The 227,208-nt window shown below is 35.0% G+C and overlaps 34 protein-coding genes, 3 long non-coding RNA genes, 3 other non-coding genes and 3 pseudogenes across 56 annotated transcripts; 22 read left to right on the forward strand and 21 right to left on the reverse strand.

Moving 5' to 3' along the window:
- Positions 1–3,417: 3,417 nt before the first annotated feature.
- Positions 3,418–3,491, reverse strand: TRNAN-GUU (transfer RNA asparagine (anticodon GUU)). The gene has a single exon. It is a non-coding gene; the product is annotated as a tRNA-Asn (tRNA).
- Positions 3,492–13,476: 9,985 nt separating this feature from the next.
- On the forward strand, positions 13,477–16,037 carry LOC108857758 (nucleolar protein 56). The gene is made up of 8 exons (XM_018631771.2): positions 13,477–13,784; positions 14,127–14,341; positions 14,413–14,570; positions 14,646–14,833; positions 14,923–15,175; positions 15,257–15,405; positions 15,500–15,634; positions 15,715–16,037. Exons 1-8 carry the CDS (start codon positions 13,580–13,582, stop codon positions 15,912–15,914), a joined length of 1,503 nt encoding a protein of 500 aa, XP_018487273.1. The 5' UTR covers positions 13,477–13,579; the 3' UTR covers positions 15,915–16,037.
- A 157-nt stretch (positions 16,038–16,194) lies between these two features.
- LOC108859333 (uncharacterized) lies at positions 16,195–17,002 on the reverse strand. Its single transcript, XM_018633224.2, has one exon. It carries the CDS (start codon positions 16,944–16,946, stop codon positions 16,329–16,331), a length of 618 nt encoding a protein of 205 aa, XP_018488726.1. The 5' UTR covers positions 16,947–17,002; the 3' UTR covers positions 16,195–16,328.
- A 2,161-nt stretch (positions 17,003–19,163) lies between these two features.
- Positions 19,164–19,735, forward strand: LOC108858017 (uncharacterized). Its single transcript, XM_018632014.2, has one exon. The coding sequence runs from the start codon at positions 19,164–19,166 to the stop codon at positions 19,695–19,697; it is 534 nt and encodes a 177-aa protein (XP_018487516.1). The 3' UTR covers positions 19,698–19,735.
- Positions 19,736–27,406: 7,671 nt separating this feature from the next.
- LOC108858018 (two-component response regulator-like PRR37) lies at positions 27,407–32,447 on the forward strand. 4 transcript variants are annotated; one of them, XM_057010405.1, is made up of 4 exons: positions 27,407–27,757; positions 27,841–27,975; positions 31,908–32,072; positions 32,164–32,447. In XM_057010405.1, the coding sequence occupies exons 1-4, from the start codon at positions 27,434–27,436 to the stop codon at positions 32,275–32,277; spliced, it is 738 nt and encodes a 245-aa protein (XP_056866385.1). In that variant the 5' UTR covers positions 27,407–27,433; the 3' UTR covers positions 32,278–32,447. The 4 variants fall into 4 exon arrangements, with proteins under 4 accessions (XP_056866385.1, XP_056866386.1, XP_056866387.1 ...); XM_057010406.1 differs by having other exon boundaries at positions 32,167–32,447; XM_057010407.1 differs by having other exon boundaries at positions 27,844–27,975.
- A 23,384-nt stretch (positions 32,448–55,831) lies between these two features.
- On the forward strand, positions 55,832–57,336 carry LOC108860887 (transcription factor JUNGBRUNNEN 1). The gene is made up of 3 exons (XM_018634736.2): positions 55,832–56,077; positions 56,405–56,721; positions 56,843–57,336. Exons 1-3 carry the CDS (start codon positions 55,861–55,863, stop codon positions 57,242–57,244), a joined length of 936 nt encoding a protein of 311 aa, XP_018490238.1. The 5' UTR covers positions 55,832–55,860; the 3' UTR covers positions 57,245–57,336.
- Positions 57,337–64,725: 7,389 nt separating this feature from the next.
- On the forward strand, positions 64,726–66,170 carry LOC108860706 (uncharacterized). The gene is made up of 2 exons (XR_001950736.2): positions 64,726–65,566; positions 65,755–66,170. It is a non-coding gene; the product is annotated as an uncharacterized LOC108860706 (long non-coding RNA).
- A 3,449-nt stretch (positions 66,171–69,619) lies between these two features.
- On the reverse strand, positions 69,620–71,049 carry LOC108856687 (probable BOI-related E3 ubiquitin-protein ligase 3). Its single transcript, XM_018630549.2, has 3 exons — positions 70,840–71,049; positions 70,332–70,749; positions 69,620–70,237 (listed from the first exon to the last, which is right to left on the reverse strand). Exons 1-3 carry the CDS (start codon positions 70,884–70,886, stop codon positions 69,689–69,691), a joined length of 1,014 nt encoding a protein of 337 aa, XP_018486051.1. The 5' UTR covers positions 70,887–71,049; the 3' UTR covers positions 69,620–69,688.
- An 11,613-nt stretch (positions 71,050–82,662) lies between these two features.
- LOC108862976 (protein Iojap, chloroplastic) lies at positions 82,663–84,301 on the forward strand. The gene is made up of 5 exons (XM_018637260.2): positions 82,663–82,980; positions 83,217–83,343; positions 83,430–83,568; positions 83,649–83,737; positions 83,848–84,301. Exons 1-5 carry the CDS (start codon positions 82,735–82,737, stop codon positions 83,967–83,969), a joined length of 723 nt encoding a protein of 240 aa, XP_018492762.1. The 5' UTR covers positions 82,663–82,734; the 3' UTR covers positions 83,970–84,301.
- Positions 84,302–84,331: 30 nt separating this feature from the next.
- LOC108862975 (uncharacterized) lies at positions 84,332–86,864 on the reverse strand. 2 transcript variants are annotated; one of them, XM_018637259.2, is made up of 3 exons: positions 85,497–86,863; positions 84,611–84,991; positions 84,332–84,537 (listed from the first exon to the last, which is right to left on the reverse strand). In XM_018637259.2, exons 1-2 carry the CDS (start codon positions 86,554–86,556, stop codon positions 84,615–84,617), a joined length of 1,437 nt encoding a protein of 478 aa, XP_018492761.1. In that variant the 5' UTR covers positions 86,557–86,863; the 3' UTR covers positions 84,332–84,537; positions 84,611–84,614. The 2 variants fall into 2 exon arrangements, with proteins under 2 accessions (XP_018492761.1, XP_056867053.1); XM_057011073.1 differs by having other exon boundaries at positions 84,332–84,991; positions 85,497–86,864.
- A 1,189-nt stretch (positions 86,865–88,053) lies between these two features.
- LOC108859311 (uncharacterized) lies at positions 88,054–88,722 on the reverse strand. The gene is made up of 2 exons (XR_001950468.2): positions 88,549–88,722; positions 88,054–88,283 (listed from the first exon to the last, which is right to left on the reverse strand). It is a non-coding gene; the product is annotated as an uncharacterized LOC108859311 (long non-coding RNA).
- Positions 88,723–91,906: 3,184 nt separating this feature from the next.
- LOC108860178 (uncharacterized) lies at positions 91,907–93,421 on the reverse strand. The gene has a single exon (XM_018634083.2). It carries the CDS (start codon positions 93,218–93,220, stop codon positions 92,081–92,083), a length of 1,140 nt encoding a protein of 379 aa, XP_018489585.2. The 5' UTR covers positions 93,221–93,421; the 3' UTR covers positions 91,907–92,080.
- A 3,393-nt stretch (positions 93,422–96,814) lies between these two features.
- Positions 96,815–100,259, forward strand: LOC108859626 (NAC domain-containing protein 21/22). Its single transcript, XM_018633536.2, has 3 exons — positions 96,815–97,149; positions 97,777–98,042; positions 99,741–100,259. Exons 1-3 carry the CDS (start codon positions 96,957–96,959, stop codon positions 100,107–100,109), a joined length of 828 nt encoding a protein of 275 aa, XP_018489038.1. The 5' UTR covers positions 96,815–96,956; the 3' UTR covers positions 100,110–100,259.
- Positions 100,260–100,403: 144 nt separating this feature from the next.
- Positions 100,404–101,874, forward strand: LOC108859893 (histone acetyltransferase HAC5). The gene is made up of 4 exons (XM_018633793.2): positions 100,404–100,602; positions 100,753–101,020; positions 101,155–101,354; positions 101,462–101,874. Exons 2-4 carry the CDS (start codon positions 100,793–100,795, stop codon positions 101,577–101,579), a joined length of 546 nt encoding a protein of 181 aa, XP_018489295.1. The 5' UTR covers positions 100,404–100,602; positions 100,753–100,792; the 3' UTR covers positions 101,580–101,874.
- Positions 101,875–102,143: 269 nt separating this feature from the next.
- Positions 102,144–105,191, reverse strand: LOC108856502 (uncharacterized). Its single transcript, XM_018630311.2, has 11 exons — positions 104,802–105,191; positions 104,637–104,696; positions 104,433–104,549; positions 104,180–104,329; positions 103,983–104,108; positions 103,425–103,897; positions 103,242–103,341; positions 103,100–103,159; positions 102,919–103,011; positions 102,718–102,837; positions 102,144–102,635 (listed from the first exon to the last, which is right to left on the reverse strand). Exons 1-11 carry the CDS (start codon positions 104,868–104,870, stop codon positions 102,309–102,311), a joined length of 1,695 nt encoding a protein of 564 aa, XP_018485813.1. The 5' UTR covers positions 104,871–105,191; the 3' UTR covers positions 102,144–102,308.
- A 1,257-nt stretch (positions 105,192–106,448) lies between these two features.
- Positions 106,449–110,295, reverse strand: LOC108862028 (uncharacterized). 7 transcript variants are annotated; one of them, XM_056985923.1, is made up of 7 exons: positions 109,847–110,295; positions 109,612–109,732; positions 109,284–109,352; positions 109,169–109,208; positions 108,874–108,949; positions 106,884–108,497; positions 106,449–106,817 (listed from the first exon to the last, which is right to left on the reverse strand). In XM_056985923.1, exons 6-7 carry the CDS (start codon positions 108,478–108,480, stop codon positions 106,588–106,590), a joined length of 1,827 nt encoding a protein of 608 aa, XP_056841903.1. In that variant the 5' UTR covers positions 108,481–108,497; positions 108,874–108,949; positions 109,169–109,208; positions 109,284–109,352; positions 109,612–109,732; positions 109,847–110,295; the 3' UTR covers positions 106,449–106,587. The 7 variants fall into 7 exon arrangements, with proteins under 7 accessions (XP_056841903.1, XP_018491545.2, XP_056841904.1 ...); XM_018636043.2 differs by having other exon boundaries at positions 109,055–109,208; XM_056985924.1 differs by having other exon boundaries at positions 106,884–108,029; positions 108,120–108,511; positions 108,874–109,208.
- Positions 110,296–110,422: 127 nt separating this feature from the next.
- Positions 110,423–114,212, forward strand: LOC108862027 (YTH domain-containing protein ECT3). 4 transcript variants are annotated; one of them, XM_018636037.2, is made up of 9 exons: positions 110,423–110,565; positions 110,805–110,877; positions 111,280–111,317; positions 111,410–111,572; positions 111,854–111,930; positions 112,048–112,485; positions 112,581–113,165; positions 113,250–113,462; positions 113,539–114,212. In XM_018636037.2, the coding sequence occupies exons 2-9, from the start codon at positions 110,835–110,837 to the stop codon at positions 113,860–113,862; spliced, it is 1,881 nt and encodes a 626-aa protein (XP_018491539.1). In that variant the 5' UTR covers positions 110,423–110,565; positions 110,805–110,834; the 3' UTR covers positions 113,863–114,212. The 4 variants fall into 4 exon arrangements, with proteins under 4 accessions (XP_018491539.1, XP_056841901.1, XP_018491541.1 ...); XM_056985921.1 differs by lacking the exon at positions 110,423–110,565 and having other exon boundaries at positions 110,655–110,877; XM_018636039.2 differs by lacking the exons at positions 110,423–110,565; positions 110,805–110,877 and adding an exon at positions 110,884–110,975.
- A 373-nt stretch (positions 114,213–114,585) lies between these two features.
- Positions 114,586–118,360, forward strand: LOC108860215 (protein STRUBBELIG-RECEPTOR FAMILY 4). The gene is made up of 15 exons (XM_018634118.2): positions 114,586–114,900; positions 115,024–115,156; positions 115,244–115,315; positions 115,399–115,464; positions 115,551–115,622; positions 115,709–115,780; positions 115,871–115,942; positions 116,013–116,081; positions 116,164–116,229; positions 116,317–116,917; positions 116,992–117,263; positions 117,349–117,469; positions 117,549–117,685; positions 117,787–117,943; positions 118,028–118,360. Exons 1-15 carry the CDS (start codon positions 114,804–114,806, stop codon positions 118,088–118,090), a joined length of 2,070 nt encoding a protein of 689 aa, XP_018489620.2. The 5' UTR covers positions 114,586–114,803; the 3' UTR covers positions 118,091–118,360.
- Positions 118,361–118,379: 19 nt separating this feature from the next.
- On the reverse strand, positions 118,380–122,138 carry LOC108805184 (putative DUF21 domain-containing protein At3g13070, chloroplastic). Its single transcript, XM_056985920.1, has 13 exons — positions 121,268–122,138; positions 120,993–121,090; positions 120,817–120,910; positions 120,653–120,730; positions 120,464–120,567; positions 120,295–120,376; positions 120,000–120,218; positions 119,858–119,921; positions 119,670–119,761; positions 119,500–119,565; positions 119,295–119,411; positions 119,032–119,211; positions 118,380–118,944 (listed from the first exon to the last, which is right to left on the reverse strand). The coding sequence occupies exons 1-13, from the start codon at positions 121,841–121,843 to the stop codon at positions 118,720–118,722; spliced, it is 1,995 nt and encodes a 664-aa protein (XP_056841900.1). The 5' UTR covers positions 121,844–122,138; the 3' UTR covers positions 118,380–118,719.
- Positions 122,139–123,204: 1,066 nt separating this feature from the next.
- LOC108857852 (uncharacterized) lies at positions 123,205–124,395 on the reverse strand (the record flags this gene model as incomplete). Its single annotated transcript, XM_057010736.1, has 1 exon — positions 123,205–124,395. A coding segment is annotated over one exon (1,191 nt), but the record flags the coding sequence as incomplete, so codon positions are not given.
- A 5,518-nt stretch (positions 124,396–129,913) lies between these two features.
- LOC108861933 (ABC transporter C family member 7) lies at positions 129,914–135,550 on the reverse strand. 3 transcript variants are annotated; one of them, XM_018635924.2, is made up of 11 exons: positions 135,080–135,263; positions 133,156–134,975; positions 132,788–132,874; positions 132,082–132,702; positions 131,840–132,004; positions 131,454–131,748; positions 131,158–131,372; positions 130,785–131,090; positions 130,636–130,699; positions 130,323–130,562; positions 129,914–130,216 (listed from the first exon to the last, which is right to left on the reverse strand). In XM_018635924.2, the coding sequence occupies exons 1-11, from the start codon at positions 135,120–135,122 to the stop codon at positions 130,098–130,100; spliced, it is 3,975 nt and encodes a 1,324-aa protein (XP_018491426.1). In that variant the 5' UTR covers positions 135,123–135,263; the 3' UTR covers positions 129,914–130,097. The 3 variants fall into 3 exon arrangements, with proteins under 3 accessions (XP_018491426.1, XP_018491427.1, XP_018491424.1); XM_018635925.2 differs by having other exon boundaries at positions 133,156–134,931; positions 135,080–135,218; XM_018635922.2 differs by having other exon boundaries at positions 133,156–135,550.
- A 449-nt stretch (positions 135,551–135,999) lies between these two features.
- On the reverse strand, positions 136,000–137,460 carry LOC108861934 (serine acetyltransferase 3, mitochondrial). The gene has a single exon (XM_018635926.2). It carries the CDS (start codon positions 137,384–137,386, stop codon positions 136,217–136,219), a length of 1,170 nt encoding a protein of 389 aa, XP_018491428.1. The 5' UTR covers positions 137,387–137,460; the 3' UTR covers positions 136,000–136,216.
- A 2,884-nt stretch (positions 137,461–140,344) lies between these two features.
- LOC108857060 (30S ribosomal protein S10, chloroplastic) lies at positions 140,345–141,763 on the reverse strand. The gene is made up of 4 exons (XM_018630985.2): positions 141,389–141,763; positions 141,162–141,200; positions 140,621–140,942; positions 140,345–140,518 (listed from the first exon to the last, which is right to left on the reverse strand). The coding sequence occupies exons 1-3, from the start codon at positions 141,632–141,634 to the stop codon at positions 140,631–140,633; spliced, it is 597 nt and encodes a 198-aa protein (XP_018486487.1). The 5' UTR covers positions 141,635–141,763; the 3' UTR covers positions 140,345–140,518; positions 140,621–140,630.
- A 1,304-nt stretch (positions 141,764–143,067) lies between these two features.
- LOC108859262 (uncharacterized) lies at positions 143,068–143,890 on the forward strand. Its single transcript, XM_018633148.2, has one exon. It carries the CDS (start codon positions 143,170–143,172, stop codon positions 143,746–143,748), a length of 579 nt encoding a protein of 192 aa, XP_018488650.1. The 5' UTR covers positions 143,068–143,169; the 3' UTR covers positions 143,749–143,890.
- Positions 143,891–147,595: 3,705 nt separating this feature from the next.
- LOC108860926 (polyadenylation factor subunit 2-like) lies at positions 147,596–148,669 on the reverse strand. The gene is made up of 3 exons (XM_018634766.2): positions 148,456–148,669; positions 148,287–148,362; positions 147,596–148,201 (listed from the first exon to the last, which is right to left on the reverse strand). The coding sequence occupies exons 1-3, from the start codon at positions 148,495–148,497 to the stop codon at positions 147,768–147,770; spliced, it is 552 nt and encodes a 183-aa protein (XP_018490268.1). The 5' UTR covers positions 148,498–148,669; the 3' UTR covers positions 147,596–147,767.
- Positions 148,670–153,538: 4,869 nt separating this feature from the next.
- LOC108858020 (pentatricopeptide repeat-containing protein At3g13160, mitochondrial-like) lies at positions 153,539–154,742 on the reverse strand (annotated as a pseudogene).
- A 13,218-nt stretch (positions 154,743–167,960) lies between these two features.
- Positions 167,961–168,550, reverse strand: LOC108840130 (uncharacterized). The gene has a single exon (XM_018612955.2). It carries the CDS (start codon positions 168,392–168,394, stop codon positions 168,077–168,079), a length of 318 nt encoding a protein of 105 aa, XP_018468457.2. The 5' UTR covers positions 168,395–168,550; the 3' UTR covers positions 167,961–168,076.
- A 1,583-nt stretch (positions 168,551–170,133) lies between these two features.
- On the forward strand, positions 170,134–171,538 carry LOC108857142 (WEB family protein At3g13190). Of its 2 annotated transcripts, none has more exons than XM_018631080.2 (2): positions 170,134–170,419; positions 170,497–171,538. In XM_018631080.2, exons 1-2 carry the CDS (start codon positions 170,330–170,332, stop codon positions 171,379–171,381), a joined length of 975 nt encoding a protein of 324 aa, XP_018486582.2. In that variant the 5' UTR covers positions 170,134–170,329; the 3' UTR covers positions 171,382–171,538. The 2 variants fall into 2 exon arrangements, with proteins under 2 accessions (XP_018486582.2, XP_056866605.1); XM_057010625.1 differs by having other exon boundaries at positions 170,138–170,409.
- A 264-nt stretch (positions 171,539–171,802) lies between these two features.
- Positions 171,803–173,662, forward strand: LOC108857365 (uncharacterized). Its single transcript, XM_018631344.2, has 7 exons — positions 171,803–172,022; positions 172,276–172,382; positions 172,475–172,516; positions 172,609–172,696; positions 172,945–173,044; positions 173,208–173,314; positions 173,404–173,662. The coding sequence occupies exons 1-7, from the start codon at positions 171,892–171,894 to the stop codon at positions 173,525–173,527; spliced, it is 699 nt and encodes a 232-aa protein (XP_018486846.1). The 5' UTR covers positions 171,803–171,891; the 3' UTR covers positions 173,528–173,662.
- Positions 173,663–175,417: 1,755 nt separating this feature from the next.
- On the forward strand, positions 175,418–175,498 carry TRNAL-AAG (transfer RNA leucine (anticodon AAG)). Its single transcript has one exon. It is a non-coding gene; the product is annotated as a tRNA-Leu (tRNA).
- A 580-nt stretch (positions 175,499–176,078) lies between these two features.
- Positions 176,079–176,754, forward strand: LOC108860610 (uncharacterized). The gene has a single exon (XM_057011186.1). It carries the CDS (start codon positions 176,234–176,236, stop codon positions 176,564–176,566), a length of 333 nt encoding a protein of 110 aa, XP_056867166.1. The 5' UTR covers positions 176,079–176,233; the 3' UTR covers positions 176,567–176,754.
- A 1,324-nt stretch (positions 176,755–178,078) lies between these two features.
- On the reverse strand, positions 178,079–178,605 carry LOC108860087 (uncharacterized). The gene has a single exon (XM_018634000.2). The coding sequence runs from the start codon at positions 178,486–178,488 to the stop codon at positions 178,276–178,278; it is 213 nt and encodes a 70-aa protein (XP_018489502.1). The 5' UTR covers positions 178,489–178,605; the 3' UTR covers positions 178,079–178,275.
- Positions 178,606–180,062: 1,457 nt separating this feature from the next.
- On the forward strand, positions 180,063–186,024 carry LOC108859088 (enhancer of mRNA-decapping protein 4). Its single transcript, XM_018632934.2, has 12 exons — positions 180,063–180,878; positions 180,960–181,009; positions 181,104–181,260; positions 181,334–181,552; positions 181,780–181,908; positions 182,036–183,550; positions 183,733–184,089; positions 184,176–184,295; positions 184,405–184,575; positions 184,660–184,824; positions 185,216–185,335; positions 185,424–186,024. Exons 1-12 carry the CDS (start codon positions 180,213–180,215, stop codon positions 185,721–185,723), a joined length of 3,969 nt encoding a protein of 1,322 aa, XP_018488436.2. The 5' UTR covers positions 180,063–180,212; the 3' UTR covers positions 185,724–186,024.
- Positions 186,025–186,192: 168 nt separating this feature from the next.
- On the reverse strand, positions 186,193–187,099 carry LOC108859089 (chaperone protein dnaJ 11, chloroplastic). The gene has a single exon (XM_018632936.2). The coding sequence runs from the start codon at positions 186,877–186,879 to the stop codon at positions 186,406–186,408; it is 474 nt and encodes a 157-aa protein (XP_018488438.2). The 5' UTR covers positions 186,880–187,099; the 3' UTR covers positions 186,193–186,405.
- A 2,922-nt stretch (positions 187,100–190,021) lies between these two features.
- On the forward strand, positions 190,022–191,737 carry LOC108859090 (uncharacterized). Its single transcript, XR_001950439.2, has 3 exons — positions 190,022–190,416; positions 190,536–191,309; positions 191,467–191,737. It is a non-coding gene; the product is annotated as an uncharacterized LOC108859090 (long non-coding RNA).
- Positions 191,738–191,939: 202 nt separating this feature from the next.
- Positions 191,940–192,011, forward strand: TRNAD-GUC (transfer RNA aspartic acid (anticodon GUC)). The gene has a single exon. It is a non-coding gene; the product is annotated as a tRNA-Asp (tRNA).
- Positions 192,012–194,180: 2,169 nt separating this feature from the next.
- On the forward strand, positions 194,181–195,223 carry LOC108836512 (uncharacterized). The gene is made up of 2 exons (XM_018609664.2): positions 194,181–194,321; positions 194,425–195,223. Exon 2 carries the CDS (start codon positions 194,440–194,442, stop codon positions 195,091–195,093), a length of 654 nt encoding a protein of 217 aa, XP_018465166.1. The 5' UTR covers positions 194,181–194,321; positions 194,425–194,439; the 3' UTR covers positions 195,094–195,223.
- Positions 195,224–197,259: 2,036 nt separating this feature from the next.
- LOC108859087 (enhancer of mRNA-decapping protein 4) lies at positions 197,260–203,240 on the forward strand. Its single transcript, XM_018632933.2, has 12 exons — positions 197,260–198,201; positions 198,299–198,348; positions 198,434–198,590; positions 198,705–198,923; positions 199,138–199,266; positions 199,381–200,895; positions 201,069–201,422; positions 201,509–201,628; positions 201,748–201,918; positions 202,003–202,167; positions 202,527–202,646; positions 202,736–203,240. Exons 1-12 carry the CDS (start codon positions 197,515–197,517, stop codon positions 203,033–203,035), a joined length of 3,987 nt encoding a protein of 1,328 aa, XP_018488435.2. The 5' UTR covers positions 197,260–197,514; the 3' UTR covers positions 203,036–203,240.
- A 390-nt stretch (positions 203,241–203,630) lies between these two features.
- On the reverse strand, positions 203,631–204,474 carry LOC108859091 (chaperone protein dnaJ 11, chloroplastic-like; annotated as a pseudogene).
- Positions 204,475–211,472: 6,998 nt separating this feature from the next.
- On the forward strand, positions 211,473–214,300 carry LOC108859092 (uncharacterized WD repeat-containing protein C2A9.03). The gene is made up of 10 exons (XM_018632937.2): positions 211,473–211,654; positions 211,992–212,168; positions 212,239–212,406; positions 212,491–212,577; positions 212,660–212,794; positions 212,885–212,995; positions 213,081–213,172; positions 213,254–213,359; positions 213,443–213,529; positions 213,610–214,300. Exons 2-10 carry the CDS (start codon positions 212,028–212,030, stop codon positions 214,021–214,023), a joined length of 1,341 nt encoding a protein of 446 aa, XP_018488439.2. The 5' UTR covers positions 211,473–211,654; positions 211,992–212,027; the 3' UTR covers positions 214,024–214,300.
- A 1,589-nt stretch (positions 214,301–215,889) lies between these two features.
- Positions 215,890–216,930, reverse strand: LOC108859094 (high mobility group B protein 10-like). The gene is made up of 3 exons (XM_018632940.2): positions 216,796–216,930; positions 216,186–216,562; positions 215,890–216,108 (listed from the first exon to the last, which is right to left on the reverse strand). The coding sequence occupies exons 1-3, from the start codon at positions 216,896–216,898 to the stop codon at positions 216,070–216,072; spliced, it is 519 nt and encodes a 172-aa protein (XP_018488442.2). The 5' UTR covers positions 216,899–216,930; the 3' UTR covers positions 215,890–216,069.
- Positions 216,931–218,116: 1,186 nt separating this feature from the next.
- LOC108858022 (uncharacterized) lies at positions 218,117–219,488 on the forward strand (annotated as a pseudogene).
- A 1,383-nt stretch (positions 219,489–220,871) lies between these two features.
- On the reverse strand, positions 220,872–223,033 carry LOC108859093 (high mobility group B protein 10). Its single transcript, XM_018632938.2, has 6 exons — positions 222,818–223,033; positions 222,170–222,248; positions 221,898–222,060; positions 221,764–221,805; positions 221,306–221,691; positions 220,872–221,220 (listed from the first exon to the last, which is right to left on the reverse strand). Exons 1-6 carry the CDS (start codon positions 222,982–222,984, stop codon positions 221,101–221,103), a joined length of 957 nt encoding a protein of 318 aa, XP_018488440.1. The 5' UTR covers positions 222,985–223,033; the 3' UTR covers positions 220,872–221,100.
- Positions 223,034–227,208: the final 4,175 nt, after the last annotated feature.

Below are 227,208 nucleotides of genomic sequence, written 5' to 3' on the forward strand. Positions count from 1 at the left end.
ACACACCAACAACAGATCTTGCTTTAGATGCTTCCATGCATATTCATTTTCACGGATTGTGATCATAGATTATGTAGCTAACAACATTCCTTCGCTTATCTTATTAAACGGAGCAAGGGATACATCGACTCGTTTTTCTATATATGATATATCAAATAATAAACATCGCCGCGTTACAGCACCGCCATGCATGATTGCAATGAAAATTATCTTGCATTAGAATCGGAACAGGAGTTTCTTTTTATGTTGGACCATCACGTTAAGCTTGAACTTCTTTACGTTGAGTACCATGTTAAGTGATAGTTATAGAAAACCAAAAAAATCGAACAAATGTATCTCTAAATTTGTTCTTAGGGAGTTTTTTTTAGTTTTTTTTGTGACTCTCTACAACACAATTGCTTTCATTAGCTGCTTAGATATTTAGGATTTTATCTTCAAAGCCATGCATCTCCCTGCCTCATTATTGATTTAATGAAGATTCACATACTTAACAAAAAAATTCGAACAAATCAAAGAGACGAAGTGCTCCATTCTTTCTAGAATAATAACAATAATTTAACTATTTTTGTTGAGTACAAGAAATATATTATAATCTGGCTAATGATTTGTCATGGTCTAACTTGGCGGATTTAAAACAATTTAAAAAGGATGTAAACCAAGAATGAATAACAAATAATTCTGAACGGAAAAATACTGTGATATAGACTTCTGAAAATGGGTTCTAGAACTTGGACCAGGTGATGGAGTATGTACCATTTGTGTGGTATTGTGAATAGTTTGAAAGTCATATTTTACAATTGTAGATACATATCTCACCCTCAACGACTTATTATAAGATCACTTCATTATTCATTTTGTTTTCTTCTGATCATATTCAGACCCTCACATAACCATCATTGAAACTAAAACAAAATCTAGTGACTTGTAAGTTTCCATTATGTAATATATTTTTTTCAAGACCCAATTATAACAATAAGCTATTAGTTTCAGGATAACTAATATAAAAACCAACAAATTACATTATCATGGTTTAAACATAATATAAACTCAAGCTAGTTAGGGACAAAACTGTGATAATTAATAATGCAGAGAGTACATGCAACATAGTAACGTCTTACACGAACCAATCTATAAAGAAGTGAGTCATATTTGACAATAGATGTTGATATAATAGATAACTTGTAACCCTGTAGAAGAAGCATCCGGCTATCCTTACTGATCAACCCTTTAATTATGACAATTAATTATAGATTTACGGTGGGACTTTGAGAAATTATATTGCCCAAATTTTAATATGCTTTTTTGTTTTTTTTTTGAAACTATATGTAATGTTTTTTTCTTTGACAAGTGTGGGGATTTCAAAAACTTCTAAAACTCAAATACTAATCCTACAAGGCCTTGCATTTAATTTATTTAAAGTGCAGCTCGGTGACCAGTGTTATTTGGGATCTCCGGCTGCAACTTCTTTACCATTATACCAAACCGATTTGATTAACTATACATAATGTTGTTTTGTGACACTTTTATATACATATTCTACCATTTAAAAATTAGATTGGGGCGTGGAGTTATCAGTATTATAATTATTCAGCGTCGTTGTAAAATGTCGTGCGTGGATATCATGGAGGACCATCACCATGTGTCTGTGTGTTAAAGAGAAAAAGAAAGTAAAGTAGGATTGTTGTATAGGATTATTCTCCATTCTGTAAAGATTAGAGCTTTAATGACAAGGATATGATGTACCCTAAGTTTCTCTACTTATCAAAAGTGTATGTCCCCTTTCTCAACTTGGGGGTTGCAACTTTAGACCCCTTTTAGTCTTCTAACTTTACTGAAATTGATACCTATAAAATAACCATGCCACATGTGGATTAATCAAACTAAACACCCCTTTAGTCTCCTAAGTTTATTGAAATTATACCTATAAAATAAACATGCGACACATGTGGATTAATCAAACTAAAGTAGCCTCCTTACTACGTAGAGATATAATTATTAGAGTATCGCCACGCATGTTTGGTATGAATCGTCCAATTTTATATATTTCAAATTCCCACATATAGTTTAAGTTCTACCACAATTAGAAACTTATAGCTTGATGATATATAGATTAGATATTCTAACAGATAATTTCGTTTGCTTGTTAAATATTTATGGAAAGGGAAGCAATAAAATCAAAGAAGCAATTAGGTTGGGTGGATACTATATCTACCAAACTATATCAACCTCATGAAGCAGTTGATTCCTTTACGACTCATTCTTCAATTTCCATAGGACTCTATGTTTCGTATTTTTTTATTCAATTGTTTGAAAAGTTGAAATGCTCAAACCATATACGTAGTTTTCCATTTACAGTATATCATCACTGATTCATGCAGTAATTAAGTTACTAAACTATCTTCTGTAATTTTACTTGTCCAAAAGAAAACTAATCGAAGCTAATATTTTTAAAACGATGCAATTAATCGGTTATTTTCCTGATTGGTAGTTAGTTGTTCAATGATATTTTGGTTGATAATGTGAGTACTGAAAAGATTAATATATAATCAAACATAAACAGATGGGTATAAAGAATATTTAAGCTATGCAAAGAAACAAGCATCCGATGCTCAAAATCTATAATATAAAAATAAGAGAAAGAAAGGGGACGTGATTAAGAAATAGTAAGACAGACAATCAAAAGTATTAGTTTAAGCAAAACTCACGTAGGAGAGAATATTCTTCCAACGGCAAAGGTTATAACTTATATAAGTATAAAGGAGGCATTATTGAGATACACGTCAACAGCTTGAAACTTCACTCTGATTGGTTAGCTGTAAACGCGGTACGCGCTATTGCATCATTAACGAGTATATATGTCACCGAATGTAATAACCTAAGTTATTCATATACTTCGCTCTCTCCGAATGTAATAAACTACATTACTTGGTTATATGCCAAAACTAGTTTTCCTTATCAGATTTAATTTATGCGTTTGAATAAAAACAAATACAGACGCGGCCAATGTTACTATATTATTATTTATAAGCATATACTCGAAATCTAAAGAGCATTAAATATTTGAATCAATTTGGTAGATAGGAGAAGTAAATACTGGTAGTATTAAAGAGAGGAATGGCGTCACGTGAAAGGAGTTTTGTGGGAACCAATTTGGGATTATATAAATAAAATGAATAAATATCCGTACGGTGCAGTCGTACATGTTAACGTAACCCACTCCAACTTCTTTTTTCCTCCCTTACGTGTCATACCGTACAAACCAACGTGACTTTTCTTCACAAATAATTTAATGTGAATATAATAGATTAAAGAATGATAAGCGTGAATCATGGAAGTTGCCTTATTGCAATAGTTTGACTGAAAAGTTATTAATCTCTGAGTAAGAGGTTTTTTTTTTTGAAAAAAAAAAGGAACCGCCGCTAGAAGGAGGGGTCGAACCTCCGACCTTGTGGTTAACAGCCACACGCTCTAACCAACTGAGCTATTCCAGCTTTTTTTTTTCTCTGAGTAAGAGGTTTGAGATGTGATTTATATATAGTACAGTTTATTGTTATTTATGCAGATTAATAAAATGAAATTGTAAAAGATCTTGCAAATAAAACTTTAATGCATCTATCTTATTAAAACAGAAACATTCTGTTGGACCTAACATTTATTTCGTAAGTTTTTAAATTAAATACACATTTCTACTTTATAGTTAAACATACATTAAGTCACTAATGTTCATTTCTTTATAGTACTATCCATGTTTCCAAACAATATACTTATTTCTTTATACTATTATCAACGTTTCCAAACAATATATTTTTTATACTATTATCAATGTTTCCAAATAATACAATAATTAATCTTAGTTATTTTATATCTATCATTTTCTCTTTAAAATTTTGTAGAAACGTCATAGTTTCATAAATTACAAAATAGTGAACTTTAAATTTCGATTATAAGATTGCAAATTATGAAACTATTACAATTTAAATCTAATTAGATTACATATCGGTCATCCATCAGTTCAATCGGTTAGTCTCGGGTTTTAGTAATTTTAATATGAAATTTTAAAAACATAAATTGAATTGTCAGATCTCCGGATTAACCGGTATAATCACAATCGGATTGAATTTAAAAATACTGATTTAAATGCAAAATATTTTAAATACACACTCTTTAAAAATAACCAAAATATTTGTTAAATTATTAGTAAAAATTTTCATCGTAAAATATCCCGCGCTTCAAAAGCGCGGGTCAAAATCTAGTTGATTTTTAAAAGATAGTTCAGTAACGTAAATAAATTATTAGAGTTTCTTCTTAAATAATAGTTCATTATAATAGAGAGTTACAGATTATTACCGAAGTCAATATCATCTTTCAAAAATGATTTACAACAAAAAAAAGAAACTAAAACAATATGATCTTAGATTTCAACTGACTCATTTGTTTAAAACAAACAACTCTAATCAGATCCACCGTAATTCCCCATCCACGACTTGTGGATTGCCAATGCATCTTCATAACTTTTGTTGATGGTTTGACTAGTTTTTCTCTAATGATTTTTTTCCCAGAATATGTTAGAGATCCATAGTTTTTATTGAATCCGATGAATCTTCTTCTTCCTCCACATTGATCAAAGAAGTAAACGAGCTGAATCATTAAATGATTTCTTATAAGCCGTTTGTTTCTAGTTTCTTTCGATTTGTTTTTTTTCCTTAAATTTTGCTAGTCTTTGTTTTCACTAAAAATTACTTTTTTCAAGTTTTTCTTCCCTTATTATGGTCGAAAAAAATATTTAGTAATTTATTTATCAGTTGTCGGCTAAAAAATATATAATAAAAACCATCCTATACGGCTATACACTTTAGACTCTTTAGTAATTATGCGAAAATCATCTTATACTCCACTTTCTTTAGTCTTCGTACTGGTCTGACTCTTGGATGCTAAGGCTTCCAACGGTGACGAACCGTCTCGCACCGCACCGTCGTGAATAACAAAAATTTCACATATACTCGTATATCTATATGTTTTTGTTACTATTACAATCGCACCGTATTTATCACTACGTAGTTATTCCGCACGTTACCATTTAAAACCTAATTTGTATTGGAAGAATATTGATGAGTTCCAGTTGACAAGTGATCAGATTTCATCAATACTAGTTGAATTCAACTGATAAATTTCACTTAGATTCATAACCATAACGAATCAGTTTTGGTAGTAAAATGAGAGACCGTAACTTCTGCCACCAGAATTCAGTTCAAGATAGAAAAGACTACTTACAATAAGTAGATTTCTGTTAAAGTGGTAAAAAAATACTTTTAGTTTCATAACTTACTTATCAAAATTCTTGTATCAACTAAAATGGCTTTTTGTTTTTTCTTTATCTTGTTTACAAATAAATATAGAATTTTCAGTCAGCTAAAAATATATGCCGGTGCTTACATTTCAGCTTGTATTTATAACCATTTGTTACAAGAAAATAAAAAAATAAAAACAATGTCGTTGAATTACACACACATAACGAAAGATCCAAGAGGATGATTCTGTAGAAATAAAATCGATGGACACTAAGACCATCTTTATCGTTGTCCTTCCCTTCGTATCTTAGGGTAATGAGCATTTAATTTAAATCAGAGAAAAAGAAAAATCAGTGGGACGTTAACTAAATTAGAGTCGTCCTTGAGTCGTCCCGCGTGCCACGTGTTGCCTCGGAACGAAGCGGAGAAGCCAAGGTGGGGGAACACGAGTTTTAGTTTCATTTTCGATCTAGAAAAGATTTGTTGGTCTCTCTCGACGACGAAGGCGACGGCTGCGATAAAGAAGACCGACGATTTCATCTGACTTTGACTCCGCCGATTCCACTCCGGTACCTCCTCCAGACTCTCTCCCGCATCCCCAACCTCATTCTCCGCCGATTCCACTCCGGTAGCTCCTCCCGAATCGCAACTGTTTCGCCGACGATTTCTGAGTAGATTCTCTCTCCCGAACCCGTCACCAGATTTCAATCAAAAAGGTACTCCTCTCTGCCTGTAGATTAGGTTCTGTTTCTCGATCTAGTTCCTCTGCATGCGTTTGTAGATGCTTTGTTGTGATGATTTGTTCGGTAGATTAGTTTTTGTTCGGTTTGATTAACTAATTAGTTTAGATATGTTCGGTTTGATTAACTAATTAGTTTAAATTAAGTTTCTTTTTTGATGATGATGATCGTTGATGGTTTGTTTGATGCTGTTTCGTTGATGCTGTTTCGTTGATGGTATGTTCGGTTATTGATTCTTTGATAGTTTCACATATAATTTCTGAACTTAAGTTGTTTCTGTCTTGATATTATATCGCATACAAGTTGTTTGTGTTTTGATTTCTTATGACATTTTATTTCTGGAGTTAAGTCGTTTGTGTTTTGAAGCTATCGTGTTATTAAGTCTAGTAGATAGAGCAGATAATTTAAACCTGAAAGCAAAGCAAAGTTGCTTTCGTAGATGTGACTTCAATTGAAAGCTTTTAGTTGGTTGTTGTATTTGATTTTTCTTAACGAAAGATGTCATATTTTAGTTATGTGTTGACGATTAGCTTAGTCATTTACTTGAATGGTTGAAGTGTAACAAAAAATTACAGCTTAGTTATTTCCTTGAATGGTTAGGATTGAAGGTATATAGTTAGGATTGAAGGTATAGTTAGGATTGAAGGTATATAGTTAAGATAGTTGAAGATAGTTTACGTTTACGTTTTGTAGTTGTAGGTGATGGGATTGTAAAAAGTTTTGAAGTTATGACTGTAATAAGTTTTGATAAGACTCTGGTAGTTTATGGTTACCTCTTTATGATGGTTTATTTAATTGGCTTTAGTTAATTCTCAGCTATAAAAACAGAACAAGCTTTCATTGTTTTACACACATCATCTTCTTTCACTCTTTGTTTGCGGCATCTGTGCCTCTCTTCCCCTCTTCTCTGTCTTCTAATCACTATGGATTCAAGGAATCCATTGAATCCATATAGTCAGACTCCTAGTTTAGTCGGTCTCCTTAACAGCCAGAACTTTCCTTATGAAAGTTATCAAGATAGTGTCAACTTTGGAGCATCTGAGATCCCCCCATTTAGCTCCCAACAAAGCGAGACACCATTGGCGTCAAGGGAGAGAAAGAAGTGGACACTAGCTGATGACGAGGTGATAATCAGCGCCTGGATAAACACTTCAAAGGATCCGATTGTTGGAAACTCACAAAAGTCAGGAACCTTCTGGGCTCGAGTTGGTGATTACTATGCTGAAAGTCCGCATGGTAGAGCTCAGGGTGTAGGAAGAAATGGTTTAAACATCAAGCAGAGATGGCACAAGATTAATGATTTCACTAACAAGTTCTGTGCTGCACATGCGGCAGCAGAGAGACAGATCAGCTCTGGGCAGAGTGACCATGATGTTCTCAAGCTGGCGCACGACATCTACTACACTAACAACAATAAGAAATTTACTCTAGAGCATGCGTGGTGTCTCTTGAGGTATGAGCAGAAGTGGCTTAGCCTCAACCCTCCTAAACCTACTGGTAGTTCAAAGCGTAAAGCTTCTGAGACTCCATCCGAAAGTTCAAACACCACTGCTGCTGATCATGAGGTCCGCCCTGATCATGACGTCCGCCCTGAAGGTATCAAGGCTGCTAAGGCTAGAAAGTATGGAGGAAAAGGCAAGTCTGTGGCTGACTATGCGAGCATTTGGGAGATGAAGAAGGAGGATTTGGAGAGGAAGGAGAGACTGTCAAAGCTCGCCATACTTGACACTCTGTTAGCCAAAAAAGAACCACTCACTGAGGCTGAAGAAGTGGTGAAGGATAAGCTACTAGCCATACTAGACACTCTCTGTTAGTAGTGTCTTGAATGTATCTCTGTATTTCTGTTATGTTTCCTAGTTTTAAAAATCAATGTATCTCTGTATTTCTGTTCCTACTCTTGTATTTCAGTTCCTGCTTATTTATAAAAATATTTTTATGGTTGCAAATTGTGTGGTTGTTTTTGTGTTATGTTTTGCAGGTTTAGTTTTGGTTCTAGCTGCTAATAAGCTTGTCCATGTAATTGTTTTGCAGGTTTACTCTCAATGGGCCTTCACAGTTACAGCCAGCCTTCACTCTCGGATGACTACGGTCTCACAGGTGACAGTAGTGACGAAGATGTGCCGATAAGTAGTGGTGACCGAGAAGAGTTAATATACGAAGAGCTTATTCGTCGTGACCAAGAAGAGGTAATCCTCCAATATGGCGAGACGGCTCGTTATCCTCCACAGCCAGAGGTGGAGTTTGGATTCCCTCGGACTTGTTACTGTGATGGTGAACCCCTTCTAGCAACATCATACACAAGAAACGACCCAGGGAGGAGATACTACACTTGCGAGAATGTGGACGATGGTGAATGCCACATCTGGAAATGGTGGGACGTCGCGGTGATGGAGGAGATGAGTGCGACAGACAAACGCATACTTATGTTGGAGGAAAAGGTAGATAATCTGAACTCTATCAACAACTATGAGACTGACGAGAAGGTTGTTAACCTAGAGAAGTTAGTTTCTGACTTGGCAAAGAAGAAATCATGTTTGATGGATGGGTTTGAAGTGTTTGTTGGTGTAATGCTCCTGCTTTTGGTTGTAACAGGTCTGCTGATCGTCTTTAAGTGAAAGAGTAATGGGTCATGTTGTAATAGGAATCATGAAAGACTTGTTTAGTTTATGTCTCATGTTGTTTCTTGAGTTGTTTCTTTGTATGTTTCTTTAGTTGTTTCTTAAGTTGTTTCTTTATGTCTCATGTTGTAATCGGTATGAATCAAACTTGTTTCTTTTGTTTCTTTATGTTGGATGATACAAACTTGTTTCTTTACTTTCTTTATGTTCTTTAGTTTCTTTATGTGTTATGTTACAAGATGTTTCTTTTGTTTTGTTTCTTTCCTAAGTCACATGATACAAACATGAGTCACAAGATGTTTATTACTATGCTCTCGTGACTTGGTGAAGTAGAATAAAGACAACATGTTTGTCACAAGATGTTGGTGAAGTAGAATAAAGACAACACTAAGTCACAAGATGTTGGTGAAGTAGAATAAAGACAACATGTTTGTCACAAGATGTTTGTTTGTTTACTAAGTCACATGATACATTTTCGAACAACACTTCTTCTCCTCCCTTTCACTATAAATAAGTTAACCTCTTCTCCTCCCTCTTCACACCTTCTCGACTTCTTCTCCTCCCTTTCATTTGCCATCTTTTTTTTAAAATCAATTTGCAATGGCATCTTCTTCTCATTTTCATTACCACAAAGATCATAAAGATGATGCTATGGATTCTGCTTTTGATGAATTTTTTGAGAATCCTGACATTTTTCCAGAACCAAAAGAGAGAAAAAAACGTGTTTTTATCGAGAGAAACCGGGAAGACGGCCACGAGAAGCTATGGAATGATTATTTTAGCGAGAATCCAACATACACTTCCAAGTTATTCCGGCGACGGTTTCGAATGAACAAATCATTGTTCATGCGTATTGTCTATCGTCTCTCCACCGAAGCACCGTATTTTAAACCAAAAGAAGATGCAACCGGACGGGCTAGTCTATCACCACTACAAAAATGTACGGCAGCAATTCGACAATTGGCATATGGTTGTAGCGCTGATACAGTTGACGAATATGTCCAACTTGCTGAAACGACAGCTCGGCAATGTTTGCATCATTTTACGGAGGCAATTATCACCTTGTTTGGCGATCAGTACCTACGACGTCCCACACCGGAGGATCTAGAAAGACTACTCTATATGGGAGAAGAACGTGGGTTCCCAGGAATGATTGGAAGCATCGACTGTATGCATTGGCAGTGGAAGAATTGCCCGACCCCTTGGAGAGGAATGTTTGCACGAGGAACCGGAAAACCAACTATTGTTTTGGAGGCCGTAGCTTCACAGGACCTCTGGATATGGCACGCGTTTTTTGGAGCCCCAGGTACTATGAACGATCTTAATATTCTTGATCGATCACCTGTTTTTGATGACATTATTTACGGAATAGCGCCAGAAGTAAATTATTATGTCAACGGAAACGAGTACAATATGGCTTATTATCTCACGGATGGAATTTATCCGAAGTGGGCGACTTTTATTCAATCTATCAAACTACCACAAGGTGAGAAAAATTCATTATTTGCTAAAAAACAAGAAGCTGTGCGGAAAGATGTCGAGCGTGCCTTCGGAGTCCTCCAATCTAGATTTGCCGTTGTCAAAAATCCATCTAAGTTATGGGATAAAGAAAAAATGGGGAATATTATGCGAGCATGTATCATACTCCATAATATGATTGTCGAAGATGAACGATCGACATACACTAACTATGACGAAAATGAATTTCAAGAAAGAGAAGATGAAGATACATTTACCGTCAAAAGAGCTCCAAATCTCGGCAGCGGCAATACAATGGATCGTCGGCGGAGCATTCTGGATAGACAAATTCATCGACAATTAAAATATGATTTGATTGAAAATATATGGGATAAATTCGGACATCTTCAAGAATAATAACTTATTATTAAGTTTTTATGAATTGAATAAATTGTGTGCTTGTTTTTATTTATGATGTTTGTAATTTTTATTTTATGTTTGTAATTTTTTATTTTCAATGTTAAAATTTTTTAATTTTAAGTTTGTACTTTTTATGTTTTTAATTCTAATGTGGCTTGTTTAATTATAAACTTATCTTTATATTTCTCATTACATTTTTACAATATAAAAAACATCAAAATATTATAAATTAACCTTAAGAACTTTAAGAAAGTCCCACCAATAAACCAAACTTTTCTAATTGTCCTTCAATTAGTCCTAAACAGTACTAATACTCATTTTATAATATGAGGGACTCAAATTTTGTCCCATTGATAAAGATGGTCACAATTATCGGCTGTTACAACAGGGTTTCTTAAGGTGGTGGGCCCATTTTTTTTTGTAAAAACCGGTTACAAAAGTGTAAGGATCGATTGTGATAGGTTTTTTGCACTGTTCATGTTCCACCAACGCGTGACGGTCCGCGATTGGTGCGCTTTTTATTTTTACTTTTTCTTAATCACCCAAAAAAATTTTAAAAACTTTTAGTGAGTTTTAGGATTAATGATGCTCTAACCGACATAGAGAATTCTAGCATTAGGTTTGACCAAAAAAAAAGAGAGTTCTAGCATGGAATAGTAATTAATAGTCTTCTTGAAGTAGTTGTTGAAAGCAGATCATTTTATTCATTCCTCTAAGCATTGAATATAAATTGATGGGTTAGGTGAAACAAGAAACTTGAAAAAATCTTCTACAAAAAAAAAACTTGAAAAATCTGCTGGAAGAGCAATGGCTAATAGAGTTTCCACGAACATGATTATCGAGAACATTAATATGTTTGACTCAAAACTTTAAAGAGACAACCTGCAAGCGTACAGCCGTACGCAGGACAGCCACACGACACACTCGCTATTACTTTTCCGTGTAATACTGTATTACTAATACAGAGTAAGAAGTACGGAATACAAAAAAATAGGAATGTATTTTTCAACACTGTGGTCCACATATAGTTGATTCATTTCAAAGAGGAGGGTGCCCACATTGGCCGTAGCTTCTAGGGTACAGTGACCTCACTCTTTTGCCCCTTGGCTCCACCTTTGTCTTTATGTTTCCTTTTCTTCAATCTTTTTGGTAATCGAAATGACGTTTTAGTGACTCATCACCCTCCTTTACATCATTTCCATGACTAAGCATATTCTTGATAATGGGTCGGTCGTGTGCTCGTGTTTTGATTAAAGTTGGATTAATTTGGAAAGAAAGTATTGTCAAACTCTTTCAGATATGAATCTATCCGATTCAGAAGAGAAGAGCTTGCATCAGTATCTCAATTTCAATTCAAACATGGGTTTGATTCACATTCCATGTTCTGAGAAATATTTACAGAGGAAAAAACGGAGTCTTTGCCTAAAAAAATGCGTTGACAAAGGGCAGATGGATAGAACCAAGCGTTCTAGTTATCACAATAATGTTGATCTTTTAGGTCCTGCATTACTTCGATGGTTATGCCACAATATTCTTAAAGCTTATATGCGATGTATAGACTTCTCTAACCATGACATATTTGTTTACTTCAATATAAAAAACCAAATTTCTTTTCGTTTAGAAAGATAAGGGAATGCTTAATTCGACAAAAAAAAGTCTTCTTTTCACGAGGTACGACTATCAATTTGAAGTTACTTTTTTTTTTACTGAATCGACCATAGACCAATCGCCATATAACGAATCCGGGTCTTTGGAGTTACGAAGGGGTACCAATTCCATCGAATTGAGTATGATTGTATGTGTGATAACATCTACTATACCAGGAATATCAATGAACTCGATTATTGCGATTGCTCAGGATACCCTTTTTAGCTTCTAAAATCTATTAGTTCAAGATCCCTCTTACTAACTGGAAACTTTTCCCAGTCGTCTCTGTTCTTTGATTTCTTTTTGGTTTACTATTGAGATTGTCTAAAAGAATGTAACGTTTTAAAAACTGTCTTCAGGCCGGGATTTTCAAATGAAAGCCCAACTTTAACTGAACAAAGTAAAGAGCCTAGCCCAGTTACTAGAACATATGGAAGTGAGAAAGTTAGCACATCTCAAAACCCCAGTTGGTCCGGTCCACATGCAATGACGAGGAAGAAAATTAGAAGCAAGAGTCAAATCTATCTTATTAAAACAGAAACATTCTGTTGGACCTAACATTTATTTTGTAAGTTTTTAAATTAAATACACATTTATATTTTATAGTTAAACATACATTAAGTCACTAATATTCCTTTCTTTATACTACTATCCATGTTTCCAAACAATATACTTATTTCTTTTATACTACTATCAATGTTTCCAAACAATATATTTTTATACTACTATTAATGTTTCCAAATAATACAATAATTAATTTAGTTATTTTATATCTATCATTTCTCTTTAAAATTTTGTAGAAACGTCATAATTTCATAAATTGCAAAATAGTGAACTTTAAAATTTCGATTATAAGATTACAAATTATGAAACTATTACAATTTAAATTCAATTAGATTACATATCAATCATCCATCAGTTCAATCGGTTAGTCTCGGATTTTAGTGATTTTTTAATATGAATATTTTAAAAACATAAATTGAATTGTCAGATCTCCGGATTAACCGGTATAATCACAATCGGGTTGAATTTAAAAATACTGATTTAAATGCAAAAATATTTTAAATACACACTCTTTAAAAATAACCAAAATATTTGTTAAATTATTAATGAAATTTTTCATCGTAAAATATCCCGCGCTTCAAAAGCGCGGGTCAAAATCTAGTAGGCTTTAAAAGACTTCATATAGAGAATTCGAAAAAGCCTTGACTTATTTCAAGCGTCACACGATGATTTAATGGGCCATGCCATTGGAATTAAAACGAGGGAAAAGTCATCCTCTTGTTTGCAAAATAACCTTAAACCCTAGTTTATAATTTTTTATTTATACAAAACCAAAGCTGCATAAACATAAACACCTGGCTTTCAATTAAACAGAGACGGCTAGGGTTTAAGCTTTATCTGCACAATGTCAATGTATCTTCTCTACGAATCATCTTCCGGGTACGGCCTGTTCGAGGCGCACGGCCTCGATGAGATCGGACAGAACACGGAGGCTGTTCGAAGCTCTGTTTCAGACCTAGATCGGTTCGGCCGGGTCGTCCAGCTTACTGCTTTCCACCCATCTGAGTCTGCTCTCGATGCTCTCAACCAAATCAACGCCGTTTCTGAAGGTAACCCTCCGTTAAAGTAGAACTCTCTCCTCTTTTATCTTCCTCCACCACTCTTACTACAGTTAGAATGATTGCTCTGTTTTTACTTTGCTTGAAACAATAATTACACTTTTTACTACAGGTAGAATGAGCTTTCTCTGTTTTTACTTTGCTTCAAACAATATTTACACTTTTTACTACAGTTAGAACAAACCTGCTCTGTTTTTACTTTGCCAATGTTTACACTTCTTACTACAATTAGAATAAGCTTGCTCTGTTTTGGTTATGCTTGAAACAAAGTTACACATTTTACTACAGTTAAGTAAGCATGCTCTGTTTTGGTTTTTGCTTTGAAACTTGAAGGGTATATGAGTGATGAGCTGAGAAGCTTTCTGGAGTTGAATCTTCCGAAAGTGAAGGAAGGAAAGACTCCCAAGTTTAGCTTAGGAGTGTCCGAGCCAAAGATTGGTTCTTGCATTTTCGAAGCCACCAAGATTCCTTGCCAGAGCAATGAGTTCGTTCTTGAGCTTCTTAGAGGTGTGCGTCAGCATTTTGATAGGTTCATCAAGGACCTAAAGGTATGGCCTTTTTGAGTTAACCTCTCTCTCTCTCTAGTGTTTGCGCTTCATGATGTTATTTAATGATGCAGCCTGGTGATTTGGAAAAAGCGCAACTTGGACTAGCTCACAGCTACAGCAGAGCAAAGGTGAAGTTCAATGTTAACCGTGTGGACAACATGGTTATTCAAGCCATTTTTATGCTCGACACGCTTGATAAAGATATCAATTCCTTTGCCATGAGAGTCAGGTTTGTTTTTGTTGTTTTGATTTTCAGATTATGTCTTGTCTGTTTACGAGTAGCTTATATTTTATGTTTTTGCAGAGAATGGTACTCGTGGCACTTCCCTGAACTAGTCAAGATAGTCAACGACAACTACCTTTACGCCCGAGTGTCAAAGATTATTGAGGACAAGTCAAAGCTGTCTGAAGACCACATCCCTATGCTTACTGAAATCCTTGGAGATGAAGATAAGGCTAAAGAGGTCGTTGAAGCTGGGAAAGCATCTATGGGTAATAATCTGTAAAGGCATTGTCTTTAAAAGTCATGAGCTTTTCTTGTTTTTTTATCTAATCCCTCTTTTGTTTTGCCTTCTCTGCAGGCCAGGATATATCACCACTTGATCTGATCAATGTCCAGATCTTTGCTCAGAAAGTTATGGACCTTTCTGATTACAGAAAGAAGCTCTACGATTACCTCGTTGCTAAAATGAGCGACATTGCTCCAAATTTGGCGGCTTTGATAGGAGAGATGGTTGCAGCGAGGCTGATTTCACATGCGGGGAGTCTCACAAATCTCGCCAAGTGTCCATCTTCAACTCTCCAGATTCTTGGTGCTGAGAAAGCACTCTTCAGGTGCGGTTTCAAGCTTTTGTTTTTTGCTATGCAACTTTACTTGCAGTTAAGTATAACTGATTGTTTGTGTTTAATGTCTAGGGCGCTGAAGACACGTGGAAACACACCCAAGTACGGTCTTATATTCCACTCTTCGTTCATAGGGCGTGCAGCTGCTAAAAACAAGGGACGTATTGCTCGTTACCTCGCTAACAAGTGTTCGGTTGCTTCCCGGATCGATTGTTTCGCTGGTAAAATATTGGAATGTTCTGAATAGTTAACTTGGTATAGTGAGATCATATGTTTGTTCACTAAAAAAACAATGGTGGTCCGTCTCATATGCAGATAGCAGCACTACAGCTTTTGGTGAGAAACTTAGGGAACAAGTTGAGGAACGACTAGAGTTTTATGATAAAGGTGTTGCCCCACGTAAGAATGTGGATGTAATGAGAGAAGTGCTGGAAAGTCTTGAGACGAAAGGTATCATCTCACTTTTATACACCTCTTGTATCTTTTTTAAGTTTTGATGTTAAACGGTTGGGTGTGTTCTCTCTTTCTAGACGAGGGAAAAGCCACAGCAGGGGAGGCCTCAGAAAAGAAAAAGAAGAGAAAGTCAGAGGAGAAGGATGGGGAAGAAGAAGGGGAGAAATCAAAGAAAAAGAAAAAGAAAAGCAAAGCAGTAGAAGAGGAATTAACTAAAGATAATGGTCACAGCAACAAGAAAAAGAAGAAGAAAACTAAGTCACAAGATGATGAATAGACCAAGACAATTTTCTTGTAATGTATTAGTTTTTTGAGTTTTTTTTCTCACATGCCAAGCTTTATTTTTTAAACTTTATTAACAACTTGGATTTAATTAGAAACTATATCAGATTTTCTAGTACTAAGTCAGGAAGGAAGGTTCTTTTTTTTTAAAATATATTTTAGGTCAATAAATTACCAAAATTTGTGGGATATCTTGAAATGAATCCGTAGTTTCAATAAGCTGTATTATTCATATAATTCTAGCTGATATATTAATATTATGTAGACTGAACAAAGAGGAACAAACATGTTTACTCTTTATTATCCTGAAAAGTACAAAAAAAATTGCAGAAACAAGAGAATTCTGCTGAATTAAACAGTAAAGTATACCAAAAAAAAAAAGCAAGAGAGCAAAGATTCATAACACAATCTAGTCACAGAGAATGAGTCTAATCATGGCAAGAACCAAACACGAAACAGAGAAGAAGAAGAGCGTCACAAAGTCCCTCGCAGACCATTTCCTCACGACCTTAGACTCAACCCTCAAGCTCTTCGCCCTGCGAAGCGCGTCCACTTCCTTTAGCAAATCAAACTCGATCCCTTTCTTCTTCAACTCCTCAACGCACTTACGCAACAGCTTCGCATCTTCTTTCTCCCTCTCCAGCAACTTCTCGAGATGCGACTCCACTTCGGACTTGTACCTCACGGCCCAGATGAGTCCGAGAGAAGACAAGAGAGCGCAGAGAGATGGGATCCACGATCTCTTGCACGCGGATGAAGGAGAAGAGGAGGTGGAAGAGGCGTGGAAGAGGAGGAGGAGAGAGATGGAGTGGAAGAGGAAGAAGAAGATGTAGAGCTGAGTGATCTCTCGTCTCACGGAATCGATCTGAGACTCTTTGTGCGAGACGCGGCTGAGGATGAGCTCTTCTTCTTTCAGCCACTGTTTCAGGAGGAGCTTGTGCGTTGGCGTGTCGGCGATTTGGTGGAGAGGGTGTCTCGTTTTTGACTCCATGATTGGTGGGTTCTTCGTGCTATGGTCTGACGCCATGTAAGAAGCAGCAATGGAATGGAGAAAGCAGAGAGATAAGAGAGATAGAGAGAGAGGAGCGTTGTAGTTGTGGCTTTAATAAAAGCGGCGAAACTTGTGGCTCTTTGTTTGGTAACGGCTACATTTATGTGAGTTTACATATTTGTCCTTGTTTCTAACGGTCATCAGCCAAAACACGGCTCGGCTCCGTTGGCCCATGAAATTGTTAGCCCATATACGGCCCATAAACGCTTTTATTATTTTAAGCGTATAAATGGGGGTGATTTTGGTGTATATTCATAGGAAGCCAATCAATTAAGAATATAGCCATGGCTTGGGAGTTGTGTCTTTTTAGCCCACTAATAGACAATGTAATCCTTCGTAGCGCGTCATGCGTTTGTAAGCCATGCACAACAACATATACCATTCTATTTATGTTGTTGATATAGAATAGATGTCTCAAATAAGAATGCAACAATAGAAAATAATTTAATTTTCTTTCTATTATTTATTTGTAGTGTTCAATGGAATATAACATAATGTTTAATATAAAAGAGCATATTTGTTCATAATACAGATAGTTTAGTATGATATAACATATGAAAAAATCTATTTGATTGATATAGAACAAATTAAATAATTTGTTATTCTATATGTGATGGTCATTATAGTATAGTATATTAGTATGTGGAAGAGAGAGAGAGGGAGGGCGGGGAGAGAGAGGGAGGGTGGGGGAAAGGAGGGAAAGAGAGAGGGGGAAGGGAGGGAAGGAGGGATGAGCCAACTTCTTCTATGCCCCTATTTATGGTAAGTCAATCTCCTACGAGCTTACTTGATCTCCTATGGTCCTTTTCTACAATTCTATTTTTGATCAAAACCTAAAATCCTAAATTAAGTCCTCCCTTATCATCAAAACTAAACCCTAACAACCCCCTATGGATCAGTGAACCCACGGGAAAATATTTAAGTTCTATACAAAATCATCAAAAAATATTTTAAAATCTTTTTAAATCATATTTTGTTGATTTTCACGAAAATATGAAAAAACAGTTTTTTCATATTTTCGTGAAAAATATGAAAAATGGAGAGGGATAGAGATGGAGATTGAGAAAATATAAAGAATGAAAGATGGAGAGGGATAGAGATGGGAGATGGATAGAGATGGAGATTGGAAAGGAATAGAGATGGAACATGGATAGAGATGGAGATTGGAGAGGGATAGAGATGGAGAATGAAAGATGGAGAGGTATAGAGATGGAGATTGGAAAAGTAAACAGATGGAAATATACAGCACATACAGATTGCATAATTTCAAAGCTATTCTATATCTCGTAAATAGAATAGACAAACATTTCTTATAAGTTATAACTATACATACACAATTTATAAATATATGTTGGTATTATAAAATTCAAAACATTTCATAAACAGAAAAAAATCTATGTTTTTTATAGATACCTAAGAAATTCAAATAAATATTTTTTATATTTATAAAGTTAATTGAAAGAAAGGGGAGAAAGTAAAAAAGGATAATATAGAAATTAATACACAAATATCATAGCCTAATGAATACTATGGTTAGTGACTTCATTTAAATCCTACTATGTATATGCATCCAAATTTCCCTATAAATGGCACATGAGCAGACGAGAATTTTTTTTCTTTCTTTTTAGTGACAATAGTTATTCTTGTAAGAAAATACCGAATAAAAAAGAGAACAATAGAATGATAAATAAAATGAAATAAAAATTGAAATTGTTAATGGTATGGTGAATTCCACACATCCCATTCACTTATGTAGGTTTATAACCATAAATAGAAGGAATATATATTTTTAAAAGATTTATTTTTTTTGTTTTATTTCAAAAATGGAATAAGTAGAATTGTTCTAATTAAAAAATTCTTGTAACTGTCAAATATTTTATGAAATTCATGAAATGATGAATTCCAAATGATTTTATTCCACAATTAGCATTTCAGTTGCAGCTTTAACCATTTTGAAAAGAACACAACACACCACTCGCATTTTGTTGTGCTTACACTATTACCAATCTCGTAACGCTTTCAACAAATGTCACCAACAAACATAATGCACCCAATGGGATTATAGAAAATATATACTTTTACTTACGAACGTTACAAATTTATGATAGTACTTAAGGACTTAAGACCATAGACAACGTTAGTTAACATTTATCAAAGAGTGAAAAAGAGTAGCAATATATCAAGAAACTAAAGATGGAGTCTTCTTCTATTATAGCAGGGCTTCTTCTCCTCACCACACTTGTTAATTTATTGGTAACCTCCAGAGCTAACGAAGAGCTGATGATGCAACAATGCCACAACTCCGACAACCCCACCTTGTGTCTTCGCTGTCTGAGCTCAGACCCAACTGCTCCAAAAGCCGACCGAGTCGAACTGGCTCGCATCATCCTCAAATGCGTCGAGTCTCACCTCATCACCCTCACTAACAACACTTCCACTTTGGCCTCGAAGCACCGCGGGAGTCCCAAGGCTGCAGCCGCGTTGAAACAGTGTGGTTTGGGTTACGCGACGGCAAAGCGTGGCGTGGGAAAGGTCGACGCTCACTTGATAGCCGGAGAATACGACAAGGCTGCGTATGACGTTAGCATGACGGTGGAGGCTCCTCCGGTCTCGTGCCGTGCCAGTCTCGTGACACTTAAATTTAATTTGCCCTCGAGTTTCCGTTACCATACAGAGGTTTACTTGGCGTTGACTCAAACTCTGCTCAGGATCATTGATCGCTTCTAGATACTTTATTAACTAGTTTTTTTTTCAAAAAGGTCATCGTCTTATCTTATCCGCATCATCAATGTCTAACTGAAGTTTGAATCCAAGTTTGCTTATTTCTTTTAAACATTTCAAGATTGAATGCAAAATAGTGAGAAACTTATTTTTCACTTAGAACATCTCTGTTCATATCAATCTATGATCTTAATCCTTGCCAAATATCTCTGAACTCTTGTGAATTGATCATATCACATACTATGGATTGTTATTGAAATGGTTCAAGATCATGCCACTAATGATCCTGATTCAAACTCAAAGCTGCTATAACATTTCAGTTCGAAAAGCTAAATAACAAATATATTCCCTCTTCTTCATTGATCTCTCAGTTTTTGGCTTAACCTTTTTTTAGATACTATGTGAAATGAACAGAAACTTGGTAATCTATATTCTATGAATAGAGAAAGATAATGTTTGAGTGGCAACTCGAACCCGGTAATATGTAGAATAAAATCAGGACATATCTTTTAACACAAGATTTAGCAACCAGACTACCAGCTTTCTTTTGCTTTTTTTTTTCTTTTAAAGAAAAAAAATTCTGGCAGCATAGACAATAGAAAATGCATCTCTGACAAGAATTCTCTTCAAAAGTAGATTGAATTTTATGTAAAATGAAACCCAAAAAATTTATGCTTCTTTTTTTGTTCTTCAAGGGAACAGGTACATATCTGAGATTCCCCTCTCAAGCAACATGCACCAACAGGCAACACCAATAGCCAAACACAACTTGCACAATTTCAGTTTAAGCTTCTTTACTATGTTTTGACAACAATGCATATGTATAAATAATCTGACCCTTTGACTGTTTTACTATACATTTCAAGATTTACTCTATATATCAGCCTTATTTTGGAGGGAAAATGAATGCTTTCTTTTTGGAACACATTGGTGTACGATAGTTGAAGTTAAGAATCTTTTCAGATTGTAAACAAAGATCGAACTATGATATCATCAGTTTCGCTTTATCTTAACAGAACACATGAAAGCAAGATTTCCGAGAACAACTTTTTGAGTTTGAACTTTGAACGAATAGCCAACACAAACACACAAAACACACACGCACACACACAAAATATATACAATTTAATAAAAAATGTATAGGTACTTTGACGAAAAAACGCGACGACGCAGAATTTCAGATATTGGTAATTAACGATTCCTTAAGATTGCTGAGTTTTTAGGGCATAATGGAATCAACAAATATGATCGGAGGATAGTTGATACTTTTCAAGTATATCTTATCTTATTCCTCTATGAATGCTAAAACAAATTGTTAACTCGTTAATATCCTAATTCTTCCGTTGATTTTATTACATTAGATGACGTATAACTGACATCTTATATGCCGTAAAAAAACTGACATCTTATATATATTGTAGTTTGAAATATTGGGAAGATCTTCTTTTTTCTCGTAAAATATTTCATTGTCTACTCCAAAGGACGAGTTTGAAATTAAGAAGATCATGTAAAGAGAATCTAATATTGTGAAGTCGTACAACTTCACAGAAAACAAGATAAAGGACAGAAAAATCTGTCTAACTTTAATCTTTGAATGCATATTCAGTCATGTCATGACCCATCCATCAGCTTTCTTCGAATCTCCCATCTCAGTGAACATGTCTGGAGGCGGCCCTCCGTATATGATAACTATGCTTTTGATCTCATATGTATCTCTCCACTAGCCTAATTTGATTTTTGGCATGATCTCAATTTGTTGTTCTTATATCTTTAAAAGACAACTCGTGGTAGTAGGAAGGTTGATTAAGGGCTTTGAGGATTATAATATGGTAATCATTTTGGGCTTTTGAGAATAGTAAAATAAAATATTTTCCACTGGAGTTTAGATATTAAAACTTGCATAATCAAGAAAACAGAAGCATGCCTGGTTTTTTGTGCAATCAAGAGCGGCTTACCTGGGGACAAACGGTGCGATATTTTCCACTGGTGTTTAGATATCAAAACTTGCATAATCAAGAAAATATGAGCATGCCTGGTTGTTATGCAATCAGGAGCTGCTTAACTGGGACAAACGGTGTGACCGCCTGGATCCATTCCATAATCATCCTATTTTTAATAGTTAAGAGCATCTTTATCCTTGCAACTCATTATGGGTTGCTAAGTAATATTTTAGTAGTATTTAAGAAATAAATTATGACAAGAGACTTGGGTAAGCAATTTTATTATTTTGCTCCTCCATTGTTAGTCTCTTATTTTTCGTTGAACCTTCCTCACGTCCCTCGTCTCTTTCCACAGAACATGACGACCGCGATTTGATCACTCCATCTCACCACAGAAAGACAAAAACAAAAGGAAAAGAATCAACAGAAAGCAAACAAATCAAAATTTATAACATGAAACACAAGAATAAATCCCAATTGTTCAAAAGAAATTCAAAACAAGTATCAAAGAGGAAACAAATACAAAAATTCTAAACAAGTATAAAAGAGGAAAAACAAATAAAATATAAAACTTTACCTGATCGATACGAGGAGACCCACCAACAAAGAGCTCCTCCGTCGCCGTTGTGAGACGGAATTGAACCGACAAACACACAAAACTTCAATCAGAACGAGAATAACCCTAATCTAAGACATGCATGATATTTGTTACACAATATCAACTTTACCTTTAGATTTGCGGAGAGCCACATAGAGATAGTGGTCGTCGCCGTCGACGAGACCCACAGAGAGGGAGAGAATCAGCGTTCATGCCATCGACGAGCCAAGGAGAGCCCTCCATCGCCGTCGTCGTCGAGGAGCCACAGAGAGACATAAAATCGCCTTCGGTCACCGAGAGGTTTCGAAAGAGACAGAGAGAGAGAAAGAACCGAGAGATGAGACGAAATCGTCGACCCCTCTCTCCTCTCTCTTCTCTCGTTTCAACATGTGTCCAAAACAGAAGTTGCTTGAGTGGGCTTAATTAAGCAACGAAGCTTAAATTAATTTGGGTTTTTTATTTTCTTTTAATCCAATATTAGCTTAAGCAACCCACTAACAACCAGGGATAAAGATGCTCTAAGGGTTCAAAGTTTTAAAATATATGTAGCTTTATATAAAAGTATAATAATGAGGACCCAAAGATGTTTTCTATGAATATGTTTTTGATTTTATCATTTTATTTAAAATTTTATTTATGATATTTTAAATGAAAACACATTAAAGAAACATAAATTAATACTAGTTCTGAGGATCCAGAAAAATTACTCTAGAGTTCATAAAGTTATTAAGCCGGCCATGTATGCAATAGCACTAGAATTATGTAACCAAGCAAGGAGCGGACCCAAGGCATGGGAGGTGTGACATGTGCCGCATCATGTTTTATCTTATTTTCATTGATAACCACCAGTGTTAAATCTAGTCAGCTACATCTACATTAACTTTTGAGTTATAAGAAAATAGTTTTGTGCCACACACTAAAACTTATCTTGGATCTGCCCCTGTAGCCAAGTCTATCAACTGAAATAAGAGCATGCATAGTTTTTATGCAATAACATTATAATTCTGTAACCAAAGTAATTAATAATTTAAATGGTGCAAAATATTAGAAGAACATGTGCTAAGATTCTGGGGCTACGGTAGGGTTTCCCTTTACGTAGTTTTCATAGCGTGTGTTTTTGTACGGCCATTTGCAATTACACGAAAACATATATTCTCTCAGTTTTTTAATTCTTTTTTTCTGTTTTATGAAAAATGATGAGACAAGAATATTGGCAGCTGCGGACAAATGGTGTGGCTTGAATTAGATAACTAGTAGTCGGCTGTGCTCCATTATCAAACGTTTCATAATTCTACATTTTTATTTACTGTATCATTAGTTTATAATCCAGATGACATTATAGACTTTTAGGCCATCTTTAACGCAGTGCATAAGTGGGGTTCTTAGTTCATGGATCCTACAAAAATGCTTAAAACCGGTAACAAAGTGGCCAATTAACAACCGATCCAAGTGGGTTCTTTGCACTGTTCACGGCCCACTAATACGTGGTGGCCTGTGATTGATTCACTTTTATTTTTAATTTTAATCAGACAAAAAAAATAATAATAATTAAGAATCCCAAATAAGATTTTAGCTTTAATCATGTTCTTATAGTTGCACCATTACCAATCTTTGTTACACCTGCGAACCGAATAAGCATCTGAAAAATCTATCTTATTAAAGTAGAAGTACCTTTTAGTTTTGTTTGGCAATATGAATTGCAGTTAAAAAAAATTAAAATGTTGTTTGGATACAAACATAACATCTATCTTGGATTGAGCTTATGTTTTTTTTTTTAAATTATTACTAAAGAATTGTGCCACATTATTTAATTTGCTATTATAATCCTTTTTGATAAGTAGATTATTTATTGGGTCATTGTAATTATTGATTGTTTATTATAATTATTGGTATTTATAGTTTTTGTATAATACAAAAGTAAAAATATATTTCTCTCAAATAAGATTCATTGTCCATTAATACGATAGATATATCATTATTAATTTAAAATTATATGGTTACAATATAAAAATAAAAATACAAAATTATATATACTAACATAAGTATTTTTTCGTGTTACAAGTACATTAAATACAATATCAATCATATGATAGTAAAGAACATGGACCATACTTTATAAAATCTAATAATTTTCAATTTGGTATAAGTCGATAATATTTTTTACAAGTTAAAGTAAACACCCGCCCAGTCGGGCGGGTTAAGATCTAGTCTATCTTATTAAAACAGAAACATTACAACTTCTTCTAGGTAAATTTTAAAGGTAGACCTCTTATATTTAAATTAAACATCATCTCTTATTTATAATACATACCATATACGGTTTCCATATATTATTACATATGGATTTAATACTTACCATTACTACATATCGATTTATATATTAGGGTTTGATTGGCAGAGCATTAGCATTAGCATTATGCTCCTTATTATCCAATCAACATTGATCACAAAAGCAGTTAGAAAAGCATTTACAAGATGCTAATGCTCTCCAAATGCTCTTTACTCAATGCTCTCATATGAAGCTTTTGAAAGAGCATTTGCATTTTGAATTTATATATATTCAAAAATAATTATATGTAATTAAATTATGTGTGTTTAATAATATAAAAATATGCTTATAATCAAAAATAAATTTATATTTAAAAAAACTAAAATTTGTGATTAATTATTTTATTTTTTTAAATAACAATATTTCACATTTAAAATACAACAAAAATTTATATAATTACACATATCATTCATTATTTTTAATAAAATACATAAAATAATATATATTTATATAATATAAAATAAACACATTTATATTTATAAATAAATAAATTATATGTCATAGATTATTTGTATGATAATATTATATATGGATCATTTATTTCTCAACCAATAAATAAATAATGATAATTTTTATATAAATTAATTTTTAAAATTTATTTATTTTATTTAATATTATCAAAATTATTTTTTCCAAAAATAAATTTTATTTTTAAATAGTTTTTTTATTTTTTAAATAACACTATTTCACATTTAAAAATTAATTTAATTTATAAAATTAAATAAGATTCATTATTTTTAATAACAAATATATTATTAATATATATTATAATTTAATATATATTATTTTAAAATAAATATATTATATACTAACTTTTATGATAATTTTAAAATTGTATAATGTTATTGCTCTACCAATCACTTTATTAAAAATTTTAGTGAAAGCATACAGCTTCTTCAGTATACTGCTTCTACAGCATTCTGCTACTGCTTCTTCATCTGCTGTACCAATCGAGGCCTAAGAATATAATACGTACCATTGCTCTGAAACTAAATCTTACAATTATATTGCAATTATACATAATTCACATGTTTGTCCATATTGCAATTATATATAATATATAGATATAATATATAGATACCATTCCTATGAAATACGTACCATTCATCTGTTTGTCCATATTGAAATTATATATAATATATATATATATATATAGTAAAAATACTAAGATACATTGAATCATCACATACATAGAAATTAGATACTAATATATCAGATCAACTCAAATGTGCAACCATAATCCCTGCCATGATCATATACAAATTAGACATAGTATTTGTAATAAAACCATCATGCTCACACTCATCCAGCTTCTTAAGATTGGTCCACATTGCAATTATATATAATTCATATGTTTGTCCATATTGCAATTATATATAATTCATCTTAAGATTGGTCCATATTGTTCCTTTAAAAAATTGAATCTCTCAATTCTAAAATACACACTAAATAATCTTTTATAGCAAAACCATTTTTCCAAGTTGATTTAACATGCCAACAATATCAGATTTAATAATATCGCAAGTTTTAAAAATCAGTTATAGAAAATATTCTTCTGCAAGTTTATTCTATCAAACCTAAAATCTAGGAAACAATAAAATCGATGTTCTTAGTATTTACTATGGTTAATGTAATTGATTATCGGATATTCCTTTCCTTTAAAAATACAGTCAATATTCTTTTATAGAAAAACTCTTCTCCAAGTTGTTTAAATAATCAGTTATGGAAAATCCCCTTCTCCAAGTATATTTTATCCAAACGAAAATCTAGGAGTCGATCAAATTGTGATATTTTTATTTATTATGGTTGATTTAATTGAATGTGAAATATTCTTTTTCACCTCACAAAAATTTATCTATAAATACTCGACTTCTTATTCACCATACGACATTCACAAAAACTCCCAAATAAACACAATGTCGAAACCTAGCACTTTAGTTATGATAGATGATGTGAAACCTTTAAGAAACAATTGGAAAATTCGAGTTAAAGTTCTTCATTGTTGGAAACAAAACACCGGTTTTGGAGACGACACATTTGAGTGCATCCTCTCAGATGAATCTGTACTTGCATTTGTTTCAGCTTTTTATAAGTTTTTTTCTATTCTATTGGTTTATAAATCTGTTTTTTTCTGTTTTATATGATGTAAAGATTGCAGCAGCGTGCCAAAGGAATCACATTAGTACACATTGTTTATTTAAACACATTTAAACACATTTTTATTTCTCAAAATTTAAAATTAATACACATAGCAATCATGTATAACATTTAGTACGAATAAAGATAAAAAAAATTAACACCTGCTCGGTCGAGCGGGTCACGATCTAGTTTATATTAAAAGAGTGTACATCTCAATTGATAAATTCATGTGAAACAATAACACAACCTATACATTTAAAAAAAAACATTTGTCGTTTATGATATGTTGAATTTCATAAAAGAATTTGTTTACTATTAAGTAACGGATTATATATAAAAGGGAGATATATAGCTTAACCAAACAAAAGATAGGCAGAATTTAGAAAGAAAAGTGAAATAGATGAAAATAGAAACAGTTAGAACATAACTAAAAGGAAGAATGAGCTGACAATAATCAAAGATGAGCAAGGTAAGAAAATGAAAGAACAGAAAGAGGCTTTGACAGCATGAAAAGAGAGTGTAAGAAGTTATAAACAGAGCAGAGTCTCACTAATTAACTACAAGTCTGGTGTTGACAAAAAAAAAACTGAAGTCTGGTGTGTTCGGTCAGCCTGCCCGAACCCAACAAAAGAACAACTTGTAACATCCCACACAAACTCATCTTCTATATATACACACTTGCATACACTCACATTTCCTCAAAGCAACCCCAGACTTATAAGAACTTGTTTCTCTCATGGCATCATCTCTTCCTCAGTTCTACACCGACTTCACATTTTCCGGCGAGACTTCTTCCCAGTTTCAGGGCTCTTCTTCATATCCTGACGTCTCAGCTCTGTCCAATTACTTCGACAACGATTACAGCTCCTTCAACACATCTTCTAACCCAGCGCCCACATTTTTGCCCCAAGTTTTTGGGACTTCTGACGTTCCTATGCCAGAGTACAACTATTATTACCAGAAAATGGGTGTGAACAATGCCACACAATATCTTCATGGTGGTAATCAAGAATACTACGGCTTTTCACCGGAGATCAAGCCCTTTGGAGAGCAATCTTGGGTAATATATGCACGTTCAAATATTATCTTAGATGGATATTATTACTTATCAGAAACGAAATCAAATAAATTATTTGTATGAAGCAGGGAAATTGTGAAGGAGGGATACAAGCTGAGTCGAACACAAAGGTGGGACGCTATACAGTCGAAGAACGTAAAGACAGAATCATGAGGTACTTGAAAAAGAAGAACCAACGAAACTTCAATAAGACCATCAAGGTATGTATGTACACTCCTTCTTTAGTAAATTTATATTTCTTTTTTTAATGTTCATGAATTATGAAAGAACTAGAGATTTAAAAATACAACTAGATTTTGACCCGCCCTTAAAAAGGGCGGGTATATTTTTGTTGGAAAAATTATTTATGTAATAAAAATTATGATTTTTGATAAATTATATATTTTAAATTTTTATGACTTATTTTTGTTATTTTAAATATGACTAAATTTTTGAAGACTCTAGATAATTCTAATCCGTAATATGATTTTATTTATTGAACCCGAAGTTCAACTTATTTTACACTTATTTTTTAATTTAAATAAAATATTTTATATCTTCAACCCTCTCTGTATTGAAAATTTTATTTGTGCGTTTCAATAAATTTTCTATAATTTTATTAAATTTAGTTTATGTGATTTAGTTTTTTTTTCAATGAAATTATTTTTTAAGAAGTTGAGATAATTCAGATCCGTATTATGATTTTGTTGATTTAATCATTTGTTATTGCAACTTGATTTTATTTTTAGGTTCCATTTAATAAATGCTTTCATATAATTAATAACTTGAAAGATTTTCTAGAAAGATATGGCGTAAATATTTAAGAAACAAAATTTTTAAAAATGGTAAGAACTGAATTATTAAATATTATTTAATGTAATTGCAAAATAATGACTTTTTATTGGTTGCAAATACTGACGGCAAAAAGGTACATACAATATTTGTAATTAATTAGAAAAGTTAGGACCATATTCATAAGAAGTATTATGCCTTAATAGTATAGATGTTCATGTCTAACTGATTTTATAAATTGATAAAAAAACTGTTTATTTAGTTTATATTAAATGAAAAAATTAAGTGACAATAAATGTAACACATTTCTATTTTTATTTAAGTATTATTTTATTCATAAAAACATGGCTTTGAATAATGTTTTTGATTACGTTTTTCCACCGGTTGAAACTAAAATAATTTTATTTATTGAACCCGAAGTTAAACTTATTTTTTATTTTACACTGATTTTTTTTTAATTTAAATAAAATATTTTATATATTCAACACTCTCTGTATTGAAAAAATTATTTGTGCGTTTCAAAATATTTTCTATAATTTTATTAAATTTAGTTTATGTGTTTTAGTTTTTATTTTAAATTTAACTATTTTTTAAGAAGTTGGGATAATCTAGACCCGTATTATGATTTTGTTGATTTAATCATTTGTTATTTCAACTTGATTTTATTTTGAGGTTTCATTTAATAAATGCTTTCAAATAATTAATAATGTGAAATATTTTTGGAAAGATATGGCGTAAATATGTAAGAAACAAAATTTTTAAAAATGGTAAGAACTGAATTATTAAATACTCTTTAATGTAATTGCAAAATAATGACTTTTTATTGGTTGCAAATACTGCCGGCGAAAAGGTACATACAATATTTGTAATTAATTGGAAAAGTCAGGACCATATTCATAAGAAGTATTATGCTTTAATAGTATAGATGTTCATGTCTAACTGATTTTATAAACTGATAAAAGACTGTTTATTTAGTAAAATAATTATATTAAATAAAAAGTTAAGTGACAATAAATGTAACACATTTTTATTTTTTTATTTAAGTTATTATTTTATTCATAAAAACATGACTTTGAATAATGTTTTTGATTACGTTATTTTCCACCGTTGAAACTAAAATAATTTTTTTTACTAAATCGAACATTTAACCATATATAAAACTTAGTTATTTACATTTTTTATTTTATAATTGGCACAAAATCTATATTGATTAACTAATAAATAAAAATATTCACTATTATTATTATGGTAATATAATTAATGATGTGTATTAACGTTAAGGTAATATAATTAATAAAATTATTAAACTAATGAAATATGGAAATACAATTAATTTAATACTACTATTCATGTTTCCAAACAACTTTCATTTAGAATACTATACTTGTTTCCAAACATCTCCAAAATGTACTTCAACTTTAATAATATAGACTAGATTTTGACCCGCCCTTAAAAAGGGCGGGTATATTTTTGTTGGAAAATTATTTATGTAATAAAAATTATGATTTTTGATAAATTATATATTTTAAATTTTTATGACTTATTTTTGTTATTTTAAATATGACTAAATTTTTGAAGACTCTAGATAATTCTAATCCGTAATATGATTTTATTTATTGAACCCGAAGTTCAACTTATTTTACACTTATTTTTAATTTAAATAAAATATTTTATATCTTCAACCCTCTCTGTATTGAAAATTTTATTTGTGCGTTTCAATAAATTTTCTATAATTTTATTAAATTTAGTTTATGTGATTTAGTTTTTTTTTTCAAATGAAATTATTTTTTAAGAAGTTGAGATAATTCAGATCCGTATTATGATTTTGTTGATTTAATCATTTGTTATTGCAACTTGATTTTATTTTTAGGTTCCATTTAATAAATGCTTTCATATAATTAATAACTTGAAAGATTTTCTAGAAAGATATGGCGTAAATATTTAAGAAACAAAATTTTTAAAAATGGTAAGAACTGAATTATTAAATATTATTTAATGTAATTGCAAAATAATGACTTTTTATTGGTTGCAAATACTGACGGCAAAAAGGTACATACAATATTTGTAATTAATTAGAAAAGTTAGGACCATATTCATAAGAAGTATTATGCCTTAATAGTATAGATGTTCATGTCTAACTGATTTTATAAATTGATAAAAAAACTGTTTATTTAGTTTATATTAAATGAAAAAATTAAGTGACAATAAATGTAACACATTTCTATTTTTATTTAAGTATTATTTTATTCATAAAAACATGGCTTTGAATAATGTTTTTGATTACGTTTTTCCACCGGTTGAAACTAAAATAATTTTATTTATTGAACCCGAAGTTAAACTTATTTTTATTTTACACTGATTTTTTTTTAATTTAAATAAAATATTTTATATATTCAACACTCTCTGTATTGAAAAAATTATTTGTGCGTTTCAAAATATTTTTCTATAATTTTATTAAATTTAGTTTATGTGTTTTAGTTTTTATTTTAAATTTAACTATTTTTTAAGAAGTTGGGATAATCTAGACCCGTATTATGATTTTGTTGATTTAATCATTTGTTATTTCAACTTGATTTTATTTTGAGGTTTCATTTAATAAATGCTTTCAAATAATTAATAATGTGAAATATTTTTGGAAAGATATGGCGTAAATATGTAAGAAACAAAATTTTTAAAAATGGTAAGAACTGAATTATTAAATACTCTTTAATGTAATTGCAAAATAATGACTTTTTATTGGTTGCAAATACTGCCGGCGAAAAGGTACATACAATATTTGTAATTAATTGGAAAAGTCAGGACCATATTCATAAGAAGTATTATGCTTTAATAGTATAGATGTTCATGTCTAACTGATTTTATAAACTGATAAAAGACTGTTTATTTAGTAAAATAATTATATTAAATAAAAAGTTAAGTGACAATAAATGTAACACATTTTTATTTTTTTATTTAAGTTATTATTTTATTCATAAAAACATGACTTTGAATAATGTTTTTGATTACGTTATTTTCCACCGTTGAAACTAAAATAATTTTTTTTACTAAATCGAACATTTAACCATATATAAAACTTAGTTATTTACATTTTTTATTTTATAATTGGCACAAAATCTATATTGATTAACTAATAAATAAAAATATTCACTATTATTATTATGGTAATATAATTAATGATGTGTATTAACGTTAAGGTAATATAATTAATAAAATTATTAAACTAATGAAATATGGAAATACAATTAATTTAATACTACTATTCATGTTTCCAAACAACTTTCATTTAGAATACTATACTTGTTTCCAAACATCTCCAAAATGTACTTCAACTTTAATAATATAGATATATATATATATGCAGTATGTATGTCGTAAAACCCTAGCTGACCGGCGTGTTCGTGTTCGAGGGCGATTTGCTAGAAACAATGACACATGTGAACAACAATCTCACATGTCTAAGACTCACAACAACAATTCTGAAAAAGAAGAAGATATGTTTTCTGGATCAGACGACTATCTAATGCAGGTATTATAAATTCATGTTATTATTCCAGAGGTATATACTATTTACATAATCAATTGTAAACGTAGTGACAATATTGGATCAAAATGTTAAGCAGATGGAAAACGACGATGGGTGGCTTCACGAAGCAATGTCTAATCTGATTTCTTTTCCTTGTGAATTGGACGCTCCTGGAGATGATCATCATCCAAGCACATGGAGCTTCTGATCATGCTACTTTCTCATTCGCTAGCTATGAAATTTGATCGATTAGTTTAGTTTAATATTAGCAGCTTAGTTATTTTATGATAGATATCTATTATATCATAATGTACTTAATTATTCATGGGGTTAATGAACATGAAGACTTCCTTGTAGACAAATAAAAGAACTTCACTTGATCATCCGTGTGAATAATTTCAGCCAATAACGATCTCAGTACAAGAGCAAGTTATTCCTGTTTCTTAATTTATTGTCTTTTTAAAAAGAAAAAAAAAACTATTAGCTTTTGCAGTAAATCTAAGAAAAGATGATTCTTTTGGGGAGTTAAAAAGATTGTTGAGATTGTTTATGGCAAGCAACACCTTTTACGATTCGAATAAATTTGTGAGTCGATAAAAGATTAATTTTTTTTTTAACTCTGGATAATTATGCTATTACAAACTATGAGAACGTTACAGACGATTTTACAGCCGACAATTCTACCCGTCACTGACTGCATCACCTCACCTGAACCACCCTATCGTATCCATGCCTGACGGTACTCCTTGAGCCATGCTCTAGAACCTCTTGTAAACTTTTTCTCCCTTAATTCGCATAATTCCGTCTTTATTGGGACTTGAAATCCAGACCTCATAGTGTAGAAGTATTAATGAATCTTTAGTCAAACCACTAGACCATGACCAAGAGGACTTCCACATCGATAAAAGATTAATTAACTAGTGGATTCACGAAACAAATGTTTATTAAGGAATATATGATGTAAATTTTAATCATAAGACGAATGACGAAACGCTACATAGCTTGTGGCCATCTTATCTTTCTTTTCCATGTTTACATATGAATGGATACAAAAAATAATATAATGCGGACTAATTGGTCGTAATAACAAAAGACAAAAACATGATAAGTTGTACACAAAATTCTTGCAATCATACTTTAAAGCAGATCGATAGGGTGTATTAAGTCAGTGTAGATATAGAAAGAGTTTTTTTCTATATAGAAAGAGTTTTTTTCAAAAAAAAAAATAAAAAATATTTTTTTTTTTTTTTTTTTTTTCAAAAAAAAAAGATATAGAAAGAGTGTGTGGAGGAGAGACATGATACGGATTTTTCAAAAAATAAAATAAAAGACATGATACGGAACCAAGTTCCAGTCACTTTTTAAGACATATAATTCTTGAAACAAACATATATAATAAGGCTTCAAAATCTGTAAATTATATTCTCTGAATTTGTCCCCCTTTATTTTCTTCTTTGACGAATATATGTGAAGTTGAGGCTGAAGTCCTTCTCATCCGATTTTTTTTTTCTTTTCCTCCTTTTCTTCTCATTAACACACCGCTAATGATAACTACATGAAATTTATGGACATAACTAACATGTTTCAAAAAAAAATTAACATGTGTATATTTTTTTTTATTTCTTAATTTTTTTTCTTTGGCCCTACATCTTATACTACTATTCTACTGAATTGCGAATCTATATGAGTCTGTTTGGTTGCTAACAAAAAAAAATAGATTGCGAGTCTTATAAAAATATTTCTCAAGATTTGTAATTATTAGTCATATACTCAATGTAAAGAAAATCTAAACAAGAGAGTTTTCACCATGATTTGTCTGTCATATATCACATTTTAAGAGTTCATCCGAATTCATAATGTATTGTATGTAGCGAACCTTCTCAATTCAGATTCATACATTACTCTGCTTCTTGACTTGGGTACACACATTACTCAATCGATTGTAGATGCTGAAGTCAAAACCAAGTTGTATATAAAGATCGCATCAAGTAATCGAATCGTTAATTGTTATCTTCCATTTTGTCAGTTCTCAAGAAAGATAATCTGCAGTGTTTACCCATATTTTATTAATTCAGTGAATTCCCACTATCTCAAACCTTTTTTTGTCTTATATATATATATATATATATATAATATATATATATATATATATATATATGTATATGTATATATATATGGTCAACTTGAACAGAAAAAGGCAATATGAGTTGATTCATTTTCTTTAAAATTCAAGTGATAGAAGAGTTCTCGTAGTGGGGATTCCTCTGAGAAGTCCTAGACCGGTTTGGTTTCCATCCGATCTGGATCAACTGGCTGATGGAGTGCGTTTCCTCTGTTTCTTACTCTTTCCTGATAAATGGTGCTCCCCAAGGCATGGTACAACCATCCCGAGGCTTGCGACAGGGTGATCCGCTCTCGCCATACTTGTTCATTCTCTGTACTGAGGTTCTCTCGGGACTGTGTCATCAAGCCATGCTAAACGGGAAGCTACCAGGAGTGAAAGTAGGCAGGAGCTGTCCACCAATAAATCACCTCTTGTTCGCCGACGACACTATGTTCTTCGGGAAGTCAAACTCCTCAAGCTGCGCTGCACTGAAATCGATTATCAGCAGGTACGAGATGGCTTCCGGGCAGTGTATAAATCGTGCCAAATCTTCTATCACCTTTTCTTCTAAAACTCCTCAGGCTGTGAAAGTTAGAGTAAAGGCGGACTTATGTATTTCCAGTGAAGGCGGCATTGGTAAATATCTAGGATTACCGGAACATTTTGGTAGAAGGAAGCGAGATATCTTTGCGAGTATTGTTGACAGGATCAAACAAAAGGCTGATGGTTGGACAACCAGATATCTCTCGGGAGCAGGAAAAATGGTGCTATTAAAAGCAGTTTTTGTCATCAATGCCTACTTATGCAATGTCTTGCTTCAAGCTCCCAAAATCTCTTTGTAAACAAATCCAATCGGTCCTTACCCGATTCTGGTGGGACGCAAAAACCGGAGATAAAGAAGATTTGTTGGGTGGCTTGGGATAAACTCACTTTACCAAAAGGAGCTGGAGGGTTGGGGTTTAAAGAGATTGAAGTCTTTAATGATGCACTGTTGGCTAAACATACCTGGCGCCTTTTGCAAAATCCTTCCTCTCTGTTGGGAAGAACTCTCCTGAACAAGTATTGCAGATATGATGGCATCTTAGACTGCTCGGCTCCAAACGCAGCATTTCATGGATGGAGAGGGATACTCGCAGGTCGCGAGGTTATCAGGAAGGGAATGGGTTGGATAGTGGGAGATGGCAAATCTATCAGAGTCTGGAAAGACAATTGGTTATCTACTGACCATCAACTCTGTCCCATTGGTCCCCCCACAGAAGAAACTCAAAACATGATGGTTAGTGACTTGATCAATCCCGACTCGTCGGACTGGAACCTGACAAGGATCAAACACCATCTCCCTCAGTATGAGGGTCTAATTCGCCAACTGGTCCCTAGCTCTCTCGCTATGGAGGACGAACTGGTATGGCTACCTGAGCGTTTAGGAGCTTATACGACCAAGACTGGCTATGCTCTAGCTAAGTTAAATGTCGAGGGTGAACGTGACTCTTTCAACTGGCGCAAATGTATTTGGAATGTCAAATGTTCACCGAAGCTCAAACAGTTTCTGTGGAAATTAAAGAACAATGCACTGGCTGTAGGTGATGCTCTGATTAGACGCGGGATCCGAGTGGAAGGCAAATGTACGCTGTGGTGAACCTGAAACAGCCATGCACGTAATGCTTCTCTGTCCCTATGCGTTAAAAGTCTGGAGCTTAGTTCCATCACTCCACGCTCTAAACACAAACTCAGGATCTTCGATAGGGAAACTTCTCCAAGATTGCCTCAGAATGGTTAATCTCCCACATGTTGGTGTAAATGTTCCCCTATATCCGTGGGTCTTGTGGCTACTATGGACAAGCAGAAACCAATTCTTGTTTGAAGACAAGTCTTTTTCTGAAACAGAAGTTATTCAAAGAACTGTGAAATGTGCAAAAGAATGGCAAGAGGCCAATCTCAAATCACCTCCTGGCTCTGTTTCGAAAAAAGACTGCACCTTGAGTGTTAGTCAAAACAATGATGTAGCACAAGCCACACATATTTTCTCTGATGCAGCATGGAACAAGTCCTCGGGAGCAGCGGGCTTAGGATGGGTTTGTACAACCTCCGACGGATCTCCCCTCTTCACTGGTTTTACTGCTCGGGAAATTGTTGCCTCGGCTCTGACGGCAGAAGCGCTGGCTCTAAAGGCAGCAATTGCGGATGCTATCTCACATGGTATAAAGGACTTAATCTGTTTTTCAGATTCTAAAAGTCTGATCACTTTTATCACAGGAAACAAGTCTGTGATTCCTCTCCTAGGGATACTCCATGACATTGGCGTGTTGAGTAGATCCCTATCATCTATCTCTTTTGTTTTTGTGCCTCGCTGTTCTAATACTGCTGCTGATTGTCAAACTAAAGAGGCTCTGTTTTTATTTTCAAACTCTCTCTATGGGATTGTAAACTCTGTTGATTGAATGAATGAAGTTGCGGTTTGACCAAAAAAAGAAGAGTTCTCGTAGTAATAGTATACAAGTTATAAAAGTTTTTACGCTGATGAAGCACTTAACTAGGCTATTATATTACCTCAACTACGTGCTTGAAATAACGCTATAGTTGGTTAAATTGTGAATTGTACGTAATTTGTATTTTGGAGTAATTGCGCCTTCACATACTATGATGCGTTGAAAATGCTTTATTTGTCCACTTCGCTAAAAATGTTACAAAGATTCGGTGTTGGATTTTCCAAATTTCATAAAGCCTGTGTTACCGTTAGAGAAGTGAAGGTCGCTCTCTATGCATGTTGAAAACGAAAGCTACAATCAACAACTTACCCCTTCAACGGGAGGGAGAGCTACTATGTCTAATTCCAAATCCTGGTCTGAATTATTGTTTATGTTTTTATGCATTCTAATAATTCTCATATATTTTTCGGAGAATGTTGCAATTTAGGACAATTTTCTTCTTATTTGTTTTTCCGTAAGCCAACAATTATGTTCTTTTGTACAATTTTAATGATGAAACTTTTTACTTTATACATTTTGTAATGATTTTTTGGAGTGCAGCTAAACAAACTATAAAAGTGTCTGTTATAGAAGATTCAGAAAATTGACCCAAATTCAATACTAAATATTAAAAATATACATTAATATATTAGAATAGAAATCATTATCTATATATAATATTCTATATTATTTTATAAAATTAGGTTTAGTCATCTCTATACAAGTATATATCTCTATATAAGTATATGCATATTGTAATATATCTTTTAGATCTCCCAATATTTACCAAAAGGAAAATAAAACTATAAGAGAAAATGCAGCCATTATGGACAAGGTTGTTCATTTCGTTGTTTAATTATTTTAGTATGAGACGATGAGTTTGATTAGGGGAATCATAAAACATAGGATTAAGCAGCTTATCAAAGTTGTGTTGCAGCCTGTGAAGAGACTACGCTGCGATCAATAGAGCCACATGGTTACTAATCATGTAGCAATTGAATTTATTAAAATGGGATTTTGGAAAATAGGATAATGCAACGATGGCCACACGACAGGTGAGGGTCCGACAGAATCTTTATAGAAAATGATGAATTACTAGACTAGATGCAAATGGGTTGACCTTTCCCACTGAGCTGGGAAAATCTTACCTTTTTAGTTTGTAATTTTAAGTCATTTAAATATCCAATCATGAAAATGATTAACAAAGTTAAAATCAGATAGTGGGAAGCTAATCAAAAATAGGGACGTCGTTACTCGTTAGGCTTCTTATTGCATGCAACTGTGTAACAATAGCAATCTTGTCACCCAAATGTGAGATTTCACTTCCGTTGTCTTCACGATTTTTTCTTCCAGACAAGACATCCCTCTCCCATCTCCTTTTATCTGTAAATATCATATTGTATTGTTTTCCATTCACATACTCTGCCTTTAAAATTTTAAAACATTTTGAACAAAAAGTGTTACCGCAAAATTCAGTCCAACATATATAACAGAATGGCTTTAGCTTTAGCCTTAGAGTACCAAGCAGCGAATAGTCTCTCACACATATACCTACTGTGATTTTATTGATATTTAAATAGCATTAAGTGATGTAATTAAATTTTCAAATATAATTAGGCTAAGGCTATGTGCAATGCGGTAGTTGAGTAAGTTATTCAACTGCTTAATAACTACAGTGATGCTGTTGAAAATGAAAAAAGAGAGGACGTGGATTAATATGAGTTGAATAAATTCAACCTTTGAAAAACAAGTAAGTGGGTCCATATTGAGTGTTTTAACCAATCAGGAAAATATAAGAGGTCTCCATGTGAAATTAATGTATTCTAAAATCTCTTACATGGTATATATGAATCATTCTAATTTTTTAATATTTAGTTTGCTAAAATTTCATATACTGCCTAGATTAATAGAAGTACCATAATAAAATCTTCATTATCTAGGAAAACAGACACAACATATGTTCTAAACTTTTTGACCATCATCTTATGTTAATGCTCGATGAAACTATACACTAAAACCAGATTTTTCATATTTTTAAAATTTTTCCAAAATCTGTGGGTTTAACCCCTTATAAAATAATGAGTTTTCGGTAAATGCTCTATATAATGAAGTTTATACTCTTCATTTTTATTTAAAAATTTCAAACCACATTCGACATTTGAATTATTGTATTCTAAACTATATTTCATGGTATATAGGAATTATTTTAATTTTTTAATATTTAGTTTAGTAAATTTCATATACTGCCTCGAATAGTGGAATTACAATTATAACTTTTTATTATCTAGAGAAATTGAGACAACAAAGGTTCTAAACCTCTTAGATCATCATCTTATGTCAGTGCTATAAGAAAATATACACTAAAACCAGATTTTCATATTTTTGAAAAAAAATTCAAAATCTGTGGGTCAATCCCTTTTAAAATAAAGAGTTTTCGGTAAATCCTCTATATACTGAAGTTTATACTTTTCACTTTGTTTTAAAATTTCAAACCATATTCTACATTTCAATTAATGTATTCTAAATTATCTTTCATGGTATATAGAAATCATTCTAATTTTTAATATTTAGTTTAGTAAAATTTCATATACTATCTAGAATAGTAGAATTACCATTATAAATTTTTTTATTATCTAGAGAAACGAAGACAACAAATGTTCTAAACCTCTTTGACCATCATCTTATGTCAGTGCTCTAAAAAATATATACTAAAACCAGATTTTCAAATTTTTGAAAAAATTCAAAATCCATGGTTTAATTAACCTCTTTTAAAATAAGGAGTTTTCGGTAAATCCTCTCTATACTGAAGTTTATACTCTTCACTTTTGTTTTAAAATTTCAAACCACATTCTACATTTGAATTAATGTATTTTAAAGTCTCTTTCATGGTATATAAGAATCATTCTAAGTTTTTAATATTTCGTTTACTATAATTTCATATACTACATAGATTAGTGGAATTACCATTATAAAATCTTCTTTATCTAGAGAAACGGAGACAACAGAGATTATAAACTATTTGAACATCATCTTATGTTATTGTTCGAAGAAACTATATTATAAAACCAGATTTTCATATTTTTGAAAATTTATACAAAATCTGTGGGTTAACCCTTCTAAAATAATGAGTTTTCGGTAAATGCTCTATATACTGAAGTTTATACTTTTCACTTTTGTTTTAAAATTTTCAAACCACATTCTACATTTGAATTAATGTATTCTAAAGTCTCTTTCATGGTATATAGGAATCATTCTAATTTTTTAATATTTAGTTTGGTAAAATTTGCATATATTGCTAGATTAGTGGAATTACCATTATAAAATATTCATTATCTAGAGAAACGGAGACAACAAAGGTTTTAAACCTCTTTGACCATCATCTTATGTAATGCTCTAAGAAACTATACACTAAAACCAGATTTTCATATTTTAATAATTTTTTTTCAAAATCCGTGGGTTAACCCCTTCAAAAATATTGAGTTTTCGGTAAATGCTCTATATACTGAAGTTTATACTCATCACTTGAGTTTAAAAATTTCAAACCACATTCAACATTTAAATTAATGAATTCTAAATTATCTTTCATGGTATATAGGAATCATTCTAATTTTTTAATATTTAGTTTACTAAAATGTTCTTATAGTGCCTAGCTTAGTGGAATTAGCATTATAAATCATCATTATCAATAGAAACGTAGACAACAGAGGTTCTAAACTCTTTGACCATCATCTTATGTTAGTGTTCGATGAAACTATACACTAAAACAAGATTTTTCATATTTTCAAATTTATACAAAATCGGTGGGTTAACCCCTCTAACATAATGAGTTTTCGGTAAATACTCTATATGCTGAAGTTTATACACTTCACTTTTGTTAAAAAATTTCAAACCACATTCGACATTTGAATTAATGTATTCTAAACTATATTTCATGGTATATAGAATTATTATAATTTTTTAATATTTAATTTAGTAAAATTTCATATTTAGCCTAGAATAGAGAAATTACCATTATAAAATCTTTATTATCTAAAGAAACGGGAACTACAAATGTTCTAGACCTCTTTGACTACCATCTTATGTCATTGCTCTAAGAAACTATACACTAAAACAAGATTTTCATATTTTTGAAAATTTTCAAAATCCATGGGTTAACCCCTTTTAAAATAATGAGTTTTCGGTAAATCCTCTATATACTGAAGTTTCATACTATTCACTTTTGTTTTAAAATTTCAAACCACATTCTACATTTGAATTAATGTATTCTAAAGTCTATTTCATGGTATATAGGAATCATTCTAGTTTTTTAATATTTAGTTTAGTAAAATTTCATATACTACAAAGAATAGTGGAATTACCATTATAAAATCTTCATTATCTAGATAAACAGAGACAACAGATGTTCTAAACTCTTTGACCATCATCTTGTGTTTTTGTTCGATGAAACTATACACTAAAACCAGATTTCCATATTTTTGAAATTTATACAAAATCCGTGGGTTAAACCCTTCTAAAATAATAAGTTTTCGGTAAATCCTCAATATACTGAAGTTGATACTCTTCACTTTTGTTTTAAATTTCAAACCACATTCAACATTTGAATTAATGTATTCTAAAGTCTTTTTCATGGTATCTTGGAATCATTCTAATTTTTAAATATTTCGTTTACTAAAATTTCATATACTGCCTAGAGTAGTGGAATTAACATTATAAAATCTTCGTTATCTAGAAAAACGGAGACAACAAAGGTTCTAAACTCTTTGACCATCATCTTATGTTATTGTTCGATGAAAATATACACTAAAACCAGATTTTCATATTTTGAAATTTATACAAAATCCGTGGGTTAACCTCTTCTAAAATAATGAGTTTTCGGTAAATCCTCTATATACTGAAGTTTATACTCTTCACTTTTATTTTAAAAACTTCAGACCACATTCTACATTTGAATTAATGTATTCTAAAGTCTTTTTGATGGTATATATGAATCATTCTAATTTTTTTATATTTAGTTTGGTAAATTTCATATACTGCCTAGATTAGTGAAATTAGCATTATAAAATCTTCATTATTTAGAGAAACATAGACAACAAAGGTTCTAAACCTCTTTGACCATCATCTTATGTCAGTGCTCTAAGAAACTATACACTAAAACAAGATTTTCATATTTTTTTTATTTTTTTTTTTCAAAATCCGTGGGTCGATCCCTCAAAAATATTGAGTTTTCGGTAAATGCTCTATATACTGAAGTTTATACTCTTCACTTTAGTTTAAAAATTTCAAACCACACTCTACATTTGAATTAATTTATTCTAAATTATATTTCATGGTATATAGGAATAATTCTAATTTTTTTATATTTTGTTACAATTTTTTTTATACTGCCTAGATTAGTGGAATTAGCATTATAAATTTTTCATTATCTAGAGAAACGTAGACAACAGAGGTTCTAAACTCTTTGACCATCATCTTATGTTAGTGTTCGATGAAACTATACACTAGAACAAGATTTTTCATATTTTTGAATTTTTCCAAAATCTGTGGGTACCCCTTCTAAAATAATGAGTTTTCGGTAAATGCTCTATATAATGAAGTTTATACTCTTCACTTTTGTTTAAAAATTTCAAACCACATTCAACATTTAAATTAATGTATTCTAAACTATATTTCATGGTATATAGGAATTATTTAAATTTTTTAATATTTAGTTTAATAAAATTACATATACTGTCTAGGATAGTGGAATTACAATTATAAATTTTTTATTATCTAGAGAAACGGAGACAACAAAGGTTCAAAAACCTTTTTAACCATCATCTTATGTCAGTGCTCTAAGAAACTATACTTTAAAACCAGATTTTCATATTTTTGAAAAAAAATTCAAAATCCGTGGGTTTTAATTTTTCAATATTTATTTTAGTAAAATTTCATATACTGCCTAGAATAATAGAATTACCATTATTAAATATTTAGTATCTAGAGAAACGGAGACAACAAATGTTCTAAACCTCTTTGACCATCATCTTATATCAGTGCTCCAAGAAACTATACATTAACCAGATTTTCATATTTTTGAAATTTATAAAAAATCTGTGGGTTAACTCTTTCTAAAATAATGAGTTTTCGGTAAATACTCTATATACTGAAGTTTATACTCTTCACTTTTGTTATTAAAAATTTCAAACCACATTATACATTTGAATTAATGTATTATATAGTCTTTTCATGGTATATAGGAATCATTCCAATTTTTAATATTTAGTTTAGTAAAATTTCATATACTGCTTAAAATAGTGGAATTACCATTATAAAATCTTTATTATCTAGAGAAACGAAGACAACAAATGTTCTAAACCTCTTTGATCACTATCTTATGTCATTGTTATAAGAAACTATACACTAAAACCTGATTTTCATATTTTGACAAATTTCTAAATCCGTGGGTTTTCGGTAAATCATCTATATATTGAAGTTTATACTCTTCATATTTGTTTTAAAATTTCAAACCACATTCTACATTTGAATTTAATGTATTCTAAAGTCTCTTTCATGGTATATAGGAATCATCCTAATATATTAATTTCTCGTTTACTAAAATTTCATATATTGCCTAGATTAATAGAATTACCATTATAAAATCTTTATTATCTAGAGAAACGGAGACAACAGAGGTTCGAAAACTCTTTGACCATCATCTTGTGTTAAAACCAGATTTCCATATTTTGAAAATTTCCCAAATCCGTGGGTTAACCCCTTCTAAAATAATAAGTTTTCGGTAAATGCTCTAAATTTTGAAGTTTTATACTCTTCACTTTTGTTTTAAAAATTTCAAAGCACATTCTACATTTGAATTAATGTATTCTAAAGTCTCTTTCATGGTATATAGGAATCATTCTAATTTTTTAATATTTATTTTTGTAAAAATTTTATACTGCCTAGAATAGTGGAATTACCATTATAAAATCTTTATTATCTAAAGAAACAGAGACAACAAATGTTCTAAACCTCTTTGACTACCATCTTATGTCATTGCTCTAAGAAACTATACACTAAAACAAGATTTTCATATTTTTTGAAAAATTTCAAATCCGTGGGTTAACCCCTTTTAAAATAATGAGTTTTCGGTAAATCCTCTATATACTGAAGTTCATACTATTCACTTTTGTTTTAAAATTTCAAACCACATTCTACATTTGAATTAATGTATTCTAAAGTCTCTTTCATGGTATATAGGAATCATTCTAATTTTTTAATATTTCGTTTACTAAAATTTCATATACTGCCTAGATTAGTGGAATTACCATTATAAAATCTTCATTATCTAGAGAAACGGAGACAACAGAAGTTCTTAACTCTTTGACCATCATCTTGTGTTATTGTTCGATGAAACTATACACTAAAACCATATTTCCATATTTTTGAAATTTATACAAAATCCGAGGGTTAACCTCTTCTAAAATAATAAGTTTTCGGTAAATGCTCTATATTTTGAAGTTTATACTCTTCACTTTTGTTTTAAAAATTTCAAACCACATTCTACATTTAAATTAATGTATTCTAAAGTCTCTTTCATGGTATATAGGAATCATTCTAATTTTTTAATATTTAGTTTAGTAAAATTTCATATACTGCCTAGATTAGTGGAATTACCATTATAAAATCTTTATTATCTAGAGAAACGGAGACAACAAAGGTTCTAAATCTCTTTGATCATCATCTTATGTTAGTGCTCTAAGAAACTATACACTAAAACAAGATTTTCATTTTTTTTATTTTTTTTTTAAATCCGTGGGTTGACCTCTTCAAAATTGTTGAGTTTTCGGAAATTCTCTATATACTGAAGCTTATACTCTTCACTTTTGTTTTTAAAAATTTCAAACCACATTATACATTTGAATTAATGTATTATATAGTCTTTTCATGGTATATAGGAATTATTCTAATTTTTTAATATTTAGTTTTGTAAAATTTCATATACTGCCTAGAATAGTGGAATTACCATTATAAAATCTTTATTATCTAGAGAAACGGAGACAACAAATGTTCTAAATCTCTTTGATCACCATCTTATGTCATTGCTATAAGAAACTATACACTAAAACCTGATTATCATATTTTTGAAAAATTTCTAAATCCGTGGGTTAACCACTTTTAAAATAATGAGTTTTCGGTAAATTCTCTATATACTGAAGTTTATGCTCTTCACTTTTGTTTTAAAATTTCAAACCATATTCTACATTTGAATTAATGTATTCTAAAGTCTCTTTCATGGTATATAGGAATCATTCTAATATATTAATTTCTTGTTTACTAAAATTTCATATACTGCATAGATTAATGGAATTACCATTATAAAATCTTTATTATCTAGAGAAACGGAGACAACTGAGGTTCTAAACTCTTTAACCATCATCTTGTGTTATTTTTCGATTAAACTATACACTAAAACCAGATTTCCATATTTTGAAATTTTTCCAAAATCCGTGGGTTAACCTCTTCTAAAATAATAAGTTTTCGGTAAATGCTCTATATACTAAAGTTTATACTCTCCACTTTTGTTTTATAAATTTCAAAGCACTTTCTACATTTGAATTAATGTATTCTAATGTCTCTTTCATGGTATATAGGAATCATTCTAATTTTTTAATATTTATTTTTGTAAAATATAATATACTTCATAGATTAGTGGAATTACCATTATAAAATCTTCTTTATCTAGAGTAATGGAGACAACAAAGGTTCTAAACCTCTTTGACCATCATCTTATGTTAGTGCTCTAAGAAACTATACACTAAAACAAGATTTTCTATTTTTTTTTTTTTTTCAAAATCCATGGTTTGACCCCTTCAAAAATATTGAGTTTTCGGTAAATGCTCTATATACTGAAGTTTATACTCTTCACTTTAGTTTAAAAATTGCAAACCACATTCTAAATTTGAATTAATGTATTCTAAAATATCTTTCATGGTATACAGGAATCATTCTAATTTTTTAATATTTAGTTTACTAAAATTTATTATACTGCATAGATTAGTGGAATTAGCATTATAAGATCTGTATTATCTAAAGAAACTTAGACAAGTTCTAAACTCTTTGACCATCATCTTATATTAGTTATCGATGAAACTATACACTAAAACCAGATTTTCATATTTTGGAAATTTTTCTAAAATCCGTGGGTCTAACCTCTTCTAAAATAATGGGTTTTCGGTAAATGCTTTATATAATGAAGTTTATACTCTTCAATTTTGTTTAAAATTTTCAAACCACATTCGACATTTAAATTAATGTATTCTAAACTATATTTCATGGTATATAGGAATTATTTTAATTTTTTAATATTTAGTTTAGAAAAATTTCATATACTGCCTAGAATAGTGGAATTACAATTATAAAATCTTTATTTTCTAGAGAAACGGAGACAACAAATGTTCTAAACCTCTTTGACCATCATCTTATGTCAGTGCTCTAAGAAACTATACACTAAAACCTGATTTTCATATTTTTGAAAAAAATTCAAAATCTGTGGGTTAACCCCTTTTAAAATAATGAGTTTTAGGTAAATCCTCAATATACTAAAGTTTATACTTTTCACTTTTGTTTTAAAATTTCAAACCACATTCTACATTTGAAATAATGTATTCTAAAGTCTCTTTCATGGTATATAGGAATCATTCTAATTTTTTAATATTTCGTTTACTAAAGTTTCATATACTGCCTAGATTAGTGGAATTACCATTATAAAATCTTCATTATCTAGAGAAACATAGACAATAGAGGTTCTAAACTCTTTGACCATCATCTTGTGTTATTGTTCGATGAAACTATACACTAAAACCAGATTTCCATATTTTTAAAATTTATACAAAATTTGTGGGTTAACCCCTTATAAAATAATGAGTTTTCGGTAAATGCTCTATATACTGAAGTTTATACTCTTCATTTTTGTTTAAAAATTTTAAACCACATTCTACATTTGAATTAATGTATTTTAAAGTCTATTTCATTGTATATATGAATCATTCTAATTTTCAATATTTAGTTTAGTAAAATTTCATGTACTACCTAGTTGAGTTTTATTTAGTAGACAAAAATTAAAGCCTACCAGGACTGTAAAATGTCTATAACATATGATATAGTCACTCAAACATTGTATTTCTGTACCTACTTTTTATTGTTGTTTTGAATGACAAGAGGCATACCATATATGTCTCTTAGACATACCATATATGTCTCTTAGACATAAATTAGCAGGTAAGAACGCAGGGAACTGCAGTAGCCTGATGATTCGCTGGATGAGAAGGAATAGATAGTTTGCTGTTTCTTTCTTAAAGTTGATGTTGTTCTAAAATTTTTGAATTCTTTCGTATTGTAAACTTTTTTTTTATTGATAAATAAATTTAACATTTCAATAAAAAAAAAATAGCAGTGATTGGTTGAAGGGTAATATAACTAGAAAATGAATTTGATTCAACGTTACTTGTATGTGTATTAACATGTGTCCATAGATGCGGTACATATTGGTTGATAAATATTAACAAACAAGTTGACAAAAAACCAAATCAAATAAAATTGAGAAGACTTGCAACTATATGTCATCAAACTCATCTAAAGCAGGCTTGCAACTATATGTCATCAAACTCATTTAAAGAAATTTTTAAAAAAAAATTGTCATCAAACTCATTTAAGAAAATTTCAAAAAAAAAATCAAAAAAAGATTTATAAAAAAATAAAGACTTGCAACTATATGCCATCAAACTCATTTTAAAAAAATCAAAAAAAATAATTTCAAAAAGAAATTCAAAAAAAATAAAGACTTGCAACTATATGTCATCAAACTAATTTAAATAAATTTTGGAGAAAAAAATGAAAAGTATTTGATCAAAAAAAAAAAAAATTGAAAAGTGTTTAAATTTAAAAACATATAATTTGGAATTATAAAATTATTTATTTTTATTTTATATATATAGGGCATTAAAGTCTTTTAGCTATTAGATGAAACATTTTGTCATTTTTTTAAAACGTTCTTTTGTGACAAAAACTTGAAAACAGTATATTTAAAAGAGTTTTTTTTTTTTGAAGATCATTTCATATTAAATTGTAGGCGTGGGCACATTATCCGGTATCCGAAGTCGCCTTGAACCCGATCCGAAAAACTCGAACCGAAATCCGAACCGAAATAACAAAATACCCGAACGGGATATTGATTTAGGAAAGATTGGATATCCGAACCCGAACAGGTAATATCTGAACCCGAATGGATATCCGAAAATAACCGAACATATATATATACTTACCCTTATATTTCTAGTTTTCATCTTTCATTTTATTTAAAATATTTATATTGATGCCACACATACTTTAAAATTATATAATATACATATAATTACAGAGGAAAATGATTTGATATTCACTTAAAATGAATATCAAGTTTTTTGTTTCATGTATTAACAAAAGTTATATGCAAATTCTAAAAATAATAGCCAAATGAATGTCTATTTATTTTTGAAATTTACCTCCAAATCTATTAATAATTCAATCTATTAAACAATAAAAAGTCAATTAATCGAAAACTAAATTTTAAATACAAGAACTTTAAAAAATGAAAAAATTAATTTTTTTTCCTTCAAAATCTAAATATCGAACCCGATCCTAAATAACCGAACCCGAACTAAAAATACCCGAACTCGATCCGAAGTTCAGAAATACCCGAATGGGTATTATACTCCTATACCGAAATAACCGAAAACCCGAAATACCCGACCTGAACCCGAACGGTATCCGAGCCCTCTAAACTTATTGCGAGGATGTAGGAGTGACACTAGAAGAAGAGAGAATGAACCCGCTGATGGGGACCAAGATGGTCAACATGAACTACTACCCAACTTGTCCCAGCCCCGAGCTCGCCATAGGCTTAGGTCGTCACTCGGACATGGGAATGTTGACCGTTTAATTACAAGACGACATTGGTGGTCTCTACTTTAAACTAGACAATGGTGACTGTGCCGAGATCCCTCCTCTCGATGGAGCTTTAGTCATCAATGTTGGCGATACTTTGCAGGTTTCTTATCGTTTTAAACCATTGGCAATGAATGGCTTAAACGATATATAGCTATATACAATTTCTAGTAAGAATAGAAGAATACTCTAATGCATTTAATAAAAAATTGTCAGCAGATTCTAAGCAATGGGAAGTACAAAAGTGCAAACTGCGAAGCATAGGGTTCGAACAACAAACATCGGATCGAGAATCCCTCAGAGAAGATTGGTCCTTGCCAGAAGTGGTAAAGCGTGACGGGGTGGTTCGTTACAAAGAACTGTTGTTTCAAGACTACATGAACAACTTCTTCGGCCAACCACATGAAGGCAAGAAATCTCTCGACTTTGCTCGTGCCGATTGATATTACAATGCGCGGAATTGCTTCCTTTTTATGTTGTTCGATCCTAATAAATAAATACTGCCTTTCTTCGTTTGCAACCCATAAAACGTGACGCAACTTTATGAAATTTTCATGCATATTAGCTGCATGGTTGAGTTTTTTAAACCAAAATTTCTAAGTGCTAGTCTGATCTAACTAATGTTTATCATATGATTCTATTTTCCCCAATTTCTGGGAGGATTTCCAATTTATATATCGAGACTAATTTTTTTGAAAACTAGTTTACAAAGTGACTTGTGGCTGTATATCGAGACTTTAGAAAAAAAAAACTTGTTTACAAAGTGACTTGTGGCTGTATATCGTGATTTTTTCTTCTTATTTATTTCTTATTAATTTGAATTTCTTGTTTCCATTTTTTATCACGTTTTCATGACATACTACTAATTTTCGGTTATCGTATCGTCGAGTATCATATTGACTATAAAAGAAGGAAACGACAATTATAGTGAGTACTACTAGACCATTTTATAATTGCGATTTTTTTTTTGAAGAAAGACGATTTGACATTGGAAGAATGCAGTAAAACTCTTAATCTTTTCTAGTTGTGACTTGCAACGTGAAACGTGTGTGTTTGATTAATTTACTTCAAACATTGTGACGTTGAACGTTTATAGATTTTCAAAGCTCGCGCCATTGTTTGCTTCCTTCTATAAAATCTCTTTTGACATATTCCCTTCCTTTATTTAGAGTAAATATATTTCATTTTGTTTCTTTGCAGATTTGTCATACCTGCTCTAATACCAATTCTTTAAATTTGTTTAACGTATATCTAATTATTTATTGTCCGATTATTATGATATTATCCATTTTTTATTTAGGAGGCAAATCCTCATGAATTTACTTTTAAGTTTTTTCAAAAGGTATCGTATGTTTATAGTTAGACCTCTTTTTATATATTAGATATTCTTTATCTAATTTTCCAATGTGGAATATAATTTGATATTTCTCATTTTCTTTCTCAAACTAAAAACCACATTTCTTTCACATCCTACAACTAACATTTTAGAATTTTCTGATTTGATCTTTGTCACACATATCTCCCATTAATAATTTGAAGGTTCTCATTTATATCTCAAAGAGTATTTTAGATTTCTTTGCATATTTTTCTTCAACCCGTTCTAATATCAATTATTGAAATTTGTTTAACATATGCAGTAGCGGACACACGTTGTTCAGAGAGGGGTCAATTGCCCCCAGTGAATTATATAAAAAAAATATAACTAATTCCTTGAGAAAACCCTGGTCAAAGTGGTTGATCCCCCACTCTTTTAATACATGTGCCCCCATAAACTCATGTGTCGTGTATTTTTCTTTCTTTGCTTTGTATTTTTATTCATTTTCTAACATGAAACTCACTTTCTATATTCTTCCCCTTAATATCTGTCTAATAATTGCATGACTAATTACCTCACATTTACTGGTTTTAATGTAATTGCCTTATTTACTTTGTCATAACTAGTCTGTTTTTGGTTTTTCTTTTCTTTTATCTTTAATATTTTATCTTTAACTTTTTATTGAGTCAAGAATGAAATTCATCTCTGTTAACTATATATTTATTAATTAGTTTAAGTTATTATGAATTTTTAAGAAAAAATATTTAATTTTTTTTATATAAATTATTTTTTGCCCCCAGTATAGTTATAGATCCGCCACCGAACCTATGTTAACTCTTTAGAATTATCTATACTATTTTACATCATAGCTCCGACACATTTGCATGTATTTTTCTTTCTCTATCTCTCTTCTCTTGTTCTAGGTGCTTCTTCTTATATTCTTTCTGTTTCATAATAAATATTTTTTTAATTTTTTTATTGTTATACAAAAAATGCCACTTTACAATTCTAATGCAAATTATATTTATTTTCAACTGAAAATTAATTACAAACTGCATTGATTTTATAAATAATTATATTTATCTCAAATGCTATTAGGGCCTGACTGGTGTAACCGCAGTGGTTGCGGTTGCGGTTGCGGGAGTTTGCAGATGCGGGTGGTTGCGGTTTTAAGCGTTTTCTAAAGATTTGTACGACTGGTACAGATGTTAGAAATTGTTGCGTTTGCGGGACTCTTATGACTGGTAAACTACCAAACGCAACATCTGTTAAATAATAATTTAATAATATTTATATTTTATGTAATTATAAAAATATTAAAAATCATAATAATATGATAAATATAAAATTTATATTTATAAAATCATATTATCAAATTTTAAAAATTTATAGAAAATATTTTAGTTTTGAGTTTTTATGATATAAATTGAAATATAATATGAATACATTTTACAATTTCTAATATTTCAATTGAAAATTTTTATTGGATATTTTTAGTATTATTTTTATTTATTATGTTGTTTTTAAAAAAAAAATTACCCTCCCGCAACCGTCCGCAACCGCAAACGCTAGCTGGAACCAGCTTTTGATTTTAAGAGGTTCGGAGCGGTTTGAAGCGATTTATAGCGTTTTCTGTGATTGTTTCGAAACGCCAACAACCGCTATGAACCGCAAAAACTGCGTTTGCGGGTGGTAGCGGGAAAACCAGTCACCCCCTTAGTCAGAGAAATGTAATTAATAATAACTTACATATATTTTCGTCATTTTTTTAATTTGTGTGAAAAATGTTAAAATAACACTTATTCAGAAACGGAAAAAGTATTTTAGAGTATATATGAGAACGATCCAAACTCTTGAAGTATATGACTATATGGTTTATCTATATAACATATATATGCAGGTGTTTTAGTTATTATCCACGATGATACTTTTTCGCTCTAATCATCGTATAAATGATAAATCAGTTGCTAAAAGATTAAATAATAAACTAAATACGGTTTAATAATAAATTGAGAAAAAGATGTCCAATATTGTTTGTCACTTGAAAAAGATGTCCAACATGAAGAATTTGGGGTCAACCATTGATGACTCTAGTTTAATTATTCATTGACTTGACCAGCCGTCACGAATTGACTATACGAATGTAAAACAAAAAAAAAATAAACAGGGAAAATTATACTCATTCAAAGATTGAGTACGGCTGAGCATCTTTACTTGTTGGCTGTTAATATTTAACTTGTACTCACCTTAAAAATTTAAGTATTCAGAGTTGTTAAAAAAGATAAAAAATGATAATTTTTATTAACTACAAGACCAAGTTAAATATATCAAATATCATTTTTTTTTATTTTCAGTATTTGATTTGTTACTTACTCTATTACTCCCTCCATTTCATTTTATTTGTCGTTCTATGTTTATGCACACGGATTAAGAAAACATATGATTTTGTATATTTCCAAAATAAAAACACAATTACCTATACACATAACCATATTTCAACCAATAGAAAAAAAAAATGGAGAATTTTTTAATAAATTTTGCATTGAAACTCTAACACGACATTTATTTTGAAATAATTTTTTTCCCTATAACAACAATTAAATCGAAATGAAAAGGATGTTTATTTCATCATTTGCTATTTGTTATATGATGTATTAAATACTTGTTCATATTAATCTTTTTTACTTAAATTTAGGATTAAACATAAATACTTATCACTCTTCTTATACTTTTTACTTATTTGTCTATCTTTTATGATTTTTAGATATTCATTGTCATCTACTCAAATATTAAATAGTAACAAATATTAAAAATTTAGTTATATGGCTTGTTATTACATGTTAATTTAGAAAAAAGACATATTGTGAATATTATACAATTTTTATATATCGAAATATTCATATATTTTTATTTGTCTTCTTTATAATATCAATAAATATTTCGTTTAAAGTAATTTACATATCATTTTAAGTAGAATTAACAAAAAAACTTGCATGTCTATTTTTAATAGTATTATTTAGTAAGTAGTTTTTAAATATTCAGAATACTCGTAAATAGATCACAAGTACTTCTAAATAGGAAGTAATGGAATAAGACAACTAATTTGCAAGTAATTTATTTTTATCAAGTATTCAAAATAATAAGTACTCGTTTTTAGATTTGTACAAGTTAAAAAATTTAATTATTTGTGCAAGGCAAGTCAAATAGAAAGTACGAACAAAATTTTCCATCCTTAAGTTTGAGTGTTCTCCTATGATATATGTATAACATTTTACTTTGTTTTATGGGTCCCTATTTGCTACTTCTCTTTTGCATCAAATTTACTTCAGTGCTATAAATTTCTCATACACTGCAATAAAATTACGAAATGTAAATGCATGTGTTGGAGACTGGTTTACCAAAAGCGTTTCTAAAGATGTGGAAAAGTCTTGAAAATTTTTGAACAAAAAGAAGAGTCTGAAGCAACACTATCTTAAATAGTTGGTTTGGCAGTGAGCAGCGTATTAATCGGAAACTCTTCAGTGCCGTAGATTTTCTATATTTAGAGATAATATTTTTCCACAGTAGTCTTGACTCTTGAGGCATATTTCTTCAATCTTACAGCATCCACAATGGTGGCGTTTTCACTATTGTCTTTTAAAATAAAATTTAATATAAAAAATATAAATTACACATGAGAACATGTGTCTCATAAGATTAGTCTTATACATTAATTGTGTGACAAGTATAGAGACAATACAAGAACATATTCTCATACAAGAGCATGCTCTCTTTCTCTTTCTTGCTTTTTCAAATTTTTATATATTTATAATTTTGAGAACAATAGTAAGAGTACCACCGTTGTGGATGTTTTTTTTTGGGTGCAAAACCGTTGTGGATGTTCTTAATAGCTCGCTCGTAGTTTGAATTTGTTACTATCTCCATTGTATTTTGCTAATTTTATCTTTAAACTAGAAAAATTCTATAGTAGAGATGAAGTGTGCTTCAATGTTTTCCCTAAATAGCAATTTTAAATTATAGAGTAAAGATAGATAATTATCATTTATTCTTATATTTATAGAGAAAAAAATAGCAATCTATATCATAGAAAAAGAAATAGAAGTAGATTAGATGAATTTCACCTTTAAATGCAGAGATGAAAATAGTCAGCGTTTGAAAATGTTCGAACAGTTACACTTGCATCTATCAATTATTACCACCAATGGAAAAGAAAGAAAACATTTAAATTATCATCCTAGAAGATTAAATATACCATATTTTTGGTCGAAAAACTTATTTTTTAACAATAAAACTTATTGTTTATATATAAAAAGAATGTATTTATAATAAAATGAGTGTTAACTATTGAATAATTAAAATTTTAATTTTTATATGTAAATATTGAAGTAGCTAGTATAACAGATGGTAAATTTTGGTTTGTTGACCCCTCTATATTTAAATTTGATATGCATAATTGGTACACTTTTACTATATAAACCCTATTATATGTTGACTTTATATATAAATAATACGCATAAAAATATCTTATTTTCAAAAAAAAAATGTAGTGACCTTGATAACAATAATTTATTGTTTTGCCACTGAAGTTAAGAAAAAATCGGATATATCAAAATCTCTGAAAGTAATGAACTTTTTATATATTTAAAAGAATTAATTTATTGAGGAAGATTTTTGTAGGTTTGAGTAAAGGTTCATTAATATTTTTACACTATGAAATATAAGTTTCGAGTTCAAGAAAATACAGAATTATGTGAATTAATGGAAGAAAATTACAAAAATATATAGCATGACGCAAAAAGTACCGTCAAACATGGATTTTATATGACAGTTTAGGTCATTTAATCAAACGTAAATCCTCATAAGATAATTGTCAGATATACAAACGTCTAAACTATTTCTCATAATTTATAATATTTTCTCATAATTTTTAATAAAATAATTTAGCGTTAAATTTTGTTTTGACTAATTCATTAAAATAGCTATTTGCTAGAAATCGTCCATTTCTAGAACTTCCATCTTTTATGGTTGTTATAAATGATAGTGGAAATAACTAACGAGGATTCCTAGTGGGAACTAAATCATTCTAATTTGTGGTAATAAATGCAGAAAATACTTAGATAACAGAACTCACAATTATGTTACGGAGGCATAATTTTCGTAGTTGTAGCTGTAACTTGTAAGTTTTGAAATAGAAGGGAGCAGTTACCTTGTTAAATTAGGTCAAATAGTTATCTTTTCGTGTTAAGAAGAGACTAACAATTGCCTCATGTCCAAAACTAAGTTGAATTACAATAACCAGTAAAATCTTTAGGAGAAGTGAGAATGGAACTGAATGGTAATATTCGGTCTTTATTAGGTGGTGTTAGCATTGTCAATATCGTAGAAATTGCCGAAAAGAAAAGTACAAGACTCTTCATGTTTCTCTTTTTCTTTTGTTCATCTCTCCAAGTTAAAATTTTGGAAAAAACATACAAATCCTACCTTTACAAGCACGAAGTCGAAACTATATATATATGTGTTAAAGTCACGATGATAGATAAGATGATTTCTTCGTGGTCTAGAATATAATATGCAGACAATAATGATGAGCCTAGAAGAATTTTAATGTCAAGTTTCAAAAAGAAAAAAAAGAGTTTTAATGTTTGGAAGTTGTAGAATATAGTCATCGTCAGGGGTGTGCAGTAAACGAAGGGTAAAAGCGTCATATCGGTCCACATATACGAAGACACAAGACGCATTGATGCAAAAGGACCAATTCTCAAGCCGGCAAGACATTTTACTGGGTCGGGTCATTGATTGATATGTATCAATAAGTCAACAGGAATGACTTGACCGAATAATCGATATTTTTTTCAATGGACACACGGTGCTAAATATCTTTATATAATCTCTAGAAGATTCTAATGTATGAGTCGGGAAAGCCAAACGAGAAAACAGTAAACCAAAGGCATGGAGGAGATGATGGGAACGTGGGCCAAAAGAAGAGAAGAACAAGAAGTACAGGAGGAACAAGTGTTGAAACTTCCAGGGTTTAGGTTTCATCCTACCGACGAGGAGCTTGTAGGGTTTTATCTCTCTAAAAAAGTACTACTCAAGAAATCCAGCAAGATAGATGAGATCATTAGTCAAATCGATATCTACCAATTCGATCCATGGGATCTTCCTCGTAAGTCTTTTCACTAACTCGTTCATGTTTCTTGTGTTCCAAACTATGTTTATTCTTAATTTCTTATGACAAAAAAAAAAAAAAGATACTTCATGCGTGTTTGTGTCGTAAAATTAACACACTAGCTATAAGCTGACGACCCTAAAAATTGATTATTTCCCTAAGCCAGAATTATAAGATATATACATTCATACACATCAGATAATAAACAATGAAAACATACAATGGAATTTTTTGAAATATATATAAATAGACGTGCCCTAATGAGCTGCTTATGTGGCTTGTGTGACGGGCCAGCTACTGATCAAAGGTATGTTTGGTTTGAAGGCTCGAGGCATACGGAGAAGGAGAGCTACTTCTTCTGCAAGAGAGGAAGGAAGTACAGAAACAGCATAAGACCAAACCGAGTGACTGGTTCCGGTTTCTGGAAAGCCACGGGGATAGACAAACCTATCTATCCCGATGGAACCAGCAATGCCGTGATCGGTCTAAAGAAGACTCTCGTTTATTACCTCGGAAGCGCCGGGAAAGGAAGCAAGACTGACTGGATGATGCACGAGTTTCGTCTCCCCACGGCGAATGACACTATCCCTGGTGGCTCCACTCACCGTAGCCCTACGTCTCCGTCTTCCTTGCTACATGCTGTAAGTCTGTAACCTACTTAATTATGAATTCATGATCATATATACTATGGTTGGCTGCACGTTTAAGCATACAAAAATACTTATGAGCTTAATATTGATTCGTTATGATATAATTTTGCAGGAAGTGTGGACTTTGTGCCGGATATTCAAGAGGAATGTGTCTGGTAAAAAATACATTCCGGACTGGAAAGAATTAGCAAGTGGGAAACGCGTGAAGCCGCAACAATCTAAATATCAAGAAGCAGTTTATATCGGTTTTGGTGACAATGAGAGTAGAACCAACAAAATTAATGTCATGGAAAGCAAAGAGAATAATGAGAAGAATGTTTTCCAGCTTCACCAAACGCCTCATCAACACCAGCCCATTCCCATGGAGTACACTAGTAGTACAAAAGTGGATAACACAGTTCCACATTTCTCAAACGATAACATGGACGATACAAACTACGTTAACTGGGACGAGCTTCAGTCGGTTGTGGATTTTGCTTTTGGCCCTTCTAATAGATGTCCTCATATAAATTGATTAATTAACTACTACTATACATTAATTATATAGTACTTGGACCTTTGTTGCGAGGGAAATACTGACAATTATATATGTACGATGTGTATGGATCTCTTGTTATGTATATGAATGTACCTGATAATATATATACTATTTTTATTATTCTCCATTTTCCTACACATAATCTGACCTAGTATTTGCATGTATTTTGTTCTTGGTAACAATAGTTTTTCTTTTATTTTGCGTTAATTTAAGTAACGAGCAAATGTAGCCCAGCCCATACTACAGAAGCCCACATTTTTAAACCCAAACGCAAAGCCTACTAAAAATCCTAAATGATGCGAGTCCAAAGCAAAAGCGGACTTAAACTATCGAGATAAACTCATATATAGCTGTAAACCAAGGAAAGTCCACGTCCATTAGCCCGTATCCATTTGTCCATTTATTGTTTGTGGACAAAAAGTGACTATGTCTATTAGAATCATGTCCATTAAAAACCATATCCACTAAAACTCATATTTTTATGGGCTGCCATAGAGTACATAATAGACCATAGAAGAAAACTTTAGATTTTAATTTATAAGCCTATAATTATATATACAAGTTCATAAAATTAAAATTAATCCATAAATACAACAATACATTAGTTCACAAATACAACAATTTTGGTTTTTGCAAGAAAACTTGATTTTGCGGTTTTAACGGAAAAATTCGATTTTACGATTTTGGCGGGAAAACCTGATTTTACGATTTTGGCGGGAAAACCCGATTTTCCGGTTTTGGCGGGAAACCCTGATTTTATGGTTTTGGCGGAAAAACCCGATTTTCTGGTTTTGGCGGGAAACCCCAATTTTATGGTTTTGGCGGGAAAACCCGATTTTACGGTTTTGACGGGAAAACCCAATTTTCTGGTTTTGGCGGGAAAACCCGATTTCTCAGTTTTGGGGGAAAACCTGATTTTACGGTTTTGGCGACTTTACGGTTTTAGCGAAAAACTAGATTTTTTTATTTTGGCGGGAAAACTCGATTTCCCGGTTTTGGGGGAAAACCGATTTTCCGGTTTTGGCGATTTTACGGTTTTAGCGGAAAACTCAATTTATCGATTTTGGCGGGAAAACTCGATTTCTCGGTTTTGGCGGAAAAATTCGATTTCTCGGTTTCGGCGGGAAAATCCATTTTTACGGTTTTAGCGGAAAACTCGATTTCCCGATTTTGGCAGGAAAACTCGATTTTCCGGTTTTGGCGGAAAATTTTGATTTTTCGGTTTTGGCGGAAAAACCCAATTTCTCAATTTTCGCGGAAAACCCCGATTTTACAGTTTTTGCGATTTTACGATTTTGACAGAGAAAATTCAATTTTCCGGTTTTGGTGAGAAAACCCGATATCTCGGTTTTGGTAGAAAAATTCAATTTTTTTTTGAAACCCTAGATTTTTTTTTGTCCATTGGACAACCCATGTCCATGAAATTCAAAACCCGTAAAGACCATTTTTTAAATGGTCATCCATATTTATCCATTAATAACCCATGGAAAAAATGGGTGTGTCTATATTAAGTACATTGAAATATAGACGTGGACGACCAATGGACGACCCGCCCATTTGACACCTATAAACTCATATCGGACTTGTTGGTATATTTGAGTGCGCCATTTTCTCTTCTTCTTACGGCCCATTTACCCAAACCAAACTTTTTTGCTGTAAACTAGCACACGCATCGCCTCCTTATAGTGGAAGGTAGCAGAGACATGTGACACTGCTGAACAAAACTATGCGAAATACATGTTATAAAATTTGAAGTAGATCACATTGCCTTGCTAAGTTAGAAGCACTAATTTTCCACTCACCTGTAAAATGTTAATTTTATAGTGGTGCACAATATATACGATTGATTGGATCCTAGGGATGAAAGTGTGTCACAATCATCCAACTTAGGCATCTTGATTTGGTAGGGACTCAATCTTTATGATCCATTTTTGTTGTGGATGGGGTCCATGTACTGCTTTCTTGATGCATTTAAGTAATCGTGTTGTGTTGTTGTCTTGGCCTGCTGGACACTAAGGACACCGTTCCTCCATCACTTCACAGCATTCATCTTCCTGATTCGCACCACTATTAATCATCATCATTATCATGCAACTTTGGCAAAAATAAAATATAAATTAAACTCTTATTGGGATCATAGATCATCATAATCAATAGTGATCTTCGTGGTTGTTTTAATAAAACAAGTAGAAGAATATTCCGCGTGTTTAGGATATCTATGATTTCTTGTTATCTTTTAATCTAGTGTGCCATCTTCGACCTCAAGTCTGTCTTATACTATTTCTCTCCCTTTGACAAAGTAGCCGACGCACATCTTGTTGTTTCTTTCACTTTTTGTAGCTTTATCATATTCTCTTTATTGTGAATTTATTCTTCTTTATACTATAATTGCATTGCTTTACTCTCGTTTTGAAAATTTGCATGGTTACAGAACAAGGTTACAATAATTGTTTGAACTATAAGCTCATTTTCGTAATATATATCAATGTTGATATTTATTGTTTGTCCCCACCGAAGAACTCTATACATGATATTAATAATTAGATTTTAAATTTCTTTTGAGTGGTTGGTTCCTAATGTGGACAATAACCTAACTATTTCATCACCTTTTTTCATCCATACGAAAGTACAGTCTCTACCCGTAAATGTTCATGTCTTGTTCCTATCAAATATATCAATGTCATGTCTTAACCATATACTTTGTTTTTTGTTGCGGATAGAAACACATGGTGTTTTGATATTTTGTACCATTTAGTGGGTGAAGGGACGATATTTTCATAGGCACTAAATTTAATTTTCCCATAACTAAATTAGAACAAACAAAAATTAGGCCAAGTGGGCGATCGTGGTATAGGCTACTCCTTTTAACTTTAAACCCTTTAAAATATTCTCAAATCTTTTCTAACTTCTTCATCTTTTGTTGTCCACTCAAAATGCACAGTTAGATCTATCACTACAGTGTTTATGATTGCTATTATTGATAGATCCAAGACCTGACTAAGAGGAACTATTAGAAATTACCTATCATGTGGGTCGCTTTAGCAAATTGGTACGAATGCTATTATATTATATATCAAAATAGACTCACACACCACAAAATACGGAACGATATACAAACTAGGATTCTGCGCCCATTTTAATATCTTTAATCACCTCTCATAATAATGTTTCACTAAAGTTATATATACTTTTGTTTCACATTTTAAAGTCTTACAGCATGTATATGCTTCTTTCTGAATTTGATTAATATCTCTTTGATTCATACTTATGTAAAAGAACAGAACTAAGGGTGAACCTAAGTTTTGTTCTATGTAAAATACACAATCACATACATGACAGGTGCAACAAATTTCAACTAAGATGAATGATCAACATCTTAATCACAATAAACTACTTTCTTAACTGCGTCAAAGAGACTATGGACGACTTTGATAAAACCGAAAGTTGGGTTCCATTTTGTCATGAAAGGTAGAATATTTGCTAAAGAGTTGTGACAAAGAAGAAAAGATAAAGAACTCAGGCCATCGATATCATCGTTGGTCCATGGTTGACATGGTACACCATTTATGAATGTGAAGTCTCATCCAAGTTTTTTGTCCAAAAGCATATTTGATTAATTTCTTTGATATATATTCATATTGTATATAAACTAATAAAGTAGGGACGTTGATTGTTAGAGGTTAGGCTACAGAACAAATAAAAACCGACCCACAAATCAATTAGAAATGATGATATTAATTCGTATAACTTTTGTAATGCCGTCTTTGCCAGGGAAAATGCCTTCTTTTTTACAAGTTGTGAAATATATTATTCCTTATATATACTGAAATGTGAATCATATTCATTTTATCTAACTACCGAACACAGTGAAAGTTAAAGCTGACATAGATCATTTCCATTGACAAAACAACAGAAGAAGCTAAAAGAATGAGAAAATCCAAAAGTGAATAATTAACTTTGTGCCCCACTCGAAAATCTAACTAATTTTCTTTTAATTGTACTATTTACTATATTGTTTGGAGTGTGTAATGTGTCACCAGACTTATTGTATAGTATCGTATTGACTTTTGTGAAAGCTCATTTCAGAAAGGAAGAGAGAAAACATATTGTTCAGTGTGACTATATCATATGGTGCAAGTGACTCACACAACACACGGCATAGAAGGTTAAGCTATTTCATATATATATCGCCACTATGTTCATTTCCGCAGTTGATAATACTTAAAATATTAAAATGGTGAAAGTCGGTTCCAAACACATCTAATAATTAATTTAATGAGTTAAGTAACTTTGTCATTTACCAGAGCCGTGCTTACTTGAAAAAAAAAAAACATTAGCTTAGGGCAACAAAATCTTACAAAACACTTAACAACATGTATTGAATAATTAATAATCATAACTAATAAAATATATTTATATAGGTTTAAATTTAAGATTACTAAAAAGTAAAATATGTGCCACACTAAAAATATTTTTATTATTATATTATTAAATTTAATAATTATAGTAATAAAATATTTAAAAGTTATTTTGGTTTATTTTACAACAAATTATGGCAACAAAAGAACTTAGATTATTGATTAATGTCTTCCTCTACTTCTTTAATTTTATATTGACAAATTTTTTTCATCTCACATCTCTTAAAAATCTTATAATTAAGCTTCTTATTTTACTATTACTTAAATAATTTTCAAATGTTTTCTTCTGATTGAGAGGAGTTTTTCAAAGCCTAATTATTTAAACTATTATTTTTATTCAATTCTCTTGCAAAAAAATGATTTTTTATTCTATAGAAAAACTCTTAAAATTGTTTTGAAAGTTTAGTCAATGACTTTTTATATAAAACGTATATGTTCTAAAATTATTATTCAGTTTGTTGGTTTTCCTGTGTGATAATGATATTGCTAAAACACTATTTTGTGAATAGAGGTATATTCTTAAAAATCGCTTATGCATGTTATTAGTGTTCGCACGGCTCTGTCATATACTATATGATGTACTTTTGCTTCAAATGCTAACACATCAGCAACTCACCTGGAAGCATACGTTATTCAAAGTTCTGTATTCTATACATAAAAATTAGGTTAACTGATGAATTAAAATACAATAACGTGTAAGATGGGAGTTTTGTTTGATATTGAAAATTGAAGTCGAGGAAAGTTCCAAGTGTGGAATCAACTTCGCGTGTTGAAGAAGGGGAAATAAAGAAGAAACGGTCCCCCAAGTGGGCCCAGAAACGGCCCAAATCTTATTTTTAATGAAATGATAATATCGATATAGGAAAGATGACGTGGGCCCGGCGGTGCGATATGGATGTGTTTGTGTAATGTTTTAAAGAGATTCAAATGCTGAGTTTGGCTTTTCTGTCTTTTTCCTTGTGGACTCCACTTTTAAGATTTGTTCCCTAAATTAAATAGCTTCTTTTTCTACCGACAGTGTCCTTTCACCATTTGTCCTTCAGTTTTCAACTAGGTTCTAATCAGTAGTACAATTGCAGAATTTACATTTAACTGAAAAAATAGATTCAACACTATCTAATTTTAATTTTTAGATAATATTATCGTTTTATCTATTATGTACTGTATCAATTAATAATTGTTAATTCAAACATCTTTAAACAATTTTATAGACCACAGTCTGGCTGAAATTATATACTTCTCTGTATATGACATAATCAATGATACAGTGCTGTCCTAGCGGTAAATTTTATACGATCGCTTTCTATTGATATAAATGTTTCACCATTTGCTTTTCTTTTTCTGACGACATTTGTGTTTAGGTTGTTTTCATATATCAACAACTCTGGCATTCAAAAAGATGTAAGAAAACAAAACTTAATAATCTATTTTAAAAGTTGGCGTTATAAGAGAACGTGAACCAACGAATAGAGAGAAGTTGGAGAGGAGAGAGAAAGTAGATCGGTGGTGTGTTCTGGCCGATGACGATGGGCTTTCTCAGTCATGTCGTCGGCCGGGAGTTTTCGAGTTTCGTTGAGAGCTTTTTCTGGTTGTTGTTTCCTGCTTCCGTCGGTGCACCGCCTTCTCGGTGGCCGGTCGGCTTTTGTCTCCGGCGTCGCTTCTGTTTCTACAAAGGAGGATGGTCGGCTTAGAGCTACCGCGTCACCATTCCTTTCGGTTGACGGCGGATCTTGTTTATTTTCCTTTTTAAGTTTTATTTCGCTAGCTTGTTCTGCGTGTTAGCCGTGAACGGTTTGGTTCCGTCGGGGTGAGAGGCGCAGAGAGCAAGGGTTTTTAGTGTGAGTGTCGGTTTGGTAGTCGGGAGAGTTATGAAGATCTCCGACGGTGATTTGAAGTTGTTTCTCACTCGATCTCTTTTTCTCGGTGTTCTCGGTGTTAGCAAAGGATAGTGAAGAAGGAGACCTCGCTGAAGCGATGGAGTCTTTCCTATGGAGAACACACTGGAGTCAAGGCGTTTGCGGTGAGGGAGTGGTGGAGTAGCCGGTCTCCGGTGAGGTACGGCGGTGCGGTCAGGATCCCGGTGGTGAGATGCATGCGGCGGCAGCATCTTTTAGATTTTAGGGTTTCCTGTGTATGGGCCGTGGATCCGTGGGCCTTTGGGCGTGTTTGGGTTTGTTTGGCCCGGGTTATGTTGTGGGCTTCAAACTTTGTATGTTGTTGGGCTTGGCCCGTTTTCTTTAATAAAATTTAGATGGAAAAAAAAAAAAGAGAACGTGAACCAACTACATTTTCACATGCTTCAGAAACGGTCCCTGGTTCTTCGAAGCCTCGCTCCGCTTTTCCATCATATACATTTCAGGAGCGTATTAACTTAGTAACGTTACATTAAAAATAAAGTTCAATATTTATTCCCAGTCAAACTTCCTACGAGTTCATAATCCTTATCATGTTACTAAAATATGGCGTGGTTGATTGCATGAAAGCATATAAATACAGCATTGAATGACTTAACCTAACATAGTGACATTGCAATACAGTATTTTGTAACCAAGAAAAGCTATTTAAATACGAAGGGATGTGAAGATGGTGTTGGGTGGAATGGAGGCAGTCAAATACTTAAATACTTTTATATCCTTATATACTAAAGCGCAAGTCGCCTTGCGAATCAGAATCCGACATATGGAAAATACATTAAAATAATAAACAATTAACTAAAAAAATTCTCTTAATTTCAAGTAACTCAGTCCTAATTTTTTTTGAATATCACGTATAAAACAACTGGCCACGTTCTTAAACCGTCTTCTTCTCCATTAAGAAACAACAGAACGTTTTCTCCCTTGAACTTTCAGTTTTCTCTCAGTTTTTTCTATTTTCTACAAAATTATTCTCTTGGAAAGCTCATAAGTTCATAACTACATTCCCACATTAGACCAAAAAAAAAAAAACTACACTCACACACAGTATTCTTCCACTTGAGTAAAAAAAAATTAAAGGGGCAAGCGTCATGTTTTGGCTTGACAAAAAGGTTCGCATGTTTTCCACCTTTTACTATTTTTCTCTCCCAAATTTTGATTTGTTGATTAATGTTTCCATTAATTGTTGAAACAATTATTTCTAAGTATTCACACTGCAATCGAGTTCAACCATAATACTTTTTCTGAATATATAAAGGAATTTGCATATCTGAATCCAAATTAAATTTTTAATTCAAACAAGGTTGACTATGCAATTTTTCATCAAGACTTAACATTTCATTATAATGTAATAAAAAGAAAACTATATCATAAACTCAACAAACTAAAAGTAAGCTGGATTAGTTTTGTTTTGAATGTGTGTGTGTTTTCAGAAAATATGTTAGATAAAATAACATAAAAATGTCAGTAAAGTGTTATTTTAAACTGCAAAAAATACCTAAACAGTAAATTTATTTTATTCATCACATTCAAATTTATACATAAATTAAGTTTTTTATTCGAAAGAATTAATGGATCAAATCAATCATTTTTTATAGATCCTATTTATTTTTGAAATACTACAAACATGTTTCAATTTTATAATAATATCAGATATTGTTTTGCTTTCTACAACCGATTTATTTCAATGTGGACACCTCTAATATTATGTGCTTTGTATAATATCTAAAAAATATTTGTTCAGATCGCCAATTATGACACTGATCAAATAATTTATAAAAAAGTAAATTGGCCCGTGCGTAGCCGGGCAGTAATACTAGTAATTATAAATTTGCGTTTCCTTGTTATGAAAGGGACAACACATGCGTGTTCTTAACGCGTATCGATTCTCTAGTTCCTCCCTAAGCCAATCTACCAGTTCGTGTGTGTTTTCAAAAAGTTTATCTACGTTCTAATACAACCCTCCTGTAAGTTAACCTTATAATATCAATATTACATTTTTTAACTACCGTACGAATCTATAACTCCAAGAGATTAGATTAAAAATATACACGTATTGCTTTCCTTATATCGAGTATTTCGAATTTTTTGGTCCAAGAACAAAGTATGCTCTTTACATGATGGAATATCACATTTTAAAATAATTTGGTAACAGAGCCCGTTTTGGGAGGTATTAACGCCGGAAGAAGAGGAACAGACAAAACCGCACAACGAGATTGTGGATTGTGGTGGACTCTCTCTTACCTTTTACTATTTTACAATACTAGTTTTATATTTACTCTCCAGAAATAGAGAATAAAAACGAGATAAGTGTAATTTTGAAAACTACGTACATTTGGACCCACTCTTTGTCACAGCGACATTTGCGCGCGTTCTCCACGTCAGTCTTTGCCATTTACTCCACTGTTGCTGTCCCATGCGCCATTTCAATGCGATTACTAACGGCTAGTTAAACCTATGTTTATATTCTACTAGCGTCGGCCCGCCCCACGGGCGGGATGGTAATTTGAAAGTAATTGAAACAGTTAGAATAAATATTTAATATAAAACTTGATTAACTTAAAACTTAAATACTATTTTATTTCTGTATTTGTTTTTATATTTTTGAAGTTTAAATAAACTCTGATATTTTCACATAACAATCTATCTGGTGCCTTTTTATATTTATTATGATTGATTATTTATATATATAAGTGAGAAGTTATTAATATTGTGGACGTTGTGGTTGACATGTAAGAGCAAATTGTAGTATAATAATCTTAGGGGTTGTTAACTTGTTTTTTGTATTTTTAGTAATAATTATAGATTGCTGAAAAGATTATATTATTTGTAATTTTATTAGTATAAAGTGTTTTCGAACAGAAAATGATACTGATTGTTATACTTAACAATATTATGGATGTACAAATTAGTTGTTTTAGTTTTTTTTACTATTTCTATTAGTATGTGTTTGTGTCTGTAACTATTTTAGATTAATTTATGGTGTGTGGATCTTATTTTATGCGGTTACGTGGATGTATCAAACCGCTGGAACACCGTAAATTCATATCAGGGTCTATGTATTCGAAACCACTAATTTGACTTGTGAAAGTATTAAAGAGAATTTTCAAAAATACAATTTTGAAGATACCATTATTTATCTTTACCATCACAAAAAATATATTTTCAAAAATACTTTATTTATTAAAAAATTAAAGACTCTTATATCATTATTTTTATATGATTTTCAAAATTCTAACCCCAAACTCTAAATCCTAAACTCTCAATTCTAAACCCTAAATCCTCAATTCTAAACAATAAACCCTAAATTCTATACCCTAAATTCAATACTCTAAATTCAAAAACTTCAACTATAAACCCTAAATCCTCAACTGTAAATCCTATATTGTATACCTTAAACTCTAAAACATCAAATCTAAACCATAAATTCTAAACTTTTAAATTCAAACTCTTTATTAAAAATGATGGTAAAAAAGATTAGTGTAAACATGAAAAATGATACTATGAAATGGTATTTTTGGCAATTATAAAAAGATCAATACATATAGAACAAAAATACCTCCTCAAAAAGCCTTTTACAAATATAAAAAGATCTAACATAATCAAATCATGATAATGTTAATCAATCTATATACAGAATAATAGAATACATATAACAAATTCATCGAAGAATCTAAAGTTTTAAATTTCGATCATCTAATTTTATATAATTTAGTTTTTATTTTATTTTCATTTTAACATAAAATCAGTTTTAGAAAAAAAATTCGAAAAACTGTCTGGAAAAATCAATTTTTATAAACTTTTATTTTTGAATTTTCGTTTAATTTTTTTATTTTGAAATCCAAAAAATAGTTTTGCAACTATTCTAAAATTATTTTTTAATATTTTAATTATCATATTCTAAAATCATAAACTCAATCTATCAGATCATAACCAAAACTCTAGATTATTTAAACTTATATGAATATAATTAATTTTTACCTTTTTAATGAAATTTATTTTGGACATTTTGACACTTGTGTGCTATATTTGTAATAAGAACTTTATAGGACTACCACAGAAAAAATTTCAATATTAAATACTAAAGAAAATTATATATATATATATATATATATTAACTTTCTTTGTTCAACTAAAATTTAATTTTTGAAATTCGTTATTTTTGCTGTATTGGTAGCAGTCTGGATTCTTGACATTTTGTTAGTAACATTTAGAAAGCACTTTGTTACCGATGGAATGCTTAACTTTAGGTGCTGTATTTTTTTCTGTAACTTAACTTTATGTGAGATTTTAAATTTCATTTTTGTTTTGTTTTGTATGGTGAACCTTTGCTAAGAGAATAAATGCTGGCTTTTGATAATGATATAAATCTTCACTTTAGAGTTGCAGCTGCTTTAGGGGTTTTGACCAAACTTAAATGTTTTTTTTTGAACAACTTCCAAACTTAAATGTAACACGTAGAGACGAACTAAGATTTTCAATTCATTGGACCAAAGAAAAAGACAAAAGAAAACTTCTCTATACGAAGCCATTGAAGATTTGCAAAACCTATTGAGTGTGAGTGATCAAAGAATCAAATCACGGATCTCATTTGCTAAATGTTGATAGACATTTCCGAACAAATCCCAAATGTCATAATTGCATGTAAAATGAATATTTATTTGATATTCAGGAAATCATTTATTTATGGAAATAGTATATTTTATAAAAAAATAAAAAGGAAGAAAAATGCAACAGAGTATTAGTGATGGAATGTCTTATTTATGCAGAAAACCCTTTTTCCCTGTTTCACTCTCCCCCTCTCTCCTCTCCATTAATACCCTTTTCTTTCTATTCTTTCTACCATCCTCAATGCCTCTCTCCATTTCTTCACCGTATTCATCCTCTTCCTCTCCTCCGTCGCCGCCGCTTTCCTCCTCCTTCCCTGTTGCACGTGTTTTGGTCGGTTGGCTCCTTCCCTGAAATTACGGACTTCATCTCATTGGCGACACTCTGATCTGGGCAGAGCTTTCAAGACGGATGATCTTGGGCCTTTCATCGAGGAGATAATTTCCCGGAATCGGTTTTAATGACGCCAATGTCTGGTGAACTGAAGATTTTCTCAGCTGACCCGGAGTCGAACCGGTTTCTTATTCAGAACAAAGAGAAGCTTTTGGATTTCGTACTCCATTGCCTTTACTTGGGTTTGAGAGGATTATAATGATTGAGATTTGAGAGGAAGAAAGTGAGGTGATGAATTTCACGAAAGCTTACTCCATTATTTATAGGTGCAGATTCGATACCATAAAAGGAGGAGTGTATTGAATGTGGCCTAGTGGAAAGAGGGGGTTTAATGGTATTGATGAGGACGTTACTTATGTTGATTGAATGCAAGTGTAAACCGACACGATGATGAAGATCAAAGAAAAAAAAATCTTCAGATTAAATGAATCAGTAAGTTTCATACTCAGTCGTCACGTGGCAGCTCCTCAAGAAGTGAATTTCTGACCTGGAATCTGATGTGTCACCAGGAGAGAAACAACCTTTCTTTATAGTAATAGATTGAAAATAAGTCTTTTTAGCATCAGTTCTCTCTCGGGTATAGAGGAAAAGTTGAAATGGCTTTTTTCATTTTGCTTTAAGCTTAATGGTCACGCAGCATAACCCACGACTTCGACCACTTACTTTCCTTTTTTCCTTTTGGCATCGAATATATAATGTCTAGAAAAACACAAAAGATAATAACGTAACAAAAGTATGAGCTAGTGAAACCCCATCTTGTGAGAAGTGACGTTTATATATTGATAAAGACTAGTAGTTGAACCACAATGCTTACCCCTTTTTGGTGCATACTTCACACAGAAGATGGGAAATGACATTGGAAAGTGGGTATTAAACCTAACCCACGATTTTAAGCAAGAGAGGACCCTCGTGAACCTCATCAAATTTAAAAAACTGACACATGTGTCAAATATCAGTGTTCCATCATCATCAATATCATCCAAAGAGAAATTAAAGAATGAATAGTTTTAAAACCAAGATTGATGGTGGAGACTGTTTCAACTATTTACTATTTCAAGGACATTTACAATTTACTAGTGACGTTAGTTTCACGAGGAAAGATTAACATGGAGACTAGCGTTCTTTGGAGATTTACAGACTGGACAAGTGTTAACCGAAGATCCACACACACTGCATAAACACATGTGTCTACACGGTAACAGTAACACACTTGCTTCTCCTTTTCCACACCCTCTACACATAGTGCTTGCGGTCGTACGCACGCTTTTAGCCTCTCCTGCTAACCTCCACCGCTCGTCACTATCACCCTCGTCGTTGCTTCCACAACAAGACTGCGCGTCGTCAGCCGCCGTGGGCTCCTCCCACTTGTTACGTTCCACGGCTGCGAGGACTTGTTGTAAGTTTGAACGTAGGGAGTTCACGGTGGCTTCATTAGTCTGTGCCATGTCACGCCATATCTGATTCTCTACGCAGAGAGACTTAACTTTCTCTTCAAGAAAGTGGTTTAGTTTTCCGATGTGATTGATCTCTTCGTCTTTTGCTCTCAGTGTCTTCATCAACCCTTGTTCAATGACTTCCATTATCTTCCTACCTTGCGCTTTTCTCTTCTGTTCAATCTCCATTCTCATTATCTCAACCTGATAAAAAAAATGTTGTCGAAGACTGTCAATCGATGTGAACAAGGAAAACTATATATTATATTTAGAAAAAATTAATGAGAAGAACACTAACGTGATGAGAGACCAAGCGGTCGATATCGAAGTTGTGATGTTGGACGTTAGAAGACAAGTCTTGGCCTAGAAACATGAGAGGATCAGTGCAATGTCTCTGTCTCGGTATATGGTTAACTGCGGCTGATTCTTCTCTGGGACGTTTCCTCAAAGACGAAGACGAAATAGGACTTAGAAAATCAACGTTGTTACAATTATTCTCGCTGTTGAACGTCAAGGAACTTTCAACGGAATGGATCATCGGTTTCATGGACCTTTGAGCCAAACAATCAATCGGTGAGAGGTTGTAAACTGGATTCAACAGAGGAGTTTGACATTCCATGGTGGGGTTAAACGGCATGGTCGTCGCTTGAACAGTGTTATATCTCATTTGGGTGGTATAGACTAAATCGTTGGCTTCAACGGGATGCATCATTTCTCTGTAAACAAAACCACTCGCTATGTTAAGATTGTTGTAAAACCAAACCGACACAAAAAAAAACAGAGTAGAGGATGAGAGGATACAATACCTGTTGGAAGAATACATAGGATTTAAATGGTGAGCATCAACGGCCATCGACGTTTTTGTACTAGAGAAACTGGTTCAAGGCTATTAAATGGGCGATATAGAAGGGAGGGTGTAGAAACGTGAATGCAACGAAAGATGGAGAGGTTGTGGGGTTTTTAATTACGGTTTCTCGCAGAGTGGGAAAACTAAAAAACAAATATCAAAGCAGAACCCAACACCACCCTTGTCTGCCAATTTATAGAGAACAGAGAGGAAGATGTGATGTGTGTTTTTTTATTAATAATTTTCTTAATTTTGTTGTTTTCTAGAAAGTATTTAAAATAGTTTGAAACATTAATCATGAGGATTCTTCGGTTATATCCGGCTGACCAGTAACCATTAAATAAGTTGCCTTTTTCAGCGGTTCTTCATGATAAAAGAAAGAAAACACTTTTGACTACGACAGATGTTACGGTCAAATCATAATATCTATATCTGCCTTTTATACTTTTTTTTTACTTTAAACTTCCTTTTTTTTAACAACTATTTTATTAATTCCTATTTTACTTTCACCAAAAAAAAACTTCCTATTTTACTTTCTTTGTATATATAAATAAATTCTTTATTAATTGCTTTGCATGCATGAGTCTGAAAGGCTCTGAATTTTCTGAATCAATTACTTAAAACGGAAAATATAAAAATAAATGAGGAATGCCTTATCCGTTAGGGTAGACTCGGACAAGCCCGTTTAGTAGATTCCAACGGGGCGAATCCGTAAATGAAGCAGAGGACTAAATAACAGACGGTCACTGGCAATGCCACGTGTCAAAGAAGACAAAATGTTAAGGCGTGGGACCTATGGTCCACGTGTGATGGCGTTGCCTGGATACTAGGGTCGCATGGGCACGTGTGAAGGTGCCAGCTTGGCATTACTCTTTATTTATTTTAATTTAGTGTAACGAGAAAATTTTCATATAATAAAAATGAAAATAATAAAGTATAATTCAGCCGTTGAGAAAGGCACGGTGTATCCACCGCTGTTTCTTTAACTCTTATTTTGTTTTTTCCCTTAAATTACTTAATTATGTTTTGTATGTTACTTTCATGGTTCTGGTTGCCACGTCTGTTAACCTAAAGTCACGCCTGGTGTCCTAAACCTCTCTTCGATACTACGGCTAGTGTCATTGCCGCATTATTAGGAAAACTCATTAATCTAGTCTCTTATTGTTAGTTTGGCGTATACTCACCATCCCTAATCATAGGTTTTCTTTTAATTGCTGACGTTTTTATCTAAGTTTAAAACTTCTTTTGTCAACATCTTTTTGTTCAGAATTGTTTTATGAATGTCTTCACATCAATGAGATGTTTTATGCGTTTTATTACACCTACTCTAGGTGGGAATTAAATGAGTATATCTCTCAAAAAATATTTGGTTTAAGTTATTTGACTTCGTTTTTTCTGCTAACATATGACTTCATTTTCATATTGAAGTTATTGATATATTCTGAGTTTATTCGTCGCCTAAACATAATTGATTAATTAAAAACGAAAGTAGTTGATTTTTTGTTGATTTTTACTAAATGATACATTAATAATCAAATACGTTTTCACCAACAAAAACAAAATGCTTTTACGTTGTCAACGCTTATATGATTTTTATTAGCAATATCGTTTTCATATGGTCTAGTTGTTTAATTAGACCAAACAACTAGACCAGCATACCTTTTGTTATTCAGTCGCTAAGCTTTTGATTTTCTTATAGCATTTTGTGTGTTTTGTTTGCTATATGAAATCAACCTATGCAAAAATTCTGGGCTGAATCATTGCGTTCTACATCTATGATCAAATAGGCAATCTGGAAATCGGAATAGATGCCCACAAGCTGTACTTTACATATGAATTTTAATAACTTTACAATGGAAATTGGAATAGATGCTCACAAGGTGTACTTTACATATGAATTTAATAACTTTACAGTGAGTTCATCTTTTCATTAGTTTTTTCATATATACGAATCTTCAGCTTTTTTCCTTCGTTTGTGCGGGTGGACGCCTTTTTTGGTGACCAGATGTAATCACTAAAGATATAAACCAGCGTCGAGACAACCATATGATTAAATTATATTTGTTTGCACACTATTATTTCATAAGCCACCAGCTGATAAACTAAGTTATCTTGGGAATGCTAGAGCACGAAGAGAGGCATAGAATCACGAGGCTAGCAAGCAAACGCATTAAGATGGGCATGCCTGCTGCATCATCTGCTTTTCAGAACATTATCTGTACCATTATTATTTTTTGTTCAAGTATCTGTGACCATTATATAATCATTTATTTAGTCGTATCAGGCATTTGGGTCGACCTGACATCGTACAACTATTATTTCATTTTTATGACTGGCGACAGAATATTAAAAGTAAGAAAAGGTTACAGGTTTGTTATAACAAAAGTAGAGAGGCTCGTTCTAAAATATATTGCTTGATAAAGAGTCGCATTCCAATAGGACTAAACTACAAAACTTGCATAAGCGATAATATAAAAAGATAATTTGAATGAGTTTTGCGTCGGAAATATTTTAATTTATAAATTACACGGTATCAAATTATCAATATGCTCACCATCTCAGTTTTTAGTTTAAATAAAGTTATTTTCTCGTTTTAAACCCTAAATAATTTAATAACGAGAGGAACAAAAGTACATTGGTTCAAGTTTTGTTTTCTTTCTTTGGAAAGTAATGTACACATACTTTCTAGAGTAACCATAATTTCTTATAAGATATACAATCGTACTTCTGCCAATTTTTCTACGTATGATTACGTTACCGAGTGATTTACATTAAGAGTCACTTTATGAGTTTTGGTTACAATGTAAGTCACTTTGAACTACTGAGGTAGTTATTTGGTGGTTGTTTGCATAGATGTCCCTATTTAAAGTCAATAAAGTCGTGACAAATTAAATCCACTCTATCTTTTTTCTTTTATGTACGATCTTCATCTTCTCTCTCTCTTTTTTTGCTTTTCTATTTTTGTACGCTTCTCTCTTTCTCTTTTTTTCCCAGAAATTAATTCTTATCTGTGAAAAGAAATGGCTAAAGCAATGTAGGAGAAAAAAAGCTTCCGATTGGGCTAGATTTGAATTTCTAGATTATATCCTTAGAAACCAAAAAAAAGATTTCTATTTGTTTGAGATTTATGAAGTTTTGGTGCTACGTTTTCTCTTCCTCTATCCTTGGTTTTTTTATGTTTTAAATCTTAATTTGTCAAGTAATAGCCTGGAGATAACACAACTTGTCTGGCAAAAAAACTACAAAGAATGCATACTAAGTGCTCGATAAAATGTCTGATACTATTGAAGATGTTTATTCATTGTCTTCTTTATCAAATCTTTTGATAGCTAAAATTGTGCTTCAAATTCTGAGTTCACTTCTGAACACATAGCTACAGATTCCTCTTCCAAACACTCTCTGGACAAAAAAAACCATTGAATAAAAGAACTCAACTTTATCCAAAGAAAATGGCGTACACATGTACAACAAGAAGAACATGTACATATGGACAATTTCATATTCATGATAGCATACTCATATATCAAGTAAACCTCTAACAACGAATCCTATGTTTATTTTCATGTCTCTACTAAAAATTTTAGAAGTGCAGGAAAACAAAATTCAAATATTTGCATCCATAGTTTTTGTGTACATATGGACATTTCTAATTGTCGATATGATAACACCATATACGTTTTGTGTACATGTGTACAACATTGCATTTATTGGCTTTGTGTACAGGTGTACAACCCACAAAACTATATACAACTCAGAAAACTGTGTAAATAGGTCTCGTTATATACATGCATTGGTATAAATAAGTAGTGTACATAGGTTTTGTTATATACATGTACATTATTCTGTTGATTAAAGCATAACTTATGTATATTGTAAATTTGTATACACGAGCAGTGTACATAAGTCTTGTTATCATGTGTACACTTATCTCTATTTCTCTAATCCTTCAATAGCTTCTTTCCATCTCGTGTTATTCAGACCTTACGAGATAAACGAAAATATATAATTTGATACTCATTTCAATAACATAATTCTTGTATGTGATCGTGCTTTTGGAGAATCCTAACACAAGCCCTGGAGGGTGGCTCTGAGCTGCTGCCCTTGCTCTTGAAAGGCAGTGGTGGAGGTGGATGCTGCGGTGGAGATTGAGGCTTAAGTGGTGCTGACTTTACAACATGATTTGATGGTGGTGTTATGTTTTGTTGCCGGGATTGTTGTTGTTGTTATCCACAGAAAGGTCCTCCATTTGAGAAACACAAGAACATTCGACATCTTAAAATCCAATATAGCAAAAAAACAAATTGAAACCTTGTAAGAAATTATAACAACATTTCCACAAAAAGATTACAACTTTTGGACAAACTAATATCTTTGGGACTAGGAGAAGGTAACAGAGCATAGTGAGCATCTTCTTTCTTTGTTTCTTCTCAAAATAAAAGACAAACCAGAGCTACTCTCATTAAAAATTCAATATTTTTACAAATTAATAACATTTCCACAAAAAGATTGCAACTTTCTGACAAGCTAATACCTTTTAGATCAGGAAGAGGTGGAGGAGGAGCATAGTAAGCATCTTCTTCCTCTTTTTATTCTCACAGACCAGAGATACCATCACAAGCAAAGTGACTCCTCCCATCGCGATTCCAACCACCACTCATGTTGATTATTCAACTGAAGCAGGAGACAGGGAAGATGGAGTTTGAGGAGATCATCATTTGTTACGAGGGTGGTCCTGAAACTGAAGGTGGAGGGTTTCGACTAGGGGATTCAGGAAGAGTAACATGTCCGGGAGAAAACATGTGAGAAAGAGGAGGACAAGGTAGTTGGAGAGGGTGGAGATGAAGGAGGAACAAAAGAGGAAGAGGAGACGAAAATCTGGAGATTTGGGGATTTTTTCCATGGCGGAAGAAAGAGAATAAGTTGAATAATGAAAATATTATTAAAAAGATAATAAGTATTAAGTTTAACAAATTAAATCAAAAGGTAACAAATTAAATCAAAAGGATAACTATGACTTTGTACAAGGTGACAGATAAGCAAAGTGCATCGATAGAATAAGAAAAGTGTCTCAGTATAAGGAACTGACTTAAGGTGATAATAATAAGTGTAAAAGTGACCTATAGTGTAAATGTTTCTTACGTTACCAAGAGTTTTTTTTTTTTTTTATAAGCTTCTTCTTTATTTTTCCCCAAGTGGGATACTGTTTTGAATACAACGTTGAAACAACTTAATAAACTAGAAGACAAAATGAAAGGAGGCTATGAAATATTAAGAAACACATGTGAAGCAGAGATGATAGACTTGGCGTTGATGATAATTTATAGTGCTAACAGTCGAAATGGTGAAACCAGAGATAAAGATATGTTGCCGGACGTGTTGAAGACTGCTGCAAAATCCGAACTCTAGAGGAGCTCTTTAACCGATCCAATCCAAGCAACTTTGCTTTCATAAGAACCTTGACCTCTCTGACCAGAGTAAAAGATGGCTTACTTGTTGATGTATGCAATCTGAGATTCCTCTCTCTCCACATCACATATAATATAGCTTGAACAAGGAAGCAACATATATCTTTGAGCTGAGGATTACCTGCTGCAGAAGGTAACCAAGCTATGATGGCCTCGAAACCAGATGGAGGAGAAAAAACCGGAGCTGTGAAGAATGTAGTCCAGACTTCTTAGGAATAAGGACAAGCAAAGAAGATGTGATCACGACTCTCATCTGAGACATCACAAAGCAGGCATGTTGGAGAAATATTCAAACCCCACTGCTGCAACCTATCTTTCGTTGGTAATCTGTTGAGGATCGCCACCCATGACAAGAAAGCATGTTTAGGGATTCTGGTTTTAAACCAAATTGTCTTGTGCCAAGGAACAGACACAGTTGCTGGATAAAGAGTTTCCCAAGTTTTCGAGGCGACAAATTGACCAGGCTTCGAGGCTGGGCTATTTCGCCAGAGGAAAACGTCAGGAACATCCGGTAGCAGAGCTGGTGGAGTAACGGGCAGAGAGGCTCGAATGAGCTGAGTAATCCTATGTCGTCCCCTCGGTAAGAGACAAGAATCACCCGAAATAGCTTCTGAAACACGAGCTGTACTTGAAATGCCTAAGACACGCGGACCGTTGGCTCCCGAAAGATGAATCAGTGGACCCAAACCGAACCAATTGTCGTGCCAGAATAGAGCTTGAGAGCATGACTGAATCTGACAAAAGACAAAGGGACGAGCAATAGACCTCTACTTCATCAACTGTCTCCAATTTGACGAACCCGAATGGTCATAGTTTGCTGTCCAAAAATCCCCATCCGCTATAATGTGCTCCTTGATCCAAGCTATCCAGAGAGATCCGGTTGCTGCAAATAGTAACCAGATAAGCTTCAAACCGAAAACTACATTAGAAGCTTCCAATCTTCGCAGACCGAGACCACCCGCGGATTTAGAGGTGCAGACGGACTCCCATGAAACTTTTGCTCCTCTAGCTGAGTCTGGACCTCCACTCCAAAGAAAAGCATTGCACAACCTCTCTATAGCATTAATGCATCCCTTAGGAAGCTGATAAATTAATGCCCAGAAATTAAACATGCCATATAACACCGATTGAAGCAGCGTTAATCTTCCTGCAAAGGATAGGTTTCGTATAGTCCAAGAAGTTATCTTTTTCCTCACCCTGTCGACCAATGGTTGATAGTCTGCTTTTCCAAGCCTATTGGGCATCAACGGAACACCCAAATACCGGACAGGCAGAGTTCCCGGGGAAACACCAAATCTTTCAGCTATCTCCTTAGTAACCTGGTGATTCCTACCATCACGAAATAGACCAGTCTTTGCTAGGTTTAAACCAAGCCCAGATCCCATATAAAACGAGTTGAGGACACTGATAATAGCGGCTACTGAGTCTGCACTGCCATCAAAGAATATAAGCATGTCGTCCGCAAAACAAAGATGAGTAATCAAGGGATACCGACACTTAGGATGTGGATTGAAAAGACGACTCTGAGCAGCAGTGTCCAGGTTCTTGGACAAAATATCCATTGCTATAACAAAGAGGGAGGACGAGATAGGGTCACCTTGACGAAGACCCTTTTTCCCGGGGAAAACCCCAACAAGCTCCCCATTGAAAGCGACAGAATAGTGTGGCGAGGTAATACAGGCTTGAATCCACCCAATGAACACTTCCGGCAGGTTAAAGGCCTTCAATACATTCAGGAGGAACGACCAATCGACATTATCATAGGCTTTTGTAATATCTATCTGCAGACATCCTCTAGTAGTGTTCCTCGGAGTGTTGAAATCCGAGACCAGCTCTGAAGCTAATAGGACGTTTTCACACAACAGTCTTCCTTTGATGAACCCGACCTGATTACGTTGAACTACAAGAGGAGTGAGCTTCTTGAGGCGAACACCAATAATTTTCGCAATAACCTTGTACACTGAGTTACACAAAGAAATGGGGCGAAAATCTGAGAGGTTGGCTGCACCTGTTACCTTCGGTAGAGAGCAATGACAGTTGCGTTGACCTGCCTGGACAAGCAAGGATTAACGAAAAAATCACGAACCGCTGAGACTAGATCACCGCCCACCAAGTCCCAAGAAGAAACAAAGAACTCCACAGAAAAACCATCAGAGCCAAGAGCTTTGTTTTTTGGAAGAGCAAAAACTGTTTCTCTGATTTCTGTCTCAGTCGGAAGAGACACCAGCTGCGCAGCGAGCAAGTCAGGACAACGAAAGGGATAAATGTCTCTGATTTCTTCTACTGAGAATGGTGTAATAGAGTCGTTTGCTGTGCCAAGGAGAGCTTCATAGAAGTGAGAGGTCATAGCTTTCAAGGTGACAGAGTCGTAGATCTTGTTGCCCATCGGATCCAACAAATAATGGATGACATTTTTGGATAAATTAGCCTTGACCGCCTTGTGGAACACTCCCGTATTTGAATCACCAACAGTGAGCCATCTTACTCGAGATTTCTGGTGCAAGAAAGACTCTTCAGCAGCAGCGAAGAACATCCAAGATTTCCTAGCTTCTGTCTCCTCTTCGAATAACTGTTGTGATGGATCAGTTAAAGCTCTTACTTGGATCTGATCCAAAGTCTGACGAGCTTCTTTTGATCTGAGTTGGATGTTGCTGAAACTGCTGCGATTGAGCGCTTTGCAACAACTCTTGGCAGCACGAAGCTTCTGGTATAGAGCACTCATGGGAGAACTGATAGGGATTGCAACCGTCCACGCCTCTTTCAATAACCGCTGAAACTCCGGGTGCGTTGAAAACATATCAAAATACACAAACCGACACTTTCTCGGAGATAGCTGATTTGCTAAGTGGATGAGGCATGGTGTATGATCAGACGAGCCGGGGGAGTCAAAGAAAGCATAGGAATCATTATATAAATGTTGAATGGTACTAAAGTTAATTTATGATTGCAAGAAAATAAACATAAAGATATGAATATAAATGTGGTTCAGTGGTTCTGGCTTTGCCTGCTTTTCAGGGCAAAGACATGATAAAAGTACTTCGTTCTCTTTTCTTTTCTTTAGTTGAGTTTAAGAAGTTGATCAATTAGTTCCCCCACACATCATCTCAACCGCTAACTATGAGAATCTCAATGTCACACAAACACATGAACCCCCATATATTTTCTAACATTACGAACTTTATTATTCATTTCTTGAGGGAATCTCGCTTTCATCATCCCTACATGCATAATATATTTTGTAGCGTTCGTAAGGTACTCTACCATATATTCTTGATAGACTTCGTCGTATATCCCATACCCATAGGTATATATATATACATATATATATATGAAATTAAATCATATTGTTCTGTTCATCTAACGCGGATATGAGTTTATGTTTTACTCCCTCTGTTCCTAAATATAAGATGTGTAGAATAATTTTTTTGTTCTAATATATAAGATGTTCTCATATTTCTAGGTAATTTTAACTTTATCAAAACTGTGTAACCAATCAAATTTAATAGTTCTATTTTGTAGTTGGTCAGATAGTTTTTAGTTTATAACTTTAATAATATTTTTTAGATAAAAAGTGATTTTTTTAATAAACGTGTTTTACCTAGAACATCTTATATTTAGGAACGGAAGGAGTATGATTCATTTGAATGCCCTGAAAAAGCAGTTTATATGCGGGCTTACGACTCTTGGATTCAACTAGGTTAAAAAAAATTAGTCAAAAAAAAATCTCATATAGTCCATAAACTTCAATTATCTGTAGCATATACAAAGATATATATTAATATAAAAGAAAAATATGCACATCCCATATATATTTCAAGTTATATATAGATAAACACAAAATAAGTGAAAGCAATGCATCAGAAAATTAAAGTTTGTTGAGCAAGGAATTGGATACGGCTCGAGATGCCATCACATGCACTACAAAAAGTGGAGCAATGTGTCATTATAGTCCATATGTGTTTCCACTTTTCTACTACTCCCATCAACAAAAATAATTGCAAATGTTTTTTTTTTGTTATTTGAACAGTATGAAAAAATGATTTATTTCTCAAATGATATTATAGGTTTCCGCTATCACGTATACTTCTACAAGTGCAGTTTAATCCATCGTTGTTTTGAGGCGTAAATCGAACCTCGAATCGGTTTGGCATGCAACCACCACCTACCATATTTGACATTCGTTTTGGTTCAAAATAATTGTTAAGAATTAAAAGCTGATACTAAGTTATTAAAATTAAGGTTCCTTCGTGGGGAAGGTATGTGGATGGATATATAAGGTGAATCGATCCTAATACCAAGTACCAACATCTTACTTCCATAGGAAACACACCTAGAACCTTCATTTCCACTCCTTGCAACAATTATATATTCCACGATTTGGTTTTGGAGCGTTACACTCGATTTTATGCACCCATGTGGACCTACCTAATCTATCTGATAAAGTGATAATTGAGTAGAACAGCAAAGATATCAATGAGTTTTCAAGTCTTTAACACACGTTACGTGGATCCAAGGCAATTTGTAGATCGAGACGGGGCCGTAATTATCGAGGTCTCATATATAATCATAATAAAAGGAAATCCCTCAATTATCATCACTCACGCTTTCACCTAATCCTTATGACCCATCCGCACGTTAACGTTTGATTTTGGAACTAGATGCCACAACTAATCTCACTTTTTTTTTTTGCTAAAAACAACTAATCTCACTTTCCCATGTTGGATTATAAAACATTTTATCCCATGTCTATAGCTCAAATTAATTTGACTAAACATGTAATATTTAAATTATTTAATCAACCTGATAATTAGCTTCCAAGATTGATTAACATTATTAATGTGATGAAATAATAATGTTAATCAAATTTGACTAAACCTTTGGGTAGAGATGGGGGAATCATCACCTCACCGTCCAACCCACTAAACTTAAAAAACGTTCAGAAACGAGTGAATTTGATAGGCTTTTCTTTTCTAAATGAATACAATATGGATACATTTTTTTAAAAACGCATAAATAAATTCAGAATCAATCTAGAAAATGTGAGACGAGTAGGAGACGTAAATTCACTGTCAACTTTATGAGAGCGCATGAAAATGTGTAGAGAGAAAAAGAGGTCGGCAGAAAAATGAATGGTTTTTCTTCTTCTCCGTCCAATTCCATTGCACCACATTTTTTCATGGATTCATGTCAAACATCTTTGAAAAATCTAATTGTTTTGTAGTATGAGTAGATGTGATATAAAGAAACTAAATTGTCAGAAATGTAATGCACATAAATTATATAATTGGCACAACCAAATAAATAAATAAATGTTGCCAGGAAGGTAGATGTGCGTTTGTATTATTTAGATGTGTCCTTCTCTTATTACACGAACTTGTCCAATTCATCACACTTCCCAAACCAAACTTGTTTGCTCCATATAAAATATAGATTTTATTGATATATATGCAGGCAGAGACATGTGTGTGCCTGTCTAGCCTAGTAGCTCATAAATTATATCGATTTGATTCCGTGGGATATATATGACCTACGTGAGACTGTGACATTTGAGTTTTTTGGGCATTCTTCGTTATGTACGCATCATAGAATGCGACATTTTTTAATGTGTATATGATGGTTAATGATCTATGCCAATTTGGAAACCCTTGTGGTCCAATGCAATTTCCAAGTCTTATCTATTCTATAGTTTCATATCTCACTAACTCCGTTTACCAACAAGCTAGCCTGTAATCTAACCAAAATTAAGCATGGTTTTGCGCCAAAAAAAAAAGTGACAATGATAGATAATATTGGGCTTATGGAACTTAGAAGTTTTCGACTCAAGTTCACTAGCCTGATATGTCCAAACAGGCTTGTTTGATCTAAGGCTCAATCAGACAATACTGTAATAAGCCCATGGCACATCTCCCTATATATTGAGATTTAAATCTCAACAGGCCTTTTATAGAATTCACAACTTTAAAAACTCTTTTTTAGTTTTTTTGAGAAAGGTTGACATTAAACATTCATACTTTTTGTCTAATAAGTGTTATATTCGTTTGACCAAAAAAAAAAGGGTGTAATATTCGTATTATTTAAAAAATTTCGTTCGTATTTTATTTTAGGATTTGAAGCTTTGAGAGTTAAAAGATTGACTAATTATTTCGTTCGTATCTCTGAGAGATTGAGAGATTTGATAACTCAAATTTTTTTTTTAAATGCATACGAATTATTAAATTCACCTTTTTACAAATAAAATTGACTTAAAAAAAAAATCACTCTGGTAAAAAAACAGGGACAAAAAAAAAGAAGCAGGATAGGGTTAAAAGGAACATAAATATCTTATCCGCTTCTAAACGGCGACCAGTGTTTTCGAAACTCTCTCCTTACCTTCGAGACGAGACGAGACAATGGCATCTTCCACCGTCGCCGGAGCTCTGCTTACCGGTGGTTCTCGATTACCATGTTCGTCCTCTCAAATACCTAGAAAGCTTTCTTCTTCTTCTTCATCACCACTCTTATGCCTCAACAATGGAGACCTCTCCGCACCGTATAATTCCCCTCTGCGACTATCTAGAGGCAGAGTTCAGACAACTCTCAGAAGTAACTCGAAGAGCTTGGCTGTGGGAAAGGGAGCTGAAGATGGCTTCGTCTCGGTACGTTCAACTCTGTTTCTCGCAAGTTCCCTTCCTAGTTGTGTTGTTTCTTGTAAGGAAGTTTAGGTTTCATGTTTTGTTTTGTTTCGAGGGTCTGTTTGATTGCAAGAGAAACTCATTGAAAGATTACAACTTTATTGTTTTTTATTTCGAAGTTTCAACCTTTTTCACATACAGGTCAACCCAATTGATTTCTGAGTTGGTTTGAGTTGATAATCACACACTACATTGTGTAGGATGTAAGTGAAGATAGTGATGAGATGTTCGACGACTTGTTCAACAAATATGGGAAGGTTGTTTACAAGAGCGACGATGTAAAGTCTCCATCAGCTGAGGTTGATGATGACGCTGAAAGTTTAGCATGTAAGAAGTATATTTCTACTTATTTGCTGCTACTATACTCAATGGAGACTAATCTGAATATGGTGGTCATGTGTTGTTTCTTGTAGTTGCTGTTGAAATGGCTAAGGTTGCTAGTGAAGTGAAAGCCGGAGACATTAAGGTTCTCTTTGTGAAGCCTCTCGTCTACTGGACTCGTTTTTTCATCATCACCACTGCATTTTCCCGCCCTCAAATCGATGCAATCGGGTAGATATATATATATATATATCTATTAAGAGTTTCACTTGCCAAAACCATCGCTAATAAACAGACTTTTATGATTGCAGGTCTAGGATGAGAGACCTGGCTGAGAAGAAGTATGGGAGAGTTGCTAATGGAGATGTAAAGCCAAATGCATGGACATTGTTGGACTATGGTGAGTTTCTTTCTTTTGCTTTGCTTTGCTGTAGTCATCATCATGTGCATTTGGGGGTTTGGATAAGAAAGATTGACATTTTTATGTTTGTTTTGATTGTATGCTTTCAGGAGATGTGGTGATCCATATTTTCTTACCTCCACAAAGAACCTTCTATAACTTGGAAGATTTCTACGGAAATGCCATGTCAGTTCCACTTCCATTTCAAGATGAACCACCACCTCGAAGTTGATGCTATATTTGCTCCAGAAACAAAAAAAGAAAAAGGCAAATAGTTTGTAAGAACTCTGTTGATCAATGGCATTGTTCTGATGCTTTTACACAGCTCTCGGCTAAGATGGTTTTGCTGGCTAAGATGGTTCAACAACTCTCAGGGGATCTCGGACATGTTTTGTAGTTTCTATATAGATTAGAGTGAGACCATCTTTCTTTAAGGCTGGCTTGGCTCTTCATGGTGTTATGTACTCAAGCTGTGTATTTTAGCCTATTAGATAGAATATTTTTAGTCCATGTTCAAATGAAATGAATTCAAAACTTATTTATCACAACCATTGGACGCTACCATATGATGTGTTTTTGTGCATGGATGGAGAATAACACAGAACATGCTATACTTATATATATCATAAAAAGACGCAATGTACAATGAGTCAAAATAATAAGAGCCATTCACACAGCTTTATCTCGTCTCTGAAGTTTCTATAGCTAGCTCATACATAGCAATGTGCAATCACTAACCCTGAAGCGTGACCGGAACAGTCAAGGCAAACAAGAGACCAAGACTGGAACTCTCTCATCTCCTGTAATAAAACCAATGAACTGGTATAACCTCTAAGAAAATATAAAGTTGTAGTGAGAGAGAAGAAAAGTTACAGTTTTAAGTCACGTGTTGGTTTCCTTGAGCAGCTTCAGAGAGACTAAGCTCCATGTCATGTGTTTCAGACCACCCTGGCTCATATGTCTCAAGGAACCCGATTTTAGCTTTGTTTGGGAGGTCATGAGGATGAACAAATGGAACTCCCTGAGGCCACCCGATCTCCATTTTTATATGCGCGCAAGGGCTGTTCATGGTGTTGTGGTTACTCTCGCAGTCCTTGGGGTTGCAGAATCTGAGTTTGATTCCTTTCTTGTCTGCAATCTCCTGAACTCGTTCCTTGAGAACTCTCTGCGCTTCTAGCCTCAGCCGCTTCGATGGTGGTAGTGGTTTCAGTCTTGAGTCGCTCTTCTTCCTCTTTTTCATCTGTTTCATAGATCCTATACCATCCATCAAATGAAGAACCTTCCATCATTGAAAACTTTCCATTAATCTATACTATAAACAAACAACTAGGCCAAAGGTTTTTGTCCGAACAGAACCAGCAGAACCGAAATTTTCGGTTTTCAGTTCGGTTTGGTAGATGTTGAAAAACGATTTTGTTTTCGGTTCAGTTTCAGAATATATATATTTTTAAAATAACCAAATATAACTGAACCAGATAAACAAGAAATAATCGAATTTAACCAAAACTATATTTTCCCAAATCATTTATTTAAAAAAAACAAAACAGAAAACCGAAATTAACCGAAAACCAAACTGACTTTTTCCGGTTCACTTGGTACGATTGTGGCCGAACGATAAACCGAAACCAAAAATATCCGAACCAAATAAACCGAAACCGCAGACCTAAACAGCTATGAAACAAGGACTCTTCTATCTGCAATGGAAGACCAAAGATATGGAACCAATGCATTAAGACTGAAAAGAGTAAACTGTGATTACCATCCTGGGATTGAGGAGGGACACCGAAGCTTTGCAAAGTCTGTCTGTTAAAGAGCTCATCATTCGAGTGAGGTCTCTGCATAAAATCATCAACCGAAACCGGAACCTGAAACTGAGCATCAACACCATGTCCCGCCGCTCTCATCTCGGAGCAGCTCAGATTAGTCATCGACTTAGGCATGAGCTTAAACGCCAATGAGAATCTCCCTTCTATACTCCCCTGCATACTGTTCAAATCTGTTCTATACACCGCAGGACTCACGTAACCAGCCGTAGCCTGGTAGAGAGCCAGCCCTGGAAACACAACAGCCTCTTGAGGACCAAGATCAACATCCACAAGAATCCACTGCCCGTGCATGTCCCTGATATGCAAACCCGCCTTATCCGACTTTACAAAGGAGATGAGACTCTTGTCGAGCTGGTGGTCGTGATCAGAGTACAAGAGAAGCTGCTCGTCTTCGGTCAAGGTATGATGATGCTGTCCTCCGTGATGAAACGAAGGCCTCGCGTAGCAGCAGACGGACAGCACGGAGGATGAGACCTCGTTACTCCGCAAGGGGACATTATCAAGAATCTCGGTGAAAGGAGAGCTTCTCAAGTTCAAATAGAAACCAATCGCGTCGAGAACTAAACGAGAAGCTTTCCCTAATAAACCAAAGATATCAGGCAAGCCAGAAGGAGGGAACTCAGCAGCTGCGGAGGCCGCGTCGGTGAAGGTCAAGCCAGGTCTGTAGTCGTAGCTCTCTTGCCAAGACTGAGGGTCTGAGTAGTATCCCGAGGTCTTGCACCATTCTCCTCCTCTGGAGTCGTTTGTGGTGTGGATCATGGTTGGTGGTGGATAAGAGTCTCTGTGGTGGAAATAGAGTCTAGCGGAGTCGAGAGCGGATCTGAGGAGGGCAGCTTCGTGGGGAGGGAACTGGATGATGGCGGCGGAGTAGTGAGCTAGGGATTGGGATAGTGTGGAGACGGCTAATTTGTAGGAATCGGAAGGTAAGCCTTCGGTGGGGACTAAATCGCAGACCTTGACACGGCCCAGTGTAGGGATACCGTTTCCTGCCATCAAAAGCGAAATCAGACCAATTCTCTCTCAATCCACCATGCTTCTGAAAGGTCTTGTCTTTTATGGGGGGAGCGATACTGAATCAAAAAGCCCTTTTTGATGCCAAGAGAGAAGTTCTAGAGGGGAATTTGAGAGAAGGGGAAGGAGGAATCAGAGATTGAGAAGACAAGTAAGCTTCACCAGATTTGATGGCGCCGGGAACGACAAAAGCTGAGGCCTTTTTTTTAACCAATCTCTGTCGGGAATTTGATTTGTCCGATAAGAGAGAGAGAGAGATGGAAAATCAAATTTATGAATGGGCGACTCTGTTCTTTAATTTCAAAAACTATTTAAAGCCCCTTGAGAATAATTTTTCTTACAAAAATGCCCCATTTTCAGTGAGGGAGACTACGGCTGAATGTTAAGAAATGGGATTGAACAAAACAGAAGAGAGGAGATCTCGAGTTAGCGATGGTTGCTCCCCGGTTGATGAAGCGGTGATGGTGAAGCTGTTGTCCGCGACGCCTCGGGTTGAGATCTCGGGTGAGACCCGATGAAGCTCTCCGGTGTTCTGATTCAAAAATTAAGGCGTTGGTGATGCGGTTTCCCTATGTGTCGAGATGTGAAGCGAGAAAGCTTGTGTTTGGCGCCGAGGTTTGCGACGGTTTGGTGGGATTCGGCCGTGTCCTCCGGTGAAGATCTGCGGCGACGACATTGAAGGAAGGGATCGAGTGACGCGTGTCCAGGCCGTGGAGAGGATGGCAACATGTTGGTTCCGCCTTCCAAGATGTCGGTCGTGCGTTTGGGCCTAGGTGCTTGTAATGGGCTTGAGGCCCGTTCTTTATTTTATTTTGTTTTTGTAGCCCGTTAGTCTGTGTGGGCTTCTGTTCTTGGTAGTTTGTAAACGGATGGGCCTTTGGACCTTCTCTAATATATTTTTTTTGACGGAAAAAAAAAAGAGAATGGAAAACTGAAGCGAACATATGTTCAAGTCCTTTTTTTTTGTGCAACTATATGTTCAAGTCCTAATGTTTACAAATTCAATTCAAATCTTCCAATGGGCTTGTCGGGCCAAGAGCAACAAGACAATCGATCGATCATGTAGGTGATAAAAGTTCGCGAGCTCTTCTTTTTATTTGTCTACTCCCGGGTCTCGTTCTATACTTTCTTAGCATTGTATCATTAACCGCATCTTCTTCATCATTAGTCAAATTTTATTTGAGCCACTCTACTTAATGATCTACAAAGAAAATGTGCGTTTGGACGGGCATTGCAACTACTGAAAACGAACATCTGCACCGATTTATTTATAAATTATTATCATACACTCGCAAAAAAATCGAACTGAAAAGATGGCAAAGAACAAAGACGACATCAAATATGAAACATTGATCGATTCTCCTATTGCTTTTACTCAAAATAGAAAGGGGCATAATAAGAGTAGTTTTCATCAATGAAGCCTCTTAAAAACAATAAAACTTCATATGACCACAAGATATCCAAAAAAATTATAAGCCATAATAAACCTCTGCTTTATAGATAGATGATAAAAGGTAGTGAGCAAAGCATGTTTCTACACACCATTGTTCCAACTTCAAATGTAAAAAAACACAAAGCATAAAAAGGGTTCAAGAACGAAACTAGAAAGGAACGACAGAGATTCATGGATTTGAAACACAAGACTACTTGGATCGCTGTCTCATCTTTCTGCGCTTCCTCTTCAGTCTCCTCATGCGCTTCTTCTTCCACTGCAAAACAAAAGATACGATCAATCCACAGCAATGACATTAATCCAACCAGTTCGTTTTCACTCGATCAGTATAAATAATAATCACACAATCATTTTGAAAAGCGAAATGCAAAATCGATAAGCAAGTTCCCTTATCAAAACAGACAATACTCAGCAACCATTTAAAAAGTTCAAAAGAGAACCCAAATCCTAACAAGTAAACCTATAGAGACAGTCAGACAGATAAGAAGAAGATCTAAAATCGAAACGAGCAATTTTCATACCTTCGCCCTCATCGTCAAGTCGCCGAAATCAGATTCTCCTCCGCTTTGTTGTTACTCGAGCACTCCACTTCCATCTTATATAGCTAGGGTTTCGGCTTTCCCTTTAAAACTTAAATTTGGATAAGGCCCTGATTTTTTAAATGGGCCGAACATTTTTCAAGGCCCATCTAAGGGTTTGAAACTATAAGCAGGTTTGAGAAGAACAGGAAAGTACCTTGAGAGAGATATATATGAGAAGAAGACAAAGCATAAGTACTGTTCTTTTTACACATGATTCCAAATTTGACTTTAACAGTCATAAACTCATATCCATCCTCATTCCCATTGCAATCACATATACATTTTGTCACTTCCTCTCTTTTTTTTTCCTGCTTCTCACTGTACAAATTAATTAAACAATAGATATTTATTACTATTGAATTTGGCATCTGGTTCACTGCAGCAAACAGCTAAGAACCCAGCTCAACCTGCCCCTCTCTTTTTCTGCAGCCAATATATATATGTCCCCTTGGTTCCATTCACTTTCACTAAATGCCATTATAAAGATTACTCCCTCTGTTTTTAAAAGATTCATGTTTTAAAAAAAAAATTTGTTTCAAAAAGATACATTTTCTACATTTTCAAGACATTAATTGATGAAAAATTGTATATTTCCAAAAATATAATTGTATTTATTAAAATCTTATTGGTTCAAAATTTTGGGGAATTGTTAATTAATAAAAACAATGCATTGGTAACTAAAATTTTATGTTTTTCTTAATAAGTGTGAAAAATCTAAAACATGGATCTTATAGAAACAGAGGGAGTACTAGATTTTTCATGCAATGCTCTTAACAAAACTAAACATACACTCCAACCTGAGTTAATGCAATGAGAGGAGCTACCACCAACCTGATTTAATGCAATGAAATTATTAGTATCATCATTTGATATACGTTTGCATCTTTGTCACGCTCGCACCATTAACAGTTTAAGATTGTTGCCAATTTAGGATAAGGACGTGCATCGTCCTAGTTCATAGACTAGGTAGCGTCTCTTAGGAAAAAAAAAAGAGGTTGTGTATCCCACCATGTCACAATTCATTTTCCAATGACACAGTCAATCTCGCAAACAACAAGAAGTAGACTAGCTAGGTTTATAGGGTCTTTATACTGGACTAGTTTTGGATTTTGGTATTTGTTTTTTTATGAAGAAGTGAAAACTAGTATATAACATGTTAATGTCCATTTTACATACTTAACTCGGTATCTATTCCAAACTAATTCCTAATTTCTTGTCGGCCTTTTCTACTTAGGCAATTTGTCGTGACTCTCAAGTTATCAAAATATATAATGCAGAAAATGTCAACAAATTGAGATATCGAGAAAAGAGCAAAGAGACATTTGAATAAAAGCATCATGCGAATCAAACTGGTGATAGAGAATCTACCCAGAGGGCGCAAGACTGGGAACTATCACGTTCTCTCCTTTATTTCCCCAACTTTGTTCTTAATATTTTATTATCCTTGTTAGTTGTTACTGCTTTTTGGATTTATTATTTCTTATTCTAAACGATGTGGTATTTTACATTTGATTTTTGTACATTTGTCCCTTGATACTTAAACAAGTATTATCGAAAGCAAGTATTATAGAAAGTTTAAAAGTGTACTAATGTATATTTAATTAAGCTAAGATAATATAATATAATTGCATCAATTCATGTCAATGTTTTAACTCTTTAAAGTATAACTAGTTATTTTCGTATCTTGAATATTTGTTCATAGAATGCGACTAGTGAGAACATCCATTTGTATTCGTGAGTACGGTTTTGTAACTCTTTAAAGCATACCTAGTTATTTTCATATTTTTGCTTATTGTTCACAGAATGCGACTCGTGAGAACGTCCATTTGAATTCGTGAGTACGGTGTAGAAATAAGTAGTTGAACTTTTTGTGTTGTAGTAATCAGTGATTAACACTGTGGTTGTATTGTACGTACGTACCATTTTTGGTCGAATATGACAGCCAAAAGACAAATAATGACCAAGAAGCCGTTGGGTCCCTTTAATTTCAAAAGCTAGTCAAAAAGACCATAGCAGATTTATTTTTGGGATTGTTTTATTATACTGTTATATATGGTAGTATTTGATATTTTAGATCAAACATTATGCTTGTAATGTAAATTAGTGAAAATAAAACACGTTCATAGGATTACATGTTTTGTAAATTCGTGTTTTATAGTGAATCTAAGCAAAAAAGAAGGTGAAAGTAAGCATCCATCCAAACTCCAAGTCTACTTTTTTATCCAAGACTACTTTTTAAAAAACTAATGTAGAATTGTAGATGTAGTTTCTGACCAAAAAAAAAAGAATTGTAGATGTAGTTTCTGTTATAATATGTCACTTTTTTCTCTATCATATGTTTGTTATGTCTACAATGGTGGAAATTTTAATATGTTGTTTTGACAAGTGGTTTTCCTAGTGATAGTTTAACATGTTTTAATCATGAGAGCTACGATCACACCGATTGATTTCTTACATAAAGGAAACATTCATAGCTCCATTTTTGTTCTCCGATATGTGTTGTTGTCACGAAATTGAGGTGTGGAAGAGAGAAAAATTCAACGGATGGGATCGAAACACACAGTGTTCAAGATTGATGAACAACTTTTATTTTGTGATGCATTTGTACATAGACTTTGGATTATTGGAACCAGTTCTATGTACTCGTAAAATGCAAATAATAGGACTGACATCTTTCTTCACGCTTTCAATATTCCCTAATCTACCCCTCAGTTTAGCTATAAACAGGTTTTGTTATTCTAAACTAAATATGAACATCCATGGCTTTTGAAGTTACAACATATCCAGATGATTAGCATCTTTACGGATATATAAATCCAGACTCCAGGTCGATTACAAACACATTCTTAAAACTAACTATAATGGTTTTTCCAAATAGACTTCATATTTTGATCTGGAACCAACACATGACCAATCACAGTTAAACCTGACTCTTTATCCTTAAACTATTACACTAAGTTGACACCAATTAAAATAACCAAACTGGTGTATAGTATATGAACTAAGCCGATACGGAGAGGATTTGCATTTTGGATTGTCTCTTAATTAACATGCAATTTTTAAAAAAAAATTAGAAAAACAAAAGTTGTCGCTACTCTAAAGTGTAAAATACAAGTATCTTGAATTTTTGATAGTAAAGTACAACGGTAGATAAAGAGTCAAAATAATTTTAAAATGATCTAAACATGTGGTTAATATCTTTGGAATCTATCTCTGAACATGGGAAGCACTTCTCACTCTCACTACAGTAATTAAAGACAGTCTGGTTTTCGCCAGTTTCGAACAACTCGCTCAATGCAGAACCACACCAATTGAAAAATCAAATATTTCTCTTTATTTACATTTTGAACCTCAAATCTAATCTCATCTGATGAAATCGCCCCGGTTAAACTAAAAATGCAAAAAAAATTAACCCCAACTAAAAAAGGAAGAATAAAGTCGGTACAAGTACAATTAGAATCCGGTACGCTTATCAGAGTTCGCTAGTCGGTTCAAGTCTGGTTCGATTGGTACGGTTCTTGGCAGTAGTGTTGCTCTGTAACTGTGCTCTGTTCGCAGGCGAAGAAGAAGTGAAAAGCTGGCCGAAGAAGAGACCTGATTTTGGACCACCACGGAGGGAAGAGACAGGAACATTAAGAACAGGAGTGATTCTGACATGTGCGGACTGAGATCTCGGCATCCCGTGGTGCTGTTTCATCCTCGGCCCGCCGGTGAAGTTACCGGGACTGCTGGAGCTTCTCTCGAGTCCGTGAAACACGATCTTCCCCGAAGCGTTAAGTCTCGGACTATCCGCCGTCACCGTCAACGCCCTCGTCTCGTTGTTACCGTTACCACTCTCAGTCGTCGTCTCGTCGTGACGCCGTGGCTTCCTGTGCTGGTTGCGTAAGTGGTTGTGGTGTGCGCGTGACCTAGCGAAGGGGTTTGGAGCGTTGGGCTTGTCGAGATCTAGAGATAGTCTAGGAACGTCGTCGAGCTCGTGGCCGGAGGAGGAGGAGGAGGAGAGGGAGAGACGGGAGGAGGATATCGACGCTGACGACTCAGAGATGTCTGAGTCTTTTATCAACGGCTGAGAAAGAGGAGGAGGAGCAGGAGATGTTGCTGCTGCGGAGGAGGCTGTAGATTTGGAGCCACGGTTGAGGAAATGTCTAAACGAGCTTGTCTTGGGATTTGGAGTCGAAGAAGACAACCGTGACGACGACGAAGACGACGGCGGGGAAGCTTCTTCCGGCGTTTTGCTGAGTCTCTTAAGGCCGAGAAGCTCGCGCCATCTCACAGTGCAGCGAGGAGCTCTCGGGGAGAAGAGGTAAGGATCGATCTCCATCTCCAATCTCCGGCATGGTTGTTTCTCCGCCGTGTTAACCGTGGAGATCACAGGCTTCTCCTCCGGATTAACCGCGCCGGAGAACTTAAGCGGGACTAGCTTTCCGTCGGAGAAAAGCTCGTCCGCGGTCAGCATTGTGACGGGATCTTCGAGGAGAAACTCAAAGTCCACAGGATCTTCGTTTTCCAACGGTTGAGATTCCTGATTCGTTTTGGAGCTTCTCCGAGAGTGACTCGCCGGCGATATCTTCTCCGGTGAAGTACCAACGTTCTTAACGCAAACGGACGTCATTTACAGTCGATACCGAGAGAGAAAGAGAGAGAGAGAGAGAGAGAGAGCTAGTTTTTTTTGGCGGTTTGTTGGGGTTTTTTGAGAAGTGGCGATGACAGAGACAAGCAATATATACAGCTCAGCTCAGATTCTCATATAGACAGAACACACGTGTTCTCTTTTACTGGATACAATCATTTCGGGTTAGAGCTTCTGGTCGGGTCGGGCTTAAACCGGCCCACTAAAAGTTAGACCATGATTATTGGTGGGATTGGGACAAATCCCTTATGTAAGGGATTTTTTTTCTTTTTTTTTGTTTGGTCAGATAAATTCAAGGGACCTCTCATTTCTTCCCTTATATAAGGAACGTTTTCCCTTTCTTCCCCCTTCTTTCCTCTGTTTTGTGGTCCCTCCCTCCTTTAAGGGATCTCTTAAGGGATACTGATAATGATGCTCTTAGATTACTCGCAAAGATAATGACTACGTTCACTACCAAATACCATTAGCACACACGTCCGTCAGAATCTTTTAATACCATCTGAAGAGATATGCGATTACCTAGAAAACTAGTTTTTTTTTACTATACTATTAATAAACTTCACACTTGTATGTTTTCACATTTTACCAGATGGCACAAAATTTCGAGGATTCATTTAATATATTTAAATCCTAATTTTTTTTGGTAACATATTTAAATATAAATCATAATTTATTCTCGGGTTTTGAATGTTTTGAATGTCTATCTTATATATACAGCTGGTAGAAATTTTTTTTTACTAGTACAGTACTATGGAGTACTGTTTAATTAAATATTGCATGCTACAATTTGTAGCATATGAATGGACTTGTACCTCTCAAGTCGCAACCCACATTCTCGAAAGGTGAAAGACTTATGTTACGTCTAATCCAATAGAATGGGTAAAATTGCTCTATTTTTAACTAATAGGTTTTTGACTCATAAACTTGTACACTTTTTAGAGTAGAGTCTATATTATAATAGTTTAACTTTTATCTGGAGAGAATTATCTGAATTTTATGTTTTTATTAAGTAGTTCAATAGTTTCAAAAGTATACCAATTTATCGTTAACAGAAAAAAGATATTTATTCCGCCTTCCTTCCAGTCTTAAAAATATGGCAATGGAATTTAGACAAGTGAAAGCTACCGTTTTGTCTTCCATAGATTTCTCGATTCGCCTTAAGTTGCAAACGACAATCCTCAATATCAAAACGTAAAGTTGTAAACAAAACTATAAATGGTTGGACTTGTAATTACTTCTGTACTCTTTGCTTGTTCAGACCAATATTTACAGGTTTTGTGACGACAGAAATAAATTTCTTTCATACCTTCAACAACCCAAATATTTAATGTTCACAATCACAGCCAGGAGTGATATTTAAAGATCTAAGTATCATTTGTTAGTTTCACAAAAAAAATATCATTTGTTAACTAGGAGTATTTCACACAGCTAAAATCAATTTGTAGTAAAGTAAATTGAGCATAGACCATAAAGTTTTTTTTTCTTCTAAAAGCTCTCTTATTTTTTATTACATAAAAATACAAACGAATAAAAAATATAAATAAAAAGTAAAAATAAACAAAGGTCCAAAAGTTTGGGTTTGCGTTAACCCGAATAAACTGATCGGTTTGACGCCGCCGAACCGAACAGATTACTGAAAAAATCTAAGAAAAATCTTAACGGTTTGCAGTCCCCAACCGATCGAAACCAAAAACCGAAAAAATTAGTTTGGTCGATTCGGTTCAGGTCGGTTAAGGCCGAACGCCTATGACTAGATTAGACCCACAAAATGATCCAAACACAATATTTTTGAAAATCCTAATTTTCACGTGGAATAATTCTGCTGCTGCAGTGACCACACACTCACCGAAAGTGAAAACCATCACAGCCACCCTAAAAGCGAGGAAAAACGAAGCTAGAGAAAAGTTGCTACAAATCACAATTTTAGTGAAACCAAAAGAACAATTAGAAAAGAAACACTATGAACTGAAAGAATCATTGAGAAATGTGAAAGAAAAGTTAGGGCCGGCCGATCCGGTCGTCTCTTCTGTTGTCGTAGTCAGTCGCTGCCTGAATCCCTTTTTAGGATCTATCGTTGTCTTCTGAGATCGAGTTTATTAGACATTGGACTCAACTATTCAAGCTCAACTGAAACTTCTCTACCATAATGAGTCACCACATTTTCTTTTATTGTCAACTAAATTCTCGGAAATTCAATGGGTCACAAAAAAGAAGGAGTAGCACATATAAGATGAAAATAGAAACCAGATCTAGTCCTCTAAAATTTCATATATGACCGCCACCACCTGGACGAACAAGAACACCGTTATATCTAACCGGATTTAAGACTTACTTTAACTCGAATGAAGCATCAGTTGAATAAAAAAAAAGAATGAAGGGATCCTCATAGTGCTGGTTTAAGGGAATTTCCAACTCCAATTTATATATACTCCAAAATAGAATAGGAAATGAAAACAAAAAAATAAAGTATGACTCTATATATGAAGTAATGTTTTATTTTTTGTTCATTACTTCATTTCTAATTTAATTTTAGAGTAAAGTATGGAAGCCAAATACGATACACGTGAAATATATTTTTGGGAGAGAGACTTAATTCTCGACTAATTTGTTTAAATATATAATACAAATATCTTCTATTTAGTTGTATATCATCCTCTGAATGGATACAATATTTTCAGTTTTAGTTTATGATTTTAGATCATTTAAAGATCTTTTGGTTTTGGTGTTTCTGCAAAAAGCCCTCAATATGGTTTTCTACAAAAATATCTTCAATATGCTTTTTTTTTTTAAAATTAATCTACGAAATCGAAAACCCACAGGTCAACTCTCCAAGTGCCAGTTAAACTGTAATATAACCATCCGTATATTGATGACGTGGCAACCGTTTGATTTTTAACAGAAATCAAAACTACATTGTTTTGATACTAAACATTTTTAAAATATTGCACTTGGCGAGAATCGAACCCTCTACCTCGACCAAACTTAACAAGTGAGCAAACCATTCCTTAGACCTGTTTTTTCGTTTAAAAACGTCTTTAAAACAGAAAAGATACAGTTTTATCGAAACACATAGTATATAATTGCGTTCGTAATAGAAAATATTTTAGCAAAAAAAAAAAATTTGCTTTCGTATATAACGAATGTAGCTAAAGGGCGTGATGGTTTACTCACTTATTATGCTTGGTCGAGGTAAAACTGTGTGCAATTTTTTAAAATATGTTTAGTATCAAAACGACGTAGTTTTGATTTCTCTTAAAAATCAAACGGCTGCCATGTCATCAATATACATTATGTTTATATTGCATTTTGACTGACACTTGGAATGTTGACCTGCTGTGAGTTTTTTTATTTATTTCGTGCATTAATTTGCAGGAAAAAAACCACATGGAAGGTTTTTTTCGCAGAAGTCCCTCATATTTTCTATCTTTTCTAAACAAAGAGACACTGGGAAAATATTGTATGAATTTATTTTTTTGTTTAGAAAATAAAAATTTCAAATCCATTTGACATTCTTTATTTCTTTTCACCTCTAATAGTGGCTGTAGAAAAAAAAATGATAGATCAGTTACATAGAGAAAAATGTGAAGTTGACTTTATGGTTTCTTGATTATTTATACCACCGTTCTTCTTTCCTATCTCGTGCTTAAAACCTACGATATTCCTCTCCATCTCTCTATCATCAGTTGATTAATAAACAAACCTCTACATATCAATAGAAATGGACGCTGGAGAAGAGAATAAGGGCAGTATAAGTATGGTTGAGGCTAAGCTGCCTCGTGGGTTTAGATTCCACCCGAGAGACGACGAGCTCGTCTGCGACTACTTAATGAGAAGAAACGTTCGCAGCCTCTATCAGCCAGTTGTGTTGATCGAAGTCGATCTCAACCAGTGCGAACCTTGGGACATTCCCCGTAAGTTTTTAAAAGACACATAATTTTCAATAACTAAAGTCTTTCAACTCATCAATCATCGTAGTTAAGCAATTATAACTCATATTTCTAGTCGCCAACACGATTTGTTGATTGTTTCTTCCATATTCCGAGTACAAGATCATCATATGTTGATAAACCAATAAAACAAAGTTCAATTTGCCAGCCACTTGCAGATTAGTACTTTTCTTGCTATTCTCTCGTGAAAAGACGATTTAAATGCATAATTATCAATGTTTAATCATACACCTATTATTTTAAAAAAAGTATATCAATATTGTATCATTAAGAAAAACAAATGATCGTAATCATGCATACGTGTTGAATGCCTATTCGGTGCTTGGTAACTGGGAACCTGGTTAGTTAAGATATGATGCGGATAGATGGGAATCATTTGGAAAAGATAAAGACAATTACGAAAAGACTTCTCATTTCTCTCATGTCTTATCATAATATATCCAATAAATATTGGAGAATATACACTTCTTTATTAGATACCGAAATCCATTAACGTATGTGAAATGTAAAAGAAAGAGCATTCAACGTCAACATTCTAAAAAAAATCGATTAAAATATATAAAATGTCGTTTGGAAATTGCAATTGTACAGAAACGGCGAGGGTTGGAGGTAAAGAATGGTATTTTTATAGCCAAAAAGATCGAAAATACGCAACAGGACAAAGAACAAACCGGGCTACGGCCACCGGTTATTGGAAAGCAACTGGTAAAGATAGAGCAATCCAAAGAAATGGTAGTCTTGTGGGCATGAGAAAGACACTTGTGTTTTACAGAGGTCGAGCCCCTAAAGGTCATAAAACTGATTGGGTCATGCACGAGTTTCGTCTACAAGGGACTTCTATCCACCACTCTCCCAAGGTAATTATCATTGAAATATTTACTCGTGTTATATGTTTTGACATACATAAGTAATTATCATTGAAATATTTACTCGTGTTATATGTTTTGACATACATAATATACTTTGTTGGGATTAATTTTTACATTATTCCTAAGTGTAGTATATGTTTCTTGAAATAAATATCAAAGAAAGGTGATGATTGTTTGAAAGTTTTTTATATTTTAGTTTTTGGTTTTTGTCTTTTAATTTTTAGTTTTTGGATTTTAGATTTTAATTTTGGTTTTTGATTTTGTAGTAGATTTTAGTATTTGAAGAAACTACAAATGGCAACTTTTGTTTTTAGCTTTTGATTTTTGTTAAAAAACTATTAAAATAATAATTATAATTTGATTTTTTTTGTTTTTACTGTAGTTATAAATTTTAGAAAAACTTGAATGATTTCAGTTTTTAATTTTAATATTTTTTGTCAGCATTTTTTTAAAAAAATTAATATATTTTATCAATTATTTTTGTTTGAAGTTGAAATAAAAATTAATAACAAATTTATTAAAACAAAAAGTAGTTTTTATGTTTAAAGAAATTTGATTACTGATTTATTTTTAGTTTCTATTTTATTTTATTTTAAATTTCTTAAACTATAACTTTATTTATTTTTAAACAAACTTAAAATTACTAAAAGAATAGATCATAATTTTTAATAAAACAATACTAATAGATTATTGACAAAACATGCAAACTTTACGTAAAAGTAAATTTAAATAATTAATTTAATTTCTAATGATATATTTAAAAGAATGTTCTTAATATGAATTATATTTTTTTTGAATATGTTAAAAAAATATTTTTATTAAAACTTATTTGTTTATACTTCATAGTAGTTAGCATTTTATTTGTTTTTCCTATGTTAATGCATAAATGTAACAAATGATTTCAATTAAAAATGAAAAAATGAAAAGCATCGTACATTATGAAAAAAATCAAGAAAACTTGATTTTGAGGTGTATCGAATATGCAATTTGAAATGATTTGATTTTTAACGAGTTTGTAGATGATTACAAAGAAATTAAAGAATTTGATGTGATTTTTATTAAATTATTCTAAAATTTTATCAAAAACAATGAAATTTTTATTTTTATAAATAAGGAATTTACCTCAAATAACAGTAGGTTTCAGATTTTTTATGAAATGATAAATTTAATAACACTAGATTTTAAAATGTTTTTTAAAATCTACGTTTGAATAACAGTAGATTTAATACAAATCAATTCAAATTTCTAATTGAATACACCCCTTGGTTTTTATTTTAAAAATGATAGTTATTTGAAAAATCGGTTTTTCTAAAAATAGGAAATCTATTTCTTCGAAAACTTATTATCTAAAGAATAGTTTTTTTCAAAAATAAAATCAAAAACTATTTCAAAATCTATAAACAGTCGACCTCTAAGCATAATTCAAGGTCTAGGTGATGTAGCAATCATATTATCCCGTGAATTATGGCAAACGTTTTGACTTTTATCTTTGTTTCACACTCAACCTGAATGTATTTTATCTTTGAAGGGATATCGCTGACGATTTTACAAGTAGTTATTTGTGCTTACCTTACCTAAGATGATCTTTGACTTGGCACAAATATCTACTCTCAACCATATGATTTTGACATTTGTTTTTATTTTAATTTAAAAAAACAATTTGCGTTGTTTGGAGAAAAAAAACAGGAAGAATGGGTATTGTGTAGAGTTTTCAACAAGAAAAACAACGAAGTCGACAAGGACAACAACATGAGAAGTTGCTCTGATGAACCAGCTTCCGCAGCAATGGACTCGTACATCAACTTCGATCATCATCCTCACACCATCAACCAGCAAGTGCCCTGCTTCTCCAATTTGTCACAGAACCAAATCGGTTTGGTCTACAAGAACCCCTACCCGTTGTCTATTAGTCCTTCCACTGATCATATGATTCTCAAAACTTTACTAAGTCAGCTTACCAAGAATACCAAAGAATCACAGATCTATGGAGAAGGAAGCTCAGAGAGCCAGTTGACCGACGTTGGCATACCAAGCCACCATACTTGGAAATATTGATCACTATATCAGAAATCTCTATTATCATTGTGTATGAACCATACATATTATTTCACCAATGCAAACATTTATTCACCCATCCCGTGTAAACATTGTTATACCATTATGGATTAGATACTCACATCAAACTTAAAAAATACATCATTTAAAGACATTTGTCTAAAACATAAAATTATGTATTTATGTGGAACACAATTAAAACTCCGAAAAAAAAACCAGAACTAGTCAGCTCTAATGATAAAAGAGTTGTGGTTGTAATTTTCGTCACCAAAATTCAATTTGTTCTGGAAAGAACTATTTGTAATGTTTGGGTTTCCAACGAAACCGAACAAGTCTTATCCAGACCCGATCCGAATACCCGAAGTCACAGCCCTATCTGCGACTCCTCCTCTTTTCTCTCCTTCTCTAGGCGACTCTTTCTCCCTTTTCTTCTATCTTCTTCCACATCAAAAACAGAAAACAGAACGACAGCTCTTTGATAACGTCAGAGAAGGTGACAGAAACAGATACGGCATCAATGGATCTAATAATTCTGGATCTACACACTTGAAACAATAACCGAAAAGATGACATAAAGATATTTGTTTTCTTTTCTTCATGGTGGGTGGGTTTGGAACATGACAAGGTTTTTGTGTCTGTGCAGATTGCCATCTGACGACGTTCCTAACCGAAAGTAAGGAGAAATGATGGCATCCTTGAGAGCAACTACGGCATGTGCTATCTGCCAGCAAAAGCTTGAACCTGCTGCTCAAGGTTGGCGTTGCCAAGTTTGTCGTCCTGACTATGAAGTTTGCACCCCTTGTTACTCAAAGGGCGTAAACAACCATCCACACATTCTCATTACCCGCCGTCCATCTGCCACTTCTTCTGTTGCACCTAACACACAAACTAATCAAATCCAGGCTGCACAGGTATATACATATATATATATATATATATTTATTTATTTATTTATTTCTAAGCTTACATATGTTAGTGTATGCATCCATTGGCTTCTCGATTTTCCTTAGTTACCAATACAGTTCTGATTGGTTGGTTACTGCAGTTAAGAGCAGTGCTGCTACACATTATGACATGCTGCACCACACAGTGCCATTATCCAATGTGTCGCATTATTAAGCGTCTCATGAATCATGGTGTTACATGCAAAAAAAGAGTCTGCAATCCTTGTAAGAGAATGTGGGATCTCTTTCATATGCACGCCAGAAACTGCAGAGATCCACAGTGCAGTATACCCAAATGCAGGTACGTTATATCATCTATAACCAATTTTGAGAATACTTGTCTCAAGAAAGTTAAATGTTGTTTTTTATTTAATTTATAATGATCTGACATTGTGATTTTTTTGACAGAGAATTTAAAGCTATTTTTAGTAGAAATCAACGACAGGCAGGTTCAAGACGCAAAGCAGCTGTCAAAGAGACGGTGCCACAGAGAACCGCTGACGCAGGAACCTCCACTCCTCACTGATCAACATAGACAGATGGTGCTATAGTTCCACTCTTTTGATCCCTTCGTTTTGTATATGTTAGCATTTTTTTTTCTCTGGCGAAGTTATAATAAGCGAATAAATCCTCCTGATTTGGGTTATTATACCTGCAGGTTTTCAATCTGTTTTTGTTTATTTGTGTAATTATTAGTTGCTTTAGATTAGATGTGATTACTCCCTCTGTTTTTATTTGTAGGTAGTTTTAGCAAAATAGATTTGTTTCACAATATAAGGGGTTACAAATTCCAAAGCAATGAAATATATAATTAAAAAACATTTAACTAAAGAGTGTTACTTTTGAATTGAATGTTTTTTTTGAGAATAGCAATAACCTTGCTCTATAATTAAATGTTCCAGAAAAAATGAATGTGTTATAGATAAAGCAATGTATTTTGCTTGCTGATTTCTAAAAAGTTAAAAAATCTTAATATGCGTGCTTTTATGTTAAACTACCTATAAATAAAAACAGAGGAAGTGCTTTTATGTTAAACTACCTATAAATAAAAACAGAGGAAGTAGGACCTTATGTGCAGGAAGTAGAGAGATGAGTTAAGCTTTAATGATTCTTTAAAATTTACAAGTAGCTTTTCTTTTCTCATATATTTTATTTGAAACAAATGTACACTGATAAGCCCCAAAAGCTAAGTTGGGAGCAATAATGATCATCTTGATGAGTTAGGCCTTTTTTACAACCGTAACAGAGCAGGTTATTACACAGAGTTGTTGTTGTTGTCAGGGAGAAACAGATATCTGAAACGAGAATCAAAGGGGAGTATTCCACAGTTACGTGAGGAGAGAAGACTTTGCCTTCTTCTCTGAGAGATGCACTGTTCCACAAAAGCTGCTTGATGTGGTGGAAGGTACTTGGATATCCACACCCCCAAGTTCGAATCCTCCACCACGCTCTTGGCGTAGCAATGGAGCATTTTGGGGACCAAGAGCTTCCCTTTGCTGCTCAGCCCTACCGATGCTTGTATGAACTCCCTCTGAGCTTCTAGTAGCTCTTCCTTCACTCCTTTCGCTGTGTAGATCCTCACCTGCAACAACGTTTACAAAAAGTCACATTCATTCCATACTTCATGCCAAAACAAAAAAAGGAGAATGATAGTTTAAGCTTACCGCAGGAGAAGAGTACATTCCGCAGCTTAAGGCAAAGGAGAGAAGAGGCTCATGTGTATCAATGCTTGCCTTGCGTTGTTCTTCTGATACTTTCAGCTTGTTGATGGCAAGAAGCAGAGCCTGCACATCAGAAAAACAAAGTAAATGTTAACTGATGATTCTGAAAAATACAAAACAAAAGATGAGTTAAAGATTATATACAATTTGTGGCCTGTGTACAGGCGGTTTCATCTTCAGTATCACATACTCCATTGTCGCTGCAGTATATGAGTGTCCTCCAACCGTATAGGCAGCCTGTGGAGCCAAGCATAAAGGACTAAGATAAGACAACAAAGAATGTGAGAAGAACAAAACAAGGCTTCTTTCAAGTCTTTATGTAAACCTTTTGCATCAACGAGAAGAGCTTCATGTCGCTTTTTGGGACACCATAAGCCAAATACGCCTGCAAATAAAAAAAGAAGACAACTCTCATCAGCATTCATTACATTTCATAAAAGGTTTTTGAGAAGAAAAAGGGAACTAACATGCATGATCAACGCGTTATAAACATTAATCCAGAAAGCTAGCTTCTCATCACAGCTCAAATGAATCGGGTTTACTCTAGCAAGTTGCTCCACCAGTGTCCTATTTCAACAGAATCAGACTTTTGAGTCATGTAGTTTAACAAGATTGACGAAAAAAAAGAAGTTACAAGGAAGCTCCATTACCTGAACCTCCTCAATGCACCAGAAGCATATTCCAGCTGCTTCTTCCCAACAGACATCCAAGAAACCTCAGATGCCAGACTGTAGTTTCCAATCTCCGCCCAGCTTAGCTTCCCACGAACCCTGTAAGGATCAAAGACGTTTCCTGCGGCCAAGACATCGTTGTGACTTTGGATATCTATCTGGGGGCTTTGTACCCATGACGAGATCTTTGACCGTTCTGTTGAAGGCCACCAGGATGATGAGCTTGATAGATGCCCCCGTGGTGATACCGATACCGATACCGGTGAGAGCTGGCTCTCGTTTGAGGATGCTTTTGTCTGATCAGCAAGAGACATGTAGATGTTCTTCATGCATCTCACCATTTCTTCAGACAGTAGGTTAGGGTGATCCCACAGGAACTTAGGCAGCTTCTTCGCATTTGTCTTTCTCATTAGCCTCTTCTCAAGAAACTCATCTCTTGACTCCAATGTTTTCTGGTTTAATGTGGTGAAATGTCAGATACATTTTGTTCTTTGCTCTATTAAGGGTTATATAAGAAAGAAGAATATAAGTTTATACCTCAACAGTTGATTCTGCGTGAGATGATTCAGATGAAGAGTCTTGGTTTTGACATGGATTGTCTTCTGCTGATTGATGTAGTTCAGAGTCTGAATGATTCAAATATCTCAAGGAAGAAGAAGAGTTCTGCATAACTAAGACATAGTTAGATTACAATAAAGCAAGAAAATAATGAATCTGTGAAGGAGGATACATACTGGTGGAGAAGCTGAATGTGTCAAATGATACTCAGCCAGTCTTCTCTCGTTACGTTCTTGGCTAAGTTGGAAATTCAGTGACATCATTTCTTGCTCTAGCTTGGTGACTGCTGTCTCTAACGTGGCTATATGGGAAAGAAGTTCTTGAGCCTGCCCAATTTTCAGAATCATCATCTAAACAAAACGGTAATTTTTCAACAAAAAAGCAATCACAATAGGATGTGTTGAGGGGGGGGGGGGGGGGGGAGCATACAGGATGTGGAACACTACAAGAAGAAGAAGATAGCTCCCAAGGTTCCTTCTCCATGATGTTCTCTAGAAAAGTATGCAGCTCTATTTCTTCTTGGAGTTGTAGTTGCAATCTTTTTACCTGGCACATGAAATTTTCTTTCAGAACTGGTAAACACTGCAAATTTATTTAGAATAATGAAGACTCTACTTAAGTTAAGAAGCTCACATCCTCTTCAAGTTGATATCTATATGGAAAAGATTCATCACTTGTGGACTCTTGGCATCTCTGTATACACAATTAAACAAGCAAGCAAGCTCTTATTGTTGTTTAAGAACTGCATAAATTCTCATTCAACAGGTACAATCTAGACTTAATAATGTACGTTCATACCTCTGACTTAGATTTCAAAACTTGAGAGTGATACATCCTAAGGCTCTGTAGTTTGGCAGTCATAACCATTAAAACCAAATGATGGAACTTCTTCAACAAATGTGCTTCAGATTCTTCTCTCAAGTACAAAAGACTTTAATGACATAATCCCTGCACAAAACCAGATTTATATAATAAATGAGATAAGATAACAATTTAGAGGTAAAGACCAATGTGGCTGTCTCTAAGCACACAAGACACTAATCAACTGATGGAGTTTTGATAATGGAATTTTCTCAGCACATATAAGACTATAGTCCAGAGTACAAGATGAAGAGGCAAGAGAAGACACTGTTACACCTGTGAACATATCTAATAAGGACAAATATTAATTATAGATACAGAAAAATAAGAAACAGCAACATGTCTTGTTCAAAAACGACTAGACAGCTAAGTATCACATGGTCAAAAAATTCACATTGAAATGTTTTTTTGACAGGTTAAGCGGTTATTCCTTCCAGATGAACTCAATGAACCAGCTAAACCAAAGGATGCAATCTTTTGAACATGCAATTCTAGATTTGGTTAAGAGTTTTAAAGAAAGTACTGTTGCCTTGTAAAAGAGATTCATTAAACTAACTTTGATGAAAAAGAGTAAGACAGAAAGAAAGAAAGAAGAAGCTAAAGACACTATCCCTAAAGGCATATCAAGTGGGGTCTCTGAACAAAGAAAAAGATTGAAACTTTGAACCATAGAGTGTAACCCCAATTCTGCAACAAAGTATAATTCAAACAAGGAGGAAACAGTGGGAATAAAAGTGAACCTTTTTTTTTCTTCTTCCAGTGGCTGAAAGAAAACTTTCAAGAATCCGAGAGATAGAGAAGAAGAGGTATGTGATTCGAGAACCAAAACCCTTAGCTTCTTTTGAAAGTTCTGCTAGATTCTCCCACACTAATCTTAATCTATCTAATCTTGCAGGGGTACTAGGTGTCAAATAAAAAGCATAGACCCACTTATTTATTTCCCAATCTTTAAAAAGTTTCTCAATTTGAAATTCAAAAATAAAATCTCTATTCTGAGTCAACAGTTAGCTGAGAAAAGGATTATTTTTTCCTTATTATTATCCAATAATGAATCAGAGTAATGAGTTAAAGTAGAAGACAAAGATACAGTTGAACAGAACATAAGAGAATCTGTAACACACTGCTTTTTTCAATCTACACGGGCTCTTGGAATTTGATGTCTTTTTCTTAGTAATTTCAAAAGTAAATTTAACTGAAAAGAAAGAGAAGAATAAAACAATCTTTTGAGGAAACCAAAAATGTATTGAAGCATTCTCACATGCAGAGAAACGCATGTTTAAACAACTAAGGTATTTTGTCCCTTTGTGGTTATATTTTACTGAACTGGAGCCTGATTCTCTTTTCTGCGTTTTTGTTTTTTTATGTTGACAATATGTAGTAATATTTTTTCAAAAAAAAAAAATGTAGTAATATCCACAGAAACTTTTATGTGTTTGAAATTTGAAAAAACAACGAGTAGAGAACACAACTTTCACTGACTATGATGGTGTTTAAAACATTTGTCTTGTGTATGATTTTTTTTTTTTTTTTTTTTTGTCTTAGACCTGTTAGATTCATGTGTATATTTTCCTAAAAGCATCACAATTCAAAAAGCACATATGATATATCCGGTTGATTCATCAGGCATGGATTCAAAATATGAGTTTTACATTAGCATTTGATTCAAAAGATGAGGTTTGATGAACATTCAACCTAAATAACTAAAATATGCACAATATGAGTTTTACATTAGTTTAGCTTTGCAGCTTTGTAGATGAAGATTGTAATGAACAAACGCCAACTCTTCCAAGTGCTGTTTCTCACAAGGGCTCACTCCTTTGGTAAGCAGCAGCTTCTCCGCTACGTTCCTCTTCAGGTTGTACCTCGACGCACCTTCACACGTCTGGCTCAGAACCTTAATGGCGAAGCTCTGCAGTTCCGGGTGCTCGCTCGCCTTCTGAGTCCACCACTCAACTGCAAAGATAGATCCAAGAACATGACAACACAATACAACATAAAAAAATCAAGAAGCTCACATACCTGGAGCGATTCCAGTGATCTGATCAGCTTGACTGGCCTCATTAAAGCAGCCTTTACCGAGCCTGTACATCTTAAGCTGTCCGCCAATTTTAGCTACAACGCGGCATTCTTGCACTAAACAACCCACAGCTGAGACAAAATCAGTTGTAACTTCTGTGTCATTCTGAAAGTCAGTTGAGTAGAAAGCCGCCGGGTTCAAAAAGTAACCGGCAACATGAAGAGGACTGTGAAGGTGGTTGTTCCAGACATCATCAACCACATCCCATAACGGCTTGTAACATAGTTCCTCGTTGTTGAGTTCCTCGGCTATACTCTCCTTAATCCCATCCATAGTGTCATAGACATAACCAACATGCTGACTGCTGGCAGTAAGAAACAAATGTAGACTTCGAATCAGAGGAGATGTGGATTTCACAAGTCTCTCAACACATTCCCAAAAGGACGAATCCTTCACCAGTTTGCACACTGTTATGCCCTCTTCTTTGTTCAACTCCGGGGAAGCAAAAGCAACCATGGCTGCCAAGTTCTTCTTCGCCTTGAGAATCTTCTCTGCAGTGAGATAAGGCCTAACAAACTCAAACTCAAACTCAGAGGAGGAGACTGTTCCATGACTGAAACGTTCCCAAACCAAAGGGTTGTTGTTGATGAACTCTGTGATGCTATTGACCTTGTCAAGTACGTCTCCAAACCAATCCATTTTCCCAATCTCCACCAGCATAAGCTCTAAGCAGTGGGACACACTGACTGACCAGAAAACGTTCAGGTTGTTACTCTTGAAAGACTTGCCTAGCTCACCGACCCAGCCAGAGGTTGAACACGCGATGATTTGAACCACGTTATGCACTCCAACATCCTCGACAAGCCTATCTACCAGCGACGTTAAGGCAGTGACGTCTTTCTTCATATCGGAAACATGGAATGAGTTCAGGTAAACCGGACCTGCTGGACAGTCTGCGACGAAAGTAACCAGATCATGGCCTTTCTGGTCAACCCAAGCATCCAACAAGATGCTGCAACCTGTGTCGGCCCACGAATCTTTGATCTTCTTGACATGATCTTTCACTTCCTTCAATGTTTCTTGAAGCATACGTCCGTTTAAATCATGAGAATCAGGGATCTTAAGCTGCATCTCACCATCACCACCACCTACAAGAGACGTTGCATCAATCATTTCTCTGAAGCGTAGAGAATCCACAGTCGAAAAATCATCGAAACAGTGTTCATAAAAGAACCGACCAATGCACTTTTGGACTTTGTTTGACAACAAGAACTCTTTACTAGGCTCCTCCTCCTCCACATATGGATCCTCTTCTCTTCTTCCACGCTTATGATGATCATTATTACCCATTTGGACTTCCCCAACTCTCTTAGTCTTAGGAGCAGCAGGAGTGAGACCAGGCTCTTCCTTGGTAACCACATCATCACGAAACGCCTCTCTAACGGTAGATGTAACTTGGGTACAGGGAGTCATACGTCGACTTGTACCACCCAAGTGGAGTTTGAGACGGTTGAAGCCACTCATTTCTTTTTCGCAGTATTTGCATTGAACACGCTTTTCGTTTTCGTCCACCCAAACTCCGTGGTCATGAATGTCCATGATGAAAAGTATCGGTCCTTAAAAGATTCACCTAGTTTAGAGCCAGCCATTAGATGAAATGCAAAACAGAATGATCGAAAACCCCCTTGCATGTTCATGGAGAGTGAAGCAAAAAAAAAAACAGAGACTTTAAACTTTACAATGAAATAAAACTCCATGCATAATGCTCTCAAGCAATCATCAGACGAGTAAAACGAAATGGTGGAAGCTATTCATCATCAGTCACACAAAAAAAGAAAAATCGAACCTACACTCCTTACCCCTTAGTGATAAATTAAGATCAAAGCAAACAAAAAAAATAAGATCAAAGCAAACAAAAAAATAAGATCAAAGCAAACAACTCTTTTTTCACCAAATGTTTATCTACGGCTTGGAACGTGGATAAGAGATTACCTGACTGAGTCTAAGGGTCGAGTCTCGGATAAACAGGAGGCAACAAGAACCGGAAGAGAAACGAAAACCCTTGTTTCTGAGACAGAGAGAGGGAAGGCGGATATGCCTCTTATATTTTATCTCCTTAAGTTATGGTAATTAATGAAAAATTCCACTAATGACTTTAAATGAGTTTACTTACACGCGTCAGAAAAAGATCTACATTACATATTTACATACAAAATCTCCTCTCAGTGGCCACCAACATTCCTTGTACCAGATTACACATAAAAAAAAAACTAGACCATATACTCACATATTTGAAGAAACCTGCTACCTCTCAGGATATTTAAAGCCTGCGACGTTTAAACGGGATTGGTTATCACAACAATTCTTCAAATACTTGAACTCAAAAGTGTAATCGTTATTACCTGGAGTTGTTCAGGCAACTGCTTTTGAACTTCTATCTGCATACGCAGAGCTTCGGTTATTGTATTCCCCTGCCCATGGAATAAGAGTCTCACTTTTTAAGTATAATGCTGAGACATATTAGGGACTCATATGGAAGGAGAAGCCCAAACAAGACACACAATGCCATCAGCTTCACTGTTACTTAAAACCCAGTTTCTTTTACTCCTCTGATTTAAACCTCTTTTTCTTCTCTGGCTAGTCTATACTTGTACATATTATCAGAGATATTCAGCTAAATTTGGTACTCTGTACTTTGTAAAATTGGTCAGACGCAAACTAATTTAGTACCTGCAAGTGTCTAGCTTTTTTTTACATGATAGATCGATCGTCAAGCCCTCACTCAGCCTTCATCAGCTTCAGAACACAGCCTTGGGAGTTATCCATTGTTCCATCTCTGACTAAACCGAAACTAAAATCCAAGCAAACATAACATGTTTCTTAATTGTGAACTAAAACTGTGTGATTGGAGTAACAAAACGGCTGTTTGAGTTTTATACCGAAGGATAGAGGAATAGAAACGGACCTGAGGAGACAAGGATGATAAAGTCTTGTAACTCCTGGCATAAGAAAGCTCGACACTTTTCGAGGAGTTTCCCCCTCCTATATAATCCAGCAAATGTGACATCAGAAGCGCAAAGTTTGAAACTTTTCACGAAATCAAATCAGAGAAAACTCATCTTCAAATATGAACAAAAAGAGATGAAATTTATCCAAATGAGAGAAATCAAAATGAAGAGATTGTGGGCTACGGAGGAGGCTAAGACAAGTGTACTCTTTGTCTTTTGCTTTGATTGGTCTCTCACTCACACCTCACTGCTCCGTCTTTCTTAACGCTACGCGCTCTTACATCAAGTGTAACTCACTCACCTGTTGAAAACCGTTAGTTTAAAACTACCACGTAGGAGCCAAGTGGTCGTGCGGCTTGCCTTATCCTTTGGTCTCTTAGATCAATCATACAAACTTGGATCATTACTCATATATCCACGACTGATCTACATATACATACTGTATATAAAAATAATAAATATCTAAAGAACAAGAAAAAAAAATAAAGATTCTCGGAGTCCCCAAGAAAACAACCTCAACTAAAAAAAGAAAGTAAAAAAAAAAAGAAAAAGATCATTCATAGTAGTTTCCATTTTCGACAAAGGAAAGGAGGAAAGAGAAGGGCAATGCCCATTGCTTTCTCTCATCTCTTCGTAGTTAAAGCTTTGCCCTTTAAAGACGACACATTAACATAAGGTGAAGCTTCTTCCACTTTGCTTGTGCATCATCATTATTAGCAACAAAGTTGTTTTTTTTTTCTTCTTTTCACACAAAAACACAAAGCAAACTTGAATTTTTTTTTACTGTAATCTTCTTACCGTACGTATTGTTTTACATATGTGGAAAGATCCCCTTGACCTTCCCTACATAAAAAGATTCTGTTTTTTTTTATAAATTCCCTTTCCTCTGTTTTTTTGTTTGTTTGTTTGAATCAGATCCTTATTCTTGGCCTTACGATCAGATTCATGGCAACGACTCCATCACACGCCACAGATCTTATTACCTCTGGTAACGTCACTGACAACCCCATCTTCTCAATTCTCTGCCTTTCCTTTTCCTACTAATCTGTTGACGTGGGGGCTGAGTCATGTTTTTGATGTGTTAGGGTTCGTTGATCTGGATTTGGCTTCTAGAATTATGAGCTTCTTGTTCAGTTTTTTTGTTGGTATTGGTCTCGTAAAATATACTGTGTTGTTTACTAGAGCATGATTCTAGTGGAGAATTACATCACCTTTTGTTAAAATCTTGGATCTGTGTTCTTTCTATCTTAAGCTGGAAACTTGCTATTTATGTATTGTTAGTTTAGTTTCACTAGGATCTGCTTTTGTTTGCAAGATCTTCATCTTTTGTGTTCATGAATGTTTTCCCACCGACTTATTTAAGTTTTATTTGTTTATGAATTGGACACAGAGGAGCAACCTGCTAATCTGGACATCATGAAGGAGCAGGTAGTTGATCTTGTTTGTCTCTGGTGTTATTATTGTAATGAATATCCACAGAGGATGATATAACTTTGAATCTTTGGTTTTTTCTATCTCAGCCTGTCCCGGGGAACAACGAGCCCTCTCAGGAATCTGCATCAGTTGTAGTTCATCCAGCAAAAGTTGCTCCACTGTCTGGACCTTATGGTTTAACTGGTGATCTTGCTGGACACTTACCTAGCAGCATCCTCTCTCCTCAAGCACAAGGCTTTTACTACAGAGGTTGGTTTCTGATTCATCTTCCTCTCTTCTTCTTTTTTTCCTTGGCTTCTCTGATCAGATCCTAAAACCTCCAAATACACTGTATCTTCTGAGGTCATGGAGTTTGAGTATTTGGTATAGATGTTTCATATTTTAGTGGTTGTTTAAGTATTAGTATCAAAATAAAAAGAAATAGCATAAGCTCTTCTTTTACCCCCATGAATCATTACTCTAGTTCCTGAACTTTTTTTAATGGGATGTATAGAAGCTAATGGTGATTCCTATGTGTGTTGGAGAGGCAGGTTATGAAAACCCCACAGGTGAATGGGACGAGTACTCTTCCTATGTCAATGTTGAAGGATTGGACATCACATCTCCTGTGTGTACTACTTACTATAAAACTTCACTTTTAGGATTCATTCTTTTTGAAACCTTTCCTAACTTGTTCATATTCTCTCTCTCTCTCTCTCTCTCTCTCTCTCTATGATAAAACCAGGTTGGCTTCAATGAGAATGCTTCTCTGGTATACCAAACCGGATACGGATACAACCCTCAAATGCCATATGGACCATACTCGCCTGCTGCAAGTCCCTTACCTTCTGAGGGGCAGTTGTATTCGCCACAGCAGTTTCCGTTTTCAGGTGCATCACCTTATTACCACCACCACCAGCAGGTAGTTCATCAGCCAGAGCTCACCAGCCTTGTCGGCGTTGTTGACCAACAAGGTGATAACATGGGACCAAGACCTTCCTACCATCCTCATCCTATTGGACCGTTTAATGGAAACCAGCCAAACCTTGGTTGGCAGCAAGGTTTTGATGGGGGGATATGGTCGGATTGGTCCAAGTCTTCTGATATGCTCAGATATTCTTCTACTGTTTCACCAGCTTTATCTCCTCAGCCACTATTTGGATCATATGGCCACCACAACATGGTTTGTTCCACTTTTGTTTTTTTTTTAAATCTAACGCATGGATAAGACCAATGGTTGTGTTGAAAGTTGGATCCTTGTCCTTTTGGTTTTGTCAGGGCTCACAACAGAGACAGAGATCGTTTTACGGTTTTGGATCTGGTTCAAACTCTTATAATAATAACAGAGGTTACATGCATAGTGGTGGTCATGGCCAGGGCTCTAACTATGGTGGAAGTAGACTAGTTTCTAACGTTGGCATGGTAAACCAAAGCTGGATTGGTGGTGTTGACAACAACATTCGAGGAGGACGTGGAAGAGTCAGTGATCCATCATCCCTGGGTGGTGGTGGTGGTGGCTATAATGGTAACTTTGACATCCTCAACGAGCAAAACCGAGGACCAAGGGCTTCTAAGCCCAAGACTCTGGTATCAGAGGAGCTTGATGCTTCTTCTGACACTAAGAAACATAACAAAAGCAGTCCAAAGGAGGTTGAGGACTCCAACAACAAGAATCTTGATTTTGTCACGGACTACAATAACGCTAAGCTCTTCATAATCAAGTCTTACAGTGAAGACAACGTTCACAAGAGCATCAAGTACAATGTATGGGCTAGCACCGCCAACGGCAACAAAAAGCTTGATGCTGCTTATCGTGAGGCCAAGGACGAGAAAGAATCTTGTCCAGTGTTTCTTCTCTTCTCTGTAAGACCATTGGATCAAGCAAAAACATCTTTCTGAAGATTTGCTTACTTGGTTGTTGTTGTTGTTGTTGTTGTGTAACTGCAGGTAAACGCTAGCTCTCAGTTCTGTGGTGTAGCGGAGATGATTGGACCTGTGGATTTCGAGAAGAGCGTTGATTACTGGCAGCAAGACAAATGGAGTGGACAGTTCCCTGTGAAGTGGCACATTATCAAAGATGTTCCAAACAGTCAGTTCCGCCACATTATATTGGAAAACAACGACAATAAGCCAGTGACTAACAGTCGTGACACACAAGAAGTAAGTAGACTAGACTCTCTCTTCTTGTCCATAAGATACGATTGCATACTCACAACGGGACAAAAAAAAACTACAGGTGAAACTGGAGCAGGGCATCGAGATGCTGAAGATATTCAAGAGCTACGATGCTGAGACGTCAATCTTGGATGATTTTGAGTTTTATGAAGAGAGGGAGAAAATAATTCAAGAACGGAAGGCGAGAAGACAGCCAAGCTTGTTGCCAACTGGAGTAGTGGAAAGCGAAGATAAACCCTCTTCTGTTTCTGCGTTGCAGACAGACTTGATCAAGAACATGTCTAAAAGTTTTGCTCAGGTTGTCCGGTTGGATGAAGCAGGAGGAAAAACAAGTTCATCTCCAGATGCAGTTACAGCAACTGTAGTGGTCAATCCAACTAGTTAAGTAAGTAAGTAAAAGACAAGAAATTAGCAAAGACTTTTATGTTTTCAATTTCTCATAATGATCTCTTGTTTGGTTCTAAGAAGGGGGTATTCAAATGGAACTTCACGTCTGACAAAGTCTAGTTTCTTGTGTAAAGTAAAGAAGCCTCTTTTGGCTCTCTTTTTTATGTTCCCATTAGCTATAAATTTGATTCATTTCCCTCATTTCAATGTTATGTACCCTTCTCTCTCTTCGGGGTTGATAGAAGAAGAAGATGATTATGTATGAAAGACAACATAATGTTGCTATCTTGTAAAGTTGCTTCATATATCTTTGAAGGCAGTATTTAATAAACATGCAGATTACACCCATTAATCAAAAGCTCTCAGCGTTATTCATCTCCATATGTTTTGTTTCTTCTCCACATAGCCCTTTTTACTAAGGGAGTGTGTATATTAGCATGGAGAACATATATTCAGACAAAACCTTTTGTCTTTTTTTTTGTTGTTGTTGATGGGGTTCACACATGTGCTTGAATAAACGTTGAAACAAAACTTTAGGTGTTAAATGTGTGTGTTGCAGTTAGATCGGACTCCTCAGACACCAGTTGTGGTCTGTCTCCTAATGTTACGGTGCCTGCTTTCATTTTTAGCTTTACATTTCTCTATTCACACGTCCAGATTTATTCGCCTTTTCACTCATTAACGTCATAACAAAAAAAAAACAATTAACAGAAGAAAGAAACTGAATTTGCCAATTTTGGTTAACTGCCACACCTCACCATTTCCAAAAATTTGTTGTGTTCTTTCTTTTCATGACCTATCTAGCTTCCTCTCCTTTGGTTTTCCTGTGTTTCCTTCATCCCCAAGGAAACCCGGAACCAACGCTGGGTTTCTCTTTGGATCATCATCATCATCATCTCTTTTGCTTTCCCCAAGATTCTTGATCTCTAAAATAAAAAAATGGCACCCAATCTTCAGCGGTTGATGATGATACTCTTCATCTCATGTTTTGGAATCTTCATCTCCCTTGTTCTTGCAAAAACAGATAGCCAAGACGGTAAGTGTCTTATTCAATCTTTTTTTTTAATTCAAGAAAGGGTTATTAAATGGTTATGTAACAAAACATCTTCTGTCCTCCTGATCATAAATTCATAAATGGGTTATATGGATTTTGTTGTAGTTTCGGCTCTTAATGACGCTTATAAGAGCATGAACTCTCCATCAAAACTCAATGGCTGGTCTTCAAGTGGAGGTGATCCTTGTGGTGACTCATGGGATGGCGTTACTTGCAAGGGCTCTTCTGTTACTGAAATGTTTGTTATTTCTTCTCTCTCATCAGACCAAAATGGCTTTCTCTAAATCGATTCTTGATTTGCTTATCCTTCTGTTTATTTTTGCAGAAAGGTGTCGGGACGTGGACTCAGTGGATCTTTAGGTTACCAGCTCGCAAACTTGAAATCACTCACTTACCTGTAAGAACTCTCAACATCTTGATCATCAGGTTTAGGTTGGCATTTAAACTACATGTTATGTTTTTGTCATAATTGTATAACAGTGATGTAAGCAAGAACAATCTTAACGGAAACTTACCCTATCAGCTTCCTGAGAATCTTGTTTATCTGTAAGTATCTTTAAATGACATTTATTCAAGTTCTTTTGATGTTCACTACACAATGTGTTATTAGAATGAAATTTTCTTCAATGCAGAGATGCTTCTGAGAATGACTTCAACGGTAATGTGCCATACTCTGTCTCTCTCATGAACGACCTCACTTACCTGTAAGCCGTAGACACTTAAACTGGATTCGTTTCCCAAAGTATCACCACATTTGTTTCATACTTTTCTTTTGTTTTTTATTGCTCAGAAACTTTGGTCGTAACAACCTCAATGGTGAACTTAGCGACATGTTTCAAAAACTTCCAAAACTTGAAACAATGTGAGTCACATATACACACACACACACACATGCTAACTCTTAGAGATTCCATTAACCTCATGGATTCTATGTTTTTTTTCTTTTTTGCAGTGATCTGTCTTCTAATCAACTCACAGGGAAGCTACCACAGAGTTTTGCTAATCTAACAGGACTTAAAACAATGTAAGAATATGACACTTGAAAGTAGTTCTTGTATATTGTTGTTACTCACCATTTACTCTCTCTTTTACAGTCATTTGCAAGACAATCAATTCAAAGGCTCTATAAATTCACTCAGAGACCTCCCTCAAATCGATGACGTGTAAGTAATAAATACTAACACAAGCTTCTAACCTTTTCTTCTTCAATTAAATGTTTCTTATGTGAATCTTGACCAATGGCAGAAACGTTGCAAACAATCAGTTTACTGGTTGGATCCCAAACGAGCTCAAGAACATTGGAAACCTTGAGTATGTTTCATCTCTCCTTTCTCTATATTGAACACAATCAAAAGATTATGTCATTTAAGTTTGTTTTTTCTTTACTTTCTTGGTCAGAACTGGAGGAAACCGTTGGTCAAGCAGTAGACCTCCCTCACCACCTCCGGGGACTCGCCGTGTAGACAGAAACTCAGGAGGTGTTGGAGTAAGCAACAAGGCTCTGACCACAGGACTTATAGTAGCAGTATCTACCATAGGTGGACTCATTTTCACAGCAGGAGTGATTGCGTTGTTCACTAGAAGAAAGAACTCTCATCATTCTTCTCACTTTTTCGACGAAGAGAAAGGAGGAAACAACCGAAGCAAACCGCTCTTCACGCCACAGCCTTCTCAGGTGCTTCAGTACGACTCTGTGGATGACTTCAGAGGCCAGAAGACCGTTGACTCTAATGCTTCGACAGAGACAAAGCCTTCTGTTAGAAGAACATCTTCTGTCAGTTTCAAGAACTCTCCTACTTTCCACCTCATACCTTCTTCTACACCGGTGGTTGCAGCCTCTGGTCGTTTCTCTAGCCTTGAAGACTCTCCTGACACACGCGGCGTCAAAGCGTTTACGCTCGTGGAGCTGCAGAACTCTGCTTCTGGCTTCTCGCCTAATCGCCTAATCGGTGAAGGAACTCTTGGACGTGTTTATAAAGCTAAATATGAAGATGGAAGGGTTTGTATTCCCCTCCTTACATCCTTTTATTCTTTGTTTCTTCATCATCATCTTACATTCGTTTCTTGAAACAGAAATATGCAGTGAAAGAGATTGATTCTTCACTGTTAGGGAAAAGGAATGTGGAAGATTTTTCACACATAGTGTCCAACATCTCCAGCATTCACCACCCTAACATGGCTGAGCTCGTTGGTTATTGTTCAGAGCAAGGAAGGAACATGCTTGTTTATGAGTATTTCACAAGTGGATCACTTAACAGGTTCCTTCACCAGACTGATGATTTCAGCAGACCGTTAACTTGGAACACAAGAATCCGAATTGCTCTTGGAACTGCTCAAGCTATAGAGTAATTAGTCTAAAAGTTTCTTTGACAAGAATAATTTAACTTTCCAGATACTTCACTCTCAAGCAAAACTTTACTTTTTTTTCAGGTACCTTCATGAAGTGTGTTCACCTCCATTAGTTCACAAGAACATCAAGTCATCAAACATTTTACTGGACAGTGATCTAATTCCTCATCTCTCAGACTATGGCTTGGCAAACTTTCACCATGTGAGCTTCTTTCAAAACATTAACACTAAGAGACACATAGATGTTTCCAAACTGATGTCTTCTTTCTTGAAAACTGCAGCGGACAAGTCAGAATCTTGGAGTTGGATACAATGCTCCAGAATGCACAGATCCTTCAGCTTACACATTAAAGAGCGATGTCTACAGCTTTGGTGTGGTGATGCTGGAGCTGCTAACCGGTCGAAGGCCTTATGACAGGTTCAGTTATTAAACATTTGTTTAGAACATAGCCTCTGATGTAATATGTAGCATTATTTTCAAGTGTCTGAAAATGTTGTTGCTTGCCTTTAATCTTTCAGTGAAAGGCCCAAAGCAGAACAGTCTCTGGTTCGTTGGGCAAAGCCGAAGCTTAAAGAGATGGAAACTCTAGAGGAGATGGTTGATCCTGCGTTGTGTGGACTATACGCTCCAGAATCTGTCTCGGCATTTGCGGATATAGTTTCCATCTGCGTAATGGTATAAAGTCATTGACGATTCTATATGTGTTTATATGTGTTTCTCTAGACTTGGATTGTTATTGTTATTGTGTGTGTTTTGCAGTCGGAGCCTGGACTTAGGCCACAAGTGTCAAATGTGGTGGAGGCACTGAAGAGGCTAGTATAGTCTAGTGCCTCAAGTTGTGTATGTTCTGAAGAAAAGAAGAAGAAGAAGAATAACTCTTTTGGAGATTTGTGGTTAAAACCTGAGAAACTTGTGATCAAACTCGAGCTCTCAAAAAGCTTTTGGATTCAGGTTTGTGTAGAGAGAAAAGGTGGAGGAAAAGAGAGAGACAGAGATTGTATTATTCAGTTTTCTTGTTTTTGTTTCATCTAACGTTTAGGTTAAATCTTTTATACATTTGAGGAGAAGTAAAACAAAAGAAAAAACTCGTAATGTCACACAAGTAGAACAATAACATTAAAGACTGATCATATAAACAAGGGAAAATCAAACTGATTACAAAGTGAAACAAGAGACGGCAAGTAAAATTCATCATAGATGAACTACACCAAAAGAACACACACGTTCAAGACTTGGGGCACACTGATCAGTCAGTGGCAGCAAGAACCTTCACGTTATTGAACCCACTCAATACTTTCTCATGATTTGTTTGTTGGTTCCTGTATTTGTGAGCTCACTTTTTAATTTGAGTTAAAGAGCTCTGACATCTCTAAAGTCTGTAGTTGTTCCTCTTTCCTTTTCAAAGAAACTGAAAAAAGAAAAGAAAAAGAAAAGAAAAACTGTTGTTTCATTCAATGTTTGTTGCTATTATCAGCAGCCAATACATGTTCATCATCTGAGACGGCATCCTCGTTTTTTTCTTGGTGTGACGAGTTCCCATCATCCTCTTCACTGCTCCATTTCCTCACGAACTTAGGAACCATGCTTCTTACATCTTTTGCCTCCGACACTTGATCCATGTCGTTGACTCTTTCAAACCTGACAGCACTCACTTTCCTTGCATTCCCTGCTAGAATCTGTTTTTTAAAAACGACCTTCTTTAATCAGTTAAAAGATGGGTTTTCACTGAAACCACATAAAATTTTGATTACTCAGTATAATACCTCAACTCTATAGATTTGGTGCTTTTCCTTCTGCTCCTGCTTCTCCTGTTTACCTTCCTCTTCTTCACCCTCCTCTTCCCAGTTCTCCTTTTCAAGAACAACCTTTACACTCTCTCCCGTTTTCGGGATATAACCAAAGGCCTCACACACAAAGCCTGAGACTGTCTCATACTGAATCCCCTGCTTCCCACAAAAAAAAACAAAACATTGTAAGTAGCCTACACTGAAGAGGTATCAAAGCAACTGCTAAAAAACTACATTACCTCTGGCATCTTTATATTCAGTTCTTCGGATAGCTGATCAATTGATGTATTAGCATCAACATCATATACCCCTTCGTCTCTCATCACAATATACCCTGTCTTCTTCTGAATCTCCTCCTATTAAGTTATGTAAGATAAGTTTAGCATATCAGTAAGTTATCTAGAATGATTTTTTGTGTAAAAGACTTGAAACTAGGACACTTACTTTTGAATCATTTTCATCAAATATTTCACCAACAATCTCTTCCACAACATCTTCGAGAGTTACTATCTGCAGAAAACAAATTAGATAGGAGAGAGAGAAAGAGAAAAAGATTAGCAAATTGTGAAAAAGAGAGAGTACAGAAGCATAAACGAAGAGTGGGCTACACATACACCAATGGTTCCACCGTATTCGTTAAGGACAACAGCCATGTGAACCTTTCTTATGCGAAATTCTCTAAGAAGATTCCAAACTGACATTGAATCTGCAAAACATTAACATTATATAATATATATCATTTGATTCCTTCCCTGAGAAGTATGTAATCAAAACTAAAAAAGCAAAATACATAGATGATTACCGGGGACAAAGTAGGCAGGTTTATGTGCCATGTCTCCCACAGAAGTACTTTCTAGCAGATCACCCTTCAAAGAATCAAAACAAGATATATAATTCATTCTTCACCACAAAATACGTTTTAAAGAGAAAGAAAACAGTCAAACCTTCTGAACATAATCAAGAAGATCCATAGCATATGCGATTCCCACTATGTTATCTATACGCTGCTCAAACACAGGCACCCTTGAGTACTGATGGGTCACCCACATGCTATGGAAATCAACAAGACTGCCGCTGGCGTCAATTGCAACAACATCAACAAGAGGAGTCATCACCTCTCGGACATGTGTATCTTTTATCTCCAGCACATTTTCAATCATATCCTGCAGAAGCAAATCATTATAATGTATGTAAGATGTTGTAATAGACTTTTAAAACAAAACAAAGAAAAACTCATACCTGCTCCTCTTCTTCAATGGCGCCACTTAACTCTGCACCCCTTAGCATCAGTTTCAACTCATCTTCAGTAACATACGGCTCACTGACACACGCACGAAAAAAAAGACAAGAGATTTACAACTCGAATCCTCCACTTACTTTTCAACAAGGAGAAAGGCTGATGCATTACCTCCGTCCTTTTAAACCAAGAATCTTCAGTATTCCCATTGAAAGATATGTGACAATTCTTCCAACAGGATATAATACTAAGGAAAGCCACGCCACTGGCCTGACCTAGATGGACAGTGAGACAGCATAAGTCATGTATGCACACAAGTTTGTTATAAGTAAACCAATGCCGGTTGATTTAAAGCTTTACCACAATCCTTGCAACTTCTTGAGCATTGTGAACCGCAACACTTTTTGGAGTAATCTCAGTTAGAAGTAGTATAGCCACCTATATATATAGTCATGGAAGAATAACAACTTAGGAAACAATAATGCTAATCAAAGAATATAGACAGAGAAACAGAAGAGGCGTACTGTCATCAGTCCAGTGGCCGCACTAACACCAGCTTCCCCAAATATAGCTGTTGCAGCTTCGGTGACCAGGGCAGTTGCCGCAATATTCACAACACTAAAATCAAACCACAAGACCTAAGATAAGAGACATATTTAAAAAAAAAAACAAATTGCATCTAGGAGAAAAGATACAGTACGTTGTTCCAATGAGAATAGTCGTCAAGAATCTTGTAACATCACTACGGAGCATTCTGAATACACCATTCTCTGGCTCTTTCTCAGCCAGCTCTCGCACCTGTGATGTAACCGCACATCAAACAGCAAAATCAGATCAGTGAACTATAACATTAGAGAGATTATACAGGAGACATGAGATGACACAAATGCACTCTCAAAAAACCAATCAGGGATAACATCTTCACAGTTGTATCACACAAAGGAACTCACAATCAGAACTGAGACATGATCTTACCTTCCACGGCCATAGAGTGGTAATGGACGTCTCTGCCATAGAGAAGAACGCCGAAAGGCTGAGCAGCGCAGCCAATATCAGACCTTGCTCTCTAAGAACCCTAAGAACCTGGTAAATCTTCGGCAAAGCATTCTTGAACAAAACCACGCTCTGACCAAACACCTCATACCCTGCTTCCACCACACCGCTCGTCGATGCCAACACCTTCTGGCATCCGTACAAGTAAACACCACACACCACAGCTCCTATAACAATCCCACGTTTCAGCAGAACCTTGATCGACTCCAGCTCCTCAGAATCCGAACTCTGTTGACTACTACTATTACTACCATCGTGACGACACTGACTCGAGCTAAACAGCGTAAAGCGACTTCTGTAGCTGCTGAGTTCACAGCTTCGTCGGAATCTAAAACTCAAGCTGGAGTTTTTAGATATCGTCACAGGGCAGTGCAGCTCAGCTCTCGTGAGATGTCTACCAGAAAGATTTGATTTTGGACCGTATCTCTTCAGGTTTGAGGCTTTTGCGCTAACGACAGACCGACCCAGAACAGATAACTCAAGTGCCATACCCGTCATTAAGAAAAAACCCTAAAAGACAAAACAGAGAAGCCTTTTAAAGTGTGGGAAGAGCCAAAGTAAGAAGACAAGATGAGACGGCTCCTCCTCCTCCCTCCTTATGGTGCTCAGAGGCGTGTAGAGTTGATGATACACAAAGGAGTAAACAAAATGGTGTGCGTATTGGAAACTGTGAGCGAAGGCTCTCGTAACTGAGAAAGAGGGAACCCCTCCGGGCAGCGAAAGGCCGAGATGGTGAAGTTGCGGAGACAAAAAAGGCTGCGCCTTTCCTCCGACACATTGTTTTTTTTTTTTCTTTCAGACCACGAGCAAGTGGTTGAGATGGTTAAATGACGCTAGTAACCCTATCGTTCCTACCAACCACGGAAAAAAATGGATTTACTTATGACTAGACCGGCCCGGTTTGTTCATAGAACGTCCCAAGCATCACAGTGGTGTCCCGGTTTGCTATTAAAAGAAGGCTTTTTATTCATCAAATCAAATCATAATCTTTAAGCAAGTAAACCAACCCTCTCAATTTTTCTTCTAAAATTGATTAAAACAAATCGTTAGACGTTTTATAATGCAGTTTACTCCACAAACCAGACGAACCGCTATAAATCGTTAGACGTTTTATAGAGAATTTTGGTTTCAGCTGATGCCTAAACTTTTTTCTTTTTTGAATATTTACACTGATTTTTAAAACTATCGATCTAAAAAGTCATTTTATTTATGCTTGATTTGCTGTCTAAATGAGCACATAAACATTATCTAAACCAAATTTTAGAACACTGGTTAGTGTTGTGAGCCCTATCTTTTATCTGACAACATTAGGCTTGATAGACTTGTTTAATAACCATATACTACATTGTTTTTTCATGTTCTAGTTTACTCACGTTGCTCCCAAAAAAAAAATTTACTCACACTGTATCATAAATGATTTTATGATGATCATTTATGATAGATTACCATTTATCAATTACTTTATTTCAAATACTCTTAAAAGTTCTGTAGAGAACTAACCCAAAAAATAAATGTACATTTTATGATACAGCCTAAGATCAATTGTTTTAAGCGCTAAATATACCATCATGCATCTACTAAAATCAGATTGCTATACAAGGATGCCAAAACTATCAAAACCAAATCAGAAGAATGAAACATCTGACTTGCTGCACCAAAGCTCCTAACTAAAGGACATGAACCAAGCACAAAGCAGGACTTATATAAACGCTCATCAGATCCTCAACCAAACACAATCATTCTTGTAAACTTGATTAAAAGATGGAGATAATCAACAAGTACAATGAGATTTATTCTGTCACACCACCGGTGAGATTACAGCAAGTATGAAAACGAAAAAGAAAAAGAAAAGATAATGATCACATGTCTTCAGGTAATATTCTCCACATTGCAGCACGTAAACACCTGAAAGAACACAAAGCCTTATCATCCCAGCCTTCCTCGAGGATAAGTGTGTAGCATACAGAGAACATGCAACGTTCCTCGCATATAGCGCAAATCTGTCGTGTAGGACAGTTGGTGGAACCGGTTCGCACCAGATAACCATTCCAATCGAAGGTAGAACCAGACTTCATATAAATGGAGGCATTAAATATGCATTCACGGTGGACTGTAACGCAACATTGGTTGCACTTGTAAAACCATTTCTTCGCATCTACTTCCATCTTGCATATTTCACACGAGTATTTGCAAACATCGTCAACGCTTTCCCTGTAGCAAAGGGAGAGAGGATGCTTATGGTCGCGTGTGTAGTGTAACTCTGTAGGAATGGTGGCACACCGGAAACACATGGTGAATGCGCATTTACTACAACGTAGAATAGCTTTCGCACATCCTTTCTCACAGATATTGCATCTTGGCCCACCTTCAAGACCGTATGACACCGAGATGAAGAGAGGATGTTCATGACTTTTGTGGGTGAAACTGCACTCAGGGATTAAAATGCATCGAAGATCTATATGAAATGTTCGAAGCTTGCATTCTCGTTCAATGCACTTGTACCTGAAACCACTGGACGTCCGAGAACTTGTTGAACAATTCATGTAGTCATAGTCGTCTATAGGATTAGGGTCGAGGACAAGACGGTGTTTATGCAACGGATGATCCAGTTCTCGTGGAAGACCAGCACATACCTCGTGGAGAGAGTAATCACATTGAGTACAACCGTAGAAACAACGAGGATCAATAGGAAGGATGCACGCCTCACACTGCTTCTTGGCGTCTCTTACACCGTCGTAGCTTTCGAGCTTTAGATGATGCTCATGGCTGAAGTACTTTATGAGATCATCACCTACTTTCTTGAACGACGCAACATCATGATCTTCAGTCTTTTCTTGGCTTTCTGGTTTCCATTCTAGCTCTCTCCCATCCCAAACTTCGTTATGCGTTGCACATTTGGAATGGACTACATAAGAGCAGTCTTCACGGTCGCATGAATACTGTCCGAACCTGACATCAACCGCCCTGTAACAAACCCCACAAAACTGAGGGTGGAAGAAAAGGGGTATGAGAAAGACGATGTGGATGGCGTGTGAGCTTGATGGCGCGTGGTAAGATCATACAACCCTCATGTACCTGTAGTTACATTGGAAACAAGTGTAACTTGCTTCAGATGCCCTAACCAATCCACAAGCATCACATGGAACTAAGAGTGGTCGAGGGAGGAAGAGAAGTGGATGGTGATGGCTTTTTGGGTTTGGTATGGTAAGAGGTGGAGTATTTTTAGAGCAAGGTACGCACAAGCAAAAGCTGCAAATATAACAGCTGTAGACCCATGTGTCAGGTTTGTTTCCACACCAGCTACATGCATCGAAGATGAAAGGGGATTGGGTTTGGATAGTGTTGTTGATGTCAGATTTAGTGTTTAGACGAATGTAGGTGAGAGGATGTTGGAGGTGATATGGGTGTGTTATTTTGTTGGAATGAAAGGGACACTCCTTTTTAAAACTAGCATCACATGTGGTGCAGTAGTAATACACCTTGGATTGGTTCCCGCAAGAATAGCAGGTAATGGCTTTACCGGTTCGGAAAGAGAGGGTGTGAAGGTGATCTGGATGAGATCTAGGGCATATGACCTTGCACAAAGGCTGTATTTCTTCTTCTTCTTCTTCTAGCTCTACCATTTTTTACTGTTTACTCGCTCTTTTGTATATATGAATATTTACGATGTTACAATACTACTCCCAATTTATAAACGGCTTTGGTAATGGTAGTTGTGGAGTTGAATAAATGCAAGAGACATATATGTTAAAAATACCTCACAAGTTGCTCCATACCTAACAAGTTGCTTCTAAATCTCTATAACTAGGTGTCTTCTTGCACCATGTGCAGTAAAAAAAATTTAAAATATATTTTAACAGATAAATATAAATTTTTTTTATTTTTTTGTTAATATTGTAAATTTCCTTTTTTAATCAATATTTTAGTATAAATTTGATTTAACTAAACATAAAAATAAAGATAAAAATAATTTTGTTTATTTTAAATTATATTTAAGAATATGCATGTATATATTTAAAACTCTTAGCTTAGATAGATTTTTCTATATATTTATTTTAATTAAATATATTAAATAAATATGTAAAAATTGCATAATTTTCAAAAATTAGAATGAAAAATACTTATAAAATTTGTAGATATATATATGAGAAATTAATGATTTACGATTTAATTTTATAATTTTGTAAAAAAATTGTATACATTTTTTGAAAATTTTATAATTTTAAAATAAATAACTAAATGATATTTCGAAATTTAGATGCCATAGTTAAATATATTTATTTAATGATGATTTATGTGTTATTACCATATTTTAAAAAAATTCCAAAATATAAATCGACAATAAATGTAATATATGAGTTGTTACCATATTCAACAAAGTTTACCAAAAATATAAATCAATATTAAATGTAATATATGAGTTATTGTCATATGTTAAAAAGATTTCCAAATATATATATCAGCATTAAATGTATTTTTCCATGTCATATTTAGTCATATGACATGTCATCAATCTTAATAGCCATGTCACATTTTTTTTGTAAAAACGATTGTAAAGAGCACATGTGAAAAATCACTTCGTAAATAATGTCTAGGAGATAAAAATTGTATAGTTATCAAAAATTAAAACTAAACAATATTTATATAATTTGTAGATATCTAAAAGAAACTAACGATGTTACGATTAAAAAATTATATATTTTTTTTTAAATGCAGAAAATTTAGAAAATTTTAGATAATAAAATTTGTATAGTTATAAAAGTAAAATTATATAATATTTCGAAATTTAAAATTTCATATTTGAATAAATTTATTTTAATGGTGATTTACACGAGTTATTAACATATTCTACAAATTTACCAAAATATAAATTAATATTAAAAGTAATATATGAGTTATTGATATATTTTAAAAAGATTTCCAAAAAAATATATCAGCATTAAATGTAATTGTCCATATCATATTTAACCATATGACATGTCATCAATCTAATAGCCATGTCACAATTGTTTTTGTAAAAACGATTGTAAAGAAGACATATGGCAAAATCACTTCGCAAATATAGTCTAGGGGATATTATTTGAGAAGTAAGTTTCTTATGTGTCGTGCTCACGTTAGCTCTCACGATGGTTGATTACATTGATACCCTTAATGAATTAAAAATATTACATTTAAATACTATTATTTATAATTTAATTTCCTTTTTAAAAATTTCCATATAACATATATATTAAAAAAGAAACATTTATAAACCTTAAAAATAGATGTCGCGCTCACGTTAACTCTCACGATAGTTGATTACATTGATACCATTAATGAATTAAAAATATTACATTTAAATACTGTTATTTTTTTATTTAATTTCCTTTTTAAAATTTTCCACATAACATATATATTAAAAAGAAAACAATTATAAACTTTAAAAATTGAATTTAAAAACGAAAATATATGTATATATAATATGATTTAGTTAAAAAAAGAAATTTCAAAAGATAGTAATATTCTATTTTAAAATTATTTTTAAATAACATAAAGTATACTTTTGAAGTAATAAAATACTTGCTTTATATTTATTGTTTCTTAGATGAAAAAAATATATATGTATATCATGTGATTTCATAAAAACAACTTTCAGAAAGATAATCTTGATATTAGAAAAAGAAATATTATTTATTTTAAAACATAGTTTTTAAACAATACAATATATATATATATATATATATATTCAAAGCAATAGAAATATTTTGATAATATATCTAATTTCATAGATGATTACATAAAATAATTAAGTAGCATAAAATGATATATGTTTAATTGACTAAAAATAGTTTATAATTAGTATTATTGAAATGTTTTTTTTTTTATCTTTCATATATTTAGTTGACTATAATATCTACAGAAATAATATCTATAAATTATATTTTACTTATATAATATGATTTCTCAAATACAATCACAAATTTTTACTGCTTATTTTTAAGGGATATTAAAAATTATCATTTTAACAATAGACTATTTTTGATCAAATAATTACAAAATATTTTAAATAACATAACACTATATACTTTAACGAGGTAGATATATTATATTTTCATTGTTACAATTATGTTTTCCTAATATTAAATTTTATTTTTTAATGTTTTTATGTTTGCTGAGTTTAATATAACTATAATCAAAATACCAAATTAAATATGAATTCTTATTTTTAGATTAATTAAAATAAATTTTAGTTTACCTTTCAATAAATCTAAGACATAAAATTATTTAGAATTTATTAAATATTTTTAATCTATTGTAAATATTGATATGTGTTCATGAGCTTCCCAAATATATTAGTTACTTATATTTGTAACTTCCTATTGATCATCTTTTATTTTTTAATATATATATTTTTTAAATGAACATATAATTTGATAAATATTATGATCATACATGCATTTTTAAATGATAATAAAATTAATTTGATTTAACTTAATTATATATAACATATTATATATTAATTATCAACTGAATTTTTAGTAAACGGAGCCTGGATACTTAATTTTATTAGTCCGACCACGTAAACCATAAAAATAAAATAATTATATTTAATTTTGAATTTGAAAGAATATATTTAACTCAATATACTTACAGACTGATCAACCTTATATCTAAAATAATAAGTTATATTAAAATTAAGGAAGACGACAACCAACATAAATGAAAATAAGAAAATTAATCAAAATTTTAATATATTTAGAACAAAAATATTATAGTTGAATTCAGAGAAATAAATGCAATCCAATATACCTAAATGATAACTAAATCGACTCTTAAAAATAGACTAGATATAATATATCTAAAATTACATGTCTAATTAAAATAATTTAATATTATTAATAAAAATTATGCATACTCTTATAAGTTAATTTAAAATTAAATTATATATAAATTAATTATTATATTATATTTATTTTATAAATATTTATATCCGTGCATGAGCACGGTAAAATCACCTAGTATAGAAATATTTGAGCTGAACTTTCCGGGTTCCAAGCCCGGCAGCGGATTTATTTTTTGTGTTTCAAAAAAAAAAATATAGAAATATTTAGTGTTAGAAAAAAAAAGTTGCTCCATATTTCAATGATAAACAACGACTATACCAACTTGCAATTTCTTTCATTAGCTAAGCATGAACGACACGGATCATATATATGATTACTATATTAGCGTCTTTGCAACTTGTAATCAAATTAAGAAGCATATCTTGGTCTTTCGTCTTTATTAGGAAGTCATTTTCTTTAGTGCTTTGTTATAGTATTCTATTTCTGTGGCTAAATACTACTCCATCCGTTCTCAAAAGATCCACGTTTTAGAAAAAAAATCATTTTAAAAAAATATATTTTATATTTTCAATATATTGATTAATGACAAATTGTATATTTCAAAGAATATAATTATATTTATTAAAATTTTATTGGTTAAAAATTATGAGAAATAATTCATTCATAACTACAATCTTATGTTTTTTAACAAGTGTAAATTTTTTAAAACATACGTGTTTTAGAAACAAATGAAGTAATTAATAAATTGACCAAATGAGAAGGAAGTTAAACATAACAATCAACAAGTTGGCCCGTATTTTCTGCAAATTGTTTACCTGACTCATATCTCTAGGCTGGCCCGTATTTCTTCCTCTTTTATATATTTAACGACTTGAATTTCTGATATAACAGGGTCGCCTTTGTTTAAGTTTACTTGCATAACACCAGTATTAGTTTAACAAGACCAAAGGAGTTAAGATGTAGAAACAGGTGCAATAATGCTTTGAACGGGTACCCCAATTCGAATATGACAGGTAATTTAGATATGTATTTTGTGCTGAATCCATTCAGGTAATTCAGACATGATCTTTTAGGACTGCTACAGAACTTTGCGCGAGAAGACTGTTTAATGGATAGACTAATTTTCTTATTATATTATTTAATACTCCATCCGTTTCAAAATAATACATGTTTTAGAATGTTTACATTTTTTAATAAAACATATTAAAATTTAGTAATAAATGCATAGTTTTCTGTAATTTTATATTTCTCATATTTTAAAACTAATAAGAATTTACAAAATGCGTTTAATGTTTTTGAATTTCGCAATTTTTCATTATTAGTTGACAAAAATTGCATTGAGAATATAGAAGAAAATATATCTTTTTGAAACAAAAAAAAATCTCTAGAATATGCATCTTTTTGAAACAGAAGAACTATCGCTTCCGGGATTACAATCTCGGCAGTGAATCATGTTCATTGATAAGCCCCTTGCACATAGGATACAAAGACAGTGTTAGTACAAGTCTTCACATATAAGGAATCAGAAACGTAGTTTAAGTGTATGATGATCTTGACTGTCCTTGTATTCCCACGTCCATAATTAGAAAAAAAATATAAGATAAGAGTACTAGTTTCCTTATCCCTAATTGGTAAGCACATTTAACTTAAACACTTGATCACCGTACTTCCAACTATCTGCGACACTAATATAACTAATACTAACCAGGGTAATCTAGCTTCGGTTCTTTTTTTCCTTACTTCATCAGTAAGAAAACAATATATCATTATAATCACTTTTTTTTAATTTACAAATTTCAGTTCTGTTTGTGTAGAAACACAGAGAAGGCAAGAACTTAAAATTTAAAGAAAATGTTTACATATATATAAAATAGTTCGAGTATGATACTCTGATTTCCCTCGTTTTCAAGGACATTTTTTTTCTAATTCTAGCAGCTTCTTCTGAATCTGGAGTCAGAAGTCGCTGTGTACTCTGTCACAAGCTTTGAGAATGAAGATGACTTGTCTTCAAGCAGTTTCGCTGGTGAATCATGTTCTTTAATAAGCCCTGCAATTAGGACAGAGAAAAGGTTAATACAAAGTCTTCATTCAAAACAATGAACTGATGAAGCATAGTATAAATAAGTGAATTATGATCATATGAAGCTTAGGACCTTGGTCTAGGAGCAGGACCATATCGCTGTCTATAACGGATGATATCCTGTGCGCGATTGTTATCACTGTACAATCCGAAAAGTGTTGCCTCAGCGTCTCCTGGATCAAATTATCAGTGGCAGTGTCTACAGAAGCAGTGGCTTCATCAAGAACCAATACTTTGCTTCTCTTGAGCAAGACTCTTCCCAAGCACACCAGCTGTCTCTGACCAACACTCCAGTTTTGTCCATTCTCACTAACTGATATATATAAGAAGAGATTCCTTTCATTAGATGATGTGTTTTAAGAGATTCTTATGACTCTTGTACTAACCAGGGGAATCTAGCTTTAGGTCTTTCTTCCTTACTTCATCCCCAAGCTGGCACTTGTCAAGTGCCTAAAACAAGAAACAAAATAAAAGTGTGAGAAGCTTTCTTTTGCTATCTGCAAGAACACCAAAAAGGAAAGAAGAGTCTGCGAACCTCCCAGATTTGGTCATCAGTGTGTTCCTCAAGAGGGTCCAAGTTACTACGAACCGTGCCTTCAAACATGGTTGGATCTTGAGGTATGATACTCAGTCTGGAACGCAAGTCGTGCAACCCAATGGTCAAGATGTTAACTCCATCGATTCTGATCTCTCCAGCTGTTGGTTCCACAATCCTGAAAAGGGTTTGAATCAGAGTGGACTTGCCACATCCTGTTCTCCCAACAATACCCGTTTTCAAGCCTCCAGGAAAAGTGCACGTCAATCCACGCAACACCATAGGCAAATGTGCACCATATCTTACCTGCGTGATGATCATACTTTAGTCACAAGAGCTTCCCAAGTCACGAAGAACAGAGTTTTTCAGTTACCTGTAGATTACAAATAGTAATCTCTCCACAAGAGGGCCACGATTTTTCAGGACGAGTTGATTCAATCACAAGAGGCGGTTCGCTGGGGATGTCTATGTACTGAAGCATTCTCTCCACAGATATCATCTTGTTCTCAAGGTCGCATAGCGTCCATATTAGCGTCGCTTGCAGACTATTCAGACTGAGTGCATATGTAACGGCCAATCCTGCAAAGCCTTTAAGAACACAGAAGAAGATTTAGTTGTGAGAATGGATTACAAAGAAAAAACTGATAAAGAGGGAGGTAACTTTTTTACTTGGGTTGATGACTCCTTGAGGGATAGAAACTAAGATAACAAGAGAAAGCGCAAACGCAGCAGTAGACAAGAGATCAAGGCGGAAGCAGAGCCACTCCATTGCAGAAATGGCGTGGAACCTTAGCCGAGAATAGCAATCGTTGAGTCTCATGATGTCGCTTCGGAATCTCGGTTCCTGATCAAAGCTCCTGATGGTTGTTATCCCCGAAAGCGTTTCTGAAAAATGCTGTACCAAAGGCGACCTGCTTATTCCAGATAGTCTTGCCAGTTCCCGAGCTGCAGATATGTAATATTGCTGCATACATATATATAAATGCTAATTAATAACAAAGTATGAAGCTAAGCTTTGATCATCTAAGTTTTGTGAGTATTAGGAAGAAGAATACCCGATACCAGGTGCATGCAGCGATGACAGGGATGAAGACAATAAGGACCTGCCAAGCAACCTGTCCCATCACTCCGATAATCCCCAAAATGTTTATAGCCGTAACAAGAAGATTCGAGAATTGACTTGGTAATCTCAAATCCACTGCACTTTGGTCTGTTGAAGCCTAACAAGTGTGAAACAACCACAGTGATCAGAAAAAGGAGTTCGTATCATTCATTACAACATTGAGGAAGTACTTACTCTATTCAGTATTCTCCCGATTGGTGTTGCATCAAAGAAGGACATGGAGGCACGGAAAACGCGGAGATGCATCTGGTTGAAGAGCTCAGTAGCTATCTTGAAACCAGTCATCGCAGCCAGCATTGCTCTGACGAGTATGCACAAGGAGCTCGCAGTGGCTAAAACCACGTAGACTATGATCAAGGTAGAGCCACTCACCGGAGGTTTCACGTCCTGAGAGACAGGAGTCACCCATGCCATCCAGTAGTTGCTACCGATGTTCAGAATCTGAAAGAGAGACTGTACGACGAATATGATAGGCACAAGTGCTCCTCCGTAAGCCAGTGACATGTACTTTTGGTATACACTGAACCCAACTTTGCCTTTCTCCCTCTCTTCTTCTTGAACTAGCTGTCCTTTCGGGGTAGCCAAATCTTCCTCTTGTCTATTCTCTTCATCGTTGGACACTTTCTTCTCTTGGCTTGTAGTTGTTGATTGTGCTGTAGCAGCAGATCCTTTCTCAAATGAATCAACTGCTGCCAAGGCATCGGTGTGGGCTCCTACAAGTTCCATAAAATCAGTTCCTGAGTCAAGAAGTTCGTTGTACTTTCCTGCTTGCGTGATCGTCCCATCTTTCATGACCTACCAAAATGATTTATATCCAATACCATTAATGTCATTTCATAATAATGCATTGTAAAGATGGTAAAGCGAACAAGTCCCAAACCAGAATAAGATCAGCTTCAGGCAAGAATTCAAGTTGATGAGTAACATATATGACTGTCTTGTTCCTCAGAATCCCCAGCAGTACTTCCTGTTACAGAGACAGATCAGATCACACAATCTAATAGTAGATGATAAGAAGAAACTACTGTTACTGCATCTCCAATCCTATTCTATTTTTCACTTAAAATAGAGTTTAGAATAAAAATACTTAAATAGTACTCTATTTTCTACTTTATAGTAGAGTAAAAATGGATTTACTAAGTTTTTCGCTTTATTTTCCCTCTAAAATAGAATATTATTGGAGTATATCACAACTCTATTATAGAGTTAGAGCAAAAATTAGTGTGAACCATCGAGATGGTCTTATACCTTGAAGAGATGTGATCCAGTATGAGCATCTACTGCACTAAAAGGATCATCAAACAGATAAATATCCGCATCTTGGTACAAAGCACGAGCAATCTGAATCCGCTGCTTCTGTCCACCACTTAGATTAATACCTCTTTCCCCAATCACCGTCTGATCACGGAACGGAAGCACCTCCAAGTCCTTATTCAAAGAACACGCCTCAACCACCCTCTCGTACCATTCTCTTTCCATCGGCTTACCGAACAGAATGTTCTCTTCCACCTTCCCACTCTGTATCCAAGGCGACTGCGCGATGTAAGCCTTCCTCCCACAAACCTTGAGGCTTCCAGATACTTTGGGAACTTCACCGAGTATTGACGAGAGCAAGCTCGACTTCCCCGAACCAACGGTCCCACACACAGCGACGTTCATCCCTTGTCTGATCTTGAAAGTTATGTCTCTCAGCGTTGGGACGGGAGAAGATACGTCCCAGGAGAAAGCACCATCACTGGCTTCCACATCCGTTTTTGAACAACTTCCACTAGAGAGTCTCTCCACAACGTCTTGCTGCAGATCATCAAGACAGAGAAAGCTAGCAATCCTGTCTAGGGACACCTTTGTCTGAACGATCATCGATATCGTGTCGGGGAGTTTGTAGATCGGAGTTTGAAGAATGCGGAACGTTGCGAGCGCGGCTAGTATCTTCCCCGATTCGAGTGGGATCTTGAAAAGCATACAAGCGCCAAAAGCTGTTGCGGAGACGAAAGACGGTGCGGCCCACAGAACAGAGCTGATAGCCGCGGAGTTGTACACGAACTTCTTGAGCCAGCTCGCTTCGACGCGTCTGAGGTCAAGAATCTTGGAAAGAAACTTCATCTCCCATCCTTGAAGCTTAAGTATCCTCATGTTCAGTAAAACTTCAGATGTTTTCTTCATCCTCTCGTCTTTAGACTCCATCAAGTTCCCTTGGAACTTCTCTTCAAGCTTGGCCAAGGGGATGTTTCCGAGCATAACTAAGAAGGTCGCAGCGAAAGCTACGATCGAGCCTAGACCAAGGCTTCTGTACAAGATCAGTAAAGCTAAGTTGATTTGTAAGACGAGTATCCATGGATCATGCATGTACCAACTAAAAGCACTGATCCTCTCTGCATCGACCGTCATGAGGTTTATGATCTCGCCGCTGGTGTGTCCCTGGTTGGAGTGACAAGGAAGGGTCAAGCCCTTTTCGTAGATCATCGAGACCAGGACCGATCTCATTCCGATCCCAGCTTTCTGCAGCCTGAAGTACCAGTTCCTCCTCGCTTGGCACTCCACGAGCTTAGCAGCGAAGAAAGTGGTTACTAGAACAAACCCTTCGTTTGAGTAGTGTCTGTTACCATTCAGGTACTGAACGAAAGATTCCATGAGGTATGGCGCGACGTAGCATGAGATAGTGTAGAGGAAAGCGAAGAGAGTCGACAAGAGGATATCTCGCCGCGCCGAGAAGAAGAGCGCCTTGATAAGCTTGAACGTGGTGATACGTCTTTGGCCATCGTCCCAGTCGAGCTTACTCCTGAATGTACAAAACAGTTTCTCAGCTCTGTCGCTGCCGTCGACTTGAGGGACATCCTCGCTGTCTATGATTTTCTGGTTTCCCAAGGCGATCAGAGAGCCCATCCAAGAGAAACTCACGTGGCTTAGAAACCCAGCGTTAGAGAAAGGTGTAACAACCTCATCATCATCATCCTCTTCAGCTCCATTCAAGAGAGGTTCTTCGAGTAGGTTGATCCTTTCATCATCTTCTCCTTGCTTCTTCTTCTGCAAACATGAATAGCAGAGAAACAACCCCACGGTAACGGCAACTGCATGATATATTAGAAGGTGAAGAGACTCCAGTTCTTGCTTCTTGTATAAGACAATGTCTACAGAAAGACGGCAGCAAGAAACCATGAGATAGAAAACCCACCAGAGTCTAAGCAGAAGAGGAATCTTCTTTTGACCCTGAACATCGGTTGATGATGATAACAGGTAGAAAGAGATTGCAACCCATGAAAGGGATTCAAACAGAAGATCTAAGAGAATCATCAGCTTGCTGCGATCCTCCCAACCGTTTGCATGCAGGTGGAAGCAACTTGACAGCAACAACACGGAACTCAAGGCAGAGAAAGCGACACAACATACAACGACCAGTTTGCTGTACGTTAAAGACGTTTTCTTATACCTCTCATTATTTTCAGAAGCCACCTCTTTTTTGTAATAAACCCAGGATCCAAACATACCTAACAACAGAAGCAAATTAAAGAAAATGGACAACATTGGAAAGTAGATGGACTCGAGGAGGAGAAAATCAACAGAAATGTCCATCGTGTAACTCTGTTTCATTAGGGAAACAGAGATGAGAAAATGTTTAAGTCTCTCACGATGAACAACTATATATATATAAGGCAAATCCGTCAATAAATATATTAACACGAAGACAATTCATTTCAGTCAATAATAAATTATAGTTCTTGACGCCACAACCACATTTTAAAATGCTTAAACTCTCCTTCGCAGAAACTCTCGTGCATTTTCCATGAACAAAAAGCACAATCTTCTGAAACTTACTCCAAGACAAACCAAGAAGACCAAGACGTCTGCGTTCATGGATATATATCGATTCCTACCTAAATCTCCACTATAAAGTAGGAGGACATGTCGCTATAGTTTGCGTACCACATACGCTAAAACAAGTGTCAACAACAGAAACAGATGACACTTACAGAAGAAGAATATGTATGTTGTTATTGATTTGTAGCACTAGCAAAGCATTCCTAGTGTTCTTGAATGGTGTCTTGTTTTGTCATCTCCTAAACAGCTGTAGCAAGCAAAGTATGACAAAAAAAATGATAAACTTTCGGTTTATTCCCAAAACACACTTACATATACTAAACATATTCTTAAAAGAGTCTCTGCTAATCAGAAACGAACCACAGGAAACTCAAACAAACGTTTAGAGTTTCCGAGTTTTAGTTCCAAATCCCATCTTAATCAGACAAATAGTATCTTATACAGAGAGACAAATGATCTGATTAGGGAAGCAATAAAAAACAACAAAACACATTCAAATTACATAATCCGACCACTCGGATATATGCGAAGTTTGGTCCATAGTCAGACCAGGATCCTTGTCATGCCTCTTGGGATTATCTTTCCCACCAAGCAACCTCGCCGGATTCCCCACAGCCGTCGTCCGCGGCGGCACATCCTTCAAAACCACCGACCCAGCACCGATCTTCGCCCCTTCACCAATCGTGATATTCCCGAGAATACACGTCCCAGCTCCGATCAACACCCCGTCTCCGATCTTCGGGTGCCTATCCCCGCCCTGCTTCCCCGTCCCTCCCAGCGTCACGTTATGCAGAATCGACACATTATCCCCCACCACCGCCGTCTCCCCGATCACGATCGCGGTGGCGTGATCGAGGAGAACACCCGTCCCGATCTTGGCCCCGGGGTGGAAGTCCACCGCGAAGGCTTCCGAGACTCTGTTCTGGATCAGCAAAGCTAACACCTTTCGGTTCTGGGTCCAAAGCTCGTGGGCTATTCTATGGGCCTGGCAGGCCAGGAAGCCTTTGAAGTGGAGGAAACAGTGGAGGTAGCTGACGCAGGCCGGGTCACGCTCTTTAACGGCTAAGAGGTCTCGCTTGACGGACTCGACGATCTCCGGGTGCTGCTCGAGGACGCCGCTGAAGAGATCGAAGAGCGTGTTGCTCGGGAGGTTCAGGTTGCTGAGCTTGACGGAGAGCGTGTTGGCTAGAGCTGCCTCGAGGGACCGCTGGGAGACGATCGAGGCGTGGTAGTAGCCGGAGACGATGGGTTCTCTCTCGATGTCGGATTTGGCTTCTTGTCGGATCTTGGCCCAGACGTCGTCGTTTGGGTGGAGATCGAGGTCTTCGACGAGAGGACGGGTGTGGAGGGTTTTCGTCTGGGTGGTGGCGTTGATAGATTGATAACCGGAGGAGCGGAAGTAATTGGAGTAGCGTAAACCGGATTCGTCGTCGAGGGACCGGTTTGAGTCGCGGGAGATCTGTGGTTTTCCGGTTCGGCACGTGTCGATGCACGCGGCCATTGGAGGTGATTGTTTGTTGTTGTTGTGTTTGGTTGGAGATGAGGAGGAGATGAAGGAAGGGAGGAAAGAGGAGGAAGAGTAGAGGACATGGTTGTGTGGAGAAGATGAACGGAGGATATATAGAGAGGATGTGAAGTGGCGGCGACTTGTGACCGGGAACATTGGAAATTTTCTCGGCCAACAACAGAAAAAAAAACAAAACTCTTTTTTTTTTCTTTTCTTTAATATCTAAAAACGAAAACGGGAGGATGTCATCCATTTATATTTTTGGAGTTTCTCTCTCTCTCACTCTTGTCTCGCCCTAGAAAGAAATGTCAAATTAAACCTAATTTAATTGTTTAACCACGGTGATTTAGCTGTTTTACTGTTCACTGAGAGGGTGGCATTTTTACTTTTCTTGTTTCCACATTTTTCAATTTCAAGTGGTGACAGGATGAAAATTTGGTAATAAGTTTTTACTACAAACGTATATCACTCAAAGGTCTCAAAGTAATGAATAACTTTTCAATAAAAACGCTGAACTTTTGTAAAAGACAACTACAAATGATAATCTCTAAACTGTTCTTCCGGATGATAATTTAATCGTAGATTTTTATTTCAAAATACATTTTACAGTAGTCACTCATCTAATTTCCTTACTGCTTTTGTGTTTCATGTGGTTATTATTCGAAATGTATTGATATTATTTTAATAAAATTTTGTAGTTAATTTTAAATAAATATCGTGGCATTTTTTTCATTTTTTCTTGTGTAATTCAAAACTCAAGAAGGTATGTTGACGGTTAAACTAACACACACCACATGTATTTTATCAATTTAATTGTGGCCAATAGTTTTTGTGTGTATGTATTTAATCACATGCTCTTTTCAGTGACACCTACTTTTTGTTTATCATCAACCTCTTTTGTTTTTTTTGTTGTTACTAATGTTTATATAAAAAAATCAATTAAAATTTTTATTATTATTTGACTGTAAACGTGAATGAATACATCCATTTACACTGATCTGATGCTTTTAGTTGATGGAAGTAAATCTAAACTTGTTTTTCACTTTTGGTATAGAACCTTATTGTTTTAGACATGTATACTTGTGTCAATAATTAGAACGAGCCTTAAAAATATTTAGAAATATTTGCACCAAAAAAAAGTAGAAATAAAAGATGAAAGGTTAGAAGGAAAGTGACGCACGCAGTGACAAATGACTTCGTTTGTCTATAGATCCGAGAAGCCATCGTTCCCTTGAAGGCTACCATTTTCTAAAGTCACTGTCAGCTGAACATACTCTTATTCATTTCTCTTTCTAATCAAATTAGATTATGCTATGAACAAAAATTACTTAATATTATCTTATTTGACCAAACCGACATGCAACTTTATATGTTATTTTGGCAACTTTAGTAATAAATGACAGTAAGCTACTAACTCAGTTATATCCAAGTATCGTGATGTGAAAATACAAATTGTTTTTTTTTTTAGCACTGTTGTTCTTTTTAGTTTAGCACTGCCATTGCAAACAACAAGGTCTTTTTATTTTTCTTGGTAACTAAAAGAAAGCAAAGCTGCTATGGGCGGAACTGGCTATGGGCATATCAATGAGGACCCCTCCAATAATTTTGCGACAATTATGAGTCTCACAATACTTTGCTAAAACCAAAATATGAAACTTATGTGTGTATTCTTGTTTTTGGAGTATCTGTTGTTTTCTTTCAATCTCAGCCATTGAAAAGATTGTCTCTTCGAGTGATGAAAACACAAGACACTGTTTTGTTTGATGCTTTCTTAATGTAGTCATTTGTTTTTGATTGGGATTGGTTCTTCTCGGACGATAAAGACTTTTAACAGAACCAAACCAATTATAAGTGGAGGGATGGATACTACTACTAGCTCGTATAACTTTCTACTAGATGGAAATGTAATTCTTTGGTTATATCATAAAAATGATAATATGATAGTTCATATTGGTGTTATGATCACATAATCACATGTATTCAATTCCATTGAGCATTTTGATAAGCGAATAGCAAAAGAAAAAAAACAATGGAGATGTCAAAGAAAGTGTGGTCAAAATAAACCAAAGTACCAAACTACAACCATATTTTGATGCAAATATGATTTGACTAGATAGCAATTAGCAAATGTCACTCAAACAACCCAAACTGGCACTAACTCTTGACTATTATTATTACTAGTATGTATCTAGCAAAATATAAAATTATTGAAGCAGGTATTGTGTAAGAATTCAAAAGTACTGATATTCTTTTATTCGAACATTTTTAAAACAAAAAGAATTTTAAAATATCAAGTAAAATAAATATGGACGGTCCATGTTGGTATATCGTGAGAATATGCCTGCGACTATTATAAAAAAGGCCATCATTGTCTCCTCCACTTAAATTATTTTTCAAATTTGTCGACCGTTCTTTTTCTTTTTTGTCAAGAGATGATCGATCCTACAATGAAGTAATACTCCCCTTACTTTAGAAAATTATTTAATTTTATGATTAATATATTAATCATATAGCTGTACATAAGATATTTTGCAATATTCTCCATTCTCCAAGTTAAATATACAGGTTAGTTGAATATCTATGCATAAGGCCAAATTAGCAAGTCATTGTAAACTCCATTAAGTTTGTGGATAAACTTTCGGATTAAGTATAACAATGAAGTTGCTTTCAAGATTCCAACTTCCTCAATTCTTTTAAAAAAACTCAACTTGTATATTTTTCTACTTTCTATACTCATAACTGTATTCATATAAAGATTCCATTAAAATACGAGAGGAAAAGTATAGCAGTGACCGCAAAACAATTAGTATACACACACACACACACACACAAAAGATTTCTTTGAACTTTGCTTACTTGCAGATCTGTTCATTAACTAAGAACAAAGATGTCTAAAAAGATTCCAGCTTTGCTATAATATTCATTACATAGGCTCTCAAAAGTGTAGCAATGAAGTTGCTTTCAAGATTCCAACTTCCTTATTCTTTTAAAAAACTCAACTCGTATATTTTTCTCCTTTCTATACTCATAACTGTATTCATATAAAGATTCAATTAAAATACGAGAGAAAAAGTATAGCAGTGACGGCAAAACAATTAGTATACCCACACAAAAGATTTCTTTGAACTTTGCTTACTTGCAGATTTGTTCATTAACTAAGAACAAAGATGTCATAAAGATTCCAGCTTTGCTGATAATATTCATTACATAGGCTCTCAAAAGGATGATACATGGTTTACCAATTCTATCAGGAACAGTCTGTTCATGCAATGCAAGTGCCCATCGCCTCTGAAGGAAGAAAAAACTTGGGTTAACAACAAGCATCAAAGATATTAGTTCTGGAAGGTGCATTCAGAACAGGAAGAGGAAAGAACCATTTTGTTTTTTTACCATTGTAGTTTCAGAGCTTCACTTCCACATCAACACCAGCAGGAAGATCCAGCTGCATCAAGGAGTCGATGGTTTGAGCAGTAGGGTAGAGAATATCAATCATCCGCTGGTGAGTCCTGATCTCAAAATGGAACCTTGCATCCTTGTGGACGTGGGGAGACTTGAGAACACAGTAGATACGCTTCTTGGTTGGCAAGGGAACAGGACCCATCGTCTTGGCATTGGTGTTCCTCGCAGCGTCTAGTATCTGCTTGCATGAGTCCTCAATGAGAGGCACCCAGTATGACCTAAGCTTTATCCTAATCTTTTGCTTTGGCGCCATCTGCTTACAAAAAGAAAACAAACTTCAAAAACATCTCTGGTGTTGTAAAAAAAAAAAAAATAGGATTCCAATCTGAACATGATAGTGGTCTGAAAACTATCTACTTAATGTCATTTCTTACTACAGAAAAGACAGCTCCGAGTAATGTAAGAACCAAAAAGACACCAATTTTGACAAATCTATGTATAGAACATTCTAGTAGTGAGCTGGAAGATATACCTTATCTGCGTCAACACTTATTGAGGAAGAGCTCGGAACCTGAATGTCACACAGATACAAAAAATAAAAAAAGGAGTAAACTTTAACCAGAATAAACAATAAGACGCACAAAGGAAGCAGCTTTTATCTAGCAGATATAGTAGAAAACGGAATATGATACTACAAAACATGTTGTTTCCACATTGTCTCTATCAAATGAATCCGAGAGAGAGGAAAAGAGCGTGTACCTCGGAGAAGTCATCAGAGGCGGGTTCATCGAGGGTTTCCGGAGTAAGGGTCTCGGGAGCTGCGAAGACCTTCTTCGTAAACGAGATGGAGGGTTTGTTAAGGACGCAGGAGCCAATGCCGCCATGAGTAGACGAAGAAGAAGAAGAAGATGGAAGCAAAGAGACTTTCTGTTTGGTGGAAGAAGAAGAAGATGAAAGGTTGGCGAAAGAGGGTAATATGAAGGAAGTTACAGAAGAAACCGCCATTGAATTTCCAGATAAAGAATCGATTTATCTTCTTCTTCTTCTTCTTCTTCCTCTTAAACGCTTCACAAGGATGTGGTTTTCTCTTCCGCAGCTTCGTCGTTTCGAGGGTTATCCGTTATCCAATACTTCTTTTTTTTTAATTGATGAGATAAATATTTGTCGGAAGCCCACTTAATACAATAAAGGCCCAGTTTTCTAAATACCCATTTAACCCAATATTTGAATCCAGTAAGACGAGGGTATCCTAGTTTTTCTCATTTTCTTTTTTGGTTTATGTCGTTGTCTTTAAATTGCACTGCGACAGCATAATTGCTACAAAAGATTCATTTTCAACAAAATGACAATGCCTTAAACATCATTTTCGTTTAAAGATTCATATAAGGTTGATTGATCATTCACAAAAAAAATGACATGTATATTAAAATATTTCATCAGAGTATTAACCATTTATAATATAATATAGTAGTTTCTAAAAAGATCGGAGTCTTTCGTGTGACAAATGATTCTTTCTCTTTTCTTTTTATTATTATTTTCAAGTTTTATTTTTGAAAAAAAATCTACGAAAAGTCTCTCAATGTTAATGGATTTAAACTTCTGATGTGAAATTATAAAGGTCTAAAGACAGGTTAATTAACTCTAATTCATGGTTGGATAGATATGTATAATCGTTCATAAGTAATTAACTACGAAGTTCTACTACCATATACTCTATGGTAACTAAAAGACATTCGAATAACTAAGAAGTATAATCATACACCTCTGGAAAATCCATGTCCATATATAAGAATAAAAAACATAAACATAAATCGGAATACCTGTGTTATTTTCTCTAATTGCCTTTTTTATTTATAGTTATGAATCCTTTTGGTTTTATATAGTTTTTCGACTTTACCGTCACGTTTGGGGGTATACTGTATGTGCATTTTTTCCACATTCATTGCGTATCACACGGTTTGCTTTGGTTTGTCGAGTAGTTTACTAAAGGACAATGACATATTCTGAATAGTTATTGTCCACACGCCCCTCACTAGAGAAACTTGAAAGACTCTCAATCATCCCTTGAAGCTGCTTCTAGTATATTCTGTTTGAAATTTGCATTAACAATGACTATATCTATAAGTATACAGTAACACACGACGACATAATCATTGTTCTATTATCATTACATAAAAAATCATATAATATGCCAAAAGCTTTGTAACATTCATAAGAAAGTCTACAAAACCAAACTAATAATATGCCGAAAGGAAACGAAGATTAGTGAGTCAGTGACGAAGAAGGGAGCGTAGATTAAATATGATCCACATAATTGAGAAAAATGTCGCTCCAGTTCGTATATGCAGCATCCGACTAAAGGGGTAGTTTGGTAAAAGCATTTCCAGATTCCTATTGGCAAAAATCTTATATAAACTTCTATAAATACCAAAGCTGAGTGAAACCTTTACACAGTCACTCTTAAGTCTTAAAGCTGAGCATTCCTTTTCTTATTTCTTCATCATCCACTTACAAAAAGCAAAGAGAAAAAATCAGAAGAGATGGATCAAATAAAACCTGAGTTTATGAAGAAACTGACCAAGTTCATAGTAATTTCGATATGGGTTTCATCTCTTTTAATCACTCACAATTTCTATTTATGTAAACTCACAATTCAACTCGTAACACACGCGGTAGATAAGATGTACATGTTTCTCGTGTGCAATGGTCTCTTAGTGTTTGTCGCTAAGTACTCTGGTTTAATATCTTCATCAAAACCTGTAGAGGAAAGCTGGAGCAACACTGATCAAACCTTTGATCACAGAGACTTTGGTAGTTACGATGCAACGTTGGAGCTAGAGTACTACTCTGATCATGATAGAGGAACAAAGACTTTTTTTGCAGAAGAAGTTAGTACACAAGACCAAGAAACCGAAGAAGTTAAAGAAGATGAAGAATCTGATGAACCATTAACAAATAATGGTGATCTGGAGTGTGATAATCAAGGCGAATCTAGAGAAGAGGAAGAGAATGTGGGAGTGGTGACGGAGGAAGATGTGAACAAGAAGTTCGACGAGTTCATTAGAAAGATGAAGGAAGAGCTTAGACTCGAAGCTAAACGGCACTTAATCCTTGTTTGATTAAAAATATTATCTACGTTTAAGCTTTAATTAGACGTACGCAATAAGTTCTTAGAGAGCGCGAGTTTTCTAGCCTCTTCTTCACGTCACTTGTACTTTTGAGCATCTTTATCTTAATGGAATCTTGTTTTATATTACATAACCCTTGCGTTACAAATATTTATTAAAATTATTTGGATGGCTTACGTATCAAAACCACACAAAATCTACTCTATTTGAAAAGCTCATGCATGATCAGTGAATCATAAGGTTTGTGAATATACCATCAGCTGATTTTGAACCTTGTAGACAAACCATGGTCTTTTAGTGGTAATATATATTTTGTATCATGCAAAAACGAAGCTCATTACAGAAATGCATGCGCAATAAAAGTCGATAAGAATTTGGCATAGTTCCTGAGTAACGTATATATATATATATATATATATATATATGCACACATAAATAGTGCATACACATGATCATATCAATCTCTATTATTTATCCTAGATCATAGACTGATGCACAATATATTTTTAGCTATGTGTTGTCTGTACCGGATGGTATCGCGCGTGTATAATGCTGCTACGCACACGTGTATCTATGCATATTATGAATTTTCAATTTTTGATCAAAAAAAAAATGAATTTTCAATTGAAAAGGTGTGATATTTTATGGCTTGATTCATTCTGATTTTCATGGCTAGCTAGTCGTTTTTTCTATAATGCTTAGATATTCTTGATCTGAGAACTTTTGGATCGATCGACAAGAAACATGATAAGAAAATTAAAATGTCGTATTTTTCAAAACATATGGTGCCCTGATTCCGAAGCTTCAGCCGTGTTATAATATATATGTAAACTATGGGAACAGCTAATGATTATGTTACCATGGATCTGATAAAAATAAATAAAATGTTTCACTATGACTAGTTTTTTTTTTGGTTGAATATGGTAGTAGCTAACCCTAACATAAGAATCTTATTGTTATAATTGTAACTTAAATTACGTCAAATGATGAACCGTGTCATTGTGTGTGCCTGTAGTCCCATGATCCATCTATCAATATGCAAATAGTGGAACAATTATTAACGAATAATCCAATCTATGTTAAAAAGCAGATATAATTTTGCTTTAAGACAGGATAGATTCTCTCATCTTCGCTTTTAGTTCCAGACCTCCATACTTTTGCTTTTTTAGTTTCCCATCATCCTATCTATCCATCACCGCTCTCAAATGGATATTACATTGAAGCTTTGTTTAGAATCTTCTAGTCGTTGGGTTTTCACTTTTTTCCTCAAAAACGGTTTAACTATTTTAGCAACACGTTCTATTTTATCATAACATTAAAGTGACATATTTTCTAGTCTGCTCGAGAGATTTGTATTTAAAAGTGATCTGACTAATTTCAGTTTATCAAACCCATTAGTTAATGTTACATGTATCAAACAAGCAAGGATGAGACAGTCGAAGTGTATGGGTATTAGATCTATAGTATATAGTATATACGATAACAACTACATATACCATATGGTTATATTCTTTTATTGGTTATATTCATTAAGCTTACGAAAATGACGGAGTGCGGAAAACTATCGAATAATATACATGACTCTATGATTTTGACACAACATAAAGTAATATGTCCAAAGAAAATGAGATGATGAAACGGGTCAGTTTACTCAATTAAGATTTATAATATTGATATTAGGCTTTGATTGCAACATGTTTTGGAATGCAAGTATTCTAAACTAACGACTTTATTCAGCTTTGTCTGTATAGCTATAACTCATCAGTCTGTGTTCATTATGGATCAATAGTTTTCAATTATGATGGTTAGACCCAGTGGGACATTTGCAATAGTAAAATTAGCCGACCAAATCTTCACAGTTTCAGATATTAGCTTATGCGTTAGGTCAGGAATCTTCTAGTTATACAAAAATAAATAATAATATGGTGACCATGAGACACAACAGTTCGAACGGCATAAATAGTGAACAGATAAATAAAAGCCACGAATATACCTAACTAGAAATGAATGAGAGTGTTATACATCAATAATCATGGAGCTATTTACACATAACAAAATCCTTTAAACTAAAAATAAAACAAAACCAAAAGACATGGAGAAGGAACAGTAAACTCAATCAGTGGACAAAGAAACGAAACGAAACAAAAATATCAAGTTATAATAATATAAACAATCAGGCTGACTTATAATTAAGTGGGTCCAATTCCTACTGAGAGATAAATTGATCAAATTAAACGCATACATGTGTAAAACTCATATGCTCAATAATGTTTAAAGCTAGAGCCACAACCCATAGCAATATTCGTGAGATGAAGAGGAAAAAGACGAGGTTCGTAAAGATGTCACAAGACTCGTAAAAGTCTAAATCAAATCAGTATATTCAGGAAAGATAATGCATTCATATGCTATTGTTTGAGTTTATATGGAACGATGGAAGAAAAAATGTAAAACAGATGCAACTGTATTCAACTATGTAAAAGGAAGCTATGATGCATAGATCATTTCGTTTTTTTTAATTGTTCTATACTTTTTTCTTATAACTGAAAATTTTGAAATAAAAGTTTTAGTGGAAGGGTGTAAGGACGGTGAAGTTGGACAACCACAAATGGCAAATGATGAGAGAACGAGGGGTCATGTTTGAAGTGAGAAGTAATACTAGCTTGTTCCTTGGGCCATGCGGGTGTTGTGTACGGGAAGGATGATGGACCCAACACTCCTCATGGCCACCACTAATCTTGGGAGTTGGGTTTGATTAAATAGTTCTAAAAGTTAGAGAATTACTGTATGTCATATACAATCTGATACCAAAAAAAATTGGTTAGGTCTAGTCACTAGTTTCAAGTCTTCGAGACTAAAGCCATACCGAGCTTTGGATCAATCTCTAGGCCATTTATCGGGGGTATTTTTGTTGTTTGATTTAAACTTTTCATGATTTATATTTGAGCTAGATGTTCTGATTTATTAATGTTTCTATATCAAGAGATCTGAGTTTCAAATCCTAATAAATATAGAATTATGCAGATTAATAAAGAAAAGTATAAGAGATTTGTACTATGGTGCAAGGAGTATCGACATGGAATCGATAGAGCGGTTCATCATTCAGACGTGAATCTTCGTAAACCAGATAGAATTGTCTAAAATATTATCACTATAACAGTATAATTATCCAGTGTTAGAGAAAAAGATGTTCTCAGATAGTATATTGGGTGAATCGCAAATTCTTATAAAGTACGTTATGATGAAATGAATACACAACCGAGTTAGTCTTGGAAAGATAATTTTTCATAGTTTCATGGTATTAAAGCTCGAAGATGTAAGACTATTTTGGATCATTCATAAATTAGTCATATTTGTGGCACGACTCTATAAAAGATTGGCTATGGTGGGACTCTGGAAGGTAATGAAGTGCTCCTAGGAGACTAGAAGCTAATAGTGAAAATTATTCAAAGGGTTTATCATGACACATTCCAATTTCAAGTAGTTGATGATGAGCTGCAAAACTTGATCGACGGAACGAGTAATGACGTAAATATGCCAACTCCATGGTTTCTATTCTCTTAAAAAAAACAGACTAGTCAACAATGAAAGCATCAACATTGCTGTGAACACATACTTATTGTTATCACACTCGCCCACCAAAAACAAAATAAAACAATTCATTTATGTGACCCCAATTTTGCTTGCCTAGTTGCAAATAATAAAATACATGTTAACTTGATAAACTAAGCCATTACTAATCAAATCAAATCATATTATAGTTCTCTCTAAAAATGTTGGCGAGACCGTAATAGCAAAACTCTTATTCTGCTTCAAACAGAGTAGCCATTATATAAAAAACAATTAATTTGTCTTTTATAACTGTTGGTCAAACAAAAGTAAACAAAATCAGAATTCGCGTCTATAACGCAATCGCATTAAAAAAACAGCGATGATCAAGAATATAATAAACCAAAACGCGTCTTTTGAGACAAATAAAAAGGTTCCTTGTTCGTCACGCATCGCATAATCACTTACCTCCGACTCGTCGGCCAGTAAGGAGGTTCAATGTAAGAGTAACTAGACAAAGGCATCGGCGGTGGCGGCTGCATAGCATAAGACGGCGGCGCTGTATGCTGCTTATAAATCCCCTGTGGAGCCTCCTTCTGTGGTGGTGGTGGTGGTGGAGGATTCGGCATAGGGTAACCATAGTTCCCGCCTAGAAACTGAGGCGGCTGAGAAGGATATGGATAATAAACGGGGGCGTTGGAAGGAAGGTTATTATAGCCTGAAGGACCGTAATAACCGCCACCAGGTTGAGGGGTGACCGGTTCGCCGTCCATATGGAAGCTGGCGAATTTGCCGTGATTGCCGTACTTGTGATTGAGCCACATAATCACATTAGGGTTAGCTCTGGCCTTGAGCTTAATTGTGTTGTTTGCGTCAAGATAAGTCACAGAGTAATATCCTGGAATAATTATAAATATTACTTTAAAAAATGAATCTATCGTCATCATCAATCATCAACAAAGAAAGGAGAAGAAGAGGGTTACCGGTGAGAGACTGCATAACTTCAGTCACTTTTCGATGGCAAAGCTCGCAGGTTTTGTTCACTTTTATCTCACAGCTCTACAAGAAAAGAGTAATAAAAGTAAAAAAAAAGAGGACACAGTAATATTAATCGATTAAATCCAAGAATATTCTGTATTCGTTTTTGCTAACCATGTCGACAGAGAAATCCATTGGAGGAGGAGCTGTGAACATTTTTTTTTTCCTGAATGCTAACGATCAAACCAAATCTATAGCGTTTTTTTTTATATACAGTTCGTTCTTCTTTATTTAAGGCAGGTTAAGGTAATAATATTTCTTTATATCTGTGTCTTGCCTGAAAATGCGTCGTTAATAATATTCAACATTCCGAAATTGTTTATTGTACGGGGCACTAGGAGGGAAACATATAGGTTAATTGATATCTTACATTAATTAAATAAGAGATAAATCAAAGGTGAGCAAAGGCCAATCACCAAGACAGAATAGTAATTGTTGGAGCAAATGGGAGTACGAGAATCAAGGAGGTGATAGAGTTTGGAGTTGGTCATTATCGTTTTTTTTTGGTGTTTATCTTATCGAGTCTTGCGACTCAAGTTTGTGAGTCCTTATCTTATTTTATATCCTGAGTTTTCGGAGTTATCTACTAGAGTTTGTAAGGCTATATAAAGCCATGAGTTTTCTATGAATAAGACGCAGAGGTTTTCAGTTTTAGATACAGAGCATTATACTTTACAAAGTGGTATCAGAGCTCCGTTAAGAAAACCTAAGAAGATGGGAGATGATAAGATGAAACTACCACAGTTCGATGGCCATTGGGATCACTGGAGTGAGGTGATGGAGAACTTCTTCCGAGCCAAGGGGTTGTGGAGTGTAATTGAAACCAGTTATGAGGAACCGACGGACACAACAGTCTTGACAAACGAGCAGAGAGAGGTGCTAGACAACGCCAAGACCAGTGACCACAAGGTGAAGCACTACCTGTATCAATCCATTGATAGGGTAACGTTTGAACAGATCTTGGACAGGAGAACATCCAAGATCATCTGGGATTCAATGAAAAAGAAGTTCGGTGGAAACGACCGTGTGAAGAGGTCGTTGCTTCAAAAGCTCAGAAGAGATTTTGAGTTGCTTGAGATGAAAGATTCTGAGAAGGTGGAAGAGTACTTCACTAGAGTTCTGGCCATAACAAACCAGATGAGAAGTAATGGAGAGGAGATGCCAGACTTAAAAGTGGTGGAGAAAATACTTAGGACGTTAAGTGAGAAGTTTATGTATGTGGTAGTCTCCATAGAAGAGTCTAAGGAGATCGAAAATATCACACTAGAGGAACTGCAGAGTTCGTTGGTAGTACATGAACAGAAGTTCAGAAAACCAGAGAAGGAAGATGATAAGTTGTTGAGTGTGACTCAAGGAAGAGGAACAGGAAGCAGAGGAAGAGGCTTTAATGGAAGAGGTAGGGGAAGAGGACGCGGTAGAGGCTTCACAAATAGAAGCACCGTTGAATGTTACAAGTGTCATAAGCTTGGACACTTCCAATACGAGTGCCCAAAGTGGGAAGAAGAAGCAAACTATGCTGAGGAGAGTGAAGACATGTTGCTAATGGCGTATATTGAAGAAGAAGAGGACGAAGTCACTTCTGATCTGATACTGATGACTCAATCAGAAGCACGAGAATCTACAAAGAAGACAGTATGGTTTATTGACTCAGGATGTTCTAATCATATGAGTGGGAACAGAGAATTATTCTCAACAATGGATGAGAAGTTTAGGCACTCTGTTAAACTCGGAAACAACAAGAAGATGGAGGTAGTTGGAAAAGGAAGTGTGAAGATAGTGCTAAGAAGCACAAACTACACTATTAGCGATGTCTTTCACATTCCGGAACTCAGAAACAATCTACTGAGTTTGGGACAGATGCAAGAGAAGAACATCTCGGTAATCTTTCAGAAGGGCATATGCAAGATCTACCATGATGACAGAGGACTGCTTGTTGAAAGCAAGATGAGTGCAAATCGGCTGTTCACATTGATAGACCAAACCAGTGATGCAGAGAGATCAAAGCAGCACTGTTTTCAGACAGTAGCAGAGGATGTGCCAAAGTTATGGCATGAACGCTACGGTCATCTTAGCCACCGTGGAATGAAGATGTTGCAGAGTAAGAACATGGTACGAGGGCTTCCTGCATTTGATGAACAGAGCTTCACATGCTCTGACTGCTTAGTAGGGAAGCAACCAAGGAACACTATTCCTAAGAAGAGTATATGGAGAGCTAAAGAAACACTGGAACTGATTCATTCAGATATCTGTGGACCTATAAGTCCCACATCTCCTAGTGGGAAGAGATACATTCTTTGCTTCATCGATGACTACAGTCGAAAGGCATGGGCATATTTTCTAAGTGAGAAGTCAGAAGCATTCACACAATTCAAGATGTTTAAGAGGAAAGTGGAAATCGAAACTGATAAAAACATCAAGTGTCTGCGAACAGATAGAGGAGGAGAGTATACATCACGAGAGTTCTCAGATTTCTGTAAGAAGGAGGGGATCAGAAGACAACTAACTACAGCCTACACGCCACAGCAGAATGGCATTGCAGAGAGAAAGAATCGAACTGTAATGAACATGGTTAGAGCATTACTCTCAGCAAAGAAAGCGCCAAAGTATCTCTGGTCAGAAGCTGCAAATTGGACATTCTATGTTCTAAACCGGTGCCCAACAAGTGCTGTAAAGAATATTACTCCTCAAGAAGCTTGGAATGGAGTCAAGCCTAGTGTTGAACACTTCCGTGTGTGGGGAAGCATTGGACATGTTCATGTGCCAGATGTAAAACGGAGCAAGCTTGATGACAAAAGCATAGAGTGTGTGCTAGTTGGTCTATCTGAAGAGTCAAAAGCGTATAGACTATACAATCCAGTATCGAAGAAGATGATAGTGAGCAGGGATGTGGTATTTCAAGAAAACAAGGGATGGAACTGGGAAGAAGAGAAGGATCATCAAGCAGAGTCTGTTCTTACCTGGAACGATGATAATGAAAGTTGGGAAGAAAGTGAAGAAGAAGGTAGCGATAATGAGACTCCAGTGGCTGCGCCAGAACCAAACATCGAACCAGAACCACCTGTAGAAGAAGCAGCAGAGCCTCACAACGATCCAGTTGTACAAACTAGGGAGGGACGAAACACAAGACGTCCACGTTACTTGAATGATTATGTCACTGAAGGTGCATACATGGATGATGATGATGAAACTCACATGGCAAACATGGTAGAGTTTAACTCCACAGATCCGTCAACATTTGAAGAAGCAGAGAAAAGTCAGAAGTGGAGAGAAGCTATGGATGTAGAGATGAACTCAATTGAGAGAAATCAAACTTGGAAACTGGTGAACCTACCAAACGAAGCTAAGTGCATTGGTGTGAAGTGGTTATATAAAACCAAACTTAATGAGAATGGAGAAGTGAGCAAGTACAAGGCACGTTTGGTGGCGAAAGGATATTCACAAGAACATGGCATAGACTACACGGAGGTATATGCACCAGTTGCTAGGATGGATACCATCAGAACTATTCTTGCAACAGCTGCACACAGATCTTGGGAGGTGCATCAGTTAGACGTAAAGTCTGCTTTTCTTTATGGAGTTCTCTCAGAAGAAGTATTTGTGCAGCAGCCAAAAGGGTACGAAGTTATGGGGCAGGAGAACAAGGTATACAAGCTTCATAAGGCATTGTATGGATTAAAACAAGCGCCAAGGGCTTGGTTTAGTCGTATTGAAGAGTATTTTGTCAAGGATGGATTTACGAAGTCACAAAATGAAGAAACTCTGTTTCTGAAGACAGAGGAAGGCAATACATTGATTGTGAGTGTGTATGTCGATGACCTTATCTACACAGGGAGCAGTCTTAAGATGATGGACGAGTTCAAGAAATCAATGAAAAGAGAATTTGATATGACTGAGCTAGGGAAGATGAGATACTTCTTGGGTTTCGAAGTTCTGCAAACATCAAGTGGCATTCACATTTGTCAATCAAAGTATGCACTTGAGATACTGAGACGGTTTGAGTTGGAGAATTGCAATTCAGTGAGGAATCCAATGGTTCCAGGAAGTAAGATTGATATAGATGATGAAGGAGAACGAGTTGATGAGACGTTCTACAAACAAATCATTGGAAGTCTTATGTATATCACCAATACCAGACCTGACCTGCAATTCTCAGTGAGTCTTCTAAGCCGTTTCATGTCAAAACCCACACAACTTCATGTTCAGGCTGCAAAGAGAGTATTAAGATACTTAAAAGGGACTCTGGACTACGGAATCTGGTACAAGAGAGGAGGAAGAGGAGAGCTACAGATATACACTGATAGTGATTTTGCAGGTGATGTTGAGAGTCGAAAGAGCACTTCAGGATATGTGTTTCTTATAGACAACGCAGCAGTTGCTTGGCTTTCTAAGAAACAGCCAATTGTGACTCTCTCAACGACAGAAGCGGAATATGTTGCTGCATCAGTCTGTGCGTGTCAAGCAGTTTGGTTCAAGAGGGTTTTGAAGGAGTTAGGACATCGTGTGGAAGAAGGTACTATCATTTGGTGTGACAACACTTCGACAATCAAACTATCTAAGAACCCAGTGTTTCATGGAAGGTGTAAACACATTGGAGTACGTTTTCACTTCCTGCGAGAACTGGTTAACAATGGAGAGATACGTTTGGAGCATTGCGATTCACAGGAGCAAGTAGCAGACATCTTTACAAAGCCATTGCGACGAGAAGTGTTTGAGGACTTAAGAGACAAGCTTGGAATTTGCTCTGTTACAAGTAAGCTAAGTCTTGTGAACCAAGCTTAGTTTAGGGAGGGTTTGTTGGAGCAAATGGGAGTACGAGAATCAAGGAGGTGATAGAGTTTGGAGTTGGTCATTATCGTTTTGTTTTGGTGTTTATCTTATCGAGTCTTGCGACTCAAGTTTGTGAGTCCTTATCTTATTTTATATCCTGAGTTTTCGGAGTTATCTACTAGAGTTTGTAAGGCTATATAAAGCCATGAGTTTTCTATGAATAAGACGCAGAGGTTTTCAGTTTTAGATACAGAGCATTATACTTTACAGTAATAGATTTTTGCGTATATAAAAATGAAAGTATTCTGAAACCCTAACTCCTCCCGTGCGGTTGAAGTCGACAATGCATGTACTGTATGATCAGCATTCCTCTAAATCTGAACATCAGTGATTCAGTTTTACCTCTCAAATCTCAAAAAAGGCACACAGATACTTCAGATAGTTTGGTTATTTCGATTTACTGCTCTGGCAGTGTGCAACAACAAGACACTTAAATTCTTAAAGAGAGGAAAACATAGACTAGATACATATAAACTTGTTAATAAGCTTTTGCAAATAAACTACGCTTTGGAAGAGAGACGTAGCTTGAACTGGAAATATCCATCCTTGCTCGCGAGTTCAACAATCTCCTCAGCATCTTCTTGCTTTGATCCTTCCACCAACGCATCAACCACCTCTTGAACGATGGCCTCATCGACACGTATACGCTTAGTGAATATCTCCTTGCAGAGCTCCAAATCGCCAGCCTTACACATTGCAGGAAGCAAGGACGAATAGAGCACCTTCATTGGGAAAAAATCGTAATTGTCCACACGGTGGTACCAATTTTTGGCTTCCTCCACTTCTCCTACACCGGCGAATCCTCTAGCCATGGCAGTGACTGTGAACACATCGCGCTCGAACCTACGTTTTACCCTTAAGTTCGCCGAGGAACTTAACCATCTCTTCTGACTTCTTCTCCAAGGCTAGTCCTAACAAACGAGTGTTGTAACTACGCACGTCTCTAGCAACGTTCTTATCCACCATTCTAGCCCATAACTCTTCTCCCACATCAAAGTTCCCTTTTGTGTACGACTCATGCAACAGCGTGTTGAATGTGAAAACATCAGGCTTCAGGACATGCCGGCTCGTCCGTAGAGGCTGATAATCCTCGCGACGAAGCCTTGCTTTGACATGTCTGGGTATTTGCTCTGCTCCTCCAGGATCTCCTCGATCAGCTCGAACTTCTTGGCTGAGGCGAGACGGCGAACGGTGTTCTCGTAAACGGTTAGGTTCTGTCGGAACTTTTCCGTTTGGCAGGCCTTTTTGAACGTCTCCGCGATGAGTTTAGGGTCCTTTTCGTAGTTTACGAGTTAGACGAGGGTGCCGAGCGACGGTTTTCGTTTCGAGGTTGAGGCTGAGGCTGCAGAAGCAGTAAAGGCGGAGACGTCGCGGCTGTTGATTATGGACAAATAATCTCGACTAGATTTTGTCTTTTTTGTCTTTTGTCCACGGAGGATAAGGCGAGTGAGATACGACATCATTTTTGTCTTTTGATTATGGACAAATAATCTCGACTAAACTTTTAATCCGCGCGGACGCGCGGATGTATGTTTGGAAAGATTAAATGGTAAATAAAAATTTAGCGGTTTTCATATTTATTGAATTTTGATATTGGTGTATTTTGTTCGATTTGTTGAGTGTCTGATTATAAAATATGATGTTATATAAATATCCATTTTTTAGTATGAAAATATTAATTGTGTGTTTTTTTTAAATTCAAATTTATTATAACTTGTGTATATAAGCTTAAATATTTTAAACTTTTAATTACAGGATTTTTTAAAAATTAAAAAGTAATGGAAATATACAAAAATAAAATTGTTTTGAAAATTATATTATGATAGCCCAAAATTTAAAAGGGCTTATTGCAAAAGTGACTCAAAACTTGAATTCAAACAGAAAACTAACCTTTTCTTTTGACTCATTTTTTTTTTGAGTTTTTAACCCCACATCTGCATTTTATCTACGAAAATGCCATTAACCCTTTTTTTTTTTTTTTTTTTCGAAAATGGCTTCTTTACTGTCTCAACCTCATTTTCTTCAAGTATTTACAATATTGCCACTGCCATGAATAGTGGGAACAACCTTGTACGAACTGTTTGGAGCTTTTAATGCCCTTTAATGCACGTAAATCTCTTTACACTCTCTCTGTTTCAATTGTTATGAACTAAAAACAACATTTCTTTCACTTTCTCTCCATATTCATCCAAAAAACTGAAGCTTTTGATTCAAAATTGTTTGGAGCCATATTTCTTTCGTTTTGACTTACGGTTGCTTTCGTTTGAGGTTCTGGGTGGTTGGAGAAGACCCTGTGTGCAAACAAAGTCATCTCACCTAGTTGAAGGTACGAATTTGAATTTTTTTCAAAATCTGTTCGCGTAGAAGACTTACAAGTAAGTCATCTGTATGTAGAAGACTTACTGATGAGTCTTCTGGTCAAACGGACGACTTAAACTAAGTCGTCCAGCTTTGTTTGGTGAAAAAAAACAGTCCAGACGACTTATATATAAGTCGTCTACGAGAAACAGGCTAGTTTTGCATTTGACCGAATCGTGTCAGATCTTTGACTATTTCTGGACGACTTATAATTCAGTCGTCTCTCGGAAAGTTAAAATTTCAATATTTTATTAAACTAGACGACTTACGTGTAAGTCGTCTTAGGTTAGTTTTGTAGTTGAAAAATAAAACTTCATAATTTAATTTTTACCAGACGACATAATATAAAGTCGTCCCGTCAGAAGACTTAATTTAAAGTCGTCCGGGGAAAGCAAAGTCGTCCAGAATTTTTCCCAATTAAGTCGTCCAAACCTTGCTTATCCCGGACGACCTTAAATTAAGTCGTCTAGCTGGACGACTTTTAGTTAAGTCGTCTGGAGAAAGTTAAATTTCAAGTTTTATTTTTCAATTACAAAACTAACCTGGGACGACTTACGTGTAAGTCGTCTAGTTTGAATAAAATATTGAAATTTTTACTTTCCAGAGACGACTGATTTATAAGTCGTCCAGAAATAGTCAAAGATCTGACACGATTCGGTCAAATGCAAAACTAGCCCGTTTTTCGTAGACGACTTATATATAAGTCGTCTGAATTTTTTTTTTTAACAAACAAAGCCGGACGACTTAGAATTAAGTCGTCCCTTTTAATTTTCAATTGCAAAAGTGACCTCTTTAGACGACTTACCTTTAAGTCTTCTGGACGACTTAAATCTAAGTCGTCTGCGATAATGTTTGTTGAACTTCTTCATTTTCTCTATGTTTACTAATGTGTTTTATTTTGAATATTTGCAGATGATTTTTAAGTTACATGCAGTGTATGGAGAATGGTTGTTGAGAGATTTCCGTTGGGATTTTGTGGTTGATGATCTCAAAGGAGCAAGATTGTTTTTATTGAATGAAGATTCAACACATGCTGAACTTGTTGCAATGGCTCAAGAAGATTATAACCTGGACATGAGATCAGTGACTGTGGAGATTAGCTACTCATTACCAGCAGAAATGATGATGACTCCAAGCAGTCCTCCATTCATGTTACAAGTGATAGACAAGTTCGAAACTTGCTCGAGATACTCAAAACGCATAGAGTATGTCTTTGTGTATCAAGCCGCAGCAAGGTGGAAACGGTTTCAGAGAAAAGAGAAGAAGCTGGTGATAATGATGAAGCTGGTGAATGGGAAGAAGATGTTGGTGATAATGATGAAGCTGGTGAATGGGAAGAAGATGTTGGTGATTTAGACTACCTTATTTTTTTTAGACGACCTTATTTGTAAGTCGTCCAGTGTATTTTATTTTTAGACTACCTTATTTTTTTTAGACGACCTTATTTGTAAGTCGTCCAGCTGGAAAACCTTCCAGACGACTTATTTGTAAGTCGTCCAGCTGGAAAACCTTCCAGACGACTTATTTGTAAGTCGTCCAGCTGGAAAATCTTCCAGACGACTTATTTGTAAGTCGTCCAGCTGGAAAACCTTCCAGACGACTTATTTGTAAGTTAGAAAATCTATACAAGTTAGAAAATCAAATAAATCATACATGCCCACAAACATACAAATAGATTTGTGTAAACAAATAGTTCAAATATACAAATAGATTTGTGTATACAAATAGTTCAAATATACAAATTGATTTGTGTATCTATACAAGTTAAAAAATCTATACAAGTTAAAAAATCTATACAAGTTAAAAAATCTATACAAATTGATTTGTGTATCTAATCATACATGCCTACAAACATACCACCATCCTCATTATCTTTCAGATGCTGATCAACAAGCTCCGTCCATATAGCCAAAGCCATAGTATCCCTCATAGTCTTCGCATTGGACCTAGCAAAGTCTTTAGGGCTAAAGGGGACCCCAAGAGCATGACATTCAATGTACTTTGCAGCGTACACGCCACAATCACCATTGTTGGCCGTGGGTACATCTTTGAGGAGTCTCTCATAAGTGTATCGCTCCAACCCATGCATCTGGTCTCCGCACTCCACAATCAGATAAGGGACCATCTCGAGAAAAGGCTCCATTATCTCATCCCATCTTTCTGGTATGGTAGTTGAAGGTATGCTGTCCCAGACGACTATGTGCCTCTTAGGGATCGATATCCAAATAGCCACCCAATGTTTGTTGTCCAAGTTCAGTGGCGCATAGATATCATCAATGTCCTCCCCCCACTTCTTGTTTGATTGGCAAAATGAAGGCATTGATCCGTCATACAAACTCGCCGCCCCACTAGGTAGCATTTTTCCTAAACCATTGTGATCAGACGACGATGTTTTGAAGACCAGATACTGTTCTCTCCAAGACTGGGTAAAGTTGTGATCCAGGAAGCACATTCGCTCGCTCCGGAAACATTGTGGGTTCTCCTTATACCTCTGCCTCAGCACATTCATCCAAGCATCTATATGCTGCATATAAAATAATACAAGTTAGAACCTTCCAGACGACTTACAAATAAGTCGTCTGGAAGGTTTTCCAGCTGGACGACTTACAAATAAGTCGTTTGGAAGGTTTTCCAGCTCGAAAACCTTCCAGACGACTTATTTGTAAGTCGTCCAGCTGGAAAACCTTCCAGACGACTTATATATTTACAAATCTATACAAAGACAAGTTACCAGACGACTTATTTGTAAGTCTTCTGGAAGGTTTTCCAGCTGGACGACTTACAAATAAGTCGTCCAGCTGGAAAACCTTCCAGACGACTTATATATTTACAAATCTATACAAAGACAAGTTACCAGACGACTTAAAGATAAGCAGAAGACTTACTACATCTTCCAGCCATGCTTTGGATGTCCGGAGTTTTTGATACCACCAAGTTGGTGATGTACGTGGTTTGTCCTCTTCCTTAGTGAAATAATCACTGCAAACAAAAAAGCAATCAGTTTTGGTAGACTAAATCAAGCTATTATGGGTAAAGCAATCACTTACGGATCAGTTTTCAACCAATCAGCGAGCTCCTTCATCTTAGGTCTGTTTAGTGTGGGAAATGGATTATACTTTCCCACTCTAAGGAGTTTCCTTCTCTCTGCCGTATAAGGAGATATCTGCGTGGGAGCAGGTTTCTTCGTTCGTTCACTCCTTGCACGCACAGAAGCAGTGGGAGCTGTTTGGTCCAATACAACCAGGCTCGGTTCTGAAGCTGAAGCTGGATCGGTGGAAGCGAAGCTCGGTTGTTGATCGTTGGAAGCGAAGCTCGGTTGGTCAGTGGAAGTGAGAGGAACAATCTCTTTGGAGGTGACACCATCTGCTTTATCCTCCGGCAAGATCTTATATACCGAGATCGCCTCATCTGCTGTATCCTCCGGCAACAATCTCTGCAATAAAAGAGAACAAGTTAACCCTGGACGACTTAAATAAAAGTTGGGAGAGGATTTGGTTCCAGCTGGAGTCCAGACGACTTATATATTTACAAATCTATACAAAGACCAGACGACTTAAAGATTTGATATTAACCTCTTTGGGCAGAGGAGAAGGCTGTTTCTTTTGTGGAGAAGGCTTTTTCGTTTGAGGAGCAGGCTGTTTCGTCTGAGGAGCAGGCTGTTTAGTTTGAGGAGCAGGCTGTTTCGTTTGAGGAGCAGGCTGTTTAGTTTGAGGAGCAGGCTGTTTAGTTTGAGGAGCAGGCTGTTTCGCCTTTTGAGGAGTAGGCTTTGCCTTTTGAGGAGCAGGCTGTCTGGTGGGAGGAGTAGGATGATTGGTTTGAAGTGGAGGCTGATCCTTTTGAGGAGTAGTCTGTTTGTTACTAGCCCCGGTTTCTGGGCTTGTGGGGTAGGGTGTTTTTTACTAACCCCGGTTTCTGGGGCTTGAGGGGTAGCCTGATTGGTGACACCAACCTTCTTCTCCACAGCTTCCAATCTATCGGAGATCTTCCTAATCTCCCTGATGCACTTCTTAAACCCCTCTTTCATCATGTCACCTAAGTCCTTGAACATGTTTTCTAACTCCTCTCTGGTCACCCAACTAGCCTCTTCTCTAGCCTCTTCTGTAGCCTCTTCTGTAGCCTCTGTAGGAGCCTCTTCTCTAGCCTCTTTAGGAGCCTCTTTAGGAGCCTCTTTACGAGCTTTCTTCCGAGGTCTCTGATTGTCTTCCTCCACCTCCTCCACAACCATCTCTTTGGCTCTTTTCGATGGAGTCACAAACTTGGGTTTTGTACCAGTGACTTCCCAGCAATCCATGGTCCACTTCCACGGTCTCCGATCATACATCACTTTAATGATGTTCTCCGCGGGCACGTCATCAACCTCAGAGTCCCATTTTGGCCACATTTCACTAATGTCCTTCTCAACAAAGTTGATCACGCGGGTCTGCAGTAAATAGAAGAAGAATCGAGTTAGATATTTGAAACAAAATACTAAATAGACGACTTAATTATAAGTCGTCAACTAAGTCGTCCAGCTGGACGACCTTCCAGACGACTTATTATAAGTCGTCTACTAAGTCGTCCAGCTGGACGACCTTCCAGACGACTTATAATAAGTCGTCTACTAAGTCGTCCAGCTGGAAGACCTTCCAGACGACTTATAATAAGTCGTCTACTAAGTCGTCCAGCTGGAAGACCTTCCAGACGACTTATAATAAGTCGTCTACTAAGTCGTCCAGCTGGAAGACCTTCCAGACGACTTATAATAAGTCGTCTACTAAGTCGTCCAGCTGGAAGACCTTCCAGACGACTTATAATAAGTCGTCTACTAAGTCGTCCAGCTGGAAGACCTTCCGGACGACTTAATTAAGTGAAGATGGAAAGGTACCTGACTCAAGATAGCAGCTTTCATGAATCTGCGGCCTCTGCTGCCGTCGTAAGCCAGAATCGGTGGAGACGGACTGTTTGCTCTGGGTAGACCAATACTAGCACCCAATCCCGGAATAGCTTCGTACGCCCAGACCTGAAGAACTTGTATAAAGCCATCCACGGTGTAACAGCCAGTAATATCTTTGTTCCACAAAGAGTCCATCAGCACCTTAAACGCGACTCTCCCCCATGGATAATTCTCAAACCTTTCTAAATCCATCACTAGCCTTGCGAGAGTAGCTCGTGTAGCGCTTGAGAACTTTTTCCCTTCAATGAATCCAGTGAAGATGGAAAGGTACGCGAGTCGCTTGCGATCTTCCCTGGACCAATCCCCGCATCTCTTCAGTGCTGCTATTATCTGATCAGTACTTGGCCCAGCTTCCCGATGAACTCCCATCATCTCCCAGAAAGAAACCATCTGTGGGGTAACTTCACATTCTGGTGTCTCAAGGTCCTCGATGTAGTCGCAGTTTAGACCAGTGATGTTTTCAAACTCTAACAGTGAAAACCTCGCAGGTTCTGGACCAACGAGACACCACATCTCGTACTTCTTCTTAATGTCCAGCTTTAAACCGAGCAAGTGGTGAACCAGCCTTGAAGCCCAACCAAATCCCTGCTCCTTGAACTTGATGAAAACTCCCAATCTCGACTCCTTGAGCTCTTCAAATTCAGCATCAGTGAGAGCTTCCCTAAGAGCAGTATGCAACTTCGTGTTATCCGTATGATACGAAATGCTATTGTGGGGTTCTGGCTCTTCCCCTAATGTGTATAACCTACGGGGGAGTTCTGGAATATCCATCCTTTTTGTCTGCAAAATAATCAAAGACAACAATAGAAGTCAGAACACAAGCTAAATCAATCACGCCTTAATTGTTACTCCAGACGACTTAGTAGACGACTTAAATATAAGTCGTCTAGAAAGTCGTCCAACTGGACGACTTAGTTGACGACTTATATTTAAGTCGTCTGGAAAGTCTTCCAAATGGACGTACTAAGTCGTCCAGGTTGAAGACTTTCCAGACGACTTACTTACAAGTCTTCCAGTAGAAAAATTTCAAGCGGACCTGATTAGTCGCAGAAGGAGTTCGAGTACTCGTCATTGTGGTTATAGATCTGAAAAATAAACGTGAAACGGTGAGAATGAGTAAATTGAAAGAGACAACGTTTTATGTTCATCTTTTCCACGAGTTTGATGACTTACCGGCGTTAGGGTTTACAGAGAAACGGCGCTACGGTTTACAGAGAAGAAGCGGCGGCGCTAGGGTTTAGAAGAAGCGGCGGCGCTAGGGTTTAGAAGAAACGGCGGTGCTAGCTAGTGTTTAGAGTAAGCGGCGGTGAGAACGTTGGTGAGCACGGTGGCGAGGGCGACGGTTTGTTCGGAAATAGTGGAAGCGGGGGCGCTAGGGTTTAGAGGAATCGGCGGCGCTAGGGTTAGAAGAAGCTGCGGCGACAACGGTGAGAATGAAGTGAGATAGATAGCCGACGTTGAGAACGATGGTTGTTCGGAAATAGTGGGAATTCGAATCGCCTTTGATATCGCCGGTGAGAGAGAACTGTTAGGGTTTCTGTTCGCGGAAAATGAAAAAAAAAAAAAAAAATCACCTTATATATTGGGTAAATAATCCGGTTAGCTTTAAAAGTACATTGGTAAACTTTAAGGTTTGGTCCGGTTTAGACGACTTATTCTGGCTGATAATGTACATCAGACGACCTAATATTTAGTCGTCTGGGAACAGAAGACTAAATATTAAGTCGTCCAATACCCTAAAATGAACCCCTAAACTAAAATGACTAAATTAACTTGCTAACCACGTTATAAAATCAAATTATACTTCAATAGTGTTTACTATACACAGAAACGAACACGCCTAGGTAATTTTAAAAATTTTCAAAAACGGTTTTAATGCTTTCCAAAATCTAACCCTAAGAACACATACAATACTACAACATATGTTGATGAAACATAAACTAAAGAATATCATGACTCACTACTTTCACTCATCTGGGCTGAAAACAATTGAAATTTGTTATATATTAATTTATATCTCTTAAGACATATGTTAATTACATAATTCCAATTTTTCACTTATCAAAATATTTTTTACAAAATTTTTAAATTATGTTTAAGAATAACTGTCCAGACGACTTAACTTAAAGTCGTCTGGACGACTTATTTTCAAGTCGTCTGTTTACAGACGACTTGCGAGGGGTAGAAACGTAAAAAAAAATCCGTTTTTTTGTTTGTTCACAAGGAGATAGTTGTAATTTCAATAGCCTTTTAAGTTACTTTTGCCTTTGACCCAAGTTGGGGTACTCTTTTGGGTTTGACTCCAAGTTTTGAGTCACAATTGGTAATTCTCCCAATTTAAAATAGGTCCGATTTGCTAAAATTTTGAAAGGATTTTTTAATATGCCAAGGCCATTAAATTTTTTTGTCTGCAAAACTAACAGAAAAATGGTTAAAAATTGTTTTCCACAAACAATTAATTTTCTTCTTTCTCTTTTTTCTTTTGTTTCTGTCGGTCAACTAACCTATCTATCTCTCTCTTTTTCTTATATCTTGTCGATGTTCTTGTCGATGTTCTTGTAGAGAACTTTCAAAACCGTGAATCAAAAGCAAAATATCTTAAAAGTAATTAAATGTACATTTGTTATTTATTATCTATTAGGGAAAAGGAATATCCGATTATCCGTAGAGAAAAGGAGAACTTGGTGGTCAAGTTTTTTAAAAAGATTTTCGTATTGTGTTAGTTATTTAATTGAAGCTGCTGAACAATGAATAGTTTATATTCTTTTCGCGTAGGATTAGGAAAATCTCTGAGTAGTTATATTATGATCGCGTAGAATTAGGAAAATCTTTGAGTGTGTATCAATTAAATATTTCTTTAAATGTCATTAATGTACATTAACTAAAAAATTCGTAAATTTAGGACTGATTTATGAATGTTTTGTGGAGTGGAAGGAAAACAGTTTAATTAGGTTAGATATTATTAGCAAACCAAATTTTTATTCGTTTTCGGTTTATATTGTAAACAATTTTTTTTGGTTAGGAACAAACCAAAATATAAATCATCTAAAACAAAACCAAAAGTTTATCATAAGCAAAACAATCTAAAATGTTTCTTCACTGTGAAAACAATTTCTACCATAAGCAATAGAATATGTTAATATACTTGTGTAGATATGTTTTAATATGAATAATAATTTACACTAATTGCTTTTGGATGTTTAATTTAGATATGTCCATTGATTGGTTTAGTATTGTAGATTTTCCATCGATTGGTTTAGAAGTCTGGACCATATGAATCAAAAAGAAAGCCCAAACAAAATAATAATGGGTAATTAATAGTATAGACCACGTTTTTTTATGTTAAAACTAAATGATTAAACTACTGTGTTTTGATGGCAGTGGTATGTAGTGGTAATATTTGTGGAAAACTAAGGGAACATAGGTAAATATACTTCAGTATTAATATTTTAGATTGCTTCTAATGCCAAAGTAGGCCTGGACATTTTACCCGGATCCTAAGACCCGATCCGAAACCGACCCGAAAAACCCGGTTCGGGTAGGAAACGATCCGATCAAATTACCCTATCGGGTCTTGTTGTAGAGGACCCACGGTCTTGGACCCGATCCGAATCCAAAACTCGACGGGTACCCGATTTAATAATGTAAATTAAATAAAATGAATCGAAGGGGAAATCGAAGACGTGTTATTTGTTTATAGAGTAAGGGGGTCAACTACTAGGAAACAACCAATTATTGTTGTATCTCGCATATTTTAATATATATACACATTTTAATATAATAAAAACACAAATTTCAAATAAAATTTCAAATAGTTTCGGATATATTAATATTTTCAGATATTTTTAGTATTTCAGGTAATTTTAGGTCAAATCCGACCCGAACCCGGTATGAACCCGACCCAAAACCGAACCGATAAATTCTAATTACCTGAATGGATCCAACTATCTAAGATCCGACCAGACCAGGACCCGGTACGATCCGAACCGATTCGAACCAAAAAATTTCAAAATTACTCTATCGGATCCTAAACTTTTAGACCCGAAAGACCTGAAATCCAAAATATCCGTACCGAACCGAACCGATACCCGAAATACCTAGGCCTATGCCAAAGTTTTAATTTTTTCGAAGTTTTGCGAAATTGGAAAATTATAAAAGTTTAACAAACCTTTTTTAAAACACATTAGCACAAGATCATTCAACACTTACATACCACATATACACTAACAAATTTTAGCAACATTAAACATAGATAAAATCTATCATATCTCTGCGTCTCTCATTGTTAAGTAGTGATTGCTAAACTTTTCAACCTCTAGTAAATGCGGGTTGAATTTGAAATCAGATAATTCACTATCAGTATCAAGCCATAGATTATCATCATCAAAACAATCTGTATAAATGAATTTAGAAAACGTTTTACTCAAATAACACATTTAAAACTATACACATAATACAATACATTTACTTATAAACTAGGTGATTTTCCCGTGCTCATGCACGGATATAAATATTAACAAAACAAATATATTATTAGAGTTAGTTAATATGTATTTTAATTTTTAATTATATGTAATTTGTATGTATGATTGTTTATAACTAATAATATGTTATTTTAATTAGGCATGTGGTTTTGGATATATAATATTTAATCAGGTTGATAACTATTTAGGTATTAGATTGAATATAATTTTCTAAATTCAACAATAACCTTTTTAATTTTTAACAGATTAAAATTTTGATTAATTTTGCATCTAGTAGATTGTTTTTTAGATTTCTAAATATAGTTTAATGAGTTTATGTAGATTCATATAAGAAAATAGCTTAATATACAAAGAAAATATTTTTATTAGTTTTAAAATATATTATATATGTCTCCTATTTCTTCTTATGTAATAAATTGTATTTTCTTGTGTTGTATACGATTCTTTAACTCTATTTGTACTTCGGTATATCAATAAAACTTGTTCAAACAATACATATGTACATAAAATTATTTAAGATTATTTTTAAAGTAAATATATAATTTTAATATCAACATTAGTTTTTGGGAACTTTTTATTTTAAATTAAAATATGTATATTATATATTTTTCTTTATAAAATTTATCATTGTTCATTCAATTAATATTTCATTTTCATCGTATATGTTATTTAGAAATAATATAGAAAGGAAACAAAAATTAGAAAAAAAAATTGATAGTAAGAGTTAGATATAATATTTTAATTTATTAAGTTTACCTATGTAATTAATCATCAAAAAAAATAAAATAAGGGATACACGTTAAAAACGACTTCTCTAATTATACACTTTGCATTATTTATTCCAAACTAATTTATATTAAAAATATGTTAGTTTCTTATAGATAGTTTTATCTATGTGATTAAAAAATATATAAAGAAAGTCTAAATCAAATTTAAAATTAACAAAAAACTATTTTAAAAATATAATAAAACATCTATGTACTATTAATTCTGATATTTTTAGCTCATTAGAAATATTTTGGTAATGTTATTGAAGTGGTTTTTAATCATATGAGAAAATATATTGATAAAGAAAATAATTATATAACTTTATATACATATTATGTTATTTAAGATTATATTTTAAAAGAAAGAAATTATTTTTAATCCAACATTATTTTTTTGGGGAAATTTCCTTTTATGAATACATAATATTAATTTTCGTTTTTAAAATAATAAATGTTTCTTTGATAAATGTTTTCTTTTATTATATATGTTATTTGGAAATAATATAAAAAGAAAAAAAAATAGAAAAGTTGATAATGGAAATTAAATTTTTTAAAATTTATTAATGGTAGTTATGTAATTAACCATCGTGAAAGTTAACGTGAACACGACACATAGGAAACTAACTTATCAAATAATATTACATACAGAGATTTTAAAACAAAAATTTATTAGTACTGTAGATTTTATTTTTAACCATTATTTCAAAATAAATTTGATTTAATTGATATAAAATTAAGATATTTTTTAAATCATATTTAAAATATATGTATATATTTAAATTTATAATATTAGATATATTTTAATCTATTTATTTTGGTTAAATATATTAAATGAACTTATATATAATTAATAAAACTGATATAAAATTAATAATAATCAAAAATTAAAACTAAATAATATTTATAAAATTTGTAGATATATAAGAAACTAATGATTTTAAGTTTAAGTTTTTATAATTTTTTAAAAATTGTAGAAAATTATGAAAATTTAAAATAATAAAAAATTATAGTTATAAAATATAATTAAATAAGATTTCGAAATTAGTAATTTTCATGTTTGTATATATTCATTTTAATGAGGATCTATGCGTTATTGCCATATTCTAAAAAGTTTACCAAAAATATAAATAACATAAATGTAATGTATGAGTTATTGTCATATTTTAAAAAATTTACCAAAAATAAAAATTAACATTCAATATAATTGTTCATGTCATATTAATCTATAAGACATGTCATCAATTTTAGTAGCCATGTCATATTATTTTTGTGAAAATGATTGTAGAGAAGACATGTGGCAAAATAACTTCTCAAATATAGTCTAGGGGATCTCATCTTCCATGTCTTAAGGACCGACCACTACATGAACAGGAAATGTCTGCAAAACGATGTCATTTGCAAGTGAAGCTTATGTTGCAAACTTACAGTATTCAGCTGCTTAAACAATCAAAACATCCTTTCAGCTTATAAGCAGAACATGCATGCTGTTTAGTTCCTACCCCCTAAATGAAGAATTAATTACTGACTGTGCTCAATCTTTTACCGACGTCCGTGTCACTTTGAAATGAGTGGTCGAACTACGGAACGTTTTTAGGCCGAGCTGACGTCATGACTCATGACTCATGATAATACAATTAGATACATCGGACGGATAGATAGATAGATAGCTAAGGGATAATTTAAGATTTAGATTCAGTGGTCTAGATGCTCATGCACGTGAGGACGTACCAAAAAGTACGAATCTATGTTATAGAATTATTTTCTCTTCTCCTCTCTGATAGACCCATACTTTTGTAGAATCTTAGCTAAAATAATACTACATTCATCTATCTTTAACCAATGATAATATTTTTAATTGTTTCCGTAAGTTAAATTAGTAAACAAACAGTGCCGGCTTAAAATTATATTGGACCTATGGACAAATTTTTTTTCTGCATTGTAATTAGTTAAGCATAATATTATAGACCCAAACAAACATAAATAGAGACCCATTTTATCACTAAATTTAGTTACTTTTAAGATGGACCTATGGCATATGCCATGTTTGCCATCCCCTAGAGCCGGCACTGTAAACAAATGAAAAATCCTTTCGCGTCGGTAGATGGGTTTTATAAGTTAAATAGATGCACCGAATTTAAGGTAATTGGATATTTAAAATATACTAACCGATGGATTTTGAAACTAAATCATATCAAATGAAATATAACGTATAAAATAAGTGATATACCTAAGGGAATCACAAAACCAGTATGAAGCAAGACTGATTCTTATTCCACAGATTAACTATTACATTTATCAATATTCTCTATTATTAAAAAGAAACTAACGAAAATACTTAAGAATTCAAAACACAGGGAGATCTCATACTAGTCGAGTTTAGTGAAGCTATCAAAGAGAGTCTCTTCGTGTTGTCCACCAACGACATAGTCAAGGATCCCCTCTGCAGCCACTATTAAGCCGGAGCCATCTCCGGAGATAGTAGATGACGTCGGAAGGTCGGATGTCCGGGCGAAGAAGAAAACGGCGGCGAGAAAGAGGGCGGTGGAGAGAACTAGAGGCCAGAAATAAGTTACTACGGTAAGAAAACCGGGAGAATAAGTGACGAGAGCGACGGTGAGGAGGGAGAAAACGAAGGCGAAGACGATTTGGAACTTAAACTTTAAGAGCTTCTCCCGGAACTCCATCTCTCCGATCACCGCTCAAGATCCGTGACTTTTGTTGGATAACACGAGAGAGATAGAGAGCAAGAGATAGATAGATATGTAAGAGAGAGAGAGAGAGAGAGAGAGAGAGAGAGGTAAACAATATTCATGTGATACTTCTCTCTTTTAGTGTCTGTGTGTCTGTATAAAGAAATAGGAAAGATTCTCCAGCTGACAAGAAAAACGTCAAAATCACTAGTTAATCTTTTTAAAGACATTATATATTAAAATATACTGATTTACCTTTTTCTAACAACCTGAAGCTATACTAATTTCGAACATTTTGACGAGCTTTTCCGCTATTATATTCTATAGTTTCAGAATACGTTAGATACTTAACAAAATTATTTGCATTGATGAATATCATCTAAGTATAAAAATTCAAAACCAACCATTTTGTCAATATATATATCATTTTCACCAACCGAAACACTTTATTATAAACACTAACTTCGAAAATTATAAACTTTTTTATATTATATAGTCCAAATCAAAACTTTACATTTTGTAGTGGCAAATGTTTCACTTCCTGATATTCATGATCTTTTGATTTGGTCATTTTGTTTTAAGCTCTAACTAGTGATCATTAAAATAGAAATATGAATGAGTAGGAAAAAAATAGCAGGAACAAAATAAAAGAAATGAAAAGAAAAATTTATTATTTTTGTTCCCTATCAATTTTGATAAGGAATGTTTTTATTCTATAATTACTTAAAATTTAAGAAATGACAAGGAATTATACACAACAAATTTTTTTCATAAATGATGTAATTTTTAAATAATTGATAGGAACTGGTCATTCATCTTGATTCCTTATACCACCAGTTAGAACCTTAGTTTTAAAAAGATGTATAAATTTACTTACTAATTGTGTTACAGAAAATATTATATACTATATAGTCAGTCTATAAACTTGGTTTAGTGATTTTTATATTCGATTTTTTTTTCTTAAAAAGCTATAGAGTTTTGCTTTTATTTTCTTTTGTTACGCAACAGCTTATATCTAAAATAAACGGTGAAATTGCTGTAAAAGTCAAAGAGTGTAACGTTTTCTGACATGAATAGTAATTCGTACGAGATAAGATAATGTGATGTGATATTCCATTTCAATATAATTTTGTCCGGTTTGCATGATTGATATATCGACATTATTTCGACCGACATCTACGATATGGGCTTCCTCCGAGCCCATAAATAATACTTCTTCGACGACTGCACTACACGACGTTTGTAGATCGGTCAAACGGCAACGCATTCTCTTTGTATTTTTCGTAATAGCGCGATGTTTACATACTAACAAACAATTCACTGGACGATCCGACAGCAATCCCAGTCTCAAAGACCGGGTCCAGTGTCGGGTTTGAAATTTAATAGTATAGATTTATTATATATCAAGGGTAAAATCGTCATTAACGTCAACACTGTTCTTCCTAACCCTACTACCAGGCGGCGGCAGCTGTTCCCCTCGTCTCCATTTTCCGATTACTCACCGTATCATTTACACTATTTTGAAAAAGTTAAACCGTAAAGTTTAAAACTGTAAAAAAATCTACATCTCTTTCTGTTTCTATTTCGGTTCTGTTCTGTAGTAACTAAACTAGTAAGTTTTTGTGGTAACTTCACGTGCAGTGCAGAGATAACTTATAAAAAAAGTAGGTAAACCGTAGACTTGACCCGTGACCTCTTTTCTTTCTACAAAATCTCTGCACGGACGTGACACGTGAGCGTGACAAAGCTGCCATCTTTCCTCCTCCCATTATTGAGTTTACATTGTTCTCTCAAGCAACAACTTTTATATGCAAAGTTTTAAGTTTCTTTTATAGTTTTGATCTACTAAAGAGAAAAAAAAAAGTGTACTTTTTCTCTTCAGGGCGTTGCTAAAACTAGTGGGATCAGTGTTTTTTTTATTGGGAGTAAATGGCAACTTTTCATTCTGTTCAAGATGCAGTGAAGCTCTTTAACGCTGGTTTATCTGGAGGAGAACATCTCAACCAGAGGCAAGAACAGGTTATATAACTATTATTATTCAGTTCTTTCTTGTGTGGTTTTCTTGGTGTTAGTTTACTGAAATTTTGGTTTGTCAGGAGACTAATCTCTGTCTCTGGAATCAAGAGGTTAACAAGTTGAAGGAGATAATAAAGAATGCTGAGATGGCGAAGATCGAGGCTTTGTTAGAGCTTGAGGAAGCTAAGAAAACGGTTGAGCATCTCAATCACAAGCTGAGAAACGATGAGAAAGGTTTAGATTTGAGTAGTAGTAGTAGTAGTAATGTGAGAGATGTGACTTCAGAGCTAGGTGTTGCTAAAGAATTGCTTCAAAGAGTAGTTAAAGAGCAGAGTCATCACGACTTAGATAGTAATGTGATAGTTGTGACTTCTGAGCTAGGCTTTGCTAAGGAATCACTTCATAGAGTAGCTGAAGAGGAGAGTGAATTAAGTAAATTAATGAAGTCTCTTAAGCTCGAGCTTGAAAACGTGAAGAAAGAACATTCTCAGCTTATAGAGAAAGAGAAAGAGCAAAGAGAAAGAGACCAAGCCGTCGAGGAGCTGAGGAAGGAAGCTGAAGATGCAAAGAGGGAGCTCTTGATGTTAGAGGAAGAGCTCAAGGAAGCAGAAGAAGCCAAAGCAAAAGCTGCAGAGGAGGAATGTGTAAACGTTCACGAAAGTGGTGGTGGTGGATTAACAGAGACGGAAGTGTTGAGAGCATGCAGAGACGAAACGCTGAAGAAACTAGAGATGAGCGAGAAGGAGATTGAAGATATAAAAGCGGCAACGCAGGAGGCGTTGAAGAAAGCAGAGATGGCTGAGGAAGCAACAATTGTGGTGGAGGCAGAGCTTAAAAGACGGCGTAAAGCAGCTAGTAGGATCATGGCAGAATCCAAAATGTGTGCTAATAAGTCGTTTCCCTCTGCAAAGGAAGTGCACAAGTCCAAAACGAGATCCAAAGAGACTTGTTTGGTCAAGTGTTAGGGAAAAGGATCTGTGGTCTCTTTTGAAATTTGTGACATTCTGTATTAACTCATAATTAGAAGAAATAAGTGTCACTCTTTTGTTCAAAGTTGGTAGCTTTTAATAATGTTTGTGATATTGTGTAAACATTCAGTATCATCATCGCATAAACTAACCATCTTCACTCTTAACCTATACTGTTCATGTTATATCTGGAGTTAAACAATACACCTATTTAAAAAAGTTATGTTTACAATAAGATCTAGCATTTATTTGGCCATTGTCAGTGCGACAATTAATAACAGCATCAGTGAGAAATTGTGGTTAGACCAAAAAAAAAAGGAAAAAGTTTTGTTATAAAAAAGGAAAGAATGGAAAGAATAGGGGTCTATAAATAAATACACTAGACTTCTTTCTCTTAATACTCCTCTTCTCTCTCCTAAACACGGTCCGAGTCAATCCTCTCGTCTTTTATTTATCTCGATTCGATCGTGGTTGATTTGGGAATTTAGGGTTTTTTTTGTTCCGAAGATGACGACTGCAGCTAGGCCAACGTGGGCTCCGGCGAAGGGAGGTAACGAGCAGGGTGGTGCTCGTATCTTCGGCGCCTCTCAGAAGTATTCGTCTCGCGATGTCGCCGCTCACACGACTCTAAAGCCAAGGTGAGATTTCGATTCAACCGCAGATCCGATCACTATGTTCATTCTATCGAATTTTTTTCTTTTGATTGATGAGGTTATATCCAGATATCTAGGGTTTATTGCAATTAGAAAGATTTCGAATTGTTTTGAGATAGGTAGTCATAGGGCTTATGCATCTGTGGAAGAGATTTGATCTTTCTTTGTGTCTTGATACTGGTTTCGTTGTCTATGGGATTATATCATTAACTGTGGTGTTGCTTGTTTTTTTTGGCAGGAGGGAAGGGCAACACACGCAAGAGGAAGTGGAGAAGAAGAATCTTCGTGATGAGCTTGAGGAGCGTGAGAGGAGACACTTCTCTTCCAAAGACAAATCTTTTAGTGGTAATGTTAAAGATTTATAAATTTCAAAGCTTTATTTCACTTAAAGCTTGTTCCTTTGGTCTTCTTATAACTGTGTTGTTTTGTGTCATTAGATGATAGAGATCGCAGGAGAGGGAATCAGCTACTCCTGGAAGGTTAGACAAAGTTTTTTTTTGTTCACAGTATGATATATATATTGTTCGATCATACATTGTTGTCTAACGTAGTGGACTATTACTGGTTTTAGGATCTAAAAGGGACCCTGAAGATCGGATTGTTCCTCGCAGTGTAGATGCTGATGATTCTGATGTTGATATCAAAAGTGATGATGATAGGTACACCTATTCTTCTTTTCCTCTTTTGCACTTCTTTATTTCTACTGCTTTAAGTTTGGATAAGAATCAAGGTTTGGGGCTGGTAACTAGACATATCTGTTAAGTCGTATTGGTGCCATAGTTTGGGTAAAATGCTATTGATTATGTGGTGAATTTTGGGGGAAAATATGGTTGTCCTTTCTCTTGCATCAACTCATAACTCTCTAGGTTTATTAAAGTTATCTTACGATTTGTTTTGTATTTGTTAGTGATGACGAAAGTGATGATGATGACGAGGACGACACTGAAGCTCTCATGGCTGAACTCGACCAGATTAAGAAAGAAAGAGTGGAGGAGAGGCTCAGGAAGGTAAAGTTACTCATTGTCTGTTTTATGATTCTGCTCTAGATTACTATTAAAAGAATGATAGATAGGTTTCTCTTAAACACGCTTATGTAAAGGAAGATTTGTCTTGTCACAGTTAATGTGCTTCTTTGGTATTAATATATGTATCATTCATGTTTTTTTCCAGGAAAAGCAGCAGCAGATGGAGGAGCTAAACGCCAAAGAAGAAGAACTTCTCAAAGGAAACCCACTGCTCAATAACAATACTCCAACCTCGTTTAGTGTCAAAAGGAGGTTAGGGTTTTGTTCTTATCTTTTTTTTTTCTTCATGAATCTTGGGATTATGTTAATTGATACTAAGAATTGTTTTTCCTCGTTTTCAGGTGGGATGATGATGTGGTATTCAAGAATCAGGCTCGTGGTGAAATGAAGGCACCTAAGCGCTTCATCAATGATACAATAAGGAATGACTTCCACAGAAAATTCCTTCACAGATACATGAAGTGATTGAACAAGTGTGTGTTACTTGTCTGTATGATGAATGATCTCTAAGGCTTTTATTCCGTCCTCTTGTACTAATACAGAAAGCCAACCAACAACTGTTTTATGTTTTATATCAAAAGCTCATGCACTTTACTTCAATGCTATTTCTCAAATTCCTATTAAGCTCTCTTTAATTCATCGCTGACACCATGACACTTGCAAAATTGGATATAGCCTTATCGTTTGTCTTTGATCCCTATGTTTATATATATTTTTTGGTCTTTTTGGTTCACATATTGTGGTTGAGACGCTGAACTTTCAAAAAGGGTATGTCCTGCATTTTATGTTTGAAGGCGCAACAAGTAGTTAGATTTTCAATACAGCGTGTAGTTACGGTTCAATACAAAGAGGTTACATCCAAGTTATGAGTTGTACATACAAAGAGGTTACATCCAAGTTATGAGTTGTACCTGAACATTGTAACCTCCTGTTAGAAGAAAGAGCATTAGTACAAGAGAGAGAGAACTAGCCTTAGCTTATCAAAGTACTCTCTACGCCGCTCTCTGAATTTTCGTCTGAATATAATCATGAACTGATCCCACCATGAACTCATCCTTAGCTTATGTGTTGTTACTTGTCTGTATGATGAAGATGCTCTAGGGCCTCTCTATTCCTACTGTTTTCTTTCTTCCTTGTCTTTTCGTTCTAAGTATGTCTTGTATCTTAGTTGCAGGTACTGCAATCATAACACTGGGATTAAGTCCCATCAAATACACAAGTTTATTTACTCTTATGACTTTATGTCATTCTTACTAATGTAGACTATAGTTCATCCAGGAGACTAATGTCTGAAACCTGTCCGGTTGCTAATAAGTCCAGCAAGAACTCTGCTGGATTCATTGCAATTTCAGGTAAGATTCTCAAAGATGAGAAGTAGTCTATAGCTTCTCTGTCTTTGCTGTAGAATGCAGGGTGTCTAACCTCCTCTTAACAGAGGGAATATAAGGAATAATCATTGTAGGTAAGCTTCCCTTTGACATTATCTGTCAACCTTCCTCTCATTATTTTCAAGAGAATGCTAGAATTGGTTTCTTATGAGAGATGATTGCTTCCTGGAATCTGCATTACATGATTGTCTTCAAGCTTTTCTGTCGATCTTCTTAGCTCCATGTTTTTTTTTTTGTTAGACTTGTGATGCAAGGAATCGATCTTAATGTAGGGCTGAATTATATAACAGAAGAAGTGTGTGGATTAACTATGTCAAACCTGAAACTTTCTTGTTTTTTTTTGGTGTTATCTTTTTCTTTCCTTTTTATCATGGTGATAGTTTGATAAACCACATTCTTTCAATGTTTTTTTTCTGTAATTTAATAGAATTGAGAGTTCCTTTACTTATGTATTGCTTTGACTTACACAATGAGAAAATGATATTTGATTATCAACTACAGTAATTATTTAGAAGGTTAGTAATCATTTCCATTTTTATGTGTACTCAGCTCAAGTGTCATTTCCTAGAATTATCTCTTATTAGTTATTACCAATCGGATATGCATCTTTAGAGCAACTCTGCTTGACATAGTAGTTGTAGCCAAGCTTCGTGAGTTGCTGATTAGTTATGTGTCGGCCTCCTTAAGGTTCTTTAGTCATTGAAGATATAGTTGGAGCCACCGCTATGGGCTGTGTTTCTGGTATATTCCCATGTACCAAGCCTGCAAGGCCGGGAAAGCTAATGGCTGACCCTGAATGGTTAAGCTGTATATGGCACTGGCCACTGGCTAGACTCTGCACACATGGAAACAGTGTTGAAAAGTATGGTACAAGATAATGACAGAGGAGAGGCAGAGATTTGAGTATTTTATACCCTGACGACACTATTTATAGATTTCTTAATTATTAGAATACATGGCCAACAAAGTTGATATGGCCGAGTTGGTCTAAGGCGCCAGATTAAGGTTCTGGTCCGAAAGGGCGTGGGTTCAAATCCCACTGTCAACAATCATTTTTTACACGTGTCCGTACTTGTCTGTTTCTGTATCTGAATTTTGTTCTGTCTGATTATTGGATTTAGTTCTGATCTTTTTTTTAACTGAAGCTGAGTTCAATAAGCACTTTGGTCTACTGTTTGCGTAGGTTCTAGCTACATACTAGAAGTTTACCATAATTGTTGTAGTTTAAAAGGATTTAAAATCAACTTTATGCTTTGTATTATACCAAACAACATTAATGAGGATTTTGTTATCTACAATTTCTCATAAGAAGTTATAAAATTTGAGCTTAAATCACAAAAGTATCATCTTCTAAACACAGTACGTACATTTAAATGTAATGATAAAATATTTCTTTTTGTCAGACTACAGAAGAAAATCGATTGTGACTTGTGCGTTATAACAAATCTCGTTACTAGGAGAACCAAAATTACTTCCAATATACCAACATGGGAGATCGAGTTGGTTTTTTCATTTTTGTTAACAGAGAAGTTACACACCTAACAAGAGGCAACCATATGTTTACGGCGAAGAAAACTCTAATCTCGAATATTCAGAACCGCAAAAGAAACGGTATGTAGAAAACTCACTATATTTAGATACATTTCATTTACATCAACTTACTTCTTTGTATTTCTAAAGCTTTTTTTTTTCTCAGTTTCACAATTCCATCGTCGACTATTTTTAGAGGTTTCTCTATTTGTAACAAGGTATAGAGAAACAAAGAAGAAACAAAAAAATACAAATGGAAGGGAAAGAGAAAAAACAAGAAGCGAAGAGGACGATGACGATGAAGATCAACAAACTTAAGGAGACACCGCAAGAGATAAGCCAAGAAGACGTTAAAAGACAAGAAGCTTACAACATGTCTCCACGTGCACGTGGTGGTGGTGGTGGCCCGATGGGTATGGGGAAGTCATCGAGCGTGAGGCAAAACTGTTTATGCGCACCAACAACACACCCTGGCTCCTTCAGGTGCCGTTACCACCGTCGTAACTCTGCACTCGGAATGTCACGTGGCATATCTGTCCCGACTAACCTATCCATGTTGGGAGGAGGAGGTTCTCCTGAGTCATAAGGTCGTCGGTCTCATGATTAAAATAATTTGTAATGTATTTCTTTCTCGATTCAAAACCTCTACAGTGTGTTTGTGTGTATATAAAACCTAAGACAAGCTTGTGGTTTTCTTTTCTTTTACGTTCTTGTTTGTAAAGGATTTACTTTTCTTCAAAATACGAAAATGCATAACAAGTAGAGGTATATCTCTGACTCTAGGCCATGCAATGCAAACCACTATAATAAATTTACATAAAGTTGAGACCATCTAAAACAAATGTATTCCATTTGTAAAAGACTTGCTGCAATGTGTAAACCCACCTGTATTGAACTCGTTACCTCCTGCTATGAACAAGTACTTAGTATGGATTTGGGCTTCGGTGCTGTATGCAATTTACACTGTAGGTAACAAATGATTTTACTATTTGTTGGCATTAGTTAGAAAATATTCCAAGTTCAAGTTATGTACTATGATAACCAGTCCACTTTTTAGCACCGTTCCTGCCAACCTGATCAGCCGATAAAGCAAAAAAAAAAAAAAAACACTCCCTGCCGGAGTAGTTCTGAATTTAAGCAAGCACAAAGCAGACGGAGATAAACCATGATGATGAATGGTTACAATTGCAAGGCTTTCAAATAAAGAGTACCAAGACGTGAAGGGCACGGGCATTGGAAAGCATCATTAGTAAATCATCATCCTTGACACCGAAGGCACTTAATTTATCAGAGTTATCTGTTTTGGCTTCTACTCTTCTTTTTTTCTGGTATCTCTGTGGCTTCTGAAGTTGGCTTTCCTTTTCTTGCTATGCTAGTTAAAAACATATGGCTTTTGGAAAACCCGAAACTATCCCTGTATTGTTTTAATTTGGTTTAAAAATCACTCTTTATACCAGATTATACGAGAATACTTTTAGGGGGATGTATTCAATTTAGCATTTGATGTGATTTGATTTTTAATGGAGTTTTAGATGATTTTAATAAGTTGCAGAGATTTAGGTGATTTTTGTTAAACTACTCTAGAATATCACCTAAAACAATGGGATTTGAGTTTTATTTTTTTTAACTAAGAAACTCCACCCAAACACCCTAAAATCACCTCAAAACTTTAAAATCCCACAACTTAAAATATTTTCAATAACAGTGGATTTCAGAGTACTTTACGAAATGTCAAGTTCAATAACAGTGGATTTTAAATGAGTTTTTAAAATTCATGTTTGAATAACAGTGGATTTGTCATTTTAATACAAATCACCTGAAACTCTCAGTTGAATACACCCCCTTAGACTCATCGAGAATCTTAACTTTACCGTGGAAAAATATTAGAAGTATCATTGTTATTTTGTTATTTTATTACGGATTATTTTCCTAATAGGATTATGCTTAAGCATATCTTCTTGGGGTTATCTGAAATAAAGATGCTCAAAAGCTGCAAACTGCATTAACTTGAAAACAAGTGTGTAGCCTTACGTTACGTAATAGGATTTGTATTTTTTAATAGACAACATACTGGAAAGTTAATTAAGAAAACAATCAATCATAAGATGAAAACTAATTAAATCTGATGGTTAAACGAAAAAGGAATCAATCAATGTGAGCTATTGGAGAAAAAAAAGTAAAAACCTAAGAATCGATATATATATATGTATCCAAATTTGAATTAAAAAAAACAAACAAACGCTGCTGATTCGAATAAGAATTCATCATATCAGATGATCACACCACATCTAGTTATTAATTACCAGCGGGAGCTGTGAAACCGTAACCACGACGTCCAACTCCTCCTCCTCCTCCGCCGCAGCCGGATCTCGGATCGCACTCAAGATGGACGGACTGTTGAATCTTGTGGAAACCTTCCTTGAAAACTCCGAACCCGAATAGAAACCCTATAGCGATCACCACCAGAATCAAACACGTGCACAACATGCAAATCCGTCCGCAACACATCTCTTTTTTTTTTTCTCAGCTCTGATAATACAAGATCACAGAGATAATTTGTTTGTTGGCGAGAAACTTGGGGGATAGAGGATATATTTAGTGGGAGATATAAAGGCGAGTGGACGTTACCTTCTATTTATTGCCTTTGAAGCTACTCAAAATCCTCTAGATAAGCTCTGTTTACTCTTTTACTATATTGGAATTGGACCACGCGTTTAGGTCCACTAGTTGATTATGCGATTATATCAGTCCGTATGTAAAAGCTACATAACTTTAATTACTTTATAGAAATCCTAATAGTACAATCTCCAAAGCTAATATAAAACTTTACGTGCTACTTTCATTCTATGTAAAGGATATTGGCTTTTTCAAAAAGTTACGGGTCTTGTAAAGATATTTTAATTTGGAGCAAGAAGAACTACATGTGTTATTCTATTATAAGTGGTTGATTGATCTCTTTTCTTTTAATGTGCACCAATGGTTTATATTATTTTTCATCATTTTTATCATGAGAATCTCTATCTATATACTGCATGGACCATGGACAAGGAAAGCTTATATTAGAGAATGAGTCGGCCTTGATTACTATATAGTGAAATAAGAAGGCCCAATAAAAAGAAATAGGTCCCAGCCAAAACTGTTGCAACTGAGTAAGATGCTATATATACACGATTCTCACCCTTATTTTAGTCATCAGCTCAGTGTCACTAGATTTTAGTCATCAGCAATGGAGACGGAGAGCATGCGACATGAGAAATAGGATCACTAGTTTTTTTGTTTCTTCATGAGACATAGGATCACTAGTTTTTTAAGATTTGTTTTCTCTATTAAGTTTGGTTTATGTATTGCATTTCATTCATTTTTATTAAATCGACATCGACTTTTCATTCACTAACAAGAGAATACATAATTTCATTACACCAGCGGTTCGACCACACTTACATAGTGAGGTATCTAGTATCACATAGTATGAGTCATTTGGATGCTATGCTACCCAACATGAGACTCAGATGTACTTTCTTCCCAATGAAAACATGCCTTCCTCACGACTCAAGGAAAGCAGCCTCTTGAACCCCTACAATAGACCAAACCAGAGGACAACACTTGAAAATCCAAGAGAGACAGAAGAACGTGAGACCAGAATCTTGACTAGCTCACTGCATTGGGCTTCACATAATAGGATTGACAAATCCGGCCCAATACTTTTTCAACTTGCGGTCCAGTTCATTCATCCTTTAAATGTAAAATCTAGCTGCTTCTACATCTATTGTATTGTTGAGAAGATTTACTGTGGACGTGTTGATTTTATAGAAAAAAAATTATTTGAAGCAAGCCAAAGGAGTTGTTCATCTTCCTCGTACAACTGATGGAATGGAATCATAAAATATACATTATTAGGTATACGGATAAGTTTGAAACAATCAATTTGGTTCAGATGCACCGGAGCTGTAAAACCCAGCAGGGGAACCCAGAAGACTGATTCAGGCTAACGTGGGCTGGTCCATTAAAAGAAACAAGGCCCATTAATGGAAACAAAACCGCCCGGATTAAATATGAATTTATACCGAAAAAGATCAACTTATCGATTCATTAAACTAAATCAACATAAAGTTTTAAGTCTCCGAAATTTCGCTTCCTCTTCTCACTATCAAGTCGTCATCGTCCGAGTCTTTCTCATCGATTGATTTCGCAAACCCTAGCTTTCGTTGATCCGAGATCTAACCCTAATCTCCATGGCGTCTTCACCTGGTAACACTAACCCTAACAATCCTCCACCGAGCCCTTTCCCGACGCCGCCGGCGTCTTACCCTCCCCCCATAGGTCCGTTCCTTCACAACCAGTACAATCATCATCAGCAGCAGCCCTACGCTCCTCCTCCTCCGCCGCAACAACAACAGCAAGAGGTCGTGCCTTCCTCCGCGACTAACCACCTCCAACAACAGAGATCACTCCCTTTCCCCTCGCCGCCTCTTAATCTCCAGTCGCCTCGCACCAATCACAATCCCGGAACGCACATCCTGGCTCTCCTCAACAATAATAGCAACGGCGGTGGAGGAGGCGCCACCGTGGCCAGCCAAGATCCGCCGAATCAGCTGAATCAGAACGAGATCCGGTCGTTTCCTTCGGGTCCTCTTCGTGTCCCGAGCTGCAAGCTTCCCAGGGGAAGAAGATTGAGCGGGGAGCACGCGGCGTACGATGTTGACGTCAGATTACACGGAGAGATTCAGCCTCAGCTAGAGGTGACTCCGATTACTAAATACGGGTCGGATCCTCAGCTGGTAGTGGGACGCCAGATCGCGGTGAACAAGATCTACATTTGCTATGGATTGAAAGGAGGAAACATTCGTGTTCTCAATATTAACACCGCACTTAGAGCTTTGTTCCGAGGCCATTCTCAGGTCCCTTTTTTATTTAAATGTTCAATCTTTCCATTAAGTATAGAATATGGTTTAACAATATGTTTGTATATGTGTGTACAGAGAGTGACAGATATGGCCTTCTTTGCCCAGGATGTCCATCTCTTGGCTAGGTACTCTTCTTTGTGATTCTTTTTTTTTTTTTTTAATTTACGCCTTGTATTCTCCTTAGGCCTTTACCGTTTCATTCCTGTTTCTCCAAAACAGCGTAAGCTTGGATGGGAAGGTTTTCGTGTGGAAGATATCTGAAGGGTCTGAGGGAGAAGATGATCCCCAGATTACTGGAAAGATTGCTCTTGCTCTTCAGATACTTGGTCATGAAGACACCAAGCATCCACGTGTTTGTTGGCATTCTCATAAACAGGTATGGAATAACATTTTCTTCCTTTGACAAATTGTTTTATATACTTCTGATTGCTTGAAATAATTTTTTTCAGGAAATTTTGGTGGTTTCAATTGGTAAACACGTTCTCCTGATTGATACTACTAAAGTTGGCAGAGGTGAAGTCTTCTCGGCTGAGGCTCCTATTCAGTGCCACCTTGATAAATTGATTGACGGTGTAAAGATTGTTGGCAAGCACGATGGAGAGGTTACAGATTTATCCATGTGCCAATGGATGATCACACGCCTCGTTTCCTCTTCCGTTGATGGCACGGTTTGTATTTGTTTTTCTTTTTCATTCTACTTCACTAGAGTTTGCTATTTCTATCGTTTTTGTTCTTAAAGATGACTTTATCTAAAAGTTTAAAGTGATTACACATAATATTGGAATGGTGAACTTAATTTGGAACCCGTCGGCCTTTTTAGCCTTTTTATGCTAGTGCAGTAGCTAGTGTTTTAGTCTGCGTTTCTTACTCTTTTCTTTCCTCATAATACCAACAGGTTAAGATTTGGCAAGATTTCAAGGCACAGCCAGTTGCAGTTCTGAAACCTCATGATGGCCATCCGGTCAATTCGGCAACATTTGTGACATCCCCTGAGAGATCTGATCACGTCATACTCATTACTGGGGTATTCTTTTGAATCAGTATTTCCGGCTTTTTCTGAGCCTTACCTGTGCTGTGTTGACTTTACATTGTATACCGTAGTGTATCTTTCTGCTTAGTTGCTAACTCTGTCTGTGTTTCCATGTTTGCAGGGTCCTCTTAATCGAGAGATGAAGATTTGGATCCCATCTGGAGAAGAAGGGTGGCTCCTACCAGCTGATTCTGAGTCATGGAATTGCACTCAGATACTGGATTTGAAAAGTTCAATTGAGCCACGAGTGGAGGAGGCGTTTTTCAACCAAGTCATAGCATTATCTGAAGCAGGCCTCCTCTTGCTTGCAAATGCGAAAAGGAACGCCATATATGCTGTGCATTTGGACTATGGCTCATCTCCAGCTGATACAAGGATGGACTACTTGTCTGAGTTTACTGTCACTATGCCGATATTGAGTTTTGTAGGGACAAATGATCCTCCAGAAGAACCTATGGTTAAGGTTTATTGTGTGCAGACGCAAGCAATCCAGCAGTATACATTAGACTTATGCTTGTGCTTGCCTCCGCCTACAGAGGAGAATGTGGGTTTGGAGAAGTCAGATTCTAGTGTTTCGCGGCAGGCAAATCTGGCTGAAGGCATGTCAAAATCATCTGGAATGAAGCTTACAGATTTACCTTCAGTTGATTCAGTTCCTAAGCCATCTATTTTAGTGAATAGACCGAAAGGTGCTATTACTTCGAGTTATCCGGCTGGTTCTGCACCTGGGGAGACGTCAGCACCGGTAACTGTTCCATCCAGCGGTGAGCCTAGAACTTCTGGGCTGCTTTCTGACACCAGTGCTACTGGGTCGGCATATGCTACTTCACCTCAGCTTCCTCCAAGTCCCAGACTATCAAGTAAACTTTCTGGCTATCAGACTCCTGTAGATGTTATTGAGCCAATACTACCACCTCATCAACTCGGTGGCCAAGGGCCTTCTGAATATTCTGTTGCTGTTGGAGAAAAAAAATTTGAAGAAAGCTCAAGAAGCAAGGACAAAGATGTTACACCTGATGATGATGTGTCTGGGATGCGAAACCCACAAGCTTTCTTCAAGCACCCTACTCATCTTGTAACTCCTTCGGAGTTTTTGATGCGCGTGTCATCCACTGAAGGCTCCATTACTACCGAAGAGAAAAGGGATAGGGATGCAAATATCCAGGATGTGAATATTGATTCAAGAGACACAGAAGTTGAGGTAAAAGAAGTAGGTGAATCAAGTTCGACGCAGAATGGGGAAATCAATTACAATGACGAAACTGAGCATCGCACTTCAGTGAATAAAGAAAAAATCTTTTACTCACAGACTTCGAATCTCAGCACTGAGATGGCAAGAGACTGTTATCCTAGTACAGAGTCTGGGGAATCAAAAGCTTTTGAACAGTCTGTACAAGCTGGGGATAATCTTGACTCCAGAGATGTGTCTGGAAAGCTTCCTGAGACGGTTTCATCTATTGGGCTTTCACAGTCAGCCGCTACAAATAGCAAAGGGAAGAAACAGAAGTCCAAAATCTCACAGGGTCCCGGATTGTCATCTACATCCTCAAATGTTGCTAATCTGGCTGATATCTACAATGAGCAAACTCAGAGCTCAAGCCAACCTATCTTAGCTTTCCAAGAAACAATGAATCAGGTGACATTTTTTACCTTGAAATTGAGAAGTACCCTATTGCTTGACGTGGCCTTACTTCGATTTGGCATATAATATGTTCCTTTGTAGCAATCGTAAGAGATTGTAATTTGTATGAAAGTTGCATTTCTCGATGATAGGTTATTGTTAAATATTTGTTGACTTTGGACATTATTCCCTTGCAGATAATGGTTTCACAGAAGGAGATACCGAGACAACTCTCCAATGCTGTCAATGGCTCTGTCGCTAAAGAAGGTAAAAGACTAGAAGTGGCTTTAGGGCGAATGATTGAGAGATCCTGCAAGTCAAATGCGGATGCTCTTTGGGCCCGCTTACAAGAGGAGATCGTTAAGAATGAAAAGGCAATGCGGGACCATTCACAGCAAATTGTGAATGCAGTGACAAACTTCGTGAGCAAAGAGTTAAACGCAATGTGTGAAAAAACGATAAAGGAGTTTGCTACAATTGTTCCAGCCATAGCTCGTGCATTAGTTCCAGCTATTGAAAAAACTGTAACTTCTTCAATCACGGAATCCTTCCAGGTTCGAATTTTACCTCTTACTCGTTCTGATTTCTCTCTGTATAGTTGTATTGTTGAAAAAGAGTGCTTTTTCTTTATTTTTTACAGAGGGCACTTAGTGACAAAGCAGTCAATCATCTTGACAAATCTGTTAATTCAAAGCTTGAGGCGACCATAATGAAGCAATTTCAAACCCAGTTTCAGACATCTGGCAGGCAAGCCCTCCAGGTAAATTGGAATTGACCATGTTTTACAATTACTTATGTAGCGTACTGGAAGTCTTATAGCTCGCGAAAACGGATTGACCTCTTATATTTCTGCCATTTATAATTTTCAGGAAGCTCTTAGGTCGGGGCTGGAGGCTTCAGTCATACCTTCCTTCGAGAGGTCATGCAAGACCATGTTTGAGCAAGTAGACACAGCCTTCCAGAAAGGGATGGCCGAGCACACAAACGCAGCCCAGCAAAGGTTTGACGGTGGGCACTCCCCGCTTGCTCATACATTAAAGGTATGGTGGAAAATCATCTTTCTTCGACCAGTATTATGGTTGCAAAACCGAAACAGCTTTCTGAAGTTGTTGCACGAATTACAGGAAACCATTACCTCTGCGACGTCAGTTACTCAAGCCTTGAGCCGTGAATTAGCGGAGAGCCAAAGGAATCGCTTAGCTCTCGCAGCTGCTGGAGCAAATTCTAGTGGATCAAACGCCTTGGTTTCTCAACGAAGTAGTGGACCTTTGGGTGCTATTCTTGAAAAGGTTGTCACATCTCTGGAACTAAGAACTATGAATGTCATAAGCCTTGTATTAGTCTACTGCAGGAGCATTGTAATCACCCTAGGTAGCTTGTCGTTAATTGTAGCTGCTTGCTCAGCTATCATAGTTTATTCTGGTCAGCGAGACAGCTACCAAAGGAAATTTAGGTAGAAGTACATATAAAATTGGTCTAGGACCTTACTTTGGGCTTAGGAGAGGAGTGGTTAGAGTTCTCACCCTCTTTGGTACTTTTCTTTATTCTCTGTTCTTTGTTGTCTCTTATGATTGGAGCCAGAGAGTGAATGAAGAAAGAATCATTTAGGATTCTTAGAAGAATCCCAAGTTGATATCTTTCTCTGAGTTTTAATAATCGCAACATCTATATTCCTTTCAGGTTGAAGCAGACCCAATAGCAGAACTATCCAGGTTGATATCCGAACGCAAATACGAGGAATCTTTTACGTCAGCTTTACAAAGAAGCGATGTCTCCATAGTATCATGGCTTTGCTCACAGGTGAAATTTTGGTTTTGCGCAATTTAACATCTCTCATTATCATCAGTGTTACACAAGATCCCATGACATTGGTTTTTTGCCAATTCAGGTGGATCTGCGTGGACTATTGGCGATGAATCCACTTCCTCTGAGCCAAGGCGTACTTCTGTCTTTGCTGCAGCAGCTAGCCTGCGACATCAGCAAGGACACGTCCCGTAAGCTTGCGTGGATGACTGATGTGGTTACAGCAATTAACCCATCAGACCCGATGGTAGCGGCCCACGGTCGGCCAATCTTTGAGCAAGTGTATCAGATTCTGCACCACCACCGCAACGTACCAGGCAGCGACGTCTCTGCCACAAGACTTATAATGCATGTGATAAACTCCATGCTTATGGCCTGCAAATGATCCTCTCACGCTTTTGTTCGCTGCTTATATTTAAAAAAAAAACACAGGAACACCAACATCATCTACTCGCGTCTGTGTTCTACCTTTGTCGGATTTTTGATCATCTTTTCATTTTTGATTTGAATTTTGCATTTTTCCCTTTTCATCAATTTTCTTTTTAAATGTAAAATCTGGTTGTTTCATATGCGTTGCCTATATTTCCCCAAGTTGATCTTATGTAAAAGAACGGGAAACAAATGTTTGGAGTTTTTCATTCAAAAGACACAGGCACGTATTTGCTTATGTGTTCTGTTCTTTACAATGTGTATGTGTTAACAAATTATTTTCCTGTTCTTTACAGTGTGTGTCGGTGTTAGCAATATTCCATTAAAAATATCTAAAATGATTTCCTGAATTAAATTTGAAATTAAATTATCAATACTATGATTATTATGTTCTAATTAAATAAAAAAGTTATGATGTGATCTAATTAATCGACAGCAAAATTCACAACTTGAAGCGAAAATAATATACACGTCTGTTATAACATTGATAAAAGGCTGATAAAACATATTTTCCCCCTTAATTTTCCAAAGATATGACAAAGGAAAACAAAAAAAAAGTAATCAAAGGGGGAAAATGAAGTAAAAAAATGCCCTTTTACTCGCTGCAAAATCATCGGAAACCCCTAAAAAACGCTAAATCACCAACACTGATCCGTCTCCCATCTCCGTGTCGCTGCGTACACCCGACCCATAGCTCCAGCTTGGACCCGTCTCCGCCGTGATACCAGCGTCGAATCGTATATCGCTCTCGTTGTCGGATCCGCCAGCGTAGCGTAAGCTCTGTGGATCTCCATGAAATCTCGTCCGTCCGATTCCGACGCATCCGGATGGCACACCTTCGCTAAGCTCCTGTACGCCGTCTTTATCTCCGTCAACGACGCCGTTTCGTTTACTTTAAGCAGCTCGTAGAGGCTCGACACTCGCCGGCGAACGGTGGATTCGGTTACAGCTGGCTCGGCGTTTAGCGTCTGCGTGTATGCCCTAAACGACGTAGCTCTGGAGGGAAACCGGGCGTTTCGGTTGCGGGATTTGACTGTCTTGGGATGAGAGAGGACGTGTGCCGGCGATAATCGAAGGGAGTTACCGGTGGAAGAAACTAAAATTCCGGACATTTACGTAATTAAATTAAAAACAGAGGAGCAAATACTAAAGAAAAATGAATTTTTTTTGAAAGAAGCGAAGCAGAGAGAGGACGAGAGATATGAATCACAAGGAGAGAGGGATCGAGATGTGATCTTTATTTATAGAGGATAGCTCAAAGGTGAAAAGTTTTTGTGTGATTTGGTAATTTTAGAATATTTTCATCACTATTTTCCTGATAATATTTAACTGTTTAAAAATTGTTCATTATTCGATATCTTACAAGGTTTTAGAATCCGGGTATGTTCATTCTAGCTGTTATTCAAAAGTTGAGAAACGTCAACAAAAAAAAAGTATATAGAAATAGATAAATTAAATACTAATTTAACTTTCTAAGCTGATTAGTAAAACCTACTATTCAATTTTATACTATTAAATAATAAGTCATCGGTTAAATATGGTAATTAGAAAGGAGCCAACATCAAGGAAAAAAGACAGGTAAAGCCTGTGGGAGTGACGGGCAGTCACCAATTTTCTGAAAATTCTATGAAACGCTGACGTGTCATCTAGTACAATAGATTGGCTTTCTAGAATCTCTTTATCGGCTCGGCTCTAGGAATAAGCGTTTTATCCAAAAAAGTCCAAATATTCATAAGTTTTAGAAGTAAAACAAATATTAAACATCAATTTCATTAAAAACAAAGTAAATCACAAATACTAAAAATTTAAGAGCCAAATATTCGATTTGCTCTGATTTTTACACAAACATAAGTATATATACAATTAAATATAGAGGTTTAAATGTATAATTTTATATAAATACTATTTTAATATATAAATTTATTAGTTTTATTTATAGAACTCCTTATAGAAATAGTAGATTAAAGGAATCTTTATAAAAACTATAATTCTTCTAAAGTTTTTTTTGTTTTATAATAATATTTAATTAATTTTTAAAATTATGAAACATATAGTTCACTAATATTTATTTATATTTTATATTATGTTAAATATATTTTGTAAGATAAACTTGGATGGTATTTTCTAAATTTATTTGTATTGAGAATAATGAATAATATATCCATAAATATTTGTAAATATCTGTAATTTTTTGGTATTCGTATTTTTCTTAAACAAAATAAATAAAAATTTCGGATATCTTTAAAATACGAATCAAATCTCAAATTCTAAAAATTATGATAGTATTCAATTAGCGCCCATAGTTACTCCGCTGAGTCTTACTTAATCAGCTGACTAAGACTGAAATGATGACATTTCAAATTGATAAAGCCGAATTAAAAACAAAATTAGACTAGATAATTTTCTGGAATTACATGTTTAATGACATTAAACAAGTCATTAAATTAAAGGATGTGTTTCTTGAACAGTCAACTATAGCCATTAATTTAAATCTAGCGATAGTGTTTATATAATATATAGTAGTACCCATGATATAGTACTATCAAATGTTTAACAATTTTTTAAAAAATTAGTAAACTTTTTTTTTTCTTTTAGACTGCTATATAATTATCTATTTTAATTAATAAACTTTGTTCCAACGTAAAAGTGTGGTTCTAGAAGAGATCGTGTCCAGCGAACCAACGGCTTAGAATTAAAAAACAGCAATAAAGTATCTTTACAACCAAGAAAAATAAACGGAACCAAAAAATATCAACGCTTTCTAGAAGCTTTTCTTTTGTCTTTGTTATCTACATAATTTTTTCGTTTATAAATCTATTTATTGTTGGATTAGTGTACAGAAAAATAGACAAGAGTGTTACATTAAAGGAATCATCTTAGGCCACCAAGATGGATAGGACTTCTAGAAGATAACGAACCCAACAACGCTCCTTGTTGTGTGTTTTGTTTGAACTTTGAACGATGGATGAGTCCAACCATTTTATGAGAAAAAGAAAACAGAAATCAAAGTAGTTACGGCTTGTGTAATATATGGTTGATACTAATCGGCAGAGATTAATTATTTTATCCCTTGGACGGTGGGAATTTCACTTAGTTATTTTAGTTTTTTTTATCATGAATGACTCTGACTCGCAGTAAACAAAGCTTCCAGACTCTGGTTAATAATGGTAATAATAAGCAATCATTTCAGTAGTGCATGTAGTGGATGGGTGATTGGGTGGATTTCAACTTTGTTAGTTTATTTTATGATGATTATTAGGCCTGGGCGCGGATCGGATATTCGGGTTTTTAAAGGTATTTGTGATTTGCTTCGAATGTTACGGATATCTGATTTTTCGATTTGCTTTGCTTCGGAAAAATACGGATATTCGGAAAAACGGATATCCGGAAAATAAATAGATATTTGCGGATATTCGCGGATACTTACGGATCATCTCATTTGTTTTGATTAATACAAATAATTTTAAAAATTTGATACAAATTTGTTTTGTAAAATATATTTTTGCATGGTATAAAAGATAAAAATTAAAAGAAGTAGTGAATCTTCATATTTTGTAAATTTTTAAACTTAGTTAAAATTATAATAACACAAAACTTAAGAAAAAATTTTAATTGTCATAAATATTTTCTCTTCCTTTTATGTAATACTTTTATATAAGTAAAATTATATAATTTTATACATTTAAAACTTTAAATATAATCAAAATATACATGTATTTATATATTGACGGATCGGATCGGATATTCGCTTCCCAAAATTTTAATATTTGTGATTTGCTTCGATTTTGACGGATATTGAATTTTAGTATTTGCTTTGCTTCGAAAGCTTACGGATATTCGGAATTTTCGGATCGAATAGCAACGGATAACGAATCGAATCAAATTTAACGGATAAAATGCCCAGCCCTAATGATGAGTGACTAGCAACAGTTAACGTTTATACTTTTCTACAAAAAGTAGTAAAATGATTAATTAAGGTTTGATTACAATGGTGCTTTGGGTGGGGACTACTGGTACTTGGTGGGGGAGTCATGTTGTGTGTGCACTCCAAGTTCCACAGACGCTGATTCTTCTTTTGCTTGTGTCCTTATTTTTTTCAATATGCAAATTAACAACACATCGATTTTGTGTTAGTAATTGATATCTAATCATCTTTGAAAAAAGTTGTCACCAAAAAGCACCACCATAGAAAATAGACCACATATCCACAGCCACAGGTAACCAATGCTAAAATTTTTTTTGTTTAGATAAATTAATATATCTTTATTATAGTACGTAGATAATTTGTTGGCTATACATCAGCTTTAGGGGTGTTCGGTTTTCTAAAACCAAACTTAATCAAAATAGAAAAAATGGTTTTGATTTGATAGTATAGAATATACGGAATGCATGTTATTTTTAAGAAACCAAGGTGTATGAATATGGTTTGAAGCACACGATCGAATGTATGTCACTCCTAAACGCTACTACATTCGGGAATATTACAGCACTGATCATATAGGATTTTCTCGCTTGAGAAAAGTGGGATGATACGTGTTATTCAGCTGACATTACTAGGATCCATTCTGTCTAACATGCTGCTTGTACTTGGCTGCGCTTTCTTCTCCGGTGGTCTAGTGTTTTACCAGAAAGACCAAGTCTTTGACAAAGTAAATCCACTTCTTCATTCTATTCGCTTGTGTCGTTTTTTGTATTTTTGCTTTTCTTTATCGTTTTTTCTGCATCCAGGGAATTGTGGTTGTGAATTAATGATTGCTTTTGATGGCAGTCATGGGGATAGTCTTCCCGGCTGTTCTTCACTACATGCAAAGTACTGAGGTTCATGCTGGATCATCAGAGATGGCCCTGTCAAGGTTCACCAGTTGCATTATGCTTATAAGCCTACGCCGCTTACCTCTTCTTCCAGTCTAATTCTTATAGCCCTCTTGAAGAGGTTTGTTGCTTTAAGACAAGACTGTCCATTCTTATAGCTCTACGTGCTGTGAATTCTAGGAAACAGGAACACATCGCAAGATCCGAAGATCTCCAAGTAGGAAGCTATCATATGGCTCTCAATCTTGACTTTATTCTCAGTTTGCCTTGAGACATGGTTGAACTTTATTTGACCTCAACAGGATCTGTCCTTGGGAGTGGCTATTGGCTCCTCTCTCCATATTTCCATTCGTGCTATGTAACATGAACACATCGCAAGAGCAGTGTATCATCTTTGGCCAACAAGAGGCTTGTTTATTAATCTCTGTTGCTGGTTGTATATGGCTAGGTCCCGTTCTGCGTGGTGATTGGATGTATGATGTGTGAACAGATGGACTTGAACTTCCAGCTTTTTGAGACAGCGATGCTGTTCATCACCGTTATAGTAGTAGCTTTTTTTTCTTCTCCTGGTGGGGTAAAGAAGTCCACCTTATAGGGATGATAATGGTAAATAGAAAACTAATAAGTGATGATGATCGATCTGTATGTAACACACAGGAAGGGACATCGAATTCTCTTTGTTATTTGATAGTAGCTGCCAGTTTCTCTGTACACGAAGATCCTTATGAAGGTTAGTTGGTTGGTTCATTTTTAATACCTGAAACGAGTTTCTTTGCAGTTTTCCTCACAGAGAACTGCTTTACATTTAACACTACCGGTCTGATGAACTTTTTTCATATTGCTCTGTGGTTACTTTTTGGTTGGATGCAATATAAATCCCATGGAAGAGAGAGTCTGGTGTGAAGCAAGGTGGGTCTTAACTAAAAGCTAATGATCTCATGAACTTATTAAGAAGATGTAGATCTGATTCTAATGTGGTTTGTTTCCATAAACTTGAATCAAGTTAAACGTTTTGGAAGTTATGTTGGAGCAAATAAGGTTTATTCCTTTTGGCTTTTCTTCCCACAGATTTTTTTTTAATATTCTAAGTGGCTTTTTAGAAGGTTACAAGTTTTGTTACTTTACAATGTTCTTATGAAAAGATTGGAAATTGATTCTCTTGTGTCATTTGTAATTCTCCACTTTTTAATCAGTAAAGATTATACAGAAGACTAGTGTACATTAGTAAAAAATTAAATACTTCATGGGTTTTGTATTGATTCAGGTTATGACTGAAGTGAATTAATACATATGTTCGGTTCTGGTGGCGGGTTCAATCTGCTGATAAAAGATTTGAATTTTGTTATTAACTTTCAACAAAGTCGTTGTAGTATAGTGGTAAGTATTCCCGCCTGTCACGCGGGTGACCCGGGTTCGATCCCCGGCAACGGCGTCTCCTTTTTATGGATCCTTTTCTCCTAGGCCGTTTTAATGCCTCAAACAAGTCTCGAAAGCCTATTTGTATGACCCATGCTCACTAACCAGGAAAGTGGCTAAATGAATTCTCAGTCTTATACTTTTTTTTTTTTTTCCAAATTGAAATTCATTCATTCATACGATAGTTTCATACATAAGCTGGCAGATAAAATATATCTCCAGAACAAGAGCCCAAAGGACAGGCAGCTAGAACCCACACCGGGACAACTTTAAAACACAACCTTAGACAACAAGAGCCCAAAGGACAGGCAGCTAGAACCCACACCGGGGTAACTTTAAAACACAACCTTAGACAAGGCAAAAGAATTACAACGCACACAACGACTCAATAAACTTAGAAACAGCAACTACACCAGAGCACACGACAATTCAGTGCAAAAGACCTCGAAGCAGTGGATAAAACAATCTGGATAACTCGATGCTGCCCACAGCACGCCATACGAAGCATCCACTTGAACAACCGAAGACACCGAAGTGTATTCTCAACTCGGATCTATCGCTGCCGCCTATGGCCTGCCGAACGATACCATCCCCACTCGTAACTAAGAACCAAGACTTCACAACCCGACTAGAAAGATCGCTTCATGATCTGAGCATCTCTCGGATACGGCTTGAACGTACTCTCTCACGTTCTCTTTGCAACTAGATAAATAGAAGTCCACCAACACCGACACACAACCAAGCTTCGCCGCTCAAAGCCCAAAACCAGAATAATCAATCGCACACCTAAACGACGAAAGATCATTGAATCCACCACAACTCAAGATAATTTTGCAACTGAAAGAGACAATGCACTAACTCCCGATAAACACTAGAATCCAAGAACACGAAACTCCCGAACTTACACTACCTAGCTGAAACAACACTTGACGATCTTAAACGTACAGGATAAACGAATTTCAAACTTCAAGGGTCTGAAGCACAAACCGCCGGCGAACCGGAGGAGCAATAGCTTCGGATAATCACCACCGAGAAACAACATTGGAGAGAGAATGTCCCTTACCCTCACGCGCCTTCACCTCCGACGGAACCGAGTAGATCTACAAAGGGGAAAGTCGAGATCTATCAAAACCATCACCCAAAAGCCGACTTCTTCCACTCTCAAAACCTTCACCGACTCACAGGAACTCCAGAACAAGGTCACTGACGTCAGATCTGAACCGCTCCGGAACAGATTCAGAGTAACCCACCGTCGAGCCTAACCAGAGTACCAAGAATATCACCGGGAGAGGGATGGTGAGGTGGAGAAGCAAATAATAAAAAAAACAGGAAGAGGAGAAGAGGAAGCCTCCGGTGTCGGAATTACAGAACGGCCGACCACCGGAGCTGACAATACAACGTGTTTATGTTCGCCTTTTGTCGCCTTGGAGAGAGAGAGTCGTCCTGAATTCTCAGTCTTATACATTATCAAGTGTCTGAATAAAGCAAATTTTTGGATTGAATAAATGATGCGCAAGGTTTGCTTAATCAGACCTAGGCGATTTCATTTTCTTTTCAGTTGTTGTTTTTTCGGTTCTAGAGATATAGTAATCGTTTGGTTATTCATAAAATTTGGTTTGATTTCGGTTCGGTTATTCCGATTGTCGGTTCGGTTGAGATAACAATTATAAGAATTTTGGTTTTGGTTCAGTTCTACATTTTCAGTTAATCTTGGATAATTCAGATATAAAATGAAAATTTTTCGGTTTTACAATTCAAAACTGGATAATTCGGATAAATTTTAATAGTTTAAATGAAAATTATTCAGGTAATTTAATTTTTAAAGTAATTTGAATAATTTTAAAATAAATTGGATAAAAATATACGGATACGGATAATTCAAGTTTTTCGGATAGTTTGGTGTATAAGTAATATTTTCAGAATATTTATTCTCGGTTAGGTTTTAGTTTTTCGGTTTTAGAAATCGGAACTATTCAATTGAAACCATATGATAACACTGTTAGAGTAAGGTCTACCCAATCCAATTGACTCCGGTTTAGCCCAGCCCAACACACATTTTTGTTCAAAGAAAAGAAAAAGTAGACCTAATGAAATAATAAGGCCTTTACTGGGCCAACGTTTAACACAATCACAATACGTTTCATAAACCCAATAAGTAACTATAAAAATACCTGCGACATAGTGTTAAAACCCTAAAGCTTTAAAAACCTTCAAGCAGTCAGAGCAACCTTTCCTCCTCCATCCACCACAGCAGCAGCAGCAGCAGCAGCGTCTCTCTCTCTCGTTCCCTTCTCCTACCACCACAAGCTCCCAATCAAAGAATCAGGTACGTATTCCAATCAAATCTGAATCGCTAGCTACTTGACTTAATTGTAATCCTTTGTTAGCTTAAGATGTAGCCTCTGAGTTTTGAGATCCATCTTTTGTAGGTTTAAGTTAATAAAATGGCAGAGACAACTACTCAGATGGAAGTCGAGATCGCGACAACAGAACCTGCTGCTTCCTTACCGACAAAACCAATCTTCAAGCCTCTGAAAGCTCACGAGATGTCCGACGGCAAAGTCCAGTTCCGAAAAATCCCCGTCCCTCCCAACCGTTACACCCCTCTCAAGAAAGCGTGGCTAGACATCTACACGCCCGTCTACGACCAGATGAAGGTCGACATCAGGATGAACCTCAAGTCCCGCAAAGTCGAGCTCAAGACGCGAGCCGACACCCCCGACGTCAGCAACCTCCAGAAGTCCGCCGACTTTGTCCACGCGTTCATGCTCGGGTTCGACATCCCCGACGCCGTGGCGCTGCTGAGGATGGACGAGCTTTACGTGGAGTCGTTTGAGATCAAAGACGTGAAGACGTTGAAAGGGGAGCATCTGTCGAGGGCGATTGGGAGGTTGTCGGGGAAAGGAGGGAAGACTAGGTTTGCGATTGAGAACTCGACCAAGACGAGGATTGTGATTGCGGATACGAGGATTCATATATTGGGTGCTTTTACTAATATTAAGGTTGCGAGGAGCTCTCTTTGCAGTCTTATTATGGGTTCCCCTGCTGGCAAGGTTTACTCCAAGCTTAGAAACGTCTCTGCTAGATTATCTGAATAGGGTTTCTGATGATAATCTCGTTTTGTGGGAATGTTTACTTGAATTTTGTTTGAGCTGTCATATCACTTGTATTGGCATTAAAAATACAATCCTTTTCATGAGTTTTCTAAAATATACAATCTTTTCATAAGTTCTCATTCATACTATTAATCTCAAATCCTCAACAATTTAGATGGATCATACTCATACTTTTGATGATAGATTATTAAAGGGAGTAGAATGTATTGACGACATTGTTTTGCAGTTTACGCCTTTCCTATGTTTTCTTAAGAATAGCTACTGAAAATACAAATAAAAACCCCAGCCGCTTGTTGTTTTTTTTGGTTTCAGTCGCCAAAGAGAAACCTAGCAACTTGTTCTACGTTGCTGCCTTGAAACAAATCTTAGTGTGCTTCTACCACTGCTTCCTTGGGAGAAGACTAACTCCACAAGCTTAGCAATCTTGGCTTCAAATCAGGCCCCTGTGTGTCACATGATTATCAAAGAGAATTCGGTCAAAAAAATCATGAACTTTACACGAATTGCCAAAATAAACATGTACTCGAGCCTGGCCAATAAAATCCTAAACTTTCGTTGACTTTTTTAGTTTATTAAGAAACTGACGATTGTCTGACCAAAATAACAAACCGTTAACCGACAGTTAAAACTGTGTTAACCCACCGTTAAATACTACCGTTTAGTGAAACGACGTCGTTTCATTCAGTTCTTTTGTTTAAGACAAAATCTTAAAATTGTTGTTGGTTGGCCCCGAACCCACACACTCTTGGATTTAAGGGAGGGGAATTTAGCCACTGGGCTAGTGAGAGTTTTTGAAATATTAGATACAAATTTCTTTTTATTGATCAAAAGACGTGGATGATTGAAAGAAAACAAAACATAACCCTAATTTCTCATAAACTCAAAAAATTCTCTAAATTTTTTGAAAAATCTTTAAATTTCCAAAAATTGAAAAATAATTATTTTTTTGTAAATTTAATTTTGAAATTAAAAATAAACTTTTTCTTTTTAAAAAAAAACAAAAATCTTCCAAAATTTTCTTATAAAAAAAATCCAAAATTTTTAAAAAATCAAAGAAAATGCTTATTAAGTTACAATTATGAGCTAAAAATTAAATATTTTAAAAAGTTAAAAATTTTGGAAGATTTTTTTTTAATAGAAAAGTAATTATTTTAGTTTCAAAATTAATTTTATAAAAAAAATATTTATTTTTTCAATTTTTTAATTTAATTTTAAAAATTGAAAATTTTGGAAGATTTTTGTTTTCTTAAAGAAAAATAATTATTTTAATTTCAAAATTAATTTTCTAAAAAAATTATTTATTTTTTCAATTTTTAATATAATTTTAGAAAATGAATTTTTTGGAAATGTTTTGATTATTTAAAGAAAAAAAATATTTCTAAGTTAAATTTTTTTTACAACATCTTTATTTTTCAATATTTTGTAATTTTAAAGATCTTTTATGTTTTTAGAGAACTTTTTATATCCAGTGAGTACCAAATAAAGTTAAATGTGTTTGGAACTATATTGAAAACGCCTTTAGCCCAGTGATTAAATACATTATCATTTCAGCCAAGCAACCCGAGTTTGAATCCAGGGTTCTACTTGTTTTTATTTTCAGATGTAAAACAAAAACGACGTCGTTTCAGTTTTAACGGAAAAATGAACGACGTCATTTCAGTTTTAACGGAACAATGAACGACAGTCAATTTTTTCTATTAAGTTTGCTAACGGCGTGATAAATTGGCAAGTCAATAAAGACATTGTCAATAAATTTTAAAATCAATGAAAAGTTTGGTATTTTTTTTACCAGTCCAAAAGTTCAGGTTTATTTTGGCAATTCGTGCAAAGTTCGTGATTTTTTTTGGCTGAATTCACGATTATCAAAGGAATAAAAAGAAGTGATACTAAAGACGGTCATTTGGAACTTCAGATGCACCGGTGCTAACGTAGGCTGGTCCTTTAAAAGAAACAAGGCCAGGCCCATAAATGTGATACTAAAGACGGGCTAACGTGAGCTGGTCCATTAAAAGAAACAAGGCCAGGCCCACTAATGGAAACAAAATCGCGCGAATTAAATATGAATTAATACCAAAAAGATGATCCTTAAACTGTTGCTAAATACACGATCACTACAACCTCCTCCCATTGCCTATCGCGATCTAAGATCATAGTATTTATCAATTCATTAAATTAAATAGCATAAAGTTAAGTCTCCAAAAGTTCTCTTCCTCTTCTCACTACTATCAAGTCTTCATCGTCTCTTATTGTCTCGCCCTCCCCTTCTCCCCCCTCTCAGAGTCTGTGACTATCATCAGATCCGCCGAGCCTTTCTTTCCCTGGAATCTAAACCAAAGAACCTCTTGATCGATCGATTTCGCAAACCCTAGCTTTCGTTGATCTGAGATCTAGCCCTAATCCACCATGGCGTCGTCACCTGGTAACACAAACCCTAACAATCCTCCACCGTTCGATATCATCGGTATACTCTTCAAACCCTCATCGAGCCCTTTCCCGACGCCGCCGGCGTCTTACCCTCCCCCCGCAGGTCCGTTCCTTCACAACCAGTACAATCATCATCAGCAGCAGCCCTACGCTCCTCCTCCTCCGCCGCAACAACAACAGCAAGAGGTCGTGCCTTCCTCCGCGACTAACCTCCACCAACAGAGATCACTCCCTTTCCCCTCGCCGCCTCTTAATCTCCAGTCGCCGCGCACCAATCACAACCCCGGAACGCACATCCTGGCTCTCCTCAACAATAATAGCAACGGCGGTGGAGGCGGCGCCGTAGATCCGCCGAATCAGCTGAATCAGAACGAGATCCGGTCGTTTCCTTCGGGTCCTCTTCGTGTCCCGAGCTGTAAGCTTCCCAGGGGGAGGCGGTTGAGCGGGGAGCACGCGGCGTACGATGTTGACGTGAGGTTACACGGCGAGATTCAGCCGCAGCTAGAGGTGACTCCGATTACTAAATACGGGTCGGATCCTCAGCTGGTAGTGGGTCGCCAGATCGCTGTGAACAAGATCTACATTTGCTATGGATTGAAAGGAGGAAACATTCGTGTTCTTAATATTAACACCGCTTTAAGAGCTTTGTTCCGAGGCCATTCTCAGGTTGCCTTTTTAAAAAATAAAATTGTTCAATCTTTCCATTGCTTTGTTTAAGTGTATACAATATGGTTTGACTCGTGTTTGTATATGTGTTGTACAGAGAGTGACAGATATGGCCTTCTTTGCTCAAGATGTTCATCTCTTGGCTAGGTATAGTCTTCTATTTTTTTAAAAAAATTTGCGCCTTATGTTCTCCTTAAGCCCTTACCGTTTCATTCATGTTTCTCCAAAACAGCGTAAGCTTGGATGGGAAGGTTTTCGTGTGGAAGATATCTGAAGGGTCTGAGGGAGATGATGATCCCCAGATAACTGGAAAGATTGCTCTTGCTCTTCAGATACTTGGTCATGAAGACACCAAGCATCCACGTGTTTGTTGGCATTCCCATAAACAGGTATGAATAACATTTTCTTCCTTTGACAAATTGTTGTATATACTTCTGATTGCTTTTTTTTTGTGACACATACTTCTGCTTGATACTTCTGATTGCTTAAAATGATATTTTCAGGAAATTTTGGTGGTTTCAATTGGTAAACACGTTCTCCTGATCGATACTACTAAAGTTGGCAGAGGTGAAGTCTTCTCGGCTGAGGCTCCTATTCAGTGCCACCTTGATAAATTGATTGACGGTGTTAAGATTGTTGGCAAGCACGATGGTGAGGTTACAGATTTATCCATGTGCCAATGGATGATCACACGCCTTGTTTCCTCTTCCGTTGATGGCACGGTTCGTGTTTTTTTTTTTTTCATTCTACTTCACTAGAGTTTGCTCTTTCTATCATTTTTGTTCTTAAAGATGAATTTATCTAAAAGTTTAAAGTGATTACACATATTATTGGAATGGTGAAGTTTTCTTAATTTGGAACCCGTCGGCCTCTTTAGCTTTGTTATGCTAGTGCAGTAGCTATTGTTTTACTCTTTCTTTCCTCAAATACCAACAGGTTAAGATATGGCAAGATTTCAAGGCACAACCAGTTGCAGTTCTGAAACCTCATGATGGCCATCCGGTCAATTCGGCAACATTTGTGACATCCCCTGAGAGATCTGATCACGTCATACTCGTCACTGGGGTAATTATTTTGAATCAGTATTTCCGACTTTTCTGAGCTTTACCTGTTCTGTGTACAATGTATATACCGTAGCGTATCTTTTTGCTTAGTTGCTAACTCTGTCTATGTTTGCAGGGTCCTCTTAATCGAGAGATGAAGATTTGGATCCCATCTGGAGAAGAAGGGTGGCTCCTACCAGCTGATTCTGAGTCATGGAATTGCACTCAGAAACTGGATTTGAAAAGTTCAATTGAGCCACGAGTGGAGGAGGCGTTTTTCAACCAAGTCATAGCGTTATCTGAAGCAGGCCTCCTCTTGCTTGCAAATGCGAAAAGGAACGCCATATATGCTGTGCATTTGGACTATGGCTCATCTCCAGCTGATACAAGGATGGACTACTTGTCTGAGTTTACAGTCACTATGCCGATATTGAGTTTTGTTGGGACAAATGATCCTCCAGAAGAACCTATGGTTAAGGTTTATTGTGTGCAGACGCAAGCAATCCAGCAGTATACATTAGACTTATGCTTGTGCTTGCCTCCTCCTACAGAGGAGAATGTGGGTTTGGAGAAGTCAGATTCTAGTGTTTCGCGGGAGGCAAATCTGGTTGAAGGCATGTCAAAATCATCTGGAATGAAGCTTACAGATTTACCTTCAGTTGATTCAGTTCCTAAGCCATCTATTTTAGTGAATAGATCGAAAGGTGCTATTACTTCGAGTTATCCGGCTGGTTCTGCACCTGGGGAGACGTCAGCACCGGTAACTGTTCCATCCAGCGGTGAGCCTAGAACTTCTGGGCTGCTTTCTGACACCAGTGCTACTGGGTCGGAATATGCTACTTCACCTCAGATTCCTCCAAGTCCCAGACTATCAAGTAAACTTTCTGGCTATCAGACTCCTGTAGATGTTATTGAGCCAATACTACCACCTCATCAACTCGGTGGCCAAGGACCTTCTGAATATTCTGTTGCTGTTGGAGAAAAAAATTTGGAAGAAAGCTCAAGAAGCAAGGACAAAGATGTTACACCTGATGATGATGTGTCTGGGATGCGAAGCCCACAAGCTTTCTTCAAGCACCCTACTCATCTTGTAACTCCTTCGGAGTTTTTGATGCGCATGTCGTCCACTGAAGGCTCCATTACTACTGAAGAGAAAAGGGATAGGGATGCAAATATTCAGGATGTGAATATTGATTCAAGAGACACAGAAGTTGAGGTAAAAGAAGTAGGTGAATCAAGTTCGACGCAGAATGGGGAAATCAATTACAATGACGAAACTGAGCATCGCACTTCAGTGAATAAAGAAAAAATCTTTTACTCACAGACTTCGAATCTTAGCACTGAAATGGCAAGAGACTGTTATCCAAGTACAGAGCCTGATGAATCTAATGCTTATGAACAATCTGTACTAGCTGGGGATAATCTTGACTCGAGAGATGTGTCTGGAAAGCTTCTTGAATCGGTTTCATCTATTGGGCTTCCACAGTCAGCCGCTACAAATAGCAAAGGGAAGAAACAGAAGACCAAAACCTCACAGAATCCCGGATTGTCATCTACATCCTCAAATGTTGCTAATCTGGCTGATACCTACAATGAGCAAACTCAGAGCTCAAGCCAACCTATCTTAGCTTTCCAAGAAACAATGAATCAGGTGACAATTTTGACCTTGAAATTGATAAGTATCCTATTGCTTGACTCGCCGTTACATTGATTTGGCATATAACATGCTCCGTTGTAGCAATCGTACGAGATTGTAATTTGTATGAAAGTTGCATCTTTCGTTGATAGCTTATTTGTTGACTTGGAACGTTATTTCCCTTGCAGATAATGGTTTCACAGAAGGAAATGTCGAGACAACTGTCCAATGCTGTCAATGGCTCTGTCGCTAAAGAAGGTAAAAGACTAGAAGTGGCTTTAGGGCAAATGATTGAGAGATCGAGCAAGTCAAATGCTGATGCTCTATTGGCCCGCTTACAAGAGGAGACCGTTAAGGGAAAGGCAATGCGTGACAATTCACAGCAAATTGTGAACGCAATAACGAACTTCGTGAGCAAAGAGTTAAACGCATTTGAAAAAACGACAAAGAAGGAGCTTGCTACAATTGTTCCAGCCATAGCTCGTGCATCAACAGCAGTTATTGAGAAAACCGTATCCTCTTCAATCACGGAATCCTTCCAGGTTCGAATTTTACCTCTTACTCGTTCTGATGTCTCTCTGTATAATTGTGTTGTTGAAAAAGAGTGCTTTTTTTTTATTTTGTACAGAGGGGACTTGGTGACAAAGCAGTCAATCAGCTTGACAAATCTGTTAATTCAAAGCTGGAGGCAACCATAACTAAGCAAATTCTAACCCAGTTTCAGACATCTGGCAGGCAAGCCCTCCAGGTAAATTGGAATTGACCATGTTTTAAATTTACTTATATAGCGTACTGGAAGTCTTATAGTCTTATAGCTTGGCGAAAATGGAATTGATCTCTTATATTTCTGCCATTTATAATTTCCAGGAAGCTCTTAGGTCGGGTCTTGAGGCCTCACTCATACCTTCCTTCGAGAGGTCATGCAAGACCATGTTTGAGAAAGTGGACACGGCTTTCCAGAAAGGAATGGCCGAGCACACAAACGCAGCACAACAACGGTTTGAAGCTGGACACTCCCAGCTTGCTCATACTTTAAAGGTATGGGGGAAAATTATCCTTCTTCTGAGCAGTATATGTTTGCAAAATAGAAACAGCTCGCTGAAGTTGTTGCACGAATTACAGGAAACCATTACTTCTGCCTCGTCAGTTACTCAAGCCTTGAGCCGTGAATTAGCGGAGAGCCAAAGGAATCACTTAGTTCTCGCAGCCGCTGGAGCAAATTCTAGTGGATCAAACACCTTGGTTTCTCAACGAAGTGGTGGACCTTTGGGTGCTCTTCTTGAAAAGGTTGTCACATCTCTGGAACTAATCATAACTATGAATGTGATAAGGCTTGTGTTAGTCTACTTCAGGAGCATTGTAATTACCCTAGGTGGCTTGTAGTTAATTGTAGCTGCTCAGCAATCATATTTGATGCGTGTTAGCTAGAGATCTACCAAGTAAATTTAGGTAGAAATAAGCATATAAAATTGGTCCTTTTTGAGCTTAGGAGAGGAGAGTTTAGAGTTTTCACCCTTTTTGGTACCTTGCTTCGTGTTGTTCTCTGTTGTCTCTTATGATTGGAGTCAGAGAGTAAATGAAGAAAGAATCATTTATGGTTCTTAGAAGGATCCCAAGTTGATAATCGCAACATCTATTCTTTTCAGGTTGAAGCAGACCCAAGAACAGAACTATCCAGGTTGATATCTGAACGCAAATACGAAGAATCTTTTACTTCAGCTTTACAGAAAAGCGACGTCTCCATAGTATCATGGCTTTGCTCACAGGTGAAATTTAATTTTGCGCCATTGTAAGATCTCTTATTATCATCAGTGTTACACAAGATGTCATGACATTTGGTTTTTTGCCAATTCAGGTGGATCTGCATGGACTATTGGCGATGAATCCGCTTCCTCTGAGCCAAGGCGTGCTTCTGTCATTACTGCAGCAGCTAGCCTGCGACATCAGCAAGGACACATCCCGTAAGCTTGCGTGGATGACTGATGTGGTTGCAGCAATTAACCCATCAGACCCGATGGTAGCGGCCCACGGTCGGCCAATCTTTGAGCAAGTGTATCAGATTCTGCACCACCACCGTAGCGTACCAGGCAGCGACGTCTCTGCCACAAGACTTATAATGCATGTGATAAACTCCATGCTTATGGCCTGCAAATGATACATTCTAGCTCTATCATATCTTTGTTCTCTTTCGCCTTGTTCGTTGCTTATATAAAAAAAAAACATATGAACGCAACAATCTCTACTCGCGTCTGTATTCTACATTTGTCAGATTTCTTTTGGTCTTTGAATTTTTGGTTTGAATTTTGTATTCTCCCTTTTACTATCATTTTTCTTTTTAAATGTAAAATCTGGTTGTTTCATATCCGTTCCTCTATTTTCCTCAAGCCGATGTTATGTAAAAAAACAAACCAATGTTTGGAGTTTTTCATTGAAAGCACGTATTTGTTTATGTTTATGTTCCTGTTCTTTGCAGTGTATTTGTATGTGTTAACAAATTATTTGCCTCTACATTTTTTTTCTTTTACCGACAAAGGATTTTATCAAGTGCAATTGTGTTCAAAAGCGTTATACATACAGGAAGGACAGGAGGTATGGAACACTCCAATCTGTTTGAACAAACTCCAATTATTTTCCTCCTTCACAGTGCGTGGGTATGTGTGTTAACAGTATGTCACTAACAATACTTTATAAACTAAAATTATTAGTTTATTAAATATATCTAAAATTATTTCCCGAGTTAAATTTGAAAGTAAATAAAAGTTTTGATTGTATGCTTTCTAATTAACCGGCAGCAAAATTCACAACTTAAAAGCAAAAATGATATACACGTATCTTCTTTAAGTTAAAAATAAAACTCTTATTTTCCCCTTAAATTTTCCAAAGATATGACAAAGGAAAACAAAAAGTTAACGAAAGGGGGAAAAAAATCAAAGTCCAAAAAGTGCAGTTTCGCGGCTGCAAAATCATCGGAAACCCCTAAAATCGCTAAATCACCAACACTGATCCGTCTCCCATCTCCGTGTCGTCGTGTACACCCGACCCGCCCGACCCATGAGTCGAGTCGTATATCGCTCTCGTTGTCTGATCCGCCAGCGTAGCGTAAGCTCTGTGGATCTCCATGAAATCTTGTCCGTCCGATTCAGACGCATCCGGATGGTACACCTTCGCTAAGCTCCGGTACGCCGTCTTTATCTCCGTCACCGACGCCGTTTCGTTTACTTTAAGCAGTTCGTAGAGGCTCGACACTCGCCGGCGAACGGATTCCGCGACAGCTGGCTCGGCGTTTAGCGTCTGCGTGTATGCCCTAAACGACGTAGCTCTGGAGGGAAACCGAGCGCTGCTTCCGTTGCGGGATTTGACTCTTTGACTGAGAAAGGACGTGTGCCGGCGAGAATCGGAGGGAGTTGCCGGCTGAAGAAACTAAAATTCCGGACATTTACGTAATTAAATTTAAACCAGAGGGGCAAATACGAAAGAAAATGGAATTTTTTTGAAAGAAGCGAAGCAGAGAGGTTCGTGGGAGATGAGAGATATGAATCACAAGGAGAGAGGGATTGAGATATGATCTTTATTTATAGAGGAGAGGATAGCTCAGAGCTGAAAGGTTTCGGTGTGATTTGGTAATTTAGAAGAACACTCATCATTATTTTCTTCATATTTTAATGTGTTAGAAATTATTATTTCTTTCTTTTTAGATTATTTGTCGTTGTATATAAATTTTTTTTGTTTCAAAATAAATATTGTTTTTGATTTCAATGTAAAATTTATTAGTAAATTTTTTTGTTTATTTTTCTATTAGTTGAAATATGGTAAGTGCATGTGTAACGGTGTTTTATTTCAAAAATATACAATATTAAATGTCTTTTTAATCTGTGTGTAAGAATCTAGAACAACAATAAAACGAACGGAAGAAAATATTAGCTATCTTATTTGGTTTAATAATCCGATTGTGTTCATTCAAGCTGTTAATGAAAAGCTAGGAATATAATCATCTTTCTTTATTTTTTTTTTAGTCAGTTGCTCCAATGATATGATCAGCCTATCATATTTTGACTAATTTTTTTGGATCCAGATAATGCGAAACAATGAGTTGCTTAGATTATTTATTAATGATGTAGTTATTAGTTGTTCTTATAGGTAAGTTCTTTTTTTTAATCGTAATCTAACCTTAAACCAACGAGTCACACACTAAGTATAGCAATTATATCAAAGGAGTTTTGATGGAAATGTTTATTCAACCTTATAGAAAAACGCGCTTCGGAATTCATCTCATCCTTTACAAATTTTAGCTAAATGCTAATTTGACTTTCTCGGTTAATTAGTAAAATTCACTGGGGTTAGTAATTAAGTAATTAGAAAGGTAAAACCCGTGGAAGTGACGGCAGTCGCCTGCTTTCTGAAAATTCTATGGTAAACTGACGTGTCGTCCAATTTAAAAGATTGGTCTTCTAGAATCCTTTTGTTGCTCGGCTTAGGGTTACTTGATCAGCTTACTGAAATAATGACATGTCAAATTGATAAAGCTATTTAAATATTATTTGTATCATTCATAATTAGAGAATAATTACTTTTTTTGAATACGTTTTATGTTTTAGAAAACAATGAGAAGTTTTGAAAAGAAAATTTATCACCAAAAATGGCCTTTAAAACAAAAATAACCAAAACAATTTTCATTTAAAGTTTAATAACATATATACCTATATGGTTAATAGTGTATAACTAAAGTCTATTTTTTGTCGGATAAAGTTTAGAGTTGACGGTTAGAGTTTAAGATGTATAATTTAGGATATAGAAAATAAAAAATAAGAAAATAAAATATTTTTTATTTTAAATATATTATCTATTTATGGTAGTTTAATGTTTTTTTACTTTTCATAGAAAGTTATTTTAGTCATTTTCTTTTCTTTAGGACTATATTGATCATAAAAAATGTGTGTCTAAGGGTTTTTAGAAGATTTGGCATTTTATGAACTTGAACAATTTATTAAATTAAAGGATGAATTTTTTAAGTCAACTCTAACCATTATTTTAAATGTGGCAACAGTGTTTATGTAGTACTACTACTATCGTTCTTTTTTTGAGCAACTTTTTTTTTTTGCCAACTGAAAGTTTATTAATGGGTCAAGGTCCAACAGGACCAAGCCCGAACGATACCCTGAGCCCAAATGTTTAATTACACACAACTAAAATAAAAAGTCTACAAAAGGGTACATAAACCCAAACTTAAGGTCCAAAACACAAAGAAGACAACACCAACCACGCGTCCAAAGACCAACGTGTTACCGTCCACGTGTTTGCCCCACCGAACGCACAAGACACGCGTCACCTACTCACAGCTTCGTGAACCAGAAGTCGAAGCTTTCACCGGAGAAAAACGAAACGACAATGTTTCGCCGGAACCCGCCGGAGACAAGCCATCGCACCCAAGATCATCACCGCTAGAAGATCATCACCGGAGCAGCTTCCGTCGGTCGACCGGATCACACCGGAAAAAAGACACTGGAAGAAGAAGCCGTAGAGATGATCTTAGTCAATATCGAACCAAACCACTCCGATTTAAAAACTGGAGGTCCAACCGAGATCTCCAAATCGGATGGCCGCGGAACTCGTAGGAATCCGAGTTAACTCGGATAGAAGCCAATCGACGCCACTGGAAGAGAAACCCGACATGCACATCGATGGAGCCAAAAGCCGGTGCATCACCGAAGGGAAAGGTGTTTCACCGGAGCCAAAAGCCGGGAGCTCCGTCAAAAAAGAACGCGAGCTACCAGAAACCAAAGCCAGCCGACCACCTAGATACAGATGCGCCGCTGGAAGAGAAGACCCAAACAGGGTCGAGATTCGCCAGAAAAGCTGGCCTGAGATTTCTCTCCTCCTTCCTCTGTGACAGATCGTAGAGAGGGAACAGAGCAAAAGGAGAGAGAAACTCTAGTATTTTCGTGATTATTCTTTTTGAGCAACTTACTACTACTATCATTACAATTCTCCACTGATTAAATAATATTTTACTTGCAGAATAAACTCGGTTCCAAAAAGTGAGCTTCTAGAAGAAGAAATCGTGCCGAGCAAATCAACGGCTGAGAATTAAGAGAGCTGCAGTAAAGTATTTTTTTTTGCCATCTGAAATATATATTATATATCAACCCATATACAAAGAGGTCCATACAGCCCAGTACAACAAACTACACAAAAGCCTAAACCGACAGGCCCAAATAAAAAAGAGACCAAAACCCGACCCACTTTCACCGATTCACCACGTGTGCAAAAATCGCAGCAAATCATGAGACGTGTGTCCGCAAGCTAGGTATCGTCTCAAAAGGGTTGTCGGTCGCCGCCGAGAACGAAACCGAGATCTCACCGGAGTCGCAAATCACCTGCACTTTCTTCTCTATAGAAGTCGACGCTGTAAAGAGACGGAACAAACATCCACCGGATACACCAGGACTCACCATGACCACCAGATTCCATCTCCAACGACTATGTCGAAGATATAGGAACCGGACTCGTTCTTATAGGCCCAAACTTGAGAGAAGTGTCCATCGGTCCCACCGAGACCTCCTCCGAATTCGGCCACTCACCACCGCGAAGAAGAAACCTTGACACAGCTCGAACCCATCTACGAGATACGAAAGCCGGCGACCACCATCCGAGAAGAATAACACGGTCCCAGAGTCAACAAGCCGGCGACAAACGATAGAGATACCACCGTTTTCCGGAAAAAACTTTAGCCGAACCACCATCAGAGAGAAAAATGCGTAGCCGGAAGCCGAGACAGAAAATAAAATAAAAATAGAGAAGCTTTTGCCGGACCAGCGGTGGCTAAAAGAGCCAAACCCGCCGACTGGAGTCAAAAATCCTCACCGGAAATTCTGTAGATAGAAGTTGGAGAGGAAGACTAGAGAGTGAAAGTATCAGTTCAAATACACACACAAAACAATCAATTTCAGTAATAAACGGGTAAATATCAACGCTTTTTTTTTTTTTTGCAAACATCAACGCTTTTCTAGAAGCTTTTCTTTTGTCTTTATTATCTACATAATTATTCGTTTATAAATCTATTTTTTGTCGGATTAGTGTACAGAAAAATATACAAGAATGTTATCTTAAAAAGGATTATCTTAGGCCACCAAGACGGATAGGATCTCTAGAAGACAAAAAAAAGATGGATAGGATTTCTAGAAGACAACGAACCCAACAAAGCCTACGATACGATTATGCGCTTACCACACTCCTTGTTGGTGTGTTTTGTTAGAACGATGGATGAGTCCAACCATTTTGTAAAAACAAAAAAAAAAACGAAAATTAAAGTAGTTACACGGGCCTGTGTAATATATGGTTGATAACTTGATACTAATCGGCAGAGATTAATTATTTATCTCTTGGACGGTGGGAATTTCACTTAGTTATATATCTTATTAAAACATAAACATTCTATTGAACCTAACATTTATTTTGTAAATTTTTAAATTAAATACATCTTTATACTTTATAGTTAAACCTACATTAAATCACTATTGCTATTTTCTTTATAATACTATCCATGTTTCCAAACAATATACTTATTTTTTTATACTACTATCAATGTTTCCAAACAATATATTTTTTATACTACTATCAATATTTCCAAACAATACAATAATTAATTTTAGTTATTTTATATCTATCATTTTCTCTTTAAAATTTTGTAGAAACGTCATAATTTCATAAATTGCAAAATAATAAACTTTAAAATTTGGATTATAAGATTACAAATTATGAAACTATTACAATTTAAATCTAATTAGATTACATATCGGTCATCCATCAGTTCAATCAGTTAGTCTCGGGTTTTAGTAATTTTTTAATATGAATAATTTAAAAACCAAAATTGAATTGTCAGATCTTCGGATTAACAGATATAATCACAATCGGGTTGAATTTAAAAATACTGATTTAAATGCAAAATTTTTTTAAATATACACTCTTTAAAATTACCAAAATATTTATTAAATTATTAGTGAAATTTTTCATCGTAAAATATTCCGCACTTCTAAAGCGCGGATCAACATCTAGTTTTAGTTTTCTTTTTAAATCGTGAATGAGTTAAAGCTTTTGTAAACCGGGCGACATCAATCTGATGGGCTGCCTTGGGTCAAATCAATGATGACCCGATAGTGTTCAATGGTAAACACGTTTTAATGCCTCACAGAAGCCTCGAAAGCTTGTTTTTATATGAGCGAGCCATGCCCACAATCCGAAGGCGATGATGACACTAAACTAGATCAATGTTTTTGGATTGAATATCTTCATATAAAATTATTTGTGATTGCAAATTTGATGGTGTAAACATTTTTCTCCACAGGTGCTACACGCAACGATATATTTTTTTTTTTTGAAAAAAGGCTTTCAACACGCAACGATATATGAATTGAAACATATAGATACATGAAACGTTAGAACAATTTACACGATTTATCAGTTTATTGCAAGTGTTCATGATCACGAGAGTCAAGCATCGATCCGTTCTTTTTGTTTGGTTTAAGTAAGAGCTAGTTTATCTGCACGTTCGTGTGAGTATTATTTTTATTTTATAAATATATAACTTTGATATCATTGTAAAATTATATGTCGTATAACTATGTAATTTTATTATTTAAATTTTTGTGTTCAAAATTATTAATATATAATATTTTTATATACATTAATTTTTTATTAATTATATGTTGTATAACTATATAATACTATATTACTAATTAGAAAATTAATTAATATATTACTTTACGATAAAGTATTTAAAAGTTTTAGTAAGATTTTATTAGATTTTTTCTTAATAAGCTTTGTTTTAACTAAAAGTTAAATTTTTAGTTAAAATTGATATATTATTAATATTTTTATTGATTGTTAATTTTTTTTTAGATATTTCTATATTTGATTGATTAATAAAATATATAAATAAATAAATTATATTAAATGATTATTGATATGGTCTTCCTTTTACTTTTGCACAGTAGATGTTATGTTTCTGTACTTAGAGCAAATGTTTTATTTGCGGAGAGAAGCTGATCAGAACACTTACGGCTCAAATTTTTCTCAGATTACTAGTGAAACCTTTTGCCCTTTTTGATCTTTGATTTATGTATAACCTATGTGTAAAGGCCTCTCAGTATAGTAGATAGATTCTCCTTCATAGATCTAAAATCAGATCTAACATCGTGTGTCAATTGTTTGCTCGATTATCTCTTCCTAGATGAAGTGTAACTAAACTCACAGATTTTGCATGGTACTAGTCCAAAACATAAGAAGAACTTGCTAGATTTGAAAAATCCCAGCTGAAGTCTTATGTGTCATTAAAGAAGGGTTGATGGAGACAACAACAAAGTCGTTGTAGTATAGTTGTAAGTATTCCCGCCTGTCACGCGGGTGACCCGGGTTCGATCCCCGGCAACGGCGCGTTCTTTTTGCGTTCTTTTTGCGTACTTTTATTGTGTGACCCATGCCTAATGCCTCAAAGCCCATTTATATGACCCATGCCTAATAACCCGAAAAGGCCATGGACATCAATTTCTCGAAAAGCATTCGCGGACATTTCTGAATGATGAATATTTAAAGAGTTAGAGAAGCTAGTTTTAACATCTAAGATTTTGGTAAAACACTATCTAAAAAAAAGTTAACTTTGTGGCTCCTTTGCTGAATCTAGCAATGTCAATTGGGCGGGTCTGGGCGTGTCCGAATGGGCTTCATTTTTTTGCTGGACAAATTTGGTCGAAGCCCAAATGGGACCATAACCAAATGAGACCATAACCAAATAAGACCATGATTTACTAGATTTGTTGGGCTGTCTAAATAAGCCTAAATGGGACTCAAAAGCGGAGAAGAATCGATGAAGGAGAAAGAAAGTCGATGAGGGAGGAGGAGAACCGAAGACGGCGAAGAAGGATCGACGAAATCACAGAAGATCCGACGAAATCGCAGAAGAATCGCACGAAATCGACGAAAACGGTGGAGAAAGAAGTGATTTGCGTTTTTCCCAATTTTAGAAAACTCTAGACATTTAGGTTTATTGGGCGGCCCATGTCCAAATGATTAAGCCCAGTGTAGCCTACAGACGTAATTGGGTTTGTCTATTTGGACAAAAATTAATTATGGTCCAATATGGTTTTGTCCATTTATGTCTATATCTATTTGGACATGGGCCGCCCATTAATAGCCTGCCCAATTGACATCTCTAGCTGAATCCATTAAACATTGTTATTGCTCCGCAAGTTGAATTGAATTGAATGTAAATAAAGTTGTGATATATTGATAAGATTGATTGAACTCTTGAATTTAACAAGGAGTAATGCGAGTGTAAAATTAAAAATAACTGGAGTATTTGTTATGGGACCATTAACAAGATCAAGACGACGTGGGGTCTTTTTTTGGGGATAATAAAGTAGTGCACGGTGATATGTCTCTGTGTCCGAAGATAATAAAAAATAGTGAAAGACAAAACTGCCCTTATAAAGTAAACTGTGTGAAATCTGGGCGCGGATAAGCAAAGGGTGAACATGTAAAAAACATCTGAAAGCCAAATCTGGTTAATTAACTTGGCTGGTTAATCTCTCTCTCTCTCTCTCTCTCTCTCTTCTTTTTTTTTGGGTTGTTCTCTTGCGACCCGATCCACCTTGAAGAAGATACCATTTTAAATTCATCACATGACCCCGAAATTGAAATTAGGAGGACTTTATTATCGGATTTGTTCCTGAAGTTTCTCAAGAAAAAACAAAATAATTGGGGACGATTCCTTCCTCCTAGGGTTTGTATACCTACACCTTTATCTATTATTTTCATATATACTTAGATATGATTGTTAGGGTTTGTGTTGGGCGCATGAACTTGGTGAATTTAATTGTTTCAGATGTGTTTTTTTTTTAAAGTTCTTTTCCAATTTTGTCGGCTTTGTATTATAGGTTAGTCTGCTTTTGATTTTTTTTTTTATCTAAAGTGTGTCGGAACTGGATTACAATGGTTTTGTGTGTGTTTGTCCTGATCTTCGTTAACTCCAGGAACACTGCATGTTTTTGTTTCTCTCTCTCTCTCTCTCTACCCTTCTAATATCCTAAGTTCAATTGTCCATGTGTTTGTATATGCAGTTGCCTCTTTGCTAAAAAAAAAAAGAAGAAAAAAAAATGTCCAATTACCAAAGAGATGATGATGCTGCGGAGTACATGGAAGAAGATGTAGATGATCATGATGAGATGCAATATGATGAGTTCCGTGGCGGTGATGATGGTGCATCAGATTCTGACGTCGAAGAATTTGACTACTCGGTAATTACTATTTACTTGCTACTACTATAGTGGACTTATGTTTCTTCTTTTTTTTTTTTAATTTTGGCAGAATAATAAAATAGCGGACACATCGGCAGAGCAAGCTCGGAAAGGGAAAGATATCCAGGGGATTCCTTGGGACAGGCTTAGTATCTCCAGAGATAAATACAGACAAACTAGGTTACTTCAGTATAAGAACTATGAAAACGTCCCCAACTCCGGTCAATCATCACACAATGTAACAAAAAATAAAAGACTCTTTTGTTTGTTTAGCACAGGAGCCTCTACTCTACTTAATTAATATTGGCATCATTGTTTCCAGGTTTGCAATGTCACACAGAAAGGTGCACAGTTCTATGACTTCTGGCGTAATTCAAGATCTATCAAATCTACTATCCTTCATTTCCAGGTTCCTTTTTTTTTTGTTCTTTGTGATTTTTGGTTTACTTATTATTGTGGTTGAGGAATCTTTGATTGGTTTACATATATAGTTGAGGAACTTGGTGTGGGCATCTTCCAAGCACGATGTATATCTTATATCAAACTTCCTGTTAACACACTACTCTTCTCTAACGTCTGCAAAGAAGGAAGTTCTCAATGTTCGCGGTCATGTTGCACCATCCGAGGTTTGTTTTTATTGCCAGAGAATCTAAAGCTCAGCTTGGATTGGATTCAACCATGTTATTATAAGTTGATTGTTTATTGCTGCATTTCAGAAACATCCTGGAAGCTTGCTGGAAGGGTTTACACAGACTCAAGTGAGTACACTTGCTGTAAAAGACGACTTTCTTGTTGCTGGTGGATTTCAAGGAGAACTTATCTGCAAGGTTAAGAGTCGAGTCTCTAGATATATATTAATTATATGGAGTAGTCTTGCACTTCATCTGTATGTACTTTCCACGTTGGTTTCAGCATCTTGATAGACCCGGAGTCAGCTTTTGCTCTCGTACCACTTATGATGATAATGCTATTACCAATGCTATTGAGATCTACAACAAACCCAGGTTTTTGCTGAAACGGTCCACATATAATTGTTAGAGACACTGTTTTTAACTTTGTGTGTTTTCTTGTCATCTGTCTCACAGTGGTGCCCTTCATTTTACCGCCTCGAATAATGACTGTGGAGTCAGAGATTTTGACATGGAGAGATACCAGCTTGTTAACCATTTTTCTTTTCCTTGGCCAGTGAATGTAAACTCTTTGCTTCTTTCATGGTTTTGTTCCTTTATAATTTTATCATAAGTATCTTTTGTTTTCCCGTTTGTTGGTTACAGCATACATCTTTGAGTCCTAATGGTAAATTACTAGCTATTGTTGGGGACAATCCTGAAGGCCTTATCGTAGACCCCAACACAGGAAAGGTACAGATGCTGGATCCTAGTTTGTCTCAAATGGTTGGTCACCACGTATGTGTTTTTAATCTTTGGAACTTCATCTACAGACGCTGGAAACACTATCAGGACATTTTGACTATTCCTTCGCCTCAGCGTGGCATCCTGACGGAATCACTTTCTCAACTGGAAACCAAGACAAGACCTGCCGTGTGTGGGACATCCGTAACCTGTCTCAGTCCGTTGCTGTCTTGAAGGGTAACCTTGGAGCAATCAGGTCGATCCGCTACACATCCGATGGGAGATACATGGCCATGGCCGAACCGGCTGACTTTGTGCACGTCTATGACGTCTCAAAGGGGTATGAAACAGAGCAGGAGATCGACTTCTTTGGGGAGATCTCTGGAATATCGTTCAGCCCTGACACAGAGGCGCTCTTCATTGGGGTATGGGACCGAACCTATGGTAGCCTCCTTGAGTATCATCGGCGAAGAAACTACACCTACCTTGATTCGTTTCTGTAAGGAAGAATAAAAAGTATACACAACCCGCCCAAGGAATAAAAAAGAGAGCTCATATACAGCAACAGAAGCAAAACCATAGATATAATGAATGTCTTAGAGGTGTGTAAATGATGTGTTGTGCAAATGCTACTGTAGTTAGTGTCTTTTGTTTTCTTTGCCGGCGGCTTGTGTGTTTGTTTCCTTATGTCTGGTCTTCTGAAAGGTTCAAGATGTGTACAGTAAGTAGTGTTGGTTAGTTGTTTCACTTTTGAAAACATCAATGAAGTCTCTTACAAAAGTTTGTGTTGTCTTGAACTCTTCTTGCTAGATATGACATGTTGGCATCAAACTCGTTTATTGCATTATTAATTCATTGTCAAACAAAAGTCAAAGGTTTTTATTCGTTGGGAGACCAAGTTGAAACTCCTGAAGACGAACAACAACAAAATGGGATTCAAGAAAAGTCCTGTAAACATCTATGTTACATAAATGATATTCTTTCCGTTTCAAAATAATAATGTTTTGAAATTTTCACATATTTTAAAAACATCTTAAATTATAGGTTTGAAATTTGAAAATTACATTTTTTATTTTATTTTTTGAAAACTACACTTTATTCCGTATGAATTGACATTTTTATCTAGATCAGATATTTTAATGACTAAAATATAATCCAAAACTAATAATAATAATATTATTATTTATTTTTAAGATAAAATTTGTTGTGTTGAGATAAATATGTTGTTTTACCTTTTAATTTTTTTAAATAACAAGGATATTATGAAATGAACAAATCATCTCTCCAAAACCTCCAACTATACATCACTATTTTCTAAAAGAAAATAAAACAGAATTATTTTAAAATAGAAGTAGAAACTCAAATCTGATTCATGAATTAACAAATTCTTAGTGAGATTAGAGGAATAATCTATGAAACTAGAGAAAGAAAAATATTTTTTTTTCAGAAACAAGGATATGAAGAAAAAAACGACATCTTGTTTTTTTTTCCTTTCCTAGATAAATAATTGAAGATATATCAAGAGGATATTGTTTAGATATTCTAAAGATTTTTTTTTCAAAAATGGTATTTTTTTTGTAAAACTGTTATTTTAAATATAAAAAATTAGGAATTGAGAAATATTAAAACCGGAAAATTTAGTAAATTTATATTACATAAGTGTATTTTCAAAAATTTAAACAATGGAGTATATTTTTCCAAATTTCCCCTAAATGTTATTATAAATACAGTATTTAACTATATTTTCATAAACTTTACCCAATCAAAATTCAGCAAAACGATCAACCTTTTGAAATTTATAACTTATATTTTTTTACCAACAAAACAGACTGATATATACTCTGCAAACTAAACCGGTGGCTCCGTATCCATATGGATAACAAACGACTGTTGTTTGTTTACACTTAAATTCTGCATTTGTGGTATATGAATATGCTCTGAACTGTCAAAACTTCTCTTTAAGAAACAAACTTATATATGAATGAGCTCTGAAACTTATATAACTTATTATATAACCTAATAAAAATATATTAAAATATAAAGAAAATTCTTTGAAATAATGTTTTTTTTTCAAAAAGAATTATTTTGAAATATAATGAGTAATAGTTAATTATGTTTTTGCAACAAAACTGAATTTGTACTCCCGACTTGAAAACAAGGAAACACAAAAAAAAAACTACGGTTACTAACGGCGTGTATTAATGTCTTTCTCCTTGTTTTGCTTAGGGATCATATAACATAACTAATGGTATATGATCATCAAGCGAAACAAGAAGAAAGACATTAATGCGCCTTAGTAATTGTGCCGTTGGTAACTTATTTTACTAACCTAAAACCATAAACATGGCATGTTCTGCAAACTGATCAAAGATATAAAATATCCATTATAAAAGAAAGAGAACTTGTCCAGAGAAAGAAAGAAAGATAAATGTTATGAAGAAAGAAGACAACAACATAACAGGAGAAAAAGAAGACTACTGAGCCACGGTGGCTGCTGCAGCAGAAGCAGATGCTCCTGTTTCATGTGCAGACTTGTAGTACTCCAGCATCTACCTCTCCACATCCTTAAATCCTTTGTCTTGATAAACCTATAAGAAAATGACATCGAATTGTAAGCAAAATGTGGATTTGATTTGATTTGATGATGAGTACTAAGTCAGTTTACCAGTTTCTCAGACTCGGTGCGACCAATCATCTTGGTGATGATCCTTTCTTTGCCATGGTACTCAGGTTTGTCCCAAGCGTACTGCCCAGGGAAGAAGAAGTTGTAGCCATCCCTGTGGCATATGTGCTCCGGAGAATCAACTACAATAGTCTTCACTCTTCTTGCTTTCTTCTTAGCTGGGCGTTGCGATGCTGGTGGCATGCCTGAAGGTGGTGTTCCCATGGTTTCTTGGGGCTGGCATTTGGGCCTTTTAGCACAATGGTAAAGCCTTCCTTTCAGCACTTGAGAACCGAATTTCACCGTCACTAGGTATCCACCTTCAACCTTCCCATCAATCACTCCTTCTACCACAGACCCAATTTGAAGTTCATCAGTGCCTGCAAGTTCCAGAGTCAGACACAAAGTGATGAATCTATGCGGTAGTCAAACAGAGAAGCAATGGAAGCAGACATAGCTTAGATATTAAACCTGTGTGGAAACTAATGAACCTGAGTTGTTGAATGAATGAATTAGTAGACATGACTTGTATATAGAGAAGCTATCGTAACAAACTAGTGAGGAAACTAATGAACCTGAATGTCAAATACAAGGACAAGTAGACAAGACTTACGGACAAGATCTTCGTACTTGACCTTAGCAGAGGAGTCACCAGTGCTGCTGTGGCTGTCTGGAACTACCTGAACAAGTTGCGAGGAGGGTGAAACTGTCGACATCTTTTTTTTGCTGTCTTGGTGAATGGTAAAGAGTTTGTGAGGACCGTATTATCTTTTAAATACAGATTTTGTTATCTTTAAAACTAATCACTTCCTTAACAACTAAGAGAAAACATTTAGGATCTGAATGTTTCGAATTAATAGCGGGGCGTTTCTAATAGTAACAAAAACAAATAGTTATACAAATATATGTAAAGATTTTTATGATTATTAACCGCGGTCATTCAAAGCCTTAATAATATTTAAGAAAATAAGTGTGATTAATTAGTTAGATAAGTAATGCTGATGTGTTAAGGATTGTTTTAGTCTTAACAAGACCATGTCATATAATTTTATAAAAGACTAGAATTTAGATTACTTTCCTGTTTTGCTAAATACGTATCTATATGCATTGACTAGACTAGTGAGACAATGTTGACCAATAAAAAAAAATTAGATGCCAATAATAGCAAAAGCCTATTGATCAATTAACGGGCTTGTCTAACCACACGGCCCACTAAAATAATTTATCTATTTGTTTGGTGCTGGAAAATAGTCATTCCATATCCACCATATGTTATATTTAATTCATACTCGGCTTATATTATAGTTACGGTGCAAAAACATACATATACTTTCAAAAATTTAAACAATATATCTGATATTTATTTTTAGCGAAATCATACACCAATTACCACATCAACTGTCACGTCATCTAAATTTGATGATGTTGATGCTATGTCAGCTAATTTTGCTTACGAAAATATTTTGTGTATAAAGAATTAAATAAAAGCAAAATATTCATTTTATAAAAATATTATTTAAAATTTAACGAAATTTACTATTAGTGTTGCATAAATTTATATAAAAGATATATTCATAAATTTTCCGACATATCAAAATACCGTCCATATAAAAGTTATATATGTGTTGTAATGATTAAAATTTAATATTAGTGTTTCAGTCGTGTTACTCTTGATTTATCATGAATTCATCATGAATGATAAATCAGAAGTAACCCGACTACAATATTAGCATTAAATTTGAGTTATTATAACACATATATAACTCTTATAAGGACGATATTATGATAGGATCGAACCATTTACGAATATATCTCTTATATAAGATTAAAATTTAATTATTTAATTTTTAATTAACTTTACTAAATAATAAAATTTTACATTTTAAAAAAAGTTTTTCTTAAAAGATGACTATTTAGTTTTTTTTCAAGAAAAGATGGTACACGTGGTATCTTTGCAGTAAAATTAGTTGACGTAGTATCCACGTCAACAAAATTAAATGACTTGACAGCTGATATGACCATTGTCCATGATTTTGCCGAAAATAAACATTTGATATGTTATTTGAAATTTTCGAATGTATAAATATGTTTTTGTACGGCCATATAAATCAGGTATGAATTTGAACATGTCGCGATATGTTGGATATAAAATGACCGTTTTCCTGTTTGGTGCATTTAGAAACATCGTGGAAGTTTGCTGGAAGGGTTTACACAGACTCAAGTGAGCACACTTGCAGTAAAAGACGACTTTCTTGTTGCTTGTGGATTTCAGGGAGAACTTATCTGTAAGGTTAAGAGTCTAGATATACTGATTATTTAGTAGTCATGCATTCTTATTGACAAGCTTCATCTGCTTCTACTTTCCACATTGGTTTCAGCATCTTGATAGACCGGGGGTCAGCTTTTGCTCTCGTACAACTTAAGATGATAATGCTATTACGAATGCTACTAAGATCTACAACAAACCCAGTTTTTGCTGAAAGGGTCCACGTATAATTGTTAAGAGTCACTGCCTCTGACTTAGTTTTAGTCATCTGTTTCATAGTGGTGCCCTTCATTTTACCGCCTCAAATAATGACTGTGGAGTCAGAGATTTTGACATGGAGAGATACCAGCTTGTTAAACATTTTTCTTTTCCTTAGCCACTGAATGTAAAGTGCTTGCGTCTTTCATAACTCTGATATAAATGTACATGTGCATTGAATCATCTAAACAGCAGTGATGTTCTTTTGTTTCCCATTTGTTGGTAGCAGCATGCATCTTTGAGTCCCAATGGTAAAGTACTAGCTATTTTTGGGGACAATCCTGAGGGCCTTAGAGTAGACCCCAACACAGGAAAGGTACAAGTATGCAAGTTAGTCTCAAATGGTTGGTCACCACACGTGTTATAATCTTTGGAACTTCATCTACAAACGCTGGAAACACTATCAGGGCATTTTGAATTTTCCTTTGCCTCAGCGTGGCATCCTGACGGAATCACCTTCTCAATTGGAAACAAAGACAAGACCTGAACCTATCTCATTCCGTTGATGTCTTGAAAGGTAACCTTGGAGCGATCCGGTCAATCGGCTACACATCCGATGGCAAATACATGGCCATGGCCGAACCGGCTGACTTTGTTCACGTCTATGACGTCTCAAAGGGGTATGAAACAGAGAAGGAGATCGACTTCTCTGGGGAGATCTCTGGAATATCGTTCAGCCCTGACATAGAGACGCTCTTCATTGGGGTATGGGACTGCACTTAGGTAGCCTCTTTAAGTATCATCGGTTTAGAAACTATTTCTATCTTGATCCGTTTCTTTAAACAGGAAGAGAAGTATACAAAACCCGTCCAAGGAATAAAAGAGCTCATACAGCAACAGAAGCAAAACCATAGATCTCTTAAAGGGTGTAAATGATATGTTGTGCAAATGCTACGTAGTTAATGTCTTTTGTTTCCTTTTCCGGCTTGTGTGTTGTTTCCTTGTATTCTGGTCATCTAAGGTTCAAGATGTGTACAGTAAGTAGTGTTGGTTAGTTTGTTTCACTTTTGAAAACATCAGTGAAGTGTCTCACAAAAGTTTGTGTTGTCTTGAACGTATTCTTGCCAAATATGACATGTTGGCATCAGAATTATTTACTGCATTATTGATTCTTTATCAAACAAAGGTTTTTAAATGTTTGGAGACCAAGTTGAAACTCCTGAAAACTAACAACAAAAAATGGGATAAAGAAAAATCCTCTTTAACATATATGTTATCGTGAAAGTTCACTTAGTCAAGTGGTTTAATGTATTTACAATAAGAGGTATAGATTTAAATTTTCGGAGAAAACAAATTATACAAAATATATAAAGAAAAAGCTTGCAAAAAATCTTTGACATCGTGCAAGGTGTACCATCATGAATAGATATTATAGACAAAAATCTGTATAAAGCAAGTAGAAATGTTGGATGTAGTATCGACTTTGTAACATTTTTCATAGTTTGTAATAGCTTTATTACAAACTATGAATTGAATATGAATTGAAAACTATCACAATGCAACTAGTTATTTGTATCTATATATTTGTATGTGTTAAAAGTATTCCGCTTGAGGTTTTCAATAATAGTGGATTCTTAGGCCCCTAGAATCGAAGAACTAAACCGAACCGAATTTCATAAATATTTGCACGGATCTAATATCTATAGAACTAAAAAAACCAAAATCAAATGAATACTCCAATTTTTTAAATAGAATATTTTATATACCTAAAATATTAATTATATTAATTTTGCACTTACCAAATATTCTATCAATATTAGTTTTTTTGTCAACTTCTATCAATATTAGTTATAAACCGAATTATCAAGAATACTGAATTATCTAAATATTTTTATCCAATATATTTTAGAGTATTGAATTAACTAAAATTTATTCAAAAAGTCTGAATTATCCATAAAATTGTTTAAATTATCAAAAATCATTCGAAAAACAAAACTGAATCAAAACTAAATTAGATATAACTTTTTTAAAAATATTAGCGGTTTCCAATTTTATCTGAATCAAACCAAACCAAATTTCATAAATAACCTAAATAGATCCTATATTTTTAAAACAGAAAAACCAAAAACTGTCCATGGCTAGTGATATCTATCTCATAATGAATAGTTAATTCAAGTTTTTGCGAAAAAACAGTGTATATTTCCCAAGTTGAAAGCAAGGAAACAAAGAAAAACTGATGGTATATGATCATTAAACAAAACATAGAAGAAAAACATTAACGCAGTTAGCAACCTCTTTACTAATCCTAAAACCATAAACATGGCATGCTCTGCAACTGATCAGAACACATAAAATCCATTATAAAAGAAAGAGAACTTGTCCAGGGAGAGAAATAAAGAAAGAGAACTTGTCCAGAGAGAGAGAAAGAAGACAACAACATAAAGGGAAAAAAGACTACTGAGCCACGGTGGCGGCTGCAGCAGAAGCAGAAGCTCCAGCTTCATGCGCAGACTTGTACTCCATCATCTCAGTTCGGTACCTCTCCACATCCTTAACTCCTTTGTCTTGATAAACCTGATAAGAAAATGATAAAATCAAATTGTAAGCAAAACACTTTGGTTTTAATAACAACGTGGATTTGGTTTTGATGATGTGTTACCTGTTTTTCAGACTCGGAGAGATCACCCCACATGCGTCCAATCATCTTGGTGATGAACCTTTCTTTGCCATGGTACTCAGGTTTGAGCCTAGCGTACTGCTCAGCGAAGAAGAAGTTGTAGCCACTCCTGTGGCATTTGGGTTTCTGAGAATCAACTTCAGCTGCACCTCTTGCTTTCTTCTTAGCTCGGCGCTGCGATGCTAGTGCCATGCCTGAAGGTGGTGTTCCCATGGTTTGTTGTGGCTGCTGACTTGGCCTTTTAACACCATGGTAAAGCACTCCTTTCATCACTTTAGAACCCACTTTCATCGTCACCAGATATCCACCTTCGAACTTCGCATCAATGACTCCGTTTACCACACTCCCAATTCCCGGTTCATCAGCGCCTGCAAGTTCCATAAGGTGTCAACCAGAGAAGCTAATGCATGAATAAAGCAAAAAAGAAACTTTTGTAATACCTCCTTCCTCGAGGTTTAGGGACAGGCTATGCATTGCTTCCTCTGCAAATGATAAGAGTTATGGTGTCTCACTCAGCATGTTACAAAGTAAAAGGTAAAAGAAAAAAAGAAGTTGAGTGTTGTTGTAAAAAGACCTGCTGATTTCATAGTAGAAACAGATTGGTCGAGGTAATACACATGCTCCATCTGGAAAAGGAACTTGAAGTAGTACCTCCTCAGCACAAACGACGCACTTGTGATTGTGTTGGGAAAGTTGAATGCACCGATCACTTCCCTCCATCTCCGATCCTTAATCACCTTTAAGATTTAACAAAAACAAAAACAAAATATAGATTTTTTTCAATACTCAAATCGAGCAAATAAACAATATAACTGACCAATGAAAGTATAAACTCATAAGTCATACCTTTGCAATCCCACCACGAGATGTAACCTCCACGAAAAGCCGATGCAGGTCCAGAGAGCTCCCTCCCACAGTAGGAACCCTTTTTACATAAAACATAACAAATGTTTCAATCAAAATAAACAAAAGAACATATAAAAAAGCCCTAAACTTGTTCATTAGATCTTAATTCACAACAATTTCAGATTAGTAAACAGTCACTAAATTCAATTTGATTCTACTTTCCTTATAAACAAAGTAATTTCCAAACACACATATAAAACATGTAAAGAAGAAAATTAAACCCAATTTAACAGAGACGTAAACGCAAATCCTGCATATATTAAGGAATCAATCATATCATAAAGGATGTGTCTTTAACTGCACCAATACATCAGATTCCATTAAACAACCCTAATTAGAATATCCACTAAGCACACACAACATATCGACAACCCTAACCGATCTAAAACCACAAAAAAAAACTTGCATGCCGAGTTCTACAATCACCTGAACAAAAGATCAAAACCCATTCAATTACATCAAACACGAGAAACTAACAATACCCACAAACGAAAGTTCTTTCTTTTACAATCTAAAACACAATAAGACAGCCAGACAAACCTTTAAAAAAGAAAAAAAAAACATGAGGGAATGAAAATGAAAACTCACTTGAGTGGGTTCCCCAGCATTCCGAGCAGAGCTCTGAGATGTTCCAGGAAGATGTCCGGGTTAAGGACAAGATCTTCGTACTTGACCTTATCAGAGGAGTCGCCAGTGTTGTTCTTGTTGTCTGGAACCACCTGAACTAGTTGCGAGGAGGGTGAAACTGTCGACATCTTTTCCCTTTTGCCTGTCTTGGTGAATGGTAAAGAGTTTGTGAGGACCGTATTATCTTTTAAATACTGATTTTATTATCTTTAAAATTAATCTCTTTCTTAACATTGAAGGGTAAAAACATTTAATGATAATTCAATAAAAATGACTGGAATTAGTGTAATTAATTAATTGGGGGTTAGTAAGGCTGATGTCTTATGGACTGTTTTGGTCTTAACAAGACCAGGTCATAGTTTTTACACAAAGATATGAATTAAAATTTACTTCCTTCTTTTGGCTAAGTACGTATAAAGAAAAAAAAATGTTGACCAAGAAAGAAAGAGAAATAATTTGAAAGCTAACAATAGCAAAAGCCTTATTGCTCAGTTAATGGGCTGGTCTAACCAAACGGCCCACTAATTATTTAAGAAGTAATTAGGGGTAAGAATTTCATCTTAATCAGAAAACCACATAATTAGGGGTGGGCGTTCGGGTACCCGTTCGGGTTCGGATCGGGTATTTCAGATTTTCGGGTATTTCGGTATAAGAGTGTAATACCCATTCGGGTATTTCTTTACTTCGGATCGGGTTCGGGTATTTTTAGTTCGGGTTCGGGTATTTCGAGTCGGGTTTTCGGATATTTAGATTTTGGAAAAAAATATTAAATTATTCATTTCTCAAGTTTTCTTGTATTTAAAAAAATATAAATTTCACGTAACTGATTTTTTATTTTCTAATAATTGAATGATTAATAAATTTGAAGATAACATTTTACAAATAAAAGATAATAAATTGATTATTATTTTTAAATTTTGAATGTAACTTTTGTTAATGCATGAAATAAAAATCTTGACATGCATTTTAAGTGAGTAAAAATTCACCTTTTTGAATTATATGTAAATTATCTAATTTTGAACTATGTGCATAATAAAAATAAAAATTTTGAATTATATGTAAATTATCTATAAAAATATGTGCATAATAAAAATAAAAATTTACATATAATTCAAAAAAATTCAATTTTTTAAGTTTTTGTATTTAAAAATATAGATTTCATTTAACTGATTTTCTATTTTTATAGATTGAATGATTAATAAATTTAGAAATAACATTTCAAAAATAAAAATATTAATTTGGCTATTGTTTTTAAACTTTGGATGTAATTTTTGTTAATACATGAAACAAAAAATTTGACATGCATTTTAAATGTATACCAAAATATTTTCTTCATAATTATATATATACTATATGATCTTAAAGTATGTGTAACATCAATATAAATATTTTAAATAAAATGAGAGATGTAAACTAGAAAAATAAGGATAAGTATACATATGTTTGGTTATCTTCGGATATCCATTCGGGTACGGATATTACCCGTTCAGGTTCGGATATCCAATCTCTCCTAACTTAATATCCGTTCGGGTATTTTGCTACTTCGGTTCGGATTTCGGTTCGGATTTTTCGGATCGGGTACGGGTGCCACTTCGGGTATTGGGTAAAGTGCCCACCCCTACACATAATTCATCACATTTCATTCATTTATAGTTACTATTCATCTGTGTATATTAGATTAAAATAAATACCAAAATTTAACAAAACATCTTTTTTTTTGGTCAACTAAAAAACATCTAACTAGTAATATTAAAGTTATTATCCTAGAAATTTTATTGTATATTTTATATAAATTTTAAAACCAATAATCATAAAAAAATTCATTGTACATGTTATTTAGAATATATAAAAGACAATAAAATCGAACCTGAATCCGAGTATTTTGATTTTAGGTCTGAATATCAGGATCTAGATCCATATTTTTAAAATACATTAAATTTTATAGTTTTATTAGTAATTATATTTTATATATATTAATATTTATACATAAAATTAGTTTTATAATATTATATTTTAATTTTTAACATTATATAAATCTTGTATAAAATTTTTGTTTATCTATTATATTTAGAATTTTAACATTTTGAATGTGATATTCAAAAAGACTACTGTTTTGAACTGGTGCAAATGGTGTTATTGTAGACTTTCAAAACTTACTTTGATGAATTTTAGCAATGTAAAATGTTCTTTCTCCATTTTCTTCCTCTTTTCTTTCTTCCTCTTTTTACTTGACCTTCTTTGCTATATTCTTCTCCAGTGTGATTCATCATCACCAACCTCTCATCTTTCTCTCCGTTGTTTGCAACAGAAACTGCACCACTAGAAAACATAAAATCACTACTTCTCAAATCAGAATCACTACTGAAACAAGGCTTTTCCTTCTCAATTTTCACCCATTCTTCGCTTGTATTCTTGTTTGTATTCTTCCAGATCTTCCCCTGGCTACCTGAAACAATCTTCGCTCCTACATTCGTTGCAGCTATATATGGAGTTACCGCTATTTTTATTATTATTACTATAATTATATTAATTAAAGAAACAACCCTAAACGGGACTGGAACAGACTTCCGGATAGTCGTGGAGAAACAGCAGGAACGTTAAAATAGATTAGGCTTATCACTAATATTCGAGGAGATTCAAAATAAAAATACAACGGAAGGGAAAAAAATCTAGAACTCAGGGCATCGGTAAAGATTGCTGTCCTTCCTAAGGAACCGCGGCCAACAAAGTCAACTCCACCGGAGTGAAGCCGATCACTGCATCTTCATTTTACCCCTAATTGCTTCTTAGGATAAAAATTGTAATATCTACTTAAATATTAACTTTAAAGTAAAAGTGGCATTATAGTTTTAAAATATATATGTCAAATGTTTTATAAATTTTCTCTTTTTTATTTAAAATATTTCCTATAAAATTTCAAGTCACATATGATCTCCATAATTAAATTAAACTAACTAATAAACTGATATTCAGGAATATTAATTAATTTAATAATATAATAGTTAAGTAGTTTTAATTCACTATTTTAGAAATATGATTTCCTTGATTATATAAAACTTATATTGTGGATTATTAATTAATTTATTTAGTTTTATTTATTTTTAGGAATATGATTTAAATTAATTCCTTAAATAACTAAATACTAATTAAATAATTAAATTCTTACTTAGTTTTAGTTAAAAAAATTAGGAGTAAGATTTCCTTCATTTATTTAACTAATTATAAATAATTAATTAAGCAGATCATGTGTGTGTTTTTGAGATTTTGTAAGAAGTAGTTTAAATATAAAAATGACTTATAATATTTTGTAAAAACATGCCATCTTTTTCTTAAACCATGTTAAAATTGTTTTGTGATAATTATTGTAAACATGTCATATAACTAATCAATTTTGTAAATAATATTTATAAATATTTAAATTATTCAATATATCTAAGAACACACTATATCAGAAGAAATAAATTGATTATCAAAGAAACCATTTTTTCTTAATATGAATACCAATATATACATATACATTGTATAATATAGGTATAATTTGGAGAAATGCCCTTATTTTAAGATTTTATTTTGAAAATTACACCATTATATAAAATTTTTGAAAAATACACTTTCATATATATGAATTTACGAAACTATCCATTCTGAATATTCAATATTATTATTAACACTATGTCATTATAATTTATTAAATATTAAAATTAACAGTTTCAACAAGAACATTTTTTAAAAAAGAAAGGAAATATCTATAATATCTATACAATATCTTTTTAACATATCTAAATTTTTAATTAATTTTGAAAAAGAACAAGTGAATCGATCTCCTCTTCTTCTTTTTGATATTTTGTTCTCCATTTTTCTTTCTCTTTTCTTTTTGTCCTACAAACATTTTTTTTTTCTAGTTTCATCTTTATTCTCCTTCTCAAGAGAGGATTGTTAATTTTTCACCCATTCCTTTTAAGTCTAATTTGATTTCGTAAAAAGTAATTTGTTTTTCCTTCTTCGTGATTTCACCCAATATATGTATGTTCATTTTTTTTTGAAGAAACATAGGTTTACGTTCTCCATTAGAGCTAGACCTTATAAATGATTTGGTTTTGTTTATTTTTTAGAGGACTTTAGTGAAACGTTTTCCTACTTTAGGCTAGTAACTTCCATTAGGAGATCCTGATTTCTTTTGGTCTCTTTAACAATTTATTTCTACATGTTCTTATACTGAAAGATCTGCTTGCCTTTCCAAATTCTCCTAGTGTATCCACGTAAGAAACACTGTCAAAACTTGAATCAGTCATGCATGCACTCTAGCTAATATCATATTCAATCGATGCATACACTCTAATTTCTAATGACAA

The sequence above is a fragment of the Raphanus sativus genome, chromosome 5 (genome assembly GCF_000801105.2).
Source record: "Raphanus sativus cultivar WK10039 chromosome 5, ASM80110v3, whole genome shotgun sequence".
Lineage (NCBI taxonomy): Eukaryota > Viridiplantae > Streptophyta > Magnoliopsida > Brassicales > Brassicaceae > Raphanus > Raphanus sativus.

Coding starts and splice junctions, on each gene's coding strand:
- LOC108857758 (XM_018631771.2), top strand. CDS start 13,580: ATGTCAATGTATCTTCTCTACGAATCATCTTCCGGGTACGGCCTGTTC. Junction 15,176..15,256: donor GCTGAGAAAGCACTCTTCAG/GTGCGGTTTCAA, acceptor TTTAATGTCTAG/GGCGCTGAAGACACGTGGAA. Junction 15,635..15,714: donor GGAAAGTCTTGAGACGAAAG/GTATCATCTCAC, acceptor CTCTCTTTCTAG/ACGAGGGAAAAGCCACAGCA.
- LOC108859333 (XM_018633224.2), bottom strand. CDS start 16,946: ATGGCGTCAGACCATAGCACGAAGAACCCACCAATCATGGAGTCAAAA.
- LOC108858017 (XM_018632014.2), top strand. CDS start 19,164: ATGGAGTCTTCTTCTATTATAGCAGGGCTTCTTCTCCTCACCACACTT.
- LOC108858018 (XM_057010405.1), top strand. CDS start 27,434: ATGGCATCATCTCTTCCTCAGTTCTACACCGACTTCACATTTTCCGGC. Junction 27,758..27,840: donor CCTTTGGAGAGCAATCTTGG/GTAATATATGCA, acceptor ATTTGTATGAAG/CAGGGAAATTGTGAAGGAGG. Junction 32,073..32,163: donor CAGACGACTATCTAATGCAG/GTATTATAAATT, acceptor CAAAATGTTAAG/CAGATGGAAAACGACGATGG.
- LOC108860887 (XM_018634736.2), top strand. CDS start 55,861: ATGGAGGAGATGATGGGAACGTGGGCCAAAAGAAGAGAAGAACAAGAA. Junction 56,078..56,404: donor CGATCCATGGGATCTTCCTC/GTAAGTCTTTTC, acceptor TTTGGTTTGAAG/GCTCGAGGCATACGGAGAAG. Junction 56,722..56,842: donor CGTCTTCCTTGCTACATGCT/GTAAGTCTGTAA, acceptor ATAATTTTGCAG/GAAGTGTGGACTTTGTGCCG.
- LOC108856687 (XM_018630549.2), bottom strand. CDS start 70,886: ATGGCCGTTGATGCTCACCATTTAAATCCTATGTATTCTTCCAACAG. Junction 70,750..70,839: donor CCTATGTATTCTTCCAACAG/GTATTGTATCCT, acceptor TTTTGTTTACAG/AGAAATGATGCATCCCGTTG. Junction 70,238..70,331: donor ACCGCTTGGTCTCTCATCAC/GTTAGTGTTCTT, acceptor TTTTTTTATCAG/GTTGAGATAATGAGAATGGA.
- LOC108862976 (XM_018637260.2), top strand. CDS start 82,735: ATGGCATCTTCCACCGTCGCCGGAGCTCTGCTTACCGGTGGTTCTCGA. Junction 82,981..83,216: donor CTGAAGATGGCTTCGTCTCG/GTACGTTCAACT, acceptor TACATTGTGTAG/GATGTAAGTGAAGATAGTGA. Junction 83,738..83,847: donor ATGGACATTGTTGGACTATG/GTGAGTTTCTTT, acceptor GTATGCTTTCAG/GAGATGTGGTGATCCATATT.
- LOC108862975 (XM_057011073.1), bottom strand. CDS start 86,556: ATGGCAGGAAACGGTATCCCTACACTGGGCCGTGTCAAGGTCTGCGAT. Junction 84,992..85,496: donor CCCTCCTCAATCCCAGGATG/GTAATCACAGTT, acceptor TGGATGGTATAG/GATCTATGAAACAGATGAAA.
- LOC108860178 (XM_018634083.2), bottom strand. CDS start 93,220: ATGACGTCCGTTTGCGTTAAGAACGTTGGTACTTCACCGGAGAAGATA.
- LOC108859626 (XM_018633536.2), top strand. CDS start 96,957: ATGGACGCTGGAGAAGAGAATAAGGGCAGTATAAGTATGGTTGAGGCT. Junction 97,150..97,776: donor CGAACCTTGGGACATTCCCC/GTAAGTTTTTAA, acceptor GCAATTGTACAG/AAACGGCGAGGGTTGGAGGT. Junction 98,043..99,740: donor CTATCCACCACTCTCCCAAG/GTAATTATCATT, acceptor GAAAAAAAACAG/GAAGAATGGGTATTGTGTAG.
- LOC108859893 (XM_018633793.2), top strand. CDS start 100,793: ATGATGGCATCCTTGAGAGCAACTACGGCATGTGCTATCTGCCAGCAA. Junction 101,021..101,154: donor ATCAAATCCAGGCTGCACAG/GTATATACATAT, acceptor TGGTTACTGCAG/TTAAGAGCAGTGCTGCTACA. Junction 101,355..101,461: donor TGCAGTATACCCAAATGCAG/GTACGTTATATC, acceptor TTTTTTTGACAG/AGAATTTAAAGCTATTTTTA.
- LOC108856502 (XM_018630311.2), bottom strand. CDS start 104,870: ATGGTTATGACTGCCAAACTACAGAGCCTTAGGATGTATCACTCTCAA. Junction 103,898..103,982: donor ACGCAGAATCAACTGTTGAG/GTATAAACTTAT, acceptor ACATTAAACCAG/AAAACATTGGAGTCAAGAGA. Junction 103,342..103,424: donor GGTGCATTGAGGAGGTTCAG/GTAATGGAGCTT, acceptor CTGTTGAAATAG/GACACTGGTGGAGCAACTTG.
- LOC108862028 (XM_056985923.1), bottom strand. CDS start 108,480: ATGGACATTCATGACCACGGAGTTTGGGTGGACGAAAACGAAAAGCGT. Junction 106,818..106,883: donor GATCACTGGAATCGCTCCAG/GTATGTGAGCTT, acceptor CTATCTTTGCAG/TTGAGTGGTGGACTCAGAAG.
- LOC108862027 (XM_018636037.2), top strand. CDS start 110,835: ATGGCAACGACTCCATCACACGCCACAGATCTTATTACCTCTG. Junction 111,318..111,409: donor TGGACATCATGAAGGAGCAG/GTAGTTGATCTT, acceptor TTTCTATCTCAG/CCTGTCCCGGGGAACAACGA. Junction 111,573..111,853: donor ACAAGGCTTTTACTACAGAG/GTTGGTTTCTGA, acceptor TTGGAGAGGCAG/GTTATGAAAACCCCACAGGT.
- LOC108860215 (XM_018634118.2), top strand. CDS start 114,804: ATGGCACCCAATCTTCAGCGGTTGATGATGATACTCTTCATCTCATGT. Junction 115,157..115,243: donor GGCTCTTCTGTTACTGAAAT/GTTTGTTATTTC, acceptor TTATTTTTGCAG/AAAGGTGTCGGGACGTGGAC. Junction 115,623..115,708: donor ATGAACGACCTCACTTACCT/GTAAGCCGTAGA, acceptor TTTATTGCTCAG/AAACTTTGGTCGTAACAACC.
- LOC108805184 (XM_056985920.1), bottom strand. CDS start 121,843: ATGACGGGTATGGCACTTGAGTTATCTGTTCTGGGTCGGTCTGTCGTT. Junction 120,568..120,652: donor AAGAAGTTGCAAGGATTGTG/GTAAAGCTTTAA, acceptor CTGTCCATCTAG/GTCAGGCCAGTGGCGTGGCT. Junction 119,566..119,669: donor AATACGGTGGAACCATTGGT/GTATGTGTAGCC, acceptor TGTTTTCTGCAG/ATAGTAACTCTCGAAGATGT.
- LOC108861933 (XM_018635922.2), bottom strand. CDS start 135,495: ATGAAACAGAGTTACACGATGGACATTTCTGTTGATTTTCTCCTCCTC. Junction 132,875..133,155: donor CTGGATCACATCTCTTCAAG/GTATAAGACCAT, acceptor TCTCTGTAACAG/GAAGTACTGCTGGGGATTCT. Junction 132,005..132,081: donor TCGGGAGAATACTGAATAGA/GTAAGTACTTCC, acceptor CACACTTGTTAG/GCTTCAACAGACCAAAGTGC.
- LOC108861934 (XM_018635926.2), bottom strand. CDS start 137,386: ATGTTCCCGGTCACAAGTCGCCGCCACTTCACATCCTCTCTATATATC.
- LOC108857060 (XM_018630985.2), bottom strand. CDS start 141,634: ATGGCGGTTTCTTCTGTAACTTCCTTCATATTACCCTCTTTCGCCAAC. Junction 141,201..141,388: donor CCTCTGATGACTTCTCCGAG/GTACACGCTCTT, acceptor TGTGACATTCAG/GTTCCGAGCTCTTCCTCAAT. Junction 140,943..141,161: donor TAAGTGTTGACGCAGATAAG/GTATATCTTCCA, acceptor TTTTGTAAGCAG/ATGGCGCCAAAGCAAAAGAT.
- LOC108859262 (XM_018633148.2), top strand. CDS start 143,170: ATGGATCAAATAAAACCTGAGTTTATGAAGAAACTGACCAAGTTCATA.
- LOC108860926 (XM_018634766.2), bottom strand. CDS start 148,497: ATGTTCACAGCTCCTCCTCCAATGGATTTCTCTGTCGACATG. Junction 148,363..148,455: donor TGGATTTCTCTGTCGACATG/GTTAGCAAAAAC, acceptor CTTTTCTTGTAG/AGCTGTGAGATAAAAGTGAA. Junction 148,202..148,286: donor AGTTATGCAGTCTCTCACCG/GTAACCCTCTTC, acceptor TAATTATTCCAG/GATATTACTCTGTGACTTAT.
- LOC108840130 (XM_018612955.2), bottom strand. CDS start 168,394: ATGGAGTTCCGGGAGAAGCTCTTAAAGTTTAAGTTCCAAATCGTCTTC.
- LOC108857142 (XM_018631080.2), top strand. CDS start 170,330: ATGGCAACTTTTCATTCTGTTCAAGATGCAGTGAAGCTCTTTAACGCT. Junction 170,420..170,496: donor TCAACCAGAGGCAAGAACAG/GTTATATAACTA, acceptor TTGGTTTGTCAG/GAGACTAATCTCTGTCTCTG.
- LOC108857365 (XM_018631344.2), top strand. CDS start 171,892: ATGACGACTGCAGCTAGGCCAACGTGGGCTCCGGCGAAGGGAGGTAAC. Junction 173,045..173,207: donor TGGAGGAGAGGCTCAGGAAG/GTAAAGTTACTC, acceptor GTTTTTTTCCAG/GAAAAGCAGCAGCAGATGGA. Junction 173,315..173,403: donor TCGTTTAGTGTCAAAAGGAG/GTTAGGGTTTTG, acceptor CCTCGTTTTCAG/GTGGGATGATGATGTGGTAT.
- LOC108860610 (XM_057011186.1), top strand. CDS start 176,234: ATGGAAGGGAAAGAGAAAAAACAAGAAGCGAAGAGGACGATGACGATG.
- LOC108860087 (XM_018634000.2), bottom strand. CDS start 178,488: ATGTGTTGCGGACGGATTTGCATGTTGTGCACGTGTTTGATTCTGGTG.
- LOC108859088 (XM_018632934.2), top strand. CDS start 180,213: ATGGCGTCTTCACCTGGTAACACTAACCCTAACAATCCTCCACCGAGC. Junction 184,090..184,175: donor CAATCACGGAATCCTTCCAG/GTTCGAATTTTA, acceptor TATTTTTTACAG/AGGGCACTTAGTGACAAAGC. Junction 184,576..184,659: donor CGCTTGCTCATACATTAAAG/GTATGGTGGAAA, acceptor CACGAATTACAG/GAAACCATTACCTCTGCGAC.
- LOC108859089 (XM_018632936.2), bottom strand. CDS start 186,879: ATGTCCGGAATTTTAGTTTCTTCCACCGGTAACTCCCTTCGATTATCG.
- LOC108836512 (XM_018609664.2), top strand. CDS start 194,440: ATGGCAGAGACAACTACTCAGATGGAAGTCGAGATCGCGACAACAGAA.
- LOC108859087 (XM_018632933.2), top strand. CDS start 197,515: ATGGCGTCGTCACCTGGTAACACAAACCCTAACAATCCTCCACCGTTC. Junction 198,202..198,298: donor TGTTCCGAGGCCATTCTCAG/GTTGCCTTTTTA, acceptor TGTGTTGTACAG/AGAGTGACAGATATGGCCTT. Junction 198,924..199,137: donor CCTCTTCCGTTGATGGCACG/GTTCGTGTTTTT, acceptor AAATACCAACAG/GTTAAGATATGGCAAGATTT.
- LOC108859092 (XM_018632937.2), top strand. CDS start 212,028: ATGTCCAATTACCAAAGAGATGATGATGCTGCGGAGTACATGGAAGAA. Junction 212,578..212,659: donor CTACTATCCTTCATTTCCAG/GTTCCTTTTTTT, acceptor TTACATATATAG/TTGAGGAACTTGGTGTGGGC. Junction 213,530..213,609: donor TAGACCCCAACACAGGAAAG/GTACAGATGCTG, acceptor CTTCATCTACAG/ACGCTGGAAACACTATCAGG.
- LOC108859094 (XM_018632940.2), bottom strand. CDS start 216,898: ATGTCGACAGTTTCACCCTCCTCGCAACTTGTTCAGGTAGTTCCAGAC. Junction 216,563..216,795: donor CAAGTACGAAGATCTTGTCC/GTAAGTCTTGTC, acceptor TGGAACTTGCAG/GCACTGATGAACTTCAAATT. Junction 216,109..216,185: donor GCACCGAGTCTGAGAAACTG/GTAAACTGACTT, acceptor ATTTTCTTATAG/GTTTATCAAGACAAAGGATT.
- LOC108859093 (XM_018632938.2), bottom strand. CDS start 222,984: ATGTCGACAGTTTCACCCTCCTCGCAACTAGTTCAGGTGGTTCCAGAC. Junction 221,806..221,897: donor TTCTACTATGAAATCAGCAG/GTCTTTTTACAA, acceptor TATCATTTGCAG/AGGAAGCAATGCATAGCCTG. Junction 221,221..221,305: donor TCTCCGAGTCTGAAAAACAG/GTAACACATCAT, acceptor TTTTCTTATCAG/GTTTATCAAGACAAAGGAGT.